Below are 288,358 nucleotides of genomic sequence, written 5' to 3' on the forward strand. Positions count from 1 at the left end.
TTATAAGCCCTGCTCACCGGAATCATCGCCCCCGCGCTGGATCATTCGTGCATGTTGGCGTGATTGCACACCGACTTGTTTCACAACTGCACATAAGCAACGTGCTCCTGCCAAGCTGCACTTGGCTCGGGATTTCGAAGTTTGTTTGCCTACCTGGCTTCAGGTAGCGCTTGCGATCATCAGCACCAGGCTTCGCAGATAGCACCACTTCACCTTTAGGGGGGGTTCACGGGCAGGTGAACCTTATGGCTTTTTAAGGGCTGCAGGTCTAGGGTTTGCTTATGGAAGGGGGAGAAGTGGCCTCAGGCAAGGGAAGAGGCTGCAGGGCAAGGTACTGGGGAAAGGGGGGTATCCTAGGGTATGTGTGGGGGCAAACGTTGATCTTCGCAAGTGACCTCAAGATGGTGAGGGCTGAGGAGGCAGTCTCCAGAGGAGATGAGGCCAGATGGAGATGTGAGAGCGTGTGTGAGAGAATGAGAGGTGATGTCCCTTGAGCTGGCAGTGAGTGAGATGCCAGTGAATGTGTGATGGGCTGAGTGTGTGAGTTTAGAGTGATGAGATGATTGTGTTACCCTGGTGGCACGGATGAGGTCATTCATCTTCTTTCTGCACTGGATGGCCAACCTCTTCTGTGCAGTATTGGCACTGACCACCACGGCCACCACCTCCCAAGGCAAGTGGTGAGATTGTTGGATCTCCTGCGGGCCAGAGCGGGGGTGGAGGACATCACGGCGGACATCCAAAAGGCATTCCAGTGACGGGTCACTGAACTCTTCTTGGCTTTCATTGGAGCAGTCCTGGGCTGCAAGCATTGAGAACTGTGTGCACGGCTACAGTACAGATATGGAATCCAGAGTGAGGAAATGGTGAGGTAATGGCATGGCAGGCAACTCAGAGGCCACCCACCAGCGAGACGGTGTGTTTCCTGTGGCTGCAAATTAATGAGCCAGGAAGTGGACAATTCGGCATGAAAACCCGTCATTGTGGCCAGCGGATAAAACGTCATTTTTCATGCCCGTCACTGCACAGTGCGAATCTGGGGCAATTCCACCCTTTATTTCAAGAGGAACAGAATTGAAAAATAGAGAAGCTATGGTAAACCTGTGGCAAACATTGGTTAGACCCATATTTGAATACTGTGTGCATTTCTGGTTGTTATATTATAGAAAAGATATAGAGGCATTGGAGAAGGTGCATAGAAGATTTACAAGGGGCAGAATTTTCAGATCGGTGTGCAGGTGCATACCCGGCCCGCTTGAGCGTAAAATAGCGCGTGATGACATCAGGCCAGTGTCCCAACACCATTCCGCAATATTTCAGTCGGCGGCCACATGCAAAAGTAGGAAGTGCGCCCACCGAAAATTAAGAGGGCAATTAAGCCCATTAAAGTTGTCCCCGATTTTCAGTGGTCCGTCCAACCTCACAGTTGGCAGACGGGCGAATTGGCCCGGCAGCCTTTGCATTTCTCATGAAGCCTCATCCAAGGGCAGGATGAAGATTAATTTAAAAAAATAAAAATCTATGGACCGAATTTTTATAATGTATATGTTCAGGTGATTGTTTGTGATGCTTGGATATTTTTGTCCTAATTTCAGAATCTTTATTTAATACTTTTAAAGTCTTCAGCACCCTGGGGCAGCGCTCTGCCTTCAGGGAGCTTTCATTCAGTCCTCGCCCGTGCCCGTGCTTACATCAGCGCCCGCCCTCCTCCTGCCCCCACCCCAGCAGCGCTGAGCATTTCATTGCGCGCTTCACACTGGCTGCCCATTAATTGGCCAGCCAGCGTGAAATCGCAGTTAGGGGCCGATGCGGTTTGTGGTTCCTTCCCTGGCCTCTCCCGGACCTGCCAATTGCGCCCACCCACTGGCCTGAAAATTCTGCCCAAGGATGATACCAGATATGTGTGGATATATATATCAGGAAAAGGATTGATAGGCTGGCTTTCTTTTCTCTTGAAAAAGAAGGTTGAAGGATGATCTTATAAAGGCTTTTAAGATTATGAAAGGTCTTAATAGGGTGTGGGGAAGAGTATAACTGGAGGTCATCAATATAAGATTGTCATCAAAAAATCCAATAAGAAATTGAGAAAAAACTTCTTTAACAAAGAGTGGTGAGAATGTGGAATTCACAACCACAGGAATTGGTTGAAATGAATAGTATAGATGCATTTAAGAGGACGCTGGACACGCATATGAGGGAGAAGGGAATAGAGGGTTACATTGATAGATTTAGATGAGGAAAGATGGGAGGAGGCTTGAATGGAGCATAAATACTGGCAAGGACTGGTTGGGCTGAATGTCCTGTTTCTGTGCTGTATATCTTATGTAACCTATGTAAACATGAGCGGCTCCAAAATATTGCACTGAAAAACAAAGTATTACATGGCCTGACTGCATAAAACAGCTGGGTTCACACACAAACCAGCAGAAATGACACTATTCTTGAAACATCACTGTTAATGCTTACATTTACCACGACAACTTGCCAATATATAGAGGCTTTAATATAATGAAATGTCCCAAAGCACCAATTGCAATGTGAGGATGGTGACCAAAGGAGAGGAAGATTTTGAGGAGATATTTGAAGAAGGTGAGAGGGATATTCAAACAGGAGAACAATAGGAAGTGGAGAGGAGCTTAAACATCGCAAGGCTCTTTCACCAAAAAATGGAGTGGATAATGGAGATAATGCAAAGCCAGTGTCAAAGGCATAAATTTGTCTCTCTTATATTATCCGAGTCAGGAACTAGTTCCAGTGAGTTTCCCTTGTCGGGTCAAACATGGACTGCAGCAGTTCAAGAAGGCAGCTCACCACCACTTTCTCCCCAGGCTTCAGCACTGATAACACACATGCTCTGTGCATGTGGTTAAAGTTATGAGCTTGTTTGTTTTTCTGCTCTTCCTCACATTGTTTTACCCTCTTGTGGTCGTTCGGGAGATATCGTGTTTAAATTTCTGTGTCAGAGGTGGAAGTTGTGTTTTCAATCTCCTTCCCATCAATAACTCAGAAGATGAGAAACCATTTTGTAGTGGTGAGGTTTGGTAATTTAGAAGAGATTAACGTGTTCATTCTTTTTCAGCAAATCTTTGATGGTTCGTACACTTCTCTCAGTTTCTCCATTTGCTTGAGGATAACCAGGTGAATTGGTTACATGAATGAATCCATGCTCCTTTTCGAAATTTTGGAATAACTCATTAGCAAATTGCAGCCTATTGTCTAACACTACAATGTCCAGAATGCCATGTGTTGTATAAATTCTCTTCAGTGATTGAATGACTGCTTCTGCATTCTGTTTTATTGAAATCCACCTTGAGTAGTTATCAATCACAATAAGGAATGTTTTCCCCTTAAAATCAAATAATTCCATTCTCTGGCACTCCTGCGGCCTTGATGGAAAAGTAGAAGGTGATGGTGGTTCTTTTTGCTTTTGGCTGTTGACTGCACACATAAGACAATTTGAAATGACTTCTTCTATAGAATGAGTAATGCCTTGCCACCAGACTGATTGCTGGGCTCTCACATAACATTGTGCTATCCTCAAGTGATCTTGGTGAAGTCTTTGAAGAATATTAAACTGAAGTTTCTCAGTATGACTGTTCTCTCACTGAAGAGTGAATCGTCAATTACTGTGAGGTGTTTGCGCTGTTCAAAGTATTGGAGTAGTACTGGATTACTGGGGATATAGACTGGCCAATCTTCCAAACAATACTCTCTTATCTGGAAACACTTGTCATCTTGTTGTTGTGCTTGTTTTATCTCTTGCAACTTTTTTGCAGTAGCTGCTAAGTGTTGAGTAATGAGGGTTATTATATATGCTTCCACCTCCTTGATGAAGTGTAAATCCTCTTGTATGTTTCCTTCTGATGGTATCTGCGACAGTGGCCAGAATTTTTCAGGCCCCTACAGCCCACCCCCCACCCCCCGCCCATAGTGGGTTACTCCACAGCAGGGCCTGTGAGCCATTGAAATCTCCATTCACATTGGTGGGACAGGAAGATCCTGTCGGCATGAAGGGCGGGAAAATTCCGGCCAGTGTGTCCCCTGACGTTTGATACTTCCCTTGCGCATACCCTATTATGGAGCCACATCGCATTAATCTTAACCTGAACGGCTGGATTCTGGGCAATATCTTTGCAATTTCTTCCATGTTCAGAAGAGTGACTAGTGGCTTATGGTCTGTTTCAATTTTGAACTGCAATCCCATGATGCAGTCTGAGAGCTTTTCGCATGCCCAGGTTGCTGCCAATTCTTCTTTTTCCATTGTGGTGTATCTTTGTTCTGTTTCTAATAATGACCTTGAGGCATAATAAACTATCTATGTTTGCTATCTCTCTGCGCTTCAAATAATACTGCCCCTGACCTTTGACGATGTATCTGCTGCCACTATGCTTGGCAGTTCTGGGTCATAATGTGCCAAAACTTCAGAGGAGATTAAAACTTGTTTAATTTTTTCAAAAGCATTTTTCTGGTCCCTGTTCCAGCACCACTGTTGACCCTGTCTCAACAACTGTCACAAAGGCTCATTGACCTCTGCTACATTTGGTAGGAGCTTGCCTAGTTGGTTGACCATCCCGAGGAATCTCTGAGGCTCAGTTATGTTCCTGGGTTGTGGAAATTCTCTGGTTACTTTCATTTTTTGTGGACCAACTGTGACCCCAGTGGCTTGTCCTATGTGACCTATAAATTTGATCATAGGTTTGGAAAACTCATATTTTTTCATTCAATGTGAGGTCCGCATCCTGCAAGACTCTTAGGACTGCTCTAACTCTGCAGTCATGCTCTTCTATCATGGAGCCATGTAAAATTATGTTACCCATCTGGCCTATTATTCCTTCCATTCAGGAGTGTTGGAATTCCAAACGGTAATCTATTGAAACAATAACGACAGAATGACGTTATAAAAGTGGTCAACAATCTGGATCCTTTGTCCCGAGGCAACTGCTAAAATCAACTCTTTGCGTCCAATTTGGTGAATAGGGTATTCTTAGCTAGTTTGGCAAGATTCCCATTCATTGGTGGATCTCATGTTCCACTGATTCGTTTAGTTGATTTAAATCCAAGCAGATTCTTACAGAGCCCTTTGGCTTTGGGATTATGACTGTTCCTGAACACCATTTTGTTGGCATGGTGACCGGCAAGATAACCCCTTGCTGCTGCATCTTCTCAATTTCATTCTTGATTTTGTGGGTGAGGGACTTTCCTCAGTGTAAAGAGGCAAATTGGTTTAGCATCAGCTCGTAAGGAGATATTCCCTAGGCCTGTAAATAATTTTGGAACTTCATTCCTGAATGTACTGCTGTACATTCATCGGCAACTTCATCCACTTTATGGATTAGTTTCAATTTTAAGCATGCCTTTGTGCTTAGTAGAGAGCATTACTGAATGACATAGGGAAGTTTGAAAATGTATCTACATTTATCGTTCAACTTTGCTGTGAGTTGGCCTCTGACTTTCAATAAGGACCCTGTAATTTGATAGATGAGGGCTGCAATGTAATCCACTTGAGTCATTTTACTTTGATAAAACAGAAACTCCTGCTCCTGTGTCTAATTTAAACTCCGTTGGCTATCCATTCACTTCAAGTATAATATTCCAATATTTGTTTTCAATATTACTTACCTCCCCTCGGAGTGTTATTTATTTTTTTCTGTGATTCTTCCACTTCTTGTTTGTGGCTTTGCTTTAATATTTTCTCCCTGTTTTTACAGGTTGTCAGCATTTTTGAGTGACAGATAGTTTTGAAGAGGCCTATTTTTCCACAGTTGTGGCACTCTGCTCACCCTCCTGGACATTCTTCTTGCTTGTATGGTTTGTTTCTGCCACACCTAAGACATTTCAAGATGGCGGTTGTTGCATTTTTTTCGCCATTTTGTTGGGCTTATGGCATACAAATTGAATGGTCTCACTCAATCTTTTCCACAGGGCCTCGCCTGCTCCATGATCAAATGCCCATTATCTTTTTAAAGCCCAGTTTGCCTCAAAATTTGTACAGTGTTAAATCCTCTCTTGCTTGTAAGAGATCTGATAATTCTTCGGCTAACACCCCTGCTATGATTCTGTCACAAATCCACTTATCCCTTAAGATCTCATAATCACAATTCCCTGCAGCCTGTATAGATCGTTAATGAACAAATCCATGCTTTTGCCTGGTCTTTGCTTTCTCTTTTTAACTTTTGTCCTTTAAGTAAGTTTCTACAGATGCTGAAATATGAATCAAACACTTGCAGGACTTCTTCTTAAGAAGCTGAAGTCTCATCAACTCCCTGTCTTGCTATCAGCAATTGGTCCAACTGCATAAAGTAGTGTACTGAGCCGGTCATTTTGATTTTTTTTGTGTAAGCCATCAGTGGTTCTATATCTCATGAACCTCTTTCTTCAGTTGTCCCAGTTCTGGCCTGTTCCAAGTCTTCAGCACTCTGAAATAGTTCTAGGACTGGTAGTGTGGATTCCATACTTCTACTGAGCTTGGAATTGTTGCTGCTTTACAGGTGCTACTTGTTGCTTTGGCTCTGTGCTCCCTGCTGTCCGGACTCTGGGTCTATGTCTCAGCTTGCATCTGCTACGCCTGTGATGTTCTGGCTTTTTGGTGAGTCTTGAATCTGTTCTTTCTTCCTTCTTTCAAGGATCTCTTGACTTGTCAGGTCTGTGTCTGCTTCTTAAAGTTTTCCTGGGTTTTTTACTCACTCTCCATTGCCACCATGTTTGTCTTGTGTTCAGGGTCTAGACAGAGCTCTTTGGGGCTTGTCTATTCTGCCAAAAAAGCTGCTCAAGACTGTAGTTTGTTAAAACCATTACTCTTTATTTACAGTTACTATATATATATCAGGAACTCTACACTAGGTTGGAACTTCTCCTCCTTCCAGATCTCTGTTACTCAATCATGTAATGCTATGTTACCCATTACATCAGCATCATGTGTTTCTGATGTTGACTCTTTACTCTACATCATGCAACCAGGAAGAGTGTGCAGGTCTTTATTAGGTAAGTGTAAACTTTCCTTGTGTGGCTTGAAGAAGCACATACAAGACTCCTGGCTTGACAAGAAAGGTTAAAAATGAATATACCTGTTTGAGCACTGCTGGCTCAGGATCTCTTTCCCACTGTCTTCACCAGGTGGACAATCTATTGCGGCTTCCTGCTCAGGCCGCCAAGTTAAAATTGCAGTCATTGGGATCCGACATGCAACTGTCAAAAAGGATCCTACCAGCTTGGGTGGATGCCCTTGCATCTGCTCAGTCGAACAGATTAAAATCGACATTTGTCAGTTCCTGGCAACTCCAGTGCGGGTAAGTAACCTGTACAATTATAAGTGCCCATCTACCTTGTTTTGACTGGCTGGGTAGATTTGAAATTCCACCCTGTCATTTTGACTTTGGTACAGTCTTGCATATTAGTGAAGGTTGTGCTGCCCTTAACATGCTGATTTACTTTACTTCTGTATAATTGTCTTGCAATAAAATGCAATTCGCCGGAAAAAATATATGGTCTGTCAGCATGGCATTTTACTACCTATTGGAGAGACTAGGATGGCAACCCAAACTACTCCTGATGTTTAACTTTGAGCCAACTTATGTCAGTTCCTTCAGCATATGGTTAAGTTTTGGTTCACTGAAGGTGTGGACCTCTCTAGGGAAGACAATTTTAATATTGCGCCTGAATAGAGTGTTGGGGACGAATCCCCACTGAAATAGTTGATTCTATTTAACTTCTCAAAGGTGTCTGGAGGGTGACCCTCTCCTTTAAGATCAACTGGTCTGAACAAGGGAACGTGTCTAAAAACAACTCAAATGTTGGTGACTATTAAAGGAAAATGTACTGCATTTAACTGTAATTTTTGTTACTTTATTAAACTGGTGGGATATACAGATCAGAGTGACTGGGCAGCTTTAACCTTCAGTCGCAGCATTTTTGATTAGACACATTCTCTGAATGATAACTTCCTGTATCTCCTGAAATTCATCGTCTGGGCCTGCCACATGATTTTAAAAAACGTGGAAGACTGGGAAATGAACCAGTTGGCATGTCAGATACATTTCCACAGCCTGACCACAGTGAATACTTCAGTTAATATTCAGGAAGAGCGCCATCAGTAACAACTGACAGTTTGAGAACATCTACCTCAGTTGACCTTTTTGAATTGAAGGGAGAGGTTAAGGTATTTGTGGAGGTGGAAATAAAAATATTGATAAATTATATCCAACAATAATTGTTTTGTCAAAATTACTTCTGTACCCAAACATTGCATTTTAAAAATAAACTCCTCAAACCCCCACTGTCACCCCACCCACCAACCTCTGCTCCTGAAAGTAGTGATACTGATCAACAGACAACTATGTGTTGTGGAACTGCTCTGTACAGATTGGTCCTGGGGTCAATCCCTGGACTGTACTCAGTTTGCTGAAGAGAAGAGATTTTCTCTGCTGCCCTGACCTGTATTTGCCCCTCAACTAAGGTCCGTAAAACTGAATCTCTGATTATTGTCACATTGTTGTGGAACTTTGCTGTGCTCAACTTGACTATCATGTCCCCTACATTACAACAGAGACTACATTTCGAAAGTACTTCATTGGCTGTAAAGCATATTGGGACATCCGGAGGTCATGCTAAGGCACAGTATAAATGCAAGTCTTTCTTTACCTTTTTGATCATTGCTGTGCTGATGAAAGTATTGATTGGTTTCTACACAGACACCCACCAGGGTGGGTGGGGAGGGTGTCCTGCTTCTCATCAGGATCTAGAGACCCCTACTGGAAGGAGAATATCAGTGTTTGTTAGAATGAAGGCAGAATCAGTTAAGGGGACTTGGCCAGTAAAAACATGCACACTCACCGGCAGGGTGTTGATCAGAAACCTGGGTTGCTTTTTCTCCTCTCTGGCCCACAAGCATTGAAGCTAACTGTAACTGCTGGGTCCAAGTAATTTAGCTTGGCCTTTGATTTTACTTGGGAATTTTCAGAAGTGAAGGAATTTCCAAGCTGAGTCTGGAATTATCTGTTTAAGTGAACAAAAGGACAATGGAATTCCTTCTCTGTAATTAACAATGCAGCAATTAAATCATGAAAATGTGCAACTTTGAAATCTGATTTCTGAAAATATGATTGCTGAATGATCATCAAACCTGCAATAAAAGGATTTTCCTGTTTTTCATTAAAGAGGAATTTTGGCTTCTGATTGTTTTTTTCTTTATTTTCTAGCTAATATAGAGTCATGATAGTCTCAGACAATTTTTAAAAACTGCTTTTTGGTCGATAGATAACAGAAGTTCAATTTAGTAAGAATTGATGTTCCAATAGCACAGACTACTGGCCAATTAATGAACATGCAACAACTGGTAACAGACAAATAGGGGAAAACTGGCCAAGGCAAAAATAACAAGGGCGGGGATCACGATGCGCAATTAACCTGCTTCTGATCGTTGCAATGCAGGCAGCATGCAAACTTCATGCAACCTGCTAATTTAAATGATAGTCTTATGCAGCGCAGTGCTGAACACACTGTTGAGGGGCTGCATGCCTAAGCAGGAGGGCCAAGTTTACGCGAGGTTAGCACCAGTTAAAGCTAGCCACCACTATTTAAAGCCAGCATGGATCTTTTAAAGAGATGCATTCTGTGTGCAGGAGATTCTGGAACTGGTTGTGGAGGAGTCTTTGAGCAGGAAGAAGGGCGAAAATGGTGTTCCAGGGCAGAGAGTATGCTCCAGTGATGCAGAACCGGAGGCCTTGCTGCAGGGAGAGAGAAGTCCTCATCCCACAGGTGACCAAGAGACTCTGATGGACCCAGAGAAGGCGGTGGGAGCAGATAGCCATTGCTGTCAATACAAACAGTCCAAAGACATGCAGAGGCACTAATACATGATATATCAAAATTCATTAGAAAAGGCAATAGTGCCAGAGGACTGGTAGGCAGCTAATGGTCTTGCTATATTACAATAGGTAGACAGAACAAGCTCAGGGAACTGCAGACCAATTAGTTTAACGTTGGTAGCAGGAAAGTTAGTGAAATCTTTACACAAAAATATAATAGATGTATAGTTAATACTAAGGAAGAATGTAACGAAGTGCAAGACAACATTAATACACTTGCAAAAAGGTGTGTGAAATTAGCAAATTAACGCCAATATAATTAGGTATGAGGTGGTACATTTACCTAGGGGGAATAAGGTGATCACATGATCCTCGGGGGGTAAAGTTGAGAAAAGGGATCTTGGGGTACAGATGCACAAATTATTAAAAATGGCGGTGCAGCTAAAATTATGGCCGTTTAAAAAAAACTAAGGGTTGGCGTTCATGGTATTCATATCTAGAAGTACTTCTAGAAGATAAGGAAGAATGTGCAGGGTTATAGGGAGAAGGCAGCAGAATGACACGAAGGGAATTGCTCATTCGGAGAGCTGGTGCAGACACGATGGGCCAAATGGCCTCCTTCTGCACTGAACATTTCTGTGACTCTGTGAAGAAATTTAATGGCCTCACTTGGGTGGTCGATGTCTGTGAAGGCATTTTACCAATAAACCACGCGGCTCACACACTGCTCCATTCACCAACCCTCCTTCACTCACATATCAACATTCTCTAACAAGCATGACTCATAACTAACATTCATACACTCACATCATCCTCACAGGCACTTTTCCATTTGTACCGCATCCATTATATCTACCATGTCCACTTCCCCCAATATTTTGTCAGCATCCTCTTCCTCAGCAAACATCGATACAAAGTACTCACTAAGTATTCTAGCCTTGTCCTGCTCCTCTAAGCATATATCATCTCCTTTGCCCCTAACAGGACCCATCCTGTCTCTTTACAATTTGCCTACTATTTACATGCTGGTAGGAGATTTTTGAGTTTCCTATAATATTAACTGCCATTCTATTTTCATATGCTCTCGTTGTCAATCTAAATTTTCTCTTCACTTCCCCTCTCAACTTATTGTCTTTGGGCTGCTTCTTGCTAGAAAAATTCATCTGACGTGCATCACAAACGCTTTTTTTGTTCCATCATATTCTGCTTCGTCATCCAAGGAGCCCTATCTTTGATTCCCCTACTTTTTGCCCTTGATGGAATGTACCTAACCAGTACCTGAAACATCTCCTTAAAGAATGCCTGTAGTGTTGTTACAGTTTTTGCTGAGTCTTTGATTTCACTTTATCCTGGCTTGATTCCCTGTCTTCCCAATGAAGTTAACCCTCTTCCAATTTAGAGCTTCTACTTTAGAATTTTCCTTGCTCTCACATAGGATATATGGTACAGAATCAGGCCATTCAGCCCATCCAATCCATGCCAGCATTTATGCTCCACTTGAGCCTCCTTCCATCATTGCTCATCTAAATCTTTCATCGTAACCGCCCTGTTCCCTTCTCCCACATAGCTTGTCTAGCTTCACTTTAAATTCATCTATACTATCAACCACTCCCTGTGATAGCTAGTTCCACATTCTCACCACTCTTTGGGTAAAGAGGTTTCTTCTGAATTCCCTATTGGATTTCTTGGTGACTATCTTACATTGATGGCCTCCAGTTTTGCTCTTCTCTATAACAGAAAACATTCGCTCTTGTATCCACGCTATCAAAATTTGTCATAGCTTTAAAAAGCTCTATTAGATCATCCCTCATCCTGCTTTTTCTCAAGAGAAAAGAGACTTAGCCTGTGAATCCGTTCCTGGTACATATACTCACACATTTCTTGTATTTGTAAATGCACCTTCTCCAGTACCTCTGTATCCTTTTAATAATACGGTGACCAGAAATGCATGCAGTACTCTAAGTGTGGTCTAACCAATAGATTTTATGCAGGTTTAGTTTAACTTCCTAATTTTTCAATTCTATTCCTTTAGAAATAAAGCCTAGAGCTTGTTTTTTTTTGTTTTATGGCCTTGCTAACTAGTGGTGCAACCTTTAGTGATATTCTAGTCTTCTCCATTATTAATCTAAGCCTTGTGATATGATGATCACTTTTACCCAAGTGTTTCCCCAGAGACATTTGGTCCATTGGTCCACCCCATTTCTCAGCACCAGATCCGGCAATGCCTCCTTCCTAATTGGACTGTAAACATACTGATCATGGAAGCTCTCTTGAATACATTTCAGAAATTCCTCCCCCTCCTTTCCCTTTACTCTAACATTATCCTCATCAATGTTTGGATAATCAAAGCTCCCCAGTATCACCACTCTATAGTTCTTGCACATGTCTGTGATTTTCCTGCAGATTTGCTCCTCTATCTTTCACTCGCTATTTGGAGGCCTTTGATAGTGTGGTCGTTTCTTTCTCGCTTCTCAATTTTAACCAAATAGATCCTATCCTTGCCTCCTTAAGGACATCCTTTCTTTCAAACACTTCAGTGCCTTCCCTAGTCAGTACTGCCATTCCATCTCCCCTTTTCCTTCCCTATCTTTTCTGATCATTTTATTTCTTTGATTGTTAAGTGCCCAATTCTCACCATTTTAAGCCATATTTTCATGATTGCTATTACATCATATTCCCATTCAGCTACTTGTGCTTGTAGCTCAACAACCTTATTCACCACACTTTTTACATTTACACACATGCATTCTAAACCTGTTTTTGTGTTCCTCATAGTCCTTCTTAGTCTGTTCCTATCCAATGAGGTATACTACTTCCTTCTCTAGTACTAATCTATGGATTCAAGCTACACACCAGCACTAAAGTGCACGATGAGAGCTGAACTCCAGTGCTGTACGGAGGGAGGGTTCTTTAGTCTTAGCTGCCCCTCTGTCTTTTCCAGGGACTTAGGTGAAAGTTGACCGCAGAACTGCAGAAATTTTTACTGATGTCCTCAGCCAGCATCACCTTCTAACCCTAGCAACCGAGTACGACTGACTCAGGCAAGCTGATGCACTTACCTACACTCAAAGCTGTGGAAAGCAATGGGGTGGGGGCAGCAACCATCGAAGCTTTAATCCAGGCTTGACCGACCTTTTCGTGCGAGGGGCCACGTTTCAATTCTTTTCTCGCTCAAGGGACCAATGAGCAAATTTCGAAAAGATAAGGTTTGGCGCAAAATTAAACTTGAATTTCAATAAAAAGCTGAGGCATGAAGAAAATAAGCAACTTGCTGAGCAAAAACAAAACAATGTCAAAGCAATAAATTGATCATTTAAAATAATGAGTAATTAATAAAGATGGTCATTAGAGTGTGAGAGGGTCAAATTGTATTTTTCTGGCTCACTTTCAGTCTCAGGGTACTTATCACTCACCCTCACCCATACCCACTGTGTGAGTGCATTGGTGTGCGGGGGTGAGGGTGAGTGCGAACCCTGAGACTGAGACTGAGCCAGGCCCTCTCTCTCTCTCTCTCCCTCTTGTAACGGGCGGGAAAAATAATGTTTTACCCGCCGGTCACAATGGTGGCTTCTCACACCATGTCATCCCAAACCCGCCATATTAATTATGTATTCCCAGGAAACACATCATTTTGATATCGGTGGGCTCTCAGTCGCCCACCTCACCATCACCTTGTTGCTTCATCATGCCAGGCACCATATTTAAAGTGCAGCTGCGCTCACACGTCTCAGTGCTTCTAGCCCAGGGCTGCTGCATGGAAGGCATGGCCCTGAAAGACTGCAGACCCCAGGTTCAATGACGCATCCCTCGAGCGCATCCTGATCACGACGGAGGCTCGCTGTGAGGTCCTCTACCCCACTCTAGCCGCAGGATGGGCAGCAACATCACCAATCCAATTTGGGAGGTGGTGGCAGCGATGGTCAGTGCCAACGCCCTGCAAAAGAAGACAGCTACCCAATGCTGCAAGAGGATGAATTATCTCCTTCATTCCACTCAGGTAATTCACTCTTCTCATCACTCCCAGATCACACACTCTCAAACCCATCACACATCCACAGTGATCTCACTCGCTGCCAGCTCAAGGGACATCACCATTCACTCTCTCACACACCTTCATTGTCCTCATTCTGATAAAGAGTCGTATGGACTCAAAACATTAACTGTATTCCTCTCCGCAGATGCTGTCAGACCTGCTGAGTTTTTCCAGCTATTTTTATTTTTGTTTCATTGTCCTCATCCTGTCCATAGGATCACTCACCACCCACACAGGCCAGGCATACTAATCATCTGGTTTGGCAGGCATCCTGCTTACACTCTCTCCATCTATATTCAGGCATGACAAGCTGGCACACAACAAGAAGGAGAGGTCGCAGGCCGATGGAGGAATGCCTGAAATCAAGGTCTTCACGGACTTTAAAAACAGAGCCATCCAGCTAGCCGGCAAGGATCTGGACCATTCCTGTGCTGATGGTCAGGTTGGCACTGCTCTACCAAGTGAGGATCCAGCAGTGCAACATCCATCAGACAATCATGCTGTGAGTGATATGCCCTGTTTCACAGACTGCTGCCATGCACTAATTATCTCCCCTTGCTTCTGTAGGCACATCTGGGAAACAGCCAACAGAGTCCATGAGCCAGGGCCTCCAATCAGGCCTCAAGAAACCTCTGAAGAGGAATCTGGAAGCACCCTCCCTGAAGTCCCGTCACAGCGCTCACCCACACCCTCCACCAGCGCAGAGACACACACCTCAGTGGGACCTAGCTTTAGAGTAGACTCAGGATCACAATCTGATGAGCATGTCGCACTTTCTGATCCAAAGCAGGTGGCGGCAGGGACTTCCCAGGTCCCCGGCACTAGGAGGACTGCTGGAGGCAAGAGATTTGCTGAGTCCGAGTCAGATGATGAGCCTCTGGACTAGGTCTTGTCTCAGTTGCTGGAGCTGCAAAGGTAAGCACAAGAACATCAGGAAGGGATGAGTGCTGCACTCCTCAGATTGCAAGGCATGATGGAGGAGCCTGTACACCTTCAGGCTGTGATAACGCCGGCATGCCAACTCACCGAGGTCAACACGGGTAGTATGGCGGCTGCCATGGAGATCTTGGTCCAGGACGTTGCTCCTACATGGGCTGAACTCCATCACTGACGCCATAGTTGGCCTTCAACAGTGTGCATATGAGAGGGGTGCCGGGCAACTCGATCTCACTCCAGCTTCCCTTTCTCAAGGAGTCAGTCAGAAGCCATTGGGCATCCATTGGGAAGACGATTAGCAGGTGCACATCCAGGACCATCCACCCAGGTGACTCCGGGAGTGTCTGGCCCATCCAAATCCCCTCCTCCTGTGACCTCAGCAGCTCCAGCTCCACAGATTGAGGAGGGGCCCACTGCCGCACAGCAGGATCCTGAATGCAAGCCAGGGCCCTCCAGGTCTCGGTCCTCCAGAGGACGCCTGTCAAGGTCACCACAGACAGGGCGTAGCAGTCAGCAGGCTGTCTCCACCTCCACTGTGGATGTCCGAGGAGCACCAAGATGTAGTGGCAGGGTTAGGAAGGTTAAGAAGATGTAGTTGTACAGCCTGGGCACAGGTGTTAATCACTTGTATTTAATGTTCACTATTGTAAATAAACTCTCAAGAATCTCTTCCTGCTTATGGCTCCTTGTTCTGATGAGTAGTGTTCCTGTCATTCAGATGTGAAACTTTTCTCCACAAGATAAAGGCAGGTGTCTCAGTCCAGGGCCTCTGCCCTGTGCTTTGTGCAGCCTTCATACCAAAGTGCTGGTCCGGCCTCACACTCCTTGGACACATTAGTGATGCCTGCACCTCGATGGTGCTAGTTATTGCTGCAAGAATGTTGTGGACAGGCGTTACCAAGTTCCGTCATTCTCTCAGTGTGCTCTCAGCACCTTTAAGGAAGGTCTGGCTCCCATCTCTTCAGCATTTGTGTCCGGTGATGCTGTGCTCCTGAAGGGCTCAGGTACTGAAGGCGGACAAAGGATCAAGTGTTTCTAAGGTTTCATGGCTGCGTCTCTATGATATGACCCCGATCACAGAGTGCAAATGAGCTGCCCTCAGCCAGACAGGAGTCAGACATTCTCAGATGCTGTGTGAAGATCTATGGAGTGTCCTCACTGCAGGTTGTCATCATCCTCCTGCAATCGAGCGACTATTAGGGCTTCCACTGCATCTCCATGACAGGAGCAATATCACAGAGGGTATGTGTGCTGCCATAAGCCAGACTGAAGTCAAACGTTCTTAGATGCAATGTGAGAATCTATGGTGTCTCCTCACTGCATGTCATCATCATCCTCCACAAATCTAGCAGCTATGAGGGCCTCCCAAACACGCCTGCCTAGTCTGGCCAGTGCGAGAGCCTCATCATTGTCATCATCACCTTTGAGGACCTCCTCACCCTCATACCCGTCAACATCCTCCTCATCAGAAGAGACCTCCAGCTCCTCCATGTCCTCCTCAGCCAGCTCCTCTCCCTGTTGCAGTGCCAGGTTGTAATGGGCACAACAGGCGACGATGATGCGTGACACTCTCTGTGGACTATATTGCAGAGCTCCACCAGACTGGTCCAGGCACCAGAACATCACTTTCAGCATTGTTATGGTCTGCTCCACCAAATTGCAAGTTGCAGCATGAGCCTCATTATTCCTTCGCTCGGTAGCAGTCTGAGGCCGCTACACGGGTGTCATCAGCCACGGCCTCTGTGGGTAGCTCTTGTCCCCAAGGAGCCACCCCTGCAGCCTCTATGGACTCTGGAAGATGTTAGGGATCTGTGACCGGCTGAGAATGTAGGAGTCATGGACACTCCCTGGAAACCATGTGCAGGCCTGCAGGATGCGTTTGTGGTGGTTGCACACCAGCTGCAAATTCAGTGAATGGAAGCCCTTGCGGTTGACATAGTTGACTGCTTGTTGCGACGGAGAGCTGAGCACCATGTGAGTGCAGTCGCTCACGCCCTGCATCTGTGGGAAACCTGAGATCTGGGCAAATCCAATTGCTCTTGCAACCTGGCTCTCCTGTTCCCAGGTGAAATGCACAAAGTGTGCCCTCACGAAGATGGCATCCGTGACCTCATGGGTGCATTTTGGGTGGAAGCTTGTGATAACCCACAGAGTTCACCTGTAGAGCCCTGAAAGGAGCCACCGGTGTAAAAGTTGAGCGCCGTGGTCATAAGACCATGGGCAAAACTTTTAGCTTGGATGGCAGGTGCGCGCCCGACCCGCTCGAGCATAAAATGACACGCGTTGACATCGGGCGAGCATCCTGACATCAACGCACACTCGCGTGATATTTTGGTCGGCAGGTACACACCGGAGTCGGCAACGTGCCCGCCAACAATTAAACGGTCCGTTAAGGCCATTAAAGTATTAACTGACTGACATTTTTTGCTGCCCGCCCAACCTTACCTTATGGTTGGAGTCACATAAGGGGACATGTTTTATAACATTTTTAATTCTTTATTTGTTTTTTAAAAGCTCTTCATCTTCTTGAGGCAGCTCTGTGCCTCAGGGAGATTATCAAGCGTGCACTCACATGCATGCATGAAGTTCGCCCTCACCCTGCTGGCCCTTCTCCCTCCGCCCTCACAGGCAGCACTGAGCCCTGCTGCTCGCCTTTCACGCTGAGTGGGCCTTAATTGGCCGCCAATGTGAAATCGCCTTCCAGCCTCGACGGCAGGCAGCAGTCAGCTTCCCGACCACCCCCGCCTGTCCCCACCGAGCCTGCCCGACAAGGGCAAGATTCTGCCCATGAGACCATAAGGCGTAGGAGCAGAAGCAGGTCATTTGGCTCATCGAGTCTGCTCCACTACTCAATGAGATCATGGCTGATCTGATAATCCTCAACTCCACTTTTCTGTCTTTTCCCCGTAGCCCTTGATTCTCTTACTGATTAAAAATCTGTGTAACTGAGCCTTGAATATATTTAACGACCCAGCCTCTACAGCCCTCTGCAGTAAAGAATTCCACAGATTCATTATCCTCTGAGAGAAGAAATTCCTCCTCATCTCTGTCTTAAATGGGATACCCGCTACTTTCATGGCTACTGGCTGTGGATGCCCTCCATGTCCCTGTGGTGCCAACTCCTGCAGTTGTTGGCAGATGTGACCAACCAGTTCCCTAGATGTGCACAGTCTTCAGCAACACTGGTTCTCAGTCATTTGCAGGTCTATAGACCTTAGATGTCGCCAGGCGCCACCCAGCGATGGCTCACTGTGGCTCTTCGGTGGCGTGTGCAGGACTCACCGCTGCGGTCGTGCCATATTTTCAGGCCTCAGGCTGAAGAAAGCAGCTCCTCCAATCAGAGTCTGGTTCTCTCCCACATTTGTTGCTGATTGGCTCACTAGTGATCCCGGAAACAGCAAAAACAGCCTGTGACTGTTTTGAAGAAACTGTCACTCTTTGAAGAATCTTCAAATTCACTTACCAATGTTTTAAACGTGGGGTCCACGGGCTGGTTAGAGAGGCCAGGTGGGCAGGAAAGTGGACTGTGGGCTGCATGTTGGGCAAACCTGCTTTAATCTATATAGTGCCTCCAATGCAGTAAAATGCCCTAAGGCACTTCACAGCAGCACCAACAACCAAAATATTACATGAAGCCACAGAATAAAATACCAAAAGAGATGACGGAGAGTTTGGTCAAAGAGCCAGGTTTCATGGTGTGTCAAAGAGCGAGAGTGAGGAGGAAAGGTTTAAGTCGTGAATTCCAGAGCTTAGGGCCCAAGCAGCTAAAGGCACAGCCGCCAATGATGCACGTCCACTATTTGAATTGTTTGATTTTGAAGGGTTGTAGAGCTGGAGAAGCTTACAGAGATAGGGAGCGGGGAGGACTTGGAGGGATTTAAAAACATGGAGGGACTGAAACTGCACCAAGTAGATGGTAAGGTGTACTGCAATAAGTTAATTTAAGGCAAAAAAAACACAACCAATTAGTGATGGCATGAACATTATTGAAGCAATAAATGTGCGTAGTTGTTTTAGCAAAAGCTGCATGGTTCATTTGAAAACATCAAGAAAAATAAATATTTTATAGTGAGCTTTCTGAGTTTCCTGGGAAGATTGGCATCACTACTTTTGATTTCCTGAACTGATCTGTGCTGTCAGCAACTTTTTTGGGAGGAGTGAGTGTTTATTTACATTTCTAGCGTTTTAGTGCAGAATTTGGTGCCTCTTGTCTTCCAAGGTTAGTAATGTTTATTTGCTCCCAATATTTTGCTGAACCGTTGTTAAAATGTCAAGAGTGAAGTGAACACTTTTCAGTAATAATTCTATATTTCAAAGATGGAGTTTCTTTCCTCCTGCTCACCCTTAACCATCCTGACTTGGTAAGAGGCAAGAAATAGTTAATGTCCAATTCTCGCCCTCCAGTTCACCCTAGACTCGATAGAAATGGGCATGCTCCCAGATCAGTTCCAGCTCTGCTCTTCCAGCCATTAGGGGGTGCAGAAGAGTAGTCCCTGATTTAAGCCTTGCAGCGAATATTCTTCCTCCGCCCTCCTGGTTGTAAAGAAAGGATGGCACACTTGATACCTACCCCTTTTGACAGGAAAAAGGTTCCCACTGCTCCCTGATGGTAGGATTCTTGAAGCAGGAAACTATCTTTATTCTGTAATTGCAATTTTGAGGGACCCAATTAGTAAGAAAGGGGGGGATCCTTGCAGTTTAAGGGGGTTGACTTCAGTGAGAGAAGCCTGAAAATGAATTAAGATTATCACTCTTGGCTTTCCCTTAACTTACTGTGGGTGGAAAAGCTTTGAAGAGGTAAGCTCATTTGTTGACTTTCAGGGGCAAATCTGATTCATTTTGCTTGTGTAGTTGTGGACTGCTGGGAGGTTTGTGCTGCAGTAGTGTTGTCCCTACCTCTAAGTTCATGTCCCACTTCAGGATTTAATGGCCACGGAAAGTGGGTTCATAATTTGGCCAAACAGGTTGACGATCAGTTTGTAAATCCTTCCAAAATGCTGATGGCAGGTGGTAAGAGTGAATTTCCTGGTCAGCCATACTGCAGAAGGCAACAGCAAACCACGCAGTGCTTTGTCAAGCATAATTATGGACCAATCCAATAGAAGTCCATGGTTACCAATGCCTCTTAGGGCTAGGTACCTGAAGGAGAAGGAGGGGGAATTAGGAACGTAGGAGCAGGAATAGACCATTCAGCCCTTCAAGTCTGCACCGCCATTCAATAAGATCATGGCTGATCTGGTTTTAGTCACAACTCCACTTTGTCGTCTGCTCCCCATAACCCTTGATTCCCTTGTCTATCAGCCTTGAATAAATTCAGTGACCCAGCCTCCACTGCTTTCGGGGAAGAGAGTTCTATGCACTAACAACCCACTGAGAGAAAAATACTCTCCTCAGCTCCATCTTAAATGGTAGACCTCTTATTCTTAAACTGTGTCCCCTGGTTCTAGTCTCTCCCACAAGTGGAAACATTCTCCTGGCACCTACCCTATCAAATCCCCTCTGGATCTTATATGTCTCAATAAGGTCATCCCTCATTCTTCTGAACTCCAGTGGGTATAGGCCCAACTTGCTCAACCTTTCTTCAAAAGATAAGCCCCTCACCCCAGGGATGAGTTGGGTGAACCTTCTCTGAACTGCTTCTAGTACAATTATATCTTTTTTCAAATAAGGAGGCCAAAACTGTACACAATATTCCAGGTGTGGTCTCAATAAGGCCCTGCACAACTGCAGTAAAACTTAACTACTTTTATATTCCATTCTCCTTGCAATAAATGTCAACACTACATTTGCCTTCCTAATCATTTGCTGAACCTGCACACTAGTTTTTTGTTATTGATGTACCAGGACAGCCATATCCCTCTGTACCACCAAGTTCTGCAATCTCTCTCCATTTAACTAATATACTGTTTTCCAATTCTTCCCATCAAAGTGGACAAGTACACATTTTCCCATAATATCCAGGCCTGGGCTGACAAGTGGCAAGTAACATTTGCGCCACAAAAGTGCCAGGCAATGACCAACTCAAACAGGTGAGAATCTAACCATTGCCCCATGACATTCAATGACATTACCATCACTGAATCCCCCACTATCACATCTTGGGGGTTAACATTGACCAGAAACTGAATTGGACGAGCCATATAAATACTGTGGCTACAAGAGCAGGTCAGAGGCTAGGAATTCTGCAGCGAGTAACTCATGTCCTGACTCCCCAAAGGCTGTCCATCATCTACAAGGCACAAGTCAGGAGTGTGATGGAATACTCCCCACTTGCATGGATGAGTGCAACTCCAACAACACTCAAGAAGCTTGACACCATCCAGGACAAAGCAACCCGCTTGATTGGCACCCCATCCACAAACATTCATTCTCTGCCTCACACAGTGGCAGCAGTCTGTACCATTTACAAGATGCACTGCAGGAACTCATGAAAGCTCCTCAGACAGCACCTTCCAAACCCACAACTGCTACCATTAAGAAGGACAAGTGCAGCAGACAGATGGGAACACCACCACCTGAAAGTTCCCCTCCAAGTCACTCAGCATCCTGACTTGGAAATATATTGCCATTCCTTCACTATTGCCGGGTCAAAAACCTGGAACTCCCTTCCTAACAGCATTGTGGGATGCACCACATGGACTACAGCAGTTCAAGAAGGCAGCTCACCACCACCTTCTCAAGAGCAATCAGGGATGGGCAATAAATGCTGGCCTAGCCAGCAATGCCCACATCCCATCAATGGATAATAAATAAAACATTATACTCCAACTGCCAAATTTTTGACCACTCACTTAATCGATCCATATCCCTTTGCAGACAATCTACCTCCTCCTGACAATTTACTTTCATACCTTTCTTGGTGTCATTGGCAAATTTAGCTACCATACATTCGGTCCCTTTATCCTAATCATTGATGTAGATTGTAAATAGTTGAGGCCCCAGCATTGATCCCTGTGGCAATCCATTTGTTACACCTTGCCGATGTGAAGAAGACTCATTTATCCCTTCTCTCTGCTTCCTGTTAGCTAACCAATCCTTATCCATGCTAATATGTTACCTCCTACACCATGTAATCTTATCTTATGTGGTAACCTTTGATGTAGTACCTTATCAAATGCCTTCTGGAAATCAAAGTACACCGCACCTACAGGTCCCCCTTTATCCATCTTGCTTGTTGTTTCCTCAAAAAACTCTAATCAATTAGTTAAACATGGTTTCCCTTTCAGAAAGCCATGTTGACTCTGTCTAATCAAATTACAATTTTCTAAGTATCCTGCTATAACCTCCTTAATAATGGATTCTAGCAATTTCCCTATAATTGATGTTAGGTTAACTGACCTGTAGTTTCCTGCTTTCTGTCTCCCTCCTTTCTTGAATAAAGGTGTTACATTAGCTATTTTCCTATTATAGCTATATTAGCAATTGTGACTTGCCTAGTGTATGTAAGTGTTTGCAGCCTTTGTTTAGCCTTCACCCTGCCCCTGATGTTGCCACAATGTTCCATAGGTCACTTTTCCCAAAGTGACTCTGCCCTGGTGAGCATTTTAAGATTTACTGTTGTTATAATTAGAGCAAGGGTTTGACACAGCATGGCACTGCGTGGGAAATATGATGCATTTTTACACTTGCCAAGTGAACAGTAATCGGAATGACATTCAGCTACCCTACTTGCCTAGGAATTATCTAAGCTGTAGCACATGGTGAAGATGCAAAAAGGCCATCCTTAAGAAAAGGAGCCTTGCCTCAATGATCAGAGGTTTAGGGGAACACTTGTGGCACTATGCAGTCACACCAACTCCTTTGTGTGCCTGGTGTTAGTGTTAACAGCCCAAGTGATAAAGGAGTAGCTTTTTCCACAGAGTGTAACATTTGTTTTGGTTTAGGTTGAGTTGCAGAATTGAGAAATGGGTTCTTGCAAACTGCTTGTTTCTCTTATGGAATTTGTCAAACCCCAGACTGAGCCAGGAGTGCTTTGATAACCTGAAAAATTCTCAGCCACAGTAACTTTTTATTTGTGTGATTGTGGGTTTTTTTCCCCCCAAAGATCTTGAAGACATTAACTTGGCGGATGACATTGAGTCTACAGGTACTTCTCTGAGCTCCTGCGTATGCAGCAGAAGCTCTGCAATAAAAGTAGGCTTGCCCTCTGCGGAATGCACTATTGAATGGACAATACGACATACCGAAGTAATCCAGAATCCACAGGCCACAGAGAATTCATTCCTGACATTTTGAAAATGTATTCTCCTTTTCTACAAGCACAGTAAAAAAGGGGAGAATCAAAATTGGTGTTGTCTAGAGTTCCAACCCATTTTGATACAGCAGATGGTGATAGTGTTATAAATACCTAGCTCATGGTTCATAGTAATATTTTAGAGGTAATTTTTAGATCTGGGAAGATTAAAGTTAACTGTAAAAAATGGGATAAATGCAACTACAGCAGTTTAAAGACTACTACACCTGAAAGGTTGGGGCCATGTTGACTTAAGGGGTTAACAGCTAGAAAGATCAGGTCATAAAGCAGCAGGTGGACTAACTTAGCTGGAGAACTGGAGATTAAGTGTCTACACTGCTTGCAAAAAAATGCAGCCCAGAGAGTTCTTTTGTTTTGGGAGTTAAAGCATTCAATGAGGCCTGGAAGATTATATTGCCATGGAGATGGGTGGAGCTTATGAAAGTTCTAGGATTTCAATTTATCTATGTGTTTGTTGGGGGAGTGAGTGTTCTGCAACAGAGGAAAAGGCCATACCAAAAAGGTGCTGCTGTTAGCAGGCTCCAGGCAGCAAAAGTGATGCTGTTAGCTGGCTCTGTGTAGTTGAAGCTCAAGAGAAGTCCCAGGAGCCGTTTCATAGTTCTGTGCAGTTAGAGCTCAGGAGAAGTCCTGGGAGCTAAGTAGGCAGCAAAAGGTCACTGGATCTGTGCTGGAAAGGGTTAGGGCTCGGAAGAAGCCCTGGGAGCCATTTACAGCTTGGTGTAGTTGGGGAGTTTGGAGCTTGGTGAAATCCAGGGCAGTGCCAACCCAGTGAAGCTAGCCAGCTGTTAAAAGAGCTGAAATTGCACCAATAAGTAGAGGCTGAAGTGCAGACTTGGAATTCTAAGGGAATAAAGTCTCGGGAGATGAGATTGAAATCCTGGGAGGTGTGAAATTGTTGAGATAGTCTGAGTTAGATCAGCTTTGAAGGAATTCAGAGGCTTGATCTTCGAAAGTGAAAAGTTTGGAATCCCTCGTGAGGGAGACAAGGTTTCAATGAAATTGGTTGACTCACACTGTTTGGTTGGTTGCTGAGAAATCTGTGGGGTCTGTCTTGGTTGCATTTGCTACTTATTGTACAGTGTGGTGTGTTCGACCATAGTTTGCCCATTAAATCACGTTAACCCTGAATGTTAGAGTATAAGACAAATATTGTAAATTGTTTTATCTTTTTGACCTTGTAAAGTTTATTTTTGTTTTTTCAAAACATGTGATACCTTGTGGCTTTATTCACTTAACAAGTGCCTTGAATCTCAAACTTTGTCTAAACAAAACATTATTAGTCCCTAACTGGATGTTACAAAACCTTGAGGGTCTGGTCTAGGATCATAACAATAGGGAATTGTGAAAATATCACGCATCAGGCATTGGTGATTGCAAAGTGATGTCATTACGTTGGTAATTTTGTGGTGACGTCAGCAAACTCACACCAAGTGTAACCTCAGCCAGTGGCACAAATTTTGAAACCTCCTCTCAGGCCCACACCAGTGTTTCTAACCGCTTGCAGGATCTACCAGAAGATGTTATATTTTGCACTCAGTGAAATAGTTTCAGAGATGAGTATGTTTAATACAGTGTTTTTATTTGATATTATTTTGAAAGTATTATTAGAACTTTTAGTATATGGCATGCTATCTGTGAGGTTTCATGCATGGCTCTGGGACTGGTGTGTTACTTTGCTGTGGGTATGAATTCATGTCTATCTATTGCTATGCTTCACCTCTCCCCTCCCTGATTGCCTCTCTGCCATAATACAACTTCCTTTGCCTCCATTAATGGCTATATTTTAGCTGTGTTTAGCATTTCAATGTTACTTTTGCCAAACATGTGTAGATGAGGCTCACCGCTGCCCATTCCCTGACTATGTGCTACTGGATTGCCAGCTTTACCTTCCTACATATTTTTTCAGGAGTGGTTTTTCCTGTACTAAAGTCCATTTCTCTTCCAATTCTGAGTTTATATTGGTCAACAAATTCTGTACCATTTTTTCTGCTCAAATTGTCTATGACCTGCTTTGTGTTTCTTTATCTCATGCTTTCTGTATGATCCATTTGCAGCCTTCCTGAGCTTCTGATAGTTATGATGAGCACTCCAGTTAATACAAAAAAGCAATTCCTTGCCATCTTCACGTCCCTGGAGTTCGACAGTTGCAACAATTTCATGAGTAAACTGGAGAAGTTTCAACAAGTAATGTGGTCTGCCGGCACATCCCGGTAGTGCCTTGGGATGTGTTACTATGTTAAAGGTGCTGTTTAACTTCAAGTTGTTGTTATTACAGGCAGTGAGGAATCTATTTAAGAAAGTCAACCCTCAAATGGGTGAGAAAGAGAATAAGAAATGGAGGGTCCAAATTTCCAGTCATTTTGAATACACCTCACTGAACCTGTGCTGTGCCTAAGACCGGCCAAAGATCTATTCCACTGAGGTGAGACCAAATCAGGTGTAGGTGCTTTTTGTGGCAGCATGGCTGTCATTATGAGCAAGTTGGCCATGTGTGGCTGTGTTGTACAACAGAGTTATAGGCCAGGTGTTGCGTGGATAGCTCTTGTCACCCAGCAGCCAGCCTTTCTCGTTTAACCTGGTGGCTCAACTATTGAAGGAATCGAGTACGGGTGCAGAATATACTGTTTCTCCATGTTCTTCGTACCAAAGTGTATCACTTCACATTTCTCACATTGAACTTAATCTGCCACTTATCTGCCCACTCCACCAATGTGTCATTGTCCTTTTAAAGTTCTACACTGCCCTCCTCACAGTTTACAATTCTCCCAAATTTTGTCACCTGCAAGCTTTGAAATTGTCCCCAAAACACCAAAATCTAGATCATTTTAGTTAGCTTTACACACTGACCGACATCGCTACGTATCTACTCTGCATATTCCAGCACACACTCTGAAAGCTCGCACTACTAATCTCTCCAAAGTGACGTCTGGTGTGAGCCACACCGGGAGTGTGCATGTGTGGCATGGCAGCATTTTCAGACCAAATGCACCCATAACACCAAAACTATAGGCACTACAGAATCACATTTTGCAGCTGAAAGCTTTTTAACAAAGGACATGAAAGTAGGGGCAGTTGCTTAACAGCACAACAGGTTTGCTTCAATGTATCCTTATAAACACTGACATGGCTATTGTAAATGTACAATTTTGCTGGTGGATAAGAACATAAGAACATGAGAACTAGGAGCAGGAGTAGGCAATTCAGCCCCTCGAGCCTGCCCCGCCATTCAATACGATCATGGCTGATCTCATTTCGGCCTCAACTCCAATTTCCTGCCCTCTCCCCATAACTGTTCAACCAGTTACTAATTAAAATTCGTCTATCTCTTCCTTAAATTTATTCAGAGTCCCAGCATCCACTGTACTCTGAGGTAGTGAGTTCCATAGATTCAGAACCCTTTGAGAAAAGTAATTCCTCATCTCTGATTTAAATCTATCACCCCTTAGCCTAAAACTATGGCCTCTCATTCTAGAATGCCCCACAAGGGAAACATCCGCTTCAAATCTACTTTGTCTATCCCCTTTAACATTTTATATAGATCTCCTCTCATCCTTCTAAACTCTAGCGAGTATAGACCTAATCTGCTCAATCTCTCCTCATTAGACAAGGCCCGCATCTCTGGAATCAATCTAGTGAACCTCCTCTGAACTGCCTCCAATGCAACTACATCCTTCCTCAAGGGGACCAAAACTGTGCACAGTACTCCAGGTGCAGTCTCACCAATGCCTTGATTAGAGTGTACTAGTTGGGGAGGGGGGCAGGTGAGTGGGCTGATGAAGGTTGGCAGTCAAGATTAAAATAACTGAAACTGTCTCAGAAAAACATCAGAATAAAAATGGAAATGCACAGGAAGACTGGCAGCTTATGAAAATAGGAAGACATCTTAACATTCTGAGTGGAAATTGTTCATCAGAACTCATTCCAACTATTATCCTGTTCTAAAGGTAATTGATTTCCAGTAATCAACTGGGACAGACACCCACCTCTATGTTATCCTGAACCTATAACACACTGAACTCAAGAGGCGAGGTGACAGTAACTGCCCTAGATATCAAAGCAGCATTTGACCAATTGTGGCATCAAGAAGCCCCAGCAAAACTGAAGTCAATGAGAATAAGGGGAAAAACTCTACACTGGTTGGATCATACCTAGCACAAAGGAAGATGGTTGTGATTATTGGAAACTAATAATCTCAGTCACAGGACATCACTGCAGGAGTACCTCAGGGTAGTGCCCTAGGCTCAAGCATCTTCAGCTTCTTCATCAATGACCTTCCTTCCATAATAAGGTCAGAAGTGGAGAGGTTCACTGATGATTGCACAATGTTCAGTACCACTTTGATTCCTCAGATACCGAAACAGTCCGTGCCTGCAAGCAGCAAGACCTGGACAATATCCAGGCTTGAGCTGACAAGTGGCAAGCAACATTCATGCCACTCAAGTGCCAGGCAATGGCCATCTCCAACAAGAGAGAATCTAACCATCACCCCTTGACAGTAAATGGCATTGCCATCGCTGAATGTCCCACTATCAACATCCTAGGGTTACAATTGACCGGGAACTGAACTGGACCAGCCATATAAATACTGTAACTACAAAAGCAAGTCAGAGACTGGGAATTCTGCAGGGAGTAACTCATCACCTGACTCCTCAAAGCCTATCTGCCATTTGCAAGGCACAAGTCAGAAGTGTGATGGAATATACTTGCCTGGATGAGTGCAGCCCCAACAACACTCAAAAAGCTTGACACCATCCAGGACAAAGCGGTCCAGTTGATTGGCACCCCAACCACCATCTTAAACATTCGCTCCCTCCACCACTGACAGTGTGTACCATATAAAGGATGCACTGTAACAACTTGTCAAACCTTCTACGACAGCACCTTCCAAACTTGCGACCTCTACCCCTGGAAGGACATGGGCAGTAGATGCATGGGAACACTACCACATGCAAGTTCCTCTCCAAGTCATCCTGGCTTGGAACTATATTGCTGTTCCTTCCCGTCGCTGGGTCAAAATCCTGGAACTCCCTTCCTAACAGCACTGTGGGCATACTTACACCACATGGACTGGTTCAAGAAGGCGTCTCACCACCACTTTTAGGGATGGGCAACAAATACTGACCTAGCCAGCGATGCCCACCTCCCTTGAATGAATACATAAAAAAAACACAACTATTATTCTGAACATCTGCTTACCTGAATATAACATACTCCCAGCTATGTTATCCTTTATGTAACATATTATTAGCCTGTGTGCAATATTCTCCCTACTACTCACCTCCTGTAAACATGGCCCAAGCTACTTTTCTGTACCAAAAAGCATGCAGCTATTTCGTCATATATAAGTTCCCAGCTATTATCAGGTAACACTTCCAGATCTTATGCTATGTGGAACACATGCCCATTATCAGTTATCAGGTTATAAGTTATCCCAGCCTCTCTGTAGCTATGCCCTCACCACGTTATGCTATAGTTATCCTCTGCACGCAATGTTTCCATTCCCGTGAGTTCAGCCAATGACTGATGAGCTGAGAGCAGCATATAACTGCTGAGTGAGAAAGAAAACAAGGTAAAGATTAGAAAGGTGGCAGGCTGTTGACAGCACCTACACTGTGACAGTGTTTTGCTCCCGATTCCCTGCAAGCAAACACAACAACTCACAAAGAAATTAAGAATGTCAGATGCCTCCTAGAGTCCATGTTGTACTTGTCCTGTTAAAGGGCTTGTCAAGAGCTGGGCTACTGGTTCAGTGCATATACAAAGTCTGCACTTTGTCTGCCTGTCAGCAAAGTGCTGTGTGCTTAGCATCACTCAACGCCGGCTTATCGCAGCTCCACCTGCTAATCACAGTTGTTCAAATAATGCCCATTCTCCAGTTGATTACACTAAACAAATTCCTTGTGTTTGCAAATTTAATTTTCCTATGCAATTTTCTTTTCTTTTTCCCTTGAAGATGTTTTTTTTTTAAATATACTTTATTCATAAAATATCTGGAAGAACATTACAAAACATTTCAAAATGGCCATCACAAAAAGTGCAATCAGATTCCACTTTTACACATGGATCCCAAGGTGCTTCAATACAATCAATGAATATTCTCCTTGATGGAGTATGATCTCTCAGGAACTGGGTGTTCTCTGCTACATACCTTCACTGACCATTATTTATGTGTGGGCTTTATAGTGCATCTAACCTATTCAGTACCTGATCTGGGAGTGCTTGATGATGCAATGCAGAGGGAATTTTACTTTGTACCTAACCCACACAGAATCTAACCTGGGAGTTTTGATGAGGATAAAGAATTGAAGTTATCAATCTGAGTCTGAGTCTATCTACTTGATATGCCTGTAGAGTGTAATAAGTCATTGGCCCTGATTTCACTAAAGCAACCAATCAAACAACACACTCATATATAGTGCTTTTCTTGGGTGTATACAGAAACCAATCAGATATCTCAAGCAAATTTTGACAAAGTCTAGATGTTATGAAAGTTTTTGATTTCCTTGCATTTAATTCTACTCCTTAACCTTGCAATTTTGGTGATTCCTGACATGGAACTGTTGATTCCTCAACATTTCTCATCTCCTGCAGAGATACTTTATGATTCCATATTGATCATCCTGCACCTATCATGGGCCTTCCTTTGTTTTCCATCCTCTTGTATTTTTCTCCTTTTTTCTAAGCAACTAATATTTACTAAGCTTTTTTTCCCCAATGTCTTTGGGGCTACTGTGCATGTAAGACCCATCAGTGTGACTGTACTGTCCACCCAGTGGTCTTTGGTGTTCTTGCTCCTCGCACATCCTGATTATCCTCTCCCCTCTGTCACTCTTCAATCTCTGGAGTGGTCCGCCATCTGACTCCCAGATCTGCTGCCAGTCACTGCTAGGACCTGACCTGTCCCCTGATGCTGGAACTAGTCTGTGAACAGTACCATGGGAGAGAAACTATTTTTTAAAAAGGGAATAAAGTAGTTTTGTGATATAACCAGTCTCTATCTCTCCACTCTCTCTTCTGATGATGTGCAGAATGGAGGCTGAGGAAGCCCTGTACATGTTTAGGGGCACATGACAACCAAAGTCAGTAGTAGAACTCATACAGGGCAGGACTCAATACATCAGAGCATACCAGAGTTACCATGAATTTCTCACAGCAGCTGGGGTTTTTCAAAGCTGTCAACTCGCATGTATTTTCAATTAAATACAAAAAAAAATGAAACATATTTCTACATTCTGCATTCCAGAAACATAAACACAGTTCCAATCATCTCAGTGGGTTTAACAATCAGCCTCACTGTGTCTCCTCTGCACTGGTATCACTCCTTTTTTCCAATGTTCTATGCAGACCATCCTGGGAGTGGCAAACCTCGATGGTTATCTAGTGTAAAAAAAAAGCTGGGATCTTATTTAAAAACACATATACAAAGGTCACTGTTTGTATGGACAAGGGTTTCGTGAATTACAAATTTTGTCATGTTGACATCAAGTGGTGTGATTTGAGACAACAAGGAAGTCTGAAGGGAGAAAAGGTCATCAAGCACTCTTCATTCAGAGTCATGCACAATTACCCTGTCCCCTACTATGACATCTTGGTCCTATCATTTAAAGAACACCAAGGTGGGTGTAGGTAACGTTTTGCCCCTGTTTGTTGGTCTGTTGGTCTGTAAACATATTTCAAAAACAAATTGATGGATTTCAAAACAAAAACTTGCTACACAGATAGCATATGGCCCAAGGAAGAACTGATTAGTTTTGTTGAAGATGCGGATCTGGATCTGAATTTTTTTCAAAGGATCTATTAACATTGGGAGATAAGGTGGGTTTTTCTTTTTGAATGCTGTGGGCTGTTTTAGCATGTTTTGGGTTGTTTTAGAATGTCGTGGATTGTCTCAGCTGCTGTGGCAGTATTTGTCACAGCTATCAAAATGTGAGCAGAGTTTTCAGAGCAGATTGTTCATGTGGATTGGCTTGGAACCTCCTCAGTGAGATGAAAACTCCTAATAAAAAGATTTATTTTTTCAGTTTTATAGTTACAGACAATTAACTAGGAAGGGAAAAGCCTCAAGGAAGAGCAGCGTAATTGTAATAACGCTAGGTTAACACAGGTTGATGCAGGTGTGCACTCCACTGAGTGTCCTCTTCATTTGTTTCATATTGTGTTCATGCCACACTTGTGCTGCCAAATACCAATGCACAGCCACAAGCAACACCAAAGGAAACTGGCTCTTCCCAATTTGACAAGTTTGCTTTGTGTTGCCACCAGCTACACAAATCCTACATAATAGCAGCATTAACACAAAACCTTGCACAATATAAAAGCAGCTTGACTGCCTTCCCCAATCTCTCTATCCAGTGCTATCAATACCTCTACAATATTGACATCTCTGTACCACTTGTCAGGCCACACCTTGACCTAGATCCCTCTTTGCAGGAAGAATGTAGCCATGCTGGAAAAGGTGCAGGGAAGGACTAATATAAAAATAAAATACTGCAGTTACTGGAAATCTGAAGTAAAAAGCGAAAATGCTGGAAATATTCACTAGATGTAAATGGCAATAGCAGAATCATTAGCAATAGATGCTGCCTGAAAAAAAATGGGGGCAGTGGTTATGATCTGAAATTGCTGAACTCAATGTTGAGTTCAGAAGGAAGTAAATTTCCTAATCAAAATAGGAAGTGCTGTTCCTCGAGCTTATATTGAGTTTCACTGGAACAGAGACAGAAAGATCAGAATGGGAGTGCAGTTGAGAATTAAAATGACAGGCAACTGGCAGCTCAAGGCCATGTTTGCAGACTGAATGGAGGTGTTCTGCAAAGCAATTGCTCAATCTGTTTATGGTCTCCCACTGTAGAGGAGACCACAGTGTGAGCAGCGAATACAGTGTACTAAATTGAAAAAAGTACAAGTAAATTGCTCTTTTACCTGTAAGAAGTGTTCATCCATATAAGTTTTTTTATATGTGTGGAAGCTTATCAAACATCTTCTTAAAAAAATTCAATCAATATCTTCACAGAATTCTAGATTTGTGAAGTATTAATGACTGTTTCTCCTTGTCTCTATGCTCTTTGGAGGAACATTATTCCCTCTATTCTCTCACTTTCCCCACTTTTGATGGTGGACTGAAATTGATCTTTATAGTGCTTTTTTTCTTCAATTTTCTCATTTACCCTGTCCAAGTGGATTTCTTCAAACATGAGCTTAGGCAGTAAGTAGATGAGGTCTTCACAGTTCAGCATAATCTCATTCCCACTCAATATTCACAGCATGCTTTCCTGTAGGGGTCGCTTTTTAGTGATCAGAGGCAGAGCCCATGGCTGATTTTATTTTCACTTCTCCCAGCCCCCCAATGGTGTTGAAACCAATTGTGCAGCTGCAACTAAAATCTGCTAACAGTGCAGGCATGGATCAAACCTGCACCTGCCCTGACCATACAGCTCAGTTTCACCCTTGAGCACTTATCAACTGTGTTCACAATGAAAGTAAATGTTTGTTGCAGTTCTAATTATTTAATCAGAACAGTAAGACAAAAATAAAATGATATAAACATTTTCTATAGAAAAATATATGCATTTTGTTCCAACTTTATTTTGAATTGCATAATGTTGGGCAATTCAACAATATTGTACACAGTTATTAAATTTTACAATGTGTTCAAAAAATCTAACAAGAAATGTTCGTTTGCAGTGTTATCAATACTCATGAATCCCTGTTATTTGCAGGATTTTGTTAATGCTTGTGATTCATGCAGGTAATTTAAACATAGACTTCCAGACGTTTGCATTTCCCATTTAAATTCCAAGCTTTAAATAGAAAGCACTCAAATGGATTTTTAAATACATCCAAACAAACAGCAACATTCAAATCTACTGGCAGTTGTCAGGAGAAAAGAAAGACTTGCATTTATAGAGCACCTTTCGTGATCTGAGGACATCCTAAACCAATTTACAGCCTATTTAATGTACTTTTGAAATGTGGTGACTGTTACAAACAACAGAGGGCTGTGAATCTTTGGAATTCTCTACCCCATAGTGTGGATGTTCAGTTGTGGAGCATATCCAAGGCTGAGATTAACATAGAAACATAGAAAATAGGAGCCAAAGTAGGCCATTCGGCCCTTCGATCCTGCTCTGCCATTCACTATGATTGTGGCTGATCATCCAACTCTATAGTCTGCTCCCACTTTCTCCCCATATCCGCTGATCCCCTTCACTCCAAGAGCTATATCTAACTTCTTCTTGAAAACATACAATGAGTTGGCCTCAACTGCATTCTGTGGTAGCGAATTCCACAGGCTCACCACTCTCTGGGTGAAGAAATTTCTCATCTCAGTCCTAAATGGTCTACCCCATATCCTCAGACTGTGACCCCTGGTTCTGGAGATTGTTAGATTATTGGACTCTTAAGGGAATCAAGGGATTTGGGGATTGGGCAGGAAAGTGGAGTTGAGTTTGAGGATCAGCCGTGATCTTATTAAATGTTGGGGCAGATGCGAGGGGCCATTTGGCTTATTCCTGCTCCTATGTCGTATGTCTTGTATGAAATGCAGCAGCCACTTTGCACACAGCAAAGACCCACAAATGGCAATGTGATAATGTCAAACTAGTCGATTTTTAGCAGTTATAGTTTACTACCACTTTGAATCTTTTCATGTAACTCACAAGATGATTGCCTTTAGAGTCCTAGGTAACTCATTTAGGTACCTAGGAATCTAATTCTAGGTACCTAAATGAGGCACAAACTTCTTATTGCTGGAGTTAAGGAAACCTATTAGAAACATTTCAAACAAAGGCAAGCATATGGGTAAATTATGTTAGAGAACCCTCTTTTCAATTCTGTGTAATCAGTTACTGAGGAGGAAAAGTGGTAGAAATGACTGTCAACATTTTTCAGCAGTTTCATTGGTTCCAATTCTCTTCTTCCTACTTGTTTTATGACAGCTGGTCACTTATCAATGATTGATTGTAGTTCAATTGTTAGTGTCCATTCCCACTATTCCTGCTTTTGATTGGTATGTAATCTATGTGGTCTGTTGTGATTTGTTCTTTTCCGAATATGAAATCTGAGGCAAACACATGCAGGTATGACAGATATTTGAATGTGTAACAAGAGTGATGCCTGAAGTGTCTTGAACAGAGCTGCTACTCCAGCAATTACACAGGAAGTAATAATAGTTTAACAACATGCAAGTAAACACTTTTTCACTCTTGAGGATCACTAACGCTAAAGTGACTGCAGCATGCAGGTGTTTTTATTTTTGTTTGGATGGTAGCAAGAATGATATAAATAATCCTTTGAAATATATTTGGTTACTAAAGTCATGCATGAAGACAAAGAACATTGACAATAAAACAAAAGACTATATACTCAGTATACCGTTTATTTATAATACAGGACAGAACAAGATAAATCACGATCAAACGCATCTTTGAATGACTTGTTGGTAATGGTGATGAAAATACACAAGTTATTGCCTGTGAACAGCTCAATGGAAAGAAGGATTAGCTAGGGTGTGGGTAAGCCATGAAGCTTAGGATGGTCTCTGGTACATTACTTGGTTGTGCAGAGTTAGCTGATCTCACCTCTGACAGCTGGAGGGATACTACAATGGGCTTCAACATTCTTGGAGTGACCAGTGCTGGAAAATAGCCTGGTATGGATGTTGGGAGAGGAATCCATGAATGCGATGGCTCCCCGGTGGAATATCCAGCCAGCACTCACCGGTGGAAAAAAAAGGGTTATTTGGGGCAAGGGAGCGGGGAGACAGGTGGGGCTGGACCCCCAGCATGGTCAGCTCAATCAGGAGAGAAAGGGTTAACAGCAGAAAAACACATGGCTCTAAAAAAAAAAGTTTGAAAGGCAAATTTCCACGAAGACGGCGCCCATAACTGATGGGTGAATCTGGAAGGAGTTTGCTGTCCTTCTCGGGATGATTGGCGGTGAAGGTGGAGGTGAGGGGGATGCGTGAGTGAGGTGAGTTTGCCCAGTCAGAGTGTCCCCTGAGCCACGGGGCCCCGGGCCTGACGGAGGGAGAGTCAGTCAGGGCGCCGCCACCTCCCGTCCCGGCGCCATCTTGCGGGAAAGCCGAGCCGCTTTCCCGAGCCCTGGAAGCGGCCGCACACACCACAACCGCCCGACCGCGCGCACACACACACACACACACACTTTACCTCAGCTTTTGGCCCTGGGCCACCGCTCGCCATTAATCCGCCTCCTTTCGCGCGGTCCGGTCCTGTCACTTGGAAAGTGTGTGTGTGTGTGTGTGTGTGTGTCAGACCCACTCGTCCTCCCGCTCCGCGCGTCGGGAGGACAAGCGGCTTTCGAGGCGAATTCAATCCCGGCTCCTCCTCATCCCAGTCCCAGTCCCGGTTCACTCCTCCGCTCCGACTCTGGGCTCCTTCAGCCCCCCGACCAGAAGCAGGAGAGTCAACTTTAACCCCGCGCCAAGCGATCCAGAGAGCCGGATCCGGAGCCGATCCGGTTCAGAGACTCCAGCAGCCGGAGCCGGATCCGTGGCCGCCTCCCAACAGGTAACCGAGCATCACTGGACATTCTTCATTTAAGAAGTACTTTTTTATTTTCAGTGTTTTCAAATTCACATGAAACCTCTTTTGTCCTCCAGCTCAAACAATAACTGTTCCCAGATTTATATCCTTCCAATGTTTCGCATTATGCCTGTGGCACATTTTTCCCCCTTTTTTTTAACGTTTTCCAACATAAAAACTTCGTCCGATTTTGAAAGTTGGGAAGCTCGACTTTCCCGTTTTCGCAACGAAACAAATAAATTCTACACGTTGAATCGACTTTTAACTGTAATCGTGAGGAGAGCATCCATAAAATAAAATGAAAATTTTTTTTTTTCATTTCGACGGTAAATTTTAGATGGGGTGGGGGGCGGGGTTGGGATTTAAATCGATTGTTAATATGTTGGGATCTTCAGATTCCAGTTTTGTTCAGTCCTTTTTTTTGAAGGGGTCATGTTGCGAATTTGACGAAATTAGGAAGGATTTTATTCAGGTTTGGGGGAAAAAGCAAATTATGTATTGTTTCAAGGAATGAATAATTCAGAGAAGAAAGGTGTGTTACAGTGACACGAATTACACTTCATTGCTTTATCAATTATTAAACATAAAAAAAAACAAATCCTTTACGTTAATTGTGGTTTGTTGGAGTTGATTGAAGTGTACTTGCAAGTATAATTTGTTTTGAAATCTATTCAAAGCTTTTGTGAGAAATTGTGTTTGTGTTCGTGTTCTGGTCGCTGATGGCTTGGTAATAACATTTATTTACTTAGCAGTCTGTGAATAAAGGGTAATTTAGTGGTTGATAAATATGGTACTTACAGCAAAATATAGTTCCAAAAAATTGTATTTTTTACAATTTTGGTCTTGCTTAAAGCTTTTTCCAATCAGTAGTAGAAATTCGATCTCAGTAAGAGAAATGGCTTTATTAGTGCCTATGGATCGTAAGATTTTATTCTACTTCATCAGACTCCTTGGTATTTTTGGGGTGCCCAAAATTTGCTGCCACTGCTCAGGAATAAAGTAACTCTATAGACAGCAGATCAATGTATCAAAAAGAACTAGCAGTATAAGATAGTCACCAAGAAATCCAACAGGGAATTCAGAAAAAATCTTTTCATTCAAAGAGTGGTAAGAATGTAGAACTTGCTACCACAGGTAGCGGTTAAAGCAAATAGTATAGATGCTGTCCTAGCCAAACATCATAGGCAAGCATATGAGGAAGATGATTACGATTGTACACTTAGATAAGAAAAGATGGGAGAAGACTTGAGTGGACAATAAACGTTGGCATGGACTCGGGCCCAATGGCCTCTTGCTGTGCGTATATCCTATGTAAATATCTGCACATGTAAAACTGCTCAACAGCTCATGGATCTTCCAGGTATACCCAATATGCAATAATTTTCAGACGTCTAACTCTTTTTAAAAAATGGTTTGAAATTAATTTATACTTGAGGTCCAAAAAATTTACTTCAAAATCTGCGAATTTAGCGCAAGATTGTAGGTGATGCAAAGGAGTTTTTGAATTAGTTCTATAAAAAGCCTTGAGCTGTTTTTCAAAACAGATTTAAAATAAAACACTGTAAGAAACCATCCCTATCCTGTTGATTTGATGGGAAAAGCCAATTCTGATGACAAACTTACCTTGTAACTTAATTGCGTATTCTATAAACCTGGTATTGTCACTTCACTGGAAGGGTGACTTACTGGTATTTCATGGTGTATTTCTATTTGAATGTTTAAATTACACATTTAGGTGGCCAATATTGGAAGTATTTCATAATTCTCTATGTTTACAATATTAATATTCTGCACCTGAAGGACAATTAAAATAATCACTTTGCCCCTGACCCAGGGAGGGGAAAAATCAACCAGGGATGCTCGGAGCATATGCAAATGTTTGGCTAGGACAGACTTGACCTTGGCTGCAATGCCCTCCATTTTTGACTATCCTCCTCAGCCTGACTTAACACCTGTAACTGGCACCATCCAACCCTAGCCCTTTCAAGAGAGGAAGGGGAAAGTTATCAAGGCAATAACGGGCAAAATGCAATAAGTAATAATGGGGTTGTGGGCTGGATGTTCATAATTCCATGGAAGGGCTGATCTAATTGTACTTGCAGCTACATCGCTTGAGAGTTATTGGATTATCCTATCACCAAATAGATTTATTGTAATGTCATATTTTCTGTAAGTCACAAATAGCATAATTATCACTTAAAGGTTGAGGAGGAAAAGGGGTCATGTGTATAAATTGTGCAAAGGAAACGGTTGGTTAGATTTGTTGTTCAGCTCTTCTTTTCCCAGTGAATAATTGACCTATATCAAAGGTCCGGTGTCATATATGCAATCTTTGAAGTCCCTGTATCTTTATCTTCAAATGTAAGAAAACTGTAACACCAGATTGCTATCTTGGCTCATGTTAGTGTTCGTCTTTGGGCTCATTTGGTGCTTCAATATCAATTTACCATTGAAAAGTTCTCACATGCTAATCTGCTTTAATGCTGTACAGTTACACTTTTTACCTAATCCTCTTGATTCAAACTTCAAGCTGTTCCTACCAAGTCAGTAATTCAACCTACTGTTACGTTGTTCTCTCCCCAAGCGCAAACCTGGTTTGGGAGGACACATGTTATAAACTAAAGCTGTTTTCATATTGTGTTTAGCAGCATATTAGTGCCGCTGACTCCCAGCGTGTGGGCTTTGCTCAGCTGTTGGCAATCCTCAAAGTAACTTTACTGGATTCTTTATGGGTTGTTGCCAAGAATGCCCTGTTAAATGAGTCTTTCCACAGCTGACTTTCAGTGAATCCAGTGTTTTACTTTGGGGTTGTTGCTAGCAGTGTAAGATCTGTGCAGCAAGAGCCAGTGGCACAGGGTTCCCACTAAATATAACAAAAACTGCATAAGCTCACCATTACCCTTTCTCAAATGTAGTGACAACATTGCATGGCGTGTTTCCTTAAGTGTGGGGGAGCTGAATAAAGGTCTTTGCCCCAAAGAAGATGTATAACTAGCTCCTGCCCTCTGACCCTCTTTATTGAGAAACACAGACAAACCATCATAGTGCAAAACGCCATCAATGTTGAAAAGAATAGGAGAGAATACAGATGTCAACAAAGCAGTGGTTAGGTGACACTAAGTTTGGGTTTTAAAAGCTTGATGATACTAAGAGAAAGAAAAGATCAAGGGAGTTAAAGAGCTAGATTCAGAAATGATTTGCTGGGTCCAGGTTTCAACATAACCTTTGTGTGGGACGGCACATCTAGAACAGTGAGATGAAACAGTGAAGAGCTACTATTAATAAATGAGATGAAGATCAAATTGTGAATGGGGAATTACTCGAGGTCAGAAGTGGTGGGGAGGGTGGATGGTGGAATCATTTATTAGATAGCAAACTTTAAACTGAAACAATACATTAAGATGAACCCTGACCCTGACAAAATAATTATTACTCTCACTTTGCAGGTGAAATGGAGAAAAGTACATCAACTACTAATACACACCTTGGTGCAGGGATGTCCATGTTTTTATTATGTTTCCATGAACCATTATGAAACCTCATGAGTCACATGTGAAAGAACTTGTATCTACATAGCAAATCTTACATCCAACAGGACATTAAGAAAAGTTCTTCTCAACAGTAAATTCCTTTTGAAGTGTAGTTATTCTTGTTATGTAGGGAAGCATTGCAACCAAAGGGCCTGCAACAATTAGCTGAATAACTTGTTAGTCCATTCTTCATGTTAGTTAAGGAGTAAATTTAGGCTAGGGATTGGGATAAGCTGCTCTTCCAATAATACCAAGAGATCTTTTGTACCCTTTACTTCAAAAAGCAGCAATGTCTCATTTAGGAAAAACAGGCTTCTGATAATGCAGAAGTCCCTTGGTATTTTTCTAGTACCAGTCTAGATTATGTGCTCCAGGTCTGGAGTGAGGCTGAATGCACAACTTTCTGATTCTGAGGTAGGAATGTTACCACTGAGCCAAGCTGCCGTAAAGTTTATTTGACAATTCCTTTTAATTTCACATATATCTTGAGCTGCTGGTACTAATTGATCTTGTTTAGTTTGAGGTTTTATCTACCAATAATATACCAATGCTAGAAAAAAACCAGAATCATTAGTTCCATGAAATTCAAATCGGAGGAACTAACGAGTGCAAAATATAAATACAAAAAGAATTGTCTGAGTTTGGGCTAGATTACTGGGCCCTGCAGACTAAAGTAGTTTACGTTCATGGTTTGAACACTCCTGTATTTAAAGCATGTTTTGAATTCTGCACCATATGCTTCGAGAAGTGTATGGAGAATTACTTTTTTAAAGCCCAGATGAAGAGTGAGCTAGAGTAGAAATTATGCTCTCTTAAACTTCCATGTAGATGGAAGGAAGAATGGTGAGTAAAATGGTATATCTGGAGCTAATGAGTAAAAGATTTCAGGGAAGCACTGACCATAATTCCACTGCTGAAGGAGCAAAATGAAAACCAGCTTGCACCAGTGCTTGATATTTCATTGAGAAAGTGATGTCTGGGCTACATCAATCCTCATGTAAAATTTCCCTTAAGTGTTCCCCTTTTGTAAAGCATAGAGGAAGGGCAGTTTTTCTTTGTAATAATTGATTTTAGTCATTTATTAGTGATGGCTGGTTCACTTTTGTTGCATTTGTGTCTTTTTGTTAAAGTGGTTTGGTGGTATGATTGCTTGCTGCCCAGCTCATGCAGCTGGAGGATTAGTTCAAATAAAGCTGTTGATAGGGCAATAAAATAATTTTTGACATAAAGGTGTCTTAATTTTTGTATTCAATAGGAACACAATCTACTCAATGTCTGAACTGATTAACTCATGAAGTTGTATTTATAATATGTATTACCCCATTTAACGCCCATTTCGTAGTGCGTTTTAGTGCTATTTGTAAATTGGCGAACTTGCCCAATTAGCATTGCCTCCATTTTCATTTTAGAATGGTTGCTGTGCATGTGCCAAGAACCGCATTGTAACTGCACATGCTCTGTCTTTTTTTTAAGCAAACTGCTACTTCCATCTCCAGACTCCCTCCTTGTTTCTTGATTGCTGCCTCATTCACTGCCACTCTCCTGAGCCCTTGCTCAGGATTTTTGGGCCAGTTAGGTTCAAAGTAGCCAATGGGTTTTTAATGTAAAATTACAGGTCAGGAACATAACCCACCATTATTATATGATTCTTATGGGAAAGTGTTTTTTATTTGGCATGCTGTTCTTTAGGAACACATTAGGAGTGTTTAATGAGCGATAGCTGTAATTAACTGTTAAAGCAAAATCTTCAATAAATGTGAAAATTTGAAGAATTAATCTTGGCGTTCAGGTGGGTAAGATATTTTGCAGAGTTTTATTGTTGTGGATTCTGTTGTCGAACCATTGATTTAAGTCATCATTTTGAAATTCGTTGGAACAGGTATTTCTATAGAAGCCCTCATTCACAAGTACACAGTTGTCTGCAGTGTGAGGTGGAAGGATATGTGCGAAGGAGAAAACTTTGAATAAGGCGGGAGGTGAGATAGGCATGGTTAAAGACATGGGAGGTTCATGCTGACAAAGGGAGGTGACTTTGGGAGATTGTTCTAGATCACAGGGGTATAGTAATTGAAGATTTCCCTATGATAGGCTCCCCAGGTTTAGGGAGCAAGCGCAGTAGTCCAATGGAGAATGTGTGCAATGACAGATGGATGAAAAATATTGCTCTGTTACAAGGCCATGGAGGGATTTGAAATGAAGATTTAGGATCTTTTAAGTTTATTTCCTGAGAGCACACTGTGTATCATGGGATTTAGAAAGGATAATGGTGATTATTTTGATGGCCTTTGTGTAGAAGCGGGTATGGACCAAGGAGTTTTGCATCAGCTGAAATTTATGCAGTGTTTTAATAGTTAATCTCGAACTTGACTGTAGGTATGGTTAGTGTTCCATAAGAGTTAGGTAGGGATGAAAGCACATAGTCTCCCAGAAATGGAAGAAAGAAACAAAACTATAGGGAGAGGTTAATGACATTGGCAACATTGAACCTAAGGAAGTTGAGTAAACTGGGAAGTTAAAAACTAGGTCAGAAGGGGGATTGAAGTAGTGGGCGGAAAGCTTCATAGATTGGATGAGATGTGGAGAGGGAAATTTGCTTGGATAGATAGAAGATATATAAAAAGAAAGATATGAAGAATTGGTTTAAAATGGCTTAGATGAATGAGACTTCTGAGGTGGAGAAGTTGGGCTATGGATTGAGGAATCTAGAGAACAATATTTCTGAAGAAATACTCACAGAAATATTGACGGGTGAGAGAAAAGGGATCTGAAAATGCGGTCAGGGAGGGGTATTTAATGGAATGATTTTAAGGAAACTTTTCTGAACAGGGAAGGAAGCGGCTGCATGCTGATGATTCCTTGGTGTTGGGTGCCATTCTCAGCTACTGGATGATAAAGTAGTCCATTGCCAGTCTACAGAGTTGTCAGACAAAATCTAGATTTAGGTTGGAAAGTGACAGTTGGTAATTATGCCCCACAAGTGCCCAGCAGTTACCATCTTCACCTAGAAAACCCCAAACCATTTCTCCATTTTCTTTCAGTAGCACTATAGTTGCCAAGTCCCCAACTTTTAGCATCTTGCATGTCGTCACTGACTAAAGCTTAACTGGGCTAGTCATATTAACACTAGTTATGTGAGCAGCTCGGAGGCCGATTATTTAGTGACAAGTGGCTAATTTCTTGACCGCTAAAAGCCAATCCACCACTTATAAGGTTCAGTCAGGGGCTTGATGGAATTCTTGCACTCTCTTGGACAGGTAGCGTAAAAGCAATACTCGAGAGGTTTGATATTATCCAAGATAGTGGAGTTCTTTAGGTTGGCACAGGACTCCATACATCACCCCTTCACTGGCATATTGTGCTGTGATAGGCACTGTTTCCACAGGATGCATTACGGAATCTCACCAAGCTAACATCATCTGTCAAGAAGGTCAAAAGCAACAGAACTATGGATACGACATCAACAAATTTTCCCCCAAGTCGTAGGCTATCCTGACGAACATATATCACCAATCCAGCATCATTGCTTCAATCTTCTGGTAACCCCATAAAGTGAAAACTGGCCCTGCAGCCATCTTCTCAATGCAAATAGTGATGGTTAATAAATGCCAGCACCTTCCACATTCTGAGAACAAATATGAGAAAAAAGATTTTGAGTTTCGTAAAGTGAGGCAGTAGTGATGGAAGAATGACCTGATGGAGTGGAGGGAATGAAAAGTAAACCAGTGTCAGGAGAGAAAGGATGCATGCAGTGAGGATTTTGAAGAAGAGGTGGGAAAGATAGTGGAGAATGACGTGGTTGAATTTGGGGAAAGTACTGGAGCCCGAGGTGAGATCTAAAGGTCTGTGCCACTGGTTAACAACTTCACCTGAGCGCATTAAGCAATGTGTTTAAAAATAAATAATGTGTTCCCCAGTGTGTTTTCATCAGCAGTGAGCTGATTTCACATATTCTCCAGACTATTGTGGAGAGAGTTATCATTCATACAAATGAAAATGAAAGGTCAGATACTAGGGATTTATGAGGTATGATGTTTCTAAAATAGATTGAGCAAATTTTGCATATGGTCATTCGTGTGCTAATGTCATGTCTACCAGTTGGAAACAATTCAAAGAATTAAAACAGAAAGCAATCTTGCTGTAAGTAGAGGTGCTGCCTTGGGAAATAAATCATTTTGATAGTGTGTGATGTGCATTACTCTTCATTGTTTAGTTGCTGGTTGCAATTTCAGATTCTGTTAGTGTTGATTTAAAATGTGTCATTATTAGGTTGTTTGTTAGCGACAGTATAGTCGCTTAAGAAAGCACATCTTTGGTGTGTGATATTTATTTGTCCAAAATATATAAAGAGAAAATGGGTGTGTCCCAGGATACCCCTCCAAAGAATGAACATAGTCCTATGATGATCATTACAAACAGCAGTAAAATGTTAAGTGGTATAACAAATCATGCTTTCACAGGTATGACTTCACCGCCAGTTAGTGTCATACACCTATAACTCTTTTTAGTATAATTACTGGCTGCATGTAGTGACACCGCTATTCTTGGTCAGAATGGAGATGATTAGGTTAAACACTAAGTGACATGGATTGATTTTTAATGTGCATTATGTAGCTGTCTCCCATTCGCTTAGTTTTGCTGGCAAAATAACACTGCTTTTATCAGAATACTTTGCTGTATTTTTGGCTATGAGTTACTGGTTAATTCATGGAGGCTCTGTTTGCTGTTAAAATAGCCTGTTCACTGTAGTATGTTGTTTATATTGGTTGAGATTCATTGGTTGACAGTGGAGTCATTACTTTCATAATTATTTCAATCTTTGATGGATCATGGATATTGGGTGGGGGAGGACTTGTCTACATCTTTTTATGTTTCAGAAACAGTTCAAAATGCTTCATCTAGAATAAGTTACATGCAATACAATGATTTGTCCACTGTTTTGCAAACCGCAAGATCCCATAAATGTCAATGAGATGAGCAACAGTTGAACTATTTTGGTACTTTTGCTTGATAAACCAGGCAAAGCACTTGATTTTCTTTCAACATAAACATAGAAACTAGGAGCAAGAGTAGGCCATTCGGCCCTTCGAGCCTGCTCCGCCATTCAATATGATCATGGCTGATCCTCTATCTCAATGCCATATTCCTGCTTTCTTTCCATACCCCTTGATGCCCCTAACATCGAAAAATGTATCAATTTCTTTTTTGAATATACTCAGTGACCCGGCCTCCATAGCCTCCTGTGGCCCCTGGTTCTAGACTCTCCAACCAGGGGAAACATCCTCCCTGCATCTAGTCTGTCTAGCCCTGTTAGAATTTTATATGTTTCAATCGGATCCCCTTTCATTCTTCTAAAGTCTAGTGAATACAGGCCCAGTGGAACCAATCTCTGCTCATGTGACTGGCCTGCCATCCCCGTATCAGCCTAGTGAACCTTTGCTGCACTCCCTCTATGATAAGTATATCCTTTCTTAGGTAGGGAGACCAAAACTGCACGTAGTACTCCAGGTGTGGTCTCACCAAGGCCTTGTATAACTACAGTAAGACATCCCTACTTCTGAACTCTAATCCTCTTGCAGTGAAGGCCAAAATACCATTTGCCGTCTTAATTGCTTGCTGCATCTGTCTGTTTACTTTCATTGACTTGTGTACAAGGACACCCAGATCCCTTTGTCCATCCACATTTCCCAATCTATCACCACTTAAATAATACTCTGCCTTTCTGTTTTTAACACCGAAGCGTATAACTTCACATTTATCCACGTTATACCGCATCTGCCATGTGTTTGCCCACACACACAACTTGTCTAAATCGCCCTGAAGCCTCCTTGCATTCTCCTCACAATCCTGCCCAGTTTTGTGTTGTCAGCAAACTTGGAAATATTGCATTTAGTTTCCTCATTCAAGTCATTTATATATTTATTGTGAATAGCTGGGGCCCAAGCACTAATCCCTGCGGTACGCCACTAAGTCACCGCCTAATCCAGAAAAAGACCCGTTTGTTCCCACTCTCTGTTTCCGGTCTGTCAATCAATTCTCAGTCCATGGCAGTATATTACCCCTGATCCCATGTGCTTTAATTTTGCCCACTAGCCTTTTAATGTGGGACCTTATCGAAAGCTTTCTTGAAATCCAAATACACCACACGCACTTCTCCCTTATCTATTCTACTAGTTACACCTTCAAAAAACTCTAGTTAAGCATGATTTCCCTTTCATAAATCCATTGCTGACTTTGTCTAATCCTGTTAATACTTTCCAAGTGTTCTGTTACCAAGTCTTTTATAATAGACTCCAGCATTTTCCCCACTACTGATGTTAGGCTAACTGGTCTGTAGTTCTCTCTTTTTTCTCTCTCTCCTTTTTTGAATAGTGGGGTTACATTTGCCACCCTCCCATCTGTAGGGACTGCTCCAGAGTCTATAGAATTTTGGAAGATTACCACCAATGCATCTAATATTTCCAGGGCCACTTCCTTTAGGACTCTGGGATGTAGATTATCAGACCCTGGGGATTTTTCAGTCTTTATCCCTATTAATTTCTCTAGTACCATTTATGTTTTACTAATACTGATTTTCTTCAATTCCTCCCTCTCACTGAGCCCTTGGTTCCCTAACATTCCTGGGAAATTATGTGTCCTCTTTTGTGAAGACAGAACCAAACTGTGTGTTCAATTCTTCTGCCATTTCTTTGTTCCCCGTTATAATTTCCCCTGTTTCTGACTGTAAGAGACCTACATTTGTCTTTGCTAATCTTTTCCTCTTCACATATTTATAGAAGCTTTTACAGTCAGTTTTTATGTTCCCTGCAAGTTTACTCATACTCCATTTTCCCCTTCTTGATCAATCTTTTTGTCCACTGTTGCTGAATTCTAAACTGCTCCCAATCCTTAGTCTTGCTGCTTTTTCTGCCAATTTTATATGTTGTCTCTTTTTGGACCTGATACTATCCCTGATTTCTTTTGTAATCCATGGATGAGCCACCTTCCTGTTTTATTTTTGCACCAGACAGGAATGAATAATTGATGTAATTCATGCATATGTTCCTTAAATATTAGCCATTGCCTATCTACCGTCAACCCTTTTAGTAAGGTTCCCCAATCCATCATTGCCAACTCGCACCTCACACCCTTGTAGTTCTCTCTATTTAGATTCAGGACTCTAGTTTCAGATTCAACTTCTTCACTCTCCATCATAATGGACAATTCTATCATTTTATGGCCACTCTTCCCCAAGAGAACTCACATAAGATTGTTAATTAATCCTTTCTCATTGCACAATACCCAGTCTAGGATAGCCTGCTCTCTAGTTGGTCCCTCAATGTATTGGTCTAAAAAACCATCACGTACACACTCCAGGATATCCTCCTTCACAGTATTATTGCTAGTTTGGTTTATCCAATCTATATGTAGATTAAAGTCACCCATGATTACAGTTGCACCCTTATTGCATTTGTCTCTAATTTCCTGTTTAATGCCTTCCCTTACATCTCTGTTATTATTTGGGGGCCGATAGACAACCCCCACCAATGTTTTCTGCCCCTTGGTGTTTCTTACCTCTACCCAAACAGATTCCACATCATGATTTTCCGAGCTAATATCCTTCCTCATTATTGCATTGATTTCCTCCTTTACTAACAGTGCTATCCAACTTCCTTTCCCTATTTGTCTGTCCTTCCTAAATATTGAATACCCTTGGATGTTCAGTTTCAATCCTTGGTCACCCTGCAGCCATGTCTCCGTAATTGCAACTATATCATAACCTATTTACACTGTTAATTCATCTAACTTATTGCGATTACTCCGCGCATTAAGATACAATGCTTTTAGGCTTGTCTTTTTAATCTTGTTAGTCAGCTTAGCTTTAATTTGCACTATGACCCCATTTGTTTTCCGTCCTTGTTTTTTCTGCCTTCCACTTTTGCTTCTTACTTTTCTGTCTCTCGTTTCCCCCCTCCTCTGTCTTCCTGCTCAAGTTCCCATCCTCCTGCCATTCTAGTTTAAGTCCTCCCCGACAGCACTAGCAAACAGCCCCCGCCGAGGACATTGGTCCTGGTCCTCCCCAGATGCAACCCGTCCTGTTTATCATGGACCCATCTTCCCCAGAACCGGTCCCAGTGTCTCAGGAATCTGAATCCCTCCCCTCTACATCATTTCTTCAGCCACATATTCATCTGATATATCCTGTTATTTCTACTCTTGCTAGCACGTGGCACTGGCAGTAATCCTGAGATTACTACCTTTGAGGTCCCACCTTTTAATTTACGTCCTAACTCCCTATATTCAGCTTGTAGGACCTTATCCCTTTTTTTTAACCTACGTTGTTGGTACCAATATGTGCCATGACCTTTGGCTGTTCGCCCTCCCCCTAACATAAGGAATAGAAGCAGGAGTAGATCATACGGCCCCTTGAGCCTGCTCTACCATGCAGTGCAATCATGGCTGACCTTCTGACTTAATTCCAATTTTCTGCCTGCTCCCTAAGTCCCTTGATTCCCTGAGAGACCAAAATTGATCTTTCTCAGTCTTAAATGTACTCTGGGGTATAAGATTTCCAAGATTCATGGCCCTATGATTTAAGAAGTTTCTTCTCGTCTCGGTTCTAAATGATTGACCCTTTATCCTGAGACTGCCCCATGTTCTAGATTTTCCAGCCAGTGGAAACCACCTGTCAGTGTCTACCCTGTCAAGCCCCTTCAGAATCTTCTATGTTTTATATCACTTCTCACTCTTCCAAACTCCAGAGAGTATAGGCCCAATTTACTCAGGATTTATCATATGATGAGAAGCTATTATCCCAGGAACCAATCTAATTGCCTTTGCTGTAATACCACCAAGGCAAGTATATCCTTCTTCAAATGTGGAAATCAAAACTGCACACTGTATTCCAGGTGTGGTCTCAACAAAGCCTTGTATAATTGTAGCAAGACTTTCTTATTCTTGCACTCCAACCACTTGGCAATAATGGTCAACATGCCATTTGCCTTCCTAATTGCTTGTTGTGCCTTCACGCTAACCTTCTGTGTTCATTGTATTGTACGAGTATGCCCAAGTCTCCCTGAACATCGACATTTACAAGGTTTCACGTCTTCTAAAAAATATTCAGCTTTTCTATTCTTATGACCAATGTAAACAACCTCACACATTACACTCCATCTGCCACCTTGTTACCCATTCATTTAACCTGTCTGTATCTCGTTGCAGACTCTTGTGCACTCTTCGCAGCTTACATTCCCATCTAGCTTTGTATTGTCAGCAAACTTAGGCACGTTACTCTTGGTCTCTCCATCTAAGTTATTAACATAGACTGAATAGTCGAGGCCCTAGCACTGATCCTTGCAGCACTCCACAAATTACAGGCTGCCAACTTGAAAATGCCTCTTTTATCCCCACTCTTTGTTTCCTGTCTGTTAGCCAATTCGCTATCCATGCTAATTTATCAGCCCCAATTCCCAACTCCATATGCCCTTATCTTGCTTTTTAGCATCAGCCTTTTTTGTTTCACCTTATCGAATGCCTTTTGGAAATCCAAGTATACTATATCCACTGATTTACCATTAACTACCCTACAAGTTACATCCTCAAGAAAACTCTAATAAATGTGTTATACATGATTTCCCTTTTCTGAAGCATGTATACTATTGAATAGCACCATGAGATCTTGCATCACTATAGAAGGAATCCTCAATTTAATGCCTTACCCGAAGGGCCAGTTCAGATTCTGTGTAAAAGCTTGCTCTGATGAAAATTTCACACTGCCCTATGTTGCTATGCTTTAAAATAGTTTCACGGAATTTTGGACAAGAGGGGACTGTAACAGGAGAGATCACTCTTTGATGCAGAATCCTGTCAATTTGCTGTTTGACTTTTCCGATCAGCAGGTGTGGGACCCTCCTAGGGGTAAATAAAGAAATGGTTTTGGCATCTGGGATTAGAGTGACATGATATAATTTTTAAGGAGTTTGATAGGGTAGACGCTGAGAGATTGTTTCCCCTGGTTGGGGAGTATAAAACACAGGGGCACAGTCTCAGGATAAGGGGCCAATCGTTAAGGACTGAGATGCAGAGAAATTACTTCACTTAAAGGGTTGTGAATCTTTGGAATTCTCTACCCCGGAGGGCTGTGGATGCTCCAACATTGAATACTTTTAGGCTGGGATAGACAGATTTTTGGTCTCTTAGGGAATTAGGGGATATGGGGAATGGCCGAGAAAATAGAGTTGAAGCTATGATCATATTGAATGGCGGAGCAGGATCAATGGGCCGTGTGATCTACTCCTCCTAACTCTTATGTTTTTATCATCTTAACTGAATCTGTTAAAGCAGCTTTGTGACATCACAGGTCAGTCCAGTTTAAATAATCAAATTTCATGTGCTGTTACATCACAAAGCAGTTTTAACTGTTTTCTTGGACTCCTGAAGGCTTTTGTGATAGGACGGGAATGAAATAAGTGCACAAATAAGTTGCTACTTGCAGCTTCACTGGTGAAGATACTGTACCTCAAAGCCATCTGTGCTATATCCTTTACTCGTCGACATTACAAAGCAACTACTGTGTTATATTCCTTCTATCGGATCACTTTGCTTAACGAACATGGTTGCACGCCTGTCTACTGATGAGTGAGTTGGTAATCAAGATGATGTAGACGAAGAGACCATTGTAAGATGAAGCGCATGCTATTTAACATAAGTATTAGAGCACTAACACAAGTGTCTTCTCAAACCAAACCCTACTCTAAAACTACTGATTAACAATGTAGCCTATGCTACACAGCAATTGGGTCATACAGTCACGTGGTCAATCTGCTCACGTTCTCTTATAGGTGTATTGCACTTCAGATTACCACATCCCTCCCTCTTTACTTGAAGGTACAACTTATAATACAATATATCAACTATTTATATCAGTAAACTATCTACAAATTCTGTCTCTTCTTCAAATGTGTCAAGCATCGTAGTTTTACGACTTTGGATGGTTTATCCGAGGCTCCCCTCTCAGGAGTCATCTGTCCATTAGACCCTCCAGTAGGAACCTGTAAGTTTGTTTCTTTGACTCTTTCAGGCTCGACGGATCCTATAGATACTTACAAACCAAGGGGAGTTTCTCCTACGTGTGGAGTAGACTCAAATGGGAATGCTTGGCACATCCTTTCTTGTAGATCTGTTTCCCTTTTTCTGAGGTGATCTACATGTCTCCTAATTATCTGACCTTTGACCGATATGTGATAGGAAAGAGGTCCTGTCATAGCGCTAACTTCACCTGATAGCCATTTGGGCCCATATTCAAAGTTCTTTGCAAAAACTGTCTCCAACAGTGAAGTTTCTTTCACAACTGTGGTAATCATGTCCATTTTTCTGGGCCTCCTGACTTCTCTCTATCCTCCCCCTAAATTGGGCCTCATGAGACTCAAACGTGTCCTGAGACATCTCTTCTTCAGTAACTCTGCGGGGGCAATACCGCGTGTTGTGTGTGGTGTAGTCCTATTGTTGAATAGGAAACATGATAATCTAGTTACCATACAGTCTCTATCCAGTTTTTTTCATTCCAGACTTGAAGGTCTGGACTGCCCTCTCAGCCAACCCATTGGGCGCAGGGTGGTATGGCGAGGTCTTAGCATGTGTTATGTCATTGAGACTAGCAAATCTTTGGAACTCCCCACTGGTGAATGCCATTCCATTATCAGACACTATTATCTCCGGTAACCCATGTATTGCAAAACTCTGACTATGGTGGCGACAGATGAGGATGATCTTATTCGTATACATCCATCCACTTCAAGTGAACGTCTATGATCAAGAGGAACAAGGGCCCCACATAGTCAATGTGGAGGCAGACCCATGGCCTTCCTAGTCATTCCCAGGAATGCAATGGAGCCAAAGGGGGCAATTCTGTAGCTGTTGGCACTTTATGCAACTCTTGACTAAGTTTTTGATTTGTGTATGCATCCCTGGCCACCATAAGTAGCTGGATGTCAAAATTTTCATTCTGGAGATGCTGGGGTGAGCACTATGCAATTCGGTCAATAATGGCTTTTTTCCTCCCGGAGGCACAATGACTCTTGCTCCCCATAGCTAGATGCCATTTTGCCAGATGAGCTCGTATGGGCTTGATTTCATCAGACTTTGGTTTGTTAGACCATCCCTATTGTTTCCTTACGTGAGACAAAACTAGGTGGTGGTTTGTCCACTCTTATTTGTACTGGTGACAAATCTAGAAAGTTTAATTAGACAAGTTCTTGGAGATTTGGGATGTTCACATTGCTGTCTTTTAGAAATAATAGGCCCAGTGTGTCGGCATTTGTAATCTGGCTTCCCGGCCAGTGGATAAAAGTATATTCGTAAGCAGCTAGAATCAGTGCCCATCTTTGGATGCGTAGAGGGGCAATTGGAGGTATTGCCTTGTCTTCGCCGAACAAGCCTAATAGTGGCTTATGGTCGGATACAATGGTAAAGTGGCAACCATGGATGTATTGGTGGAACTTCTTAATGCCAAATATAATGGATGAGCCTTCTTTCTCTATTTGTGAGCATCTTCGTTCTGCACCACTGAGTAGTTACGTCTCAAGAACAGTGGGCCGTTTGGAGCCATCCGGTGGGAGAGTACTGCCCCTACTCCGTAAGGGGATGCATCGCAGGTCTAAATTAATTCTTTCTTTGGGTCGAAATGTACCAACAGGGCCGATGAATGTAGCAACTGCTTTACTGTCGTAAAAGCCTCTTGTTGTGGAGCTTGCCAAGACCACCTGTGGTTTTTCTTGAGCAAACCGTATAATGGCGCCAGTACTGTTGACAAATTTGGGAGAAAACGGCCATAATAGTTAATCATTCCCTAATGCCTCACAAATAGCTCTCACCTTTTCTTCTGTTGGGTGAAAGCCCTGCAGTCAATCCTGTGTCTCAGGTAAACCACTTCTTTTGCTTGAAGGATACATTTTTCTTTTTTCAAACGTACCCCAGCTTGTGAGAAAAGCTTCAACATCTCTTACAGGTTAGCCAGGTGTTCTTCATCAATTACTAGGACATCATCAAGATAAACGACAGCATGAGGCAGCCCTTGAAGTAAACTTTCCATAGTCCGTTGGAAAATGGCACAAACTGATGAGGCTCCGAAGGGTAACTGGGTATATTGGTATAATCCCCTATGTGTATTAATAGTCACAAAGTCCCGAGAAACCTTTTCTAGTTTGACTCACTGGTAAGCGTGGCTCCTGTGGAGCTTCGTATATGTGGTTTCCCCTGCCAGCTTGGAGTACAATATATCAATTTTTGGTATAGGGTGCCTGTCTAGCCTGGCCACTTTGTTAACGGTCGACTTATAGTCCCCACAAATTCACACACTCTGGTCAGGCTTTAGTACTGGAACTATGGGTTCTGCCGACTTGGAAAATTTTACAGGTTGTAAGACTCCCAACCTTTCCAGCCTGTCTAATTTGACATCAACTTTTTCTCGCAGTAGTTAGGGTACTGGCTTCACCTTCATGAAGCTGGGAATTGCCTCAGGATCCACATGGATTTTAGCTTGCAGCCCTTGAATCTTTCCAAGCTGCTCCCTGAAAATAGAGGCATATTTCTGTAATAATTCTTACACATCTTTGAGTTGAAAAATCTCAGTCCACTCCAACTTTATTTCCTTAAGCCAGTCCGACCAATTAGACTTGGACCCTCCCCTACTACCACTATTAGGGATGGATTAACAGACTGATTTCCATACTGTACTGGAACCTTGCATATACCCCTTACTCGTATGTCTTCACCAGTATTTTAATTTAGCATCTGAATTTTCCAGATTTAATGGGTGGTCTCCTCCAGTCATATATTTGAACGTATGTTCTCCTATAATTGTCATGGATGCCCCTGTGTCCACTTCCATTCAGATGGGTTTCTCATTGACTTTCACTATCATGTAGATTGGTTCTGTTTTACCCATTTTTAAAAGTTATACAGTGAGTAAATATCTGACGCTGTTTCTTCTGGGTTTCTCTAATATGCAGATTTCATGATTTCTACCTTTTTGCTTAAAGTTTTGCCTTGATCTGTTTTTACAATGTTGCATAATGTGTCCATTAGGATGGCAGAAGAAACATTCAAATCTTTTAAATTGTTGTTCGTTTGCAGGCTGTCTGGTTCCATTTCTGTTGTTATTGTAGGTTTTCTTTGTTAAACCATTGCTTTTTGCTGGACTGTTAATGGTAGCTGTTTCGTGCCTTTCCGCAGAGCCCTGTGCTTTCACCCTATTTCCAACTGGTGCTTCCCTCCTGAAGTGAAGGACGGCGCCATTTTGTGCTCCCTTGATTGCTTCTGAATCCCTGACTGCGCTCTCCATGTGAGCGCCAACTCCAGCGCCTTGCTGAAGTCTAAATTCATTTCTGACAACTTTTTTTGAATGGTGTCTTCATTAATCTCTCAAACTAATCTGTCGCTTAACGTCGTTAATCGACATCCCGAACTCTCAGTGCTCTGTCAATTGTTTTAAAGCTGCTACGTAGCAAGCGACTGTCTCTCCAGGGACATGACATCTCGAATTAAATTTAAACGCTGCATTGTTACTGAGAGGTTTTGACCGAAAATGACTTTTCAAAAGATTTACCAGCTCATCAAAGCTCTTGAAACCTGGGGCATTGGGTGCCGTTAGACTACGAATTAGGCGGTGTGTTTTACTGCCACATGTTGATAAGAGGATCACTTGCCTCTTCTTCCTCGATATGTCATTGGCAAAAAGAAGAATGCAAGGCATTCAATGTAATGTAACTAGTTCAATACGGCCAAACTATGGCATACTGGAGGGAGATGACTTCAAGGACTATGATGAAGGCTGTACTTAGAATCACCTGCAAAGTACAGTTGATTTATTTCTGTTTAATTTCTGTGGCTTTCTTTGGTGTCGTTGACTGGTCATGTTTTGCCTTGTCGCCAGTTATGTTCCTTCTGTCAGGTCGCTTTGCTCAATGAACACAGTTTCATGCCTATCTACTGATGAGTGAGTTGGTAATCAAGATGATGCAGACGAAGAGACCATTGTAAGATGAAGCGCATGCTGTTTATTAACATAAGTAACAGAGCACTAACACAAGTGTCTTCTCAAACCAAACCGTACTCTAAAACTACTGATTAACAATGTAGCCTGCGCTACACAGCAATTGGGTAATACAATCACGTGGTCAATCTGCTTACGTTCTCTTAAAGGTGTATTGCGCCTCAGATTACCACATACTGTATTCAGAGAGCTCTTATTTTAGTTTTATGGAGAAACCAGCTGATTGGCAAGATCCATAGAACAAGGATGCCATAAGTGTTGAAAAAAACAGCAGAAAATTATGAATATTGGTAAACAATAAGCATTTTTAAAAGTAATTTGAGTCATGAGTTAAACATGGAGGTCCGTACCTCTACGTACATAAGAAATTTAGAAGAAACAAATTAAATAACTAATTGTAGTGCAAATTGTTACGGAAGCAGGGTGTTATTTGACAGACGGTTGCATTTCTGAGCTTGTCAAGTCTGCTGACTTGGGGATGGCATGTCTCACTTCTGCAGAGAAGTGACTTGTGACTTTCATAGTAAACGGCTCTGTCTCTACTGTTTTGTTTACTGTGTCACTTCATACTGATGGCTATTTGACACACATTTTATCTGTCATTGTGTCTTCTGTTGGCTGGTGTAATGGGATAATAATGTAGGTTTATAAAATATGAAGCCACATTAAAACTCCATTCGCAGCATTCAAGTTTAGATGTAAAACAACCACAGGATCAGCAGACAAACCAAAATTAGTGGGTGTCTTAAACCAGTGAGGTTTTATCCATTCTTCAATTTTCATGCCTTGTTGTACTGACTCCGTTACTAGGACATGGTCCAAGGGCAGTGATTGCCCTCTAATACCTTGCTCAGATGGCTATTTTTCATGTGGTAACATGATTTACAAGGACAATACCAGAGCCAAAAGTTATAACTATCAGGAAAGGTTAAGCAGGCTCAGACTATTCTCTGTAAAAGAGAAGGCTGAGAGATGAACTGGAAAATCTTTAAAATTATGATGCGGTTTGATAAGTTAGATGTAGAAATTATTCTTCAACGTACAGGTGAGGAGGTGTTGTGGTGGTGTGTGGGATATGCAAAATTAGGTGTCATAAATATAAGATAGCCATCAATAAATCCAATAAAGAATTCAGGAGCAACTTACCCACAGGCTGGTTAGAATGGGGAACTCTCTACCATGAGTAGTTGAGAGAATAGTGCAGATGCATCTAAGGCGAAGCTGGATAAGCATAGGAGTAAAAAGAACACTAGCAGGCTATGTTTCTAGAGGTGAGGTGGCAGGAGGCATATACCTGTTTGGTCCTAATGGCTTGTTTCTGTGCTGTGAATTCTGGGCAAACAGTATTCAGTTGTGAAAGATATCAAAGTTGAACTTGATCCTGCTCTTGAAACCCAGTTTCACATTTCATGCTGTTGCCATTGAATAATCAAAAGCAAGCACCAAGCTGATTACCTGTCTATTTAATCCTCACTACCCAAACCAAGGAAGTTGGAAAAGTTGTAGCATCTATACCACTTCCCCAGGCAAGATTAAACTTTAGCTTGTCCAATGTCCTGCTCTCCAATCGCTATCTTTGCTGACCTACATTGAGGATCTTCTTTGTCTGTAGACTTTCATGTTATCTGTGAGTTTTAGGGGGAGCCTTAAATCAGTGGGCTTTACTGCACATCATTGAGATGATGGAAACTTTGGAGTTAGTTTGTTAGTCAAATGTGCTCCATCCATGTTCAATAGCACTTGAATATCTGGCTGTGCATTGAGGTTAGATTCAGAACCACTGCCTCTCCCCTTCCCAACCGAAAAAAAACACATCACAAATTTGAAGGCCTTCAGGACATTTGGGTGACCAACATGAAACCATTTTAGTGCATCATTCTACTATTCTGTAGGAACTTAAGGAAAGTAAAGAACTGAAAAGATTCCTGTGGTCTATTTGACTGCTAGGAAATGTCACAGTATACTCTCTCATACACTTCATATAGTTCAGGATTTCAGACTTTTGTTATGCAGGGAGCTTGGTATGATTTTATCAACCTAGTCAATCAGATGAAGTGGAGTTTAGAGATTGTTGGATAATCAGGGTGTTCAGATGTGCTTCAGTCCTCAGCCTTGGCTTTGCCCCTTTTTTAATATATCCAGCTTTATAATGGAAACAGCTAATGTCATGCTCAGTGTCTTTACTGGTGATAGGCTGTAAATAGAGAATGAAAAGTTTACATAAACTGTTTCCATTATAAGCATGGTTAAGAATTTATGGTGGAAGGAGTTAACAGGAAGTGTATTGAACAATAAGTTTTAAAAAATACATTATACATCTGTTGCTATTAAGTTTAGCATCAAAATGGCCCATAACAGCCAAAGGCAAGGGAGGAGGTGAATGTATTAATGGTAGAGGATACAGATTGCTTGAATCCAGTTTTCAATGACCAATTAAATACTGGGAAGACCAAAGCCATTAATTTCATGTCATAAACTCCATTCCCAGGCCACTGTCTGAGGCCAGTGTTTAATCGAAATTGTCTTTTCTTTCTCCCTTTTTTCTTCCTTTCCTAAATTTAACACCATAACTTCTGTAAAATCTATGACTGTTAAAAGTTTTGACGTTTGTAGACCCTTTAGGATTTTGAATACTTATATCGGGCTTTTCTAGACTTTCGACCCTGCATTGCAAATTTTCCTGTTGCTTGTTATAATGGAGTTGCTTCATCCCAGCTTTTGATTTAGTTTCCTTCTGGACTGTCTCCATTGTTTGGCCATCTTTTTCATAATATAATTATAATAATGAACAGAACTCCACCTGCAATCAGACACCATTCTGTACAAACTCATTTGTAATAATACTGCCAAAATATTGTGAGGGGCTTCTTACATTCCTCCCTCCCCTGTTTACCCTTCTTTTCTCCTCTCCCATAAATGGTGATACTTGTTGGGTATAGGAACTAGGTTATGCCAGTCTTATAAAATTGTCCGCACTTTCTTTCACTTGTGACCTTTGGAAGCTCTTCCACTGTGGATAGGAGTGACATATCTACCTCCTCTTACCTTGCCACTGCTCTGGGTGTGCTTGGCTAACCCAGCACAGGCCAAGAATCCACCACGAGCCATCTGATCTTTGGCTTAGTTCTAACCGTGCCGTCTTCACTTATTTGACACTGGGAGAGCTCCGTATTATTTTTAAGGTATGTTTCTGTGTGTGAAGGTGGTGTGATAATGTGATTGTCACCCAGCAGTGTGATTCATTGTAAGTTGCTAAGTTTCCAATGACCACAAGAGGTATTGGATTATTGCCAGTTTCTGAATCTGTTTTGAATCTGCTTTTTTATGCAATGATTGACCGGTTCAAATTGTTGTTTTCACCTTTCAACAAATGTGCACACTTGTCTCTTTCTGATAGACAGATGTGGAGAAGAGCCCAAAATTCGAGTCAGGCCTTTCAGGAGTGTTGGAGCTCAGGAATTCTCCACACAAAGGGTGGTAGAAGTTTGGAGTTGTCTCTCCCACAAATGGCAGTTGTTGCTGGATCAGTTGTTAATTTTAAATCTGAGATTGATAGATTTCTGTTAACCAGGGGTATTGAAGGATATGGGGCAAAAGCAGTTATATGGAGTTAGGCCACAGGTTGGCCATGATCTCATTGAATGGCTGAACAAGCTTGAGGAGCTAAATGGCCTACTCCTGTAACTATGTTCCAAATTCTCAGGATTTCCTGTTGAAATCGTGTGAAATCTTTCTGTTCGTACTGTATACAGATGAAATATGGACCCTTGTAAATTTAACTTGTGCAGTCTATTTCAAAGATCGCCTGATTTTTTAAAGGAATCACTGGTACCCACTTATTAAAATGTCAAGCGTTTGGGCTCAGGATCAAGAACATTGGGTCTAAGGTTAATGACGTTCTGTTTTGTTTTGGAAAGAAGTTAAAGAGAAAGACTATCACTGAATACTTACAACAGAACGTTTCCCCATTTATATTCTTTAATAATCTCCAGAATTTCAGTGAAGCATAGCAGTGAGTGAGATGTTCTTACTGTGTTCACTTTAAATTGGAAAGGCAAAAATGTTGGTATGTGCCAGATTTTTTTTATGTATGAGCTTGGATGATGTACTAGCTGCAGGTTGTCCCTGTTTTGGGGAATGGTAAGGGGAACAATTTGAGGTGGTAATTTAAAGCCACTTTTATAATATAAAATAAAAAACAGTCCTGGAAATATTCAGCAGGTCTTGATCCCATCCAAAAATCTTTTAACCTCTAACTTGAATATATTCAACCTCTAAGTATCCACAACTCTCTGGAGCAGAGAATTGTGAAGATTTACAACCCTTCAAGTGATTCTTATTCTTAGTTAGGTGGCCACTTATTTTGAGATAATGGCCCCAATTCTAGATTCACCAGCTAGGGGGAATGTCCTCCCAAGATCTATCCTGTCAATGGGATAACCCCATTCTCTTAAACTCTAGGGAATATAAGCCTAGTTTACTCAGTCTCTCAGAAAAATTCTGTTATCCCAGGAGTCAGTCAAGTGAACCTTCGTGGCATATCCTTTCCTGGTTAAGGAGACCATGTAATGATTTTTTTTTGATTCAATTTTTTGTGAAATTAATTTTGTGCTAGGACAGGAACAAATGGAAGCTCTTGAGATTTTTATTTTTAACTCTTACTTGGCATAGCACCCTTACATATTACAACACAAAGTATACATTGTGATATATTTTGACTGAAACAACCTTCATGGATGCAACACTGCCTGGTTTTGGCACAGTACAAGCTATTGTATGGGAATAAAGTTTTATAATTTGTCCAGGATTCCTATCCTTGATCACTCCTGCAGGAAGTTTGGATGTATAGGCCTCCAGTGGAGAGGATATGGCTCAGTTGTAACATCCCTTGATGTTAAAACATGCTGTCACTTGAGTAAAGTGCATAAAGCAAAGACTCTATGCCTTCAGGGGTTAAAACAAAAAATTGCAAGACAGTACATTGACAGACATTAACCATGCAGAGCATTATAGCCAATGTGATTTTTTTTTTGCAAAGGAATAACAATTCTAATTGCAGTTGCTGTAGTTTGGAAAATTAACTATATAGGAATAACCAAATTAAACATTTCTGCAATTGCATAGAAATAAAAGGATGCTCCTGGATCAGTGCATCAGTTGAAAGTCAGACCATTACCAAGAATTATATGTTGCCATTCTTATTATTTGTTGACTTGCTGTATTTACAAAATCTTAAGTGTGGTACTCCTGAAGAGTAGTTGAATATATTGGTTTATATTGGTGCTGGTTTAATCCAGTGGTCAATTCTGAAGGCTTGAGACTTCCCAAATCTCATAAGCACCGCCCAACCCACAAAACATTGCTAGTTATGCTAAGTCTTGCATGCCTAATATCCACATTTCCTCTGACTTCCACTAACTCCTCCAGTGCATCAACTTTAAAGCCCTAAGTTTCATTTAGAGATCACTGCATGGTCTCATTCCACTTTACTGCTGCCATCTTCTCCAGCATACAGCCTCTTCTTCCAACATAAATCTGCAGTATGTGTCTGGCTGTGTATTTTTCCCTTCTTCGCTGCACTATCTTTAAAGTCCAGCCATTGTGCCCCAGAACACCACCAAAATGCCCTTATTCAAAGGATGCTTTAAAACCCACCTGTTCAGCCATGCTTTCACTCAAATTTTGTAACTTTTTTCCTCCACTTCTTCAAATCTCAATATGTGAACATATAAGAGCAAAAGAAACAAGAGCAGGAGTAGGCCACACAGCCCCTCGAGCTTGCTTTGCCATTTGATAAGATCATGGCTAATCTGATCTTGGCCTCAACTCCACTTTCCTGCTTGTCGCCCATAACCATTGACTCCCCTATAGTTCAAAAATCTATCTATCTCAGCCTTGAGTATATTCAATGACTCAGCCTCCACAGCTTTTTGGGATAGTGTGTTCCAAAGCTTCATGACCCTCAGAGAAATGAGATTCCTGCTTCCTCCCGCGTTAAATGGGCGGCCCCTCAATCTGTATCTATGTCCCCTAGTTCTAGACTCCTCTAAGAGTGGAAGCATTCTCTCAGCATCTACCATGTCTAGCTCCTCAGAATCTCTCATGTTTCAATAAGATCAACTCTTATTATTCTAATAAAACATGAGATTACATTTAGTGATTTGCTGAAGCTTTTCGGGTTAGCTATTTACGCATCCACTAATAGTAATGCAAATACCACTTGGGAAGGTCAGAAAAATTCCAACCAGCGTTTCATGCAAGAGGACTTTTCATTTCTTGTTTCAGTTGCTCCTCCCAGGCTGATTTGAGATCAGTCCAATACCTTAATCTCCAACCCCACCCCCGACACCCTCCACCCCAATCCCACCAAGGCGGTGGAGAGAAAAATGTTACAGAAACAAACTGACAGGGAAACTGAAAAGTAGGAGAGTGAAAACTGAGGTATAGACTTTGTTTTATAGACTTTCCATTATTTATCTGTAGTGGTGAGACTGATTTGGGGACTTCTTGTGGGTGCAAGCTCGAAAGAGTTTGAGAACTATTTGACCAACAAATGACAGCTTACTTCAGCAAAGATATGTATATCTGTGTGAGCTCCATTAGTATTACCAATACTAAAATTGGTATTTTAATGCCAAAAAATAGGCATTACCTATCTGCCAATGTTAATTTCACTCGGTCTGAGCTCAAGCATGTTGGTATAATTCAAAGATGCAGTGATCATCTCAAGACTTGAATTCACTGGTGCTCTCCTTGGCTGGCCTTGATAAGCAATCAAAGTAAATTCTAACACCTCCATACTTCCCCTATTCCCACTTGGGGTCAGCAAATCCAACCTAATTTCTTCAATGATCATATCAACATTCACCGTGTAGTTTTGTTTTAGTAGTAGTATTAAAAGTTGACTACATTTCTTTCATAATAGGTATACCTTAATGAAACTAGTTTTAAATTAGGTGCTGATGTTTCCTTTGCTACCTGCCTCCACTAAAACAACTTAAGACTTGTGGTTGATTGGGGCAAATTATTCCACCACAAATTTCTGCTTTCATATTTTAATTTCGAAAAATGAAAAAGTTTGCTAATAGTATAGAAAATCTGCAAATGCGGGAAATACACAGCAGATTTCTCAGCATCTAAAAGAGATCACTGTTTAGGGTGGAGACCATTCATCAGAACAGTTCTGATTTAAAAGTCCATGCACAAAACATTAACCAGATTTCTTTCTTTTAGATGCCTATTGGCTGTATTTGTTTTTGTCCTGGCTGCTGCTGATGAAGGCAGCAGTATTAAGCCGAAGTTAAGCAGAGCTGGGCTTGCAGACTTTGGAAGCAGTATTCTCCTTGATTCACTTTTTACTAAGCCTTGCACATATTTCCGACTTCTGAAACAAAAACTACTTTTGTCAGCAACAATATTTTTTTTAGTATTCACCACTTCTCCCCTGAACTCCTAGTGGGCTATGAATGTCACAGGTGCTGGCAGACCTTTGCTATCTCATCCAAATGCTCTCTTCTCCTGTAAACCTATATTTGTCAGCTTCCTAAACCACCAGGGTTTCATAGTTGAGTAAGCCTGACTTTGCTCTCCCCAACTTTCACAAAGCTACACTTTGCAGCAGGGGTCATGGGACTGTTCTGATGATGGATCACAGACCTGAAACTTTAACCCTGTTTCTCCCTCCACAGATGCTGCCAGATGTACTGAGTATTTCCAGCATTTTATGTCTTTATTTCAAATTTCCAGCATTCACAAACTTTGCTTTTATACCACGAATTGGTACCCTGATACAGAATTGATTTTTTGATTACTTTAATCCAGTTATCAATATCTTTGTGTATGTTTCTTGAATTGGATTTACTCTTTATATGATTTAGTATCATGAAAGTATTTCTGTCCTCCATGGTAGCTGCCCAAAATTGAACATTAATTCTCAGAATTTGCATTCAGTAGTTTACGGTATCACTTTTTAATGTGCAGCATTTAATAACAGAATGTGTGCATATGCTGGTTTGGTTCTATGAGGAGAAAGTACTGCCATTGTACTATGCATTGGTGCTGAGATTCAACTGAATCATACACTTTTTAATATCTTATTTTTGGCAAGTAATTTAAAACTTCACTTGTGCGCATGGTAAAAATGTAATGAAATAACTTCTTGTATCCCTGCAGTAATCAGTTTTTTGGTACTGCTCCAATTAAGAACTTGTTGTCCTTGGACCTAAAAGGAGTTGGTGCTACAGTGTGAAGCTTTGTTATTATCTGTAAATATTGCAAATAACTATAATATCTGGCATGAGTTTAATCTAAGCCTGTTGGCTAAAAAGGGGAATAAAGGTATTCAGTTTGATCCACTTGAGTGCTGTGAACAGCAATTTATATTTATCTAGTGCCTTTAAGTAGTGAAATGTCCCATGGCACTTCACAGGAGCAATATCAGTCAAAATAGAGTTTTAGTAATTGATGTCAACATTTTATAATTTGTTCACGAATGGAGGGATCGTCAAGGTCATGTAGCACATTGGTAGTGTCCCTACCTCTGCGCCAGAAGCTCTGGGTTCAAGTCCCACTTCCAGACTTGATAGCCATGGAAAGTACATTCATAATGTGGTCGAATCCTTACCATATGCCTGATGCAGGAGGTAAGAGCAGGAAGTTTCCTGGTCAGCCATACTGCAGAAGACAATGGCAAATCACTGCAGTACTTTGTCAAGCATAATCATGATGGGCCAATCCAATGGAAGTCTGTGTTGCCAGCGCCCTCTTAGGGCATTTACCAGGGGAGGAGGAATGGTTCATATTCCTGCGGCAGGACCTGTTCTGGAGCAGTACAAATCTGTAGTGATGGAATGGTCTATATCAAAACAGAACTGTGATCAATATCCTTGCAAGGAGATTATCTAGAATTATGGAGAGGTTTGAAACTAAAATGTTGGGGGTGGGGGGAAATGTGGGAAAAGTAGAGTAGTAGTAAGTAGCTTGCAAGGAAAGCTTTGGATGTAAAGGAGATAGGTGGCTAGAAATGTTTTAAAAATTAAACAGGAGAAAATAGTTTGAGAATGATCTGCATCATAAAGCAAAACGATGAGCAAATACCAAACTGAACAAAACTAAACTAAAATGTATATATTCATGCACAGTGTAATAAAATATTTAGGGGTGGTGGTGGCATAGTGGTAATGTCACTGGACTAGCAATCCAAAGGCCCAGGCTAATGCTCTGGGGACACAGATTCAAATCCCACTCTGGCAGCTGGTGGAATTTAAATTTAGTTAATGTATCTGGGATTAAAAGATAACAATGGTGACCATGAAACCAATGTCAGTTGTTGACAAAACCTATCTGGTTCATTAATGTCCTTTAGGGAAGGACATCTGCTGTTCTTGCCTGGTTTGGCCTACATGTCACTCCAGACCCACAACAATGTGTTTGACTCTTAACTGGCCTCTGAAATGGCCGAGCAAGCCACTCAGTTGTATCAAACCGCTAAAGAAAAGCCAATAAGGAATTAAACAGGACTGGTCACCTAGAATTGACCTTGGCACCGGAAACTGCAGTGGTACACCCAGTCCTGTGGACCCTGCAAAATCCTCCTCACTACATCAGTGGGGCTAATGCCAAAATTAGGAGAGCTGTCCCACAGACTAGTCAAGCAACAGCCTGACATAGTACCCGAATCATATCTTACAAAATCCCAGACACCACCATCGTCATCCCTGGGTTTGTTCCTGTTCCACGGGCAGGACAGACCAAGCAGAGGTGGCGGCGGCACTGTGGTATACAGTTGGGAAGGAGTTGCCCTGGGAGCCCTCAACATTGGCTCTGGACCCCATGAAGTCTCATGGCATCAGGTCAAGCATGGGCAAGGAAACCTCCTGCTGATGAATCAGTACTCCTCCATGTTGAACACCAATGGAAGAAACACTGAGGTGGACAATTTGTGGAACAGTGGTGAATAATTAAACAACTAACTAGAAGAGAAGACTTCAAAAATATCCCTATCCTCAAGATGAGGGGACCCAGCATATGTGTGCAAAAAGTAAGGCTGAAGCATTTGAAACCATATTCAATCAAGTGGATGACCCATCTCGGCCTCCTCTTAAGTTCCCAGCATCACAGATGTCAGTCTTCAGCCAATTCGATCCACTCCATGTGATATTAAGAAATGATTGAAGGCACTGGATACTGCAAAGGCTGTGGACTTCGGCAACATTCCGGCAATAGGACTATAGACTTGTGCTCCAGAACTAGCTGCACCCCAAACCTAGCTGTCCCAGTATAACTACAACACTGGCATCTACCTGGTAATGTGGAAAATTGTACCCATTAGTATTTTATTAATGACTAACAAAGTGATGGAATGTGTCGTCGACAGTGCTATCAAGGCGCTTACTCAACAAAAACCTGCTCACTGATGCTCAGTTTGGGTTCTGCCAGGGCCACTCAGCTCCTGACTTCATTCTAGCCTTGGTCCAAACATGGACAAAAGAGCTGAAATTGAGGTGAGGTGAGAGTGACTGCTACCCTTGCTATCTTGGTGTCATCTGACTGTGTGCCATCAAGTAGCCCTAGCAAAACTGAAGTCAGTAGGAATTGTAGAGGAAAACTCTGCACTGATTGGAGTCATATCTAGCACAAAGGAAGATGGTTGTAGGTCAATCATCTCAGTCCCGGAGATCACTGCAGGAGATTCTCAGGGTAGACTCCCCATAGGCCCAACCACCTTCGGCTGCTTCATCAATGACCTTCCCTCCATAAGGTCAGAGGTAGGGATGTTCACTGCTCAATGTTCTGCACCATTCACAATTCCTCAGATACTGAAGCAGTCTGAGTCCATATGCTGCAAGACCAGGAATAACATTCAGTCTTGGGCTGATAAGTGGCAAGCAATACTCGTGCCCCACAAGTCCCAGGCAATGATCATCTCCAACAAGAGAGAATCTAACCATCTCCCCATGATATTTGGTGGCATTACCATCGTTGAATCTCCAACTATTAGCATCCTCGGGTAATCGTTGACCAGGAACTAAACTGGACCAGCCATGTAAATACCGTGGTTACAAGAGCAGGTCAGAGGCTAGGAACCTTGTGGCAAGTAACTCACCACCTGACTCCCCAAGGCTGTCCACCAAGGCGCAAGTCTGAAGGGTGATGGAATACTCTCCACTTGTCTGCATGAGTGCAGCTCCAACAATACTTGAAGCTTGTCACCATCTAGGACAAAGCAGCCTGCTTGATTGGCACCCCATCCATCACTAATGCATAATGGCAGCATTGTGTACCATCTACAAGATGCACTGCAGAAACTCACCAAGATTGTTTTGACCCATTCCAAACCCATGACCTCAACCATCTCAAAGGACAAGTGCAGCAGGTGCATGGGAACACACCCCATGTAAGTTCCCCTCCAAGCCCCACACTGTAGAGTGAAGGGTTAACTCTAACGATTTCACTTTACCCACATGCTCAGTAGCTATGTCACGTTGATGTCACTCACTGAGGTGATGAGCGTGAAGCATCTCAGAGTAGCTCCAGTTATGCCTTGGTCTTATTTTACCTTCTAAATAGCATGTAAATAAACGTTTTTGAACAAAAGATCATTGCCTCCAGCAAGATCTGTTCTAGAATAAGAAGTCAATGAATCCTAAGATAAACCCAGAATAACAGACACACCATCCTGATTTGGAACTAGATCGGCATCCCTTCATTGTCGCTTGGTCAATACATGGGATGTGGCCCTAGCTAGCTAGGCCAATATTTTTATTGCCCATCCCTACTGCGCTGGAGAAGGTGGTGGTGATCTGCCGCTTGAACTGCTGCAGTCCATGTGGTGTAGGTACACCCATAGTACTGTTAGAGAGGGCGTTCCAGGATTTTGACCCAGTGATGGTGAAGGAACAGCAATATAGTTCCATGTCAGGATGGTGTGTGGTTCAGAAGGGAACTTGTAGGTGCTGGTGATCCCATGCATCTACTGCCCTTGGCCTTCTATGTGATAGAGGTTGTGGACTTGGAAAGTGATATCAAAGGAGCCTTGGTGAGTTGCTGCAGTGCATCTTGTAGATGGTGTACACTGCTGCCACTGTGCATCAGTAGTAGAGGTTAAAGGTGGTGACTGGTACCTACACCACATGGACTACAGCAGTTCAAGAAGTCAGCTCACCATCACCTTCTCATTGCCAATTAGTGATGTGCAGTAAATGCTGGCCTAGCCAGCAACACCTATGTCCAGTGAATGAATACATAAAAAATATATAATCAACTGTAGAGCTAATGATTAGATTAGAAAATCATTACAGTAGTTGTACTAAAATGAGTCAGGATTAGCAATTAAATATTGTGCAGAAAACATTCCGGGAGGTTATGGAAGAAGAAAGCAGAAGTGGCAACGGTATTAATTAGTGATGTTATCAGAACTATAGAGTGCAAGAACTTAAATAGAGAAGTTATCCAAAAAATGAGCCCGTATGGACTGAACTGAAGAATACTAAGCAACTGAAATTACTAGTAGTATAGTGAACAGTTGGAGGGATGTTATGAATGAAGTTTGTATGCAAATTAGAGAGGAGTGTGTTAATAATGGAGTCAATCGTGTGAGAGATCTTAATTATCGAAAAATAGATTGGGGTATTGCAAATGGTTTTAAAATGAAAAATCTTTTGCAATGTGTTCAGGACTTCTTTCTTGGTCAATATATTTCAATTAAAACAAGGAAGAAATAACTTAGTTATTCCTGGGAATGAAATGGAGTAAATAGGCTACATACAAGTCAAAGAATTGTATTAGCAATATAACTAGGTCAGATTAAGAATATAAAAAGAAAAATTGAGGTCAAATGCACTTGACTGAAAGCAGAAAATGGTATAACTTTGATGGGCTGAATGTCCTTTTTCCTGCGATGACACTAGATTAAAAAGGGTTTTTGCCCAGTTTAAAGTAAGAAACATTGGCAAATAGAATTGATCAACAATGATAAATATTTCTACAGGAAACGGGCAATGTTAAAATCAAATCATTCCCAGTAAAGAAAAAAATAGAGTATTGAAGGAAGATTAAATCAAATTTGTAACTAGGAAGCATTTTGTAGTCACAGAGGAGATGATAAAAATGAAAGCTATGACAAATATAAAGATTAGAAAGGAAAGGTCCAATAAGGCAGCATGAGAGAAAATGAGCAAAAGAATGTAATTTGCAACTGTGGTCACTTGGAAATATGAGGTTAGTCTCCCTACTAATGTAACAGTAGGGCTAGTGAGGAAATGCAGAGATATTCATTGAGAACTTTGCCTCAATTTTCAAAGAGGAAGCTGAAATTGCTGTTATGAAGTTGTCAGAAATTAGTGTAGAGACGATTATTCAAAAGAGAAATTGTTCCAAAGAAGTTACTAAAATGTAAATTAGACAAAATAGCAGGACTTGAAAGTTTACATCCACACCTTGAGGGAATCCAAGGAAAAAGCAGCAGGTGCTTGGACTATAATTTTCCAAAATTTGGGAAAGGAAAATTATATCAAAGGACTGGAGGAAGGCAAATGTGACACCCTTCAAAAAGGATATTAGAAGGAAATTATAGGTTGATCACTCTTATTCCGCTCTTGATGAGTAAGAGTACATAATATAGGATGAAATTACTGAGCACTTTATTCAGAATTGACAGTAAATCTGAGCCAAGCTGGCAAGATTAATGTTGGACTCTTAAACCTTAATTAGGCTGCAGTTGAAGCATTGTGTGCAGTTGTGGGCTCCTCATTACAGTAAAGATATAACAGCAATGGGAAAAGTGTAGTGTAGATTTAAGACATCAGAGATGTTGGTTATAAAGGGAGACTTGAGAAGTTAGGACATTTTTCACTGGAGCTGAGAAAACTCTTCAAGGTTATGAAGGGTTATGATAGGGTAAATAGTGACAATCATTTTCAGTGTTGGCAAGCTGGAACAAATTTAAAATAATTACAATGGGAAGATTAGAAAAAAAATTGCTTTGTACAGAGGGTCGTTACAATGTGGAATTCTCTGCCACAAAATGTTGAAGCAGAGTCTAAGTATGTTTAAAAGAGAATTTAGTATTGCTTGAGAAGGACAAATAGGATGTGGAAAAAAACAGGACTCATTACAACCATGAGGTGGCTCCTATAGAGAAAAGCGCTGGCACAGACTCGATCTCTGCTGTCACAGTCTGATTTTGTAAAGTATTAGAGAAATTAACTCTCCGAAGCAAGAGAAGCGGCCATGGGATTTTATATAGCATCTTTAACAGAGAAAATAAATGCAAATTGCTGTTGTCACCTGTTAAATGCACAATCAAAGTTTGCTGTTGAACCAATTCCATCTCCAATGTATGGAATAGGCATCCTGGTGGCCCACGGAATAGGCATCCTGGTGCCCCATATAAAGAATGCAGCTTATTAATGTGGGGCATGTTCATGATCCTATAAAATTGATCAGATCAAGAGGCACCTGCAAAGAATTAACACCCACATTGGACGTTAGACTCTCTGGTATAACTATATAGTTCAACCTTTGGATGTATGTCCCAACAAGCTATTCAAGGGTCATATTCAAGCTGAATGGAATAGGTGGATGGTTGACTGAGGGGGAAATAAACCTTCACAAGGAGTGGAAATATGCATACTGACCTGCTTGATGTTTTGTGTGGTTTCATTATCAAATCATGTGATGCTATTAATGTACAAGCTGTCATCAGTGCGTTCAAAAGATGTGGAATATCCAATTCAGTGGATGGGGAGGAAGATGATTTTTTGTGAAGGAATGATTCTGAAAGCAAAAGCCGCAAATCTGATCCAGCATGGAATATTTACAGTGATGCCATAGCCAAAGTGACTCAAGATGAATTTGATGAACTCTTTGTGTCGGATGCTGGAGACAATGAAATCTGCGGTTTTGTTGCAAGAATATAGTTCATTGTTTGTTTGTGTTTTAGAATATAACTTTTAGTTTTAGAAATTAGAGTTTAACATTACATCAGAGTTGCTTATCAGTTTCTCCCTACTTATGCCCCTACTTATCTAATTACAACTCAAACAAGCCTGAGTTTATTACACTTAAAAGGTAGCTTGTGATAGTGAAAACATTTGACAACAAATGATCCACCTCTAAGCTTTTAATGGAGCTAGGAAATCTGGTGAAAGAGTTGTAAAACCAAAGAGTTGTGTTGAAGGTAAAATTAATCATTTGCATTTCTGTTTGAATCATCGCCGCTAAAGAAAATAGTGATTCAGGGTGGAGCCTTGGTTAGAAGGTTTTTTTGTTTAATTTATCTGTGTATTCACTGATAGAAGCTGATAGTTCTGTTTGGGTTTTGTGAAGAAGAAGCAGTTGGAAGATTTACTCTAGCTTGCAGCTAGTGGAAGAAAACTACAGTGGTGCTCAGAGAGCTTGTGGCATAAAACAGTGGGGTGATGATGGCGCAGTGGTAATGCCACTGGACTAGAAATCCAGAGGCCCTAATTAATGCTCTGGTGTGTGGGTTTAAATCCAGCCTTGGCTTCTGGTGGAATTTAAATTCAATTAACAAAATCTGGAATTAAAAGCTAGCCTCAGTAATAGTGACCATAAGACTCTTGTCAGCTCGCGGAAAAAACCCATCTGGTTCACTAATGTCCTTTAGGGAAGCAAATCTGCCATCCTTACGTGGTCTGACCTGCATGTGACTCCAGATCCACGTAATGTGGTTGACCCTTAACTGCCCTCTGAAATAGCCTGGCAATCCATTCAGTTCAAGCGTAATTAGGGGTGAGCAACAAATGCTGCCCAAATCCCATTAGAAATAGTCAGCTTGAATGGTCAGCTTGGAAAGGGCTATACAGAAGCTGTGGGAGCAGACTGGGGAGGGAAAAGAAACAGTCTATGTATTTCCATAGCCAAGGTAAGAAGCTGAAGAGTGCACAGTTGTGAAGTCTTTTGCGAAAATTGGAGATTCACTTAACCAAGAGTTAATGGAAGGGTCCCCATGTAATTTGTACTTCACGGAACATTCGAAGGAGAATTAAAGTCAATTCCTGGGGCTTGTGACTTACCGTTTGGGTTGTTCCCAGGAAAGTGGATGAACCTTCAAGATTTTCTAAGATAAGGGAACTCTTGGCGAGGGTGGGTGGGTAGTAAAAGATAGTGCTGTGTTTATAGCATAAGTCTTTATAAGCTATAGTCTTAAGGAAGTGGTGCTTGTTTTGTTTAATTTCTCTTTATATATTCAATAAAGTTTGCTTTCACTAAAAAAGTTTAATCTTGTGGCATTGTTCTGTCAGTTAATTGCTGGTTATTCAGATTTCTTTTAACATTAATGGTCTCTAACAGGATCATAACAGTTTTTAAAACATTTTAATTATGATTAAAGGTATCCTTGTAGAATTCATTAAATAGAATGTGTCACATTGATTTAATTTAAAGTACTGGTATTATGTTTTTTCACATTTCAAAATGAAGACTACCTACAACAACACGGCAGTTCACATTTTATATGCTGCCTATAAGTTGACCCCGTTTTTGGAAGGATTTTTTTGAGGCTTCAAATGTTGACTTATATGCTGTGACCTATGGTTTCTGTTCTCTCCACAGGCACTTACTGATTTGTTTACTTCCAGAATTTTCTGTTTTCTCTAAATTTCCATTGGTATTGCAGTAGGCTCAGTGAAATTCGTACTTCATAAATGATGATTTTAAATACTGTTTATTTGCAAAGCAGATGCAATATTTTTGCCTGTTCCTATAACAGTTCAGAGCTAACCATTTGTCTTTTTGGTTGCTCATTACATTATTTCAAGTGAATGAAATGTGATAATTGTCTGCTCCCTTGACAGGAGGCTATTGGTTTAATTGTTCTTTAGGTGATATGTCACCTGAGAGAATTCTTTACCATTTTTTTACTTAAAAAGAACAATTCTTGATGCCTTTTGCTGTTTCTAAGTTGTTCTTTGGAGTAATCCGAATGTATCCAAAACTCAATCTAGGTGGACTATATTTGATTCAAGGTCAGACCTGTGAAGGTAAAGAAGTTGAGCACCAACTGCTGAGCTTTCATGTGTGTGTTCTTCAAGGAATCCCTAGAGGAATTTGTGGCCAATCTGGATTTTGATGATCAAACAGTAGACTTCATGAAATAAAAACCCCCAGGCAGCACATAATTGAACTATATAGACTGGAAAGTTCCAATTTGATTGTTGGTCTGTGTTGAGTTACTAATTTTTTAAAATTCATTTTGAATTACGGGCAGCACTGATTAGGCTGCTTTTATTGCCCATCTGCAATGATAGCAGTTGTTTGCAATTCTTAACAGGATTTAGGAATTAATTGTACAGTATGGTCTAGAGGCACATGTAGGGCAGACTAGGTAAAGATGGCATGTTCCCTGCCTTGAAGGACATAAATGAACCAGTTGGGTTTTTATGACAATCCACAGTCCTCTATCCGGTGCTGGCCCACAATGACTGGGTTTGTTGAATTTAATTGCTGAAATTGCCTTGAAGGGATTTGAACAACCAACATCTGGGATGGATGTTATAGTTTAGATTTGATTCTGAGATCTGAGTGCAAAAGTTGCAATTATAGTTGATTTGAGGGAGTAATGTCTTATGGAGCTCACAAATAACCTTGCCAGATTATGCTTGGACCTGATGCCAGGAAGACCCAGTTCTAATTTTTTAAAAAACTGGTGTTCCTGGCTACCAGTCTTAATGAATTCAGTAAATTTACTGAGGTTACAATACAACTTATTAAAACCAGCATAAAAAGCATTTTAAGGAGGAAGAATTATCTTTTTGCATAATACATACGACCGCATTGTTGAAGACTGGATTGGAAAGGTCCCTGAAGCTACTCTGTAAGCCCAAATTTCAATCAAATCAGTATATTATATTCCAGTCAGGGACCTTCTACAATCTTGGATGCTGCATATTTTCTACAAATATTATTTCATTTGCTAAATAAGCTACAAGTACTTTTGAAATTGAAACTAGATTATCTTGAGAGTTTTAAGCTCACTGATTTTAATTTGCTGCTTTGTGATAAAGGTCAGCACGTGGGAAGTCCTAGCATCTTCAACAATAAATGGATGCATTTCCAGTAGGTGTACACTGCAAGTCTTTCATTTTACATATGAATATATGAGTTAGGAGCAGGAGTAGGCCACAGCTTCTAAGTGGCACAACATATTTCTGACAGGGTGCAAATGGTTCATTTTGTGCAACTTGTTATATCAAAGTACAATACTGGTCATTGCAATTGAGTATTTGGAGTGTATTTATGGAGTGAAGAGGAATATAGGAACAGTGGGAGGCCTGACCTGAATATTTCCAGCATTTTTTGTTTTTGTTCCTAATCTATGCACCGTACCCCCTCCAAGGCTACTCTATCTTTCCTGAGGGGTGATGGCCAGAACTGATAACAGAGTTAGTTCAAAGTGGTTTTCCTTAGCACTGGTGCTGCAGTTAATGTAACTGGATGCAGCTTCAAACATGACATAGAGTGAAGCAAAATGTGAGACAGTCTTCTTCACTTTGCTTTTGTCAGTTCAAGTAAGTAATATCTGATTATGTTACACAGAATGCGTCTCGGCCTGAAGTTGAAACCAGGTGAACATGAAAGTTGTCTGAATGCATCCTTAGTTAGTTAATGTGCCTGAGTGTCTCCACTATACAGGGGGATTCTAGTTCCCCTGAAAGGGAGGGATTATTCAGGATTCTATCAGAAAAAGAATCAAAAAATGACATGGAACCATTCACAGGCCACAGGGAACAATTTTCCATATAGCCAGTCTGCTGTCACTAAATTTTCTTTGGAATCTGCTTTGTTAAAAATGTATGGGCGATTTAATTTTCCTGAAATAGTTTTCATTAGTCCATTTCCCTCTCCAGTTATACAAATACAAAGTACGGAATGGTAGTCAAATGAGTTTCTTTTCAAGAAAAACCACTTATGAACCAGCGCCTTTCCCTTATCTGCCCCGGCCACTCCACCAAACTCGGGTTAGTTTGCTACCTCTGGTCATCCCGTGTAAGGTATAGTTTGAAAGGTTTGCAGGTCTTCAGGATGAAAAGAGCACTTTGATGGCTGAGAACAATTTGAATTTTACTGCAACACAGGATGGATGTTGGATCTTTCTGGAAGTGCCAAACTTTGAGTCTCTTCTAAATTTATGGCTGAGAACAGTTTAAATTGTCCTAAGCTGTTTCCAGAAATCATGGCTTTTTAACAGAAGGTCAAGGAGAACTTTGTCTCAGTAAGCAACTGATGGGTCTTTCTTTTGTATAGTGAAATCTGTGGTTTCAGATTATCTATTCTGCTTTGGTGTTCTGCTATCACTACTTAGTCAACCAGTTCCAGCAGGGAATCACTGTTTATATTACAGAGCCTAAAATCTCCACATTTTTCCAACTTTATCTCTACCTATCATTTCCCAATGCTGAACACCTCCCAATCACACTACACTACACCACTCCACCCCCAGGCCCTGATCAGTGCTGTCTCCTGATCGAATGTGGTTTCCATGCTGTTGCCTCATCCAAAACCATTCTTTGTGTGAGAGTCTAACCAATGAGCAGTAATAAGATATTTTGACCGTGGAGGGAACATGATTGTACTCGGCTATGCTGTTCTGAGCTGACCTCGCCACACATGTTGGTGTCATCGGATAACGATCAGGAGCAAAAACCACAGCAGTACCTGAAAAGGTGGTGGAAGCAGATTCAGTAGTAATTTTCAAAAGGGAATTGAATAAATACTTGAAGGGGAAAAACTTACAGGGCTATCAAGAAAGATCAGGAGAGTGGAACTAATTGGATAGCTCTTTCAAAGAACAAGCATAGGCACTATGGGCAGAATGATGACCTACTGTGCTGAATCATTCTATGATTATTGTCAAATAGCAGTATTGCACAGTTGTGTGAAATTATAAATTGGGTACTTAAGTGAAGGACCGTAGCATGAGTAGGTGATTTGACCCTTTGAGCTCACTCTGCCATTTGATGGGATTATGGCTGATTTGATTGTGATCTCAACTCCACTTTCCTGTCTCCCTGCAACAACCCTTGACTCCCTTGTCTATCAAAAATCTATCCAACTCAGCTTTGAATAAATTCAATGACCTTGCTCTGAAGAACTTATTTGAACTTTTAATAAATGTATTCTTTGTTGTATCCTGCTGTGAGGCAGCATATCTTTTTGCTTTGGGTTAACAAATGTGATTCAATTCTATAGTCGTGGTATAACACCATTGCTCTCGCTCCTGTACTTGCCTGATTTACCCCACTTTCTGTGGGTTCCGGAAATTCCTGATTGTTTTTCTTCGCTTTTGTTCCTTATTTTAAACTACTAAAATGTCAACCACAATATAAGCAGTATACACTAACGCAGAGTTCTATAAAGTTTTTTTGCCTCCTTGTCAGATGAATTGTATCATGGAACTTTAGAGCTACCTATAAAACTAAAATCCTGATCTCTATATCTCAGGTTGCTGATAATAACAAACATTAGTATTTGTTTGCATTTAAGATATATGATGGAATTACCCTTTCATTTATATTCCCTTAAAATCATCCTTGTGATTTAGGCACTGCTGCCCATCATCCTAATTAATGGCACTGAGTGGATGGGTGTGGAGGGAGGTAATTATTTTGCTTGTTACTGTTATCAAAAATGATATTAAAAGTACTCAAACAAAACAGTTTCATGATACAAAGATGGCAGCGAAAGGGTTAAACTGTCTGCACTGTAACAAAGGAGGTGGTTAAACTTCCTGCGCAGCCTGATGAGTCGGGCAGACAGAGAAACAGAATGGTTTTGTATACAGAATAGGATGGCACTGTACTGTGTGTTCTTAGGCACAAATAACAGGATTGCCTAGGTTATTGTGTTTTCTACAAAATTTTGCACATCTCCCAACTAATTATAGGTACTTAAGCTTGCTATGTTTCTGTCATTGCAAACTGCATTGTCTGTCTTTATGTGGCATAAAGCTTAAGCCTTCATGGTCAGAAAGATTTACCCTTTGCTTGAGGCTTGGCATTGCCTATGGTAAGTATTACAGAATGCCTGCTCAGGATGAATATTTGCTTTCAGTTTTGTTTTTAAACTCCTAACTTGTACTCTGTGCAAATCACTGTCAAATGATTTTATATAAATTGTCCAGTTGCTTTGTGCGTTTGTCCAGTGAGAAGCTCAGCTATACAAAACCAAAATGCCCCAGTTTGTGCTGTTAGCTTGCCTCATCCAGAGCAACAATGGACAGTACCATTGACCTCAGTATCTTTGGATTAAGAGAGGGAAAATTCAGGCTGTCACTCCTAATTGCTATCCAATCACTTCTGCTGGAGGCATTGAGTGAGGACAGGATAAGCTCAGCAAAGTGATTGCCTATTCGAATAGTTTGGTGATGCTCACTGTCAAAGCCTATATATGAATATGATAGTTTTGCATAGTTCACTTTGTGTTTGTGGAATGGAGCCTATTGAACTATACCCAAACAAAGGGAGCACTAATTTTTTTTTTAAATGATGTGGATGTGTTTTGGTGATTCAGTGGTGAAATTCCAAGAAGTTTCATGTCACCTTCCATATGGACGTTTAATTGTTTTAATATAAGCATTATTTTAAGCCCCATGTTGATGAAATGGAGGTCATTTTGAATTTGACGTGCCTTTTGTAGTAGACATAGATCACAGTACATTGTGTAACAATATAAAATTAATTTTAAAACATCTACTTTATATTAGCCTGTGGTTACAACAGGAAAGTACATCTTTCGCAAGAGTCCGGTTTGTGATGCACAGAACCGGATTGTTTTGGGGAGGGGCTATTTTAGTTCAATGGGACTACTCATTCATGTAGTTCTTCTAGTACCTGGCATTTGATTATTCGACTGATACTGCACTGATGCACTAATTTGTGTTTTATAGTGAAACGAAACAATTTTGCATACATTTATTTTGCAGAATTAATCATAGTTTCTTCCACAGTGAGGTATACTTTGACTAATAGTTTGATTTATGTCCAATATGGAAATTGAGGCTATGTTTTTAATTTTAAAAGCCATGCAGTTCAAAATGTTTTAGATTGGTGTATCAATCTCTTCCTTGAATACTTAATCATCCGTATTTTCTTCCAGTTATTTACCATCCTCTGCTGAAAGTTGAAGAATAATTCCATGGGTGCCAACTAACTGCCTTTATCTCACCTCACCGATGAAGCATTCTTCATTTTTGTGAGCCTTGGTAATGAGTGTTGGCAGGGGGATTGAGCTGTGGCAACGTTGAAGACAGGCCTGATCCTGTCATCAATTTAAAAAGAAAAAATTCTTGGGATGTGGGTGTCATTAGCAAGGCCAGCATTTGTTGCCCATCCCTAATTGGCCTTGAGAAGGTGCTGAACCACCACCTTGAACCACTGCAGTCTAGCAGGGTGCAGGTACAACCACAGCGCTGTTAAATAGTTGAATTCCAGGATTTTAACCCAGCAAACATGAAGGAGCGGTTTTATATTTCCAAGTCAGGATGGTGTGTGGCTTGGAGGGGAACTTGCAGATGATGATGTTTCCATGTGCCTGCGGCCCTTGTTCTCCTAGGTGGTGGAGGCTGCAGTTGAGAAGGTGCTTCGATGAAGCGTTTTGTAAATGGTACACACTGCTGCATTGTGTACCAGTGATGGACCAAGTGAATGTTTAAGGTGCTGGCTGTACTGCCAGTCAAGCGGGCTGCTTTGTAATGGATAGTGTTGAATGTTGTTGGAGCTGCACTCATCCAGGCTAGTGGGGAGTATCCCACCACATGTCTGACTTGTGTCTTGTAAATGTTGGAAAGGCTTTGGGGAGTAAGGAGGTGAGTTACTTACTGCAGAATGTCTAACTTGCTCTTGTAGCCACAATGTTTGTGGTTGGTCTAGTGAAATTGCTGGTCAATGGTGACCTCCCCCACCACCACCAAGATGTTGATTATGGGAGATTCAGTGATGATAATGCTATTGAATGTCAAGGGAAAGGTGGATAGACTCTGTCTCTTGTTGGAGATGGTCATTACCTGGCACTTGTTTGACGCAATGCCGTTTGTCAGCCCAATCTTGACTACTCTCCAAATCTTGCTGCATCCGAGGGTGGGCTACTTCTTTATCTGATGAGTTGTGAATGGAATTGAACACTATGTAACCATCAACAAACATCCCCCCCTCTAACCTTATGTTGTAGGGAAGGTCATTGATGAAGCACTTGAAGATGGTTAGGCCTAGGGCACTACCCTGACTAACTCCTACATCAATGTTTTGAGGCTGAAATGATTTCCCTCCAACAACCAAAACCATCTTCCTTAGTGTTAGGTATGACTCCAGCCAATGGAGAATTTTCCCTTGATCTGCATTGACTTTAGTGTTGCTTGGGTTCTTTGATGCCACACTCCACCAAATGCTGCCTTGATGTCAAGGGCAGTCATTTTCACTTCACCTCTGAAATTCAGCTCTCTTTGTCTGTGTTTGGACCAAGGCTGTGATGTGAAGCAGAGTGGACCTGATAGATTCCAAACTGAGCATCGGTGAGCAGGTTTTTGATAAGTAAATGTTGCTTAATGGCTCAGTCAACATCAACTTCCATCACTTTTCTAAGATCGAGAACAGATTGTTGGGCACTAATTGGCTTGATTAAATTTATCCTGCTTTTTGTGCACAGGACATACCTGGACAATTTTCCACTTTGTTGGGTAAATGTCAGTCTTGTAGCTATACTTGGACAGCTTGGCTAGCAGTGCAGTGAGCTCTGGAACACATGATCATGGATGATCTGATTGTCTACATTTGCTTTGTTCTTTCAGATACTTCATGAATAAAGTATATTTTTGCGGAAAAAACTTCACTTTCCAGTTTGCCCCAAAACCTCACTGCAATCAGGATGTTGTCAGGACCCATAGTCTTTTCTGTATCCAATGTGCTTAGCTGATTTTGATTGTATGGCGTGAATTGGCATCAGAGGTGGTGGATGGCTCATCCATTCAGCACTTCTGGCTGGAGATGATTGCAAATGCTCCAACCTTTTCTTTTGCACTTTTTTATCTGTTCACAGGATGTGGGTGTCACTGGCTGGGCCAGCATTTATTGTCCTTCCCTAATTGCCCTTGAGAAAGTAGTGGTGAGCTGCCGCCTTAAGCCACTGCAGTCCATGTGGTGTAGTACACCCATAGTGGTGTTAGGGAGGAAGCTCTAAGATTTTGACCCAGCGACAGTGAAGGAATGGCAATATATTTCCAAGTCAGAGTGGTGAGTGGCTTGGAGAGAACTTCAGGTGGTGATGTTCCTATGTGTCTGCTGCCCTTGTCCTTCTAGATGGTAGGGGTTGTGGGTTTGGAAGATCCTGTCTAAGGAGCCTTGGTGAGTTTCTGCAGCCCATCTTGTAGATGGTACACACTGCAGCCACTATGTGTCGGTGGTGGAGGGAGTAAATGTTGATGGATGTGGTGCCAATCAAGCGGACTGCTTTGTCCTGGATGGTGTCAAGCTTCTTGAGTGTTGTTGGAGCTGCACTCATCCAGGCAAGTGGGGAGTATTCCATCACACTCCTGATTTGTGCCTTGTAGATGGTGGACAGGTTTTGGGGAGTCAGGAGGTGAGTTACTCGCTGCTTGATTCTGAGCCTCTGACCACCTGCCCTTGTTGTCACAGTATATATGGCTGGTCCAGTTCAGTTTCTGCTCAATGTTAACCCCCAGGATGTTGATAGTGGGAGATTCAGCGATGGTAATGCCATTTGAATGTCAAGGGACGATGGTTAGATTCTCTCTTGTTGGGGATGGTCATTGTCTGGCACTTGTGTGGCACGAATGTTACTTACCACTTGTTAGCCTAAGCCTGGATATTGTCCAGGTCTTGCTGCATTTTGACATGAGCTGCTTCAGTATCTGAGGAGTTGTGAATGGTGCTGAACATTGTGCAATCATCAGTGAGCATCCCCACTTCTGACCTTATGATGGAAGTAAGGTAATTGATGAAGCAGCTGAAGATGATTGGGCCTAGGATATTACCCTGAGGCAGTGATGTTGTGGAACTGAGATGACTGATCCAACAACCACAACCGTCTTTTCCTTTGTGCTCGGTATGACTTTAACAAGCAGAGAATTCCACCACCCCCCCACCCCCAACTTTATTCCCACTGACTCTGGTTTTGCTAGGACTCCTTGATGTCACACTCAGTCAAATGCTGCTGTGATGTCAAGGGGTAGTCACTCTGCTCACCTCTGGAATTCCATATCCTAAGCTCTCCCACCACTGAGGATGGGGACGTCCATGGAATCTTCTCTTCTCATTAGTTGTTTAACTGTTCCCCATCATGTATGGATATATGGCAGGATTGTAGAACTTTGTTCTGATCCATTGGCTGTGGAATCATTTCGCTCTGTCTTTCACATGCTCTCTCAGCTGTTAACATGCATGTGATCTTGTGTTTAAACTTGACCATTTAGGGATGCCTGGTGCTACTACTAACATGTTCTCCTACAACCCTCATTGAAGCAAGGATGATCCCTTGCTTCAAGGTAATAGTAGAGTGATGGATGTGCTGATCCATGAGGTTACAAATTGTGCTGATTTCCACAGTGCTTCACGGATGCCCAGTTTTGAGCTGCAAGACCGATTATTCGTCTATCCCATTCAGCAGTCGTATTGCCACATGACACAACAAGGACTGTGCAGTGGTCATTCCTACTAATATTGTAATGGACAGACATACCTGTTTTATTTTATATGTACATTTATATTCATTCACACGATGTGGGCTTTGCGGCTGGGCCAGCATTTATTGCCCATCCCTTGTTGCCTTTAAGAGGTTGTTGTGAGCTGCCTTCTTGAACTGCTGCAGTCCATGTGGTGTAGGTACATCCACAGTGTTGTTAGGAAAGGAGTTCCAGGATTTTGACCCAGCGACAGTGAAGGAATGGCAATATATTTCCAAGTCAGGATGCTGAGTGACTTGGAGGGGAATTTGCAGGTGATGGTGTTCCCATTTATCTGTTGCCCTTGTCCTTCTAGATGGTAGTGGTTGTGAGTTTGGAAGATGCTATCTTAGGAGCCTTGGTGAATTCCTGCAGTGCGTCCTGTAGATGGTACACACTGCTGTTATTGTGCATCGGTGGTGAAGGGAGTGAATATTTGTGGATGTGGTGCCAATTAAGCGAGCTGCTTTGTCCTGGACGGTGTCAAGCCTCTTGAGTGTTGTTAGAGCTGCACTTATCCAGGCAAGTGGGGAGTATTCCATCACACTCCTGACTTGTGTCATGTAGATGGTAGACAGGCCACAGCATTTATATGGCTAGTTCAGTTTCTGGTCAGCGGTAGCCCCCAGGATGTTGATAGTGGTAATGCCATTGAACATCAAGGGGCGATGGTTGGATTCTCTCTTGTTGAAGATGGTCATTACCTGACACTTGTGTGGCGCGAATGTTACTTGCCACTTGTCAGCCCTGGTCTGGATATTGTCCAGGTCTTGCTGTATTTGGACATGGACTGCTTCAGTATCTGGTGCTGAACATTGTGCAATCATCAATGAACATCCCCACTTCTGACCTTATGATAAAAAAGAGGTCAATGATGAAGCAGCTGAAGATGATTGGGCTTAAGACTCTACCCTGAAGAATGCCTACAGTGATGTTCTGGAGCTGAGATGACTGACCTTCAACAACCACAGCCATCTTCCTTTGTGCTAGGTATGACTCCAAACAGTGGAAAATTTTCCTCCTGATTTCCATTGACTCCAATTTTACTAGGGCCACACTCTGTCAATGTGGCCTTGATGTCAAGGACAGTCACTCCCACCTCACCTTGGGAGTTCAGCATTTTTGTACATGTTTGATCAGGAGGTCAGGAGCTGAGAGGCCCTGGCCGAACCCAAACTGTGCATCCGTGAGCAGGTTATTGCTAAGCAAGTGCTGTTTGAAAGCGCTGTTGATGACCCCTTCCATCACTTCACTGATGATCGGGAGTAGACTGCTGAGGCAGTAATTGGCCGGGTTGGATTTGACCTGCTTTGTGTGTACAGGACATACCTGGGCAATTTTCCACATAGCTGGGTAGATGCCAGTGTTGTAGCTGTACTGTAACAGCTTGGCTAGGGGCGCGGCAAGTTCTGGAGCACACGCCCTCAGTACTATTGCCGGAATGTTGTCAGGGCCCATAGCCTTTGCGGTATCCAGTGCCTTCAGCCATTTCTTGATATCAAGTGGAGTGAATCAAATTGGCTAAAAACAGGTGCCTGTGATGCTGGAGACCTCCGGGGGTGGCCGAGATGGATCATCCACTCAGCATTTCTGGCTGAAGACTGTAGCAAATGTTTCAGCCTTATCTTTTGCACTGATGTGCTAGGCACCCCCATCATTGAGGATGGGGATATTTGTGGAGCATCCTCCTCCAGTGACTTGTTTTAATTGCCCACCACCGTTCACGACTGAATGTGGCAGGACTGCAGAGCTTAGATCTGACCCATTGGTTGTGGGATCGCTTAGCCCTGTCTATCACTTGCTGCTTCTGCTGTTTGGCATGCAAATAGTCCTGTATTATAGCTTCACCAGGTTGACACCTCATTTTTAGGTATGCTGGTGCTGCTACTGGCATGCCTTCCTGCACTCTTCATTGAACCAGGATTGATCCCCTGGCTTGATGGTAATGGTAGAGTGGGGGATATGCCAGACCATGAGGTTACAGATTGCGTTCGAGGATAATGCTGCTGCTGTTGGTGGCCCACAGCGTATCATAGATGCCCAATCTTGAGTTGTTAAATCTCTTCGAAATCTATCCCATTTAGCACAGTGGTAGTGCCGCACAACACGATGGGAGAGTATCCTCAATCCCTCCCAACTGTGTACCACTGTGCCGCCACCTGTAGAATCACAGAATTGTTACAGCACAGAAAGAGGCCATTCTGCCCATCGTGCCTGCGCCGATTCTCTGTAGGAGCAGTTTACCTAGTGCCATTCCCCCGCTTCTCTATATAGCTCTGCACAATCTTTATTTTCAGATAACAATCAAATTCCCTCTTGAATGCATCAATTGTTAATGTACAGAATTCTGATGAGACCTTTTCTTCAGTCCTCCAATATGAAGGTAGAGTGGTGTAGCAGTTACTGTACTGGATTAGTACCCCTAAGGCCAAGAGGTTAATTCTCTCCAGAAATATTGACCATGAAAGCTGTTAGATTATTGTAAAAATTCAACTGATTCAATTATACAACGTATTGGAAGAGGAGGCTGCACAAATATCCCTATCCTCAGCGATGGGGAACAAGCACATCAGTGCAAAAGACAAGGCTGAAGTATTTGCATCTTCACTCGTAAGAATCGAGTGGTCCAACTTCACCTGAGGTCCCCAGCATTACAGATGCCAGTCTCTAGCCAATTTGATTCACTCCACATGATATCAAGAAACCGCTGAAAGCACTGGACACAGTAAAGGCTATGGCCTCCTGGCAGTGGTACTGAAGACTTGTGCTCTCAAACTAGCTGTGTTCCTAGCCAAGCTGTTCTTGTGCAACCGTTAACACTAGCATCTACATTGCCCAGGTATGTCCTGTCTACAAAAAAGAGGACAAATCCGATCTGGCCAATTACCCATCCCACATCAGCCTACTGTCAATTATGAGCAAAGTCATGTAAGGTGTCGTCAACAGTGCAATCAAGTGGCATTTATACAACAATAACCTGCTCACCAAGGCTTGGTTTGGGTTCTGCCAGTGTTATCCTGCTCCTGACCTCAATACAGCCTTGTTTCAAATATGGACAGAGGAGCTGAACTCGAGAGTTGAGATGAGAATGACTGCTCATGACACTTGATCGAGTGCGGCATCAAGGCGCTGTACCAAAATTGAAGTCAATTAGAATTGGGATGAAAATGCTGCACTGGTTGGAGACATACCTGGCACAAAGGAATGTGGTTGTTGGAGGCCAATTACCTCAGTTCCAGGACATCACTGCAGGAGCTCCTCAGAGTAGTGTCCATGGCCCCCAACCAACTTCAGCTGCTTCATCAATGACCTTCTCTCAATTAAAAGGTCAAAAGTGGGAATGTTCAAAGATGATTACAGTTGTTACAGACAAGTTTAGGTGGATTGAATTATTATTACTGTTCTCCTCTTTCACCTGTGACGGCAATAGTTTAAATTTCTAATTTAATTTATTTCCCTTAGTATTCTTTCTCTTATTGAAATGGGCTGTGGTGTTTCCCAAACCCTGGCTTGAGGTCCAACTGGATTTATTAACACATTCAAAACCTGAGGGATGGATCACAACACACATTCACACTCATGAACATACAAGGTAGAGAGGCAGAGAAAGAAAAGGAAAGAAGTTACAAACTGCAAGTTGCTTAAAAAAAGTCAAAAAGGTATTGACATTGATTCACGTGAGTAGAGTCCTGTAAGTCAATGTCCAATGAAGGTTCTTTCAGGTGGCTTTGTCTGACAGAATTCCTGGTCTCTGTCCAAGGAATTTGGTTGAAGATGCAGCAAAGTATTCTTTTATTCTGGGAAGTTGTTCACTCTTAAAGTGAAATACAGGACTCTTTCTGGAGATCCGACTTCGAGAGAGATGGAGATTGGAGGCAGGCTGCTAGCTTGGAGTCCTGTTTTCTCTTCTGAGGTTAAGCTATAACTGAAGACAGAATCTAAAAGCTATATAATTAAAGCAATTCAAGCAGCTCAATTTTCAGTCATGTGATGGGGTGGTTTCAGAATGAGCCATGCAGCTAACGATAGACTTTGAGGACCTTGTTAGAACCCATTGTATTTTGGGCAGATAACTGTGAAACCATAAGCACATCATTGGAGATGAGGAGTCCCAGTACCTCTGCCTTTGTACAGAGCTGGCTAGTGAAGACATCTCATCTGCTCACTTTGTGTTGGCTCGGCTGGAATGTTTGTACAATGCAAGGGGTGTCACATTCCAGGAGGATGTTGAATTAGCCATTGATTGGTACCCCAGCCACCAGCTTAAACATTCACCCCCTTCCATCACAAGCGATGCACATTGATAGCAGTGTGTACTATCTACAAGATTCACTTCAACTCAAGGCTCCTTCAACAACACCTTCTAAACCCCTGGCCTCTACCACTTAGGGCAAGGGCAGCAGATGCTTGGGAACGCCATGCACCATCCTGGCTTGGAACTATATCGCTGTTCCTTCATTGTCACTGAGTCAAAACCCTGGAACTACCTTCCTAACGGGAGCCTTTACCAGAGGGACTGCAGCTCACCACCACCACTTCAAGGGTGTTAGGGATAAGCAACAATTGCTGGCCTTGCAAGTGGTGATCATATCACATGAAAGAATTTTTAAAAAAATGATTGTTGAGGACAAGGTCAAGTAGGTTTTCCCCTTCTGCTGGTTCTTTCACCACTGCCGCAGGCCTAGACAGGCAGGTATTTTCTTCAGGACTTGGCCAAACTTAGTCAATAGTGATTCAATCAATCCATTGTTGGTGATGGATACTGAAGACTCCCATCTGTTTTGTGCCCTTGCTACCCTCAGTGCTTCATCCAAGTTGTTTTCAGCATGGACCAGTATTGATTCATCAGCTGAAAGAAGGCAGTAGATGGTGATCAGCAGTAGATTTCCTTATGCATGTTTGTCCTGATGCCATTAAACTTGGAGTCATTGTTAAGGACCTCCTCTGGGTTGTTTCCTTCCGACAGTATACCACTATGCTGCCATTCCTGTTGGGTCTGTCCTGCCAGTGGGGCAGGATGTATCCAGACATAATGGTGGAAGAATCTGGGACATTGGCTGGAAGACATTCTGTGTGACTATGTTGGCCTTTCCCAATTCTGGCAAAACCCCTGTCCCCACCCCTCTAAATGTTGATGAGGACTTTTGGAGGGCTGATTGGGCTAGTTGTGGCTTTCTAGTGTTCAGTGTCTAAGTTGATGCTGGGTGGTTTGTCCGGTTTCATTCTTAAACTTTTCCATAGTTGTTTGATATAACTGAAAGACTTGCTAGACCATTTCAGAGGGTAGCTAAGAATCAACTGCAGACCGGGTAAGGACAGCAGATTTCCTTCCCTAAAGCACATTTGAACCAGATGAATTTTTATGACAATCCATAGTTCCATTGTCACCATTGCTGATGCTAGCTTTTTATTCCAGATTTATTTAGTCAACTGGATTTAAATTCTCCAGCTGCATGGTAGAATTGTGAGCTCCTTTCTCTGGATCATTGGTCCAGTTACATATAACCAATGCGCTACCATAGCTGACAAATCCACAGGCGTATATTTCTAGGAACGTTTAATGGATGGTAGTTATGAGTGGGAGCTTTACCTGATTTCTACCCTCAGCAGAAGTCAGGAGCTTTGATTCCTCTTATTGCTGTCCAACTGTTACCCCCATCTTTCAGTTAACCCTGCATTTGAGAGTGAGCATCCAACTTTCTTCACTATTTGGCTCAGTACCATATGTTGCAGTGCACTTGTACACTGGATCACTAACGGAGTTTCTGAACATATATTTGCACATAGACACTTGTAATCTGTTTTTTAAAATGCGATATCTTTCCCCTCCCCCCCAGAAAAAAATGGGCTTTGGTGTCAATTTCAAAAGAAACCTATGACCTGATGCTTTTTCAGCAAGAAAGATTGTCATTTTGTGGAGCTATCTGTAAGATTGTTGAATGTTTTTTATTTTTCATTCTTATCGCAAGCTGGGTTGTTCAAATAGGACAGGCGAGTTGATGCTCTAATCCGATTGCTTGGGTTGCATATGCCACCAGTGTTACAATTGATCTGTTTCACCAAAGGTAACTAACCATCTTGGAGTGGATAATCTTATTTTGCTTTATTCCCATTATATTTGTCAGCTATATTTATGACCTGGTAGAGTATACCTACTTTGACTGAATCCCCCTTTCATAAAACAGGTAAAAATGGAAAAATGCTATGGTCAACAGCTCCCCTGTTCCTTGATTAAAGGCATTGTGTGTAATGTAGCACTATGTCATTGATCAGAGAGTTTGATTCCTGGACTGTGCTCAGCTGGCTAATTTTACCCAGGGAAGCAGTGGTATGGTACAGTTGCCCTCATTGATCCTGAGGGGGAAAATCAGCTCTAGTCCCTGCATTTGTTAGTTATCCTGTGACCCATTTTGGAATATGTGTGTGTGTGTGATGAAATGCATTTTAAGAGAAATACATAAAAGTTGCATCATGAACCAGATTATTCTGCCCAACCAGTCCATGCTGGTGTTTACCTTCTGCTCAATCAAATAGTTAAATCATGTTTATTCATCCTGTTCTCATATCCCTTTGTTTTTTGTTCCTTAAATAATCTATTCAATCTCATTATAAATGTTGATGTAGCTCCTGCCTCAACAACTAACCCTGGGTAGTGAACTTCACAGCCACGCATTTCCTTTACTCTTTGCTCTAAATCTCTTGTATTTTAATTGTATCTATGGACCTCCATTCTAGACTCCTCAACTACTCAAAACAGTCAGTTCCTGTCTATCCTATCCCATACTTCCATAAACATTTCTATCATATTGTCCTGTAATCTGCATTATTTTTAAACAAAAAGGCTTAATTTTTTAAAGTCTTTCTTTGTATTTATACTTCAGTTTTTAGATTGATTGCTAACAGGATTGGGTTTGATTGTGATGACCCTGTGAACTAATTGCTTGTGGGCCCTCTGCCTGGATTGATATTGCAAATAGTCATGAGCACGTTACTGTAGCACAGCTGCTCCTGTGGATCTCTACCTCAGCACAGACAAAACCTTCAAGAAAGGAGGAAAGAAGTGTAGAGAGAGAGGGTAAACTACACTCCATAAGTATATCAGCAATATTTCTTTTTTAAAAAAAAAGTTTCACTGGAATAGTGAAGTTTCATTGTCTTGCACCACCACCCCCCCCCCCACCCCTCCACCAAGTTCTTGGAATATATAATCTGCAGTCATGACTGTGTTAAAACTAAAACAAAAGATATTTGTGTAATTTAATGTTTACTTTAAAGCTGTTCACTTTGTGTTCTGCACCTCTCTCACTCTCTCTTCTCTATATTTTGGTTGGCACTAGTGCTCAGTGGTAAGATATGTTAACTCCTAAAATGTTCCTCCTTGCTGAGAACAAGCTGATTCCATGTTGGAGTGTAGTTCCACCCTCCTGCTATGTGGGCTAATTTTTGTCTTTGTATAGTGGTTGAAAAACCTATCCCTGTAATTTGGCTTCTCCCTGTTGTAGCTAGCAGGATCTGAAGAAAGTTTTCCACATTGACTCCTATTCCATCATCTAATTCACTCTGTGCTGCCAGAATGCTTTTTCCTTTTTACAGGCAAGTTCATATTTAAGAGAGTGCATATATTCTACACAGTTTGTCAGTAGTATATGGGAGCAGTTCAGCAAATTCATACATGCCTGGCCTAATGCTAAATCCAGATTACAGTAGCCCAGAACACCATCATCTAAACGTAATTTAAGCATAAATGTGGAACACAGCTTGTGATTTCAGACCTGTCCTAAAGCTAACTAGGGTAGCAGGATCATTTGAAACCTCAGGAGGTGGTCATTCCTGCTCTTTTATACATCACCCAGGCTCAAGGAAAGGTCCCACGCTCAGGATTACGAGCCATGACCAACAGCAGAACCATTTAATTTTTGGTGCTGATGGTGGAAGAATTGGAAGGGTCATAAGATCTATAACATCTTAGGAAATAGGAGCAAAAATGGGCCATCGAGTTCTCCCATCAAGCCTGCTCCACCATTTAATTTAAAATCAAGGCTGATCTGATTGTGTCCTTAACTCCCATTTCCTGCTTGCCCCCCCATTACTCTTCATTGCCTTGTAGATGAAAAATCTGTCTAACTCAGCCTTGAATTCATTCAATGGGGAAAAGAATTCCAAAGACAAATGACCTTTGAGAGAAGAAATTCCTCCTCATCTACGTCTTAAATGGAAGACCCCTTATTTTTAATCTGTGCCCCTAATTCTAGACTTCTGCATGAGGGGAAACGTTCTCTCAGCATCTACCCGTGAAGCACCCCTCAGAATATGTTTCATTAAAATCACCTGCCATTTCTTGGAAATTCATGAGTATAGGCCTAACCTGCTCAACCTTTTCCTCATAAGGCACCCCTCCAACCGGAAATCAGTCTAGTGAACCTCCTTAAGAGACCAAAACTGTGCTAACGGTGCAATTGCAGTTGTAGCAAGACTTCCCTACTTTATACTCCATCCCCCTTGCAATAAAGGTCAACATTCCATTTGCCTTCCTAATTACTTATGTGAATTACTAGAACCACAAGGGACAACAGCTGCTTACAGGTGGAGGATCCTCTGGGAAGAAGACTTGTTTCCTTTAAGCACATATGAATAAGGCAATGAGAAACCACCTTCTGTTTTCTTTTCCCTAATTATATTGCTGACTGAAACTGAAAATGGTAGGCTCCTATCAGCAACTGAAGAGGAAAGTGCAAGATCATGAGATACGGAGAAAGGAACAACGGAGGGTCTTCACTTAGGCAGATCACTACTACAGCTAAAGTTAGCAGTAGACATCAGTTAGGGGATGACAACCCTATGCATGTATAGATCTGTGTGATCTTTAAAGTTACTCCAGCTCCACTGCATAGGCATTATGTACCAGAGTTAACTCTGCTGGAAAGGAAGATGTTAAAGTAAATTCCACAACAAGCTTCAAAGGAACCCCAACCCAGACTCCAGTAGGCTAGAAATGTGGGCTAGTTTTAATTTCCTCCAGTTTCTCTCCTCCTCTCTTATTGAAATTGCTGACTCTTGCTGGAATATATTTCCACGAGTTGGCAATTTCCTGATACCCATCTTAATGTGTAAACCAGGACACTGAATTCTATGCTTTCCGTTTTCCAAGTTCCACCCCAAATCTTCAAATCTAGGGGTTGTGGGAATAGAAAGCTCTACTGTATCCCTACTGCTTTCTGATTGCCATATCCATCAGGGGAAACTGCTTACCTATATGTGGGTGGTTGGGTGAGTGGCAGCTATATGCAAATAAAGAGAACATAACTTCTGCTGTGTTAAGACAGATGTATTTACTTTCACAACCAGAACTCCAAAAGTGCTTTCCAAGCAATGAAGTATACTTGAATTATAATCACTGTTATAAGGTAGGGAAACCTGTAAGCCAATTTACGCACAGCAAAATTTCACAAACCAGTGAAATTAATGACAATAAGATGTGTTTTTTAGTGAAGTAAGCCAAGGGTTAAGTATTGGCCTGAACACCGAGAGAACTTCCCCAATTTTCAAATAATGTCATGAACCAAATATTAGTAGTTGGACATATTCCTGAAGGTCTGATTCTGAGACTCATGATCATGTGACACTTGGGGACTTGCTGTTTGTAAATGTTATCACATTTATCGTGTATAAAGGTTGGATCTCGTAGTTGAGAATCTTTACTCTCTGTGGGCATGCAAAATGTTTTGATTCACTTACAGGGGCAGATTCTATGAACATATTAACAATGATGGGCAGAAAAGATGCTAGCGCATTGAACCTTTTCAAATCAACCACAATGTATTGTGCATTGCAATATGTACACTCCCTACCAATGATCCCTCTAAACTTTCTTTATAGGTATCCTGTTTATTTCACCATGCTGTTTATCTAAAACCCAGGCCATTTGGATGGGATAGAAATCTGGAAAATTTGTGTCATAGATGTTCAAACCTGGTGCTAGAAACTATCCTGATTCCACCAGGGTGAGATGGAATTCTGGCTGAATTTTTTTGCTTCCAACCCCATCTCCCCTTCTCAACAGCATCAATAACAAGAACTTGCATTTTATGGCATAGCAACAACTTCCCAGGCCTTTAGCACTTGAGATGTTGGGAGGAGTTGAGTATTTTTCTTGTTTAAACCCTTCCAAATATGGTTTTGATTTCTATGCTGCACCGCTTTCAGTTTCCATTCTGTTTACTGCTTTTTCAGTGTTGCTGTACGTCACAGGTTGAGAAATAGATTGTTTACTTATTTAAAATTTGTATTTAAACCATGAATATTATGGTGTCAGCTGACACATTGAGGGTTTTGCTGGGAAGCAACCTTGTTTTGTTTTAAAAATACACCCGTTTGTGGAATGACTTTTACATTAAGCATCGTCACAACCTAACCAGTCTGTTCCGTTAACATTAATAGAAACTCCTTGAATGTTTTAAGTTTTTAAAAATAGATTCTATAAATTTTAAAGCATGGATATGACAGTAAGGCTGTGGCATGACTAAAAATGGTTCTCATTTTTAATCTTTTCATTTAAACTATTTTCTGAATTTTGAACACTGTGAAGCGTACAATCCTGGTGTACTGAAGGGTTATTGGAAGCGGCTTTTTTGTCATTAATAGCGAGTTTGTAGTGTTTTTTTGTTAGCTGGCTCTAGCCTGCTGTTTGCTGGATATTCAGGGGGAAGGGTGAACACCTGCTGGCTTCTGGATAGGGTTCTGAGTTGCCTGTGGTTTTCCCGTCTGTGACATATGGCACTTTGCTTCCCTTGTGTCTAAAAGACAATGACATTGACTTGAATGGAAAGCAGCAGTGGGATGAATTAACCCCTCCCATGAGAATGATCAGACTTTGTCCTTAGTTTAGTAATTCCAAAATAACCAAATAACTACTTTTGTGTTTTTTTTTGAGTATGAATTTGTATAATGTTGTGGAAGTTTATTTATATATTTTTGTTTTAATTTCATTATGAAGTTCCTTTTTATATTGTCAAGAAATGTTTGCGGCAGTTGATCCGCTCCAGTGCTCTTGCAATACTGCAGAATAGCTGATTGTTAGGGGATGCACAGGACTCGGCCAGCATGTTTCTTGCTTTTTCCCATTTATATCCTTCCAGGATGGTTCAGAAATTCCCCATGTCAGAAATTATTAAACATCAACTTGTGCCCTCTCATTTAATGTAAACTATCTGGAAGCCAATCCACAGTTGTGTTCTTGAATGGTTCTCAAAATACCTTAATCAATCCACTTGAGAGATTATTTATGCTAGTGTGTGTATTGATCTTAAAACAAAAAACCTGAAACTGGACAAACTGTTTAATTTCTTGAAAAAAGGTCTTAGTTTAATGTTCATCTTATTTTTCTATCCTTGAAATTTACTTTGACGTCCTGTTCATCTTAAATTAAAATATTTTAATGATGCTAGCATGCTGGTACATGGTATAGTAGCGTCAGATTTCCAGGCAGGCCTGCGTGCTGAATCAGCTGTTATGACATGTTCCTTGGCCCATCTCTCTCTCTCCTTTTTTCAAATGGCCTATGCCAGCACTGTGGATATAACAAACACTGTGGTGTCACTGTATTCAGCTTTCGTGCATTCACAATACTCAAACTCTGTGCCAGTGGATGGAACCCGTGCATGTGGTACATATGCAATGTGCTTTTACTTCCACTTCAGTATATGAACACAGGAGTGGCACATGGGTACCAGTCTCCAACACTTGACTGGACCTCAAAGGATACCTGTTGCTTTACTGTTGTGTATTTGATAGGCTGCAGAAAAGATCAGCCTCTCATTCCTGAACTCTGATTAGTCCAAAGCCATTGAGACCAATCTACTCAATGAACATTGAACAGGGCCAGTGTTGTGATGTCTTTCCTTACTCTGATTGCCTTTGTATGGTTCTATACACTGATACTCTTCTGATTCTCACTGTCTGAGCCCACCTATGTAGTAGCCATTTCATTGAGGTGATAGAGGGCTGATAGTAACCAAGGAACCATACCCAAGCATTAGTCAGTATCTTCAGGGGAAAGGCACACCTTTATAATCGACAAGAGAGGCAAAGTGTTTCAAGTTCTCACTTCAATTAAATAATGATTCTGTCTTACATCAGTTTCGATTTTTAATATCTTGGTAGGAAAGAAAAATCTCTGATCATGTTCAAAGTTATGAAATATCATTTTTTACTGTAATAAAAAATGATAGAAATTCAATTGCAGCTTAGACAGCATCTGAAGGAGACAAGTTAACAATCTGGGAGAGATTCTTCTCACTCCTGCGTTATTCCATTCTGGAAAGAGAAATGGGTTCAGAGTTTGAGGATATATAATCCAGGTTGCAGAGCTTTCGGTTTATGAAATGAACAAGGATCAATCAGCAACCAGAGGGTTAAAACCCTATTTTCTATCTGAGGAGTGAGAGGTCAGGCTGCTTTGGAAATGCAATGCAATCTGAAGAAGAGCCACTTGTTTTCTGAGTGCCTCTTGAGCAGATGTACTATGAGACAGCCCCTGAGCGTACAGTATTTTTAATTGGCATTTAGTGCAGCTGTAGGGATTCAGTTTTAAAAAGTTTCCATTGGAAATCTGTTTACAGAATATTAGAGTTACCAATACCATCGTGGGGAACAAAAACTGGTCAGTTTTACTTTGGGAATAGAATGTGATTGTTGGACAAGGCTTGCTGAGTGCACTCTGTTCCATTGTCCATGGCACCTGTAAAGAAAGGGATAGCAAGTACCGTAATGGCTGGGTAAGTGTACTGTTCACAGGTGTTCAACTGAGTGTGTATTGAATTGGCAGTCTCATGCGTGTAAAGGGAGTTCATGTTATTTTTGCTTATCTCATGGTTTGTTAAACAAAATTTGGTGCATGTCATATCCAAGGAATAATAGAATAGCTCTCTTTAAGTATTTAATGTTGAATTGAAACTGGGATCAGGGGAAAGGCACTCAAGTGGAAACCATGTAATCTGAACACTATTCTACCCTTCTGAGCATGCAGCCTTTTCTATTTGGTTGCCAGAGAAAGGGAAACCCAGGTTTCTTGTGCCTCCAATACATTTTTCTTGGGACCCATGTTTTTATGATGATGGAGGTACAAAGTTGTTACCTGTTACCTAGATAATGTTCAGTCAGTGGTGGGCGGACTACATTCCTGCCTTTGACTCCACAACATTGAATCTTCTGAGGAGCAGCAATGATTATCGGATTGCCGCTGTGCGTGAGAGTTCCTCGAGTCAACGCTGCTGTTAATTTATTCTGGGACTTTCTAAGCCTGACTTTCACAAGAATGCGCAGCGTCCATTGGCAACTCTGCTGAAGCGGAGTAGAGTTGGGGGAAGACAGGATTCGCCGCCTTTTTACAGCCCTAGCTGCCATATGGTAAGTTTAAACATCCAGTTTGAATGCTCATGAATAGATGAGTGAGTGGGTAGTTGGTTCAGGGGGATAGTCGGGGGTGGGGTGATTGAGGGGTCAGTTGTGTAGTTACCTAGGTGTTGAACTAGGTTTTAACCTGTCTAACACTTCCTGGGTAACTTACCCAGGTAAGTACTGCAGAACTGTCCGAAATGTCTAACTCTAACTCAGAGTTGGAAACGATTGCAGAGCATCCTGGGGAGCAAGGGAATTACCAATCGGAAGTTTAAACGCCCGAGAAATTCCTACGGTCTGCATGTCAGGACTTCCACAGGATCCCGAGGTGCATCTTCAGTTGTATGCCTGGTCTCTGATGATCCGGAGGTCAGAAGATTCGGCCCATTTTTGGCTTTTTTTACAAGAAGTGTTTAAAGTTGCGGCTTTTGTTTGAAATAATCCTGTGTGTTATCCATAAATCAGAGCTTGCAGGTTGAGGATGCATTGCTACCCAAGTTTTCCCAGTTTGTTTCCAGAGTGTTGAAGGACAGATGAATAAGCACAGGGAAAAGCGTTGACACTTTTTTTCTCTTCCGGGGTTAACACTTCCTGTAAACCAGTTGTATAACAAGAATTCACATTTGTATTGTAAGGTAGGAAAAGGTGCTAGGGAGCTTGACAGGAACATTATGAAAATAATTAACACCGAGCCACAGTAGGAAATATTCGGACAGGTAACTTAAAGTTTAGCTAAAAAGATAGGTCTTAAGGAGTTTGGAGAGGGAAATACCAGAGTTTAGGGCCTAGGCGGGTGAAGCACAGCTTATGCAAAAAGCCTAAATTGGAAGAACACAGAGACCCTGGAGGGTGTAGGGTTGGAGGAGGTTACAGAGATGAGAAGGAGTGAGGCCACGAAGGCTTTGGAAAACAAGGATGAGAATTTTAATATAGAGTCATTGCAAGACTGCGAACCTATATATATATATATATACGATATGAACACCAGAGTTTTGGATAACTTCAACTTTATGGAGGGTAGAAGATGGGATGTTAGTCAGCAGAGTGTTGGAATAGTCAAGTCTGAAGGTAACAAAGGAATGGATGAGGACTTTGCAGTTGATGACCTGAGGCAAGGATCATCAATATAGAACAACATCAAAACGAACAAAAGTCAGTGAAGTATTTTTGTTTAGTGTTTCAAAATGAGTATCAAAAATATAAATTAAACATGTTTTCTTCTAAAAACAAAATGTGCCAATTTGGGTCTCTTCCTTGTAGACTTCTGGTACACTGCATTCTTTTGTCAGTAGCATGCTTTGCCAGGGTTAGTGGCATTAGATTAACTTCTTGGTGAATTGAATGATATACTGGAACGCAAATAGCTTTTCACCACCATTGGCATCACTGTAGCAACTAATGTGAAGGGGGACATTTTTTTTCTATAATTGTCATGTCTTTTCCCCATATTTGAATAATTCCTTGGTTACCTTTTTTGAGAGAACAGCTGATCTTTACTTAGCCGTCTGACCGGCCCACCCACCTGTTTGTGACATGCATATTCTTTAGCAGCAGTCACTGGATAGTGATCACAAATAAGAACCCTTGTGCACATTTCCTTTCCCCAGCTTGCTCTTCTCCTCTTCTAGCCTGGGATGTTGAAATTCTGAAACAGCACACACTAAGAATTGAGGATGGGACATTGTGGTTTGTATGCACCCTTTATTTGAGGTGCAGGTCTTTGGTTGTTAACAGTCCTCTGACTGCTTTCTGAGCAGTCATTCCTTCTATGTGTACCTGGGATGTTGGCAGGCTATTCAGCTATAGTTGGGGAAAGGATTGAGGGTAGTACAGCTAAGCCCCACTTGTAGCCAGGCTGGCACTCACTGGCATACTGTTCAAATCAGACATTGAAAACCTTTCTGATCCGTCTAGTTGAGTACTACATCAAATGGTGCTCTTTTTCACCATGCCATCAAGGTTGCTTCTATCTTGGTCTTTTAAATGGTGGTTTAACATCAGTGGCCAATGTCTGTCTGCTGGCCTCTTTACCTCTTTTACTCTTTCATCTTTTGAAGGTTGTTGCAAGCCTCACGTGCTGTGAACCGGCATTTTTAAATAACCACTATGCTTTCGGTGAAGCTTGTGGAGTTTGGAGGCAGCTCATTAAAACGATAGTAAAACACTTCTCAACATTTGACTTCAAAAAGTACATTTGATAGTATTTACTTCCTTGTGCTTTTAAATAATAATGCACCTCATTTTTGCATTCTCCGAGTACTCTGTGCATTGTTTGTTCATAATAACAATCTGTACTTAAAAATAATTTCTAAGAACTGCATGTAGGTACAGAAAACATAACCATTCAGAGTTTTTTTATTAAACTATATGCATAAAATAAAAGCTTGGTCCTTTTTGGGGAAAATATATTTTATGCTTAAATTGGTAACAGTGCAATCTTGTAATATAAAAGCTTGGTCAAAGTAATTGGTAGCCATCCTGGAGGGTTTTTATTAACTAGGTTCTAAGTAAGTAGTTTTTTGTCAAATATATCAAAGTAATATATATCTTGTAATTTGAGCAGGCCTGCCAATGCCTCGGACTGATTTGTGGAGCTCAGCAGGTCACAATGACTAGTTAGCTCAATAATCAACCTCGCATGTGCATTCAAGTAGAATTCAATCTGAACTGTTATTCGCTTTGGAGAAATCTTCACCGTGCAGTTGTAATTCGAAAACAACAGATGTGCCCATCTTTTACTAGTTCTAACTCATGTCCACTCCAGATCCGCTTAATTTACTCTCTGAGCTCCATTTACATAGCACTCTTCTAGACTTGTGTGTCTGTATAATAGGGAAGCATTTTTCAGAACCACGAGTGATTGTTTTCCTGTCACGTTGTTTTATGTTTGTATTTTTCTACCAAAGGTCAGGAAACTGTAACTTAAAATTTTGTACACAATGGAGTGTGGTGACCTAAGGGATATTTATGAGTCATGTGATTAAAAGAGCAGTAAACTGGTGGAAAAACTAGTTCTAAATCCTTATTCAGGAAATCTGAAAGCTTCAGTTATCTGCCGAACCAACTGTCTTTTTTTAATATCTGATGGAGAACAGGAAAAGCAACAGAGTAGAAAGCAGTAATTATTAAACTTTGTTTCACTTCAAAATTACAAAAAGCAAATCAGCTTATTTTCTTCGTTAATTTCCCAGTTTTCATCCTCCTGTAATGTACTGTTAAAGGTATTGAATACAACTTGCTATAGAAAACTCTTCAAATATTCCAGTGAGTTGTGGAAGCAAACAGAGCTCCTGGAGTTCAGCTCATAATCTAGGCTGAAACTCCAGTGCAGTGCTGAAGAAGTAAAATGTTATACTGAGGCCCTGCCTGTATGATTGTTCAGCTGGACGTTGAAGATTCCATAGCACTTTGGAATGAGTTATCTCAGTAACCCGAGCAACATTGCTCCCTCAACCAATGCCACCAAAAATAGATTAACAGGTCATCTTCTTGTTGCTGTTTGTGGGATCTTGCTGTGTGCAAAATAACTGCAGCAATTATGGACATAAGTCACTGGGCTTCAGAGGCATTCATTAAATGCATGTGAGGTCAAGTTTCTAAGAGACATAGAAACACAGAAAATGGGAGCAGGTCATTCGGACCTTTGGGCCTGCTCCACCAGTCAATTTGATCATGGCTGATCATCTATCTCAGCACCATACTCTCACTCTCTCTCCATTACCCTTGATGCCGTTAGAGTCAGAAATCTATCATTTTCCGTCTTAGGTATATTCAGTGACTTGGCCTCCACAGCCTTCTGTGGTAGAGAATTCCACAGGTTCGCCACCCTCTGAGTGAAGAAGTTTCTCCTCATCTCAATTCTAAATGGTCCAACCTGTATCCTGAGACTGTGACCCCTTGTTCTAGACACTGCCCCCCCCCAACCCCAGGCAGAGGAAATATCATTTTTGCATCCAGTCTGTTCATCCCTGTCAGAATTTTATATGCTTCAATGAGATCTCCTGTTATTCTTCTAAACTCCAATCAATACCAACCTAGTTGGCTCAACCTCTCCTCATATGACAAACCTACTACCCCAGGAATCAGTCTGGTGAACCTTCGCTGCATTCCCTCTATAGCAAGCATATTCTTTCTTGGGTAAGGAGACCAAAACTGCACACATGATCTCACCAAGGTCCTGTACGCTTGCAGTAAGACATCTTTGCTCCTGTACTCAAATCCTCTCTCAATGAAGGCAACCATACCATTTGCCTTCTTAACTACATGCTGCACCTGCATGCTTGCTTTCAGTGATTGGTGTACAAGGACACCCAGGTCCCTCTGTACATCAACGTTTCCCAATCTACCACCATTTAAATAATACTCTACCATTCTGTTTTTCTTACCAAAGTGGATAACTTCACATTTATCCACGATATACTTCATCTGCCATGTATTTACCTACTCGCTCAACCTTTCTAAATTGCCTAGAAGCCTCTTAACACCCTCCTCATCACACTCCCATCAAGTTTTGTGTCATCAACAAACTTGGAAATATTACATTTGGTTCCCTCATCCAAATCATTACTATATTTTGTAAATGGTTGGGGCCCAAGCACTGATCCCTGCTGTCGCCGCCTGCCAGTCCAAAAAAGGCCCATTTATTCCTACTCTCTGTTTCCTGCCTGTTAACCAATTCCCAATCCATGCCAATATATTGCCCCCAATCCCATGTGCTTTAATCTTATGTGGGACTTTAACAAAAGCTTTCTGAAAATCCAAATACACCACATCCACTGGTTCTCCCTTATCTATTCTGCTAGTTATGTCCTCAAAAAAAACTCCAGTAGGTTTGTCAAACATGATTTCCATGTTGACTTTGTCTAATCCCGCTAATATTTTCTAAGTGTCCTGTTATCACACCCTTGATAGTTGACTCTAGCATTTTCCCTACTACTGACATTAGGCTAACCAGTCTGTAATTCACTGATTTCTCCCTCCCTCTTTTTTCAAATAGTGGGATTACATTTGCCACTCTCCAATCTGCTGGGAATATTCCAGAATTTACAGAATTTTGGAAGATGATAACCAACTGTTTCCATGGCCACCTCCTTGAGTACCCTGGGATATATATTATGGAGCCCTGGGGATTTATTGGCTTTCAGTCCCTTTAATTTCTCCACTATTGTTTTAGTAATAATAATTTCATTCAATTCCTCCTCCTCACCGGACATTTGGTTCCCTAGTATTTCTGGGAAGTTACTTGTGTCTTCCTCCATGAAGACAGAATTAAAGTAGTTGTTTAGTTGCTCTGCCATTTCCTTGTTCTCTATTATAAATTGCCTCGTTTCAGACCATAAGGGACCTACATTTGTCTTCACTGATCATCTTTTTACGTACTTATATAAGCTTTTACAGTCTGTTTTTATGTTCCTTGCAAGTTTACTCTCGTACTTTGTTTTTCCCTTCTTAATCAATCTCTTGGTCCTTCTTTGCTGAATTCTAATCTCCTCCCAATCCTCAGGCTTGCTACTTTTTCTAGCAACTTTATATGGCTATACAAATAGAAAATTTTCAGTGATTACCTGAGGCATGAATTTTATTTTGTGAAAAGTGCATTGTGACTTGAGCTAATGTGAAAAATAGACTGCTCTTTAAAAAAAATATTAGAGGCTAAACCAAGAAGGATTCTCCAAAATAATTTCAATTGATGGCTTGCCAGCAACAGTTCCCCCATATAACCTAGATATTGCATAAGTTCTGTGCCACGTTTTGTTTTATGATTCCCCTGTGGAGTGCCTTGGAACATTTTATTACGTTAAAGGCACTATATAAATGCAAGTTGTTGTGCCAGTTCATCTGTCTGAAGAAACTCAAATGCTATTGCAACACCATTGGCAAAATCTACATTGCTGCAACAAGCATTCACAGCTGGCAAAAACCAGTGAACCCACCCAAACCAGCTCTCTGCTACATCTGCATGTCACTACATTGTATGCAGTTTTATATTGCTGTCAGTGGCAAGTTTGCAGTATTCCCACCTTCAGCTGAGATAATGCTGGTTAACCTGAGCCTCTGACAGTGTCCCACTTTTGCTAAGCATGAAGGCAGTCAAACTGAGCACCTCCAATGAGGATGCACTTAGACAATAAAATGCAGTGTGTGGAGGTCATGGGTTTTTGCTTAAGTGTTGCTTTCTTGGAGCCAAGAGTAAAGCAGAGGAGTTTTGAGGCTCATTTTCACACAACCTACATCAAGTATCCCCTGTACAGTGAATGACAGATACAGTATAGTGCCAACAACGTACGGCTGGCTTCTAACTGGAGAGAGAAAATGTTTGTTTTACTAAATTTGATCTAGATAAAGCACTGGTTTATCCCAGAATTCATTTAGTGCCCTGCTTTCAAGTACTCATTTTTGCTCATTCATTGGAGAGGAGGGTACCTGACTGTTATTGCAGGCTTTCATACCTCTTTCAAATAGTAGAGGGTCAGTGCTTTCTGTCCCCATACAAACATAAGTCTCTGTGATTAGTCCCCATAGGTTACAAAAGGTTAAAAGCCACGATAAAGGGTTGACAGAACTTTTAATAAGTAGGAAAAAGAAATGTTTGTATCAAGGCAGACTTGCAATCCATGCTGTTCTGTGACGTTACTAGCAGGCCATCTGGAAATCAGTTTAACAGCATCAGGAATCCCAGGGGGTTAGTCATGGCATCAGGCAACATAAAAGTGTTACAAGGCAAGGTTAATTATTGCACTAATGGAAATCTAAGTCTGGATACTGTTTCTTATCTGAACCTTGAAGCTTGAGTCCATCATCAAGGGCAGCTGGTTATGTTAGGTCCTAGAGCTAGAGTATGCATCTGTTGCTGCACCACCAACAGTACAAATTATAACTTGGAAGATGCTCACAACACAATGGAGAGAGGACGATATCCAAATTGTCATCACTGAAACAACCTATAATTTGTGTAAACTACTCAAATTTAATCTCTGCAAGCCTTCATCCCAGAAGTGTTAGCTGTGGCTCAGTGGTAGTACTTCTGTCTCTGAGTCAGAAGGTATGGGTTCAAGTCCTAGAGACTTTGAGCACAGAATCTAGTCTAACGTTTCAGTGCAGCACTGAGTGAGGCATTAAACCAAGGTCCTGTCTGCAAGCTCAGATTAATGCAAAAGATCCCATGGCACTATTTTGACGGAAGAACTGGGTAGTTCTCCAGGTGTTCTGACCAATATTTATCTCTCAACAACATAACTAAAACAGGTTATCTTGCCTTTATCACTTGCTGTTTGTGGGAGCTTGCTGCAGTAAATTGCTTGCCATGTTTCTTGCATCGTAACAGTGACTGCACTTCCAAAGTATAAAAGTACTGCAATAAAAACAAAAATACCTTCCTTGAAGGCATTCCTTGAAGAGAAGTGGCAGTCAATTAAACACTAAGATAAAAGCAAAAAACTGTGGATGCTGGAAATCTACTGACTACTGCTGTTCTCATTGCATCCTGATCCACTCAGTGCCATGCGCCGTCATATGAACACACTCAACTTCTCCCTCCAACAGCACCGACGCACCCTATTTCTAAGCTGTCCTTGCCCCCAGTTTTATTTTATTCTTTGTCTCATCCGACGCATTTTTGAAACTTTGTCTCTTTCTTTCAGGTGCAAAGGAACTCAAGCTCCAAAAACTCATTGACACCAACGCCCATCCAGGACCCTCCACCCCTGCCCGTCCCTCTGTCCCCATCCCATCTTCCAATCCCAGCCCCGGCCGTGCATTCACCATACCCCCTGATGCTGAACGTTCACTTTCCCCTCTCTGATGCTCAACGTTCAGTGCTCAGCAAAGCACTCAGTTTCATGGAGATAAAAACAAAAAAACTGCGGATGCTGGAAATTCAAAACAACAGAATTATCTGGAAAAACTCAGCAGGTCTGACAGCATCGGCGGAGAAGAAAAGAGTTCAGTTCGGTCGAAGGGTCATGAGGACTCGAAACGTCAACTCTTTTCTCCGCCGATGCTGGCAGACCTGCTGAGTTTTTCCAGGTAATTCTGTTTTTGACTCAGTTTCATACCCTTTCGCTCTCATCTCAATGAATTTCAGGCTCGGCACGTGCTGAACTCTTCTTCCGCCACCTTCGTCTCCGTGCTCACTTGTTGGGCAGGAGATCCGTTCAACGGATCCTTTTACCCGCCTCCAATATTCTCCCTCCACCTGGACCCCTCCCTCTGGATACTAACCTGCTCTTGATCTTTTCATTTGAGAACTGTCGGCGTGACATCAGTCGTCTCAATTTCTTTGCTCCTCTCACCCACTCTAACCTGTCTTTCTCTGAACTTCTTGCACTCCGTTCTCTCAGGTCCAACCCTGACATTGTCATCAAATCTGCTGACAAGGATGGTGCTGTTGTTGTGTGGCGCACTGACCTCTACCTCGCAGAGGCTGAGCGTCAACTCGCAGACACTTCCTCCTACCTCCCCCTGGACCATGACCCCACCACTGAACATCAAGCCATTGTTTCTGGGACTGTCATTGACTCATCTCCTCTGGAGATCTTCCCTCCACAGCTTCCACCTTCATAGTCTCTCAACCTCGGACAGCCCGCTTCTACCTCCTACTCAGAATCCACAAACAGGACTGTCCTGGCACACTGATCGTGTCAGCCTGTTCCTGCCCCACGGAACTCATTTCTTGCTATCTTGACTCCATTTTCTCTCCCCTTGTCCAGTCTCATCCCACCTCCATCTGCGATTCCTCTGACACCCTACATCATATCAACAATTTCCAGTTCCCTGGCCCCAACTGCCTCCTCTTCACCATGGACGTCCAATCCCTCCACACCTCCATCCCCCACTGGGATGGCCTGAGGACTCTCTGCTTCTTCCTCAGACAGAGACCCGAACAATCCCCATCCACCACTACTCTCCTCCGTCTGGCTAAACTTGTGTTCTCACTGAACAATTTCTCCTTTAACTCTTCTCACTTCCTCCAAATAAAAGGTGTGGCTATGGGTACCTGCATGGGCCCCAGTTATGCCTGTCTCTTTATGGGGTATGTGGAACGTTCCTTGTTCCAGTCCTACTCCAGTCCCCTTCCACAACTCTTTCTCCGGTACATCGGTGACTGGTTCGGTGCTGCTTCATGCTCTCGTCTGGACCTGGAAAATGTTATTAATTTTGCTCCCAATTTCCACCCCTCCATCATTTTCACACAGTTCATCTCTGACACTTCCCTTCCTTGACCTCTGTCTCAATTTCTGGTGATAGACTGTCCACCAATATTCATTACAAGCCTACCGACTCCCACAGCTACCTTGACTACAGCTCCTCACATCCTGCTTCCATCCCACTCTCTCAGTTCCTTTGCCTCCATCGCATCCGTTCTGATGATGCCACTTTCAAAAACAGTTCCTCTGACATGTCTTCCTTCTTCCTTAACTGAGATTTTCCACCCACGGTGGTTGATAGGGCCCTCAACCGTGTCCAGCCCATCTCCCACGCATCCGCCCTCACACCTTCCTCTCCCTCCCAGAACCATGATAGGGTCCCCCTTGCCCTCACTTATCACCCCACCAGCCTCCGTGTTCAAAGGATCATCCTCCGCCATTTCCGCCAACTCCAGCATGATGCCATGACCAAACACATCCCCCCCCACCCCCCCACACGCACACGCACACACACACGCACACACACACACACACACACACACACACACACACACACCAGGCTCGGTGGCATTCTGCAGGGATCGTTCCGTCCGGAGCACCCTGGTTGGCTCCTCCATCACCCCTTACACCTCAACTCCCTCCCACCGCACCTTCCCATGCAACCGCAAAAGATGCAACACCTGCCCCTTTACTTCCCCCCTCCAAGGGCCCAAACACTCCTTTCAAGTGAAGCAACATTTCATTTGCACTTCCCTCAATTTAGTCTACTGCATTCGCTTCTCCCGATGCGGTTTCCTCTACATTGGAAAAACCAAACGCAGACTGGGTGACCACTTTGCAGAACACCTTCGGTCTGTCCGCAAGCATTACCCAGACCTCCCTGTCGCTTGCCATTTCAACACACCACCCTGTTCTCATGCCCACGTGTCCGTCCTTGGCCTGCTGCATTGTTTCAGTGAAGATCAGCGCAAACTGGAGGAACAGCACCTCATCTTCTGACTAGGCACTTTACAGCCTTCTGGACTGAATATTGAGTCCAACAATTTTAGATCATGAGCTCTCTCCTTCATCCCCTTTTTTTCCAATAATTTATATAGGTTTTTCTTTTCCCACCTATTTCCATTATTTTTAAATGTATTTCCATCCATTGTTTTATCTCTACCTTTTAGTCTTTTTCGATTCCTTCACCCCACCCCCAATAGGGCTATCTGTACCTTGCTTGTCCTGCTTTCTACCCTTAATTAGCACATTCCTTAGATAATATCACCACCTTCAACACCTCTTTGTCCTTTTGTCTATGACACCTTTTGGTTATCTCCACCTATCACTGGCCCTCTATCCAGCTCTACTTGTCCCACCCTCCCTTAAACCAGCTTATATTTCACCTCTCTTCTATTTTTACTTAGTTCTGTTGAAGAGTCATACGTACTTGAGACATTAACTGTGTTCCTCTCCACAGATGCTGCCAGACCTGAGTTTTTCCAGGTATTTTTCTTTTTGTTTTGGATTTCCAGCAGCTGCAGTTTTTTTGCTTTTATCAAGATGAAATGTAGCTGATAGATGAACTGGGGCTACAGGGTGGGGGAATAATTGGACCAGGGTGTAGAGATATAATTGATTCCCTGTTTTGAAATCATGCAGGTCTGTCCTTTTTCATGCATATTGCTTTGGCTTTGACTTTGTTACACAAGTTGATCTCCTATTACATTGCACATGGTTAAAAACACACTCCTGTCTCGGATGTGTGTCTCTTTATTTTCTTCTCTTCATCTTTACTGTTTTTGTTTTTCCTCCTTTTCTCCTCAAACCACCCCCCCGCCTCGGTTCGATCAGAAAGTGCTACAAGCTTTAAATACAAATTTCCACCAGCATAGCTGACTGGTACTGATACATCTGGGGACATTAGGTACACTGTACATGTGCAGATGTGCAATACTCAATCTCCTAGATCTAGCCAAAGATATCAATTCCCAGCCTTTGGGGAGAAGTTGAGATTTTCAAGTAGAAACTTTAATGAAGACATTAACAAAAATAGAAGACAATTCAATGGATAAATGCAATCATGGCATTATGAAATACATTTTTAAAGAAACTTATTTCAAATCCTTCTACTGGATATTCGAAATTTCAGTCACTGAGTGAGAAAATAAAGCATTTTTGAGTTGTGGGAGCCTTGTGTCCTGATGGCCTAATCAGAGTGACCAGCTTACATTGACAAAACCCATAAATGTGAACACAGGAATTGGGGGAAAAGGCACAAGTTTCATGTCAAAATGTAACAAAGGGAAGTCAGTTTTGTGAAAAGTGCATGCATATGTACTTTTTTCTCTTGATATATACTACCTAAAGCTGTGGAAACATTTTTAGTGCAAACTCCAGTATATCAAAACTGCAGGAACTTAGAATACTTGATCAAAAGTACACTTTAACCAACAGTATCTTTGCCATGCCTCAAATGACCAGGGAGTTTTATTAAAACGTAGCCGCTACTAGGAGGGTAATTTACAGATATTGAAAGATGTGGAAGCAGCTTTAAATACCATACATCTTGGCTGAATTCACAGCTCGCTTCTTGACCACATATAATTAGTACAATGTGAGTGCCACTAATATGATTCTTCTTCACTTCAAATTGTGACCTCTCACAGCCTTTATGTTGCACATATGGTTAGGTTTGTTCCCTTGTCATGAGTGTACATTTGTTTGCAGTTACATTGGTCACCATTAAAAACCATTTTAGAAAGTGCACAATAAATTATGAAATGTGCCAGTTAGAAACAAGGTGGGTCTTGGTCGCTACAAGTATTGACCAGAAAGCAGATATCTTGGTTTATAATTGAGTAGTTTCATCCAATATATGAGCAGGGAGATTTGGGATAACAAATTTAGCAGTTGGGACTGCAATGAGGCAGCTCGCCACCATCACCTCAAGGGCAGTTAGGGATAGGCAAAAATGCTGACCTAGACAGCAATGCCCACATCCTGTAAATGAATAAAAAAAAGGAGAGCATTTGGTCCATCAAGGGCCTATTACTATTGACTGATAGGGTTTCCCATTCGAAATAGGCTCAGTAAGTAAGCTGTGGTTGCTGAATTGTCTTGCAGGGGGAAAAAAACTTGCGAAGCCGTAATTCCAGCCTTTATTGTTAGTTTTATGAATATGAAAGGTTTTCAAGTCTGCTCTGGTTTTGGCAATCCACTGTGATCAGATCTACACTATGCCTAACAGGAAGATCTCTGATAACCTCATGCTACCCATGGATATGATTGCCTTTACCCAGGAGGAGGCCTTTGATAGAATATTGCACAACTACATGATGGATGTGCTCTCCAAAAATTGGTTTTGGGGAGGGAATCCAATGTGCATCCAACTGCTCAACACAAACAAGAGTAGTGCAGTTTCAATCAATGGGCGGGAATTGGAAATCTTTCGGATCAAATATGGAGTTGGACAAAGCTTCTCCCTCTTCCCTTTCTTGTTCACATGCTGCATTGAAACTTTTGCTGAGTCTATCAGGAAGGATGTGGGCATAAGAGGAGTAACAATCACAAGAAGTTGGGGGGAGCGGGGTGGGGACTCAGGTTAAAGCCTCTCTATACATGGACAACTTTGCCATATTCTGCTCTGATCTGCTGTTGGTTCACAGACTGATGAGCATCTACAACCATTCCAAACTGGCCTCCCAGCAAGAGCGAGGCCATTTTTTTTGGGAACTGGGCCAATTGATCCTTTGCCCCCTTCACCATCAGGTCCGGCAACCTGAAGGGGCTGGGGCATGTGCTGAAATCTGAAAAGAGCATTTAGCCATGGCAAAGCAGAAAATGGGCATCTGGGAGCTACCCTCCCTATCCATCCTAGTTATCGGGTGAGAGACGCTGATGGTGTTGCTGTACGTGGCGCAGATCTGGTCCATGCCCCTCTCCTATGCCATGGCAGTGACCTGAACTATCTTCCACTTAATGTGGAAATCAAAAAAGGACCGTGTCTGCAGGGACATGATGTACAAAAGGAGAAAAAAAGTGTCCAACATCATCCTCATCCTGGTGGCCACCTTTTTGTGTGTATGCACCAAGCTGTGCATAGACCTTTATGCTAACACCAAGAGCTGTAACAATGTGCTGAGGTCTATCTGTCTTGGGTGCTGCAATGGATTTTTATATTCATTCACTCGTGGGATGTGGGCATTGTTGGCTAGGTCTACACTTGTTGCCCATCCCTAATTGTCCTTCTTGAACCATGTCCACATGGTGGAACTCTTTTGAGCACAAATAAATAAACTAAATGAACAAAACCAGGGACCAAAGTAAAAGGCAGCCCCTTAAAGGAAAACTGCAAAAACAAAAGACACAATTTAAAGGAAACTTATAAACATTAAACCAAAATGTGATTAAAGTGGTCGATAAAACACCCCAGTCCCCGCAGTGCCCACTGAGCACGGAAGGCCTCGACAGTGCCGGTGGACAATGCATGCTCCCTCTCCAGGGACACCGGGCCATGAACGTAGCCACGGAAGAGGGGTAGATCGTCAGGGCGGACGACCCCCTCGATCAGCCGCTGCCTGGACCTGTTGATGGCCAACTTGGCCAGGCCCAGGAGCTGGTTCAAGAGGAGGTCTTCCTCCTTCCCTGCTCCCCCCTCTGCACTGGGTGATGTCCACGTAGTGTAAGTATACCCACATTGCTCTAAGGAAGGGAGCTTCCAGTTTCTGACCCAGCAATAATGAAGGAACCAAGATATAGTTCCAAGTCAGGATGGTATGTGGCTTGGAGTGGAACTTGCTGGTGGTGGTGTTCCAATGCATCTGCTGCCCTTGTCCTTCTCAATAGTAGAGGTCATGGGTTTGAAAGGTGCTGCCGAAGGAGGCTTGACATGTTGCTGTAGTGCATCTTGTATGTGGCGGACACTGCTGTCAGTGTGTGCCGATGGTGGTGGATGGGGTGCCAATCAAGTGGGCTACTTTTGTCCTGGTTGGTGTTGAGCTTCTTGTGTGTTGTTGGAGCTGCAGTTTGTACAAGCTTTGGATGGTCAAGAGGGGAGTTACTTGCTGCAAAGTTCCCAGCCTGTAACCTGCTCTTGCAGCCACAATATTTAAACTGCTGGTCCAGTTAAGTTTCTGGTCAATGGTTTACCACCACCACCACCACCACCACCATAGGATGTTGCTGTTGGGGAAATTTGGTGATGGTAATGCAGTTGAATGTCAAAGGGAAATGGTTACATTCTGTCTTGTTGGAGATGATTATTGCCTGGGACTTGTGTGGCACGAATATTAGCTGTCACTTATTTTAGGGGAAGGCGGTAACGTAGTAGTAATGTCACTGGACTAGTAATCCAGAGGCCCAGGCTAATTCTCTGGGGACATGGGTTCAAATCCCACCATGGCTGCTGGTGAAATTTAAATTCAGTTAATAAAAAACCTGGAATTAAAAGCTAGTCTCAGTAATGGTGATCATTAAACAATTGTCAATTGTTGTAAAAACCCATCTGCTTCACTAATGTCCTTTAGGGAGGGAAATCTGCTGTCCATATTTGGCCGGGCCTACATGTGACTCCAGATCCGGAAGTTGACTCTTAAATGCCCTCTGAAATGGCCAAGCAAGTCGCTCAGTTGTATCAAACCACTACAACGTCTAGAAGGAATGAAACTGGATGGACCACGTGCTATTGACCTAGGCACCAGGAATGATGACGGCAAACCCAGCCCTGTTGATCCTGCAAAGTTCCCCCCACTAACATCTGGGGACTTGTGCCAAAATTGGGAGAGCTGTCCAACAGACTAGTCAAACAACAGTCCTCAACGTAGACTTCATGGGGTCCATAGTCACAAGGCATCAGGATAACAATGGGCAAGGAAACCTGCTGCTGTTTACCACCCTCCGCCTCAACTGATGAATCAGTACTCCTCCATGTTGAACACCAAATGGAAGAAGCACTGAGGATGTCAAGGGTGCAGAATGTATCATGGGTGGGGACTTCAATGTCCATCACCAAAGGTCGCTCTGTACCACCACTACTGACCAAGCTGGCCGAATCCTACAGGACATAGCTGCTAGACTGGGCCTTTGGCAGGTGGTGAGGGAACCAATAAGAGGGAAAAAACCAATTTGACCCCTCCCTCACCAATCTCCCTGTTGCAAATGCATCTGTCTGAGACAGTGTTGGTAGGAGTGACCACTGCACAGTCCTTGTGGAGACAAAGTCCCCTCTTCACATTGAGGATACCACCATCGTGTTGAAGCAGATAGATTTCGACAGATGTAGCAACTCAAAACTGGGCATCTGTGAAGCACTGTGGGCCATCAGAATTGTAGCCAACCACGATCTATAACTTCATGGCCTGGCATATCACCCACTCTACTGTTACCTGCAAGCTGGGGGATCAACCCTGGTTCAATGAAGAGTGCAGGAGATCATGCCAAAAGCAGCACCAGACATTCCTAAAAAAGTGATGTCAACTTGGTGAAACTACAGCACAGTTCTACTTGTATGCCAAACAGCAGAAGCAGCATGCAATAGATAAAGCTAAGCGATCCCACAACTAATGGTCAGATCTAAGTCCTGCTACATCCAGTCATGAATGGTGGTGGACAATTAACTAACATCATCTTTGATGATGGAAGAGCTCAGCACATCAGTGCAAATAGAAGGCTGAAGCATTTGCGACCATCTTCAGCCAGACGTGCCAAGTTTATGATCCATCTCGACCTCCTCCTGAGATCCCAAGCATCACAGTTGCCAGTCTTCAGCCAAATCGATTCATTCCATGTGGTATCAAAAAACAGCTGAAGGCACTGTATACAGCAAAGGCCCTGACAACGTTCCAGCAATAGCACTGAAGACTTTGTGCTGCAGAACTAGCCATGCCCCTAGACAAGCTGTTCCAGTGCAGCCATATCACTGGCATCTATCAGGCAATGTGGAAAATTGACCAGGTATATCCTATCCACCTAAAGGATGGCAAATTCAAACTGGCCAATTATCACCCCATCAGTCAACTCTCAATCATCAACAAAGTGATGGAAGGGGTTGGCAACAATGCTATCAAGCAGCACTTGCTGAGTAATAACTTTCTCACTGATACTCAGTTTGGGTTCCAGCAGGACCACTCAGTTCCTGACCTCAGTACCACTTTGGTCCAAACATGTAGAAAAGAACTGACCTCAAGAGTTGAGGTGAGAGTGATTGCCCTCAATCAAGGCAGCATTTGACTGAGTGTGGCATCAAGGAGCCCTGGCAAAACTGGAGTCAATGGGAATCTGGGAGAACTCTCCACTGGTTGGAGTTGTACCTAGTACAAAGGAAGATGGTTGTGGTTGTTGGAGGTCAATCATCTGTGCCAGGAGTTCCTCAGCATAGCTTCCTAGGCACAACATCTTCAGCTATTTCATCAATGTACTTCCTTCCATAAGTTCAAAAGTGGGGATGTTTTCAGTTGATTGGGTCAAAATCCTGGAACTCCCTTCCTAACAGCATTGTGGGTGCACCTACACCACATGGACTGCAGCGGTTCAAGAAGGCAGCTTGCCACCACCTTCTCGAGGGCAACTAGGGATGGGCAATAAATGCTGGTCCAGTCAGCAAAGCCCACATCCCATGAATGCTGTTTCTCTTTTAATTCAATGTTCAACACCATTCATGACTCTTTGGATGCTTAAGTAGCCCATGTCCATATGCAGCAAGACTTGGACAACATTTTAGGCTCGGCTGACAAGTGGCGAGTAACATTTGTGCCTCACAAGTGCCAGACAATGACCATCTCCAACAAAAGAGAATCTAACCACTTCCCCTTGACATTCAATGGCATTACCACTGCTGAATCCCCCATAATCAATATCCTAGGTTTACTATTGGCCAGTTACTGAACTGGAATAGCCATATAAATACCGTGGTTTCAAGAGCAAGTCAAAGGCTGGGAATTCTGAGGTGAGTAACCTCAGTAAACAAAGCCTGTTCACCATCTACAAGGCACAAGTCAGGAGTGTGATGGAATACTCTCCACTTACCTGACTGAGGGCAGCTCCAACAACACTCGAAGCTTGACTATATCCAAGACATACCAGTCCGTTTGATTGGCACCCCATCTGCCTCCTTAAACATTCGCTCCCACCACCACCGATGTACAGTGGCAGCAGTGTGTAACCTTCTACAAAATGCACTGCAGAAACTCACCAAGGCTCCTTCGACAGCACCTTCCAAACCCATGACCCCTACCGCGCAGAAGGAAAAGGTCAGCAGATGCATGTGAGCACCTGCAAGTTCCACTCTAAGTCTCACATCTTCGAACTCTATCACCATTTCTGCATTGTTGCTGAGTCAAAATCTTGGAACTCCCTTCCTAACAACACTGTGCGTGTACCTACACCTCATGGACTGTAGCGATTCAAGAAGGCAGTTCATCCTTGCCCTCTCGAGGGCAATTAGATCGGCACATTCCTTTTGAAGGACACACTAAAGCCACTGCAAAGGCTCAATATAGTAAAGGCCACTGAGTAAGGTCCTTCCACCATTAGATACCAAGGGGCTACAAGCCTTGTGAAACTCATCAGGTTGCATGTTTGACATGAAATGATTATTGTAATTATAATCTGTAGTTGCAAGTGTAGTGAGACACCTCGAGAGTGCCATATACTGTATTGAAAGAAATGTATCTATTTTACATTTTCCATAATAGTTCAAATTTAATATTACATAATGTATCTTTACACATTTTATGAATAAAGTATATTATTGGAAAAAAATAGCTTTTATTCTAAGAGGGGGAGGCCGAGCGTGTGATATGTAGAATGTTACATTTCTTGTGCTAATTACCAACTCAAATAAGTATTTTAAGATTGTTGTATTGCTTCTTTAAGATGTGTTTTCACTCTTTGTTTTGCAGTGATGTGAGCCAATGACTAATCGATCAGAAGGGGGTACCTATTCGCGAGAGATCCTGTAGTTCGCAATGGAGGAATTAAGTTTAAATGTAATGCAAATCCTTTCATTGTATAGTGGATTCTGTATTATTATTTATTACCTTTCACACTCGGCTGAGAGGGAACAAAATGAAGTGTCTTAGACAAAGAATAAGTGGGGGAGGGGGAGGCTAGTTGCGGTGGGCATGCTTGTCTATCCTCCTTGACTACAAACTATTGTTTTAAATCCCTTGCTGTTTTCGTGGCCTAGAAATGTGTTGGATGACTATGATGATTACTTTTATTTCTTGTGTGGTTTAACATTTCCTGATAGACTTACTGGGTCAAAGATTCGCATTGAAGGCCCAAGGTTATCAGCTGGATACAATCGTATTTCCCAATCATTGCATTGGTGGTTCACCCTGTCAGATATCCATTCTCGTAAAAATCCCAGATTTCAGCCCAGTTGTTTGAGGAGGGGTCATATTCATGTTTCAGATTATCTTCAGGAATGCTGTAAGCAGTATCTCCCACCTTGGCAGCAGAGAAGGTTATTTCTGAAGAATTCATGCTCTATCTTCCTCCAATTTTCAGTGTTTTTTCTTAAACGGATGCTGGAAATCTGAAATAAAAACGTAAAATGCTTGAAATATTCAGCAGATCGGGCAGCATCTACAAAGAGAGAAATAGGGTTAATGTTTCAAGTTGATGGCCTTTCATCAAACTCAATGGCATTAATCGTGTGTGATGATGAATGTCAGATAGCTGTTTCACTGCAGGATTATTGTAGCTAAATGTGATCCTATCTTTTACAGACCTGATACCAACAAGGCTTTCTGGTTAATGACTAGTTTGCTCACTTTTTTTTAAACATCTCCAAATTCAAGGGATTGAAGTAATTTGCAATGATGTATTCATGGCCTGAGTGAGATTAACTAACTCAACAAAAACAGAATTACCTGGAAAAACTCAGCAGGTCTGGTAGCATCAGCGGAGAAGAAAAGAGTTGACGTTTCGAGTCCTCATGACCCTTCAGCAGAACTGGGTGAATCCAAGGAGTGGGGTGAAATATAAGCTGGTTTAAGGTGCGGTGGGGGGGGGGATTGAAGTGGAGGGGGGTGGTGTGGTTGTAGGGGCAAGCAAGCAGTGATAGGAGCAGATAATCAAAAGATGTCACAGACAAAAGAACACAGAGGTATTAAACTTAGTGATATTATCTAAACGAATGTGCTAATTAAGAATGGATGGTACAGCACTCAAGGTATAGCTCTAGTGGGGTTGCGGGGGGCATAAAAGATTTAAAAATAATGGAAATAGGTGGGAAAAGAAAAATCTATATAAATTATTAGAAAAAAACAAAAGGAAAGGGGAAGAAACAGAAAGGGGGTGGGGAATCTCAACGGTATCTGGCCCATCTCCCGCGCATTCGCCCTCACGCCTTCACCTCCCTCCCAGAAACATGATAGGGTCCCCCTTGTCCTCACTTATCACCCCACCAGCCTCCGCATTCAAAGGATCATCCTCCGCCATTTCCGCCAACTCCAGCATGATGCCACCACCAAACACATCTCACCCCCACCCCCCCCCGCCCCGGCGGCATTCCATAGGGATCGTTCCCTCTGGGAAACCCTGGTCCACTCCTCCATCACCTCCTACTCCTCAACCCCCACCTATGGCACCTCCCCATGCCCACACAAAAGATGCAACACCTGCCCCTTCACTTCCTCTCTTGTCACTGTCCAAGGGCCCAAACACTCCTTTCAAGTGAAGCAGCATTTCACTTGCATTTCCCCCAACTTAGTCTACTGCATTCGTTGCTCCCAATGCGGTCTCCTCTACATTGGAGAGACCAAACGTAAACTGTGCGACCGCTTTGCAGAGCACCTGCGGTCTGTCCGCAAGAATGACCCAAACCTCCCTGTTGCTTGCCATTTTAACACTCCACCCTGTTCTCTTGCCCACATGTCTGTTCTTGGCTTGCTGCATTGTTCCAGTGAAGCCCAACGCAAACTGGAGGAACAGCACCTCATCTTCCGACTAGGCACTTTACAGCCTTCCAGACTGAATATTGAATTCAACAACTTTAGATCTTGAACTCCCTCTTCCATCCCCATCCCCTTTCTGTTTCTTCCCCTTTCCTTTTGTTTCTTCCAATAATTTATATAGATTTTTCTTTTCCCACCTATTTCCATTATTTTTAAATCTTTTATGCTTCCCCCACCCCCACTAGAGCTATACCTTGAGTGCCCTACCATCCATTCTTGATTAGCACATTCGTTTAGATAATATCACCAAGTTCAACACCTCTGTGTTCTTTTGTTCTTTTGTCTGTGACATCTTTTGATTATCTGCTCCTATCACTGCTTGCTTGTCCCTACAACCATACCACCCCCCTCCACTTCTCTCCCCCCCCACCCAACCCCCACCTTAAACCAGCTTATATTTCACCCCTCTCCTTGGATTCACCCAGTTCTGCTGAAGGGTCATGAGGACTTGAAACGTCAACTCTTTTCTTCTCCGCCGATGCTACCAGACCTGCTGAGTTTTTCCAGGTAATTCTGTTTTTGTTTTGGATTTCCAGCATCCGCAGTTTTTTGGTTTTAACTAACTCAACATCAATCACGGTTCAAGACTAGCCCATTGCTCAGCTATGTTACCCACAGGATAATGATACTCCATTGAGCCACATACATCCCCATTTGAGAAATGAAAAGTTAAATAGTGCCCTGTCTCCTTGTGGATGTTCCACATCCAATGGTATGACCTAAAAAGGTTTTTTATCCTATCCACCACCACTGGTTGCACTCGTAAACTCTTTGCAGTTCAGAGTAACTCATTGTATTCAAACAGCATGTTCTGATAAGGTGCTATATAAATCCAAGCCTTTTTTCCCATGCATTACCTGACTGAGAATAGAAAGTGCATTGTAAATCCCCAGTTACAAAATTGTTTTATCTGAAGATAAGTTTATAACAACCAAGCTCATAAAATCATCTTTGTTATAACTCTTTCTTTGTAGAGCGTTCAAGTGTCTGCACCTAAAATTGAGATGTTAGCTGATGTGCCTCAACGTGTTTTGAAGGGACTTCCTCAAGAGGTGACTTTACAACAGTCAGCGGTTGATGAAAAACGCTTAGGTGAGTATTTGTGAATAGCTTCTTGAACCTAAAGATGACCAGCATTTATAGAAAGTTAGATTTCATCTTTGAGAAGCTTGCAGATTGTACACTCATGTTATTTGAACTGTACCTTTTGTCGTTTTATACTGGTCCAGTTTAACTGAGTGCAGGTCAGTATTACGTAAGGTGCATTATATTTAAATGGACGACCAGAAAAAATATCTTATAACTGTGTACACTGCTTTATTGTCCAAACATTGAGGAAAGAATCACTATTTCAGTGTTATTCTACAGTCTAACTCCAAATAGATGTTTAAAATCTGGTTATGGGTGTACTCCCTTGCTTTCAAATTTTTTAGTGAATTTTCAGCAATTTTCTCATCTAGGGTTCACCTGCATCATGAATTGGAGCCTGGATCGTAGTTGCTTTTGCGCACCCCCCCACCCCCCGCCACTCCTCCTGGTCATCCCTACCACCTCCAAGCAGATTTGCAAAGCCATTTAGAAATGTTACATAGGCTTTCACAAGCGAGCAGCAGTTCTGTATGATGTAATAAATAAAATACCAGATAGAAAGCTCCATGCACAATTGCTCCCTACCACCTCGAGCATAGTTTTAAGTGAATATTCTTTCAGCCGAAATATAAACACTTGAAGTTTCATTATTAAGTCTTGGCCACGTAGCTTCATAAAACTTTGTCTTTCAGGTGTGTGGGCCACAAGGTCCATTCAGAAAGGCAGAAAATATGGTCCATTCTCAGGAGAAAGGAAGAAAAAATCACAGGTCAAGAACAATGTGTATATGTGGGAGGTAAGGGCTGTCTGGATTCCAGGTGGTTAGTGTCTTATTTAAAAGACGTAACTAGTTTTGGGAACAAATACTTGAATATAAATATCCTTTTAACTCATTCAGAAAGTGAATGTATATTAAGTGTCTGATTAATAAAAAATACATGTGTTATTGCTGAAATAACTGTGATTAATGTTTGAATTACATTCTTCAATCTTCACTTTATTCCTCCTTTTCCCTGCCACCATCTCTGTCCTGGAAAATTGACACTGCCTTTTTTAAAAAAGGGGAAAGGTTTTCAGGCTTTTTGTGGTTTTGTGAAAATATGACTTGTTTTAAAAATACGAACTTGCCACCTCCAAGTCACTGGAGATCAATCTGTCATAAGTTGCTTAATTTTCATTAGACTATCTGTGCAAACGATGAGCTGGAACATAAAAATCATAAAATATTTACAATCCAAAAGAGGACCAATTGATCCATTGTGTCAGTGCTGATTGAACATGAGCTATCAATACCTAATCCCACCTTCCTATCCTAAGTCCATAGCCCTGCAGGCCATGGCTCTTCAAGGAGACATCTAAGTACTTCTTAAATGTGATGAGAGCTTCTGCCTCTTACCATCCTTTCAGGCAGTGAGTTCTAGTTCCTTCCACTCTCTGGGTGAAAAACTGTTTCCTCATCTCCTCTCTAATCCTTCTACCAACTACTTTAAATCTATGCCCCCTTGCTTTTGACCCATTTGCTAAAGTAAATAGGTCATCCCTTTTACTCCAGCCTAGGCCTGTCATAATTTTATTCATCTCAATTAAACGGCCCTCAGCCTCCCCTGTTCCAAGGAAAACAATCCCAACCTATCCAACCTTTCCTCATGGCTAAAATTTTCCAGTTCTGGCAACATCTTCATTAATCTCCTTTGCACCCTCTCCAGTGCAAACACATCTTTCCTGAAATGTGGTGACCAGAACTCTACAAAGTACTCAGGCCAACTAGTCTAGTAGTATTATATACCATTTTAGCATAACCTCTCTTGTTAGAATCTCCATTGAGACCAATAACAGTTTGAAGAGAAATTTGAACTTTGAGTCATTAGCTGAAAGGATGGCACATCAAGACTTCACATCTTAAAAGAACTTCTACTGTATTGATGACAAAAGACAAAACACTATTAAGTAAACACTATTAACTTTTTGTATGCAACTTATACTTTCAACTACTAAACAAAGTCTGCCACTTTCTACTTGAATGACAACCGAAAAACCCAATTTTGTTGCGTTACTCGGTGTCTAAAGCACTGTATAAGTCCAATCGCCTGGAACCGATCCAAAGTGTTTCACAGCACTCAAGGGTTTACTTCTATTCTGTTCCTTTCCCAGTACTATCTTAAACTGAAAGTTTACCCTGGGGACCCTCCCTCTAGCTTGAGCTGGATGAATCCTCCAGCCTTGCTTTAACTCCTCACAAATTTGGTCTTCAAACTGAGTTCAGGCCCCACCTGCCTTTCATGTGGTGAAGGATAGAGTCAGCATTTTCTCTGCTTAAGGTGCAGACCAGGCTAATATCAATCTCTTTTGGCTCTCCTGGCTGCAGACTACACCAAACCAAAAACTGTGCCCAGTGATGTCTGTGATGGGTTTAGAGGGAAGCCTGAAACTTGATCTCAAAATGGCTTTCTCTATCCTCCTCCCCATGGCAACAGGCAACACACAAACCTTGAATGCAAGTAGAAATGTTAATCAGCTATCTCTGATCACCACTGCTTTTATCTTGGAAACAAAGGAACAGGTTCCACCTAGATTCTTCACGATACCAACAATACCTTTCAGGTTTTCGGAAAGTAAGGTCTTACTGGGAACGAAAACTGCTGTTTCTAAATTCACAATGTGTAAATATCTGGCACCTCCCTTTCAGTAACACAATGTGATTCTTCCTTTTGATTTAACAATTAAACCACCCAGGTTTACTGTCAGACTCTAGCTTGGATCACATGACTCTATCTTTACATGTAGATTGTTATCTTATAAACCAAATTATTATATTCTATGCCTCTGCTAATAAATGAAAGCATGCTATCTTCCCTCTTAACCACCTTATCGACCTGTCCTGCTACTTTTAAGAACATATACTGTAAGCCTTCTCTATTCCTTTGGACTACTCAGTATCCTTCTATTTGCTGGGTACTCTCTTGTCTCCCGAAGTTTTGATGTTTTGCAAAATGAAACTCCATTTGCTTTTTGCTCTGTATTTCATGTTTAAATTATAGATGCTGTGTTGACCTTGTGGAACAATGCATGTGTTCATTGCGCTGTATTACAGAAGACATGAGTTTGTGTCTGTAGTCTTAACTGAGTTGATCTTAATGGCTATCTATCTGCATCATTTTCAGCGTGCTGCTTATTTGGTGAAAGTAGAAAACCCAAACTAAACATTTAAGTGAACTTTGAGATTCTATTTACAGTACATTTGATACAACATCAAAGTAATCTGCTACCATTTTGTTTAAACAAATTGAGGCAGATGCCTGAATTTGTTTTGTATATCAATGTGTTTTTAAGAAAGTTGTTGGATTATTTGAGACTGTTGATGAAAAGGAAATATTTGGGAGTAAAGGTGATGTGATATTTAAAAAAATGTAGAGCAGCTAGCCTGAGGTTTTAACAATTTTTGTGCTCATTCTTTAACATAAATTGAGTGAGGGTTAATATGTTGTAATAATTAATGTGAATAATACACTGGGACAGTGGTTGAAACTTGCTTTTATGATGTATGACAGAATATTGCAAAAAAAAAAATCAATATTCACAAAGGAGAGTGGTTCATTCCCCCCCCCCCCCCCCCCCCCTCCCCTCCCCCCACATCTCCCTCATGTGTCACTGGGTCAAAATCCTGGAGCTCTATCCCTAACAGCACAATGGGTGTTCCTACATTAAATGGACTACAACAGTTCAAGAAGGTGGCTCACCACCATCTCCTGGAGCAATTACAGATAGGCAACAAATGCTGGCCTTGGCAGTGATGCCCACATCCCATGAACGAATAAAAAAAGTCCTATGCAATAAAACAATTCGAGTATGCAGAATGCCAAAACTCAATTCAAACCTGTCTTTCCCAATGCCTCCAATGCTCCTATTTTTCAGCAGGTGTCATTATGATGGTGGCCCCAGGCAGGAATTTAATATTACCTCCCCTCTACTCAAGGCATGGTGACATACTGTTCCATGGAACCCGGCAGCTTACCAAAGTGGTTGTTCTTCATGAGATGAGATGATGAGTGTTGGAAGAATATTACAGCAGGAGTCACAACTGACCCTGTCCATGCTTGACATTCATACCTTGTAGAGGCCATTGAATAGTGATCATTAAAGGATTGGGTACATGGCATTGATTAAAAAACAGTTATTTTCCCCTCAGTATTTTAAAATCTGCTTATTGTCATTGGTTAGGACTGTTAGCCCTGGTTGGCGTTTTTGGAGGTTTCATCATGTGATGTTTGATCCTGTGACTTCTGCAAATGTTTTTACTTTACAACAGCTTAGTTCCCTGTATTTCTGTACGTTTGCTCACAGTTTCACTCCAGCAACTGTTGGGTGAGGCGTTCTGAAAACCAGGAGGCTGCCCACAAGTAGGTGGAGAACGGAAACATAAGGTGTGGTGGAGGGGAAATCAAAGATGGGGGAGTGATTTTCTGAGGTAGGAGGAACTAATAGTAACTCACTAAAATTGCATTGATATTGGTAACAGCCTGATTTTCCCTTCATTATCAACAGAAATATTATAACTGATTAGCCTATATGCATTTGATGGTAATAGGCTTAATTCCCCAGTTTCCTACTTACGACTAGTAGTAATCTGTAACCAACCCTCGCTTCCCCCATTCCCAATAATCTTGAAACAACAACCTGAATCCCCCAGTACTGCACAAAGGTCTGGTCAGGGTTTCCAGTCAATTCTACTTGTGGTGAAACATCCTGCAGTCTAATAGCCCTCTATTCAAGAACCTTCCCCCTTCCTTTCTCCTTGGCTCCTCCAGTGGGAACCCTTAGTCTCCATTTCCTTGTTTCCCATCTGCCCACCAGTGGAAACTATTTTCACCATTTTACTCATAGCAAAGTCTCCAAGTTTCAATCACCTCTTTATTGACTGCTCATTTCAACGCTGCTCCCACCCATACTGCTGTTACTAATCTTTTAGAAAATGATAGGCCACATGTCCTCACTCCATCTCCCAGTGTGTGCTTACCCTGACCCTTGGACCCCTATTCTCTAGGCATCTTAACCCCTGGGCACCCTTCAAACCCCTGAGCCCCTCACCAACATCTAGTTTTACCTGACATACCAGCCAGCCCCAACTCTCTGCTGTGGCACTCAGTGACATCATGGGGGGCCATGGCAGGAAATTTACAACACATAGCTCCAGAGGTGCTGGCTGCAGCGACTGAGAGATCCATTTTCTATTCTGGGCGACTCCTGGACAATCTGGGAGGGTTGTCTAACCAGAAATTGAACCAGATTTTTCAGATTATTACTTCCCGCATGTTAAAACTTCTTGCTGCAGTGAGCAGTTTGAATGTGTTTAGCAACAGTACATCTGAAGATTAACACTACCTCAGTCCCAAATCTGTTGTTCGGTTCACTGGTCTTAGTCGAATGAACCAGTATTCATTGCCAGCTCTTAACATGTGGGGTATTCAAACAATTCTGTACAAAGTTGCACCGAGTTGGCCTAAATGGGAGGAAAAAATACAGATGGTGTGAAAGTAATATATCATTCATAGCCATATGTTAAGCCAAGAATATTTTAAAATGTTTCTGCATTTCATTTAAAGTTAAAGCTGAGAACCTAGATCTCTAAGCAGCAAGGCTTGGAACGATCCTTAGTTAAATAAAACATTCCTCCCAGTTTGATTTCTGGCTTGTAGTGTAATCGGCCTCAGTGCCCTGGATAATGGCAATTTTCTGCTACTGATTTGTTATCTAGTGACCCCTGCTGGAAAGTGTGTATGTATCATTGTCAGGATTAAGCTTGTCTGAGATACCCCTCTCCCACAGAGTTGAATACCCTTCTGACGCTCATTGTGCAGGCTGACTACATGAAGACTACCAAAAGTACCAGACAACATCCAGGGAACCATACTTCAGGAGGAGTGGGAATAAAGTTGGCAGAAAAAGGGAGAGAAAACAATTCATTGTTCGTTTAAAAAAAATATAGATCAGAAGAACAAATCTGAGTGAAACTTTTAAACCTCCAGCTGGTGTCCAGTAAGAATTTTCCTCCCTCACATCTGTGCTCTGTATAGCACCCACGATTAACCATCTCACTTCATTCCTATGATTGTATCAGTTGAGAGGTCTGTGCTATTGCATGCGTGGAGTTTCATGCAAGCCTGTTGTAGGGTCCTGCTTTCATTGAGAGCGAAAATGAGGAAGGATCTACCTCAGTTGAAACAGAGGTTTTCTCCATACCACTGAATTTTAGGATGATGGCACGCTACACCAGTAAAATGTTCATTGACTTTTTATTGAAGGGAACTGTCTGATTAAAGTCTGCTTTCCACAACTGACAGGTAACTAAGTGCAGTTAACTGCACCTTAGTTTTCTGAAATCGCTACTTGGGGCAGCGTAAGCTCTCTTCGCATTGTTTCCAGTAGAGCTGGTCTGAGATGCAAGGGAATGCCTTATTCATTGGCATTATGGAATAGCGTAGGATGAAATGCCAATATTATTATAACTTGATTAAATAAATTTGCCAGAAAATAAATATTAATCAGTTATTGGAAAATAAAACTTTAGTTCTGTGGTAAAAGTATATGTGGGATAATTATAATATATTTAGCAATGTCACATTATAAATCACAATTATTAAATGTTTAGCATTCAGTTTTACATCTGATTTTCATCTCCAATTTGGCCAGATATTCTTGTTAACAAATCTAGCATTTAATTTGCTGGGTGCAATCAGATCACGCGAGCTCTAGGATCACCACACTATAGAGCTCTGTATGGATCTCAAGTGAATTCTTAAATTATGTTGCATTAGTGTTTACTAGGTATTCTGTGTATACATAATTAAAACTATCTATCAAGTCATTGTAAGAATTATTAAACCACCTGAAAGGGATTGATGCAGGCTTCACTTTGGAAGTGTGGTAACTGTTAAGCAGACAAGCTCATTGATGATTTGTCTGTGGAAATATTGTGGATCAAAGTAAACAACAAGGGGGATAACTAATTGTTAGTACCTGTTGTCGGCCATCAGGACAAGAAGAGAAATTAAACATAGAACTTTATACTCAAAGGGAGCATGTGAAAGCTCACACTCAGTTTATCGAGGATAAATGTATAATGGGAATTAAGAGAATGTACACATTTTTTACTAGATTGCTGTATGTTTCAAATGATTAACATGGCTGGAGCAAAACCAGGTCTTGATGTTGTGCAAAGTCCACATTGGAGGGGATAACCAGAATTAAAAAGAGCAATCAGAAAGTAGCAGTTTAGGTGATGCCAAATGTTACACCTATGTAGCAATACTTAACATTCATCATTCATTTGGGAAAAACTGGTTTAGATTTGGGTCAATGCAGCTGGGATGTTTTCTGGACCTTTTTTGATTTATTTCTTCTCTCTAAAGTGTACAATTGTGAGAGTGTATGATTCACTCTATTTGTGGAAAAGAAAGGTAAATTACTCACCTGACATAGTGTGGCCATTGGTCTTTAATTGTTTTCCACCCACATATTTCTCTCTTCCTATGTATCCCTCCCCCACATATATCTGGATTGGGGGAGAGATTCTGCATCACGGGTTGGGCAATACATGGTGTGAAGATCTACATAGAATGTGTTGTAAAAAGGAACAGGTTGTACATAATTGTACATGGGACTCTGAGTGGTTAATAATAAGCAGCACTTTGCTTGCCTGTCTGTCTCGTTTTCTTTCTCAAGTGTTCTTGTACATGTTCTCTCTCATGTGACAGATGCCTTTAAGTAGGGAGGGGGAGTCTTTTCCCTCCTTGTTATATGCCTGTTTTGAGGGTTGTGGGGACCTTTTAATCTGAACATCTAAACCCATTCCCACTTGGGAATTCATCATGTCTGATGAATTTTATTTCAGAATCTCTAACTAACTGGCAAAGGGGGAAGTCCAGTTTCTCATTTGCCATTAGGAAAGATATGGCCAGAAACCAGGTTGTAATTACTCATTGCAGCAATTGTTCTAGTGCTGCAGAATTCTGCTATTGGACATCTTTTATTGAAAATGGCTGTTATCTGCGAACATAAGCAATAAAAAACTTAGCATTTGTACAGGTGAAAATGGGATTCTGAACTAGTTGAACAATACAATGCAGTTATTTTTCTGCCTTGAGAACTAGGGACCAAATTGACTTAGGGTAATTTTGTCACTTTTACAGCTCCAAATGGAGCCAAATTCGCATTCTTTTAAAATTACTCTGAGGGTATGAGGTAGGTAAGTTGTTGGTGATACTTTTCTTTCCTCTCTTGGTAACTCAATTTTCCCTCATGCCAAATTCTCAGTATTTTTACAACCTTCTAAAAAAAATATTTCTTTGTATTCCATCTTAATTTCCTTGCCAGTTTCCTCCTTCCCTCCTTTAGAAATCAGCAGTATCACTGGGTTGCAGTAATTATCTTGCACTATCACCTTGCTTGAGTGGCCTTGACTGTGATGGTGAGAAGCTATTTACTTGTGGGGAGCATCATAATCAAATGTCGTCTATCCTTATTTGGTGTCCATACCTCTGCAAGAGTTTGGCATAGTGATCAGGAACAATACCTGCTGATTTGTTCACACCTGTTATTTGCAGCCTGAATGCTGATGTCTCTTTAGCCATCCCAACTGATGTCAACTAACATAGATGAGGAATTGAACATTTCTGATCTATAGCTCAACAGGAATAGCTCCACAATTCATTGGATAAATGTATCAAGTCATTTGTTAATCGGCTTCCAAGGGACAATATGGGATTTTAAAATCCAAGCAGTTTGAATATCGGCATTTAAATAGAACATTTAACTTATTTCATTTGGAGAATGTACAATACTTAAGGTATTCCAGACAACTATGATTGTTGTATTGTGCGTCATCCGTCTTTATGGGGTGTCCAGAGCATGCCTCACCTCTAGTTTTAAATTATGTTGTTAATATTTTCAAAACCTAAAATATACTACTGTTGATGTTTACATTGTGTGAGAACTGGAAATAATCTTGGACAGGTACTGTTCTGTTGAAGACATTTATCAGCCTGAAAGAGCTTTCCTTCTGCTTTGAAGAAAAAATTACCAAAGGTGTTTTAACAGATTTAAAGGAGTTGGCCAAGAATGTCTGATAATTAATAAGTTAAACAGAAAATGCACAACAGGCCTACCAGCATCTGAAAGGGAAATCCTTCAATCAGAATGTTGTGCGATATATTTTCTCCTATATTTTCCATTTATGGAATTTTCTGTTACCAAGCATACAAAGGAAACCCGAAAGGTTAGTGATTTTATTACTTGTGTTTTATTCCATGAACAATGTAGGAGAAATATTTGACTGATGTAGAGCCCTGGTTTTATATGTTAGCTTGACATGAATTGACTTCTAATTTTAAATTAATTTTAAAATTTCTAAATTAAAAAGGTTATTTTAACTTGATTGTTTTTGTTATTGCTGTAGTGCTCTGTAACTGTGTAACTAACTGTTAAAATGCCTGATATTGTAAAAGCCCACCATTTTCCTGATCTTTGCAGAGTTAGCTAGTCTCAGCTGGGTGGTAGTAAAGGTGCTAAAATCGAACTTCCTGTGCGTAGGCTAAAGATGGAAAATCAGCTCATGATTACCATCCAATGATCCCTGTTGAAAAATGAAGATAAGACCAGGCTTGATTGTGCTTGGTAAATAACTAACCAACACTTTGTATGGATTGACATTTAAGAGTCACTGAATTAGGTACTGCAAAATGACCATTGCCCACAGAATCATTCAGCAGCAAAAGTCAGCAACTTAAGGAGGGAAAGATTAGGTAAATGCCCAGGCATTAGTTTGATCTTTTTCTTTCACTCTCTGTTTCACGCTCCCTGTGAGACACCTGTTGGTTCAAAGTCTTGAGATCTCGTAGCTTTTTGTGTGTCAGATTTTAATCAGTCAGTTCCTTTGCTTTGTAGCTAAAAGTTGTCTTCTAAATTTGCACAGAAATATCATCACCTTGGAGTAGAAGAGAAATTTGGTTGGAATTTATTAAAGATTTCATGCAGTGATAAAATCCAGCATTGTATATGGGATGGTATCTTTCATTGCATTACCACTAACACACTTGTGCTCCATTACATTCACCCTATTTTGAGTTACTTTCCTTCTGCATTTATTTATGAAGGTGACCTTTGTGTATTAGCGTATTACACAATGTTTTATACCAGTATCTTTCTCATTCTGCACAAACTGATATTGCCTAATTTTTATTGTTCCTTTAGACTTTAAAGCTCATTCCATACAAAATTGTTATTCCTATCCACACTTCGCTGCCAAAATATATCTGAAATCCAGGTCTTTAGTCATCCAAGTTCAAAGTCTGCCTCAGTGTAAAGATTGGGCAATTCTCCATCCTCACCTCAAACTGGTTGCCAGAATTTCATGTACCTGCATGGTCTGCTGTCAGTAGTCAGTGATAATATGTATGAAGCAAGAGTGCCATTAGAGGCAACACTATAACATAATGACATCGTGCAATACTGTGCGAGCTACCAAATCTCTGAACAGAGCTTCCTGGGAATACTTCTGATGGCAAAGTATTGTCAGTGATAAAAATGAATGTCAGCAGCTGATAGAGCTTGCTTTGGGTCTGCCTCTATGATTCTGATCTCTCAGCCCTTTCCTATAGAATAGGAAAGTACTTTTGACATCACTGATTTCTATAGAACTTTTCCCTGACATCAGGAAAAATCCTCGTTGGATTGATTGTTGCATTGGTAACTTCTGACTACATGTACTGCTGCATGGTTACTCATTGTTGCTAAATCTAGCCTGCATTATAAACTGGATAGATTTAGCAGCAAGGTAACTAGGTAATATTGTTGACTGTTGAACCCTTTGCATGTGAAAAGACAAAGGGACAGGAAAGCCCTTGTCTTGCATGTTCTGTACTGACAAAATACAGTACTAGTTTCCATTGTTGGCAATTTTTGTATTGGCTATAATGACTCTTTCTGATATAATATTGGAAAATAAGGACATGGCAGATTTTGCATCGGCCTTTACTATAGAGGATACAAGTAACATCCCAGAAATAATTAATAACTCAGGAAATGGAAGTAGAGGGCAGGAACTTGGGAAAATTACAATCACCAGGGAAGTGGTACTGAGCAAGTTGTTGGAGCTGCAGGCTGACAAGGTCCCTGGTTCCTAATAGACTTCATCTTAGGGTCTTAAAAGAAGCGGCTAGTGAAATAATTGAGTTGGTTTTAATTTCCCAAAATTCCCTAGATTTAGGGATGGTTCCATTAGATTGGAAAATAGCGAATGTACCTCCTTTATTCAAAAGGGAAGGGAGGTAGAAAGTATGAAACTACAGGCCAGTTAGCTTAACATCTGTCATGGAGAAAATGTTAGGCTATTATTAAATACATTATAGCAGGGCATTTGGGAAAAATTCAGTGTAATCAGGCAAAGTCAACATGGTTTTGTGAAAGGGAAATCATGTTTAACCAATTTATTGGAGTTCTTTGAAGGAGTAATGTATGCAGTACAGTGGATGTACTGTATTTGGATAGCATGCTTCACCATCTACTGTATTTAGATTTCCAGAAGCATTTGATATGGTGCCACATCAAAGGTTATTGAGAAAAATAAAATGGTGTAGGGGATAACATATTGGCATGGATAGAAGATTGGCTAGCTAACAGGAAACAGAGGGTAGGCATAAATGGGTCTTTTTCTGGTTGGCAAGACATAAGTGGTGTGCCACAGGGATCAATGCTGGGGTCCCAACTTATTACAATTTATATAAATGACTTGGATGAAGGGACCAAAGATATGGTTGCTAAATTTGCGGATGACACAAAAATAGGTAGAATATTAAGATGTGAAGAGGACACAAGGAGGCTACAAAGCGATATGGATAGGTTAAGTGAGCAAATGGAGTATAATGTGGGAAAGTATGAAATTGTCCATTTTGGCAGGAAAAATAAAAAAAAAACATGCTATCTAAATAGTGATTGTGAGAGATTGCAGAGCCCAGAGATACAGAGGGATATAGGTGTTCCTAGTGCATGAATCGCAAAAGGCTAATTTGCAGGTACAGCAAGTAATTAGGAAAGCTAATAGAATGTTATTGTTTATTGCGAGTGGAATTGAATACAAAAGCAAGGAGGCTATGCTTCAGTTATACAGGAGATTGGTGAGACCACATCTGAAGTACTGTGTACAGTATTGGTCTCCTTATTTAAGTAAGGATGTAAATGCATTGGAAGCAATTTAGAGAAGGCGTACTAAACTAATACCTGGAATGGGCAGGTTGTCTTATGTGGAAAGGTTGGACAAGCTAGGCTTGTATCTGGAGTTTAGAAGAGTAAGACGTGGGTGATTTGATTGAAATATATAAGATCTTGAGGGGTATTGACAAGGTTGATGTGGAAAGGATGTTTCCTCTTGTGGGAGAATCTAGTACTAGGGGCCATTGTTTTAAAATAAGGGTCCCCCATTTAGGACAGAGATGAGAGGTTTTTTCTCTCGGAGGGTTATGAGTCTTTGGAAATCTCTTCCTCAAAAGGCGGTGAAAGCAGAGTCCTTGAATATTTTTAAGGCAGATAGATTCTTGATAAGCAAGAGGTTGAAAGGTTATGGGGGTGGGCAGGGATGTGAAGTTGAGGTTGAAATAGATCAGCTATGATATTATTGAATGGTGGAGTATGCTCGAAGGGCTGAGTGGCCTACTCCTGTTCCTAATTCAGATTTTTGTAAATGGGAGGAATTGTTGGTAGGATATAAAGTCTTTGGTCTGTCACAGTAGTATCCTAGTCTTTCAGAACATCTGGAAACCATCTATTTGACGTGATCTACACACTTTCAAGAGGCATTCACTTTAGTGTCAAAAAATATATAATTGGCACGGTAGTGCTTGACTGGTATGTTGCACACTAAAGTGGATTATAATTAGGAATGAAGGAAAACTGGTCTATTACTTGTTTTAATTGTAGTTATATGTTTAAATTGAAAACCTACTTCACGTGTCATGCTTCCTACCTTTCCCTCTGGACTAATAATTTTATCAATCTCTTAGCTAAATGGACAATGAGCAATTTATGTTAAATGGCGTATTTAAAGTTTTATCTTTGCCTTCAAATGTTCATGTTCAGGTATTTAGTTCATTGTCTTTTTTTTAAAAAAGGAAGTTTGGTTTCAATTCGAGACACACTTTTCTCCATCCAATGTAAGCATATTGGATTCCTCTAGTACAGGTTTTGATCTCTGGGAATCTTGTTAAACTGGAAGTAAAGTGCAGTCCTAAGTTTCTTTCTTAAATAGCACTAATTCCTTTGGCCCTTTCTCATATGTTGAGAACAATGTGTGGTGATCGTGCTTCAGAGAATGATGATCGCAACCCCAAAAGCCAGGACCTTTGGCCTCATTCAAACTGAGAATTACTTGGTGGACAAGGTGTTCATTTACAGAATTTACACATCTCCTTGAAAACCTGCTTTCAAGACCCTGCATGATGAGTGTATTTGTGTTATAAATTGCACCAAAGGCATGGAGAGAGAGGATGTGAAAAGAATGTTTCTTCTTGTGGGAGAATCTAGAACTAGGGTTCACCCATTTAAGATAGTTGAGAAATATTTTCTGAGGGTAGTGAGTCTTTGGAACTCTCTTCCTCAAAGGGCAGTGGAAGCAGAGTCTTTGAATACTTTTAAGGGAGAGCTGGATAGATTCTTGGTGAGACGGGGGGTAAAAGATTATCGAGGTAGGTGAGAATATAGAGTTGAGGTTACAATCAGATCAGCCATGATCTTATTGAATGGCAGAGCAGGCTCAAGGGCTGAGTGGCCTACTCATGCTTCTAATTCATATGTTTGTATATATGTTTGTTTTAAATATGTGCTTTTCAAATCTTTGTATGGAAACCTCTTAAGCATTAATGCACTCCAATCACATTGTCAGATATTCAAAACAAGACAACGGTGTAATTCAAAGAACATATTTTATTGATCAAAAGTGAACAAATACAGCATACTAGTAGGTTGTCAAATTGTAAGTTGAGAAAAAAATCAGGAAGTTGATGATCTTGGCAACTAATAGGGTCAAGGGATTGAAAAGTCATTGAGTAATAGAATTGTAAGACCCACCAAGTCTGCTCTGTCTGTTTCAAAGAGTAAAGGGTTCCATTTCCCAGCTCTTTGCTCATACCCTTGCAATTTTTTCCCTTCAAGTATTTATTCAATTTCCTTTTGAAGGCTACACTTGAATCTGTTTCCACCACCCTTGCATTCAAAATCCTAGCCACTTACTGAATAGAAAATATCATTTCTGGTTCTTTTGCCAATCACCTTAAATCTGTGTGCTTGCATTATTGACCCTTCAGCCATTGGAAACAGTTTTTCTTTGCTTAGTTTATTTAATCCCTTCCTGATTTTAACACCTCTATCAAATCTCCTCTTGATCTTCTCGGGTCTAAGGAGAACAACCCCAGCTTCTCCAATCTATCCATGTAACTGTAATCCTTCATCTCTGAGCCATTCTGGTAAATCTCTTCTGTACCCTCTCCAAAGCCTCCACACCCTAAAGTGCCCAGAATAGAATGACTGGGGTTGAATTGATGTTTAATATTGGTTCAGCATAACTTCCTGGCTTTTGTACTCTATGCCTTTGTTCATAAGGCCCAGGGTTCCATAATTTATTTACTGCTTTTGTTAACCAGCCCTGCCACCTTCAGACTTGTGCACAAACACCTGCAGATCCCTCTCTTGCACCCCCTTTAAAACTGTGCCATTTAGCGTGTATTGCCTTTCCTTCTCCCTTCCTACCAAGATGTCTCACCTCATACTATTTTGTGTTGAATTCCAGCCACCCGTTCTACCAGCTTGTCTGCCCTCTTGAAGTCCATTATCTCCTCGATTTAAAAAAAAAACTTCTTAATCTGATTTTTATTATTTTAAAATGAATTTGGTTTAAATGGATGAGATATTTAATCCCTACCCCAACAACATAAATATTTTTGATTAAAATCTGTGCCAGCTTGTGATGTGTTCATTGGGTGAACCTATGATGGATATATGTATATTAAGTGTGCATTTAATACTATTAGTAGAATCATAATTACTAGTACTCTGCTGCAGTGTGCTATTGTGTGCCTGCACCAGTGGTGCTGCTGAGCACATACTTTCATGAGGAAGATAAGTAGAGACGAGACACTTTGCAGCAGGTGGGGGTTGAAAGGACGTGAAAAGAGAGAAAGATTCTTGGATGCCATTCTGGAGTTCTGTATATTTGATTTTCTAAAGCAATTTGCAGAAGTCTTGGGGAAGGATCGAGTTACTGGATTCCGTTTTTATTGGTGTGGGAAATACAAAAACAAGAGAATATTTTCACACATGACTAGGTGACTAGGTTTTTAATTTGAATGCTCCACACAAAGTCTCTATGCAGTGAAAGTGTTAAATAATAAGCTGCAGTATTGAAAAATCTGATAGCATTGTCATTGGGCTTATATGGAATATTGGTACCACTACATTGGAAATCTCACCAATCCAGTACTTTTCAATGTTGTTTGATGCGTTTGATTTTATCATCATGATTTCCTCTTGTTACTGCCACAACTAACATTGCACCTACAGTAATACAGAGCAAAACACTGTCTCCAGCCATTGTTCAGGCTTGAAGAACCGAATCTACAACGTGGAAGCATCCACCAATAACTGAAGTTGACATACCACCGTTACAGATCACTGAAATTCTAATGCAAAAAGTCTGAAATGCAGTAATGGTAAAACTTCACATGAGCACCATTTCACTACAATCCAAGTATTAATGCTGTTGCATTGAAACAGTATTCTGCTGTAATACATTACCCCCATTTAAACTGCCCACAGTAGTGCTAAGTTATCTAGAAATGTACAGTTGCACATCCATAGAGGTTTATCATGGTAATTGTAAATGTGCATAGTGCTGCAAAATCCTGTTCCACTGGTTGCCAGTGGCAGCCTCTGGTTTCACTTTTCACTCAACTGTTTTCAGATTTGTTGAAGAAGTGCACAACCTTGCAGATCTTAATGGGATTTGCTTCAAATTGGTTCTAGATGTATCATACAGCAAGGATTGTTCACTTCACATGATGTTTTCTTCATGCATTTATATTATTATTGGTAGAGGCTGTTGGCATTCTAGAATCTGACCTTCAACTATATGTATTGGTTTCAAATGTGCAAATTTTTTTGGCTGCTTTGTGTATTAATTCTAGTATTTTCTGACCAACAGTGCCATTAAGATGAAAGGCAGTGTTGAATTTATTCTTTTTTTGTAAGCACCCTCCTCTTCTCTCTTGGGCTGTTGTAAAGAACATATCTTTTTATTTTTCTGTATTTCTTTTGGACTGTGGATTGAAAACTATAATGGCTACAGTTTGAAAGACATGTCTACTAGAACAGGATGAGAGATATGTACAATGTTGCAGTCCTGGAACAGTGTGCCATGAAAGACAGGATGGTGTCGGAAAGGAGTCCTGGACCAAGGGAGCTGCCTGACAACAACGTTTTAATTGGCGCCTGACTAGCTGACCAGGATTTGTGCGCGAGCAGTGCAACAGAATAGCTCCTAGCCTGAAAGGAAAAAACCCTAAAGCCTCTCCCTCTCTCCTGTGTGTCAGATTCCATAATCATACAATAATAGCTAGCTGTCTTTTTCTCCTCATATCTCTATAATCTCTGTCCAAAAGCCCTAGTCAAGAGGCAAAGAGGAAAATCACTGTTAGAAACATTGAAAGGCAAGTGCTCAACCAGTGAACTAAAAACTAAAAGTGCTGGAGGACCACCTTGTGTCATTAACAATAACTGAAAGGAATTTGGAAGACATTGATCAAAATCAGCCTATCGAATGTTATACTCCGGAATTGGTGCTATTGAACTGTTTTATCCCACCCTTAAAATCCATGTTTTTGTGTGTCTAATGAGTCTTGATGTGTGTGTGTGCATACGGATTTAAGAAGGGGTGGAGTTTAGGTTATAGAGTTACTTTTTTTACCACTGGTTTAAGACAATCTGTTCAATAAACAGTTATTTACTCATTAAGTTTACAAACCTGGTGTTCGTATTCTGTCAACCCAAGTTAAACAATTAGGTGAGTTGATCAAACTTTTTCCACATTTGTCGCAGCTCGGGGAGCAGTGGGGCTAGATATTACAGCTCACTATCCCCAGTGAGTTGTGACAAAGTTTAGGGGCTTGCCTGGGATATTTTGGAACAAAAGACAACGACAATATAGGGTATAGATTTAGTAAGTAATAAAAGCCAAAAGGAATCACCATGTTTGTACTGTCAAAAATAAGATGCCATTGGAAACTGCTAAAGCTTTCCTGCAAGTGGAAGAGATGTCCCTGACGATTTTACAAGGGATCCCAAAGGCCAGGTTAATCGAATTGGCAAGTAAATTAAGAGTAGGATTGCCTGCCAAAGCTAGGAAAGCAGAGATAATCAAAGGTATAGCACAGGATTTAAAGTTGGAAGTGATACCTGACACTAGTGAGTCACAGCTGGAGCAAGTGAGACTTCAGTTAGAAATGAAGAAGCTGGAACTTGAAATGAAAAAAAAACTTGAGTTAGTGGCAGCAGAAAAACAAAGGGCAAAGAAAGAAAAGAGGACATTTCAAAGGGAGTTAGAAATTGTAACATTAGAAAAGGAGGAAAGAGGGAAAAAAAGAATTCCAGCTAAAAATGCTGATGGTTAAAAAAGAGACACCAGTAGGTGAGACAGGACTTATTTCCAGATCAGAACCCAGTAGGGAGATGTTTAAATTTGTACAAGCTCTTCCAAAATTTGAAGAAATGGATATTGAAGCATTCTTTATTTCATGAGAAGATGGCTAAATAGATGAACTGGCCAAAGGAAAATTGGACATTGCAGAGCAAATTGACAGAGCACAGGAAATTTATGCTTCACCGTCAGCAGAGGTTTCTAGGGATTGATGTGGTGAAAAAGACCGTTTTGAGTGCATATGAGTTGGTCCCTGAAGCATGCAATCAAAAGTTTCGAAATTTAAGGAAAAAGCCTGGACAAACTTACATTGAATTTGAAAGGATTAAGCAAAGTAGTTTTGACAGGTGGATATGAGCATTAGGAGTTGAAACTACCTATGAAGTTCTCAGAGAGACCATTCTCTTGGAAGAATTTAAAAACTCCCTACCTTAAGAACCCATGTTGAAGACCAAAGGATTGCAATTGCTAGACAGGCAGCAGTAATGGCTAGTGATTATAGGCTGATCCATAAACTAAACTTTTTTTTCCATCATTCCCATAAATTTGAAAAAGATAGAAAGTGGGGGAGAGTGAAAGAAAGGCAAGTAGCCAGAGTAAAGAATGGAAAGCTGGGAATACCTTAAGATCTCCTCCCCAGATCAGGAAGGAAGGTACTTAGGATGGAGGTGAAACATTCAGAATGCTGGAAGTTGTGAGGAAAGCCCATGGAACTTATTGGAGTTCGTAAAGAGAGAGTCCAAAAAGGGAACTCAAAGAAAATGCCACGGATCAAACTGTAGCTTTAACTACAAATAAGGATCTGGAGCTAAACACTGCTGTGAATGCAGGTGAAGTGAATAAGGTAGATGAGAGATCTAAAGGGTTTTTACCTAAAGGAAAGATAACCCCTTTTTCATCAAATGATGCAGCTAAATCCATAACTATATTAAAGGAGCTACTCAAACTCTTTTGCTGGAGTAAGAAATCTAATCCTTTGTCCCGATCCTTTGGGTATTCATGGCAATAGGTCTTAATCATGGTTTTGAAAGTCTGATGGTATTGCTCTGAAGTTCCCCATGTCTGAGTGACATCACAGGAAAACCGTAAGTTCATTGGTTGGTAAGTAACTGCTAGTTTGAACGACCTATTCTAAGTTGATTTCAGGTTAAAGGTGACCACTGGGGCACAGGATCGGAGGCCTAACATTTCAGCTTCAATTCAGCAGAGAGAGCGAGTTCTAGTTGATTTTAAAAGTGTGTATTTTGAATCTCTATTCTAACTTGCTTTCAGATTAAAGGTAAATAGGAGAAATATCTTACAGATTGATAAACTAAAGACCAGTAGGAAATTTAAAAACAAATTGAAAAACAAATTAAATAAAATAGAGATGCAGGGCCATGATGTGGGAACTCGCGACCACATCTGTAGCAAGTGTTGGTTGCTCGAGGAACTCCGGCTCAGAGTTGATAAGCTAGAGTCTGAGCTTCGGACACTGCGACACATCAGGGAGGGGAAGAGTTACCTGGACGCTGTGTTTCAGGAGGCGGTCGCACCCCTTAGATTAACTACCTTAAGTTCGGCCAGTGGTCAGGGACAGGAGGGTGTGACTATGAGTGAGGCAGGTAGAGGGATCCAGGAAGTAGCATTGCAGGAGCCTCAGCCCTTGCCCTTGCCCAACAGGTTCGAGATTCTTGCTCCCTGACTGGACAAAAGCGGGGGCTGTAGGGAGGATGAGCAAACTGACCATAGCACCGTGGTACAGGGAGCCATTCAAGTAGGGGGAGAAAAGAGAAATGTAGTTGTAATCGGGGATAGTATAGTTAGGGGAATAGATACTGTTCTCTATAGCCAGGATCGAGAATCCTGAAGGCTGATCCACGGTTAAGGATATCTCATCTGGGCTGCAGAGGAACTTGGAGTGGGAGGGGAAAGATCCAGTTGTTGTGGTCCACGTAGGTATCAAGGATATAGGTAGAATGAGGAAAGCGGTTCTGCTGAGGGAATACGAGCAGCTAGGGGCTAAGTTAAAAAGCAGAACCAAAAAGGTGGTAATCTCCGGATTACTACCTGTACTACCTGAGCCAAGAGCTAATTGGCACAGAGTCAATAAGATTAAAGAGCTAAATGTGTGGCTCAATGATTGGTTTGGGAGAAATGGGTTCGAATTCATGGGACATTGACACTTGTACTAGGGAAAGAGGGAGCTATTCCTTTTGGACGGGCTCCACTTGAATCATGCTGAGACCAGTGTCCTGGCGAATCGCGTAACTAGGTTTGTAGATAGGGTTTTAAACTAAATAGTTTGGTGGGGGGGGGGTAGATTCAGTTCCATGGAAACATAAAAAATCAAAGTTTGAGAGGGTAAGAGTGCTGATTAGTAACAAGGCTGATTGTTACCAAAAATGAAAGGAAGGGACAGAGTGTGTGAACACTATATTGCACCAAAGAATCAAATAAGAGTAGGGAAAATTGACAATAGTGCAAACTTAAAGGCTTTGTATCTGAGTGCACGTAGCATTCGGAATAAAACTAATGAGTTAACAACACAAATAGAGATAAATAGGTACGATTTGGTGGTGATTACTGAGGCATGGTTACAGGGAGAACAGGTTTGGGTGTTGAACATCCAAGGGTACTCAGCGCTTCGGAAGGATAGGCAGGAAAACAAAGGAGGTGGTGTAGCTTTTATCAGTGCTATAGTGAGGAATGGCACTGGAGAGCAAGACTTGGAGTCAGTCTGGGTGGCAATAAGAAATAGCAAGGTAAAGAAGTCCCTTTTGGGAGTAATCTATAGGTCTCCAAACAGTAATTCAGTCGGGCACAGTATAAACCAGGAAATACTGGGAGCATGTAAGAAAGGCATTGCAATAATCATGGGTGATTTTAATATGCATATAGATTGAACTAATCAAATTGGCAAGGGTAGCCTCGAGGGAGAGTTCATAGAGTGTATTAGAGATTGTTTCTTGGAGCAATATGTTGTGGAACTAACCAGGGTGCGGGCTATTCTGGATTTGGTTTTGTGTAATGAGATGGGGTTAATTAATGATCTCATAGTAAAGGACCCTGTAGGGAAGAGAAATCATGGCATGCTAGAATTTCAAGTTCCGTTTGAAAGTGAGAAACTTGAGTCCCACTCTAGTGCTCTGGAGTTAAACAAAGGTAACTACATAGGCATAAGGGCAGATTTGGCCCTGGTGGACTGGGCAGGAAGACTACAAGGTAAGACAGTTGATGAACAGTGGCAGATATTTAAGGAGATATTCAATTCCTCCCAAGTAAAATATGTTTCAAAGAGGAAGAAAGATGATAAGAGGGTGGGAAAGCATCCATGGCTAAGCAAGAAAGTTAAAGGTAACATAAAGGCAAAAACTAAGGCATACCAAATTGCAAAGGTCAGTGGCAGGCTGGAAGATTGGGAAACTTTTAAAGATCAACAAAGGGTTACTAAAAAAAAATAAAAAGAGCAAAGGCAAATTATGAAAGAAAACTAGTGCAAAATGTAAAAACTGATAGCAAAAGCTTCTACAAGTATATAAAAGGAAAGAGAGTAGCTAAAGTGAATGTTGGTCCCTTGGAGGATGAGACTGGGGAGTTAACAGTGAGGAATGCAGAAATGGCAGATACACTTAATATTTTGCCTCAGTTTTCACGGTAGAGGACACAATTACCATCCCAATAGTAACAGGTAGTGCAGAGGGTATAGAGAAGGAGGAACTTAGAACAATCACTATCACTGGAGAAAAAGTACTGAGCAAACTATTGGGATTAAAGGGTGACAAGTCCCCAGGACCTGATGGCCTACCTCCCAGCTTCTTAAAGGAAGCAATGGCTAAGATGGTGGATGCATTGACTATAATATTCCAAAATTCCCTGGATTCTGGAAAGGTTCCAGTGGATTGGAAAAATGCTAATATAACGCCCTTATTCAAAAAGCTGGGGAGGCAGAAAGTAGGAAACTATAGACCAGTTAGTTTAACGTCAGTTGTTGGGAAATTGTTGGAATCCATTATTAAGGAAGTAGTAATGGGGCATTTGGAAAGTCAAAATGCAATCCATCAGAGTCAGCATGGTTTTATGAAGAATAAATCGTGTTTGACTAATTTGCTAGAATTCTTTGCAGATGTAACAAGTAAATGGGGATCCTGTAGATGTAGTATATCTGGACTTCCAGAAGGCCTTTGATAAGGTGCCACACAAGATTAATACAAAAGTTAAGATCACATGGAGTTGGGGGTAATATATTAGCTTGGCTAGAGGATTGGCTAACCAACAGAAAGCAGAGAGTTGGGATAATGGGCCTTTTTCTGGATGGCAAGCTGTGGGGTGCCACAGGGTTCAGTCATTGGGCCCCAAATATTTACAATCTATATTAATGACTTTGATTCAGGGATAGAAGGTACCATAGCTAAACTTGCAAATGACACCAAAATAGGTGGGAAAGTAAGTTGCAATGAAGAAATAAAAAATTTACAAATGGATATGGACAGGTTAGGTGAATGGACCAAAATTTGGCAAATGGAGTTTAAAGTGGATAAGTGTGAGGTTATCCATTTTGGTCAGAAGAATAAAAAGGCGACTTATTATTTAAATGGAGAGAAACTTCAGAATGCTTCAGTGCAGAGGGATCTGGGTGTCCTCCCAGATGCATGAATCGCTGAACGCTGGTATGCAGGTACAGCAGGTAATAAGGCAAATGGAATTTTGGCATTTATTGCTAAAGGAATAGAGTATAAAAATAGGGAAGTGTTGGTGCAACTGTACAAGGTATTGGTGAGGCTGCACCTGGAGTGCTGTGCACAGTTTTGGTCCCCTTACTTGAGGAAGGGTGATGTTGCATTAGTGGCGGTTCAGAGGAGGTTCACAAGATTGATTCCAGAGATGCAGGGCTTGTCTTAGGAGAGATTGAGCAGTTTAGGCCTATACTTGCAAGAGTTTAGAAGGATGAGAGGAGATCTAATTGAGGTATATAAGATGCTGAAGGGGATAGACAAAGTAGACATGGAGTGGATGTTTCTCCTTGTCGGGCATTCTAGAATGAGAGGCCATAGTTTTAGGCTAAGGGGTGGTAGATTTAAATCAGAGATGAGGAATTACTTTTCTCAAAGGGTCATGAATCTGTGGAATTCACTACCTCAGAGCGCAGTGGATGTCGGGACGCTGAATAAACTTAAGGAGAAGATAGATGGTTTTAATTAATCACGGGTTGAAAGGTTATGGGGATAGGGCACGAAATTGGAGTTGAGGCTGAAATGAGATCAGCCATGATCATATTGAATGATGGGGCAGGCTTGAGGGGCTGAATTGTTTACTCCTGCTCCTAGTTCTTATGTTCTATTTGCTACCAGAAGTTCTCCAAATTAATATAAAGGATTTAGTCCTTTTGAATTGATCTATGGTCATGAAATAAGAGGTCCATTAAAAGTGATTAAGGAAAAGTTCCTAAAGTAGAAAGATGAATCCTCCACGTTGAATTATGTATCCATGTTTCTAGAAAGACTCACTAGAAAGGAGCATGTAAGGTAGCATGGGAAATGGTGAGATTTTTGGGAATGTGGGTTTTATTGGAACGTTAGCACAATAGCTATACCTCTCACCAATTTGTTAAGAAAACAGGCAAAAGTGGTATGGTCAGCAGAATGCCAAACAGCCTGTGAAAAGCTGAACGCAGTCCTAATAAATGAGCCAGTGTTGACCGCCCCAACAAACCTTTTAAAATGGCAATTGATACTCGTGACTTGGGCGTAGGGGTAGTCCTATTACAAGATGATAAAGTAGGGATACAGAAGCCAGTGGAGTACTTTTTAAACAAACTAAATCAATATCAGAGGAAGTATTCTACAGTAGAAAAAGAAACTCTAGCATTGTTGTACTCTCTTCAACACTTTGAAATTAATGTCCGACACAATAACAAAGAAACACTAATCTAAACTGACCTTACTCCGCTGGCATTCATTGAGAAGTTTAAAACTTGAAATGTGAGACTGTTTAGATGGAGTGTAATGTTTCAACCATTCAATGTAAAATTGTTCACATTGCTGGCAAAGATAACGTGATTGCGGATGCATTATCCGAGGTGTAAAATACTGAAGTAGACTAGAGGGGTAAGAAATGCTGAAGATTATGTAAGGGGAAGCAGGATGGATGAAAGGAAGTCCTGTGTTTCATTGTCATGAGTCACATACCTTGTGATGAAACACATTTTTGAATTGGCGATTCATCTCTTTTTAAGGGTGGAGGCATGTAAAAAACATATACTTTTATTTCTGTTGAACTTTGGATTTAAAACTACAATGGCTGCAGTTTGAAAGATATGTCTACTGGAACAGGATGAGAAATATAACAATAATAGCTGACTGACTTTTTCTCCTCCTATCTCCATAACCTGCTCTCTCTACGAAAACACCTGTCAAGAAGCAAAGGGGAAAATCACTGTTAGAGACATTGAAAGGCAAGTACTCAAGCAGTGAACTAAAGACTGAAAATGCTGGAAGACCAGCAACAAAAAACTGAAATGAATTTGGAAGACATCAATCAAAATCAACCAATGTGTATTCTGGAATTGGTGCTATTGAACTGTTTTATCCCGCCCTTAAAATCCACGTTTTGTGTGTCTTATGTGTCTTGTATATGTTTGTATCAGGATTTAAGAAGGGATAGAGTTTAGGTTATAAAGTTAGAAATTAGCTGTTCATATTTTTTTGCCACTGGTTAAAGACAATTTGTTCAATAAATGGTTATTTACTTAAGTTTACAAGCCTGGTGATCGTATTCTGTTAACCCAAATTAAGCAATTAGGTGGGTTGATCATACTTTTTCTACATTTGTCGTGGCTTAGAGAGCAGTGGGACTTGATATTACAGTGCACTATCCCCAGTGAGTCGTGACACTGATGATCAGAGTAATATTGGACTCAATTTGATTATCCCTTTGGGCTGAATGCACAAGCATTGTGTGAAAAGGAAAAGTGTGTACTATGTTTAAACATCATTAAAGCTCATTAATTAGTTGAGCAATTTAAATAAGCATTTGTCAAATCTGTGCCTTGCAAGATCTTTATTTTCATGTATTGAATTAATTTAGTAGGCATCAAGAACATTTGAAATTAGTATTTGCTTTAAATATATTTTCTTAAATTCTGGATCTATACTAGGCCACCCACTGAAATTTTGTGTACAGTTCTGGTGACCATGTTACAGGAAGGACATAATTGTTGTGGAGAGAGTACAGAAGAGATGTACAAGAATTTTGCCAAGGCTTGGGAATTGCAGCTCTGATGAAAGATTGGATATGCTGGAGTTGTTTTCCTTGGAACTGAGGAGGCTGAGGGGTGACCTGATTGAGGTGTACAAGATTATGAGGGGCCTAGATAGAGTAGACAGGGATGCTCTGTTTCCCCTAGCAGAGCTAAATTACCAGGGGGCACAGATTGGTAGAAGGATTAGAGGATACATGAGGAAAAACTTCTTCATCCAGGGACTTCTGGGTGTTTGGAATTCACTGCCTGGTTTGGTGGTAGAGGCAGAAACCCTCAACTCATTTAAAAGGTACCTGGATCTGCACTAAAAGTGCTGTAATCTACAAGGCTACAGACCGGGTGCTGGAAGGTGGGATTGGAATGGGCAGCTAGTTTTTTATTCTTTTTCGGCCAGCACAGACACAATGGGCTGAATGGCTGCTTTCTGTGCCATAGCCTTTCAATGGTTCTATATGTTTGTAATTGACCCCGAAGTCGAATTAAATAGTTGGTGGCAAACCATTCAGTAGAACAACTCTTTGCATCTGTGCTTCATATTTTGAATATTTTAAAGAAATGTCCTCATTCAGATTCTGTGCTTGCAAATAAATTCCATACATGTGTAATGTTGAACCTGGATATCCAGTTTCATCTGAGTTGATAGGTCTCATCTCAGTTGTTTGGGTACTATAGTTAACTTTGGTGCCTCAAGCTAGGGTAGGAAAATAATCAACGAGGATTTCTATTCCTCTTGGCCCTCCAGTGACTCGTGCTGGATCGTGTGTGCATGCAAGTCTCAGCTGAGGATAGAAATGGGCTTGACTTCGATGAACTGTCGGCCTGATAACAGCCGTCTTAATTTCTCTACTGCTCTCACACACTCCAATCTGTCTCCTGAATTTGCTGCATTCTGTTCTCTTAGGTTCAACCCTGACTTTGTTATCAAACCTGCCGACAAGGTTGGTGGTGTTGTAATCTGGCATACTGACCTCTACCTTGCAGAGGCTGGGTGCTAACTCTCAGACACTTCTTCCTACTTCTCCCTGGACCATGACCCCACCACTGAATATCAAGCCATTGTTTACAGGACTGTCATTGATCCCATCTCCTCTGGAGACCTTCCCTCCACAGCTTCCAACCTCAGTCTCTCAACCCCACACAGCCCACTTCTACTTCCTTCCCAAAATCCACAAACAGGACTTGTGTCAGCATGTTCCTGCCCCAGGGAACTTTTCTTCTTATCTTAACTCTATTCTCTCTCCCCTTGTCCAGTCTCTTCCCACCTATATCAGGATGGTCTGAGGGCTCTCTGCTTCTCCCTTGAACAGAGGCCCGAACAATCCCCATCCACCACCACTCTCCTCCGCCTGGCTGAACTTGTTCTCTCATTGAACAATTTATCCTTCAACTTGTCTCACTTCCTCCAAATAAAAGATGTGGCTATGGTACTCGCATGAGCCCTAGTTATGCCTGTCTTTTTGTGGGGAATGTGGAACATTCCTTGTTCTGATCCTACTCTGGCCACCTCCCACAACCTTTTTTTGGTACACTGATGACTGTATCAGTGGGGCTTCATGATTTCGTCTGGATGTGGAAAAGCCTGTCGATTTTGCTTCAAATTTCCACCCCGTCTCACCTTCACGTGGTCCATCCCCAACACTTCCCCTCCCTTCCTAGACCACTCTGTTTCCATTTTCTGATGACAGACTGTCCACCAATATTCATTACAAGCCCACCGACTCCCACAGCTACCTCAACTATAGCTCCTCACACCCTGCTTCCTGTAAGGACTCCATCCCATTCCCCCAGTTCCTCCGCCTCCATCACATCTGTTCTGATGATGCTAACTTCCAAAATGGTGCTTCTGACATGTCTTCCTTTTTCCTTAACCAAGGGTTCTCGTCACTGAGGTTGACAGGGCCATCAACTGTGTCTGGCCCATCTTCCACACCTCTGCCCTCACCCCTTCCCCTCCCTCCCAGAACCATGATAGGGTCCCCCTTGTCCTCACCTTTCACATCACCAGCCTCCACATTCAAAGGATCATCAGCCGCCATTTCTGTCAACTCCAGCATGATGCCACCACCAAACACATCTTCCCCTCACCACCCCCCTCCCGCCAGCATTACATAGGGACCATTCCCTCCGTGACACCCTGAGCCACTCCTCCGTCTCCCTCAGCTCTTCATCCCCTTCCCAAGGCACTCTCCCATGCAATCGCAGAAGAAGCAACACCTGCTCCTTTACCTCCTCCCTCCTCACCGTCCAAGGCCCCAAACACTCCTTTCAGGTGAAGCAGCACTTCCACCTCCTTAAATTTAGTCCACGGCACTTGCTAATCCCAATGTAGTCTCCTCTACATTGGGGAGACTAAACGCAAACTGGGTGACCACTTTGCTGCTCAGTCCACAAGCATACCCTGGACCACCTTGTTGCTTACCATTTCAACAACATCTTGCTTTCATGCCCACATTTCTGTCCTTGTCCTGTTGCAATGTTCCAGTGAAGCCCCATGCAAATTAGAGGAACAGCACCTCATCTGATTAGGCATTCTACAGCCTTCTGGACTTAATATTGAGTTCAACAACTTCAGACCATGAACTCTCTCCTCCATCTTTACCCCTTTTTTAATACAATGCTTTTATCTTTATTCATTCGTTTTTTTCCCCTTTTTTATTTTTCTAATCCTTTTTCCCTGACCCCCCCACCCAGCCACAGGTCCATCTATTACTTGTTTCTATATTGTGCTTTCATAGAGTGCTGACCCTTGTTATTCTATTAACACATTCTGCTAACTTACGTTTATGCCACTATCATTAGTCTTTAACACTACCATTAACACTCCCTTTCTCTTGTGTCCATGATATCTTTGTCAATCTCTCCATAGCTCCTATCTATCCCTGATTTTTGCTCTGACTGCTTCATCCCATCTTAAACGGTGTAAGATCTACCACATTTCTATTTCTCTTTAGCTCTGAAGAAGTCATACGGACTTGAAAGGTTAACTCTGTTTCTCTCTGCACAGATGTTTCCAGACCTGCTGAGTTTTTCCAGTATTTTCTGTTTTTATTTATTATTGGCTTTGGTGTGTGTGAGATACATAACCTTTGAGCTGCAAAAGCAAAAAACCCTGTCAATATCTTCAAGAAAATATGCTAAAAATATTTAATACAAGGTGTTCAAATAGTTCCTTCCCCTGATATTACATATGAAATGACTGGTGTAATAGTTGAGCTTTTAGTTTCCCTGCAGAGGTGCGCACTGTTTACGCAGCAAGAATTTAGTAGTTAGCTGTTCCCCAGAAATACAAAAGAAACAGTGAACAAAACTGCCATCAATCCACTAAGGAAATATTGGAATGAAATTGAATTAGAGTCTTTGAATATAGAATTCTGTTCTGCATACTATAAAAAGGATAAAGATGCACTGAAGGAGGGGCAGCAAAGATTTTCAAAGTTGATACTAAAACTAAGAGGTCATACTTAACAGGAGAGGGGGAACAGGCAGGATGTCTTTTCCCTAGAAGGAAAAAACCTTGAGGTGTGTCTTAATAATGGTCCTTAAAAATATGTATGTTTGAAAAGGGCAGATGTAGAAAATATTTCCACTTGTGGGCAAGTCCGAAACTGGGATTGTAAATACAAGATGGTCAGAATTCAGAAACTTCTTTATCTAGATAGTGGAGAGAATTTGGAACTCACTACCAAAAATGTAGTTGAAGTGAATAACTTAGATGCATCGAAAAGGAAGCTTGATGAGCACCTAAGGGAGAAAGGAATAGAATGATATGCTGATAGCATTAAATGAAGAGAGGAGCAACTTGTGGAGAGTAAGTGCTGACATAGACAAGCTGGGCCAAATAACCAGTTTCTGTGCTGTAAATTTGTATAAAACTAGAAGAGAATACTTGATGTGACCAGGACCACTCAGCTCCTGACCTCATTACAGCCTTGGTTTAAACATGGACAAAAGTGTTGAACTCTAGATGTGAGGTAAGAGTGACTGCACTTGACATCAAGTGCAGCATTTGACCAAGTGTGGCTTCGAGAAGCCCAAGCAAAACTAGAGTCAATGGGAATCGGGGAAAACTCTCTGTTGATTGGAGTCACACCTAGCTCAAAGGAAGGTGGTTTTGGTTGTTGGTCAGTCACCTCAGTGCCAGGACATCATTGCAGGAGTTCCTCAGGGTAGTGTCCTAGTCCCAACCATCTCCAGCTGCTTCACCGATGACCTTTCTTCCATCATAAAGTCAGGAGTGGGGATGTTCGCTGATGATTGCACAATGTTTAGCCCCATTCGCAACTCCTCAGGTCTTGAAGCAGTCCATGTTCAAATGCAGCATGACCTGGACAATATCCAGGATTGGGCTGACAAGTGGCAGGTAACATTCGCGCCACACAAGTGCCAAGCAATGACCATCTCCAACAAGAGAGAACCTAACCATCACACCTTGTCGTTCAATGGCATTCCCATCACTGAATCCCCCACTATCAACAACCTGGGAGTTACCATTGACCAGAAACTGAATTGGACCAGCCATATAAATACTGTGGCTACAAGAATAGGTCAGAGGCTAGGAATCCTGTGACGAGTAACTGTCTGCCATTACAAGGCACAAGTAAAGAGTGTGATTGAATACTCTGCACTTGCCTGGATGAGTGCAACTCCAACAATACTCAAGAAGCTTGACACCATCCAGGACAAAGCAGCTCGATAAATTGGCATCCCATCCACAAACATTCACTCCCTCCACCACCAATGCACAGTGGCAGCAGTGTGTACCATCTGCAAGATATACTGCAGGAATTCACCAAGGCTCTTTCGATAGCACCTTCCAAACCCATGACCACTACAATCTAGAAGGACAAGGGCGGCAGACACATGGGAACACTAACACCTGGAAGTTGCTCTCCAAGCCACTCACCATCCTGACTTGGAAACGCATCACCGTTCCTTCACTGTCGCTGGGTCAAAATCCTGGACTCCCTGCCTAATAGCACTGTGGATATACTTACACCACAGAGACTGCAGCAGTTCAAGGCAGCAGCTCACCACCACCACCTTCTCAAGGGCAACTAGGGATGGGCAATAAATGCTGGTCTAGCCAGCGATGCTCTCATCCCATGAAATAATTTTTTTATTCATACAAATATGGGAGCAGATCTCTAATCATCATGTTTCTGTGACTTTGTTCAGTATTTTGATACTATGGGCAAAATTTTAACAGGCAAGGGGAGGTTAGTGTGTGTGTGTGTGTGTGTGTGTGTGTGTGTGTGTGTGTGTTGGGGGGGTGGTGGGTGGGTGGCGGGGGGACGAATTAAACCCTTTAAAAGTGGTATCAAGTTGGGATCGTGGCATGATGCTACCACTTCTAGATTTCACCCGAGCATGGAACTGTCAGGCAAGTAACTGTCATATGCAAATAGGCAACCAACTGCTGTTTAACTGTCCATTCTGGCTTTAACTACCAGTGCACCCATTTCCTGAGCTGTCAGCAAGTCACCAGGGTCAACCAAGTGAGTGCACAGTAGGGTATGCTCTATCAGTGAAACTGTCAGTTTGGTAAGGCTTTGAACAGTGAAAATGAAGAGCTCTAACCTTGCCTGAGTCAAAGGTTGATATTTGCATTTCTTCTGAATGTGCTGTTGCTACTTGACAGATGATTGCTGATTTCTTGGAAGTCAGTACACCTTGCCTTGCACTTCCCTGCTATCAGCTGTCACTATGGCATGCTGAACCTCTGAGGAAGAAGAGGATTAGCAGCAGGAGCAACACCAGCAGCTGCACCAGTTGTTTCCTCCTCGGCCATATGGTTGGACCAGAGATTCAGCTCCAAGTGAGACATCCCTCTTCCCAACCCAGGGTTCACAGGCAGAGGATCAGCTCACTCTGCATGTCTGAGCATCAGTGCCTCAGGAGGTTTATGCTTTCACAGAAGCTGACAACTGAAGCCTCCTTGAACCAGACCCTCTTCCTATTGGACCAGGTGGGCATGCATTGCCAGCGGCCATCAAGGTGGTTGTCGCCTCAGGAATCAACGTACAGTTCAGCGTCTTTGACTCATACTGGGGTCCCTTAATTAGAAATTCTTCCTTTGAAAGATTGGGAGCATCATCATGCTTTTCCATTCTGGTTGGGAAACTTGAAAGCAGGATGCTAATCCCATTGGAAAGCCCACTCCAGCAATCTGCTTCCTGACCTGCCACGGTCCTGGTGATTGTATGGGTGGGGGATGGTGGTTGTGGTGGGGGGCGGAGGGGTTGGGTGGGTGGAGGATGCAGGTGGTGGTTTGGGAGAGGTGGGGGGGGGGTGAAAATTCTACCAAATATTTCCTTCTGTTTGCAGTGTAATGAATGGCCTTCATCTTTCCCGTTGCCCTCCTCCGCAACCCCTTCTATGTATCTATGAACATTGTACTTGCAATAATGGGAAATTTACCTGAAAAGCTAGATCTAACTTCACCAGATGTGCCTTGCAATGCAAGGAAATGCAAGAACCACAGTAGTTTAGTTGCTCACAAAACTATCTCACTGCAGCAAGACTGCCAACTTGCATGTTTAATCAGCAAGAAAATAACTAGACAAACTTGTGCTCACTTTCTGTCATCTGATTGTTTTGAAGCAATGAAGAACAACTAATAAAACATAAAGGGGATGAAATTAGTTGACACCACCAGTGAAAAACTGACTTGTGGCAAATCTGCAGCCAATTTTTCACTACACCAGTTTTTATTTTCCATTCTCGTGGAAAATATTGTCAAGATTTTTAATTTCAAACCAAGTAAAATTGACAATCCGACTATGAAACAAGTCTCAGAGTTTGAACTATTGTTTATGAACTTCTGTAAAAGAAGATTGGCATGCTGGAAAAAATCAGCGGTCTTTCAGCACAAACCTATTTCGCGCTGTTGGCTTAGACCAATTTCATCCCCAAAATGTAGTAAAACTAGTTCCTATGACAAATTCTTTAACAGCCTCTATTGTAAAGTTGACATTGTATTATCTTCAATATTTTGAAACGCAAATTCAAAAAATGTCACCCTGCAAGATCCCAGGATATGATGCGACTTGTTAGTGTCTGTGTGTAGAGTGAACGCTGACGTGGACTGGGTGGGCCAAATGACCTGTTTGAGTTATAATTTCTGTTTACTCCATATGCTTTAGTACTGATCTGTCTCCAGTCTGAAACTGTTTTTCAACTTACTATATAGAATCACTGGGACCAGATTATGATTTTCTAAAACAAAATCAAGTAATAATTGGTTTGAATTGGGAAAAAGACATGCTGTAAAACAGACATAAAACAAAACACAGGAAGCATGGAATGTGATTGTCCTTTCTTTATAGGTGTTGAGCTGAAGGATTTGTGTATTTTCTTTCAGCTCAAACAGCACTGATATTCCCTCTAACATCACCTGTCTGTAAATAGAATCTCAATCTTTACAGTGCAGAAAAAGGTCTTTCAGCCCATCAAGTCTGTTGGCTCTCTGAAAAAGCATTCCACCTAATCCTACTCACCTGCCTTATCCCTGTAACCTTGCACATTATTTCTTTTCAGGCAGATATCCAATTCTCTTTTGAATACCTCAATCAAATTTGCCTCCACCAACCTTTCAGGAAGTTCGTTTCAGAGTGGATGAAAACATTTTCCGCCTCCGTATTTATCCCTTTTGCCAATTATTTTGAATCTTTGCCCTTTGGTTCTTGATGCTCTCTTGAGTAGGAACAGTTTCTCACTATCTACCCTGTCCATATCCCTCAAGATCTTGAATACCTCTATCAAGTTTCATCTTAACCACCTTTTCTCCAAGGAAAAGAATCCCAACCTCTCCAATCTATCTTCATAGCTACAATTCCTTATCCTTGGAATAAGCGGTGTTGAATTTTCCCAACCCCTCGGTTTTTGTGTGATCCGATTTCTCCTAATAACCCTACAGCAAACTTGAATTTGACATTTGGGATGCTTTCCTTTATTAGCCAAAGCATAGAATATAAGAGCCAGGAAAGTTATGCTAGAACTGTATAAAACACTACTTAGCCACAGCTAGAGTATTGCATACAGTTCTGGTCACTGCATTACAAGAAGGATGTCATGCACTGGAGAGGATACAGAGGAGATTGAGGATGTTTTCTTTGGAACAAGGAAGGCTGATGGGAGGTTTACTTGCACATAAAATTATGAGAAGTCTAGATAGAGTGAATAGGAAGGCACAATTTCCCCTGGGTCAATAATGAGGCAATATAGATTTAAAGTAAAAGCAAAATACTGCGGATGCTGGAAAAATTTAAAAAAGATTTAAATTAATTGATAAAGGGATTAGAGGGGAGTTGAGGGGAGCTTACTTTTAACAAAGGGGTGAGGGGGTCTGGAATTCACTGCCTGAAAGATTGATTGAGGCAGAAACCCTCATTTCATTTAAAATGTACTTGGATAAGCACTTGAAATGCTGTAACCTACAAAGCTACCAAGAGCTGGAAAGTAGGATTAGGTTAGATAGCTCCATTTTGCCTAGCAGGGACACAATGAGCTGAATGGCCTCCGTGTGTTGTAAATGCCTATGATATATCAATAAAATGATCTTGACATTTGTATTCATACTAACATACAACCATATTGCCTTATGCCCTTTCCCTCTTTCTTTCCTGCTCCTCTCCATGACAATGTAGTGGGCTGTAACTTCCTCGGAGTGGCAATCAGAGTTGGATTACCACTCCATGCCCACTTACTTGTGCCATATTTTTCCCAAGTCTGTCTTGTCTGACTTCCAACTGAGGCCAGGTGAGATCCAGGTAGCACAGCAGAGTCTAATTGAAGGAGAACATACCTCTTTACAGCACTTGCTGCCATAAGCTTGGGGGGGTCGGGCATTTTCAGGGGAGTTGGGGAACTTGAGGGGGGTCGGACATTGGTGGGTGGGGGGGTGGGGGCTAGAATATTTGGGGGACTGGGGGTTTAGAATTTCAGGGGGTAAGGTCAGTGGTGTAAGAGTTAGGTCTGGGGGGGGGGGTGGATGTCCCACATGGGTGGGAAAATCCCATGCTTGGCAGGGGCTGGTTAATCAGGGATCGGGACATCTCGGGGGGGGTGTCAAATCATCCCCTAGCGGGACCCCTATAAGGGGGGATCAGTTAGGTCTTTACCATAGTTACCCAGAAGTTAGAAAAGGTTTTAATTCTTCTAACATTTTCTGGGTACCTGTTGGTATAACCCTGGAGGAACCGTCTGATGTTTACAATTTAAACTGCATTTTCAGATGGTTCCCAGCACAGTGCAATTGTTGAGAAGAAGTGTGCATTTCTGGGCAATTGCCGTGCAAATTCTTCCCTGGGAACTTCCCAGTGGGATTCCCCAGCACATTTTTGGGGTACCCCCCAAATCCAATGCTGGAGAGCTCAGAGGTTATGGCCCAATGTGTCCTACCTGCTCCAGGAGCCCTTGCTGTGACTAGGTGATGTTGTCATCAAAATTTCCCAGTGGTCTCACATTCCCATTAGCAAGATTAATAGAATGTAGGCAGAAACTTTTTCCAGCTGCAGTAATTGCTAGTTAAACATTCAGTAGTCTTTAGGCTCGAAGCTCTTCATGTACACCTATCTCAACTGATCCAGGAAACCATTGTCCCTCCTATTTCTCCTTCTAACTTGTCCTTGGTATTCTTCAAACATAAAGCCAGGAAATTCGGGGCTGCAGTGCCTCAGGGCTTCATTACATATTAAAATTAGCTGGTAGTCCACTGCTCCTATTTTCTCAGACAGCTAGTGCAGATAACGATTATGTGGTTGCCATATACAGCTCCTCTATACCCACCTTTTTGAATCTTTACTTGTCCCATTACCACTTCCTTTTGCCTTGCGCCATCATCCCTTTTGAAAGGCAGTAGTGATTAAATGACAGCCATTATACTGAAGGAAGAATATACTTTCCTTAAAGGGCGTGCAAAAAAGAAAAAATTCGCTTAATTGATTCCTGGGATAAAGGGTTTGACCTTTGAGCAGAGGTTGAGTAGAATGGTCCTATGTTCCCTGGAGTATAGAAGAATGAGAGGTGACCTCAAAATTTATAAAAATCATAGGCAGTTTGTCATGGTAGATGGTGAGAGGCTGTTTTCTCTGGCTCCAGCATGTAGGATAAGGGGTCGGCTATTTGGGACTGAGATGAGGAGAATTTCTTCACTCAAAGAAGAGAGAATAGGGGAGGCGATAGCGTAGTGGTCTTGTGGCTGGGCTAGCAACCCAGAGACCCATGGTAATATTCTGGGGACCCGGGTTTGAATCCCACCACTGGCAGATGGTGGATTTGAATTCAACAAAAAATCTGGAATTAAAAGTCGAATGATGACCATCAAACTATTGTCAATTATCATAAAAACCCATCTGATTCACTAATGTCCTTTAGGGAAGGAAATCTGTCGTCCTTACCTGGTCTGGCCTACACGTGCCTCCAGACCTACAGCAATGTGGTTGACTCCTAACCGCCCTCTGAACTAGGGTAATTAGGGATGGGCAATAAATGCTGGTCTAGCCAGCGATGCCCACATCCCATGAATGAATAAAAAAATAGAAGCAGGAATAGGCCATACAGCCTTTTAAACCTGTCCCACCATTCAGTATGATCATGGCTGACCTTGACTTTGTGTCCAAGCCCCATTTCTGTCTTTTCCCATATCCCCGATTCCCATGGAGTCCTAACGTTTACTTGCCTGTCTCAGACATGAATAGTGTCCAGTCAACAACTGAATATCTGCAGCCCTTCTAGAGAAGAGAATTCAAAAGATTCACAACCTTCTCAGTGAAGCAATTCTTCCTCATCTCAGTCTTAAATGATTGACCCCTTACCCTGAGTCTGTGTCCCATAGCTCTAGAATCTCCAACCAGTGGAAACTGTTGTAATATCATTTTAATGGATATGTAAATGAGCAAGTAACCAGGATGTAAAGTGGCATGTGACCACAGCTAGTGTAAGAATTGTACTTGTGCTGTCCTTGTGAGCAATAGTTGCTGAATCCATATAGTAAGTCTGTCTGTTGAACCACTCTACTGTATCTTCATATAAACCAAATCTACATATAGGTTACCTGTTTTGATGTGAGATTGACGAGTTTGTGGAAAACAGACATAGAAGCACAACAGAAACAACATCTTAGCATGTACCCTATTTAAGTTCCCTCAGAATCTTATAAATTTCAATGACGGCTTCTTCGTCGTCTTCTTCTTCTAAATTCAATACAGTAGCAGTCCAGTCTGCTCAAATTTTCATCATAAGATAGTTCTCATTCCAAAAATCAATTTATTGAACCTTCTTCACTGCACCACCGCCAAGGCAAAGTATATCCTTTCTTCGATGAGGAGACCAAAAAATACACTACTCCAGGTGTGGTTCCACCAAAGCCCTGTGCAATTGTAACAAGATTTCCTTACTCTAATACTCCAGGCTGTATTAAAGGCTAACCTGCCATTTAATTTCTTAATTGCTTGCTGCTTTGCGTTTCTTCTATGAGGCCACCCAAATTTCTCTGGACATCAACTTCTTTAAGGTAGTGAGAAACTTTTTAAAATTCCGCTTTTCTATTCTTCTTAGTGAGTGAACAACCTCATACTTTCCCACATTATTCTCTACCTGCCACTTTATTATCCATTCACTTGACCTGCCTATATCCCTCTGCAGCCTATTTGTATCCTCACAATGTATGGTCAGCAAACTTGGATATATTACTGTGGCTCTTCATCTAAGTCAGCTAATATATAAGTGTGTTGTGAATCCTTGAAACTCTGTACTCCAGAGGGCTGTGGATGTTCAGTAGTTGAGTATATTCAAGACTGAAATTATAGATTTTTGGCCACTAAGATAACCAAGGGATATGGCAATAGGGTGGAAAAGTGGAGTTGATGTAGAAGATCAGCCATAACTTTATTGAATGGTGCAGCAGACTCAAGGCTTCAAATGGCCTACTCCTACTGTTTATGTTCTCAGAGTGGAGCTTCTGAGCCACACCAGGCAATGCTTTTAACACAGTTGAGCACCATACAACAAGCCATCATCTTACAAGATAGAGTGGGGATTATACTTTCTTTGTTGAACATAATATACCAAATGCTCTTTTCCTATTTCACTTTTTTTTAACCATGATCTTGGAGCTTTAGGTGAAGGAGAGTTTCTTTTTATGGCCGTTAAACATTAATGACAGTTTTTCCTACATTCACTTTTTCTAAATAAATTGTAAATGCGCTTGAAATTTTCAGGTTTACCATTTTGCTAGAAATAGCAAAGACAGAAACTGCTCCTGCTATGTAATACCATAAGAAACTAATTTACCCCACTTCCTTACCCCTCCCCCACACCAAAGGTCATTTTTTTTCTATTCATGGGATGTGGGTATTGTTGACTAGGCCAGCATTTATTGCCCATCCCTAATTGCCCTCAAGAAGGTGGTGGTGAGCTGCCGTCTTGAATCTATAGAACCTTGAACCACAGTCTGTGTGGTGTAGGTACGCCCATGGTGCTGTTAGGGAGGGAAGTTCCAGGATTTTGATCTAGTGACAGTGAAGGAACAGCAATATATTTCCAAGTCAGGATGAGTGGCTTGGAGGGGAACTTGCAGGTGGTTGTGTTCCTATATATCTGCCGTCCTTCTACATGGTAGGGGTCGTGGGTTTGAAAGTTGCTGTCTGAGGAGTATGTAAACACTTCAAGTTTCAATCCCAGTGTGAAATACAAGAATCCCTCTGCATTGTAATTTTTAAGTTACAACACCATCTGGATGCTGGGATCTAATAATGTTAAAAAATTTTATTTTTACTACTAGAATTCCCATGGTATTGCTCATGATTACAGTGGTGTTGTATCCAGCAACATTACCAGAAGCTCCAACTTATCTGCATTGGGGGCAGCCCCAGGATTTGGAGCACTGGGAAAGGAGTTGAGGGTCTAGGCAATGCCATGGGTCCCAGGGTTTAGAAGCAGTGGAAAATGATATTTTAAAAATGATGGGCAGTTCCTGGAATCTGGGCAAATTGGAATGCCTATTCCAATGAGATTGCCAGCCCTAGTTGCATTAGAGTTTTCAGCTTGGGTAGCACTGGAAATGTGGTTTAGTGGCTTGTGAGCATTGAAGGAGTCAGGGAGGTCTGTTCTCTCTTGGAAGCCTCTTCCTCCATTCATGGGCTGTGAGCATCACTAGCAAGGCTTTATTTTATTACCCATCCTTAATTGTCTTTGAGGGCAATAAATGGTGCCTTTGCCAGTGACACTTGTATCTCATAAAGGCCCGAGAAAGAGGGTTTTGAGGTCCAGTGGAACTTGGGATGAGGCGGAAAGTGGGTTTGAGTTGGGGGGAGGTTTCGGGGCATTTGGGACTCATTTCTGGCTTGCTGGGATATGATGGTATTGGAGAGACAGTGGGGTTTAGTGTCTTTCGGAGGGGTGGCGGGGAGGAGGCACCAGGGTATTGGAGTTCAAACTCCCTTCATCCTTTTTAAACTATCTCTGCCCTTCCAAGCCTGTTTGGCAGCCTCTTTTATACCTTCAAGAATCCAGTACCACTTTCCCAATTGTCCGTGGTTCAATTTCCTCAATTTGCTGGTTAACGTGTTTGTGTTAAAATTAATTTGTGCTGTTTTGATTCAGTTTATTTGTTTAAATGTCTTTAAATTGGATTAACACCCTTATTAATCCATTAAACCGCATTAAAAAATCACAAAGGAATTTTACATGTTAACAAGTGTGCAATCTGAGGAGAGAGATCTAAGTGACCTCTATTAAATTGAATTTTAATTAGTTTATAGTATATCTCATTGAACTAAACTTTTTGTAAGGGTGAGGAAGAATCCAAGTAGAATTTTCCTATTCTGTGTCGTTACTAGTTGAAGCCCCTACTTCCGTTATTTTTGTTTTAGTAAAAATATTTAAATATGTTAATATTGAACTTATAAGGGCATATATTTTTTCCTGTTTTCTTTGCATTTCCCCATTTTTCTTAAACCCCCTCCCCTGAGATTGCTGACTGATACAATCCGGTGGATGTCAACAACCTTCCAGCATTTTGATTTATTATTCATTCTTCTTGTTCAGGCTTTTGTGTTGGCAAAAATGCAAAGGATATCCCAGCCAAATCTGGGCCTATCCTCACCTGATTATCACACGAACTTTCCAGTGCGGATCACTGACTAACAATCAACAACACGAATCTTGCCATTTTTCCTTTTCCTACCACAGCCCCTCCCTCCGCGCCCCCACCCCACACCCCAAACACCCCAATTTCTTATTAGGGCAGGCTAAGGCAATTGATTGTGTTCCTGCCTTGGCTGAGATTAACTTAAAACTGCACCATCAACTATACCTGGAATTGTCCTGATTTGTATACTTTGTATCTCTCAGGACAGCATTTTTACCCAAGTGAGTAATATGGACAGTGAGTACGTGGTTGGATTTGTTTTCCCCCATACTGGCTGTCCATAATGTGTCCTTAGTTTTTGTTTGAAGGGTAACAGGAATTTGTCACACTTGTGACTGGCACAGTGGTCTCTTTCATTCCTACTGCCTTATTCTCCTATAGATGACCTTTAAGCTGCAAGGTTAAATAAATTGTTAATCACCCTGTTTTTACAAACTAAAAATGAAAGTTGTGCCATTGCATTAATTGAAATTATTGTGATTAATGTTATTTAGAAATTATATGTTCACAGCGGAAGAAAATGGAATAATTTTACAGGCTTGAGGTAAAATTGAGATGATGATACATAGCCCCAAGGGGGAGGGATTTCCTTTGATAAAAGTGTAGTGACTGAACACTAGCAATTAAACATAGTCAGTTCAGATCTTTGCTAGTTAGAAAAGATGGGAGAGAGATTTTCTACCACCAGCTGTACCCTCCTGTATGGTTAAGCATTATTTGCTTTTGACTTTCTCAATTAGAAAATAAATAGAGTTGAGTCAATATAATTGACCAGTTGTACCTTTTAGCTAAATTCTTGTTGCCTCTTCAAATAAGCTTCATTACTGATGTGACTCGTATGATACGCAAGCGTCAATGTCTTGTAGACATCTGTAATTCAGAGTTGTGTAGTTGGCTCGTCTGCAAGCGTTAATCTAGTGACCCCCTTGGAAAGTGCACGCTGAGTGGGATCAGGCTCAGCTGTGATATCCTTTATGATTCACTAGCCTGCTACATATTCTCATGTATAAACTTTGATCACTTGGGCACAACTAGTGGATGGTTACTGTAATGTTGCTACACAGGAAGACATCCTCACTGGTCCTAAACTAGCATGGAACTGACGATGCTTGTTTACAGGATCTCCATAAATCTTTTTCTGAATTGTGCCACATTAGAAGCTTTCTGCAACCTGTGTACACTCTACGGGATTGAATGCATCATCCTCCAAATTTATCTTCACTTTCCTCCCCTTTCACACTAAGAGCCAGCACACTCAAGAGAGGAGATGCACAAGGTTAGTGAATTTATACATTAGTTGTTGATCCATCATTTGGAGGTTATCAGGAGTTCTGTTTTAATGTTCTTACGCAAGTTCATTTTGAGGGATTTAGTGAATTATAGTGATTGCCCAAATACTTGGAAGAAGATAGGTCCAATTTAACTTACTTTTGATAATACTGCAGATGCTGGAAATCTGAAAGAAAAACAGAAAATGCTGGAAAATCTCAGCAGGTCTGACAGCATCTGTGGAGAGAAAAACCGAGTTGATGTTTTGAGCCCGTATGACCTGAAGCTTTTCTGCTCTGAAAAGGGGTCATACGAACTTGAAACGTCAACTCTGTTTTTCTCTCCACACATGCTGTCGGACCTGCTGAGTTTTTCCAGAATTTTCTGTTTTTCTCTCGACTTATTTTTGGTTCTGTTCTGTGCATAAGGGGACAGAACTAAAAGAATAAATACTAAGTATACAGTTAAAACAATTACTACATATGGAGCTTAGCAGATTGCCAAATAAAGTAAAGCTTTCCATTTTCCTTTCCAACCCTGTCTACCCCACCCCCGAAAAAACACACAACAAATATTTTGTTGATGGTTACTAAACATTGGTGATGAGGACTGGCTCAGTACTTACCACTAACCAAGGTCAACTCTCTCCTTTCAGGTTTACTTCCCCCAATTCGGGTGGATGTGTATTGATGCTACCGATCCAAACAAAGGCAACTGGTTGCGGTACGTGAACTGGGCTCGCTCCTCCGATGAGCAGAACCTCTTTCCTCTGGAGATCAACAGGGCTATCTACTACAAAGTCTTCAAGGTAGTCGTATCCCGATGATGTGAAGATTAGTACAAGTTCTCATAGAGTTGCACTCTGGCCTTGCCCACTCCACACATACATGCACAAATGCAAACAGTCATAAATATGTGCTTCTATTAAGTTTTCTTGTAAGGTTCCTTTGCTCAAACCCTTTGAAGAAAAACATTGAGGCTGCTTTGATCCGATTTCATCTCCTCTTTCTCTCCCAATATATTCCATGATGCCTATCTGTCGTCTTCCTCTTTTTCCCACTCCCCACCTAAAAGTAAAGTTCAAATCATCTACAGTTCTTTGATAGTGCTGCAAAAAAACCTGTTACATTTTTTTTCCATTTTCTTTCAGTCTGTCATCTGAGCTTTTAAACTGCAACTGGAAAGAAACTAAGGATTATTAACTGTCATTTAATGAACTTTAATTTTCTTTTTGTAGAGTCTTCTAAATTACCAACTCTGGACATAATCCTGGAGGTTTCATCACATGACCTTCTAATTCCAAATATCCCTCTCAATCAAACAGCCTTTACTCCTGATCTCCAATATTCTTGTTTTTTGTAACTTTATAAACATGCATTCAAAGAATTTTTTTAAAAATACAACTTTTTTATTACCCCTTTGAGTTTTCTCTTGGGTTGCTTGCAGCAAAGTCCAGGAGATTCCTGGAGCCTCCAGGGCAATCCTGTAGGGTTGGCAGTCTGAGGTGCCTTCCCAGGAAGGCTGAAAGCAATGGCTGTTGTTTTAACTTTGAAGCTCGTGTACAGTTTATAGTGAATCCTTTTAGCAATATAAGAAGTCCCAAAAAATTTATCCACAGTACCCACTAAGATGGGAAAGCAAATGTCAGTGATTTCTCAATAAAATTTTTCAAACTATTTGTTTTCTGAAGTTTTTATTTTATGCATGCAATTACTGTTCTTATGTTTACACTTGGGTAACATAGATTTTGGTATTGTCAATTTATGTGTATTGTTAATGGCCAAAAACCTTTTCTTGGTCCCTATCTTCTTGTACTTCATATTGCGATACTTGTTTTGCACAAACCTGCCTTGTACAACTTTGTTGCAACTACCCACAAGGTGAGTGTTGTATGCCATCAATCCTGAACTCTGTTCACACTAAAGTTGGGGTAGCCTCTGAGACTCCAGTTCAGGAGATGTACCATGTTACAAATACAGTTTGGTGTCTGCATAAGGCTGAACATTTATGGCAAATCTTTAAAAGTATTTGCTTTAGATTTTACTTGTTTTCAAACGGATAGAAGTTCCCCAATGGCCAAGTAGATAAAGGCACCGGTTGATGTAAAGTTAAACCATAGGAATTAGAAGTGCCAACTTCAAGCAGTTATTTGGGAAGAATTTTCTGCCTACCAAAAAAATGAAAGGTAAAATGCTAGACATTAGAAACATGTTGTAACTACACAGCACATCACTTAGCATCTGAAAGAATAAGATAGGTTAATGGTTATGCTGAACAATCTACTATGTTCCAAATGCTAATCTGAGCAAATAGTTTTAAGGGTTCCACCTGAATAATAAAACTTGTCTTTTTTCTGTTTAAAGTGCTTAATAAGCCCGCTATGTATTTCAGAAAAATCTCCAGTAGTAACTCTGCCTTCACTGTTACTGCACACACACAAATGATTTTAGTGGTTGCAGCATTACTTTACAAATGTACAGTATTCCTGGCTCTGTTCAGTTAGCTAATCTGAAGTAGGATGACACAGGGGCACTACAATGACATGGATTAATCGGGCCAATTGTAGCTTAATTCTTTAGAATAATTTCCGCATTATATGGGTTACTGTTTTGATTATTTCTTACAATCTGCTGGCCAGTCTACAGCACTACAACATTAAAAAAAGAGCAAAGGAAACTGGATAGCATAAATGGAATACACATCAGTAAATGCTGTGCAATAATATTTCCACTAGTGATGCTCTTTGGTTCAAATGATTGTATCCCAAAGGATATTCTTCACAAACTATTACCTGCTGATGTGTATCATCTATGCAATGCACAGTTCACAGAATTATAGTCTTAACCCTCCCACTGGCATAAACCTTGTCTGAACACACAGCATTGAATAAAATGCATCCTGGAGATACTTTGTGGTTAGTACAATTTGCACAGCCATTCTACTTTGTGTGATTTCTAAAACTCTCACTATTTAATAAATATCATTCAGTGCCAACTTCAAGCAGTTATTTGGGAGGAATTTTCTGCCTACCAAAGAATGAAATGGTAGACATTAGAAACGTGCTGTAACTATACAGCCGATCGTTTAACATCTGAAAGAATAAGATCTATTAATGGTTATGCTGAACAACCTCTACGTTCCAAATGCAAATCTGAGCAAGTAGTTGTAAGGGTTTCACTTGAATAATAAACCTGTTTTTTTCTGTTTAAAGTGCCTAATGAGCCTGCTATGTACTTCAGAAAAATTTCTAGTAGTAACTCTGCCTTCGCTGTTACTGCACATGCACAAATTATTTCAGTGATCGCAGTATTACTTTACAGATGTACAATATTTCTAAGAGGGCAGTGCCAATTACTTCTACTCTTCCCACTTTGACTCCTTCCAAACTGATTTGCAAGAAGCTCTCTCTTAAAAGCTGGTTTCTATGACTTTTCTGCCATAGTCATCCATCAATATTGGCACCCCTCTATTTTAATAATTTTCCAACTGAAGTAAATAATTAAAAAAGGAATCCAAATTTAGTGTGAATCCAAACAATGATGGACCTTTTATATTTGAGTAGTTGATTTCCTGTGGTGTTACAGTCAGCTGGAAAAAAAATGTCAATTTTGCTGCCGAAGTCTGCCTTGATTCTTGGTCATCAGTTCCCTTTCTGTTTGTTATCTATACTATCAATCTTTTTGCACATTCTTACTTTCCCTGACGTGTGTGTTCTGGCTCTTCCACAGGCTCTTGCTTTTACTCTTGTGTTTTCATTCAATTTTTATGACTTGAGGTTGCAGTATTCTGCCTTGATTATATCAGTATAGTTATGTTTATTTCAAAAGCTGTGTTGCTATTTTTCTTCTGCTCCCAACCAAATGTCATAAGGGAAACAAAAAACGTAGATTAGCTTGAAACTTTTATCTCAATAGGAATGCTGTGTAAATATGTTTTACATCCTCCATTAGACTTTAACACGAGGTAAAACCCTGTGGGGATGATATATCCAGCAAATATAAAGCAAAGTATTGATATGGGTGAATAAGAGGCTTTTGGCCTAATGGACATCACAAGATTCCCTTATAGATTTTGACCTTTACATGAGTTTAATGTAAGTATTATCTTGTTAAAGGAACAGAATAGCTATTTGAGCTGATGGACTTTAGCTTTGTATAAGTTGCTTTTTCTGAGCTCATTTAATTCTCCAGTTTGAATTGCTCCTGCCCTTTATCATTGGTAAAACTCCAAATACCAGTAGTTCACCCTGAGTTACACAACTCAGAATGCTGTCTCTGGACCAGCCCAATCTTGGAAAGATAGAATATTTAATTGTCCAAAGCAAAACACTGTGCATGCTGGAAATCTGAATAACAACAGGAAATGATGGAAATACTTGGCAGGTCTGGCAGCATCTGTAGAGAGTGAAACAGAGTTGATGTTTTAGGCCAATAACCTTTCATCAGAACTAGAAATGTTTTTTCAGGTCTGATGAAAAGTCATTGAACTGAAAGGTTAAACTTTCTTTCTCCATGGATGCTGCCAGATCTGTGGAGCATTTCCAGCATTTTCTGTTTTTATTCGTAATTACACTGTTGGATTTTTTTAATAGTTTGAATGAAGTGGGTTGGTTGTAGTGACTGTTGTACGTAAATAAATGCATACAAGGAAGTACCACAAATATAAATAAATAAATAATTCTGTTTTCATGGTATTGCATGATGTGGTTCACTTGCTGATGTTGCCATTCTTTTAGAAACATGTAATTGATAAAGCCTGTAGTTACTGGTAGCAGATATCTTCATAAGAAAGCAGTTTGATCTCCTACAACAAGCTAATGCTCTTGATTAATCAGGACTGATATATGTAATAACTGGTAATATTTTGTCTGATAGCATTTTAACTGGAGAGCTGGTAAGTGTTTCACTGAAGCACTCTGGAAGCCTCTAGTAGATGATTGGGAAATGCATTGCGTGATGCAGTAATGAATCATACATACTAAGAAATTCCTAAGCTTTGATCACTGCCCTGTCTTGAGTTAGGTTATGGTGTGCCAGAACTGTTCTAGGGTGAGATATAAGATCTGCTAGGGAACCCTTCTGTTAATATATTAATCCTTACCAGATCTTTAGAATCCAGAAATTGAATTAGCACTGTAACTCATCGCCACCATGTAGAATTTTAAACAAAGAAAGGTTCCAGCAGCCTGCCATTATCACACTGGAATGATCATTATTCATTTGTGAGGATGGTTGGAAATGTCATTAGCCTATTTTCCCAGAGAGGTCATCAAAGGTCAGTCTGGTGTCCTCATCTGAATTTTGGTGCTAGGGCCAATGTACCTGCTCAAAGTAAGATCCAGCTGACATCAGTAGGCTTACCACAGGCATGGAAAAAGTTTGTAAAACAGATAATGCTGGCAACTAAACAAGATTGAGAGATAGCTATGGTCAATACATCCATCCAGAAAGATACCTCCACCAATTTATTTGGAAGTCCATTATAAGTGTCGTCCATTCCATATGTAAAGAAGAATTTACCTTTTACTGGTTTGAACCTGTGTCCCCTTCTACTCTCTGTGTAATTTAACCATTAAGTTTTCCAGTCCCATGACTACCTTGTATGTCTCTAAGAACACACAGGTAGAAAAACCCAAATTTCCTTGGCCTTTATTGAAACTCAGACCCCTGACACTAGAGATGATCGGCTTTGTGGCTCTTCTCTGCATTGCCTCCAGCACTTGAGTACACCCCTTGTTTCTTAATGATCAGACTGGACCCAATACTCAATGTGCATTTTTCCAGAGCAGAAAAGTGTTATCACTCCCTGCTTTGACTTGCATTCTCCTATTTTGACTAATAGCTAGTTGATTTGCTGCCATGCATTGATTGGGCATATTTAGCGTCAAGGCTACTAAAACTCCTGGTTCTCTTTCAGCTTCAATCTCAGCTGGCTGTACTCCTTTTATGTAGCACACATACCATCAAGCACACTACCTTTGGTGCAGAACAACTCTCACAGTAATTCCATTTACATAGTTCTTCCAATTCATTCTATGGTTTTTGGGTCATTCTTCCAATATCATTGCACCTCTCAGTTTAATGTCAAATGCAAATTTGACCACTTTGCAATGAGTTTCTGGATCCAGGTCATTTATGTAAATTAGAATCCTGTTGTGGTCTCAACAATGAATCCTAAATCAACCTTCCCCAGTCTGACACAACTCCACAAGGAAGTACTTGTTTCCTTCCCTTGCCAGTTTCATAACTGCTGTGAAGTTTATCTTTGTATTGAGCATTATTACCAAGTCATTACTATTACTGTCATTACCAATGTAGGCGCATTTGTTTCATCTCCCTAATTCCAATCCCTACAGGACACTGGTGACTGGTCTCCAAAAAGGTCCAAATCCATTTGTAACTACTTTTTGTCCATGTCTTGCCAGCCAGTTTTCAATTTGACCCAACTATTACCGCCATTGTACTGAAATGTTCAATTATTGCTAATGGTTGTATTGTCTGCTAATTATAAGGGGTTTAACCAAAGTGCATAACTTTTATATTCCATTGTACATTGAATTAACACTTTTTTGTGCAGTCATAGATCATAGTATTCCTTTGTAATTAGAAAAGTAAATTATCATGATTGGCACATTTGATAAAATTACTGCTGGGGCCAAAATGGTAAAATTTTGTTTTACATTGTGAAGCAAAAAGGATGGAACAACTCTAGGTAAAAACAGAAAATGCTAGAAGTACTCAGCTGGCCTTGCAGCATCTGTGGATAGAGAAACATAATTAACATTTTAGGCCAGCAACCTTTCATCAGAACTGGGAAAATTAAGAGGATTAAAGCAAGTACAGAAGAAGGGAAAGGGGGAGAGGGGCTCACCCCACCACCTTATGGGCAATTAGGGATTGGCAATTAATGTTGGCCTTGCCAGCGAAGCCCACATCCGATGAAAGAATTAATAAAAAAAGAACAAAAGGGCCTGTAATATGGTGGAAGACAGGTGAGATTAAATGACAAAGAGATGTTGGTGCAAAGCAAAGGAGTGTAGTAATGGGACAAGTAAAACAAAAGATGTGTCTGGAGTAGATGTTAATAGAAAAATGCAGAATTATTACAACCAGCTGTCATCCAAAATTTAACCAAAAAGGAGCAAAGTGTGTGAACTGAAATTGTTTAATGTGTTGAGTCAAAAGTCTATAAAAGTGCAGAATCAAAGGATGAGTTACTCGAGCTTTCATTGAGCTTCGTTTAGAACATTGTAGAAGCCCAAGGTCAGACTAGAAGTGGAACAGAGAATTAAAATGACAGGTGACTGGAAGCCCTTGCGAACTGAATGGAGGTGCTCCACAAATTTGTCACCCAGTCTGCATTTGACCTCTTTGATGTAGAGGAAGACCGCATTGTGAGCAGCAAATACGGTACATTAAATTGAAAGCAAGCAAATCACTGTTTCACCTGAAAGGAGTATTAGGAGCCTTGGAAAATGAGAAATGAGGAGATGAAAGGGCAGGTGTAGCATTTCCTGCACTTGCATGAGAAGATGCTGTGGGAACAGGAGAGGAAATGTTGGGGCTGACTGAGGTGTGGACTAGGTACCGCAGAAGGGAAAGGAGCCTTCAGAACGCTGAAAGGCTTGGGGAGAGAAAGATGTATTTGGCAGGTGGCATCACTTGGAAGTAGCAAGATATGAAACTTTGCATGTGAAGGCTGGTGGGGTGGAACTCTACCATGGTTCTGGGAAGAGGGGTGCCATGAGAGGGTGCAGGAATCAGTTGGTTTGTAATGAATATAGGTGAATAGCCTCTCAGAAATGAAAACAAAGAAGTTGAGGAAAGGCCATATGAAGATGAAGGAAGAGTGAAAATTCTTAAACATTTATAATGAAACGCGTCTAATGTGCTCTTTTCTAACATTTATATGGTAATATGTAATTGAGGCATTTGTGTCCTGGTGCAGGACCCTTCAATGCTTTTACCAGGTGATGTGAAAAAGAGCACAGTAGGGCAAACAGTGGCACTATTATATCGATGTACTTCCCGTAGCACAGTGAGTTTAACCGCTGAATTATGAAACTCTACAAACAAGTTTCAAATTCAATCCATTGTCTGTTAAATTAGTTCATCTCAGCTTGGGTGATAGTGGAATCACTACAATTGACATCAGCAGCCCTGGATTATGGAAGAGAAAATCAGTCAGGGTTTGCTCTTATGATGGCGATCTATTAACCCCCAATGGGATACATTGTTGAGACTCTCTCACAAATTATGGCTACCTGATTAACATGCTTTAAGGTGGCCAGTGCCTGTGAGACTGCAGCCTACCAAGCAGAGGAAATGAGGAAATAAACAGCCTTGCTGAAGTAATCGCTGCAGTGCGAACAGTCAACGCAAATACATTCTAGGTTTTATTTTTAGCCAAAGTGGCTTCTCTAAAAATGTAGCCTTTAGTTCTGGCATACAATTTCGACATTGGGGAAATACTGGGAGAGAGATTTATAATCAGTGTGAGACAGAATGTAGGCCTCTTTTGAAGGTATAGAGTTTGTCTTTATTTTGAGATGTATCAAAGCACAATAGTCCTCCAACCACCAGGGGTTGCAGTATTCTGCTGAACCTCCAATACTAACTGCACCCTCTTGTGCTAATGCAGTGCTTTTGTTAAGAAACCACTTCCCAGTTGTATTGAGATTAGCTTTGGTTCAAAGAGTGCTTCCTGTTGGAGTGTAATCATATCACAGTCAGGGAATAGTTTTGTAGTCGGGTGTAGAGCAGTGTTTAAGCTCTCCAGGCCCCACAGCCTACTTCGAGGATCCTTGACTGCCTTTTTTTAAACAAGCCTGGCACTGATTGGTGCAATTTTCTTTATCCTGTCTATAGCCCATCCAGCCAGGGGAAGAACTGTTGGTGTGGTACAATGGGGAAGACAACCCAGACATTGCAGCTGCTCTAGAGGAAGAGAGAAGTAATAATCTGAACAAGAGGAGCTCTCCCAGAGGCAGGAAAGGTAAGGGAAGCTTCATAGTTCTTTTGGGTTGGTGACTGGGTGGGGCAAGTGCAGTACAAAATGTACCTCCTACTTACTCTCCAGAGTGATCAGGAGAGTGGGAGAAAGGAATAATTTTTGAGTTTTGCAAGTGCTGCAGGATTGGATGAAGTGAGCTCAGTTAAACTGCAGTTGTGCTTTAGGAGTGGCACTGGAATGTCAGCTGGAGAAATGCGACTGCATGACCTTCCCAGCTTCAGACTCCGGCACTGGTGTAGGGGAACATTAAAATGCAGAGATACTGCTCCAGTCACTTCTCATTTAAAGCTCCACTGTTTCTCTTTATACTTTTTTAACAAAATTCTAGACTTGGCTTCTAAAACTGTAAGCTCACTTTTTTAACACTTTGGGGATTTTGGAACTGATAAGAGGTTTGTGATTGTGACTTTTAGAAATATTTAGACAAAGATGGCTCTTTTTTGCTTCTGGGAGAGTGTTGGAAGTGTGGAAGCAGATTGAAGTGTGTTAGTGAATTGTGTTATGTAAGCAGTTTCTAATTTCAGAGGCCTACAAAATGGATGCAGCTGCTTAATAATTCACTGAATAACTTGAATGTTCCCAGCATTTTACACCAATCCAAAAAATGTTGCTTTATCTTTTATCTCCGAATTTTGAAACACTATAGAAAAATGACATCATGAAGTGTTTCTAAAATCTTAAAATGCCCAACCATCCTGAATAAATTGATTTTATTTCTCTTCCCTCCAATACAATATTTAACTTTTTCCCCACCCTTCCAGTTAACAAAATACTTCTATGAAATATTTTTCTTCAGAAGATGGCTGCAAAATAAAGGGATGTGAGAGGTTTTAATTTCGATTCTGTTTATTTGACTTATTGAAACTGACTTTTTTCTTTCAAATAAAACTGGAGAACAATATTTAGTTTAATTTGGGGGTGTGGGGAGAGAACAAAAAATAGAATCAAAGTCGAACCGTACAAAAAGATGACGACTCTTGGGTTAATTTAGAATTTATTAAGGCTGCTGGTGGCACATTTGCAATTTATTGTAATGTAACTTTTACCCCTTTAAAATTGTGCCTCCATATAAACTTTTAAGAATAGTGCAGTCCTATTCGGCTGTTTCAAAGAACAAAAATCATCAGTACCATATTATCATTGTTAGAAAAAAAAAGGTACTGATACAGATCTGCCTCAGGACCCATAATGGAGTTGTTGCAAGAGAGATTTTTTTTGAAGCACGGTGGTCAGTAACCACATTTATGGGAAAGAACCTGTTTGTGCAAAACAAAAATTTCAAATAAAACTTAACTGAAAATATGAACATTGATAAATTTTAGGACTTGTTCTTTGCCCCTCACCAGGAAGTAGCTATTCTACAAAGAGAAATGGCTGGAATAGTAATCCTACTCCCAAGTGATGTGAATCCTGATAAATACACAATTGGTTTGCCATGGAATGTTGTTCTTGGGTCAGCTACAGAAAAGCAGATCCATATAAAATCACCAGCTTGTAACATGCCAAAGTCATTTTAGTCACCGGTGGAGACTGCAGTAAACTTAAACTATTTTATAAAACAAGATTCCTTACAACAATGTTGTACTAGCTCAATGTTATTTATTGGCTCAGGAATTATGGATCATGGAAGCTGGCTTCATATATGGAACTCTGTATAATGAATCTTTTTTTGGTAGGTTGGAATTCTGCACTTAGATCAAATATCTTGGATTCCCACTTATCAGTTAATGAACCCCAATAGAAAATGCATATGTATGGACAGTGAGCAAGAACTCTCGTTGAATTTTTCCCCCTCCCTAGCCTGGGACACTGAGGCCAGTTATGGCACTCCAAGTGTTGCTCCAGTTGAGATCAGTGAACTTGGCACACAATCAGCAAGATCTTGCTACTCTTTCCAAATTTTACAACTGCATTACTTGTGTCTCAATGTGATTTTGCTGTTAAAAGGTCAAGAATTCCTAATTATTTTTTTTTAAGTAAAACCACTCTACCTCAAAATAATGAATTGAATCTGTCACGTGAATAGAACATGTCACAATTTGGTTGTTTTATGAAAGTAAGTTGTTAGCAAATCAAACTTCACTCTCACCCTTGGAATTTGGGAGACTGCATAGTAACACACTTCTGGTCAATGATATATTTTTGTAGTTATACAAAGGCTCATTTATATAGCAGTATATCATTTCTTTGAGCACGATCTCAAGGCATTTCAGATACAGTGAATTATTTCGAATTTCAGTGACTTATTTAGGCAAACATGCAGCCATTTTTGAAATAAGTGAAATAGCATGAACATTAGTGAAGTGATCAACCAATTACAGTTTTTGGTGATGGTGACTAAAGGGAAGTAGTTGGTCAGGATGCCAGGAGAATTTCCTACATTTATAAGTAACGTCATGGGGTCTTTATCATGGATCAGAATAGGTAGTGAAGCCTTAGTTTAACATTTCATCCAAAGGATAGCTCATCTGACAATATTGCACTTCACTGGTGTGCCAACTTTGGTTGTGTATTCAAGCCCTGAACTGGGCCTAGAACCTGCAAAACCAAATGATGCCAAAGTAGAAGCAAATTGGCAACATTATTTCTTTTCCCCATATGACTTCATATTGCTCAAATTGAAGTTCTCCATTACTGAAGATGCATCCAAAGCTACGAATAATGGTAGTAACTGGTTTGAGCAAGGAATAGAATGACACGAGTGAAATTCCAGAGAAAAGAAGGAACTTGTATTGATATAGCATTTTTCAAGACCTTGGGATGCCCCAATCACTTCTGAAATGCAGTTGCAATTGTTACTTGGGCAAACACAGCCAATTTACGTGTAGCAAGATCTCACGAGCAGCAATAAGATAAATGACCCCAAGTTATTTTTGATAAAGTTATTTAAGATAAATATTAGTTAATTGGCAATTGAACTACCTGTCCCTCTTCAAGTAATTAAATGGGATCATTTGCATCCACCTGTGATTGCAGACAGGGCCTTGGTTTGTCACTTTATCCAAAAGATGGCACCTCAACAACTCCTTAGCATTGCACTGAAGTGACAGCCTAGATTATATGCTCAAATTCTGGATTGTAGCTCAGATCCACAATCCTGTGACTTGTAAAAATACATAGGCTTGCACAGATAATCCTGAACTAGCCTTTCAGCATTTACCCACTGAGTGTGCTACCACTGAGCCAAGTCTGACACTTCAGAGAGCTGCCAGCATTGTGCTTCCAGAAAAGGAGGAGTGAAAATTGGTGTGGGGGACTTGGAAAGAAATGAACAAGTACTAGATTATAGGTAGGGAGCAGATAGATTATAATAGCTGCATGCCTTCTGAATAGTACCAGGAAGCTCCTTGAAGTTAGGGAAATGATTGACTTTCATATTAGTGTTCTCAAATTTTAGGATACTTGTGCAAGTTGTAGGAGTTTCAGCAAATTCGGTAATGGAAATCCTTGATGGTAAATTCGCATTCATTATTTTTCCCCTCCACCCCAGATTAAATCAAACATTGTGTGACAGGCTGGAATTCCCTTTTCAAACTTTCTTTTTGACATGAAGACATTTTCACTGCTAGAAAGGAACAACAAAGCAGTGTCAGAGGAAGGGCCAGTTCTGAAGCTAGTTTTCCAGCATATTAGAAGGATATTAAATCTCCTTATGGAATACATCTTTTTACATGTTTGCATAATTAGTGTGCTATTTAAAGCATCAAGTAGATTTTCTGACTGAGTAATTTATGTATAGGCAGGAGGCATGCACATGTGTGTACTGTTTAGATATGAGATATTAACTGTCTTGAAGCTGGCTAATCCTTTCACAAAGATTGGTTTTAACAATTTAGGTAAGTGTCATCTTTGTAATAAATGTATTCATTCCAACCTTGCTGCACTTACTAATCTTGACCACAGCCTTGTGCTGTGCATAGAGTCTTGCAGCACAGGAGGAGGATATTCCACGCATCATACCTGTGCAGGCTGTTCAAAAGAGCAGTCCAATTAATTCCACTCCCCTTCTCTTTTCCCTTGACACTAAAACCTTTGCCTCTTCAAGTATATGTATTCAATTCCACCTTGAAAGCTACTATTGAATCCACTTGCACAACTCTTTCAGGTGATGCATTCTAAATCATCATAGCTTGCTGCATTAAAAAAAATCCTGATCTCCCTACTGCTTCTTTTGCTGTTGCTGCTGAGTCAAGGTGGAGAAGTTGGTAGGAGTTTGAAATTTTACTTGCACAAAATGGGCCAAACAGAACCAAGGATACTTTATTGTTAACTAGTCCTCAGATCACTTAAAGTATGTAAGCCTTGCCATTGGGATGAGAAGTAACACAGTGTGTTCAGTCAAGTAATGGTTAATATACTGAGCTACAGAATGTAACCTTACAAACACTAAACTAATGTTTTGGCAGATTCTGCAAGGTTTGCAAGTCCTATGATTTAGAGGCCCGTAGCTGTGGGAAATAAATAATAGCTGATTGAGATTGGTGGGGTAGAGAAATGAGCCTGGTGCTCTTTGGTAATTGAACATTCTTGTATAAATCTAAGATGTACTAGAACAGAATTTTTAATTAATTCATACAATTCTTAGTGTATACCCAAATTATGCTTAAACTTCTTGTGATTAGCAACCGGGCATCTGCAACCTTCTTCACAATTGCCGTATTCCAAATGGTGTGATATGTTCATGCTGCTGTGAGGAATTCATTGGTGTCCGATCAAAATATTAGGATGTTGTCTAGAATTTTACATTTCTCCTTTTCTCCAAATACATCACACTTCTTAAAATCAAATATCATGGGGGAGGTTTGGCAGTTGCTCTCTAATGACTGATTTCTGTGCCTCATTCAGTGGCAGGTACAGTTGGTTGATTATCGGTCTGCTCCTCTTTCCTAACCCCAGGGCATTGTGAAAGCTATTGAAACCAAAAGATATTCTGCATTGCCCAAAAAGTTTTTTTTTGTGAAGTTGTGGATTTTGAAACGTGATTAAAGGGAGTTCCATTGGGGGAAGAAAGTTTTAAAATCTGTGCCTTGTTTTGGGAGGAGGATTGTTGACTGGAATGTTTTATCAATTGTAAACCTTCACTTTGCAGAATGAGAGAACACATACGATATTTGAACAGTAAGAAATTTAAATAATCACTTGAATTTCTTTTATATAATTTTGGTCCCCAAAGTAAAACACATTATACTGGATTGTTAACCAACACTACTACTGTAAATCGACAAAATATTTTAAAAACTGGTTTCAAAAAGAACAATGACATACAGCAGTAATCTTAGGATATAGACATCTTAAACCATGTAAGCATAACTAGGCTAGCATAAATCATTAGTGTGTGGTTATGGTTGACTTGATTTGTCAAAGTTAAGACTTGAAATCATTCCCGAATATTGGTTACCTTTTGCAAAATGTTTATATACTCGCAGATCTTCTGTGGTGCTTGGTTATTTTTTGGCTCTTCTAGCCAGCCTCCATCTGCCACTCTCCATAAACTTGGACTCATCCAGAACTCTGCTGCCCTACCCTCATCAAGTCTTGCTCACCATTACCCTTTTTGGCTCCCAGTCCATCAACACCTCAGTTTAGCACAGCAACAAATACCCATTGAAACTGTCAATGTGCTTTTACCATGGTGTGGGAGAAGGTGGATTTGTCCCTAGGATTTCTATGCAATGACATCTTGTTGTCAACTGTGCCAGTGAGGAGGAGACTGACGAGGTCGGACGGTGGAGGTAGAGGCAAAATTTTGCGGGTGCTACTCACCCCTGCTGATGCTTAAACACCCACATTCCAGAACGAGGTGAGGGTCTTAGAATTATGACAAGGCCATTGAAAACGAAAGCAGTATCAATTGCTTCATTCAAAGGGTTGTGAAAATGGGGCACTCATTGTAAAATCAATTTTTGATGTGTGTTTTTAGATGCAGAGCAGTTTGTTCCAACTTGTGTCAAAATGTGTTGTAATGTTACTTGAAATTGAAGTGCAAGTTTCCAGCAGGAACTACAGTGCTCAAATGATTTTAATTTTTTAAAAAAGCCTGACTAGAAATAAAACGAGATGTACGATTTTCCTCAGATTTAAAAGGCAGAAAAGCCATGTAAAGTCTGTTAGTTGAGTAGTTAGGAGCCATGCGGCTAGGATCGTAGGTTTCAGATTGACAATAAGCTGTGATCGTGGACATATCCAGCAAGATAGCTGACTGACGGTGAGGATCATAAAAATTAATGTCAGAAAAATGTACGTTTACATTTTTTTTAGTGGAATAATAAGCTTTCCTCTTTCACCAAGGCACGCACATGCATAAATTGAGATTATTGTAGAAAATGTTAAAATGAAATAAGGATTTGTATAAGAGGAGCTTTGTTAATGTAAGTTGTAGGTTTAGCAAACTGAAACCAAACAAAACCACACCGGCGAAAGCACAGCAGCTGCTGGGGAGTAGGGGTTGCAGGAGAGGAGGGGAAGATGCTTTGTTGTTTGGACAAAACTGCTTACCATATCAATAATTTTATTAAATTGTAAAAGAAAAACCCCATGTGGAATTGCTATTACAAAAGTTTGCACGTGAATACATGAGTAATTTTAAAAGCAATAACTGCCAGCTTGCATTTGAACAACTGAAGGCCTGGAACTGGTTTTACACAAAAATGCAACCAACTGTTTGAGGTTGTTGTTTAAAAAGTGCTTATATTTTTAATAAAAGAGGAAGTCAGGTAAAACACTTATACTCTGTGCTTGTGGTTCCTCAGTTGGGGCAACCTTCCTGTTTGTTCCATTTAGGCATAGAGAAGATGTTTCCAGGGCCATAATTATATGATAGTAACTGATAAATAAAATCGGGAATTCAGAAGGAATCTTGTTACTCAGTGGTGAGAATATGCAACATGCTACCAGATGAAGTGGTTGAAGTGATTAGCATAGATACATTTAAGCAGAAACCAATTAAGTCTATAAGGGGAAAGGATGTGCTCGTAAGATTAGATGAAATAAAGTGGGAAGAGGTTTTTGTGGAGTGTAAACACTGGCATAAACCTGTTGGGCTGAAGGCTCTTTTTATTCTGTAGAACTCTTAAGTATGGTGGGAGCAATTTGCAACTATATACTTCCAAATGAACACCAATAGCGACTTGCATTTCTGGAATATTTTAATTTTTTTAAAAAGTCCCAAGGTATTTTACTAAGGTGTGACCAGATGCTGAGACAAAAGAGCAGATATTATGAGGGGTTATGATCTAAGCAAAGAAATGGATTTTAAGGTGGGCTTTAAAGGAGGAGAGAAGGAATGTGGAGGGGGAATTCCAGACCATGGGCCTACAAGACTGAAGGTATGGCCACCATTATGGGTGAAGGGAGGAAGGAAGCACAACAGGTTAGGAGAACAGGTTGTAGGGCTGGAGGAAGTTGCAAGTATAAAAAGGGACAAGACCATGAAAGATTTTAAACATGAGGAAGGATATGTTAAAATGAAGGCATTCAGGAGCCAGGAGCTAATGTCCATCAGCAAAGACTAGGATAATTTTTTACACGGATTTGGAATAAGTTAAAGGCAGCAGAGTTCTGGATGAACTAAAGTTTACAGAAGTGGCGAATGGGAGGCTGGGAAAGAAAGTATTGTAATAGTTAAGCTTGCAACAAAGACATAGGATGAAGATTTAAATGGCAGATGGGCTGAGGCAGATGTGAAGGCCAGTATTCTGAACTTGTCGGTGGTTTTTGTGTTGGAGAGTTTACGTGGTAGGAAGCTTGACTAAGGGTCAAATAGGATGTCTGATAGCGAAGTCTCTTTCAGGTCGACAATTGCTGGAAAGGGGGGCAGAATTGGGGGTTTTTTTTGTTCTTTCACGAGCTGTGGGGCGTTACTGGCTAGGCCTGCAATTATTGCCCATTCCTAATTGCTCTTGAGAAGATGGTGGTGAGCTGACCTCTTGAACTGCTGGAATCCATATGGTATAGGTACACCCAAAGTGCTGTTAGGAAAGGAGATTGTATGACATTGTCTGAAGATAATCCCTGTTAATTGTGTCAATTGAACTTACAGATTGGTAACCTCTACTGGCGATTTAAGAGATTTTTACGCAATTGCGGAACCATGGGAAAAGGGGAAAGGAACAGGAAGAAGAAAGATTAAAAGCATTGGAGGGGCATGCTGCAGCCAGATCAGGGAGGAGTGCACTATGTGATCATCAGAGGATGTAAAATGTAACTTTGATATGGGCTCTTTCAGTGCTATGGTAGGGATGAAAACCTGATTGGAGAGATTCAAATGTGGAGTTGCAGGAAAGATGGCTATAAATTTGGGAGGCAACAACATATTCAAAAACTTGAAAAGAAGTTGGAGATGGGGGAGTAGTTGGAAAGCACAAACAGGCTGGGCACTTGGTTTTGAGTAGGGGATTCAATGACTGATTTTGAGGCACATTAGAGATAATTATTTAGAATACCTGTTAACATTGGGAAGGAAAGTTGGATGGTCAAGACTTTAGTGGGACTGGAGTAAATGATGTAGGGCGTGGATCTCAAGGGACAGATGAACTCAGAGATCATGAGGCGAGATGGGAGGAAAAAGTGGAGGAAGGCACCGGTTCAGCTGCAAGCATGTTGGCATGTGTGAAGCGAATGATGTAGCCAAAGATTAGAAGAAAATATTATACCTGCCACTTCAGCCTGAGAATGTCATGGTGGATCTGCAAGTGGATAGAATAAATTTTGGGGGAAAGCAGACGGTGAAGTCAAATGGTATGGCAAGGAATTGGTTTTGAAAGTTTACTTTAGAAATAAGGGTAATTTCTAAAGTAGGACAAGGAAAAAGAGACTAGATCAGGTGGCTCCAGTGAAGAATTAACACTTGCACAGGCAAGATATACCAAATAGCCTGATCCTATGCTGCAAGTTTCATGATTCTAGAGGTTTTTCCCCTCTGTCCATTAAGAACATGCTTATTATCCTGTCAATATACCTTGTCATTTTCATTATGCTTTTGAGCAATTTTAATAAGTAGCTTCCTTGCCTAAAGTTCTGGATTAAAACATGCTACAAATAATCAGCGCCTCAACAGACAGTACCCTGTGTCTCCAAAAACTCAGTTGGCAACTTCAGTACAATTAGATTTATTTTTGGCCAGAGTGAGTATAGGCATACTAAGTGACTTTCTGCTGACAGACTTAGGATCATGGTGCTAAAGCCTTCCTTGTCTCCAACCAGCTGATCAGTAATGTTAAAGCAAAAATATCACAGACTCTGAAAATATGAAACAAAAACAAAAATGCTGGGAATACTCGGCAAGTAGGCGGAAGCTTCAGATTCAGATCAATGATCTTTCATCGGAATCAATAATGTTCACCAGCTACTTCATTGAGTTTGATACGTTGTTAAATTTTCATAAAATTTTGAGTGGTTCCCTATAATTCGATAAAGGAAAAACAAAACACTTACATTTATGGTTCTTATCACACCCTCAGAAAACCTCAAAGTGCTTTACAGCCAGTGATTTACTTTTGAAACAACTTGTTGTATTGTGGGCAAATGTTTCAGCAATATATCACATATTTAGCAATTCCACTTCCATTGCTAAACAATTATTTTTTGAATGTTTTGAAATTTGTTCCATTATGCTGTTGATTTCACTGATTTAGATAACTAGCAACTTTCTGTATTTTATTTTTCTATATGTAAAAAGAGAGAGAGGATGTTCCATTCCAATTGATGTTGGTTATTTTATGTTTGTGCCAATGTGTGACCTGGGAAAATTTGCACTAACCTTGCATTAAAAGTATTTCAGGTTGACGCTTATATAATGTTAGTACATTGCTTCAAATTATTCCTATCACCAGTGACAGAACTGTAAACAGTACTTCACCAGCGTGTTGTATAGCTCAAACTGATCTCTATGGCTACAACCCAAAATGGGACGAAGATACAGTAATTTATAATTGTACTCCTGGATGTTCTGAGTTTAATTGGATATAATACAGAAATTTCTCACATTTATTGTTACAACTTACTAAAGTCATAGTTGTAATCCTGTGAGCAGTTAAACATATCACTCATCGAATGCACCTCCAGTGAACGAATACTGATTCTAAAGGATCAGTGAGACCGCACATGCACAGTGTAATAGCCTGTTGCAGTCACTGTACTTGGGCATTTAAGAGATGACAAAGATGATTGATTCAGCATCCTCCACACATCAAAGTTATTGTGCCCAACTTGATTGGTTATGGGGTAGATTTTCATCACTGTCTAGATTATAATCTGGTGAAGTGGATTGCCCACTTATTACAGAACCAAATGATCTTCATCCCAGGTTATTACCCAGCTAATGAAAATAAAAATCTCCCTTGTGCATCTTGGTACACATGAAATGAAGTGCAATGGGTTTTGCTCCAAGTAGTTCTCTTACTACATCATCCTGGGAACCCCAAGAATTGCACAATAGTTTAATTCTCCCCAGCTGAAATATTATGTTCTCTGCTCTTCTAATCTCCTTTCCAAATCTTAAATTGGATTCTTCCTTCAACCATATTGAAATTTGTACATTACAATAAATGGTCATTCACAATTTGTATGTTAGCATTATGGTCCAGACTTGGCTGATGTTAGGTTCCTGGTCACAGGCTCCTTATTCTTGAACTCAGAACTAATTTGTTAGGTTCCTGTGGTGTGAAGGATTGTAACTGAAGATGACAATTGCCTGTCTTTCTTTTTTTAAGTACAGATCAGCATGTAGCTTCTAGATTTCAAACCTTCACAGACTATCTTCTAACATCCAGGCTAGGCTTGTATCAGCTGGAGTTTAGAAGAGTAAGAGGACTTGAGTGAAACATACAAGATCCTGATGGGTCCTGACAGGGTGTATGTGGTGAGGATGTTCCCTCTTGTTGGAGAATCTAGAACTAGGGGGTCACTGTTTAAAAATAAGGGGTTGCCCATTTAAGACAGATGAGAAGAAATTTTTCTCTGAGGGTAGTAAGTCTTTAGAACTCTCTTCCTCAAAAGGTGGTGGAAACAGAGACTTTGAATATTCTTAAGGCAGAGGTAGATAGATTCTTGATAAACAAGGGGGTGAAAGGTTATTGGTGGTAGGCGAGAGGTTACAGTCAGATCAGCCATGATTTTATTGAATGGCAGAGCAGGCTCAAAGGGCCGAGTGGCCTACTCCTCCTAATTTGTATGTTCAAATCAAGGCTGATGTCAATAACCTTTTGACAAAACTGTTCTGATGAAAGGTCGTTGGCATGAAATGTTAACCCTTTGCCACAGATGCTGTTAGACCTGTTGACTATTTTCAGAATTTCTGTTTTCATTTCAGATTTCCAGTATCCATTGAATTTTGATTTGTGACTTAGTTTGTTTTGCTTTTGATCTGTTTTTTACTTAATTTTCATGGAGTTCAGCTTTTGAATTGTACATATTTGAGGAACTGTTGGGTTTCCCCTTACCCGCCCTCAATTTAGTTTTCTTTTCCTGCCTCTGTCTCTTGAAGTTGCTGACTGTTGCTGTGGTACAATTCCATGGTTGCTGATAATTATATACAAACTCACCAAAGTAGCCAGTTTAATGTGTGAGCTGAGACAGTGAGTGTTGTTTACACATGGGCGATACCACCATTAAGCCTGATCCTTCCTTTATTGCAGTTTCCAGTAGCATTCATCTAGACTTTGAGAGCTGGAACATTGGCTAATTGTTAATGTGTTTACTTAGATTCACAGACACGGAGCTGTGATCCTAAAGACAATTGAACTCTCCCAATTGTTGTCTGTCCTAAGAGCAGCTAGTTAAAAGTTTCATGCTACACCTAACCATATTTTTACCCACCAGGCTATCTGAGGAGGATCAAAAACAAAAACAGAATTACCTGCAAAAACTCAGCAGGTCTGGCAGCATCGGTTGGATTTCCAGCATCCGCAGTTTTTTGTTTTTATATCTGAGGAGGATGTTAAGTTTTCAAATTTGAAGGAGCCTTTAAAGTTTACTCAGCCAGTTAACCCCTCACAGTGCAAAAACAGAATTACCTGGAAAAACTCAGCAGGTCTGGCAGCATCGGCGGAGAAGAAAAGAGTTGACATTTCGAGTCTTCATGACCCTTCAACAGAACTGGGTGAATCCAAGGAGAGGGGTGAAATATAAGCTGGTTTTGGGGGGGGGGGGTGGTGTTGTAGCGACAAGCAAGCAGTGATAGGAGCAGATAATCAAAAGATGTCACAGACAAAAGAACACAGAGGTGTTGAAGTTGGTGATATTATCTAAACGAATGTGCTAATTAAGAATGGATAGTATGGCACTCAAGGTACAGCTCTACTGGGGGTGGGGGGCATAAAAGATTTAAAAATAATGGAAATAGGTGGGGAAAGAAAAATCTATAAATTATTGGAAAAAACAAAAGGAAGGGGGAAGAAACAGAAAGGGGGTGGGCATGGAGGAGGGAGTTCAAGATCTAAAGTTGTTGAATTCAATATTCAGTCCGGAAGGCTGTAAAGTGCCTAGTTGGAAGATGAGGTGCTGTTCCTCCAGTTTGCATTGGGCTTCACTGGAACAATGCAGCAAGCCAAGGACAGACATGTGGGCAAGAGAGCAGGGTGGAGTGTTAAAATGGCAAGCGACAGGGAGGTTTGGGTCATTCTTGCGGACAGACTGCAGGTGTTCTGCAAAGCGGTCGCCCAGTTTACGTTTGGTCTCTCCAATGTAGAGGAGACTGCATTGGGAGCAACGAATGCAGTAGACTAAGTTGGGGGAAAAGCAAGTGGAATGCTGCTTCACTTGAAAAGAGTGTTTGGGCCCTTGGACTGTGAGGAGAGAGGAAGTGAAGGGGCAGGTGTTGCATCTTTTGCGTGGGCATGGGGAGGTGCCATAGGTGGGGGTTGAGGAGTAGGGGGTGATGGAGGAGTGGACCAGGGTGTCCCGGAGGGAACGATCCCCACGGAATGCCGCCAGGGGGGCTGAAGAGAAGATGTGTTTGGTGGTGGCATCATGCTGGAGTTGGCAGAAATGGCGGAGGATGATCCTTTGAATGCGGAGGCTGGTGGGGTGATAAGTGAGGACAAGGGGGACCCTATCATGTTTCTGGCAGGGAGGAGAAGGCGGTGGATGTGCGGGAGATGGGCCGGACACAGTTGAGGGCCCTGTCAACGACCGTGGGTGGAAAACCTCGGTTAAGGAAGAAGGAGGACATGTCAGAGGAACTGTTTTTGAAGGTAGCACCATCAAAACAGATGCGACGGAGGCGAAGGAACTGAGAGAATGGGATGGAGTCCTTACAGGAAGCGGGGTGTGAGGAGCTGTAGTCGATGTAGCTGTGGGAGTCGGAAGGCTTGTAATGGATATTGGTGGACAGTCTATCACCAGAGATTGAGTCAGAGAGGTCAAGGAAGGGAAGGGAAGTGTCAGAGATGGACCACATGAAAATGATGGAGGGGTGGAGATTGGAAGCAAAATTAATAAATTTTTCCAAGTCCTGACGAGAGCATGAAGCAGCACCGAAGTAATCATCGATGTACCGGAGAAAGAGTTGTGGAAGGGGGCCGGGGTAGGACTGGAACAAGGAATGTTCCACGTACCCCATAAAGAGACAGGCATAGCTGGGGCCCATGCGGGTACCCATAGCCACACCTTTTATTTGGAGGAAGTGAGAGGAGTTGAAGGAGAAATTATTCAGTGTGAGAACAAGTTCAGCCAGATGGAGGAGAGTAGTGTTGGATGGGGATTGTTCGGGCCTTTGTTCGAGGAAGAAGCTAAGGGCCCTCAGACCATCCTGGTGGGGGATGGAGGTGTAGAGGGATTGGATGTCCATGGTGAAGAGGAAGCGGTTGGGGCCAGGGAACTGGAAATTGTTGATGTGAGACGTAAGGTGTCAGAGGAATCACGGATGTAGGTGGGAAGGGACTGGACAAGGGGAGAGAGAAGGAAGTCAAGATAACGAGAAATGAGTTCCGTGGGGCAGGAGCAAGCTGACACGATCGGTCCACGGGGACAGTTCTGTTTGTGGATTTTGGGTAGGAGGTAGAAGCGGGCTGTCCGAGGTTGGGCGACTATCAGGTTGGAAGCTGTGGGAGGAAGATCTCCAGAGGAGATGAGGTCATTGACAGTCCTGGAAACAATGGCTTGATGTTCAGTGGTGGGGTCATGGTCAGGGAGAGGTAGGAGGAAGTGTCTGCGAGTTGACGCTCAGCCTCTGCGAGGTAGAGGTCAGTGCGCCAGACAACAACAGCACCACCCTTGTCAGCTGGTTTGATGACAGTGTTTGGGTTGGACCTGAGAGAACAGAGTGCAGTAAGTTCAGAGAGAGACAGATTAGAATGGGTGAGAGGAGCAGAGAAATTGAGACGACTAATGTCACACCGACAGTTCTCAATGAAAAGATCAAGAGAAGGTAAGAATCCAGAGGGAGGGGTCCAGGTGGAGGGAGAATATTGGAGGTGGGTAAAAGGATCCGTTGAACAGGGAGAGGACTCCTGCCCAAAGAAGTGAGCCCGGAGACGAAGACAGCGAAAGAAGAGTTCAGCATCATGCCGAGCTCATCCTCCATCCCCACCCCCTTTCTGTTTCTTCCCCTTCCTTTTGTTTTTTCCAATAATTTATATAGATTTTTCTTTTCCCACCTATTTCCATTATTTTTAAATCTTTTATGCTCCCCCCACCCCCACTAGAGCTATACCTTGAGTGCCCTCCCATCCATTCTTAATTAGCACATTCATTTAGATAATATCACCAACTTCAACACCTCTGTGTTCTTTTGTTCTTTTGTCTGTGACATCTTTTGATGATCTGCTCCTATTACTGCTTGCTTGTCCCTACACCCCCCCCCTTCCACTTCTCTCTCCCACCCCACCTTAAACCAGCTTATATTTCACCCCTCTCCATGGATTCACCCAGTTCTGTTGAGGGGACACGAGGACTCGAAACGTCAACTCTTTTCCTCTCCGCCGATGCTGCCAGACCTGCTGAGTTTTTCCAGGTAATTCTGTTTTTGTTTTGGATTTCCAGCATCCGCAGTTTTTTGTTTTTATCTTTTTAACTCCTCTCAGTGCATGTTTCAAATATTGACAGTTGTGAAAGGGATACTTCATCCAAAAAACGAGGGATGGATGAAACCACTTCAGAAGGATAAAGTTATTTGTAAGAAAAAATGATGTCCTCCTCTGGCCTTGTGGGTAAGCACATATCATGAAGCTTAATAACTAAAGTATGCATTAGGAATTTGCTCATACACTTAAATTTATCCTTTATTTGGTACATATAGAAGCGCTTAGTTATTAGGGAGGCAAACTTGTACACTATATTTGTTAAAATTCTGTTTTTGAGAGCCATACAAAAGATTTTTAAGTTCATTTTGACTTGCCTTTGCTAAGCTCTGGGGCAGTTTTCTATTTAATGAGCAACAGCAACAGCAACTTGCCTTTATCGGATCTTTAATGTAGTGAAACATCCCAAAGCACTTCATGGGAGTGTTATCAAACAAAATTTGACACCAAGTCACATGAGGTATTAGGACAGCTAACTAAAATCTTGGCCAAAGAAGTAGGTTTTAAGGAGCATCTTAAGGAGGGTGGAATTCCAGCGCTTAAGGCCTTGAAAACTGGAAGCATGTTCGCCAATCATGGAGGGATAAAAATCGGGGCTTGCTTGAAGGTATTACAAATTAAATCGCTTATGCACCAGTTTAATGCCTCACTAAAACATTCTGTTGAGCAGCAATTTGCCTGTAGTTTGCTGTTTTTATTTGACTTTTATCAAGAGATATGGGAGGTGATAGGCCACGGTTATTGCCCATCACTACTTGCCACAGAAGCTGGTAGTCTTTCTAGCAACTTTTTCTGGAACAACTGATTTGGTTTGTCAAACCAATTCAGTGGACATTAAGGATTAATCAGTGTGGGGTTGGAGTCATATGTAGACCAGACTGGTTATGGGTGGCGGGTTTCCTTTTGGGACAAATATGAATAGGCCTTTTGAGTTTTTATAGCAGCTAGTCACAAATTACCAGATTTGTGAACTTGGTTCCACAGTGTGCCATGACAAGATTTGTACTTGCAAATTTTGAATTGTTAGTGTAATACTTATTGTACTACACTAACATACCCTTTCCCCAATAAGTTTTATGTATTCCGCCAAATAAAAGTATCTTGGCTAATTTTAAAATCACCAGGCTGGAAGGATTGCGCTTGAGAACGCACATTGTAGGGTGTGTCATTGGTCTCTAATTACCAAGCTGTTTCTTAGTAACCTACAGGCTGTTGCGTTATTAGGTCTGCTGTTTATCAAAACTTGTGCATTCTTGTTTTTCAAGATCACCAGTTTAATGATATAAAGAAATCACAGTTTGCAAATAAAGTAAAATACCATTTGCGTGTGCGACTGCAGAGGAATGTAAGTTGTCCCTTGCATTGTTCCCATGTGAACTGATTTTGGGAATTCAGTCCACACCAAAAATGACCCCCAATTTGGCACTAAATTTGTAATCTCACTGACAAAAAGAGATTGGGGCAGAATTGAACTTTAATCTGTACCAAACTGAAAATTACATTGATGGGTTTGTCTATAAAAATAGAACAGCGAGTGGATTGCAGTATGAACAAGGCAACTGGCAGCATTTACTCATGTGGCAATTCAATTCTGCATGCAGTTCTCCACTTGTAACCTACTTATCTTCCATGGCCAAGAAAAGAGGTGTGCAATTGTTAACAGGCTTTTGTATAAGGAAGGTGTGAATATGTTCAATGTATTTTGGAGGACTGGCTCTGCAATTTTTGTTAATAAATACACAGAACTCAAAATAATTTGACATTTTCACACATTTCAATCTTTTAAGTATAATTCCTAAATTTAAAAAAGTTGGCCGTTTGATTTTTTTTTACCACCTTTATCAGCAATTTTCAACAACCCTCCAAAAGAAGACATTTATTCGTTGCAAGTATTCTATTCCTTTCCCCAGTGGCTGTACTTTGTCTGTAAACCTAAACAGTGAACGATGTTCATCACAGCTCAATCCTGTCCTACCCAACATCCAAGTGCAATTTCTTCAATAGGGATAGTGATCAGAAGTGGAAACTTGACCAGTTTTTATATCGCCCCCTCCCCGCCACCTGCAGTTTGGTGCTAACTCAGCATAGTCCAGGGTTCAAACATGGGACCTACTAGTCACTTTGGCTCAGTGCTATAATGTTTACTTATTGACAGTGAGATTTCACTAAAATCAGGTTTTGGGGTTTGAATGATGATGGTTCTGTGCTTATTATCCCATGACACGAAGAAAAATGTTTGGAAATAAATTAATTACAAATGAATTGTTGCATTACATAGGGTTACATAGATTATCAATGGGTGTATCCTGATGGAATTAGCTCGCTGCAGGACCCCTGAGTTGGTGACCTGGTCCTGCCAAGGTTACGCCTGAGACAAGGTGGAAATTGTTGAGCCTTTTCTCCTGCCTAGCATATGTTGTCCAGGTCTCAGTACTGTGCAGGAGTGTACTGAAGATGCAGGCTTGGTAGATTTTCACTTTGGTGTTCTCAGTCAGGGTGCTGTTGTTCCACACACACTTACTCAGCTGCTGCTTTTGCAATGCGTGTGTGCTGGTTTCAGCATAAAGTGACAGATTGTTAGTGATTGTGGAGCCTGGATATGTGAAACCGTCAACAACCTCTAGCGTCATATTGTCAGTGCTGATCGATGGCGGTATGGCAATGTCCTGGAACATGACATTTGTCTTCCTGATGCTGATGGTCTAAGCAAACTCTTCACAGGCTTGAGAGAATCTCTCCATTTACCGCTGAAGGTGTTCCTCATACTATGGTATGGAATGCTAGTGTGGCATCATCAGTATGGAGAAACTCTTGGATGAGGATTATGCGCACCTTTGCCTTGTCTCAGGCGAGCAAGGCTGAACAGCTTTCCATCAGTTCTGATATGCAAGGGTTTTGGCAGTGTTGGGGCATCTGCAGGCTTTTATTAATACTTAAAATTATTGGGGTTGTATGACCGTTAGTATCTCAAAGCAATTAGAACACCAGATCATGTGAGGGGCATACAGTGCCATACCTGCCAGTGAAACTTTCCACAAGCAGATGCTAGGCCAGAAGACGCCCAAAAATGTTGTGTTTTCATGCTCTTTGTGGGACAGAAGGAACAGAATGCTCTTCCAAGCCTCGCCAAAAAACCTTGGCTTCCCTCCCTTGGGTCCCAAGGGACAGCTGCAAGTTGACTAATGGCAACAGCCATTCTATCCATTTTAACGACCTTATTGGATTCTCCGTCATGCAGACCTATACCTCTATGACATCCCACAAATAAACAGATCTTGTAAACATTAGACATCGCAGCAGGACCCTACCAGCCACCCTGTATGATCACTTTGCAAACATTATCTGTGTGTGTAATTGGCCTTTGCAGACAGGAAAAGGGTACTTAATGAAAGTGTCTCTGGTATTAGTAGATATCTTAATATATGGCTTGTAAACAATACAATGTAACTCACAAAGTAAAATGCAGAGAAACGCTACTGGGGCAGTGCCAAGGTGCGAGAGTAATTTCATAAGTGATATTTTGGGGAAAGTGGGAATTCTGCAGGTGACCTGGTGACTGCCTGATGCAAACTGAGCTATTTCATCCGATTACTGCAAGGAATTTTATTCTTTCCTATTTTTCCAAAAAACTTAAATGGGTGAATTCTTTAATTTTATTTATTCATTTATGGCATTTGGGTGTCATTTGTTAGACCAGCATTTATTGCCCATCCCTAATTGCCCTTGGGAAGGTGGTGGTGAGTTGCCTTCTTGAACCACTGTAGTCCATGTAGGTACACCCACAGTGCTGTTAGGGAGGGAGTGCAAGAATTTTGACCCAGCAACTATGAAGCAACATATATTTCTAAGTCAGGATGGTGAGTGGCTTGGAGGGGAACTTCCGGGTGGTGGTGTTCCCATCTGTCTGCTGCCCTGGTCCTTCTAGATGGCAGCGGTTGTGAGTTTGGAAGCTGCTGTCTAAGAAGGCTTTGAGAGTTTCTGCAGTGAATCTTGTAGATGGTACACACTGCTGCCACTGTGCGTTGGCGTTGAAGTAAGTGAATGTTTGTAGATGTGCCAATCAAGCGAGCTGCTTTGTCCTGGATGGCGTCAAGCTTCTTGAGTGTTGTTGGAGCTGCACTCATCCAGGCAAGTGGGGAGTATTCCATCACACTCCAGATTTGTGCCTTGTTGATGATGGACATGCTTTGGGGAGTCAGGAGGTGAGTTACTCGTTGCAGAATTTCTAGCCTCTGACCGGCTCTTGTAGCCACAGTTTCTGGTCAGTGGTAACCCCCAGGGTATGGTTTCCTTGCTAAAATAGATTGATTAGGAATAATCTTCATCGTGACTAAAAATATTCAATTAGATTTCACCAAATTTGAAGCAAGACTTTTGAAGCCTTCACTGTGGTTCCATTTTTTTTCAGTAATGTGAAATTGTCCCATTTCCTATTTGTTGTTCACATACAAAATGGAATATAGGTGATTGTCCTGTTGGGGGAAGATATGAGGAGAGAGGCAAAGAGAATCATCCATGCAAAAGTTGCCCTTTGAGAGTAGTGTTCCCTTTCTATTGTACAACAGGCAACCACTGTGGTTCTTTTCTAGTTCTCAATGCCATCACACCCCTTAGTTGCCTCCCATCCTAGAATTGTGGCTGCAGGCTTGCTCCCGGTTGTAAAATCCATTGACTGTCAGAGATCCTTGCCAGTCTCGGTCCTTGTATACTATTACACCTCCAGCAATAAGGAATGGCTTTGCGTGAGTGCAAAATTTGCAAAGCACTTTGAAATGCACAGATGGAATTAAAATATTATTCTGACATTTTGTATTTTGAAGGAATCTCCAGAACCATGCAGGGATGGGTTAGAGTGGAGTTGCTTTCCCAATTGTCATAATTAACAGAACTAGTTTGTGGTATTGTATATGTTGCAGGTTTTTACTTTGTTATTTCCATTGCTGAAAGTTGTAGCTGATGAGGTCTACATCAACAATAAAGGACAGTTACTGAAGGATTTACTGCAGTGCTGTCTCTTTAGCAAATTGATACAATTACATTTCACAGTTTTAGCCAGCATACTTCAGTTATTTTGAGAGATTTGTGATTTACCTATAACCACCAGCTTGCCATCTTGGTATTAAGTTCTCCAGGCACACTTCACGTTCGGAAGAATAGAAATTATAATTCCCTTTTTGTATGTTTTTCACAAAGCAAATAATCACAAGGACAACTTGCACTTATCTAGCAGCTTTGTACTCTTAAAAACTTCCCAAGGTGCTTCACAGGAACATATTCAAACAAAATTTGACACTGAGCCACATAGAGATATGGTGGCAGTTGACCAAAAGCTTGGTCAAAGAACTAAATTTTAGCCTATTTCATATATCCACAATTACTCTCCAGTGAAATGTTGATGACTTTTTATTTTATTAATCATATTCCCAATCACACTGTCCTGATGAACATTTTAGTTGCTATTTTGAGGAAAATCAATGCTATTTTAGCAGAATTGAAACGAGCTGAAGTTGCTGATTTTAAGATTAGTTCATGTCGCGACACACATGCTCTCCCACAGATGATTTTTTTTTTCTCTGGGTTTTTCACCCTATTATTTTCACAATGCAGCTGCTGTTTGTAAAATGTACTTGGTTTGGAACAGCTTTTGTGCATGCCTCCTCAAAAGAGTGTAGACGATATATATTCACCATCATCTGTGGTTGAATCTACGGTGCAGACTGCCTGTGGAGGTAGATGCTGTCATCCTATTCGAGGAAATTTATAGATTGGCAAAAGATGAGAGATTAAGTGGTGTACAGTTTTAATTTATTTTGATTTTAATAATTAGATTCAGTCTCATCCAGTCCTTTGCATTGCTGTTCCAATTAAGTGACCATTCAGGTGCTAATTTTCAGCTATTTTTGTGTGTAGTGTAAGATCCATTATGTTATGAACCCTCAGGCAATACTTTAAAATTTTGAACACAAACATTGTTAAAATGGCACCTGCAAACCATGTGACTTTTGGTAGTATCAGCTCTGGACAATCCTGAAACTCGAGCCAATACCTTATTAAATATGGACATTCACAGCCATCTGGAAAATTCACACATCCCTTTGTTTAAGGATAGAACATCAATAAAAGGACGATAGCATTCCAACTGATTTGTCTTTCTGGTTCACCATGGACAAAGGACACGTCAAAACTGTGTTAGATGAATGTGAATGGGTCCCCATCGACCTGTCATTGTGTTATAATGTTCTCTTATTTGAATCCAGACTGGGTAAATTTCAAAGTGTCAAATAACAAACACAGGATATTTATAGAACTGGCCATCCACCGTATTTAGAAAAGGACTTTGGACTTGTCGCAGGCCACATGGATGATTCAGCCATGTTTGTTGCCTGTTTTTAAAACAGCTTGAATCAGTTCTGCAGAGGCAAAGAGACCATCAGGAAGTCATCGAACCAGCTGCAATCAACTAAGTCGCCGAGGTAATAAACAGCAATACCTTGGAAGTAAGAGATGGACTCACTCCAACCTGTCCTAACTTTAAGTTCGCCTGAGAACCAATCTACTGGAAATTTAACTACAAGAAGCCTTACAGCTTACTGAGAAGCCTCTGCTTACAAGGCCTTCGCTTCAACTAAAAGCATCAACTCATCTAAGAAATTACAGGCTTGTCATGAAAGAGAGACTGAGGCAATTATACTTTTGTAATTGCATTGCTTTTTTCTTCATCTATATTTAATCTTTGTGTGAGTGATGGTGTTTGAGGCGAGTGAGACATTGTGCTTACGCCTCCAGGGCAAGTGTGGAATAATAAATAACATTCTTTATTTTAAAACTATCAAAAAAGCTTACTGCTGGAATTATTTAAATTGGGACTGTCGCCCCGAGGGTAAGAAAATATACACACTTCACATACAAAGCACATTGATCATAGACGGTAAGAAAAAGCACAATTCTGTCCGTGACAGTGCATTTGTCACTTCTTTAGTTGCTTGGCCACATTTTTGACTCGCCACAATTTTTAAAGGAAAGCTCAAAATTGTTTATAGTGATGTTTTTATGCATCACCTTCAAATTACCATGGTCAGTACTTTCACAATGTAGTGTTACCTTAACTGAAAGGGTAAAGGTGTTGTGCAAAACATATTGGATGTAAGATAAAAGCAAAGAACTGTGGCTGCTGGAAATCCAAAACAGAAACAGAAATACCTGGAAAAACTCAACAGCTCTGGCAGCATCGGCGGAGAAGAGCACAGTTGACGTTTCGAGTCCTCATGACCCTTCAACAGAACGGCTCGTTGGGTTCTGTTGAGTCATGAGGACTCGAAACGTCAACCGTGCTCTTCTCCACCGATGCTGCCAGACCTGCTGAGTTTTTCCAGGTATTTCTTTTTCTGTTTTTGTTTTATATTGGATGTAAGATTCTTGTCCCAATTCCTATTTTTGTTGAGTTAGCTAAAGTGCATGTTAAGTTTTGGAGGAGGTGGTGGCCTAGTGGTATTGTCACTGGACTAGTATTCCAGAGACCCAGGGTAATGTTCTGGCGATCCGGATTTGAATCCCACCAATGCAGATGGTGAAATTTGACACCAATAAAAATCTGGAATTAAAATGTCCAATGTTGAATGAAATTGTCGATTGTTGTAAAAACCCATCTGGTGCAGTAATGTCCTTTAGGGAAGGAAATCTGCTGTCCTTACCTTGTCTGGCCTACATGTGACTCCAGACCCACAACAATGTGGTTGACTCTTAAAATGCCCTCTGAACAAGGGCAGTTAGGGATGGGCAATAAATGCTGGTCTAGCCAAAAAGAATAAGATCAGATGAGACCGTGATGCCTTTCAGGTCAAATATTCCATTAAGACTGTTGCATTAGGTTCAGTAAAGTTGACTGTTGAACAAGGTATTGCAGGATTACTTGCCCTCATGCAGAAAAGAATTGTTGTGTTGATAGAAAATTGGCACTAAAACAAGTAATAGAGATGATTTGGTAGAGATGAAATTGGTTGACCACAATTGGTGAAATTCTGACCCCCAGTTTCTTGCTAAACCCATGAATATTTCAGCATTTTGAGAGCTAAAGGTTTCACATCCAAAACAATAAGTCTTTGATTCTAATTTATCAGTATTAAGGGATAGTTCATATTGGTTTCACAAGTTTGTCCTGCAAATACATTGTTTTAGAATTGAGGTAAGGGACAGATTCACTCAATAGCATGAAAGACTCTTCGCAAAGGCTCAGATTTGAATGCTGCCCCAGCAAAGCTGCTCAAAAGTTGTCGCGCTGCTGTGCTGGCAGTTACTTAACACTAATTCCATTCATCATTTTACTACTGAGTCACATTAAAACTTTCATCATTTTGCAATGTAATTCTCAAAATAAAATTAGTATCTAGAGCATCTGAGTCATTTTGACTCTAAATATAGCTGTGGCTGTATTCTGTACATTGCATTTTTAGCCTCTTTTGCCACAGTGAATTCTCTGGCAGCAAAATGCAGGATCTGAAAATAACGGAAAGGAGTAGGTATTTAGCCCCTTGCGCCTGTTCTGATGCCATTCAGTGAGATTATGACTGATCTACGACCTAATTTCATATGGACTTTTGACTATATCCCTCTAATGCATTTGATTAACAACATCTATCAACTTCAGATTTAAAATTTACATAGACAACAGATGTTAGATACTGTACATGTTTTTACAATCGTGGAAAAGTTCCAAAATTCTACCTTTCTTCATGTGTAAAAGTGTTTCCTAATTTCACTTTTGAAAGGCTGCTCCTAAATTTTGGCTGATGCCCCCAAGTCCTAGATCCTCCAACTAGTGAAAATAGTCAAAACAATATATTTGGTTAAATCTAAGTCTAAATTGAAAATACTGCAACTGCAAATGCAGACGGCTAGTTGCAGGAAAATGGGTTAATGCTTTGGGTAAGATACGGGTTAGAACTCGTATTGTCTTTAGGACTGATCAAAACAGGGAGAACAAAGGGGTAAAGGTCAAGAAATCATAGTTTGTTTTTTAATCTCTGGACAACTCTTCCCCTTTCTTTCTCCTCCATGCTCATCAATAACTTTAAATTAAGTTGGTGTAAATCAAAGGAAGAAAAAATCTGTATTCTTGACTTTTTTTCATTTTACTGATTTTTACTTCTAGGAAGGAAGAAAGCTCGACGACAGAAATTTGGAAGTGAGGAAGGATTCAAACAAAGAAAAACCAAGGCTGCTTCTAATATTGTGGCAACACTGGAGAGAGAAAACACAGGGGGTAAGTGAAATGATGTACAGATTCTTGTCCTTTTTTCTCTTTCCCCTATGCCCTCCCCAGAAAACCTTGCTGAATTACTATCACACTAATGTGAATACCCAACTGATAGCATGCCCTGCTGGCTATTTTTCATGCAAGAGCCGAGTGAGTGTTGACAAGATCTTTGACCATAGTCAATATCAGTGCTGGCCCCAATTTGTACTTCATTCCGTGTCCTCATGCATGCTTGCCAGCAAGATATTGCAAACAATGAGGACGATAATAATTGATTTATGGTGGACGTGGATGGACACATGAAATTTAACACGGAAGTGTGGAAGTGATGCATTTTGATAGGATGACTGAAGAGAGGCCATACAAACTAAATAGTACAATTTAAAGAGGGTGCAGGACCCTGGAGACCTGACGGTGTATCCTCAGTTCAATTCTGGGCGCCATACTTGAGAAAGAATGTCAGGGCCTTGGAGAGGGTGCGGAAAGGATTTACTAGAATGGTACCAAGAATGAGGTTATGTGGAGAAACTGGAAAAGCTGGAGCAGTTCTTCTTAGAGGTTTAAGAGGTATTCAAAGTCAAGAATGGTTTTGATAGAGTAAATAAGGAAGGACGGTTTTTCATTGACAGAAGGGTCAGTAACCAGATGGCACAGATTTAAGATGATTGCCAAAAGAACCAGAGGTGGCATGGGAGACAATTTTTTTCACACTTGAATATTATGATCTGAAACGTGCTGCTTTAAAGGAAGGTGGTAGCAAATTTAGTGGTGATTTTCAAAAGAAACTTGGATAAGTACTTGAAGGGAAAGAAATCATATGGCTGTGGGGAAAGACCATGGGATTGGGATTAATTAGCTAGCTCATTTAAATATCTGGCTCATTGGGCTAAATGGTAGTCTCCTGAGTTGTATCATTCTTTGATTCTACATGTCAGTGGATAGTGATAGGGTGCAAGAACCTGGGCTGATGTTTTTTGCGTTATTTCCCCCTCATGGCAAAAAATGTAGAAGGTTGTGTGAGTACATGGGCAGGATAACTTGTGTAGGTAAATAGTAATAGCTGCAGCTTAGTGCAGAGAAATGTGAACTATGTTTTGAGAAAAAAGGATAGATGAAGGAGCTATATGTTAAACAGAATGAAGATATCTTCGAGTGCAAATGTACAGAACTTTTGAGTGGAGTGCAAACAGGGCCATAAATAGGCAAGTAGAATTTTCTTTCTCTGTAGATGCATTGAGTATAAAAGCAAGAGGTTACATATGAACATACAAATTAGGAGCAGGAGTGGGGCATTCGGCCCCTCAAGCCTGCTATTCAATAAGATCATGGCTGATCTGAATGTAACCTCAACCCCACGTTCCTGCCTACCCCCGATAACCTTTCACCTTCTTGTTAATCCAGAATCTATCTAGCTTGGCCTTAAAAATATTCAAAGATTCCGCTTCTGCCGCCTTTCAAGAGTACCAAAGGCACTCAACCCACAGTGAAAAAAATTCTCCTCATCTCTGTCTTAAATGAGTGACCCTTATTTATAAACAGATCCCCAGCTCTAGATTCTCCCATAAGAGGAAACATCCCCTCCACATCCACGCTGTCAAGGTCCCTCAGGATCTTAAAGGTTTCAGTTAAGTCTCGTATTCTGAATTTGTTTGATTCGTTATTTAAACTTTAGTTGGGACTATTGCATGAAGTATTGGCATCACATTTTAGGAACCGTATTGGAGCTATGGAAAAGGGTACAGCAAATAGCCATTGAAGTATGGGATGGGAGAGTATTAAATAGAGATTTTCAAAGTTATGAAAGGGTTATGGTAACTGGAAGATCAAAAGAGGGTTATTAGAATGTGGATTGCTTTCCTGCAAGTAGCCTATTAAGGCAGATACTATAACATTTAAAATTGAATTGGCTAAGTATTTTTTAAAAATATATAAAAAGATATGGGGGAAAGGTTATGGGGTGAAAGGTTATTGGGAGTAAGCAAGAATGTGGGGTTGAGGTTACAATCAGATGAGCCTGCTCCACTATTTAATAAGAGCATGGCTGGAGGGGCCAAGTGGCCTACTCCTCCTAATTCGTATGTTTACATGTAAAACAGGAGGGAAGTAGGATTAGAATAGACAACTCCTCTGCAACCGGCATGATTGACTTAATGGTCACCTCCTTTGCAGTAATTTTACTGATTACATCTCTCTTGGTTACAAAGTGGTTTTGATTTCCAAGATAAATTAAAATGCATGTTAGATTTTTGGCAGGTGTTAAATTTTAGAGCAGCGCAAAGATTACCTTTGACCCTTTGTTAAGATTGTTAACTTATCTGGATTGCTTACTGGTTGCTTCGGGCAAAGGTAAACTCTTGTTAGATTAACTCCTTTGTCGGTTGTTTGTATCTGAAAAGTGGTTTCATTTTACTAGTACTGGGTACTCCTAATAGTCACAATGTCACTTCCTTCACAGTATTATCGCTGCAATTGTTGGAAAATACAGAAAATAGATTGCCTAATGCCAGTCACCATGGGTTTTGAGAACTGGCGTGACTACAATCAGTTACATTTTGGAGAAACAGTCTTATAATAGTACTGGTTGAGAACAAGTAGTACTTCAGTGTTCATTACCTTCTAGCCAATTTTATTTGGCAAGCATTGTGCAATAATGAAATGCAAAATTTTTAACTTCCTCCTTTACTCTAGTGAAAGCACCAAGCCTTAACTAGGGTATGGTTCCATTGGTGTCAGCAACCATCCAGTAACTCTCCAAAATGGCATTTATAAATGTTGATAGTCAGTGTCACTAGTCTATTAGCTTATGGAGGACATCACAGACAAGTTTAATCCAGTCCTTACCGTGTGCCTACACATACACTTTTTAGCAGCAGTTATTCGAAAGAAAACAGCAAGAGCTGCAGATGAATTTTTTAATCCTCCATATCCTAGGGATTTGAGCCCATTTGATGATTTGACTGACATCAGCTAAATTAGTACAGTCCCTGGAACCTTTTATCCTGTTTGTCTTGTAAGACTGTTGACATAAGTTGAGACAGTCCTTTTTGACACTACTGAAGTTCAGGCTAAAAACAAAAATACCTGGAAAAACTCAGCAGGTCCGGCAGCATCTGCGGCGAGGAACACAGTTAACGTATCAAGTCCGAATGACCCTTCAACAGAAGTTCGGACTTGAAACGTTAACTGTGTTCCTCTCCGCAGATGCTGCCGGACCTGCTGAGTTTTTCCAGGTATTTTTGTTTCTGTTTTGGATTTCCAGCATCCGCAGTTTTTTGCTTTTATCTTGAAGTTCAGGCTATCTGTAATATAGCTAATAACTAGCTACAGGTTTAAAATGTACTGCAGTGTTTGTGAATCAAAACACTAATACTTTGCACATTCTTTTCGATAATTTCTAACTTGCAGTAAACTAATTTCTTCATAATGTCGCAATTACCGTTCTGATGTCATAGTCACTTCCTCATTACGATCTGAAGCAGCAGGATAGTCATGCAGTGTTTACCTGAAATGTTGCATAATCCCAGATAAATGTGTTGAAAGACCAGTGGAATTGATCTTAGTTCAAAAGGGAGAAGTAGCAAGTGAATCATAGTCGGCTTCATGGGTTCTTTATTCTGCATATTTTAAATATATTTGCTTCTTTCAACTTGGATTTTCCTTTGCCCAGAAATCCATGGGTTAGCTCTCCAGATGGCCAGAAGATTGAAAATCACCTATACTGCTTGTAGAATGAATCTGAAGCATTTCTTCTAGTCTTAACGCACACCATAAAGACCTTGACTGCATGGGCACCCATTGTTGTCACTAGGTGCATTTTACTATATTATTCCCATGTTGCTGGAGGAAGAATTGTACCTAAGTCAATGCACTTTATAGTAATGATTCCATTCAACTCAAATTGCTTCTACTGCTAGTTTCATCAACAACAGTTCTATGCCCCTTACACCATAGTGTTAACTCCAAATGCTCATTCCAGACAGTCTGGAATGACAATATAAAATTGCATTATTATAATTACTGTTCAATTAGGGATTGCCCAGAAATTCTGCTGCCGCAATTTACAGAAATCATAATGACAGCATTTGCATTGGTGCTTTTGCTTCCATCCTTTATCCAGTTGGGTGCTTTCAGCCCCAAAATGTTTCTATCCTGTTTCATTTCCCCTCCCTGTGCCCAAAAATTGCTGCCCAATTTCAAAAGGCAGAAAGATTCTTTCAAAGATGATTCTACTTATGAGTTCTGGAATAATACTCATGGAATACACACATCATTCCTTCATTTTCCAAACAGTAACCCCCACAGGGTAAAACAAAGCTTAACAGTGTTAAATGATGCTTCAGATGTGCAACTCTGGACCACCTTTGAAGTCCAAAATAGGCAACGATTAACAGGGCTGCTTTACTCTACAGTTGTCATGCTTGGTTCACCAAGTTAAATATTTTTCCATTCAGTATACAACAACAGATTTTATTTGTATGCTGTAGTTCTGCAGGAGTCAGCCAAGTCCTGTCGGTATGGAAGAGGACTAAGCCACTGAGGGGAATAACTATGATCATTGAATTCTTCATCACAGTATCATGCTCCTTAGCTGTGGTCTCATATATTTACAGTATGAAATGATGTATTAATTGGAAAAGAAGCAGCATGTCCTAAAACAGTGTGCATGTTTTACCTAATTAATGTTTATTCTTTAGTCAATTATTAATATTCTGTGTATCCAGGTTATCAGTCTAAATGAATATAATTAGCTAAATTAGATTGCTGGTGTAGGTTAAGAAAATTAAAAAGTGCTGAGAAAAGATTAATTAACCATTAAAGTTCCTGTTATTGATATTCTAGCTCACCCCAAAGTTTGTGACTCTGTTAGGATTTTTGAATGTTTGGAATAATCTTCGTATGAAGAAACTCCCTCTAGTATCTGACCTAAATTTGCTTTTCATTAGCTTAATGAGACATATTTGCTGGAACCGAATTATCAGGAAGATGAGCACAGATGAAGGAGGAAATTTGGCTGATCTAGTCCATCGTTCCACAGAAATATTTATAATTCCCTCCATTATATCATCTAACTTCTTTTTGAATGTCTGCATGGTTTTGCCTCTACTACCTGGTATTGACCAGCCTTTGTATCATGTTCCCTTGACTTGGTTTTTCAAATGGTGCTCAGGATAGATGAGTTTTCTTTCACATATTCTCTTGTATTGACAAATGGAAATGTAACTTAATGCTGAAAATGGTAGGAAATTATACGTTGATCCAAAAATAAAATTTGGTTCTTTCATTGTTGGAAAGAAAATTTTGGTATGTTATGGGTAAGTGGGATTGAACACTGAAAAAACTTCTGAGGCCATTGGGAAAACTATAAAGATCCATGAAGAGCAGCTTTGGTATGCTCTTGAAGGTGGAATGCTTTTTTTTAAATAAAAAGAATAAAACAGCTTTTGCACATGATGCTGCTCCCTTGATTACTCCTTTTCCTTCTTGCCCGCCCTCCCATGCGACCTATTTTTTCTCTCTCATCCACAGGGTACATACTACATGCATGTCTAGTGATTAGGATGCATTATTATAATTACAGTTCGCTTAGGGATAGCGTAGAAATTCTGCTGCCACAATTTACTGAAATTATTATGACAGCATTTGCATCAGTGTTTTTGCCTCCACTCTGCTACATCCCTTCAGCGCCAGAATATTTCTATTTCTTTTACCCTCTGTTGCTCACAAAACTGCTGCCCAATTTCAAAGGCTGTAAAGTTCTTTCAAAAATGAACAGTTGATTTTTGGGACTAGAGGAAGAGATACAGAGGGGTCCCCCAGGAATCGGTACTAGGAGCGCTGCTTTTTCTTGATATATATTAATGACCTAGACTTGGGTGCAGAGGGCACAATTTCAAAATGTGCAAATGATGACACAAAACTTCAGAGGAATTGAAAACTGTGACAAGGATAGACACTTCAAGAGGGCATAGACAGGCTGGTGGAATGGGTGGGCACATGGCAAGTGACATTTAATGCAGAGAAGTGTGAAGTGGTACCTTTTGGTAGGAGGCGAGGTGATATATGAAATAAAAAGTAAGATTCTGAAGAGGATGCAGGAGCAGAGAAATCTGGGGATACGTGTGCACAGATCATTGAAGGTGTCAGGGCAGGTTGAAAAAGTGGTTAAAAAGGCATATGAGATCATGGGCTTTATAAATAGAGGTTTGGAGTACAAAAGCAGTGACATAATGAACCTACATAAAACTCACTATGGAATTCTGGGTACCATACTTCAGGGTGACTGTGAAGTCATTAGAGAGGGTGCAAAAAAGACTTATGAGAATGGTTCCAGAGATGAGGGACTTCAGTTAGTGGGATAGATTGGAGAAGCTGGGATTGTTCTCCTTAGAGAAGAGAAGTTTGATAGTAGATTTGATAGAGGTATTCAAAATCACATGTCTAAACAGAGTAGATGGAGAAATTGTTCTCATTGGCAGAAGGGTCAAGAACCAGAGGACACCGATTTAAGTTGATTGACAAAAGAATGAAAAGCAACATGAGGAAAATTGCTTTTACGCAGCGAGTGGTAAGGATCTAAAGTGCACAACCTGAATGTGATGGATGCAGATGCAATCAGGGCTTTCTAAAAAGCAATTGGATAAACACCTGAAAGAAAATTTACAAGGCTGTGGGGTAAAGGTTGGGAAGTGGGACTAGTTAAGTTGCTCTTACAGAGAACTGGTTCAGATCTATGGACCGAATGGTGGCCGTCTATGATCGTATGAACACTATAGTGAAACAATCAATCTGCATCACCTAACGGTTCTTAAATACATTAATTTATCACATTGGCTAGTCTCCTTTGTTCAGTTTTGCTAGAATTGAATGGTAAATGTATATGTGAGAGGGGGAAGTGGATTAATGCTAAAGTGATAATATAAGTCTTGCTTTGTAGTAATTTTATTCTTTTAATTAGGTTCTAAGAAGGATGAACCTTGTGCCCTACCAGCCCATTTGCCAGAAGAGAGAGTAGTGGTACACCAAATAGTTACACAGAAGGTTCTCTCTCAGCCAAAGAATCTGCAAATGTCTCTTGAGGCAGAAACAATGCCTGAAGAAAGCAATTCTATTGAGAGTCTGCCCAAAAAGAAAATTTCTGTTAAATCCTTGAAGCAGAAATCAAAAGGAGATCAGAATGGAATGGGAGACGTTGAAGAAACCCACATGTTTCCTTGTAAAAATTGTGAGCGCAGGTTCACAACAAAGCAGGGCCTGGAACGTCACCAGCACATCCACATATCCACAGAAGGATTCACTTTCAAATGCAGGTATTGTGGTAAAGCCTTTGGCACCCACATCAACATGAGGCGCCATGAGCGACGCCATGAGGCTGGGCCTAAGAAAAAGCCCACCTTGAAAATGCACATAGCTGGACAGCACCAAAAGGATGATTTTGATTTTGAAAAGGCAGCAATTGACATCAGTGTTAATTCTTCAACTCGACTGGAAAATCCTATAGCTCTGGAAAATTACACGAAAACAGATTCTGTAGCAACAACCCCAAACCTGGAAAGTTCTCTCGTAAAGAGCTGTGAATCAAAAATCCAGCACCCATGCAAACTGTGCAAAAAAACTTTTGGTTCTTACACAAACTTACGTCGGCACCAACGTCGTATCCACGAGCGTCACCTCTTGGCTAAGGGCATTAGAATGAGACGGAAGAGCTCTGCAGAGGAGCAGGATCTATCATCAGACCAAATCAGGGCTTCTGCTGGACTTCACATTGCAAGCACAGAAACTGAAGATGAAGAGGATGAGGAGGAGGAAGAGGAGACTGATGACTGTCAAGCATTCATCATGGATGTTTCCAGTAACATCTCTGAAAACTTGAACTTCTATATTGATGGCAAAATTGAGTCAAACAACAGCACCAGCAATTGCGAGGTGATTGAGGTTGACACTGCTTGCACAAATCCATATGGACTGCCTTCAGTGCTGTATCCAGTGACTGATGAATCTCCTCAGAACCTTAAAACGACAACACAAGTTCCAGTAACACTCTCTCTTCTAAAGGAACCAACGGACAGTGATCTGAAAGGTCCTAAGAAGAGGCGAACCACCAGCCCTCCACCATTTCCGAAGACTAAAACCGAGCTAGGTGTTGAAACTATATCACCAGTTGTCTCCTCGTTTGGTGGTCTGTCTCTTCCTGGTCAGACCACTAACAGTTTAAGTGGACATCAGGAGAAAAATACCTTGTCTTCAAAGCTTAAGCAGCTTCTTCAGATACAGGAAAGTAATTCACACAGGTCAGCTCTGTTTCCAGATGGTTCAGTTGGTCCTTCAACATCAACTGCAACAACAATGGGATTTAGCCGATTCAAGAGGAGAACAAGTTCACCGCCAAATTCTCCACAGCATAGTCCGGCACTGAGCAGCACAGGAAAGGACACTGACTTTATACGTATATGGAGCGAAAGTTTACCTGGACTAAAAGCACCAAAAATTGAAAGCCAGGGTAGCTCACCTGCCTGGAGTCTCTCTAGCCGAGATGAAACTCTCAGCCCAATGAGCCTTGAAATGTGCAAAATAACAGCTTCCAAGGAATACGCACCAAGCCGGCCTCCATGCACTCACCAGCCTCTGGATCTATCTAGTGGTATCAAACTACAACCTGATATAAAAATGGAACTGGAAGGACCTGGGGTAGCCATCTTAGACTTGAGTTTGCATAAGAAATTGTGCAGCGACAATGAAGTCAAAGAGGAAATGGGGCCAGTTGGTACTCCAGTTTCATACAGCAGTAAGAAGAAGAAACCCACAACCTCTATGTTAGAGAAGGTACTTATGAATGAATACAATGGCACGGATCTAACAATGATTGATAAACAAGATTCAGACTGCAGTCCTCAGCCATGTCTAGAGGTAGAGGCACCACCTCATCCTGACACAACCCCAACTCTGGTCACAACCCCTGCTCCTTCTCCTCCACCTCCTGTCCTCTCCGTACCTTCACCCCTTCCAGAGTCAGTGACCCAAGTTTTACAGTCAGTAACTCCTGCTTTATCACCAGTCAGCATAAACATTAAGGAAGAAATTAAAGATGACGGCTATCCAGACACGGATAGCGAACAAGAAATGAACAGCGTTCTTCCACCCACAATTGAACCAGAATCCCCCCATGACATGTTCATTAAAAACCCTGTCGATGATGATCAGGAGAGTGCAGAAAATTCTCAGCTTTCAGTACAAGAGGAGAAAGCTGAAACAACATTCACAAAAAGCTTTCAGTGCAATGTCTGTGAAACTCCTTTCCTTTCCATCAAGGATCTTACCCAGCATTTGTTGATTCATGCTGAAGAATGGCCTTTCAAATGTGAGTTTTGTGTGCAGCTTTTCAAAGAGGCCAGTGCGTTATCTGAGCACCGGTCGTCTTTGCATGGGGTGGGCAAAATTTTCATATGCTCTGTCTGCAAAAAAGAGTTTGCATTCCTTTGCAATTTGCAGCATCATCAGCGTGACCTACATCCTGACCAGCAGTGCACACACATAGAGCTGGAAAATGGAATGCTGAGGCCTCAAAATTTCACTGATCCAGGCAAAGCCACCAGCTGTCCAAGTCAGTCTCTAGGAGAAAGTTCTGCATTGCCACCTCAGGAGGGGGAAGAAGATGATGATGATTCTAATGACTTAACAGAGGAACTGTATACTACAATAAAGGTAATGGCATCCGGGATAAAGCCAAAAGGCCCCGATGTCCGTATGGGTCTCAATCAACGCTACCCTAGCTTTAAGCCTCCTCCATTTCAATATCATAACCGTAATCCTGCCAGTGCAGTGTCATCGGCTGTAAATTTTACCACACACAATATCCCTCAGACCTTTAGCACAGCTATCCACTGTACAAAATGTGGCAAGAGCTTTGATAACATGCCAGCACTGCACAAACATATCCTGGTTTGTGCATCTGCCAGTGACAAGAAACGCTACACCCCAAAGAAGAACGCAATCCCGCTGAAAAAGAAAGTGTGGAAGAAAAATGGGGCAATTGCTGCAGAGCCAGTCAGGCAGAATACCATCCGGAGAATGGGGCAGCCAAAAAGGCTTAATTTTGAAACTGAGACAAAGCCAAAAGTGACTATGAATAAGATCAAAATGAACGCTCTGAAGAATAAAAAGAACAAATTGGTTCAGAAGGCAATCTCGCAGAAGAACCGATCATCTGCCAAAGAAAAGGCCATCTTGAAAAGCAGGAGCTCAGAAAGCCACAATTGTCCTTACTGCGAGAAAGAATTCACTTACCTGGGAAGTCTGAACAAACACGTTACATACAGTTGCCCCAAGAAACCGGCATCCCCTCCTGCAAAAGGGTCTAGCTCTCATTCACCTGCCAGCAGTGACAAGGGAGGCAGCCAGCGCAGGAGGACAGCAGACACTGAAATCAAGCTGCAAAGTACGCCTGTTCTTTTGGGGAAAAGGAGAGGAAGAATGTTGGGACCCTTGCAAGCTGAGTCTGTTTCTTCAGCACCAAGGTTGCAGCAGCGAATGAGATCTGTACCTCCAGTTAAGTCAAAGAAGCCGAGCACATCACCTATTGTCTCCAGAACTACAAGTCCAGTAAGATCAGCTAAAGCATCACCAGCAGAGGGCAAGAAGTTGAAATCCGATCCCAGGCAACGGTCTTCTGGCTTGACTTCGCCAAGGCTGTATCTTCGAATGAAGAATAAGAAAGTTGTTTGGCAGAGGAAAACAAATGTAATGAAGCAAAAAAGATCAGAGAAGTACATGGGGAAAGCAAAGGAAACTCGAGCAGGTGCTGTTACACGAAGTGGGGCTCCTGCAGCCATTGATAGCAATAATAGCGAGTTTGAAGATGACCAAGAAAACCAGGGATCATCTTCAGAGGATGTTCAGGTAAATTACAAATGATCATCTAGTTCTTTTTTTAAAAAAAAATTTGACAAACTATTCAAATCGTGTCTGTCCGAACTTTGTTGCTATACGTAAGTCATAAACTTCTTTATAAAGAAAAGTCTGTAACTTTTGGCACACTTACCTCATAGTATCCCATCATAATATCCCATCTCTTACTCCTTCTAGACTAATTTGTGGGAAGGTTGTGGGTGAACTGGTTTAAGTAATCCAACAAAGTCACTTCTCCATCTGAAATATGTATTTTAAGGTTCAGCCGCATTGCTGTAGAGATTTGAAAAGTGGGTGGGAGGAAAAGAGTTGTGCAAACTTTAGGTAAAGTTGCAAACTTGAGAATTATAAAAAGAGTCCTTCAAAATAATGATCAATTACTTGAATTATCCCAATGGGAATATTGGAAAAAGAAATGTTCCCTGTTTTGTTTTGTCGAAGTCTGGAGATTGTGCACTGCCAGAGTACTGTAACTGTTTTAGCTTCTTGCTAAAACCAGCAGCAATGTCCTCAAACATGTGGTAACCTCTTGGGCAATCCCAATTGTGGCTGGTTAAACGTTCTTTGTTACTTTTCTTTGTACATTCTACATAACAAGGCACTTAAATCTAATTGTAGAACAAATTAGTTTGGCTCTCAATGACATTTTTAGTAGTGAAATTGTGTTCCAAGTGAATAGTACTTTTAAGTTGATTCCTCATATGTAACACGTTCACCTGCCTTGAAAGAAAGCAAACTATTTTTACATGATGTCACATTCCTTGTGAATATTGTCAAAGATTTTAATGTTCTCAGATTTACCTTGGGCTGTAGTGATCTTTAAAACTTATTTTTAATAAACATCTACAGGGCATTTATTAGACAAAATCGAGATAAAGATAATTCTGGAAAATTACAAAGATCAATAGAAAGGCTAAAGGATTTTTGGAGAAAATGGAGCAAAAATAAAAGGCCTTTTGTCAATAATTTACAAGCAGCAAGATAGCCAAGATTGGGGAAGGGCTGTTAAGATATGGAGGTGAGCCTGAGACAATGGCAGCAAAACAGAATAAATATTTTGCCTCAATTTTTTACGTAGCAGGTGAATATGAAGACTACATTGAGAACTACCAAACCAGGCAGATATAAGTTAGTGGAGGTCAGTGTTCAAAATGAAATGGTACTGAAGAAATTACTCAAACTAAAGTTAAACAAATTACAGGCATAGTGGTTTACATTTCTGGATCCTGAGAGAAGCTGGGGAAGAAGTAGAGGCTTTAGCTATAATTTTCCACTTCTGTGGAAAAGAAACCTTATCAAATGGTGTCACTCTTATCAAAAACAAAGAACAGAGATAATCCAGAAAATTGTCAGTTACACTTAGTTTAGTTGTTGAACTGCCCGTCTGTATAAGGAAGAGAAACATGCTAATCGGGGCCTTTCAGCATGGACTAGCGGCAGGTCATATTTGATCACCTTTATAAAATTCTTTGAAGAAATGCTGAAGAGGATAAATAAAGTATTCTGGTTGTAAAGACTGCAGAAGGACATGCTAGTCGGGTGGACCGATGGAACCGCATCTGCAATTTATGTAGAAAAATGTGAAGAGAATGTATTTGGAAGTAATATGGTGGCAAGGAAACCAGCCTTAAATTGTAGTATTATTTAAATGGAGGAGCAAAAGGACTATGGTATAGAGATACACAGGTAACTGCAGGTGTGGGGATATATAATTATTAGGCAGTAAACGCTAGCCTTGCCAACAATGCCCATATCCCATGAACAAATTTTTTAAAAAGTCATAAAGCAGACAGTTTTTTCCCCTTTGAGGTATAGAATACAAAAAACAAAGAAGTAATGCTGAACTTGTGCAAGGCTTTATGCCACAATTGGGGTGTTTTGGACACCCTGTTATAAGCAATAGAAAAGGTGGAGCATGGGTTCACCATGATGCTACTAGAGATGAGGGTTATGGTGAGACTTGAGAAGTAAGCATTTTTTATTAGTTAATCAGGATATGGCGAAGAGGGCTATGATAAGCTTAATAGTCATTGGTTTTTTTTCCCATTGGCCACTAAGACAGTGACAGGACGATATAAATTCATTATAATCACCTTAAGAATTAAAGGGAAAGTTGGGGAATGTTTCTTCATGGGATAAATGATTGTTAAAGCAGAGTTCATAAATCATTTAAAAAAAAAGATAGTTTTAATATTGAAAAGTATGGAGCATGGGTAGAATTAGTCGAGATTCTGAACAGCGAAAGTGCAGTCTAGATCAAGGTCTGCTCTTGTGAGGGATACCAGTAACCATAAATCTGAAAATATATGCTGTTAAGCCCAAAATGTGTTTCAGTTGGCTTATCTGGTTTTGTTCCCTCATATTTTGCATACAGAAGACCCTATAGAGTATTGTTAAAATGCTTCATCTTCCTAACCCCACCCTTCCCCAACATCTCAATTCTTGCAATAATGTTTATAGAGAGGTTGATTCAATATATACTACAAAGAGAGTGTGATTGAGAATTATGAATTGCATCCTTTTGAATACTATATTAGTCAACAGGCATGCCTGTGGTTCAGAAGTGACCATGCTACACAGTAAGCTCAAAACATTTTTTTGCCAGTTAGGGGAGAAAAGGATGCCCCTTGGGAAAATGAAAGCCGGTGGAATTTAATCTGCCAATCTTCACTAATAACTTGTCAGATGTTGTGTTCACTGCATGGGTTTGGAGGAAGGAGTCTACCATTTCAGTAGATCACTGAGAACCTCTGGTGGTAGGAACTGAGTATAGCAACCTGAATACATTGACATATGTTCTTGTAACATAACAAAGAATATGATTTTTGACATGGTCCCATCGTGCAAAATAATAGGCTGTAGCTCCAAAGTCTTTAAAGCTTTCAGAAGATCCTCAGGCTTATTGGTATAGTGGAAAATAGTAAAGAAGTTGCTGAGCAGCATAAGCAGTGAAATCAAATCTCAAATTTTTGCTCTTAATTTTCAGGTTTCTGCAATGAAGATGGTGAGGTAACATCCTTGTTTCTCTTTGTCTTTTCATGACTGAGCTGAAAATAAAACATTGAGCCTAGACTGCCATTCAAATGGGTCTAAGAAATTGGTCGTACCGGATTGAAAGGCACCCAAGAAACTTGATGATCTGTCATGTTTTCCGTCATTTGCTTCAGAGAGATCTTCCAGTGAGCTGATGCAAACATCTGCAAGCAGGAAGTTTAAAAGAAATGTTTCTACAGTGTGTGTCTAAGCACCAGATCCTTCATGAATGTGCGGCCTGTCTGGGATTATGGGAAATGGCAAGACTCGGGGGCGGGGGGGGGGGGCAAAAGAGACGGTATCTGGCATGCACTTTGTGAATTGGGAAATTTAAAAAAAAAACAGTATCAGGCCATAGGCTGTGCATGGTCACCGAAGCAACAATTGGAAGTATGAGTCTTCATTAAGAAGTACCCTTTGAAATAACAGGGACAGAACTGACCTGGAATTCAGTCCCCTCTGTTGTTTCTAATGTTTTTTTGGGGGGTGGGGGGGGGGGGTGTGTGTGGAAGGAAATGCAGTTTGATAAGATTTATTATTTTTGCTGTTGCTGATAAAGGTCTAAAGGGAGAATGTTAGTGCAAGGCTATCTCTGTGCACCCAGCTCCTCCCTCGTTCTCTTTCCCGCTGTATAATTTTTCAGATACCTTTTTGTATGGCAGGTGCACCTCAAATAACAGACTGAAAATGTTGCACAAGACTGCTACCAAACTGGTCCTCACCAGGTCCCATGCCCAGAAACACTGCTGCAGTTTTTTTTTCTGGGCTTTAAATAGAGACTTTATTTTGCTTTATTCAACCCTCACCCCCTCCTCCCACACACAACCCCCCCCCCCCCCCCCCCCCCCCCAAACAAACATATTTTCCTCTTTATCTCTGAGGAAGTCATCTATTCCTCTTGAGTCCCTTTTTCACTTTCTACTGTAATTTTTCGGATGAATTTTAGACTTGAAGGTGGGGGGGGAGATACTATTTTTCACACAACCCATTTCTGTTCTTAACTTAAAAGTGATCTACCTCTTTTAAAAAAAAATAAAATTTGTAATCAACTTCTTTTGCGAAGTCCACGCCACTTTAGCTCTCCCACTCTCAAAACCATTCCTGTTTTGTTATATTTCTTTTTGTGGGGACTTTGTTGAAATAAAAATTGTATGAAGTGTTTGTAGTAATTAAATAACATAGGATATATTTAAAATTATTTAAATTGTGTTTTCAGGCAACACTGTCTGATGTATGTGATTCCTTCATTGCATTGTTAATTTTCTTTTTTTTTTGGTTTATTTTAATTTGGGCTGTGAGAATAAATGTGTAGAATGTTTCTGTAACCAGATTGTTGTTGCACTATTGTCTTGATGTGTCTTGAGCACTTCCTTTTTGCACAAGGGTGGTGGAAATCTGGAAAGCTTCCCCAAAAGACTAGATGTCGGGTTAATTGAAATGTTCAAGGCTGAGATTGCCTTTTTTTATGGGCTAGGAATAAAGGGTTCATTCTCTAATTGGCAGGGTATGCCAAATGTTCTTCCCCAGAGATCTGTACTGGGACCTCAGTTTTTCACCAAATATATATTAATGATTTGCATAAGGGAATAGAGATGTATGTTTAAGTTTGCAGGTGACACTGCTGGCACAGTAAGTTGTGTGGATGGAAACAGGAAGTTACAAATCAGACACATTAAGTGAGTAGGCAAAACAATGGCAGATGGCGTTCAATCTGGGAAAGTCTGAGATCATCCATTTTGGATCTGAGAAAGATGTCTGAATCCTTTCTTAATGGTGACAGACTGGGAGCTGTGGAAGAACAATGATGGTTAGATACTCTTGCAAACAAGCACAAGTACAAAAAAAGTCATCAAAAAGACTAATTGAATGTTGGCCTTTATCTCAAGGGGATTGAAATTCAAAAGTGATGCTTCAGTCGTACAGAGCATTGGTCATGCCCCATCAGCAGCACTCCATTCCGTTTTATGCAGTAAATCTCAGGAAAAATTATAAACGGCCTTGGAAACTTAAAATTTGAACTAGGCCATTCAGGAGTGAAATTAGAAAGCACTTTCCCCACACACAACCTAATGGAAATCTGGAACCTGCTGCCCCAAAAAGTTGTGGATGCTTGGACAACTGAAATTTTCAAGATTAAGATCATTAAGGGGTTAGGTAACAGTGATATTTAGGGATATGGTATTGAGACACAAAATGAAATGGAGGCACAGTTCAACCATGATTCAATTGAAAGGTGGAATACTTTCGAGGCTGAGCTGCTACTCATGTTTCTATGTTCTCTTGAAAAGCACACTATTTTATTGAATATATATAGTATATTCTCCTTGGCCTTCATACACCAGTTCTTCCCCAATACATCTCTGAAATTTGCAGAGAAATGTGATGGGAGTGGCAGTGATTGGTCCCCTTCCCTGAGTCGGCTATGCTTTGGTTCGACTCTGTTCTCCCCTCATAAGTGTGATTAAGAATTGTGCATTAAGGATGGGGAGCAAAATTGCAGCTTTTGTCAATGGCTGTGGGCTACCCCAAGTCACACTAAAGATAGAGGGTAGAGTTTCGGCTTTGGGCACAATTGGGAAAATACACTTAGAACTGCATTGGTTCAGTTAATTCTGTGCAAGTTTTCGCTAAAATTTATTTGCATGATCAAACATAAAATCTCGAATCCGACACAACTGGGCAGTGTAATAGAGCAAAATTATTTCTTTCCATTAAAAAAAATACTTCTAGTACAGTACAGTAACCTGGTGCAGATTTTCTTAAATGCTGAAAATGGGTTTAAAGCCAAAAATAAACATTTTTAGTGTGTTCAGTCCTCTGCCTATGAGTAATCTGAAAATGACTTCAAAAACTTTACTGAATCATTTAATAATTTCATTGTACAGTAGTCAGTTTTTTAGTAAGTTAAATACTTTTCATATGTAAACACTTAAAAACATGACTGCTCGTGCCTGTGGTCCTAAGAAAATGAATGTATTCGGTGGAATATCTCAATTTTGGCTTGGAGTGACCAGTTTTGTGGTAGAGGCTTGAGTCTGTGAATTGAACCTTGAACACCACCCCCCTCCCAATGTAAAAGACTGAGGAAATTGCAAATTTGTGTTTTTGGGGCATGACTTGTGTTTCATGTTCCCCAATTTTCTGCACTGGTTCAGCTAATTCACCCTGATTGAGCCTACATAACTAAGGGAAACTTGACCCCAAATTGCTTTGATTTCCACTATAGGCATTTCTCCTGTAGTGTCCACTGTTGTATATAAATAAATCTATATTGTGCGTGTATATATATTAAACACACATGACCAATCCAATGGCATTTCAGGCTGGGTGCAGTATGGTTTAGTTAGAGTCAAACTGTCTAAATTACCCCACTAAGCACACTCAGGTTGTGCATACAGCACTGTTAGGTGCATAGTAGAGCTTCCTCCACACAGCTGCATCAAGTTCTGCCAGGTCATACACCAAACAGATTAGCTGTGTTGTGAAGTTGCCTCTACACTTCCACATCACACCCTTCCAGGCTGGTTACAGCTGGGCTTCAGCGCAGCTCTTAACTTCCCTATGATTGATTTTAAATTACTGTCTAGAATGGGGAACTTTGAGAATACCCCACAGTTTATATTCAATGTACGTAATCTTCTGTATTACCTTGCTTGCCTAAAGACATCTGTGGGGAAGTTGACAAAGGCTGTACGCACAATGGGCTGAATTTAAAGGAGCCTGCTGGACTGGGCATGATTGTGGTGGTGGTGGGGGGTTGCTGCTGGGAGAATTGGGCGGGAGCACCTATGTCCAATTCCCGATGTAAGGGAAAACCATTCCCATTTAAGTCGGGGCTGGAAGAGCCAGACATAGAATTAGGCTCATAAATGAGCAAACCTGCAAATGGCAAAATTCTGAAGGAGGAACATACTTTTGAATGGGACTCAATTGGATAGGTCCCAGCCGTGCGAAGGCAGCATTGGTTTGGGCAGTCACAGTACTCTGCAATGACCTGTGTTTCTCTTCACTCAAGTTGTTTGACCTGCTGTGTATACTGCATATATTTGCTTTTTGTTTCCGATTTCTGGCACTGGCAGTTTTATTCCCAACCCAATTAAAAATCGCGGTCATTGAAAAAGAGAAAAACCCAGGGTCAACAAGGTTACTGAAACCTGCCAAAGTGGTCATATGAACCAAGGATTGCAAAGATTTATAAAGACACTTGCATTCTGATTGTGATTTCTGTCCTCAGCAGGAATTAGTCCATTTCCCTCTGATCGTATTCAGAGAGCCAGCACCTACCATACCAGCCTGTATTGTATTCCAGAGCTTCACTGTTCTCTGAGAAAAAACATACCACCTAATATTCAGTCTATTTCTACTCTCTCATAGTAAACTAACCGATCCCACACTTGAGCTGTGCTCAAAAGGTGTACCTGTCAATCAGTGCAGAGTTTCGGACAATACAAACGCAGATAACCGAACATTGCTCATGTGATGGGCAGTGCGGTGTAAAAGTACATGGAGCGGGTAAGTGAACACGCAAACAAGGAAGTTGCAAGTGATGGGACCTTATGCATTTTCATTATCTTTGGACTTAGTCCTCAAATCGATGTGGTTTTCTGTAAATTTCTTTTTATTCATTCATGGGATGGGGCATCACTGGCTTGGCCAGCATTTATTGCCCTTGAGAATTGCATGGCTTGCTTGGCCATTTCGGAGGACAGTTAAGAATCAACCACATTGGTCTGCAGTTGCATGTAGGCCAGACCAGGTAAGGATGGCGGATTTCCTTCCCTAAAGGACATTAGTGAACCAGATGGGTTTTTACAATAGACAATGGTTTCATGGTCATCAGTAGACTTTTAATCCCAGTTTTTTTTAAAATTCAGATTAGCCCAAAGAAAAAAATGATTGAAAAATTTCAGCAGAAGAAAATAAAGGTTCCTTACATTATTGTTTGGCTTAAAAAGGTTGCAGTCATGTTACTTTCGCTGAAGCTATTTTCCGGAGTCACTTGCCTGTGCCTAGTCCTCCAGTATTGCCTTATGCTGTACATAACAGCAGAGAGATTCTCAACTGCTTTCTTCTTGCAGTCATCCCTTGGATTCACCAACCCAATTCTGAGATTTTAGGTTCTTTTTTTCTCAGGCAGGATTTAAGAACTGAAGACTAGTTTTAAGCTGTTGTTGCCAGCTAATCTTAAGCCAGCAAACTCCATTAGTGAAATGCCTTGAAAGCATTGCATTGTTTATGAATGATAATGAAATTGCACTGTCGTAGTTTCAATCCATGTGGAAAATGAGCTGGAAAGTGTTCTGAATGACATAAAGAAAGCTTTAAAGATTAAAAGCAACTTAACATTTGGACTTAACATTGAGTTCAACAACTTCAGACCATGTACTCTCTCCTCTATCTTCACCCCTTTTTAACCCCCTTTTTAAAAATGTATTTTTATTTTTATGTTTTATCCACTTGTTTTCATTTTTATTCATTGTTTTATTCCCTTTTTTATCCCTTTTCCCCCAACCACCGCCCCATCCCCCACTCCACCCCCAAAAGGGCCATCTGTTACTTGTTCCATGTTCTTTCTCAGAGTGCTTACCTTGTTCTGCTATTGACAACTTCTGCTTCCTTATCTTTATGCCACTATCAGCACCTCCTTTAGTCCTTACCACTACCATTAACACTCCCTTTGTCTTTTTGTGCATGACATCTTTGTCAATCTGTCCTTAGCCCCCACCTGTCGCTGGCCTTCTATCCAGCTTCACCTGCTCCACTCCCATTAAACAGTATAAATTTCATCACATTTCTGCTTCTCTTTAGCTCTGAAGAAGGGTCATATGGACTTGAAACGTTAACTCTGTTTCTCTCTCCACTAATGCTGTCAGATCTGCTGAGTTTTTCCAGCATTTTCTGTTTTTATTTAAGATTGTTCTGCTTTCTAATGGTGCTGCCCACTATAATATTACACCACTTTTTATAACACATCAAACTTTCAAAAACTATCAGTACACATTAGGATCTGGAAAGTTACAAGTTGGTGTTTCGTCCCATAACCATTATTGAAGTGTGAACGTTATTTCTCTTTCCCCCTTCCAGCAGTCATGAATATAGTATTATTGCATGTATTATTTGTTCCTAATTTACAGCAACTTAAACTCATTGACATATGTTCCCAGTTGTTTTGTTTTGCAGCAATTAAGATATCTTTCAGGAATATGTCTGTGATTCGTTTATGCTTGAATGTAGTGGTAACTAGTTGGTCTGGGCCAATGTTGTCTACAAATCCCCATGGATGGCATATTGTTCCCAGCTATACTGCTAACGAGTAGTGCCAAGTGAAAGATAGGTGCAATCCCTACTCTGAAGGTAAACTTATGGCCTGTTGCCTCTTTTGGTGAATTGAGAGAGCTAGGCAATAGTATGGGAACTCAAGAACCAGGGTAGGTAAGGGCTAACCACTGCATGTGGTACATTTATTTTTGTTTCAAAAAACATTCAATAAGGTACCACACAGAAGATTATTACACAAAATGAGGGCTCTTGGGTTTGGGGGAAATATATGAGCATGAATTGAAGATTGCTTAAAGTACAGAAAAGTAGGAACATATGGGTTATTTTCAGGATGACAGGCTCTAACTAGTGGGGTCTAGCAAGGATCAGTGCTTGGGCCTCAGCTATTTGCAATCTAAGTCAATGACTTAGATGAGGGGCCGAGTGTAATGTATCCAAAAGTTCGCTGACAATACAAAGTTAAGAGGGAAAATAAGCAAAATGTGTAAAGAGGCTGCAAAAGGATATTGACAAGTTACGTGAGTGCAGGAACAAGGCAAAGGTAACGTGGAGAAGTTATCCACTTTGGAAGGAAAAATAGAAAAACATTTTTTAAATGGCAAAAGATTGGGAAATGTTGATATTCAGAAAGATCTTGTAAACAAATCACACCAACATGCAGGTTCAGCAAGCAATTAGAAAAGCAAACATGTTAGTGTTTATTAAAACTGGATTGGAATACAAGATTAAAGAAATAATATTGTATAATGAATTGGTGAGACCACAGCTGGAGTACTGTGTATAATTCTGGTCTCTTTATCTAAGAATGAATATACTTGTCTTGGAGGCAATGGCACAAAGGTTCATTAAGCTGATTTCTGGGATGAGGGGATTGCCTCCTATCAGGAAGGACTAGGCTTATATTTCCTAGAGTTTGGAAAAATTAAGTGTTATCTTATTCTTTGGGGGCTTCACAGGGTAGATGCTGGAGGATGCTCCCTCTGTCGAGGCTAAAACTCAGAATCATAGGCCTTCACGGGCGGGATCTGCCATGGGTGAGGGGACGCCCCAGCCAGAAGTCCATTGACTTGTGGCGGGACCGGAAGATCACAGCGGCGGGCGGGTGCGGAAAATCCCGCCAATAGTCTTAGAATAAGGAGTCAGCCTTTTTAGAATTGAGATGAGAAATTTCTTCACTTAGTGGTTGTGGATCTTTGGAATTTCCTACATCAGAGAGCTGTGGTTGCTCCGTTGTTGAATGTATTTAAGTCAAAGACTGATTGATATGATAGGTTGTTGGATACTAAGGGAATCGAGGAATTAAGGCAACAGTATAGAAAAGTAGTGTTGAGGTAGTAAATCAGCTATGATCTTTTTGAATGACAGAACAGTTTCGAATAGCCTGATGGCCTACTCTTGATCCCATTTCTTATGTTCTAAGTGGAAAATTGGAGGAAAATCAAGAACAATGTTCAGTAATTGAACACTGCAGATTTAAATATCTCAAAGCCAGTGCTCATCCCAAAACAAGATGCGCATCGACATGTTCAAAGCATTGAGTTGGCAGGAGTTCTTGTAGAAGCTATGAATCATCTGTTGACAAATAGTGCCACAAAGTACTGATGGCAGCTGATACACCATAGCGAAGGTTGCAGTCGGTTTGGTGTCTGCTGTGACTTCATAACTCATATATTTTGAAATTAATAGAGGATCCTTCATATCATCTGATGAGGGAGAATCTGTTGCACTGTGTTCACATAGCACTTTATCATTTCTCTGTTATATCTTGGATGCGCTTCAGATACGGTGAATTAATTTGAAGTGTCGCTAATTTTGCCAAAAGCAGTAGCTATTTTGCATCCAGTAACATTCTACAAACAGCAAAGATGTATGACTGATCTGATTTTTGTGGTGTTGGTTAAGGGAAGGATTTTGGTTGGGAAACTCCCTACTCCTCTTCAAACAATGATATGGAATCTTTACTTCGCACCTGAACCACATGCATAGGCAGAACCAAGCTTAAGTTTAATGTCTCATTCTGATGACTGCTACCTCTGACGACAATGCAATAATGCACTGGGCCATCAGTTTAGATTATGTGGTCAAACCGTTAAGCTGGGGTTTGTGACAAATGCTATGGAATTATCATTGCCTGTAGGTTGGCAGTGGCAGATATGTTGTACAGTTACAGTGCTCAAATTTGCAAATTTCTAGCCCTAAGGTAAGAGTGCTACCAACCTCTCCAAAAATAACCATAATTTACAGCAAAATCCAGTCTGATGGCTATTGTAATTACTGGCTGAATGTAGTGCTGCCACCAGCCAGAACCCTATTGTTAGTAGCTTTCCACAGTTCCTGCATGCAGATATTAACAGAGGAGTTTTGATTCTCTTTGACCCACTGAGAGCTGAAATAGGTTTCATTTGCCCTGTTTAATTTCTTAAATGTGGGAATGTATTCTTGCGATGTAACAAAATCCTAAGTAACTGCTATTGGTCATCAGCTGGGAAAGCACAGACCAACACACGGTAATGAGAGGCCTGGTGTAGTAGGGCTACGTGTTAGGACCCTATCATGTTTCTGGGAGGGAGAGGAAAGTGAGGGCGGATGCGCGGGAGATGGGCCGGACACAGTTGAGGGCCCTGTCAACCACCATGGATGAAAAACCTCGGTTAAGGAAGAAGGAGGACATATCAGAAGAACAGGTCCCTCAACCATGTCTGGCCCATCTCCCGCGCTTCCGCCCTCATACCACCTTCTCCCTCCCAGAAACATGATAGGGTCCCCCTTGTCCTCACTTATCATCCCACCAGCCTCTGCATTCAAAGACTCATCCTCCGCCATTTCCGCCAACTCCAGCATGATGCCACCACCAAACACATCTTCCCTTCACCACCCCCTCCCCACCCCCCCCCCCCCCGGGCGGCATTGCATAGGGATCATTCCCTCCGTGACACCCTGGTGGTCCACTCCTCCATCACCCCGTATACCTCAACCCCCTCCCATGGCACCTTCCCATGCAACCGCAGAAGATGCAACACCTGCCCCTTCACTTCCCCTCTCCTCACCATCCAAGGGCCCAAACACTCATTTCAAGTGAAGCAGCATTTCACTTCCACCTCCCTCAACTTAAGTCTACTGCATTCGTTGTTCCCGATGCGGTTTCCTCTACATTCGAGAGACCATACGCAGACTGGATGACGGCTTTGCAGAACACCTTCGGTCTGTCCGCAAGCATTACCCAGACCTCCCTGTCGCTTGCCATTTCAACACTGCACCCTGCTCTCACGCCAACATGTCCGTCCTTGGCTTGCTACATTGTTCCAGTGAAGCTCAACGCAAACTGGAGGAACAGCACCTCATCTTCTGACTAGGCACTTTACGGCCTTCTGGACTGAATACTGAGTTCAACAATTTTAGATCATGAACTCTTTCCTCCATCCCCACCCCCTTTCTGATTTTTCCCCCTCCTTTTTGTTTTTTTCCAATAATTTATTATAGATTTTTCTTTTCCCACCTATTTCCATTATTTTTAAATGTATTTCCATCCATTGTTTTATCTCTACCTTTTGGCCTTTTTCGATTCCTTCACCCCACCCCACCCCGACTAGGGCTATCTGTATCTTGCTTGTCCTGCTTTCTATCCTTAATTAGCACATTCCTTAGATAATATCACCACCTTCAACACCTCTTTGTCCTTTTGTCTGTGACATCTTTTGGTTATCTCCACCTATCTCTGGTCCTCTATCCAGCTCTACTTGTCCCACCCCCCCTTAAACCAGCTTATATTTCACCTCTCTTCTATTTTTACTTAGTTCTGTTCAAGGGTCATTTGGACTCGAAACATTAACTGTGTTCGTCTCCGCAGATGCTGCCAGACCTGCTGAGTTTTTCCAGGTATTTTTGTTTTTGTTTTGGATTTCCAGTATCCGCAGTTTTTTGCTTTTATCCTAAAATACTTAACCGTGGCTCTCCCATCAGACCTAAACTATATGCCACAGTCCAAAGGGGTATGTAACTTAGAAGGCAGATGGAGTAATAAGGAAAAGTTACTCAGAGTTCATGGTGGTAAGTGCAAAAATAATTGTTGTAATCCAAAACTGGCAGATCTCTCTTGTGGTGAGTGAAGATAACCGGACTAATACTATGTAACACAATATATTACATAATTGAAAATGGGAATGGATAACTATTTCCTGACAGATGACCTGAGAAAAGTTCCCTGCTGTTAAATTTAGGATGTGTTATCCTGACCAGCCCCTTTAAGGGCCTGTGGATAACTGCTGTGGACAGACATATCTAAAGGTTAATTAGAGCCTACTTACTGTCATGGAAGAAAGCTTACCTCTGGATTGGCAGTTGCTGATAAATTTCTGGTTACTCCCCTTGAGAAGAGGCTAAGTTACCAAGGTCAGTAAAGTAAAACAAAAAAATGACTCTTTTAGATTCTTCTGCAAATGTGATGTCTTAAGTGTGGTGTGACAGATAGTAAAGACAAGATTTTAATTCGAAACTAGTATGTCCCCAGTGGTGCTCTTCACATTAAATCAGAAGATGTTCTGTTAACTAACAATTTATTAGTCTGCCAAGGTGGAATTTTTTACTTTAAAGTTACAACGTCTAAGTGCTGTAACTAGAATCACTTTAAGGTCAGTAAGAGGCTAATTGCTGCAAATGGGCAAAGCTGAGGTTAATTAAAGGGCAACTGTTGCTACAGAGGAGTCCAAATAACCGTCTTCATTGTTCCTCTGCTGGAACACATCAGATCAGAAATGTTTCTTCTGGAGGATTGCAGTCACTAACTCAGCACACAATTAAGTATCTGTTAAGTTGCTGTCCACTCAATTTACCGGGCCACTCTCCCATTTTTAAATGAGAATAGTTGTGAACTCCAGTGGCTTCCCATTTGAGGAGTCATGTAGTATTCCGATGAACTACTGTAGATAGTTGGGTATAGTTGAACTAAAGTGTACAAATCTAATTCAGTCCCTATTTTAATAAAGTACCACATTTTGTCCTTATTTTTGAGATGCATTTACCTGTAGTTAAATTGCAAATTATATTGCAGTTTTGGAAGCTGGCAAGTAGAGGTGGTTGGGCATCAATGTTTATCTGCAGTATTGCCTGGGCAGCTGCAGTGTCCCTTTAACACATTAGGATAACTCATTGGGGCAACAAGGAACTTTCACTTTTTGTTAGAATCTTCATTACTGTTTGGTGACTGACCTAATAATGTGCTCTGAAATAGCGCGTGCAAACAAGCATCGAAGGCCACGAACATCCTTTGTCTGCGCAGAGGTCCCAAAAGACCATTGAGGGGTGATTACCAAGGCGAAGGATGCAAGTTTAGGGAGTGCAGAGCAAAGTTTTTCACAGCAGCTAAGGGGGTAGGGGGGAATATTTTCATGGGACTGAGTGGGTGATTCATGATGACTAGGAGCAGGTTTTGTGTGGCTATGGATGGTAACCAAAGGTTGAGTTCCTGGCTCACCCTGAGAGGGATCTTACTGCTGGAAAGTCTAAGGGTAGAAATTTTGGCTTGGCAGGTGGGCATTCGAGTGTGAAATGACCGGCATTGATGTCAGCCAAGTGTGCCAACATCAATGCGCAGTTGTGCGATAGTTCGGTCAGCGGGTGCTCTGTGCCTCAGGGAGATTATGCAACGCTCATGTGCAGTTCATGCTCGGCCCGCTCGCTCCTCTCCCCCGCACAGGCAGTGCTCAGCGTGAAATCACGGTCCAGTCCCGATCACGGACAGTGGTCGGCTTCCCGACTGCCCCCATCCGCCGAGCCTGCCCGCCAAAGGCAAAATTCTGCCTTATGACAAACAGATTTTTAAAAACTGCAAAAAGGGAAATCTTTTTTTAAAAAAAAGTAAAGCACCCTAGGCAACACCATACATCACAATTGCAAGTTTTGACTGTCTGGGCAGGTGTCACTGCATTTCCACTCATTTGATTTCTGACTCAGTTTTGTATAATAGGCTTATTATGTTGACGCTTCAGCTAGTGTGAAAATGGTTATGACAACAATGTAAGTAAGTTTAAAAATAATTACCAAGAAACATTTAATTACCCTTGATTTGGCATTGAGCCATCTGGACCTGGGATTTCCAGGTCAAATCCCCAGTCTGTTCAGAGTTGGTTGGGAAGATAATAGGAGTGGTACAACTACACCCAGGCCGGGAGGTGAGGAAAAATTATCCAATGGCAATGCCTCAACCAATCAGCACCCTATTCTCATACAGTATAAATTGTTGTTCCCTTTGAAATTCTTGCATCTGTCCTGATGAGTGCAAGACAAAACTCTGTCTCTTTCTTTTCAGCAATACTCAAGTTCTGTACTACCACAAATGACAAACTATCCAATCCTTATTTAGGTGGTAGATGTGTCTGTGAATGTCAGGTGGTGACCAGCTTGAGCTCCTTTATAATGAATAATTTGCTGGCATTAATTGGGCACAAAATTGAACACTGGCTAACAGGAGAGTGACTAACAATTGGAGCTGTACGATGGTGAGGAATCAGCAGACTTTGGAGAGGCAGAAAGTGGAAGAACAATTTTTTCCTAATAAAAAATTGAATGAAACATACCATTTTTGTTTCATTCAACAACAATATATTTATGAGGCACCCCTAACGTAATAAAATGCCCCAAGGCACCTTTACAAGCGTGTTATAAAGCAAAACTTGACACCAACTACAGAAGAAAATATTAGGGTATATGACCATAAGCTTTAAGCAGCATCTTAAAGAGAGGTGGAGAGGTTTGAGTAAATTCCAGAGCTAAGGACCTTAGCAACTGAAGGCACGACCACCAGTGGTGGAGAAATTAAAACCGGGAATGGTAAAGAAGCCAGATTTAGAGGAGTGCAGATATCTCAGGAGATTGTCAGGCTGGAGGTGATTGCAAAGGTAGGGAGGGGTGAGACCATAGAGGCACTTGGAAAACAAAGATGAAAATTTTAAAATCAAGATGTTGCTTGATTGGGAGCCAACATAGGTCAGCAAGTACAGGAGTGATGGGTGAATGGGACTTGGTGCAATTATGAACGTAGGTAGCAGAATTTTAGATGACCTCAGTTTACGGATTAATTTAAATGCATCTTTTAACTACCATCAGTACACTTGTGTACTTCACCCTGCCAACAGCAGGTGTCACTCTCGTGTCACAGTTCTTTACAATCTGTTATGGGAGGGATAACGTTTAACAAACATTGTGTAATACCATCACTCATTTTAGTCTTTCATTTAGGGTAGCCAAACCTTCTGGGATGATCAGGAGACTACTGGATTTGCCTTCAATCTCCCAGCAGTTATTAAAAGCAGTCCAGGAGATTTTAAAACGATAGGATTCCATTAATTGGCTCTCGGTGATCACCGGTGAGCGGTGCATTCGCAGGCAGCTCTCTTGTGTAGGCGCAGTATGATGACATTAAGCATTTACATGGCTTCTGTGCTCATGAACATTGCTGCTTGCTATCCTGTCATTTAATTCCCCCACCGACAGCCAGTCCTGTGCCTGAGAGCAAGCAAGCCTCAAGTCAACCCAACCTCGAGTTGAGACAGAGAGAGAAGTTTGAAAGTGAAGGAGCCAGTCTAGCAAGGAGTTAAAGAAGCGAGCAATTAAGGGCGACTGTCTGAACTTTCAACTGCCCCTCCCTGCCGGGAAAGTTCATACCCTGCAGTCCAGTCCACCCCAGAAAGCGTTAACAGCTACCGGGAACCTGGCTGAAGAGAAAGCCCTGTGTAGCTGAGAGATAAGAGTGAGTACTGCTACCAGATTCCTGCTTTGCTGCTGGGTGAGAGAATTGCATTGATTATAAAGGCATAAAAGCCAAACTTAGAAAGCTCTTTACTGAGTGACGACTCAGAGTCTCACACCAAAACAAAAAACGATGGATTTATTGTGCACGGGTTTGGAAATGGCAGTCGGAGATGAATCGATGATGTCAACGTTTGGGGGAGGGGTAAAAAATCTCCTGGAATAGCTTCACTCTGAGATGGTATCCCTACTTTCATTAGAATGGGATTCTTTGGGACACAGTGTTATCCTATGTTTGTTAATTTTATTTTTTCTTTCCTTTTGCAAACCCTTTCCTAGCATAACCTCATCAAAGCCTTGACTGAAGCCTCTTCACTCCCTGTGGAGAAGTAGATGCCTTCTGTTCACCATCACCTTGTTGTGTTGCAATTAACATCGTGTGGTGAATCATGACTGCAAGGCTGTGTCTTGCTTTCACTCCGCTGGTAGCATCCAGCATGCACCTGAGCTATGATGGGTAGGAAGGACCAAAATTCAGTGCCTTGTTTATGCCGAATTAGTTGTTTTCTGGCTGGATGGCAGTGAGGATGCTAAGTTGGCCATAGTGCCACTGAAATAAGGTGAAGAAAAATCATTCTTTCCTGTTCTCCATTATCATCTCTACAGGAAAGTGGTAGATGTGGGAACAATGTAAGTTAGGATTGTGAAATAGCCTGATGTCCACTCTTTGGTCCTCATGGAAGGGGAGCCCAAAGCCACCCCAACAGCTGAAACTTCAATATGATCAGATAGTGTGGGGAAAGATCCTGAATCTTGATGTCTGATTTACATGTTAGAAACAGCCGCCAGCCTGCTCATGAACTTTCCAAACACCCATCTGGCTGCCAACCCTAAACCCCAAGTCAACTGACTCTCAAACTGCCCACTACCATGTTACTAAAATATTATAAATTAAGAGGATGCAGGAAAAGGGCAAGAGACTGGGAACGAGCTGAAAGATCATTTGGAAATCTGGACTAGACATGATGGCTTTGCTTACCAACCACAAGTGGACCTATCCCTGGAGGTTTTATCACATGACTTTCAGCCTTCAATTGCCCCATCCAGTCAAAAAGCCTTTACTCATCTTATCTCCAATACTTTGAGCACTTGTTTATTAGATATCAAAGATAATAAGTAAAAACACAAGCCAATATGACTTTTATCCTCTGCTTGCAGCAATGTTTGAGATTAATCTTTGGAGGGTTGGTAACCCAAGCAAACAGCCAAACAGCCTCCTTATGGGCTATAAAATTTTAAGACATTACTGCATATCTTTGCTTTCATTTGGTCTGTGCAACCATTCCTCATTCCCTCAACATTTCTTCATGTTGCAATCGGTATTAACTAATTTTCATGTTTAAACAATCAACCTTCCTAATATGAGGAAAATGTAATATTTAGCTGTGCAGCACAAACAAGGCTACTGGGTTCAATCCCTTATCTTACACAATATAGAGCACCTTAAGTGTTCACACAGTTTCAGGTTCATTATGGAATTTTCATGAGCTCCGTTAACTCCATGTCATTTTAAAAATTATTTTTCCTTGTTTTCTAACTATGTTGATTCCTTCCTGGTATACGAGCCCCACTGCCCTCTATATCTCACCCAAGTGGCCATTTTTCACATCAACTGCGATTGTTAGAAAACAGTTGGGGAATATCCGATTGTGTCCTCATTTGATGTCCCATGTGTGCACGTTCTATAGACTGACTAGTCAGTGACAGTGAGGTTAGTGTCTTAACAGCTTCCTTGGCTCTAAGCACAGAAGAGGGAATGAGACAGTGTGTGTGTGACTCTGTCACAGCACAGAAACAGGTCATTCAGCCCATCAAGTCAATACTGGTGTTTATGCATCACACAAGTCTCCTTCCACCCTCTTCATCTAATCCCATCACCAGATCCTTGTATCCCATTCTCCCTAGTGTTTATCAAGTTTCCTTCTTAAATACATCTATGCTGTTCACCTCAGCTACTTTATGTGATAGGGGAGTTTCACCACCACTTTTGTGAAATGGGACTTGAGTGAATGTATCCAACACTCTCATTCTGAATCTCCCTCTGTGTCAGTAATGGTCCCAGGAAGGATTCACATTCAGTCCCTGGCATCCAGGGCAGCATTTGACCTAGGGCAGTTGGGATGGGAAAATAAAATTGAGTTCCTGCTCCTGATCTCTACCATTGGCCCATATTTGAAAGCGCAATTATGCTGACAATGGACAAGGCCAAGATCGGTTTCATTAGTGATGCTTCCCAAGGTTGAATATCCAGCTAACAGATGCCTGCTACATGCTCAGCAGGTTTTCCAGGATTGGGGTTTATGGAATAATTTGAGTGAGCTTGGGTGGTACTTGTCCCTCACCCTGGACTTTGGCACAGTGTCAGCTGCAAAGAAACCTAATGACGAAATTATTTCAATTTTGAATTTCTCACTTTACTTGATGTGATCAATCGATTGCAAAGAGGGTCTTTAAAAGTCCAGTCCCTCAATGAAAGACGTTCTTTGTTCTGCCCAAAGATGCAGTGCAAATAGCTGCCAACAACCAGGTGTTGCAGAACAGCACATATGAAGGTCCAGGACCATGTGCTGAGGGATGGATTGGGGCAGCCACCACAAAGGTTCAATGGGGAAAGGTCACTGTCTAATGCCGTCCCACCATAGTACACTACGAGACTGGAAGCAGTGTAAAACCCCTTTGGCCAAAGGGAGCAGAGAATGTTTGACATGAAATGTTAATGTAAGGGTGAGCACAGACGCCTTGTGGCTCAAAAGTAACATCCCTACCTCAGGGCTAGAAGCTCTGGGTTCAAGTCCCAGACTTCAGGACTTGATGGCCATGGAAGGTGCATTTATAATGTGGCAAACAGTCCTTCCAATACACCTGATGGCAGGCTGTAAGAGTGGGAGAGTTTCCTGGTCAGCCATACTGCAGAAGGCCCCTGCCCTCTTAAGGCAGGATAACTAGAGGAGGAATGGCAAGTTCAGTGTGCGCAAGGCACCTCGTAATGTATTGAAAGAATTGGATCTGTATTTGGACTTTACATAGTGTAAAATTTGAACTATAATGTAATGTACATTTTATGAATAAAGTATATTTTTGTGAAACAAAAGTTGTATGGTTTGTGCTCATCCTATTAATTATGTTCTGTGTTGCTGGGAACCAGTCAGAGGTGCCAGTCAGACCCTGGAAGACTATCCTTGAAAATATGAATTGCAAAACAGAGATACACCACTGCCTCATTCAAACCACAGACCCACAGCACAGGAGGTGATTCAGTCTACTGTGTTTGTGCTGTCTGTTTGCTAGAGTAATTTTAAACATTGCCCTTCTCTCTTCCCCATAGCCCAGTATCCTTTTTTGCTTCAAATATTAATCCAATCTTTCCTTAAAGAGTATGCTTCAACAATACCTCTGAAGCATTCTATACTCCAAAAGCTCACTCTGCGTAACAAATTACTCACTCATTGGAACTGTTTTAAATTGATGACCTAAGCACCCCCCGCAACAGACATCCCTATTCATACAAAAGCTGGGAATGGGATGGGGGTACTACAGTGCATTGCACTGCTAAGCAGCAACCCACATTGGATGGGTGAATGTTGGGTGAAACAGGTTTGGGCTCAACTGCATTTGTCTCCATTGTCATCCATTTGCTGCCAATATTGATGAATAATTAGTGCGATCATATACTCGCGAGGAAGTGAATGGCTTCAGGAGAGGGGAAGGGATGAGAAATTTCGAGTAAAGCAAACTGGAGAGAAAAAAAGACAGTTTGGAAAATTCCAACCCTGGGTTATTTTTGCTGCGACCTGCCCTCCCAAACATTAAATGTTGCCAAAGGCCAAAGAGATTATATTTGAAATCCAACGACTGTGAGTAAACATTTAAAAAAGTTCTGACCCTCAGCTTGAAATCATTCATTTCCTCCTGTTATCAGCGTGTGGCGCCCAATAACTTGAAGCTCCTGGCTGCAGGGAGTTAGCTCTGTACTTCGCTCCGATTTGGTGGCTGTGTCACTGTTAAAGGATCGAGCGCCATTGCCCAAGTGCAACAAATACGGGGCATCTTCCGAGGGGCGTTTCCTTCCAACAGAACCGTCCAAATAAAGTGAAGGAAAACCATTGGGACTTTGGGGTTCACTGCTCATCCCATTCACTAACCCGTGCAACTGCTGCCCCAACAACTAGCAAAATTCACTCCCAGGAAAAGGGAAAAAAGCTACAGGAGAAAACTGGGAATTTCCTCCTCATCTCTCTAATGTTGCTCTAGGATGTCATAATTACCATTGGCACTGTAATGGGCATCACTGGGCACCTTAACTTAACCATATTGCTCTGCATCCCTCCCCTACCATCACACTGGAATAATGCCATGGGTTACTGGAGATTGGCAGGTGACCAGAGGCACCACAACCGGATCGGCGTAAAGAGATGTGCAAAATGGATTTTTGCCTACATGTTATTTTATTTATATTCTTGTATGTTTAGAATTAGCATTCCAAGGCCATGCAAAGTTAGGCAATAAAAAGTTATCAGAGATGATCAGACAGTTGTCTGTGAAAGGATTTCTCAAGGTGAAGGTTTACCTTTGCTTACAGAATTATAGACCAAAGCAGTGGTTTTTAAACCTTTTTGAATGAAGGGCCCCTTTTCAAATAGATGAGTAATCACAGACCACCACCCCCCACCATCTAAATTATAATACAAAGTGCTGCAGGTAAAGAGTGCTTTCATTATAGTTTTAAGATAGTTACAGATATCAGAGATGGATGTCCCAGCTGCTCACTGCATAGTCAGTCCGATCCTTGGCAGGAAGCTGGAAGAGGCAGGGTATGGAGAGAACAGGAGCATGGGGAGAACGGGAGCTAGAGAGGGAGCAGGAACAGGGGGAGCACAGGGAGAGCAGGAGCATGGGGAGAGCAGGAGCATGATGAAAGCAGGAGCCGGAGAGTAAGCAAAAGCACAAGGGGACAAGTGGAATCAAGAGGAGAGCAAGAGATGGGGGGAAAAGCTGGAGCATGGAGAGGGAGCAGCAGCACGGGGAAGGAGCACATTTTTGATCCCAGAATTTTTGCCCGATTTTTGCAGACTCCCTAGAAACTTTCAACAGACCCCCACAGGTCTTCAGACCCCAGTTTGAGAACCCACTAGTGAAAAGTAAGCACTTATTTTCAATGAGGGGCAGTACTTGCAGTTCTAAATATCTTGTACTATTGTGAAAGATGATCCACATTGTTCCTCAGGAATACAGTCAGAGTGCGCTGTTGGCATATAGCCAGCCAGACAAGGAGGAGGCCAGGTTCTGACCTGAGGTCATGTCTTTGATTGTTAGTTGTTTTGGAGAGCAATGGGCAGAGACCAAGACCTTGACTGTCTATGTCCTTTTGTGATTGGCAGCTCAGTGAGCAGAGACACAGTTACAGCTTTATATTGACATTCCACAGGTCATGTGAGGTCAAAGAGCAGTCCACACATACAGAAAGCAAGTTGTGCCTTTGAGATAGTGCATATCAGGAATGTAGGAGCATTTCAGGGAATGTAAGGGAATATGTAATATGCAGTATTCATATAACATCTAAATAAAATCGTTTGTAAGTTCTAAGACTATGTGCTGAATTTTTGGGCCCTGTCAAGATCAGAATGCAGACGGCTGGGGCCTAAAAGTTCCACCACTGGCTAGCATGCCAGTTTCCCAATGCCATTCCAAGCAGCCCCCAGCTTTCCCAACTTCTGCACCTCAACCTGAAAGGTCTTTGGAGCCCACCCTTTACCCTCACTTGGACAGGGAGCCTGTCTCCAAGCCAATTAAGAGGATACCTCCACAAAAATTCCACAGAGTGACTGATTCACCTGGGAGGGGGTGGGATGGTGGGGAGAAGGGGGTGGGTATTGAATCTAGAATTTACTACAGGTCAGCACTGTATGAATCAGTCCTGACCTGTTTCCCGCCCCCAGAGCCCTATGTCTTAATTGGCATGAATGTTTTTATAGTTCACAATTTAGAAAGAGGAGCATTCATACATGACACAATCCAGTCATTGACGTACACAGTAAGGTACACAGTGTGTACACAGTACACACTGCCATCTCAGTGTTATGAAATTATTCACTGAAACATTGGGCAGATGAAAGTGCACTCTGAATTTTAAGGAACTTAAGGTCCATTTATAAAATGGAAGCTCATGGGGCAGGTGTAACTGGAGTGTAATTGTCTTCATCATGAAAATGAAAATCAGCTCCTTCTAGCTGAGAGACATAAAGTGCCCTTCATTTTATACTTAAAGAAAATGCAGCAGTTAGAAACGGGTTTAGAAATTAACCTTCTCTCATCAAAGAATAATTACAGTCATAAAATCCATCGCCTGGCTCTTCCATGCTTTCTAATTAACAGAACAAGCAACAATTTAGAAAACAGATTTAATGAATGTGCTTAAGAAAGCTCAAAGCAGAGACACCATGTGAAAACTAATCATTAAAATACTACCAACAAAATTAAAGAGAAGTGCTCAGGACTTGGGTCCAGGTTTTTGGGGATCTTCTTCGTCAAGAGGTTCGGTTCCAGAGATAGATAAAAAGCTGTCTTTTCACAGTACGTGAGGTATTGTAAATAATGACTGACTGGTATCAGGAGTCAGAATAAGATTAAACAACCTTAATTTTAAAGAGTCACTTCCGAGCCTTTTCCATGGAGCCGGCACCCAGAGACCTGTGGCCCACCAGGCTGACATCAGGAATTGGGATTGGGGTAATGGGATTGGTGCTCAGGGTGTTCGAGAGTGGGGTGACTGGGGAATTGGGGCTTGCGGGGAGAGATGGGGGGGGTGGGGGAGAAATGGATGGGAAATGGAGCTGTGGGGGAGCTGGGGAATGGGAACTTGAAAGGACATGTGGTCTGGGAATTGGGGGCTGGGGTGGGGAGTAGGGGGAATGCAACAGCGATGAAGGCTGGAGAATAGGGTACACGGAGAATGACTAGGGGACGGGATGGACATGAGACCCAGCATTTCTCACAGAGCCAGGTGTCACGTGATCCAACAATCACATCACATTCTTGGTCAGAATGTCACATGATCAAATCTCCAATTATCCCTCTAAACAAATGTTGGCAACCCCACCCATTCTTGTCAGGTAAGAGTTCAATATAATGTGCACCATTTATGAACTGACCCGCCCTGTGAACCACACTTTCTGAAACACCACCACCACCACAGACAGAGTGATCTTGTGGTTCCAAATGCAGAACTTAAATATCGCATAAAGTATATGCATGCTGGAGGGTTAACCAGAGAGGTCAGTAATTAAAGGCATTTCCTGAAATCCAGTGATTTTCCTGGTGCATCTTGACCTAAATATAAGAGGAAGATTATTTTCTTTTTGTGTTTCTCAGTGATTTCAGTTTCCACTTGGGATGCAGTAAGTGTCACTGAAGTGGGTTCCACAAAACAAAATATATTTAAGAATGAGAAACAGACCTCAAGCTGCTAGAATCAGTGGTCAATAATAAACACAATGGGACTGCTACCGTCTTCACTTGCTGGGTGAGAGTGAGCCATTTAGACCAAGAAAGTCAAGTCTGTTCTGAATCAGCTGGTCTCAGCTAGGATGGCTGCAGGGATGGTTCAATTAGAGGCTACAACTAGCTTCTGTGCGTAGAGAAGAATTAAACAGAGTGCTGGGCTTGGGATAGGGAAAAAAAATCTGCCTATTTCCTTATCTCCATCTGCAGCCCCTTGTGGGAAAGTAAATGTGTGGATGAAAATGGGAGTGGATTCAGCTGTGATGTTCTCGTTGGCTGAATATCTTCAGACACTTTCTAAAATGACCCAGGCTTTCCAGAGGCACACAAGCTATAGAGGAACCCACCCTGTAGTGATCTCACTGATAACCAATGTACTGTATAAGGTGTGGGGGAACCTCCTGTGGGAACCAAAGTGACCTCCTGTGAACCATTCTGTGTTCTATGCGGTGGACACTGGTCGTCTGCGATGTTGTGATGAAGGTACAGGCTGGAGGCTGGTTGGCGTGTGACCCAAACCCGGATTTGTCCGAGTGACAGCTCAAGGCCTCACCCTGTGCCACCATCTCTCATTGCTCAAACGGAGTCAGAGACTGACATCACCAGATTATTCCAGGAGGTATCTCAGAAGGAAAACAACAGACTTCTGGAGCTCAAAATTAGAGAGGATAATTGTCAGGTTGTTAAATAAACAGAATGCTTATGTAATGTTACATCAGCTCCCCCACTACTAAGCGAGAACATGCTGATTGCTTAGATTAAAGTCCCCAGTTAACCTGATGGCAGTAGAGAAACAAGATAGACTCGCATTTATATAGCACCTGTCAGGACATCCCATTGCAGTCAATGAAGCAACTTTGAAGACTAGCTACTGCTGTAATGTAGGAAACACCACAGTCAATTTGCTCACAGCAAGCTCCCACAAACAACAATATGATAGTGGCCGGATCATGTGTTTTTATTTAATGTTGGGTGAAGGATACTTATTAGCCAGGGAGAACACCCCTGCTCTTGAGTCTGTGTCTTTGGATGAAGACTGTAGCAGACTCAGCTTTAATGATCCCAGTGGTTGAACCTCCTGCCAACAGTCAGTGTTATGTGCTACATTTTAATGCAGCCTTTTTGGAGGAATTTCATGCAAATTTAGCTGCTTAGCTAACATTGAAGTTTTAGAGGTTGATTGCTTTCATGCAAGATTAAATTCCTGCTTCTTCCAGGCAGCAACTCCCACTCAACCCCTGAGGCATGTATTGGCAGGGTTAATTAATAATAATTAACACATTTTAAATTTCTGTTTGTCAATGTATTAATTGTTTTGCAGTCCAAGGCTAAATCCCTCAATGGTGACTAGCCAATAATGCCAGGCTTGCCGAATGAATAATGAGAGATAAATATTGGTCAGGGTGTGGAGAACTCCACTTTTCAAGAAAGGGCCATGAGATATTTTATGACCGGAAAGGGGAGATCTGAGTCAATCTGGTCTGATTTGCAGTACTCTTAGAGGTGCTATCTTGTGCGACGACCTTAGTGGGATGAACCCACAACCTACTGAATCAGCATTTTGTGTAAAAAAAAAAACTGAAAGTAAAAAAACTGAAACACTGTGTACCTTAAATGGCAATGAAATGAAAGGTATGAATGGTGACATCCTGCCCCTTGATGGTGGCTTACTGGGCAAGTTGTCACCATGGAAACAGTGGTAAATCAATGATTACATGTTATGTTCCAGCCATCACACTTTACAATATCCAGCTCCATTTATGTTCTGCCAGTCTATCAGATGATGGCTGATCTGTATCCCCTTCCAAGTCCAAGCTGTTGAATATGCCAATGATTGCCTTAACTGGAGTTGGTTTTGAGGCCACTACAAAACTTTAATTGATCATATTGGTAAAATTTAATGATTTGGTTGGTTTGACCTTGGGCCTAGCCTTTTCTAATGGGACCATTTATCCGGGCTTTTATGGAGTTAACTTTTTCAGGTAAGTTCCATGGCGAGACCCACTGCTGACCTACATATAGGACATTCTTAGGGCATTCCATATGGATAATAATCCCATGTCCCAGCTCCACCTAGCTTAAACTAAAACTTAACTTAAACTAAAAATGATTCCTTTAACCATAACATTAACCAGACTCTTCAGATTCTACCTATCCACATAGGGAATAATAGCCTCACTGGGCCATGGTGATCCAGGCCCAACCCTCAACCCTGAGTCTAAAAGCTTAAAAAAAATGGGCTCAGGAATACTTCCTTGATTGTGGAATCAGATGTAGAATTTACAGCTTTCTGTTAACCATACATGGAAATTTCCAGCCAGGCTGGGCTGGGCATTCCATATAAGGGATGATTCCTCATTCAATCAATCTAAATCCAATGTCAGGCTATTTTCCAGATTTTTCCATATGAATAACCTGGAAGCATAAGGAATTATGGGAGGCCCAATTTTCCTGGTTGGGCCTTAATGGAATTTTTTCAGTAGGATTTCCTTATATGGACTAATCCATAACTTTGGAAGGGCCACTTTTTGGGCCTTTGGTGGATGAAAATGTGATCTTAAAGCTGGGCCTTCCTTCTGGCTTGATTGGAAGATCCATCATGGACCGAAATGAATCCATCCAGGGGTAATTCAAATTAAAGCCCACTGTTAACCTTCCATGGATGATGTATATGTTTTTTCCGGGATTATGCCATATGGCTTTTTTTTGTGATTTCCTTATATGGACATCCATAACTTTGGAAGGGCCACTTTTTAGATCAAAAATTGAACTTTCAACCAAGCCTAGTGGCTATTGGTCCAGGTGTGAAGTTGAGCCTTCACCCCTGTGTACTGTCCCAGATAAAATTCCTTAAGAGGGCCATTCTATATGTGGATTGTCATTCAGCAGTATTCCCATATATGGAAAGCCCATGTATTTCCCGTGTAGAATATCCATATATGGGAATATCCATATATGGGAATGTCGCTGAACGGCAAAAAAAAGGCGTCCTCCAGATGTCCTGGAGGACGAGCCCTTTTTAATACTTTGATATTAATATTTAATTTGATACTTCAAACCATTGATGCTCTACCACATGGTTAATACTAACTCTTTTCTTTGGGTCTTTTTCCAACATTACATTAATCAGGTTTTGACAGCAGTCACTCAGGGAAGGTGATGGGGGAAATTGTAAAGATTGTGTCTGAAGCTCCTTGAGCTTTGAAAGGTCACTATCATCAAAAGGCATGCAGCCTGTCACCATAACATAGAGGACTACGCCCAAGCTCCAGATGTCTGCTTTAAATGGATCATATTTGTCACCATTGAGAACCTCAGGGGCAGTATATGCTGCAGATCCACAAAATGTTGAACAAGGGCAACTATCTGATCCCTTTATGCAAGTTGCTAAGCCAAAGTCAGTGATCTTTGGGATATTATCAGCAGTAAGTAAAATGTTTTCACACTTAGTATCACGATGTGCAATGTGATGAACGTGGCAATATTCCAAAGCCTGAGCAATCTGCTTCAAATATGGCCGTGCAACCTCTTCAGAGAAATAATCTTGAGAGTCAACCAGGTCAAAGAGATCTGTTTTTGCTTCTTCCATTATAAATAATGTATGTTCACTCGATTTAATGACCTCATATACTTTGATAATATTAGGGTGTGAACATTCTGCAAAGATGGATACCTCTCTTGGCAAAAACTTTGTTATGTAGTCATCAGACTGTTTTGACCTATCAATGATTTTTATGGCAACAGGTTTCTGAAGCTTTTGGGAGAAGGCTTTTCTCACTGTGGAATATGTACCCTCTCCAATCACGTCACCAATCTCGTACCCAAATATGGTAAGGTCCATGATTGGAATTTTATCTCCAGAAGGCCCATCGGTGCCAATTTATAGCCTTTTATGGAACGTCCTGTTCTTTCGAGGAACAGGATGTTCCGAAATTACCAAATATGGATGTTGCTGAATACCTCATTTGGACAAAATTGGAACATTAACCATATATGGCAACAATCGGAGCCCATAAATTCCATATATGGAACCAGGGCCCACCATATTTGGAATTCACTATTTAGGGTCAACCCATTTAACTACTATATATGTCCATGAAGACGTCCATATATGGACCAGTCCAGGTGGATTGGGTTATATTTTTGGAATTCCATATATGTAAGGTCAAACCAGTGCCTGGTGTGCTGACCCAGGGGTCAATTTGGATTTCAATATGTGAAATGCCAATGTTGGTGTTGCATTTTGAAAGGCCAAATTAATCCAATGTGCCTCCATATATGTTGGTGTTGTATATGGACATATAGGGAAGGCTTAGAAGATTGTTTGGCAGAATTGGGGGCTTCAAGACGAAGTGTAACCAGGACCTCTTGGAGGAACCTGTGCAGGTGAAATTGGCACTAGGGAAGTCCATATATAGAAACCCAGACCATCCATATTTGGACTTCCCTTGTGTCAGATTTCACCTGCACATTTTGTTCAGTTCCTCCAGCTCCAGCTAAACAGGCTGTCAAAAGCCATTAAAAAGGGTTCCCTCCAAAGGAGCCTACTGGCTTGGTCTGATCCTTGAGCCATAATAAATAAAAATATTTTTTTAAATATTGAATGCTTTACCATCTGGGACCATTTAGGCTCTACTAAGGGTTAATGCACATTGCTGAGCTTGCCAAATGTATGGAAGGCCCAGCCATTAGCCCACACCTAACATTTTCGCAAGGCTCATGGAAAAAAGGTCACAAACATTGGGCTGAGCATTGCCCCTTCCATATATGGAAATCCAGACTGTCCATATATGGGCTTCCCTTGTGTCACATTTCACCACATTTTGTTTAGTTCTGCCAAGAGGTCATGTAACCCCTTGACCTCCAAGGTCGAAACCCCTAATTCCAGCTGCCAAGCACTCGACTGAGCCCGCCCCCACCCCATCTTTGCTGGTTTTATGCCAGGGTCGCCTATCCCACCACTGCCAAACTCTAAATCCCAGCCGTTTCCAATATCCATGAGGTAGCAGCAACTCACCGGATAATTTATAGCTGACACATTTTAGGCCCATTGTCCTTGTTGTTAGACACTCACTATGATCTTACATTATTTGGTTTTATATCACTGTATATAGGGACAGTGAATTAAAATGACCAGGTATGTTTAGAAAATATTTTCAGAGGTCTGAAGCAGCCTATTTCCGGATGTGGATTATCCATATGCTAACCCCTCAACAATACTGCTCTTTCCTCCCCCGCCCTACAGTACTGCTCCCCCTCCCCCACCCCAACAATACTGCTCCCCCTCCCCCACCCCAACAATACTGATCCTCCTCTCCACCCCAACAATACTGCTCCCCCTCCCCCACCCCAACAATACTGATCCTCCTCTCCACCCCAACAATACTGATCCCCCTCCCCCACCCCAACAATACTGCTCCCCCTCCCCCACCCCAACAATACTGCTCCCCCTCCCCCACCCCAACAATACTGATCCTCCTCTCCACCCCAACAATACTGCTCCCCCTCCCCCACCCCAACAATACCGATCCTCCTCTCCACCCCAACAATACTGATCCTCCTCTCCACCCCAACAATACTGATCCTCCTCTCCACCCCAACAATACTGCTCCCCCTCCCCCACCCCAACAATACTGATCCTCCTCTCCACCCCAACAATACTGCTCCCCCTCCCCCACCCCAACAATACTGATCCTCCTCTCCACCCCAACAATACTGCTCCCCCTCCCCCACCCCAACAATACCGATCCTCCTCTCCACCCCAACAATACTGATCCTCCTCTCCACCCCAACAATACTGCTCCCCCTCCCCCACCCCAACAATACTGATCCCCCTCCCCCACCCCAACAATACTGCTCCCCCTCCCCCACCCCAACAATACTGATCCTCCTCTCCACCCCAACAATACTGCTCCCCCTCCCCCACCCCAACAATACTGATCCCCCTCCCCCACCCCAACAATACTGCTCCCCCTCCCCCACCCCAACAATACTGATCCCCCTCCCCCACCCCAACAATACTGCTCCCCCTCCCCCACCCCAACAATACCGATCCTCCTCTCCACCCCAACAATACTGATCCTCCTCTCCACCCCAATACTGATCCTCCTCTCCACCCCAACAATACTGCTCCCCCTCCCCCACCCCAACAATACTGATCCTCCTCTCCACCCCAACAATACTGATCCTCCTCTCCACCCCAACAATACTGATCCTCCTCCCCCACCCCAACAATACTGATCCTCCTCTCCACCCCAACAATACTGATCCTCCTCTCCACCCCAACAATACTGATCCTCCTCCCCCACCCCAACAATACTGATCCTCCTCTCCACCCCAACAATACTGCTCCCCCTCCCCCACCCCAACAATACTGATCCTCCTCTCCACCCCAACAATACTGATCCTCCTCTCCACCCCAACAATACTGCTCCCCCTCCCCCACCCCAACAATACTGATCCTCCTCTCCACCCCAACAACACTGCTCCCCCTCCCCCACCCCAACAATACTGCTCCCCCTCCCCCACCCCAACAATACTGATCCTCCTCTCCACCCCAACAATACTGATCCTCCTCTCCACCCCAAAAATACTGCTCCCCCTCCCCCACCCCAACAATACTGATCCTCCTCTCCACCCCAACAATACTGATCCTCCTCTCCACCCCAACAATACTGATCCTCCTCTCCACCCCAACAAAACTGATCCTCCTCTCCACCCCAACAATACTGATCCTCCTCTCCACCCCAACAATACCGATCCTCCTCTCCACCCCAACAATACTGCTCCCCCTCCCCCACCCCAACAATACTGATCCTCCTCTCCACCCCAACAATACTGATCCTCCTCTCCACCCCAACAATACTGCTCCCCCTCCCCCACCCCAACAATACTGCTCCCCCTCCCCCACCCCAACAATACTGATCCTCCTCTCCACCCCAATACTGATCCTCCTCTCCACCCCAACAATACTGCTCCCCCTCCCCCACCCCAACAATACTGCTCCCCCTCCCCCACCCCAACAATACTGATCCTCCTCTCCACCCCAACAATACTGATCCTCCTCTCCACCCCAACAATACTGATCCCCCTCTCCACCCCAACAATACTGATCCTCCTCTCCACCCCAACAATACTGATCCTCCTCTCCACCCCAACAATACTGATCCTCCTCTCCACCCCAACAATACTGATCCTCCTCTCCACCCCAGCAATACTGTTCACTCCAACCCCACTCCCACCCCAACAAAGCTGCTCCATATATTGGCAGGGGCTGGATTGGTCTTTCTGAAGGACCTTCTGAATGTGGGTGTGCAATCACACCCACATTTAGTTCACCTTAGAATTCTGTTCCATGGATTGTGGCCTTGCCAGTGATAATTAGGGATTATCATGTAGATGTACAATAGAACTTTCACAGTTATGCGCGTTTAGAAGTGACGGTGACATGATCTACATTCATCTCCATTTTCATCAGTAGCCAAAGGTTCATTCCACATACAAATGGCCCTTCATTGTTCCTGGTGATTTACACCAGAATTATAAAGCCACTCATGTAGCAAAGGATGCAATTCTTTATTCAGTTCTGTTGAATAATGCCTATTTTTCAGAGGCCACCATGGTCCTTTACCTCAGGTTCATTGTTACCATTGGTAAAGATTAGTTCCAGTAATCTATAGGAGGCCAAACATTTTCCTAAGACTTCTGTTGTTCCTTGCCCATTCAAATAGCTTTTTATTTTCCGAGGTCTGTAATATTTAAAAGAATAATTAAAAGTACTAGAAGAAAATTAAAACTATCAATTTAATTTAATATCCCAATGATTTTTTTTCTCCTGAGTTTGTCACAGCAGCATTTAATTTCACCTTCAATTCCTAGAGAACAACAACTTGCATTTATATAGTACCTTCAACTTAGTAAAATGCCCCAAGGCGCTTAACAGGACCGATAATCAAAACTAAATGTTTTTCCCCCTTTTCCCTAACAAAATGGTTAGTCCCATCCAAGTAGCACAAATAAATAGCACAGATCCCAAGGTCCTTAATGAGGAGAAACTTTGGTAAAAGTTAGAACCTCATGCCTGAGGGTATCTGACTAGCTGCATTGTGTAAACTGAGCGAGTCCACTGCACTGAAACTATCCCCCAACACTTACCCCTCACTAGTTAAACCTTCAGCCATGTTTACGATGTCACAAGGAAGTCGTTGTGACAACAGTTAGTGATGTAATCATTCCATCAAGATGTAGAGGATAAAGGGAGTAGTCTCCTGATAAAGGGAGTAGTCTCCTAAACCTTGTCCATAGTGAACTATAGATGTGTACTCAGTTCTCTGGGTGAAGGTAGAGGTACAACAGCCAGGTGTGATAATAACTATTCCCATTAAGTGTTCTGATGTTTTCATCTTTGAGATGCTACTTTGTGCAATTTTCCCATACCCATTTGTTAGTGCCAGCAGCCATCTAACAGTTCTCGTGCCGTTTACGGCTTCACTCTACTCTGCTGACTAATCTTGATCACCAGCGTTCACATTGTCCATTCTTCTATATTTTTTCAATGTACACTCAATGACTAGAACCTATGCACACAGTGATCTGATTACGTTGGTGTTCTTTGTTTTGGTAATTATTTAAACATTAATAAACGTGATTCGTTACCAAATGAATTACCAAAACAGAGAACACCAAACATGTGTGGGACCAGTTCTGCAAAGGGTTAACACCCTTCTTCCACTCTCTATCCTGCTTCTTGTAATAGCAGTGGAGTGGGGCAATTCTTGTGGGTCTGCTCTTGGTAGGGTCTTACTTACTTCCATCTGCATACTTCCATACCGACTATATGTAGGCTTCATTGACCTCGTACTTTTACATTAGAGCACAATTTCTTGTGGTTTCGGTTCCCTTGCAATTTTCTCCAACCTTATGGAGAGTCTGCACCCTTCAATTTTCTGACTGTGTGGCCACCAGTCAATATTAGAGCTTTGATTACCTTACCTTTGCACATTGATAGACTCTTCCTGTCATGGTAATTCTCTCCCCAACTTGCCAAACCTATTTCTTTAACCTCTTTAGGCAAACTTTTATGGCCCTGTTTCAGTGGGGTCAGGGCAGTAAGATGCGGCAAGACATTCTAAACCCCATTGACTTCAGCGGGAATATAAAATCCTGCTGCCATAAAATTCTGCCCAAACTTTCTCTTCCATCTCCTACCCAGTGTCCTGAGATCTCCAGTAAGGGCCCTTGTTGTACAGTACATGAGTTTTAATACATGCTCTAATCATCTCTAGCAGGGAGGATCCACTATCTTAAAAGGCAAGCAAGTCTCCATTCATTGAACTATATTGAATTGTTAAGGAGGGGTTACTAATTATTTCATCTATTTTGGATTTATATGCTGGAACTTAATTAGAGAGTGAGCGCATTTTCTGACCTTTAATTGACCAGCTCGCATACATTGGCTTCATTGTCCTCGTATTCTTACATCTCAGCGCAATTTTTTATGGTTTCAGTTCCCCTGCAAACTATTCCAGCCTTATGAAGAGTCTGCACCTTAAAAATATTCAATGACCCTGCCTTCACTGATTTCTGGGGAACAGACTCACAACCCTCTGAGATAAAAAATTTCTCCTCATTACATTAAGTGGGAGACAGCCTTATATTTAAACTGTGTCCCCTCGTTCTGGTCTGTCCCACAAGGGGAAACAATTTCTCAGCATCCACACTGTCAAGCTCACACAGGATCTTATACGTTTCAATAAAATCACCTCACATTCTTCTAAACTCCAATGGATACAGGCCCAATCTGTCCAACCTTTCCTCATTAGATAACCCCCTCATCCCAGGAATCACTTTGAGTGATTGTCTCTGAACTACATCTAATACAATTATGTTCTTTCTTAAATAAGGAGACCAAAACTGTACGTGATACTCCAGATGTGATCTCGCCAAGGCCCTGTATAGCTGCAGTAAAACTTTTCCTACTTTTATATTCCATTCCAATAAACGCCAACATTCCATTTGCTTTCTAATCGCTTGCTGTACCTGTATACTAACTTTTTGTGGTTCATGTACCAGGACACCCAGATTCCTCAGTACCTCAGACCTCTGCAATCTCTCTCCATTTAAATAATTTGCTGCTTTTTTATCCTTCCTGCCAAAGTGGACAAGTTCACATTTTCCCACATTATATTCTATCTGCCAAATTTTTACCCATTCATTTAGCCTTTCTATATCTTTGCAGACCATTTATGTCCTCTTCACAACTCACTTTCCTACCTATCTTTGTGTCATCATCAAATTTAGCAACTATACATTCGGTCCCTTGATCCAAATCATTGATTTATATTGCAAATAGTTGAGGCCCCAATGGCACTCCACTTGTTATATCCTGCTAACACGAAAATTAATCATTTATGCCTACTCTCTGTTTCCTGTTAGCTAACCAATCCTCTTTCCATGCTAATATGTTACCCCCTACACCATGAGCTCTTACTTGGTGTTGTAACCTTTCATGTGGTTTTTCAAATGCTTTCTGGAAATCTAAATACAGCACGTCCACAGGTTCCCCTTTATCCATGTTGCTAGTTACTTCCTCAAAGAACTCTAATAAATTTGTCAAACATGATTTCCCTTTCACAAAACCGTGTTGACTCTGCCTGATTGCACTGAGATTTTCTAAGTGCCCTGCTATAAACCCCCTTAATAATAAATTCCAGCATTTTCCCTATGACAGATGTTAAGAATGATTCATTGTTGTTCAAGTTGATCACTAAGTTGGCAGCTTCCTATAAATCGCTGTGGTGTGAGGATGTTGTTTTTTTAAATACCATTATAGATTGTTCAGTTGGGAGCTGTCACCAAAGAAGAAACATGCATTTATATAGCACCTTTTACAACTCCACGACATCTAAGATAAAAGCAAAATATTGCGGATGCTGGAAATCTGAAACAAAAACAGAAAATGCTGGAAAAACTTAGCAGGTCTAACAGCATCTGTGGAGAGAGAAACAGAAGTAATATTTCAAGACCCTTCTTCAGAGCATCCCAAATGTTTTACAGGTAATTGATTACTCTTAAAGTGTAGCCACTATTGTAGTAGGAAACTTGGCAGTCAATTTGTGCACAGTAAGCTCCAACAATGTGCTAATGACCAAGTAGACTGTTTTAACGTTATTGATTGACAGATAAATAATGGCCAGGATATGGGGGAATGGCCATGAGATCTTTTACATCCACCTGAAAGGGGCCTCAATTTAATGTCCCATCCAAAAAGAATCTCTGATAGTGCTGCACTCCCTCAGTACTGCAATGGAGTGACAACCCAGATTATGTGCTCATTTGAGTTGCATTTGAATCTGACCTTCTTGACTCAGGGTCAAGAGAGCTACCATTGAGCCAAGACCGACACAGTTATTTTGTTGTCGTCAGCATCCTTCCATCTGTGTAAGATGTTGGACATGCAGCAAAACAAATCCACTGGGGATGAGGTAGCCTCGCATGGCGTACTGTTGCTGATAAGATCAATCCATGAGAAGCAGGTTCTGCCACAAGGGCTGCATGTGAAGTAGTTATTACATGTCATTGTTGTTTTCTGTGCTGCCTGTTGCCAAGCCAATGTAGCCAGTGATTACCATGGTGGTGTCACTGGCCCACAGATGAAGTCACCATTTTCCCTTGTCATCAGCTAGTGTCTCCCAGGTGAGAGAATCAATGTTTAGGGCCTTCATATCATGCCGGCAAGCATCCTTGAAGTGGAGCTTTGGCTGCCCTACTGGTCTTCTGGCTCCAGCTAACATGCCATACAGGAAACCCTTGGGTATGCAACTATATTCATTCCTGCGAACATACCCACGTCAGTGAAGTTGCCCCTGCTTAATGGGAGACAACATACTTAGGAGACATACACTTATTTAGGAACATAATATTCACGTAGAGACAGTGGTGTAGTGGTAATGTCACGGGCCTAGGCTCAGGCTAATGTTCTGGGAATATGGGTTCAAATCCCACCATGGCAGCTGGTAGAATCTAAATTCAATTAATAAAATCTGGAATTGAGTAATAGTGACCTCAAAACTATCATTGACTGTTGTAAAACCCCATCTTATTCACTAAGGAATTCTGCATCCTTACCTACATGTGACTTCAGGTCCACAATAATCTTGTTGACTCTTTACTGCCCTCTGAAATGGCCCAGCTAGCAATAGAATGGATGACCAACAAGGCAACCCACATCACATAAAAGATTGAAAAAAAATAGTTTTATGACATTTTCAGTGTGAGGACGCCCTGGATTTTATTGCTGTAGTATGCAGTGTGGTCAGAGACACTGGAGTACAATTATGATAAATGATTGGAGCAGAATGGAATGATGTGACCCTCCAGTGACAGATTATTGTGAAAGAAAGACCATGTAACCATACATCAGGCCTTTCACCAGACTGATTCCTGGGATGGCAGGATTGTCGTATGCGGAGAGATTGGGGTAACTAGGCCTGTATTCACTGGAGTTCAGAAGAATGAGAGGGGAGCTCATTGAAACTAATAAAATTCTGACAGGGATGGACAGACTGGATGCAAGGATGATGTTTCCTCTGGCTGGGAGTCTAGAACAAGGGGTCACAGTCTCAGGATATGGGATGGGCCACTTAGGACTGAGATGAGGAGAAACTTCTTCACTCAGAGGGTGGTGAACCTATGGAATTCTCTACCACAAGAGGCTGTGGAGGCCAAGTCACTGAATATGTTTAAGAAGGAAATAGATAGATTTCTGGACTCTAAAGGGTTCAAGAGGTATGGGGAGAGAGCGGGAGTACGGCGTTAAGATAGAGGATCAGCCATGATCATATTGAATGGCAGGCAGGCTCAAAGGGCTAAATGGCCTACTCCTGCTCCTATTTTCTATATTTCTATGTTTCACACACTCAGGATGTCCCAAAGTACTTCAAAGGGCAGAATCGTCCCAGATTTGCACTTAGTGCGTGGTGGGAAAAAGGATGTTTTATCCATCGGCCTCAATGCCGGCTTTCACATTGTATCATCCCATTCCCGCCTCATTAATTATGCAGCACCAGGAAACATGCCATCTCGCTGGCAGGACGCCTCCGATTTTCCCACCACTCCGTTACCTCGTCACTTCCTCATGCAGACCGCCATATTTAAACTGCAGCTGTGCGCACACTTCTCAATGCTTGCAGCCCAGGGGGGCACCGGTGAAGGCATGGCCCCAAAAGCCAAGAAGAGTGCAGCCTCTCCAACTGGGATGCCTGGAATGCCTTCTGCACAGCGTGGAGCCTGCCGCGATGTCCTCTACCCCCACTCTGGCTGCAGAAGCCCATCAGTCTCACCAGTCTGACTTGGTAGGCAATGCCAGTGGTGATCAGTGTCAATGCTGCACACATGAGGCCAGCCATCCAATGCAGAAAGAGGATGAATGATCTCATCTGTGCCACCAGGATAAGGCAACCATCTCATCACTCTAAACTCACAAGCCCATCACACATTCACTGGCATCTCACTCACTACCAGCTCAAGGGACATCACCATCCATTCTCTTGCGCACACCATCACATAACCATCTAGCCTCATCTCCTCTGGAGACTGCCTCCTCAGCCCGCGCAATCTTCAGACCACTTGCACAGGTTAACATGTGCCCTCACACACACCCTGGGATACCCTTCTTCCCCAGTACAGCCCTCGTCCTGCATTCTCTTCCCTGTCTCAGGCCACTTCTCCCCTGCAGCTTTTAAAAAGTCACCCAAGCCTTACAGCTGGTCTGGTAGGTGGAGACCTGCCCGTGAGGCCCCCCAAAAGTGATGTGGTGCTGCCTGTGAAGCCTGGCGCTGATGGTCACGAGTGTTGCCCAAAGAAAGGTAGGCAAACAAATCTCAAAGTTCCGAGCGAAGTTCAGCTCGCCAGGTACACGCTGCTTATGTACAGTTGTGAAACATGTCAGTATGCAATCACGCCAACGTGCCCGGATAATCCAGCCTAGGGTGGGGGGGATGATTCCAGTGAGTGGGGCTTAAAATTAGATGCAAATGTATTAAAGTGACATTCCCGACACCTGTATTCACTGGAGTTTAGAAGAATGAGAGAGGATCCCTCTCGCGATGGAAAACGGGGCCCGTCATTGACGGGCAGAGCAGACGATCACAAACTGGTTTCACAACGGCGTAAAACCAATTTTTAGCCTTCTCGTCAGATTGTCCGCTCACGGAATGACACCTGACACCAACGGGGGCAGAAAATTCCGGCTAACGCCAATAAAAACCATTTGAACCATATTGTAGGTGAACTCAGTTTGAATAGAGCACAGGCCTGTAGAAAAGTACACAGTTAACGGGTTTTTGAAGGTGATAATTCCACTTGTGTGTCATTGCTATACAGCCAGTGAGAACAAAAATTGTCACACTTATGGTGTGAATCCGCACAGAATATCAAAACTTTCACACTAAGCTTTGCAGGAACAGCAGGCAGTGCTACAGAGAACTGCAGGGGGGAACATGCCATTCTTTTTCAGAATTGTACAAATCTTTCAATATCTGGGGGTTAGGGGACATGGTGTGCATATTGGCACCAAAAATATAATTCAAGATTAATCCAAAGCAGTTTTAATGCAAGACAGCAAAATGTGCACTTTAAAAAGCTGGGGGGAAAGTTTACCAGCAGTGAAAGGGTTACTTTTGATTCTTAACTGTCATAAATTTACCAATTAATCAAAAATTAACTGGCAGACTTTGTAGTTTGAGGGGTTTGAAAATTGCTGCAGATTTAATCCCCTTAGCTGTCCTCAGCTTTCAATCTTCATCCTTAATTAATGATTATTAAATGCAGGGACAGGGCTGAAATCCTTGTATTGTGGCTTGGGCTCCAGACTGAACTTCCACCTTTCTGTCTGCTGACGGTTTAATTGACAGCCGTTGCAGTGAGGTACTGTTGTTGGTGAGAAGCAGACGGCTTAAGTAGGTGGCCCGCATTCTCTGCTGCTCTCCCTCCTTAAGAAGAGCCTTTCAGCAATGAGCTAATCTTAAGCTGCTGCCAAGGCCAGTCAACACACCGACTGGGAAAGCAGCCGGTCTAAAGGGCAAATCTCTGGACTGCAGTGAAGGATCAGAGAGCTACTACTGAATGTTGACAGCAGAACAGCAAGGGAGAGGAATCTATCTGTGAGGATTGACTACTGAAACATTAGAAAATTATTGCTGAGAGGGAAGGTTTGGAATATAGAGTGTTTGGCTGTGTCGCACTTCAAAGCAGGCTGTGTGGTACTGGTAGATTGCTGCCTGACTGCCTGCAAGGAGAGAGAGAGTGCTGTAGAGACAGGCTTTGTGGTGCTAAGGGACCAGTCAGTGTCCGTCAGCCTCCACTCCGCTCACCAATTGCTTTTAATTTCTTCTCCTGGGCTGTAACTTCAGCCAGGAAACTTTTGGAGTCTGTGTCGTGGGATTGCGAGGCTGGCCAAACAGGAGCCTTGGGAACCAGTACACGAGGCACAATACATGACTAAGACCAAGGAGACATGGATATGTCGACAACCGTGAACCCAGGAGAGAACAGCACCACCTTCACACGGGTCTTTGGGCATCAGTGTGAGATCATGCAGGCAGGTCAGTCAATTTGCGTTTTACTTTAGTCTTAAAGTAATCAAACTCTAGCGATGTTAAACCGTACTGATTTCTAGAGATTGGGTGTGTGAGATGGCCCCACTCCTAGTTTTTAGTGTGTTTTTTTTTAGCCTTCTTATTCTGGTACTCTCCTGGTCCCTGTCGGTGCAATAATGACATAGAAACATAGCAAGGGGAGATATAGGCCATTCAGTACCTTGCACCATTCACTTAGATAATGGCTGATCTGATCTGACTGTCCCTTGACATCTGTCCCTGATAAAAATCTGTCAGTCTGAGTCTTGAGGCCCTGTGGGAAGGCTGTTTCCTGGCTTGGGCACTGGGACAATGTGTTGTTAATTGTCTCTGTTCTTTAGTCCCAGTCCCCCTCACCCTCTTGAGCTCTGTGTGATTGTTGAGCCTGATCGCAGGAGAGTGCACACACAGCGGACCTGGTTCCTGTGTTCGGTTCACCTCATGAGAAGTCTTTGGTCTGACAGCAGTTCACAGCCCACACTTCTGCAGCACTTCTGATGCTGTTGAGGATCTGTAAGAAAAGGTGGCTTTCCCATTAGCTCCTCTACAAGCGTTTCAAATGGAAACAGTTACAATCCTGAATTGACTCTTGGGGCATACAGACCACATGTGCCCATGTTGCCTTGCCCACCACCCCTCAAATCCACAAAGGCTTTTCGTTAATGTACCAACTGCCAGCCCAAGTTCAGTCGCTGCTTGTGTTTATTTTGTTAATCACAGATGAAATTTGACAAAACTAGGGCTTTGGTGAAGAAAATGGGGGAAAGCACTGGCCAGGACACCTTTCCCTGATTATTACCTATCTGCCAGCAAATACGGACAGCATCAGATCTACCCATGGTAGCTTCCATGGTTGAATAGTCTGCCAACATGAGAGGAATGCACAATACTGAAGGCCTACGACCATCGCAGTCACTCTATCTTCTAACACTCTACCCTTTGTGTTTTTTGGTAATCTGCAATACCTTGTAAAAGGCTTATTGTTTTTCTGCACAATAACTGTGTAAACATTCTCCAAGTACAGTATTGGTCAAATATTGAGCAGTTTTCAGGTTACTTAAAATCCAAGAATAAATGATAAAGGGATTTAATTAAGATTTGAAATAACATGCAGCATTTATAAATTCTACCATATGAACTGCACTCTCGTTGCTATCTGCATTCTAACTGCTTGTCTAATTGTAACATTGTCAGCTACTGATTCTTAAGGGACCGTCTATAAATGCTCAAAATCAAACTACAATGAGATATAGGCACCTTTAAGGAAAATCTATAAATGTAGTAGGGCATAAGTATTTGATGGTGCAGGGAGGGGAAATTGCCCATTAGGAGCAGATAGGACCCAATCTCTCTTCTCTCTCTGTTGTAAACAGATGGACAGTTACTGCTCCTGAAATCACCAGCTGCATCTTGCAGTAAACTCCGTCTATTTTGATGGTTTCACATGATGCTTCCTTCTGTCTCTCAATAATCCTTCCTCTGTCTCCAAACACAGCAGCAGCCCTCGATATTACCATTGCACTTTAATCTGATGTGGCTTTCTCCGATCTGTGCCAGGAATTGCATTCCTTTCCGGTGGTGTCCTTGGGCTGTGTTCTCATGACCTCGCCGCTCCCTATCTTTGTAATCTCCTACAATCCAACAACCCTCCAAGATAACAACAGAATTACCTGGAAAAACTCAGCAGGTCTGGCAGCATCGGCGGAGAAGAAAAGAGTTGACGTTTCGAGTCCTCTTGACACTTCAACAGAACTGTTGAACTGTTTTGTTGGAGGGTCATGAGGACTCGAAACGTCAACTCTTTTCTTCTCTGCCAATGCTGCCAGACCTGCTGAATTTTTCCAGGTAATTCTGTTTTAGTTTTGGATTTCCAGCATCCGCAGTTTTTTTGTTTTTAACCCTCCAAGATATTTGCACTGCTCGAATTCTGGCCTCTTGTGCCTTCCAAATTATAACTGCTCCACCGATGGAGGCCATGCTTTCAGTTGCCTTGGCCCCAAGTTCTGGAAGTCCCTCCCTACACCTCTCTGCCTCGCTTTCCCCCTTTAAGGCACTTCCTAAGCCCTACCTCTTTGATCAATCTTTTGGTCATTTGTCCTAATGTCTCCTTATGTGTCTCGGTGTCATAGTTTTGTAATGCTCCTGTGAAGCACCTTGGGATGTTTCATATATTTATATAGTACCTTTAAAGTTGTTGTTGTTGCCTAGGGGAATGGGAAGCAGAGAACTGGGAATGAAGGGGATGTTCTCAGGTTGTCACTCATGGGTGGTGTCCACCTGGGGATTGTTGCCTATGGCCCTATGTTTGGTATAGATTTAGGATGGAGGGTAGCTCTGAAGGAGATGCGGAGCAGAGTCAGCAACCTAGGGAAGCAAGTGGAGAGCAAGAATGCAGGTGTTGTTCAGCAGCCTCCAGAACAGGGTCGGAACCACAGGAATTGGCTGGAGCTCGCCCAGGATAGAGTGTAATGTCTCAGCAGAAGGATAGAAATGGAGACTGCTAGAGCAGCAGCTGTACAGAGGCAGACCAGTAGAAAGCAGTGGCATTGGTGGAGAAATAAGATTCAATGTTTGGGACTGGGAGGAGGGAAGGGATTTACTTCCCCATGTCCTAACAGTGAGAAAGCTGAGAGGGTAGCACTGAACACAAAGAAGTACCCCCTCTTTATGTGTTTCTTTAACCGGTGAGATACACTCAGAACTGACAATGACTAAAAAATGCTTGAAATTAATTAATTTCATCCACATTTTGTGAAAAAAACGTTTAATGATTGTGAATTCTTCACAAGCTACTCCTTTTCCCCCTCTCTACCCCCCACCCACCCCACCCCACCCCAATCTAAAAACAGCTAATTCCTTGATCCTGCCACATATGCAACTTTGGTAGGTAATGGGATGGTGCTAATGGATTCCATTTCACTGCATAAGACTAGAATGAGATGCATTCTCCTGTGACATCCCTGTAAAGGTTCAACAAAATCATCTTTTGGACTGTACCAGAAGAATGACATTTTGAAGATGGAAGTGTTGCCCAAAGGCCTTAATGAAGATATCGCTGTAAATATGTGTTTCAAGTTTTCCCTTATTTCTGTCACTGGCTGTACTGATGATGGTGCAGTAAGTAGAATTCAACACACGGCATTTAGTTGACACATCCGCCCCCAAACCCCCCACCTTCTCCTAACGTTCGCTTACCAAACAATAACATTCATTTACTCTCAATAAAGGACTGGTTGGTACATATTGCAAGAACACTGGTTACTCAATAACCACACTACACATGTAGCAGCCAAATCCCTCCTGATAAACAAATCATTGAACTTGAGATGAATCCCCTGAGAAATGCCTGGAATTTGTTTCAAGGCCTATGGCTTAATCTTTTTAGAACTGCAACTGGAGCATTGTCATGTAAGGGTCTGAAGGTGGGGGTGGAGCAGGGGAGGGGGTGGTTGGGGGGGGTGGTGGAGAAGGGCAGTGCAGAGTCAAATAAACATAACCAATTGCTCCGTTTCACTATCCCAGAACTTCCTGTAAAGTTTGTTTTTAATTAACAAGTAAATAGCGGTGATGAGCCAAGGCCCAAAGGGCAAGGTAACACTAGAGTGGAACAGTAAGAGAGAGGAGAAATAAATTTAAACCCTAGTGGTTAGTTGAGGCTAAGACTGGGTTTTAAATGACTATAGACTGAAGGGGTGGGGGAGGAGTTAAGACTGAGGGAGGGAAGGAGTTCCACAATTTCTAAGGTTTTCAGATTAAATAAATTAACTGTAAAACGTCAAGTTATCAGCTAAATTTCCCAAGATTGCAGCAGTGGTGAGGAACATTCCCCCTGCCAACATATATTGAAATATTGCTCCGTATTCCTGCCATTTTCCAATATACAACTCCCAATCGAATGTTCTTAGAAAATGTATGCTCCCTGTTTCTACTGATGCCCAATTTTAACCATGAAAGGTAAACCAATTAATACACTTCATGCACTCCGATGAAGAACCTACACCAACTGAGTTTGTCACAACCTGGCCCAGATTGGGGGGGTGGGGGTGGGTGTTTGGGGAGGATGGTGTGTGGTAGGGGATGCAGTGGATTTAGAAGCTCATGTTCAGCAGTAAGCAGGTGGCATTGTGTTGACCACGTGTGATATTCAGTTCTGTTGGAGTTGAAGGAACTGAATATTGGGGAGGGAGCAGAATGAGTGGAAGGTAATGTAATGCCAAGATGAACTTCTACCTCGGAATTCCTTAGTGCTCATTTTACGACTGTGTGGAACATCGGGAGAATGTGCCTGTGATTTCCACAGGCTGAATGGGATGGCGCATCCATAAAATCAACTCTTCAGGTTCACAATGGCCCAGAAATTCACAGCATCCGCCATTATTAGTACATTGAAAAACCCCAACAATTGGTAGCAATGAGGTGATATACCATGAAGCCAATTCACCATAAATTTCTGGACATTCAATGATGCAATCTGAAAGATGAAGAGAAAAGTCAAATTTGTCTCGCTCGCTGAGGGACGAACTCCAATAATTCCTTAGCCGATATGTTTGGCTCAATTAAAAACAGAAAATGCTGTAAATGCAAAGAAGGTCCGGAAAAGAAAAAAAGATTCAAGTTTGGGTGTAGTCTTTTTATCAGAACTGAGAAGACTCAACCCAAAACAACCCCCCACTGTCCCATGCTCTGATGTTGAACATTTCTGGCATTTGCTGATTCTCTTTATATCGCCGTCGTATTTGGTCAGTCTGTGTTCTTGTTCCAAATGATACTTAAGGGCGTTTTGAAATATGGGTGTATTTCTGGATGCAGCCCAAAAAATGATGGCAAGACTGGTGAGATCAGTATCCCGAACAAAGAGCAGACCCTGTGGCCAGTCAGTGGGAAGGCTAATTATATGGAATTAAACTCACAGAACCTACAGCACAGAAACAGGACATTCAGCCTAACTAGTCTGTGCCAGTGTTTATGTTCCACATGAACATCCTTCTGCACTACTTATGCAAATCTATCAGTGAATCCTTTTATTCTTTTCTCCCTCATGTACTTATTCAGATTCACCTTAAATGCATCTGTGTTATTCTCCTCTACGCTATGTGGTAGCAATTTTCACCTTCTAACCACTCTCTGGGTAATGAAGTTACTCCTGAAATTTTTATTGGATTCATTGGCCCCCATAATATTTATGGCCCTCTAATTTTGGTGTCCTCCCACAAGCGGGGTTTCTCTGTGTACCCTATATAAAACCCCTTTATAATTTTATAGACCTCATTTAGGGCACTCCTCAGCCTGTACTTTCTAGGAAGAGTGAAAGTTTAATGTATAAGTTAATGGAGTGGGGCTAATGGAAGGGAAGGGTGGTTTGAGGATATCAGACAACGGTTTGAGTCAAGATAGTCAACCAAATTATACAAGTGGTTCAGAATCCATGGAAGTTCACCATTAGGGCTGCAAATAAATACCACCTCTGAGACGTTAGCTGGACAACAAGCAATAATACTGAATTCTAAATAATCTTATTTATCAAATGACTCCTTTGACATGATATACTCTATTCAGATGGAGTGTGCCTTATCTTGTTGTAGAATGAGATTGAATCTGTGCCATTTTATTGTCCATCCTGTTCAATGTTACTTACTGCTGTCTCTGTCTCTGTTAACTTTGATTTAGTTAACTAGATGATTGAATTAAGTGAAGAGTAATTAGGTTTTGCCACTGATAACTCATTCTCTGTGATAGAATTAAGATTGGGAGCCAGTGCAGAATGTCAAAATAACAGCCTTCAAATTATGATGCACAAATGTTAGCATACAAAAGTGTCAATACTCTACATTTATAGTAAGATGTTCCTCCTGGCCTTTCTAACATGGGGTTTAGACCCAAGGAGGGAGTAAGGACAAGAGTTAGTGGATGTGACTGAAGGTGATCTGGAAGAACATTTTGGGCCCCATAATAATAATTTCTAATATGTATATACTGGATATAGAGTTTCTGATAATTGCAGGCTATTTGTTTTGAACTGCAGAAATCATACTAAACTGCAAATGTCATTGTTGCACAATATTGTGCAGCTTGGACTACAATGAAGAGAGCCAAAACCTATCACTGAAAAGGCAGAGATTAGGTGCTGCAGTGCGTTGTGCCTCAACATCTACATTTGTTCAGCTTCTACTCCAACTCCCTCCTGGCTACTGCCTCTGGCTTAGCCCAGATGTGTAGGGTCTTCCCTTGACCCGGAGTCAAACTATCATGAGGACCTAGTGACAGTTGCCTCAAGAGTGCCACTTTTCCCCGCCCCTACCTCATTTCCCATTGCCATGGATATGCTCTAATCCACACCTTTTAGCACCACAATGCAGGGTTTTCTAATGCTCCTATCAATTATGACTTTCCTGCTTCCACATGTCATAAGCTGCACATCAACTAAAACACCTGAGCCCTGGCACTACAGATCAGTTTAACACTGGGAGTTAGCTGGCAAGAACCAAATGCCCAGAGTTGGAATTCTAATCCAGACAGAATTAAGAACCTGAAAATAGCCCAACTGGGCTGGAAAATAGCCACCCAAAGGTAGCCTGCTGGAGGCCAGGAAGAGCAGACACAGACCACACCCCCCTGGCCCATCAACCCCTGCGCTGTGCACACACATCTAGAACTCCAAGATTAAGGCCTGCTGATATTGAAATGGGCATGGCATGGAGCACTGCTGAAATTGCATTAACCACTTTATTGATTAAGTTTAAATAATAATTACCAATAACAACTGTATTAATAAAACTGTACTAATAACTAATATATGTAGTGTCATAACCTCTATAGTATAATACCAACCTGGAAGTGATTTTGAATGACTGACATCGGTATTAACCAATGAGGCTGGTAGGACATCTTCTAATGTTGAGGGAAGCATCATAGGATACAGGACAGTTTTGATAGGAACTTTATTTACAGGCACACTTGCTGATCTGGAAATGATCATGGTCGATGTTTAACTAATGAGGCTGGTAGGGTGACCATTTGGAACTGCCCAGCCTCTAATGGGTTGAGTTTGATATCATTCATTTTTGAGTCATTTCCAGATTGGTCAGCGAGTGTCTACGAAATAACAGACCTTCCCTCAGGCTGGGCCACATCATTGCCACAAAGCGAGATTCAAAATGCCGGACGTCAGGGTGTCCGATACAGCAACAGGGCCCGATGAGCTGCATTCTGGTCTGTCTGGTACAAAACCAAATGTCTGATACCGGAATGGATACAAAACCAAATATCTATCCAATCCTGCAGCCATCTGAGGGTCCTTCGGGATGTCAACTCTGTATTCCTGGAGATTTGATCATGTGACATTTGATCACGTGGCATTCGATCATGTAATACCACTCCTGTGATGCTGAATCACATGGGAATGGATCATGTGACACTTACTGATTGCAAATGTTATTGTACTCCCATAGTTGAATGTTTGGTAGCACCAAGTCCCAGATGAAATATTTGACTTTTTGTTTTATAAAGAGATGAATAACATTATTTATACATTAAAGAAAGAACACAAGAGAATTGAAAGGCTTAAGGATAAGAGTTGCTTGAATAAAAAGTACTTCTATGATCAACCACATTGAGAAACGTCAAGTAAATATCCCTGATCCAACAAAAACATAATTGATTTATAAATAATTTCTAAGTAAGGGTTTCGTACAATTTTATTCATTTTCTTGTTTGCAATGCACCGTAAGTCACAAGATCAAAACCAAACTCAATTGTCGGTACAGACTCGATGGACCGAAGGGCCTCATCTGCACTGTGATTTGTGATTCTGTGATTCACTGACTCCTACATCCCACCACTGAATTCTAACCTCAAGCAGGTAAGTCTCAGGGAGAAACACTAAAGCTGCATGCCTCTCATAATAAAACAGACCGTGCATATCAGAGGCCAGCGTGGGATGACTCCCTCTCCCAATTTGTGTTTTTCTCTCTCTCTCCTTAGGTTTGTGTTTTTTTTTCTCTCTTTCCCTCAGTTTCTGTTTCTCCCCCTCTGTTCCTCTCCCAGTTCATGCTTTTCTCAATCTCTTTCTCTCTCTTTCTCCCTCACCCAGGTTGTGTTTTTCTCTCTCTCTCCCTCTCTCAATGTGTTTTCCTCCCTCTCTCTCCCAGTTGTGTTCTTGGGACTCAAACATTTCCTGGCAATTTTCCTTGGTCCTAATGCTGTTATCCTCACAACCCTTAAGGTTTTTTCAAATAGCAAGGAGGCTAGCAGGGCTCAGATAATGGGTTTGGTTGCAAGCCACAACAGCTGGGGTATGTGAAGTGCTATGTGCATGTGAAGTGTGCCTACAATGACTATTTCTCCCAATCGCCAGCAGCAGTGCTTGGGAGACCAGTCAACAGTTCTGGAAGATTCCTGCCCAGTGCAGAAATGATAGGAATGGGTCATTCAAGCCCCTTGACCATATTTTTTTAAACAGCTCTCAGCACTCTGGGTTGGTTCCCATTGACTGGAAGAAGGATAATGTAGTCTCAATATTTAAACAAGGAGAGAGATGGGCCTGGGTAACTATAGCAACATTAGTTTGACATCAGTAATAGGAAAGATGCTTGAGGGATCAGGGCTGCAATATCTGATTGCATAGAGAAAGACATATTAGGGACACCAACATTGTTTCAAAAAAAAGTGATCATATCTTACAAGTTAAAGTGTAGTCATTTGGTAGTACAGAACCTGAGTATTGTTAAACAAAAAGTGACATGCTGTCAAAGCTTTTCATCTTGCAATCATTGAGACAGCTTGCAAGAAACACCACATGCAAAGGGAACAATACTGCATGATAAGAGAATGCTGATTGGTTGGCAAGTGGACTCTGGTAGAGGCATTGCCATGGAGAATGCAGCAGAGAATAGTTACTGCCAAGGTTTGAATTTGAACAAAAGCTTGGCAGTTAACTGTTCCCTGTTGAATTCTCCATAGCAATGCCTCTAACAATCAGAGTCCACTTGCCAATCAATCAGCACTCTCTTCTCATGCAGTATAAATTGTTGTTCCCTTTACTGTTGGTATCTACTGTTCTTGCAAGCTGTCCTGATGAGCACAAACTGTAAAGCTTCTATAGCATGTCTCTTTTATTCAGCAATGTACAAATTTAGATTATAATTTTCAAAGAAGCCACCAAGATGGTAGATGAAGGAAGGCCAGTTCAATTGTCTATTTCCAAAAAATTTTTGACAAGTAACACATAAGACATTTCTCAATAAGATCTAAGCCACTGGTACTAGCGGTAATACATTGCCTTGAATTGAGAATTGTCTGAAAGGCCATAGGCAGACAATAGCTGTACATAGATTTGGATCTGTTTGGAGACCAGTCACCTGTGAGGCCCACAGGGAATGTTGCTGTTCATTCTTATTAATAATCTAAATATGGGTGTTGGGGAATTGTAGGTGATGCTTGGTCACTTCAGGTGGATCTTGTTGCATTAGGAGATTGGGCTCATGATGTTTAACTTGGAAAAGTGCAGTGTTATGCATGCGGTCAGGGTGAATATACAAAATCCTTCAGGGATAAGAACAGAAAGTGCTGGAAAAACTCAGCTCTGGCAGCATTAATGGAGAGAAAAACAGAGTTAATATTTTGAAACAAATACAAAAATAGCTGGAGAAACTCAGCAGGTCTGACAGCACCTGAGGAGAGGAAGACAGTTAACAGTTCGAGTCCATATGATTCTTCATCAGAACTAAAGAAAAATAGAAATGAGGTGAAATATAAGCTGTTTGAGGGGGATGGGACAGGTAGAACTGGATAGAGGGCCTGTGATAGGTGGAGGCAAAGAAGAGATTGCCAAAGATGTTAAGACAAAAGAACAAAGGAGTGTTAATATTTCGAGTCCAATATGACTCTACTACAGAACCCTTCAGGGAATTGACCATTTGTTTCAATTCAATAGGTTAGAGATGACCATCAGGAGGTCCTGTGGTGCAGTGGTAGTGTCCCTACCTCTGGGCCAGAATCTCTAGGTTCAAGTCCTGCTTCAGGGCTTGATGGCTGTGGAAGGTGCATTTATAATGTGGCCAAACAGATTGATTATCAGCCTGTAAATCCTTCCAATACACCTGATGGTAAGAATGGGAGTTTCCTGGTCAGCCATACTGCAGAAGCCAACAGCAAATCACTGCAGTGCTTTGCCAAGCATAACCATGGAGAAATCCATGGTCACCCATACCCTCCTGTACCAGGAGGAGAGATGACCAGGGGTCACAATTATGAGTTACGCAAGGCCAGATCAATGTTAACTGTCAGGAGGTGGTTCTTTTCCCAGCTAATAGAGAAGCTCTGGAACAGGCTGCAGTTTCGTGTGGTGGAGGCTGATTCACTAGATTTCTTCAAGCGAGAGTGAGACTTGTTTTTAGCTGGGATGGAGATCACCTTGTGCAAAAGGTAGTGACTGCAAGGATTTCAGTGCTAGAGTGATCTCCTGGACTAGTTTTGCTTATCTAGGGTCTCGGAGAGGAATTTCATAGGTTTTCTTTTTGCTGCCTTACAAATTGGTCTGGGTTTTACCTGTTTAATCATCTCTCCTGGGTGGGATAGGAAGTCTATATATTGTGGTGCACAAGGTATCACAATTGTGTGGATGAACCAGAGAGTTTTTCCTCACTGTCAGTTTGTAATTGAAGACAATACTTAGACAGCTCTTTACTGATGCTACGGTTTGGGGGGAGGGGAGGGGTGGTGGGGTGGCGATGACTGGGGGGTGCAGTTGACTAAATGGCTAGCATGTAATTCAGGACATAATGCCAACAGCATTTGTTCGATTCCCATTCCAGCTGCTGCTGTCTCCTTACCCTGCCTGTGAGACTGCGAGGCAATGGCAAACAACCATTAAGAAAAAACTGCCAAGAAAAACAATCTGGATGAAGTATCAATAGACAATGAGCCAAGGCCCTGCCTTTGGGCAGAGCACAGACTTTTTTTCTTCATTCACAGGATGTGGGTTTTGCTGGCTGGGCTAGCATGTATTGCCCATCCCTATTAGCCCTTGAGAAGGTGGTGATGAGCCGCCTTCTTGAACTGCTGCAGTCCACGCGGTGTAGGTACACCCACAGTGCTGTTAGGGAGGGAGCTCCAGGATCTTGACCCAGTGACAGTGAAGGAACAGCGATATATTTCCAAGTCAGGATGGTGAGTGACTTGGAGAGGAACTTCCAGGTAGTGGTGTTTCCATGTAAATGTTGCCCTTCTAGATGGTAGCAGTCGTGGGTTTGGAAGGTGTTGTCTAAGGAGCCTTGTTGAGTTCCTGCAGTGCATCTTGTAGATGGTATTCACTGCTGCTATTGTGCGTTGGCAGTGGAGGGAGTGAATGTTTGTGAATAGGGTGCCAATCAAGTGGGCTGCTTTGTCCTGGACAGTATCAAGCTTCTTGAGTGTTGTTGGAACTTTACTCATCAGGTAAGTGGAGAGTGTTCCATCACACTCCTGACTTGTGCCTTGTAGATGGTGGACAGGCTTTGGGGAGTCAGGAGGTGAGTTACTCACCGCAGGAGTCCTAACCTCTGACCTGCTCTTACCATTGCTAACCCATTCAACTATTGTCTGATGCCATTACAGATGTAACATTGTTGCACCTGACCTATGACACAGGCTACCTGGAATAGAACCCAGCAATAACAAACCTTTACAGTAGTTTACGAACATAACATTTATTAAAAACAGCCATGGAATAGTCTTTATTTGCAATAATGGACACCAGGAAATGATTTGAAGGGAGAATCTAATTCTGAGGTTCAGCTGATAACTGTTGGAGAGTTAAAAGAGCCTGTCAATTGTAAAATTCTTTTTGCTGTCAGAGCATATCAGAGTCTTTCCATTTACTCAGTGGTTTCCAGGGATCCACACTAAATAAATTAAATACTAATACCTTAAAGACTGCATGGCTGTTCAAAGGGAATCAGTTCGCTATTGCAATGAATGTTTCAATTAAAAAAATAAAGAACTTGCATTTATATAACCCCTTTCACAAACTCAGGATGCTGCAAAGCGTCTTACAGCCAATGAAATAAAAACAGAAAACGCTGGAAAAACTTAGCAGGTCTGACAGCATCTGTAGAAAGAGAAACAGAATTAATGTTTCAAGTCTGTATGACTCTTCTTCAGAGCTAAAGAAAAGTAGAAATGTGATGGAATTCATACTGCTTAGGGAGCGTGGAGCAGGTCAGATCATAGAAGGTCAGCAATAGGTGGGGGCTAAGGAAAATAGATTGGGTGTCCATGGTGAAGCGGAGGCAATTAGGGCCAGGGAACTGGAAATTGTTGATATGACATAGGGGATCAGAAGAATCACGGATGTAGGAGGGAAGACACTGGACAAGGGGAGAGAGAATAGAGTCAAGATAGGAAGAAACGAGTTCCGTGGGGCAGGGCTGACATGATCGGTCTACCAGGACAGTCCTATTTGTGGATTTTGGGAAGGAGGTAGAAGCGGGCCATCCGAGGTTGGGAGACTATGAGGTTGGAAGCTGTGGAGGGAAGATCTCCAGAGAAGATGAGGTCAGTGACAGTCCTGGAAACTGATGTTCGGTGGTGGGGTCATGGTCCAGGGGGAGGTAGGAGGAAGTGCCTGAGAGTTGCCAGTGATGTGTAGTCACTGTTGTAACATTGGAAACACAGCAGCCAATTAGCACACAGCAATCAGTGAAATGACCAGATGATCTGTGTTTCGGAGTTGGATGAACGATAAGTATTTGTCAGGACACTAGGCAAAATGTCTCTATTCTTCTTTAATATTGTGGCACAGGGTCTTTAATGTCCACCATGAATTAGAGAGACTCCACTAGACAGTCCTCTGCTTAATTACTCATCCAAGAGGCGGCATCTTCGTCAGATATCAGCATGTACCAATGGAAATACTACTAACTTGGGGGGAGAAAACTCCAGAAATCCAGTGTTCCTGGCAAGGCTTGAGTGTCAATCCAATTGTGTAAGGACATCTCAGATGCAACAATTCCCATCATTAATGATTTTTCTGAGGAACAGATATTAGGGTTTAATCAGTACTAAGATAGAGTGAGCTGTGTGCTAAAGGTTTTCCTTTTAATTTGTCTGTGCTTATCCTCAGGAAACCCATTCAGGTGTTTAACCAGCACCTTGAGGCTGGGAGCTGTTTTGTGAGAGATGGGGTCTGTTTCCAATCAGGAAACAAATTGTTGCGAATAGAATTGAAAATAGCAAGGCCGGGAAGTCTGACCCCCTCTCACCTCCCAAACACCTTCAAAATGTACTAATTGAGCAATTAGTGCAGTAATTAGTCTGATGCTTGTAGTATCTTGGCTGGTGAATGCTCTCCGTGGTCAGATTTCAGGGTTAATCACAGGGAAGGATTTACAGGTTGCATGTTAGTGTTCTTTATACACTTTAATAAGAACGATGAGAAGGTTAGGGTGTATGCATTTGGACTTGCTTTCAACGATCTGTTTTCAAGATTGTGTTTGGAATGTTAATACTGTAGAAATGCAATCTGTTGTTGATGTTGGAGAATGGGATCGATTTAGATGGCTCTATAGAGAGCAGGTATGGAATTGATAGGCCGAGTGGTCTCCTTCTGTACCATAATGACTCTAATTCAATCTATTTATCACATGTTGAGGCACTTAGCTCAATGGATTGGTGTTATCTGCAGGTTGTCCACTCATTGAGGCATTCCTTGGGAATAACAGATGTTGTTATCTTTTTTAAATGGTATCCCTATTAATACCAGAGGACAGTAAGTTACATTGATTGCTAACCCAGTCAGCTAATGCCTGACACCATGGCTGGTTTCATTTTCTAAAATTGCCTTTTTATTTGATGCATTTTTGCGGTCAAGAGTAAGCACTGGGGAATAAAGCGGGTCAGAAATTCCCCTTACTGTCGAGAGGAATTCCTTATTGTTCAGGTAATTCCTTTCTACTCAACAGCCTGTTAACGAAAGTGTGGACACAGGCAACTTCGATTGAATGACTTTTAGCATATGTTATTCCATCCTTAATCTGAAAGTAAAACAAGGGTTCCCACCCCTGCCCTCAGTTACCTCCCAAGTCAGCTACTGTTTTGTGGAGCAAAGTTCCATCTGTGTTTTGTTTTGGGTATTAAAAAGGCGAAGGGCCAAACCCTTGAGGGCAGGAGAGAAAATGGGGTAATATGTAATTGGTAAACGGGGTTGTCACAAAAACAATCAGTTTTACTCATGTCCTTTAGGGAAGAAAATCTATTCTTACCAGAACTGCCAGTGATCTGATTAAGCAGTGGATGTAGGTTTCCAGTGTAGACTGCAGCAGACAACTACTAAAGTGGAAGGAATAATCTGTCTTGACCTGGGTTGTGTATTTCTACTTGTTCCACTTGATAATCTTAAAATCTAACTTTGTTCAATTTCCTGGTAAAAGGCAGTCTTGTCTATTTATACTGCAGCAACAGTGTTTTTCTTAGGTGGAATTTCTTGCGTGTGACTGACTCATTTCCCTGGCTCACCACACATATCAAAGAATAGATAATCATTCTTGTTAAACTTGATGGGATGTGCAAGACTGACTCATCTGTTTATCTTGAATGCACTATTTTTGTATTACAAAAACACAAATGATTTTAAAGCGTGCCTTCCTGTAATTAATAGTGTGTACTTCACAACACTGTGCCTGAACTCCCACTGTCTTTTAAATTGAAAGTAATGCTTATTTCTCTCCTCTGGACTTGAAGACATTTACCTAGAGTAGCATTATATATATCAGACCCTAGCCTATGTCCCCTCCTATCTTTAAAATTTACTTCAAAATCTTGTTCTCTGCAATTTTGTTGAGCCTTGATTAGCAGCAAGGCCTGACCTACAGAACCGGACCTCTTGCTTACTTTGCTGCAACAGGCCTTAACAGCAGATCTGTTGGTTCCTATATTTGTGGGGCTACAGTTTATCTAAAATATGTTAATATTTGTTTGAGAATTAGGAGCTCAGTCCACCATTTCCTGTCAGTCTGGCTCAATGGTACCTGTAGTCATGGCAGTTCAATTAATTGTGTGTGAAGTGTTCTAGATGTTTCTGATGAGATGCTATATGCTTGGATGTTTCGCTGTCTTTGGGGAAACCATCCATCTGAAGTCAACTGAATCCTTCTGATAAATGGGCAGACTGTGAGGAGACTAACCTATTAGGCATAACAGAAGCTTTGGCAGATGGCAATCGCGCTCCCTCATTGACCTTCCAAACCCCAGGAAGTGGGGCTATTGATTAAGGTGGTTGGCCAGCATGTTACTTGGCTTAATTGAATGCATTGTGCAGATGAGGATATTGAGTGAGCTGTCAAAATGAATCATGGAGAAATGGACAGAAATCAAAATAATTAGTAATTCAGATTCCCAAAGTATGGTCTGTCACTTTAGGATGGCAGAAAGCAGGTCCCTCTGGTTCTAGTGCTCAGTAAACCAGACATCAAGCAAATCAGGATTTAGTAATGAGACTCACTGACTTCCTTGAGTTTGTTTGCATGTGTGAGTAGATATGCTGGATATAAAGGAGAGATGTATTGCTATACTAGAGAAGATGCAGATAGGATTGTTATCTTTTGTCCAATCTAGGAAAGAGAGTGCAACTATGGTTGGAGAGATGAGATTACAACTCCTGTCTGTTTTGTTGCTGATGGAGAAATCCAATTGTTAATTGCACCACACAATGTGGTAGATTTTTGGGATTCTGTTTTCTGTTTGGAAATTCTCAGACACATCAAAGTTCTGTCCAAAAGTGAATGAAGGGCTAACTTTCAAAGACACTGAGTGTTTCCCTTTTTCTCCTAATAAGCAATTCCATAGGAACAGCGGTCTCTCCATTCCCAAATAGCATCACATCCACAAACATTCACAGCGGTCTCTCCATTCCCAAATAGCATCACATCCACAAACATTCACAGCGGTCTCTCCATTCCCAAATAGCATCACATCCACAAACACTCACAGCGGTCTCTCCATTCCCAAATAGCATCACATCCACAAACATTCATTCCCTCCACCACTGATGTACAGTAGTAGCAGTACCATCTACAAGATGCACTGCAGGAATTAACCTAGGCTCCTTAGACAGCACCTTCCAAACCCATGACCATTACCATCTAGAAGGATAAGGGCAGCAGATAGAGGGAATACCACCACCTGAAACTTCCCCTCCACGTCACTCACCATCCTGACTTGGAAATATATTGCCGTTCCTTCACTGTCGCTAGGTCACAATCCTGGAACACCCTTCCTAACAGCACTGTGGGTGTCCCTACACGACATGGACTGCAGCGGTTCAAGAAGGCAGCTCACCACCACCTTCTCAAGGGCAACTAGGGTGGGCAATAAATGCTCGCCTAGCCAACAAAGTCACATCCTGTGAATGAATGAAAAAAATTGCCATTGCTTTTGCGTTAGCCCAGACTGTTTGGAGACATGTCTATTGGATACTGTGGCTTGTCGTGATCTGAGTCATGTGACCTCAAGTCATTCCTTTGTGACTAAAGGACTGAGACAGAATCCATTTTACCCATCACATGGAACATGATGTCTAGAGAGTGCAACTAAAATGAATGGATAGGAGAGCCAGCCACTGTAAGAAACAGCAGAGAATAATTAAAACTTCAGTCTGCAACTTTGTACAGAACATTGACTGCCGGGTGAGTCAGTATGGCTTTGAATATTCCAATATCGGCTCCTATGGAGCTGAAGGCAGATTTAAGAATGAATTGGAAATTCCTCCAGTCTCAGTTGTAGAACTATAAAATTGCTGCAGAGTTAAACAAGAAAACTGAATAAATAAGAGTTGAAATTTTGTTATCTGTGCTGGGAAAAAAGTGCTACAAGCTGCATTGCACCTTATGCCTCACTTGAGGAGCAGTAAAGCCAGTCTTGTGAAATTTTAGAGGCCTTGAAGACCCACTTTGAACCCTCTAATAATGTTATTTATGGATGCTACATATTCAATGCCAGAACTCAGGAAGAGGAGGAGAATATTGATCAGTATGTGACTGCACTGAGACATCTAGGTGAACCTTGTGAGTTTCAGCAGAGATAAAATTGTCTTGGGAACAAGAGATCCTGTTGTGTGAGCAGGGCTGCTGAGAGAAGAGAAACTTACTCTCAAGAAAGCTATTGGCATGTACAGAAACTCTGAAACAATTGATCATCAGCTGAAGAGTATTGATGGGAGAGTTGACAAGGCTTTGCACTAAGCGGAGAGGCAGTTCTGGCCTTCCAAGCAAAAGACAACGAAGAAAAGGAAGAACTATTTACAGAAGGGCCAGCAGAAAGATCAAGGCCAGAGTACTGGGTGTAAATATTGCCGAGGACACCACACAAAAGAAAAAGAAGCATTTCCAGCATGGGGAAAGCAGTGCTCTAACTGCAAGAAGCTGAATTACTTTGCATGCAAGTGTTTTGCTGGAGAGAAGAAAAGCAAGCCTGCAAATGTGGTTGCTGGACAGATGTCGACAATGAACCTGACGAATCACTCTACACCCTAGAACAGGTTGGCACTGTTAAGTCAAAAAGGTAAAAAATGGAATGCTGCCTGCAGAAGGAGAGCATCAAGTTAATGTGAAGTGTCAGATGGACACTGGTGCTTTCTAAAAAAAATTCATTCACGGGATGTGGGCTTCACTGGCTGGGCTAGTATTTATTGTCCTTCCCTAGTTGCTCTTGAGAAGGTGATGGTGAGCTTGCCTTTTTGAACCACTGCAGTCCATGTGGTACATACAACATCATGAGCCTTGCAGACCTGTGTGAAGCTGCTCATGATGGTGACTCAAAAATGAAGCCGTTGAAGGTAATTTTGAGGTGATATGGTGGAACAATGCTCACCCCAAGAGGGCAAACTAAGCCGAGAGCCCAATACAATGGGAAGAAAGAAGATCTACAGTTCCAGATAGTAGACACTAAGCAAAATATTCCCTCATCTCAACTGAAACAAGTCAAAAGCTTGGACTGGTAATTCACCATGTACCAGAAGAGATTTGCAGTGTTTTGCATGGCACCAAGCCATTGACTGCTGAACAGATCATGACATATTACAAAGATGCTTTCACAGGTCTTCAATGTCTTCCTGATAAAGATTATCTTGAACAACTGAGCATCTTCCAAGGAGAGTTCCAGCTGCCCTCAAGTCCAAAAACAAGATGATGGTTGTCCTTCAAGTTTGAAAAAGACAACTGATGTGCAGACTCATCAACAATGAATACGGAGCTGGTTATGTAGTCCCAGTCTGGACATACAGAGTCAAAAACAGTTGGGGCATTGGAACTCCTATGTTGTGACATGGACAGATGCTGCTCTATGACGTTGTTCACAGTCAGCAATAAGACATTGATGTTGATCCTTTTTAAAAGTGAAGGAAGCTCTATGGATCAGGGCTCTTCAGCAAGTTCCTTCTCGCGCTGATTCTTCCAGCTTATTAGGTTTGATGCTGCACCACTTCAGATTTCCCCTAAGCAGGTCTTTGTAGCACTTGTGTGACCAACCTTGATTTCTTTTGCCAGACGCTAGCTGTCCATACAGCAGCTGTCTCCAAATGTGATTGGCCCTCCGTTCTAATTACGTGCCTGCCCAGCGCAGTTGGGCTCTCATCCCTCAATACTTGTCTGGGCTGGGTCTAAGATTTTGAGGTTTGTGGTCTGGTCTTGCCAGGGGATGCCAAGGATGGAGCGAAGAGTAGGCATGTGAAATTATTCCAACTGCCTTTTACGTTTGCAATATAGGGCTGAATTTTTCTGTCGGTCAGCAGGGGGCAGGGCCCACTCGCCGACATGAAAGTGATGCGGGATGACATTGGGAGGAACCCCCGAGGTCATCCTGCCCCATTTGAATATTCAGGAAAGCAGGGGGACAGCGCGATCAGCTGTCCACCCGCCGACCTGTCAATGGCCAATTGAGGCCATTGACAGGATCATTAAAACAATTAAAGACCCTGCCCATCCAGCCTTAAGGTTGGTGGGCAGGCCAGGAGCCCTGGCAGGCTTCTGAAAAAACATGAAACACTTCATCCACCAGCGACTTGAGGTTTCATGTAGGGTTTAAAGATGTTTATTAAAGTTTCAGTGAAATCTATTAACATGTCCCATCTCGTGTGACATTGTCACATGAGGGGGACATGTTAAGGATTTTTTTATTTTTCTATTTTTAAAGTTTATAAAGCGGTCAGTGATCTCCCTGAGGCAGCACTTAGCCTTAGGGAGATTGCGCTCTTTCCTGCGCATGCCTGAAAGAGCGCATTCTCGCAATTGAGGAATCCCTCTTCCTGCCGGGCATTACGGTGGGTGGGCCTTAATTGGCCTGCCCAATTAAAATGGCGGCGGGGCCCACTTCTCCGGCGGGGATTGGCTCCCCGACTGCTGGAGATTGGGTCAGACCCGCTCACCTGACAGGCAGAAAATTCTGCCCATAAAGTCCAGGACTCACAGCTGTAGAAGAAGGAAGTAATGACAAGAGTGTTGTACACCTTGATCATGGTGGGCAAAAAAATGTTGTGCTGGTTTATTACTCTGGTGCGAAGTCTTCCAAGCACCAGGCTTGCTTTACTGATCCTAGCTGATATCTCATTATCAAGCAAATTGTTGTTGGAGATAAAGGTTCCAAGGTATTTGAAGTTATCAACATTCTTCAGCTTTGTATCATCGACAGAGATTACTGGTTAAACAATGCTGGAATTTGGCAAGAGCTGGTATCGAACCTCAGGCTTTCCAAGACTGATGCCCAATCCAAACAGCTTTGAAGTCTTGGAAAATCTGTCAACCAAGATCTGCAAATCTCTCATTTTGTGCCATTAAAGCACAATCATTGGTGAAAAGGACCTCCTGGATGAGTTTCACAGAAGTTTTGGTTTTTGCATTGAGGCGCGTAGGTCAAAGAGTGAGCTGTCAAGACAATACCGGAGAAACACCACTCCATCTTTGAGATTGTTGACAGCGTGGTTAATGACACAAGTGAAGAACAGGTTAAAGAGACCAATACTAGAATGCAGCCTTGCTTAACTCCACTCGAGATCTCAAAGGGAACAGATAATTTGCCATTTAAAAGGACCTGGTCAGTCATTCCATTGTGGAATCTTGACATTTTTTTGGGCAGCCTCCAGGATTGTCCAGAGGACTTCACTGTTAACTGTTTCAAAGGCGTTTGCAACGTCAATGAAAATGAAGTAAAGGGCCACGTTCTGTTTGAGGCATTTTTCTTGGATTTGTCTAACAGTGAATATCACATCAACTATGCTGCGGCCTGGTCGGAAGCCACTTTGAGCCTTGGTTAGATTCGTTTCTGCCACAATGGTAAGTCAATTCAGAATGATGTGAGCAAAGATCTTTCCTGCTATTGACAGAGGTCAAATATCTCTGTAGCTGCCGTATTCTACTTTACTGCCTTTGTTTTTGTGGAGAGCAACAATCGAGGCATCGTGAAAGTCTTTTGGCATCTTTTCTTCATTCCAAATGCACGAGAGGATATCATAGAGGATCACTGTCGTGTCAGAGTCTGATGCTTTGAAAATTTCCGCTGGGATTTCATCTTTTCCTGAAGCCTTACCTGAGTTCATCTGCTTAATGGCTTTTTTGATCTCATCAACGGATAGAGGCAAATCAAACTCATCAAGGACTGGTCGCTGAGGAATCTGGTTGAGGGCTGTGGGGTTGACAATGGATGGTCCTTTCAGCAGGCTGCTGAAGCGTTCCACCTATCTGACACTTATTTATGCCCTTATTTTTGATCAAGGACGACCCATCAGCTGAGAGCAATGGTGTGGATCAGCCTGTGCTAGAAGGTCTTTGTACAGATTTGATAGAGCTGAAGAACATTTGAGTTGTGGGAGTCGACATATTGTTGTAATTCTTCAGCTTTCTTTTCCCACCACCTGTCACACAGGTTTCTCTGAACTTTGCTCTTCAGGTGTCGAAACTTGTCTCTTTTGGAGGTGGAGGTTGGACCATCCTGCCACTCCGTATATGCTCTATTTTTGGCTTGCAGGATTTGAGAGATGTTTTTGTCATTTTCATCAAACCAATCTGATGCACTTCTTGCTTTGGTCCAAGAACAATGGTTTTTTCTCCCCCACAGGATGTGGACTTCACTGGGCCAGCACTAATTGTCCATCCCTAATTGCCCCTTGAGAAGGTGGTGGTGAGCTGCCTTCTTGAACCGCTGCAGTCCATGTGGTGTAGGTACACCCACAGTGCTGTTAGGGAGGGAGTTCCAGGATTTTGACCCAGCGATAGTGAAGGAACAGTGATATATTTCCAAGTCAGGATGGTGAGTGGCTTGGAGAGGAACTTTCAGGTGATGGTGTTCCCATCTAACTGCTGCCCTTGTCCTTCTAGACAGTAGTGGTCGTGGGTTTGGAAGGTGCTATCGAAGGAGCCTTGGTGAATTCCTGCAATGCATCTTGTAGATGGTACACATTGCTGCTACAGTGTGTCGGTGGTGGAGGGAATGAATGTAGGTGGATGTGGTGCCAATCACGCAGGCTGCTTTGTCCTGGACAGTGTCAAGCTTCTCGAGTGTTGTTTGAGCTGCACTCATCCAGGTAAGTGGAGAGTATTCCATCACACTCCTGACTTGTGCCTTGTAGATGGTAGACAGGCTTTGGGGAGTCAGGAGGTGAGTTACTTGCCACACAATTCCTAGCCTCTGACCTGCTCTTGTAGCCGCAGTATTTATATGGCTAGTCCAGTTCAGTTTCTGGTCAATGATAAACCCCAGGATGTTGATAGTGGGGGATTCAGTGATGGTAATGTCATTGAACATCAAGTGGCGATGGTTGGATTCTCTCTTCTTGGAGGTGGTCATTGCCTGGCACTTGCGTGGCGCGAACGTTACTTGCCATTTGTCAGCCCAAGCCTGGATCATGTCCAGGTTTTGCTGCATTTGGACATGGACTGCTTCAGTATCTGAGGAGTTGTGAATGGTGCTGTACATTGTGTAATCATCAGTGAACATCCCCACTTCTGACCTTATGATGGATGAAAGGTCATTGATGAAGCAGCTGAAGATGGTGTTTCAGTGACAATGTCTTTAAATTTACTCCACTTCTCAACACAGTCTCCAACTGGCGGTATGCTAGCTTTGAGCTTTAGATCAAGTGTGTTCTGAAACTGGTTGTAGAAAGCGATGTTACTCAGTTTAGCTGTATTGAAAGGAGATCTGATGACCTTTGGTCGTGTTAAGTTGGAGCAATTCACAACTTGTGAATTGCTCAGATCAGCCTGTGGTCTGTCCAACATTCTGCACCTCACATTGCACAGATAATTCATACATCCTGGAAATCCCTCTGACACACAATGATGTAGTTGATCATGTGCCACTGTTTTGACTTGGATGCATCCAAATAGCCTTGTGCTTATCAGCTTGTCTGAACACTTGTGCTGGGAATGCAAAGAGCGGCTGCTCAGCACATTTACTCAGGAATAACAGGCCATCACTGTTAAGTTTTCCAACCCAGTGATTACCCAGACCTCCTTTCCAGTTATCTCTAACTTTCCCCACACAGGCATTGAAGTCTTCCAGGACTTAATGAGTTGACTGAGATTACTGTAGAACTGTTCCTTCACGTCCTCAGGGCTGTTGAGAGTTGGTGCGTAAGCACTGACGATGGTCACGTGGCGTGTTTGGTTGAGTGGAAAACGCTGCTTCATGGGGTGCTTGTTGATCCCAACAGGAAGTGTAGTAATGTCTTTCACCAAAGTTGGTATGATCGTGAATCCTACACCTTGTATCCTGTCCATGCTCTCCATTTTTCCCTTCCGGTAAAAAGTGTAGCCACCTCCATCTTCCTTTAGTGAGCCCTCAGCGAGACTTGTCTCACTCAATGTCGATGTGATAGCATGCTGGTTCTTTGTATATAAGAGCTGTCCTCCTTTTCAAGTCTTGTTGTACTGTTTTTGCCCAGTAGAGTCTGGACATACCAAGCTCCAATGATAAATTGTTCTTGCTTCTTTGATTTAAATGTCATTCACCCACTTAATGGATGACCTGCCAGCTGCAGTAAGCTAGCCAGACATTTGTAGGGCAGGTAATGTTTGGGGTACCTTTTCTAACACCCTCCCTCAGAAAGAGTAGGAAGCGCTGGCCTAAACACGGCTGCCCAGTCGTCCTGGATGCTGTCGAATTCCTCTGCTGCCCTGGATACAGAGTCAAGCAACCACTAATCCAAGGGCTGCCTACCTGCAGGTTTATGAATACGACCACTAGTGGTCACCTCCACCTGTCGCTTTGCCACACCTCCATTGCCATAGCACTTTGGAAGAAAGAAACAAAGATGAGTTTGCACAAAAACCTGTGCGAGAATGCTTTTAAAGTGGGAGGATTGTTGCACAGTAGCAATCCCATCCTCTCGGCCACAGAAGTCTTCAGTCATAACAAAGAACTGTTACGACTGAAGACTTCTTTGGCTGCAGTGGATGACCATGACATCTTTTGTGCCTTGTCATGCCCTTCACACTCCATAACGCTATGCAGGGCCACCTTCCTGACCATTGAATCAATCGAGTGATTTTTTTCTGCCCAGTCCACCAGAACAGTCTTCACATGCTAGAGAAAGGCAAATTCCAAACTCGCTGAGGGTTTGAGACCCAAAAGACAAGATAGAAGAGTTTGAAAAGATGGGAGGAATCAAATAAGTAACAATTCCTACAGCGTGGCAGCAGTAAAAAAGAACCTGGAAAGCTGAGTTGCAAACATTCAATGCACTCAACAAAAGACAGCCCAATCAGCAACTTGGAACCTGCGATAAGCAGTTGTCACCTCCGTAGTACACAGCGAAAGTGAATGATCAGATATTCTGTTGCAACCACAGACACATACGTGCAATCGTAGGAGCTGCTGCTTCACAGCAGACAGCTGGCGAGGAGGAGTTGCTTTTGCAAACCAAACAAGGAACGGAATGACCATCAGTCCAAGAAGTCAATTGCTCCCTGACAAATGCAATGGATCAGCAGCAAATCTCGCCATGGTAACAACATTCCCCAGAGAGGCACCTTCACCTTAGGAACTAGCAGACGCCTGAGGACAGCCAACAACAACTTGCACATGTACCATTAAAATGTACCATAAAAATATATGTGTGATGCATGGGTAGAGACAGATGATAGTGAGACAGGCTAGAATGAATAGTTTTCTGTTCGTGCACGATGACTTCCTTTATAGACTGTGTATCTGGGTAACTTGCGACTGCAAATGATAGTGCATGTTTTTTTCTCCTTATATGAAACAGGGGATGTTTGGGGAAATGCCTTGGTGCATAGTTGCCTATTTGGTACTGTGGCTTGCCATAGTCATGTGACTACTGAGTCATGTGACTATTGATATAATCCCTTTGTGAGTAAAGCATTGAGGCAGAAGCCATTTTATCCACCACAGGGAATACACACTAATTATAACTGGAACATCAATAGTCTAAGCATAATATTGCTGATATTGAAAATCTATCAGCATAACCAAGCATGTTCACAGAAGATAGGCAAGCAATCTGATCCATCCTCCCACATATCCTGATTTATCCTGTCTTTAAGTCATGCAAGAAATGCTCATATTTTAGTTTAGCACCAAGCCACTAGTCTGGCAGCCCAGCCAACATTGGGACCTCCTTGGGGTAATTTTGTGAATACTACTGTGTCAAAGTGATTTTATTTATTGGAATGTGATAGGCAATGTTGCTCATCCCTATTGCATACTTGGGGGAAATTGAGTTTCCTGTATGGAAAATTGTTGCTTTCACCTCCCTGCCAGACCATTGAGCAGCATGGCCTTTTAGTGCATTGGGCCCCTCCACAATATTACACTTTAGCTTTTGTTTTCTTCCTCTAGCTTTTTTCCTGGAGGTGATGATTTCCCCCTCCAGCTTGTCTGACCACCCATTCTTCTCGCGTGAGCCTCAACTGAAATCCTCTGTAGACTATTCAGCCATGGAGCCTTCACCTAATATCCAAGCATTATCACCGGATCTCTTTCCTTACCCAGGAGCACCGAGGATGATCGCTGCTACACCACTGCCCTGTCTTGAGATCAGCGCATTCAACACATCCAGGATTAAACCAGGGTCTCTCTCCTGGTCTGTATGACTTTGTTTCCATTATGCCATTGGGAGACTTTGATAAAGATCTTGGTGAGAAAGCTCCCTCTTCAATGTTGAGCCTTTTCCCCACTTAAAATAGTTCACTGCCCACAAGGGTACTAGGAATACATTTCAGAGCCGAATATCAAAACTCCATGGTTCGGTTTTCGCACTTGTTCCAGGGAATAATGTCTTGTTTCCAATGCTGTTTTGAACAAATTGATTGTTTGCCTCTTAAAACAAAAATCTCGACTGAGGTTAAATTATTAATCTCTTTCTCCCGGGGGAGAGGGGAAGGCTGAGCTCTCTTATCCCTCCACAAACCACTATAGCTTTTTAACTACATGAGATGTCAGACTGAAAGAGCTCCGTCTTATTTATTGCTGTGCTGAAATGGACTAACCTTTGCTCCTGTAAATGGGACGGGGTGGGGAGCAATCATGCTGGTTTCCTGAGAGGACCCATTAAACACCACCTGCAGAAGCGTGTGTGTGTGTGTGTGTGTGTGTGTGTGTGTGTGTGTGTGTGTGCATGTAACACAGCACCTAAGGTCTTAATAGTCCTTTTACTTCTGTTCGTGTCACAGGCATGAAGCTGCCCCTTTGACTGAATGTCACCCAGGTTTAAGCAATGCAGCTCCTTAAAACCATTTACACCATCAGCAGTAATAGGCTCATCACTCTATGCACCAAGCAGGAGATTGCCACAGCATTTCATTGTACCTTGCAATTTTCAGAAACGTTCTCTCTCTTTTCTCAGCTGCACACCTGAAGGAGCTGACTCATAACTTGGGGCAGATCCTTAGTGATTACTGTTGAGTTTCTTACCTAATGCCTGCCATTCATAATTAACGGGGTGAGATACAGGCTGAATCTATTAGAGGGGTTTATATATAGAATGATAGATACACAGGAGTGGTTAACAGGTTAATTCACCAAATTAACTAACTTAAGTGACTTAGACCTGGGATCTTTTCCTCTCTGTATAAACCATCCGAGTTATCGGCTGCTTCTGCTTCTGTGCTCCATTGTTCAGGTTACGTGTGGGTGAGTATCTCCTCACTCTTTATTTAACTTCAGTTGACGGCTTTTATTGACTGTTACAAATGAGTCAATCAAAACTAGTGAGAGAAAACAATCATGCCCAAACTACCAAGTAGATGATGAAAATGTTAAACGTCACAAGGGCACTTATCCTAGCCTCATGACTAGGCCTCCTGTCCATAATCAACTGCTTGTATTTGACTTGGCATTTAAAAGAGACTGGTATTTTAATTGAATCTGAAGCTTTTTATCACGGGTCAGTTTTGGCTGCTTTTATGTGGGTTATTTTTGTACGTCTTGAGCCAAGAGTGTTGGCTGGGAGATTTTCAGTTGCTATGAAAGTAATCTATGATATGAGAAGTCAAATGGAAATCCCCTTTATTTCTGCACTATTTTGGTGGAGAGGCAATGGAGGGCTGCCAAGCAAGTGAAGCACCTTGGGATGCTTCACTACTCTAAAGGGACAATGAAGGGTTGGTTAGCTCAGTTGGCTAAAGGGCCCGTGTGTGATGCAGACTAACATCAACAGTGCCTTGTTCAATTCCTGCCCTGTTTGAGTTGGTACTTGGGGCCAACCTCCTTGTTTTGCTCCCATAGCAACCCTCAGATAATGAGAGCACTACATGAAGAGGAAAAGGTGTGACACAAATGCAAGTTGTTGACTGTTTTATATTGAGCCCATCTGCCTTAGTGCAATCAATGCATTTGATGGTGCACCTTGTTTATATTGCTTATCTCACAGAAGTGCTGCTGCCACTGCTGCTCTTGTGGATACAGAAATGTTGCAACAAGTTAGTAGGTTCAGATTCACTTTCCTGTAACCACTGATGTAAAATGTGTGGAGACTGGACCACAATGGGATCACGCTTGGCTGTGATGATCTCCAAGACTCGAATAACCTGCTCTCACCCACTCTTTCAGGCTTTGATGTTGCCACCACCTGTCAGCTAAAGGAAATGTACCCAGGGTCTTTGGGAGCAGGGGGGAGAGGATTGGACAGCTTTTTTTAATTGGAGTTTTCTGATTTAGGTGTTAGCCATGTCTCAGTTGATAGCACCCTCGCCTTTGAGTTGCAAGATTCCTGGTCAAGTCCCACTCCAAGACTTGAGCACAAACATCTAGGCTGACTCTCCAGTGCTGTACTGAGGGAGTGCTGAACTGGCATTTAAACTGAGGCCCTATCTGCCTGATCAAGTGGATGTAAAAGATCCCATGGCACTATTTTGAAGAACAGCAGGAAAATTATCTTCAGTGTTCTGACCAATATTCAGCCCTCAATCAACATCATCACAGAAACAGATTATCTGGTCATTATCACTTTGCTGTTTGTGGGAGTTTACTGTGGGCAAATTGGCTGCTATGTTTCCTACATTATAACAGTGACTACACTTCAAAAGTATGTCATTGGTTGTAAACAACGCTACATAAATGCAAGTCATCTTCCTCTTGCAGACATCCTTGTATTCCAGACATGCATCTCTGCTAATGTGAAATGGATGATAGCGAGTTGCTAGCTCGTTTTACATCTCTTCCACTTCATTGACCAATAGAAATAAAGATCTACATCCCTCCTTAAGAGCTCTTTGTAATTTTCATCGGTTTAGTCACAACCTGTCTGGGACACCACAGAGGACATTGGATATCGAGGTCTAACAAAGTTAGTCTAAGTTTCCCAATCACAGCAGGAACACATCAGGATAAATTAGCTCCTTTTAGTTGTATGTTAACCTCGGACAACAAAATTCTGGAAATGCACAGCAGGTCCATAAAGATGTGTGATGAGAAGAAACAGGTTTAGATCTGTGTGCAGCCTTTCTTCAGAAATGAAAAGAAACAAATGTTTGATTAGAATTGGAAGAAGAGAAGAAGTGAACAGCAAAAAAAGACCAACAACGAAACTGTTTCCACTGGCAGGAGGAACAGTAATCAGAGGACATAGGTTTAAGATAATTGGTTAAAAAAAATCCAGGGGGACAACGAGAATTTATTTTACACCTCAGGTTGTTACGATCTGGCATGCACTGCCTTAAGGATGTGAAGCAGATACAGTAGCAACCTCTAAAAGGAAATGGATACATATTGGAAGGTAGACATTTTCAGAGATGGGAATGGGACTGATTTCAAAGTGCTGGCACAGGCACGGTGAGCAGAATGGCCTCCTTTTCTGCAGTGTGATTCTCTGATACACCAATAATAGAGAGGAATTTAGGTTAAATCTTACCCTCTCTTTTTTTTTCCTCTGAGACTGCGTGTGTTTCCGAGATTCTCTGTTTATATTTTGGATTTCCAGCTTGCAGAATCTTTTCTCCTCACTATCACAACAATTACACTCTCTTTGGAGGTTGTGAGGTTAGCTGCAAACAAACATAATGAGGTCAAGCCAGCAATGTCTGGAAGATGTTGTACAGCTGGCAGGATGTGACAAAGTTACAGAGGCTCCTGTAACTGCATTTAGAATTGCCTTTGAGAAAATTAACACTGTCAGTAAATAGTTTCAGAGAATTTGGTTCAGGATGTTTCAACTCTTTTCCCCATGGGGAAGTGGTGGTGGGATTGATGGAGGCGGATGTTGTCCTCCGTCTTAAACATGACAGAGCAGATTCCAACATGGGGGATGGTGACTCAGGATTAACCTGACGCTCAACAGATATCCAGCTCAGAAATAACTTATTAACTGGAAGAATAGTAACCAATTTCCAGTAACTGTGTAATCCTAATTAATCCCATATGGAAGGAAATATGCCTTGGGAGTATGTAGGAAGCATATGAGATCTTTGACCAGACAGACTGGCAGCAGCAATACTTTCTGATGGGTTTCCCCTTTTATGAAGCTGAACTGGCAGGATATTAGGTTTATGCGGGGAACTGATCCATATTCCCAGGAAAATCCCAGACTCATTTCTTTTTCTGGGACTAGTGAAATTAATTAAGTTTAGTCAAGGACAGTGATTGGGTCCAAAAGTTCTCACTGCCCAGTGATCCAGCTAAGATTTCCACACTGGACAGCATGCTTACTGACTGAGCTATCAAGGGAGTTGGTGTATATATTTTTAATGCCAAAGCTGAGTTTCTCTGTTGAGATGTAGGTAAACATTTGTAGGGAGAATTATGAAGTAATTGCAACATTTCATCTAAAGAAACTCAATCTGCAAGCAAAGATATTTTCAATCATTCATGTTAAATATTTTAGTACTTGTTAGACAGCAAGTTAATAAATTTGTGCCTTAAGTGTCACGAGGATGTGCTTTTTGAAGATATGATTTCTGAATTTTTTCCCCCACTGGCTGGAATTTAAACTTGAATCCCATAAAGACGATCGTGTTGTTTTTAAAGCAACACCCCAGGCTGAGCTGCTAGAAAACACATTTTCACACTCCACAAATTTAGAATGAAGACAGACAATCAACCCGCTGGGGGCTTGGGGAAGATGACCCATCTCCTGACAATGCACACCACATTGAGACTTTGCAAATGTTTCTGAGATTAATTCAGTTACCTGTTCTGAAACAATAACTGCAGCAAACATGAACTAATCAAGTCCCTCTGGAATATACAACCAACAAGGTGTTTTATGGGAACCCTTGTCAAAGCAGGGGAGAGGAAGAAGTGAAAAAGACAATGCTGTACTGAAACAGGTTGGTGGAGCAGTGTTTTTTCTCTGTCTCTCTCTCTCTCTCTCTGTGTGTCTCTTTGTGTCTCTGTCTCTCTCCCTCTGTCTGTCTGTCTCTCTCTCTCTCTCTAATTTCTTTTTTAAAAACCCTGTTACGGTCAAACGAGGAGTGGGAGAATAGGGGAGTCATTTTACCACTCCTCACCTGGTTGTAACATAAGACATTAGCTGCAGGGACCAATACTAATAAATTACTGATCCTTTCTACACAGGGATTGCTGATCTAACACTGCTTGACCTCTCCCAGTATTCAGGAGGAATTTTCAGCTTTCAAAATGGCATGCATCAACAAAGCATTTCTACACATATCCAATCCTAAGATATAATTGAATCACGCAAAGGATCTTGGGAGCGACACTGGCCATTCTTATTTTTCTGAATTCTTATAGATGGATCATTCAGCAGTCATTCATTTTGAAATTGGGCTGGATTGGACAAGGTGGACTAGAAGACTTTTTAGGTTTGATGACCTCCACTTTGACCTCCACTGAGGCTGTAGTTGAGGAACTGAAATCAACTTCTGATAAACTGAAGAGGTAGAGAAACCTCTGATAGCTATCTGGTGATGCATGAATGGATATCGACTGAGTACAGATTGTACTCAGCTGGGATGTTCTCCATGTCCCAGTGTTTCAATATTCAACGTATAATCTTGCACATGACGTATGGTCCCTTGGTGCAGGGTCTGGAGACTGGTGCTGGTGGAAGACACAAGATTGAGTTAGTCAGGAAAGGATAATGTTGGGGCCATTAAAAATGATGTAATAGAGTTTGAGATGGTTCCTTTTTACATCAGGTAGTTATGGCTGTTCCCAATGTAGATGCCACGAGTCCTTTTTTCTCAATTCAGCATTTAAATCAATCTTGGTTTCACCATATGAGGATTCAGGGAGGAGGGAAAGTGAATTGGCTTCTTTTCCTGAAAACGATCCATATCCCTGTCCAATTTGATCAAATGGGATATAGCTCTTCTCCTCCACCAACCACCCCCCACACCCCTCCCAGTTTTAAAATATCCTGTGCTGGTACAAATATTATTCTTGTGCTATTAATGCTGAATAAATCGTACACCGTAACCTTGTTGCAATTAAAACATTAATTTCCATACTCAAGGCTCTCTCGCTTATATTTATGGAATGATCCCCTGAGGAGTGTAAATTGGATCAGGAGAAAAGCAACGGACGTGGGTCCTCAAGATCGGAATTCTTGCTTCCCTTTACAGGAGTCATGGTGGGGGAGGGGCGGGGAGAATATTGCTGTCTGACTGTAAATATTATGATATCACTGCCATGTTACCAGCCAATAGGAAGCATTTCTAAGTATCCCCTGTCAGCTGTCCCATAAAGAATAGAAACCAAATACCTAATAAAACCCAAAGTCAGCACTGAAATAACTCCTAAGGATTAGAGTTTTAAAGCAGAGTTTAATTGTGATCATTCTAATTGGCCTCTGTAAATTAGCTGTGATTAGCATAGTTTAATTGGCAACAATACTGATCATGCTTTTCAGGCTTGTTATAGATATGCTTTTCAGTCTTTCTGCAAAGAACAGATGGTGGGTGGAGAAAGCACAGGAGATCCAAAGGTTAACCTTGACATGTGAGGTTTCCTCAGCGCAGTCAAGACCACCTAAGCACCTAAGGCCCCATTCCACTGCTGGCCAAGAATGGACAGGTGCTCATCGAGGACAGAGGGGTAGTCAACGCCCGCTGGAAGGAGCGCCCTGGAGATCTTCTTAACAGAAACTCTGTCTTCAACATGAGTGCCCTCGACTCCATCCCGCAGCAGGCTACCCACCACCATCTCAGCACAACCCCAACCCAGCACGAGGTAGAAAAGGCCATTCGACAGCTAAAGAGCAACAAGGCATCAGGAGAAAATGGAATCCCCACCGAAGCACTAAAGCATGGAGAAGCACTATTGGCATGAATACATGACCTCATCTCCCTTACCTGGAAGGGGGAGAGCATGCCAGGAGATCTCAGAGACATTGTGATCATGACCATCTTCAAGAAAGGTGACATGTCCGACTGTGGTAACTATAGAGGAACTTCCCTGCTGTCAACCACAGGGAAGGTCATCGCAAGAATCCTCCTCAACCACCTTCCCCCTGTGGCTGAAGAGCTCCTCCAGAGTCACAATGCAGGTTCCACCCACTAAGGAGCACAACAGACATGCTCTTCACCGCACAGCAACTGCAAGAGAAATGTAGGGAATAGCATAAACCCTTGTACATGGCCTTCTTTGACCTCACAAAAGCCTTCATCATTGTCAACCATGAAGAATTATGGAGCATTCTCCTCCGTTTCGGTTGCCCCCAAACGTTTGTCACCATTCTCCGCCTGCTCCATGATGATGTGCAAGCTGTGATCCTGACCAATGGATACACTGCAGACCCAAACCCCACTTGGACTGGGGTCACGCAACGCTGTGTCATTGCACCAATGCTCTTCTCAATCTTCCTAGCCACAATACTCCATCTCACCCTCAGCAAGCTCCCCACTGGAGTGGAGCTAAACTACAGAACAAGTGGGAACTTGTTCAACCTCCACCACCTGCAGGCCCGATCCATGGTCGTCCCATCCTCTGTCATTGAACTACAGTATGCAGATGATGCTTGCGTCTGCACACACTCAGAAGGCTGTAAAGTGTCTCATCAGGAGATGAGGTGCTGTTCCTCCAGTTTGTGTTAAGCTTCACTGCAACACTGAAGCAGGCCAAGGACGGACATGTGGGCCTGAGAGCAGGATGGAGTGTTGAAATGGCAAGCGACAGGGAAGTCTGAGTCACACTTGCGGACAGACCGAAGGTGTTCCATAAAGCGGTCACCCAGTCTGCATTTGGTCTCTCCAATGTAGAGGAAACCGCATTGGGAGCAGTGAATGCAGTAGAACAAATTGAAGGACGTGCAAGTGAAGCACTGCTTCACCTGAAAGGAGTGTTTGGGCCCTTGGATGGTGAGGAGAGAGGAGGTAAAGTGGCAGGTGTTGCACCTTCTACAATTGCATGGGAAGGTGCTGTGGGAGGGGGTTGAGGTACTGGGAATGATGGAGGAGTGGACCAGGGTGGGAACGGTCCCTATGGAATGCCAACAGGGGGGACGTGGGGGGGCAGGGAAGATGTGTTTGTTGGTGGCATCAAACTGGAGTTGGTGGAAATAGCGGAGGATGATCTTTTGAATGCAGAGGCTGGTGGGGTGAAAAGTGAGGACAAGGGGGACCCTATCATGGTTCTGGGAGGGAGAGGAAGGTGTGAGGGCAGAGGTGCGGGAGATGGGTCGGACACGGTTGAGGGCCCTGTCAACCACAATGGGTGGGAAGCCTTGATTAAGGAAGAAGGAAGACATGTCAGAAGCACCATTTTGGAAAGTGACATCATCGGAACAGATGCGAGGGAGGCGGAGGTAATGAGAGAATGGGATGGAGTCCCTATAGGAAGCAAGGTATGAGGAGCTGTAGTCGAGGTAGCTTGTAATGAATATTGGTAGACAGTCTATCACCAGAAATGGAGACAGAGAGGCCAAGGAAGGGAAGGGAAGTGTCAGAGATGGACCATGTGAAGGTGATAGAGGGATAGAAATTGGAAACAAAATTGATAAATTTTTCCAGGACTGACATCTGGGAACCCCTGGCCTAAGACCACCTGAAGTGGAGAGAAAGCATCTGGGAAGGAGTTGAACACCTTGTTTCATCGCCAAGGGCTAGCTGAAGCAAAGCGTCAACAGTGAAAGGAGCGTGTGGCAACCCGGGCAACTCACTCAACAGTTGCCCCACCTGTGAGAGACTGTAGGTCACACATTGGATTCTTCAGTCACCTGAGAACTCTTTTTTTCAGTGTGAAATTAAGTGATCCCCAATCCCACGGGACTGCCTAAGAAGGCGAGATACAATGTACATATTTACTGGGTCAGCAGATAAAGTGAGGTCTTTCACATTCTACCCTATCCATTGACAGTGTGGTCCATAGGTACAGAGCTGTCTGAGGCTCAGCATATCCTGCAATATGTTGAAAGTCATTGAATTTTATAAACCTTCCCTGTTCAAAAACAGGAAAAGAAATTTCCACTTGGAGCTTTATGATTGAAATCTAGTTATCGTTCTGTAAACTTTGATATACCCACTCACTGTAAAAACTTGGCCCCTTCCTGCTGCACCTTATCCTACATTGCAACAGTGACCACACTTCAAAAGTACATCATTGACTGTAAAGCAATTTGAGACGTCGGGCGGTCAAGAAAAGCGTTATATAAAGTAAGTCTGTCTTGCTGAGTTTTTGTTTTTGTTCTAGATTTCCAGCATCCGCACTATTTTGCTTTTATCTTAAGTCTTTCTTTAATATACCCCATTGCCAGAATTCCCGCCGATGACCTCAGCATCAGTTGATATCACAAAGCCTTGAATCCTAGTTGGGGCTCTGCAGTGGGAGCTACTGTTAGGGTTAGTTTCACCACTGCTGGGGTGGTTAGGGGTAATTTCAGTACTGTCGGGGGGGTGGCTAGGGGTAGTTTCAGTGCTGTCGGGGGGGTTTAGGGGTAATTTCAGTACTGTCGGGGGGGGTTAGGGGTAATTTCAGTACTGTTGGGGGTGTGGTTAGGGTTAGTTTCAGTGCTGACGGGGCGGGGGTTAGGGTTAGTTTCAGTGCTGACGGGGCGGGGGTTAGGGTTAGTTTCACCACTGCTGGGGTGGTTATGGGTAATTTCAGTACTGTCGGGGGGGTTTAGGGGTAATTTCAGTACTGTCGGGGGGGGTTAGGGGTAATTTCAGTACTGTCGGGGGGGGTTAGGGGTAATTTCAGTACTGTTGGGGGGGTGGTTAGGGTTAGTTTCAGTGCTGACGGGGTGGGGTTTAGGGTTAGTTTCAGTGCTGTCGGGGGGGGTTAGGGGTAATTTCAGTACTGTCGGGGGGGGTTAGGGGTAGTTTCAGTGCTGTTGGGGGGTGTTAAGAGTAGTTTCAGTGCTGTCGGGGGGGATAGGAGTAGTTTGAGTGCTGTCGGGGGGTGGTTAGGGGTAGTTTCAGTGCTGTCGGTGGGGGTAGGGATAGTTTCAGTGCTGTCAGGGCGGGGTTAGGGCTAGTTTCAGTGCTGTCGGGGGCGGTTAGGGGTAGTTTCAGTGCTGTTGGGGTGGGGTTAGGTGTAGTTTCAGTGCTGTTGGGGCGGGGTTTAGGGTTAGTTTCAGTGCTATCGGGAGGGGTAGGGGTAGTTTCAGTGCTGTCGGTGGGGTGGTTAGTGGTAGTTTCAGTGCTGTCGGGGGGGGTTAGGGGTAGTTTCAGTGCTGTCGTGGGGTGGTTGGGGTAGTTTCACTGTTATTTGGGTGGTTTGCTGTCAGCGTGTGTGTTGGGGAAATTTCAGCACTCTTCACACTGTGGCATGTTGGCAGAAGCCTGCAGGAAGAGGATGTTGAAAACACTTCAAGTTTTGACTTTTTTCCAATCTCCTCCAGACTTTGATATCCGTACTGTATCTGGCAAATGTTTCTGTGTCGCTGTCTCAGTTTGTGTCTCTGTCTCTGTCTGTGCCTCTGCCTGTACCTCTGTCATGGTCTGTGCCTCTGTCACGGTCTGTGTCTCTGTCTCTGTCTGTGTGTCTGTCTCCATCACTGTCTTTATCTCTGTCAGTGTCTGGGTGTCGGTCGCTGTCTGTATCTCTGTCTCTGTTGCTGTCTCTGTGTGCTTCAGTTCTGTTCCAGTTGGCTCTTTGGTTTCTCATCTTGCTAATTTCCTTGAAGGACAGTTATTCACTCTCCCAACAATGCCAGAACCTCAAATTGTCCCAGTGTTTCACCCTCCTCCTTCTCCACTGCTTCAATGTTTTACTCTTGAATTTTAGATTTTTTTTCCCCAGCTAAAGGAAACCTATGCTCCCTGTTGCTGTGGCTGTCACTCTTGGCTCCTATATGTGAGACAAAGCAGCTTCTCCTCCATTCAACAAAAGGCTGCAGCACACACAGCTCATTTGGTACATACACCATCTGCTGTGCTTTGGGCTGTATAGATCAGGACAGTCCCAGGCTCTATTGCTGGCCTGTGCTGAGCTTGCACTCTGAATGAGTCCCACTGACCCTGGGTGGGGAAAACGAAAAATCAGCCATGTTTCCTGCTTCTGATCGCTATCTAGTGAGTTCTGCTAGAAAGTGTGCTTGTGCCAACTGTCCAACTTGGAATGTCCATTAATTTCTAAACTCCGTTGCAAAGCAAATATCACAGAGAAGCTTTACTTGTTCCAGCAACCAAGGCTATTGACTCATTTGGGGTGCGGTGATTGCAAGAAAATTGGACAGGAAGGAAAGCTCATAATAGAGGAGGCTGATTTCTCCCTCTATTGATGGGCTTTGTTTGGGGTGGGTGTATTCTACCCCAGCCCTTAGGATATAGCCAGAGACAGGAAAAGGGAAAAAAGAAATACTTGCATTTAGATAGCACTTTTCACATCTAGCCCCGTATGTCTTAAAGCACTTTACAGCCAATTAAGTACTTTTTGAAGTGACTGTTGTCAGGTTGGAAATGCAACAGCCAATCTGCACTCAGCAAACTCCCACAAACAGCAATGTGATAATGACCAGTTAACCTGTTTTTGTGTTGTTGTTGAATAACAGATAAATCTTGGCCAGGACACTGGGGATAACCGCCCACAACCCCCACCCCCTGCTCTTCTTTGAGGTAGTACCATGGAATCTTTTGCATCCCCTAACAGGTCATATGGGGCCACAGTTTAATGTCTCTTCTGAAAGATGGCATCTCCGACTGTGCAGCACTCCCTCAGTACCACACAGGAATGTCGGCCTAGATTTTTGTGTTCGAGCCCTAGAGTGGGACTTGAACCTGGAACCTGGTGAGAGTGCTATTGAGCCACCAGAACTTGGACCACTTTCTGTCACCTGCTCACCATCCACTCTCCACCCCCCCACCCCCCCACTAGCTCTGCCTTTCTTCCTGTCTTTGGACTCAGTGAAAGTACTAATGCAGTCCCTTTTACTGTTTCATATTGTGGTTGAATGTTACACAGCACATGTTCCATGCGCGTGGAGCAAGGAGAAATCAGTGCCCACTTACTCCCATTCACATTTTAGCACTTAGCAACAACAAGGCAAATAATCCAGAGGAAAATTGTGTTTACTAAAAGTCTTACTGGAAACCAAATGGACTTGAATGAATAAGGGTTTAAATGAAAATGGAATCTCAACAGGTTGCATTTGTCAAGTATAGCTGCGTTCAATGGGGAAAGTTTCTGCCCATAATAACTGTTGTGATATTGCTCTGTAGTGTATGTAGTTTAACACACTGATTAACATACTGCTGAACATGTAAATAGTTTGGTAAGCATCATCACAAGGAAGTGATGCAAGTTTGCAATTTAACATGTGATATAGTAGATGGCACTGTATTGATCAGAAGTTCACACATGTATGAAGAGCTCTAAACCTGTCATTTGTCAAAAAGAACCCTTTGTTTAAATTACCAACCATTGCCATAGTGTTTGGTATGTTTGTGCTAAGAAGCAATAAGACAATGATAATTTAAAAGCAAAATACTGCAGATGCTGGAAATCTGAAACATGATAATTAGCCTTGAGAGCGCCAGGCTAACCAAAGATGTCAACAAACCCACTCAAAAATAAAAGAAAATCACTATCACCCAGAAATTGGGTCCTTTTGCTTCTTAAGAAGAGAAGACAAGAGAGAGAGAAAGAGAGAGAGGGAGATAGGTCGAAAATTTAAGATTATGAGGGGGTTTTGTAACTTGAAAAGAGAAGGGTTTTTTTTGGCCATGTACAGGATTCTAGAACTAGGGCACAGATTTGAGGAAGAAAATTTAAAGTGGGAAGCTTTGACAGAATAGGACTGGATTTCCTGTAATAGTGCTTGAGAGATGCTTATTTCTCAGGTGCTAGGTGCGGACAATGTGTCTCCTCCTTCTTTATTTTTCCAGGCAATTCTAGCTTTTACCCACGGGGAGCGCCAGACAACCTGAACCCAAAATAGACACACGGGGCCGGATTTTCACGCGCGCTTCTGAACACCACCATGAGGCTCAAGTGGAAGTTAGAAGCCTGCACTGTATGGGAAACAGTTTCTCATTGGCCAGATCAGGGAAAGTCACAATTAGTGGCCAGAGGGTGGACTCGCCATCCAATTCAAGGAAGGCAAGAGGGCTTTTGCCAATTGGAGGCCCTCCTGCCTGGGAGGAGCAACATTAGCTGCAGGATACCATAGCCAGTAAGTGAGGGAGAGGGCACTTCAAAAATGGAGGTGTCCTCCCTCCTACCTTTTCACATTTTAAAATTTAAAAAATAGCCTTTGCACCCAGGGTTAAGGGGGAGAGCCCCTTTACAGGATGGCCTGGAGCTGCTGTTGCACCAGGAGGTTGGGGGAGGGGTGGAGCTCTAAGTCTGCCTGGACTGATGGCCCTCCAATGCCCGGTCTTCCATCAGGAAGCCGCCTCTAGGCAACTAACCTGTGGCCCGATACCTACGGGGACTTTGAGGCCAATGGGAAATCCCAGTCGCCTCTGTTAACAGCCCTTAACAGGCTAAGAGGTTTAATAGGTTACCCACCACTCGCAGGTGAGTAGCCCTGCCTCCACCCCTACACTGCTCCACCACCCCCTTCCCGCCTCCAGGAAAATGGCCTGGGGGACGGGCTTGCAGGCTGCAGTGCAACATTCAACATCTCTGTTCCCACTCCTGGCGGGACTAAAACTCCTGTCCATGGCAGCTGCAGTCATTTAAGTGGGTGAAGGCACTGTCTCAGCCGATCCGCTGTTTGCATTCTGTTACCAACCTAATGGCCATTTTGAGAAATGGCCAGAAGAAGTGGGTCTAATTCTCTCAGCCTTACCAGAAAGTTCCTCCGCTTTTCAGTAGGGAGAGGAATCGGATGGGGGTTTTCTGATTGCTACATGTCTTCAATCCTCCTCTGCCCTGCCTGCACCTTAAGTAACTGGTCCATTTTCAATGACATAAAACTTGCAAATACAGCCAGATCCAGGCCACTGCAGACAGAGCTTTACTGGGCACAGGGCCCAGAGAAAAAATTGGCTCAAATTTCTTTAAGGAAAAGGAAATCAAAGCACTGAACAAAGTCCTAGTGTTGAACAGGAAACTCTATGGAATGACTTGTGTCCCCAGTCTTTGCAACTCCATCCTACATGTGTTTATATCGTGTGATGATTTCCTCAATACCATCCCAGGAGATTCCACTTTATAAACCAAACCTTTTTATGTTAAGAAACACTTCATATAATGAATTACTTCTGGCATTCAGTTGTTATGTAGGCAAATGTTGCAGTTGTTCTGATTCTGATGAATGAGCAGTCACCTGTTTTAGTTGATGGTGCTTCAGGGGGTCATGTTCATCATGTAAACTTGCAGCCCTTCTTTCAAGAACCGCTATAGAATCATTAACATCCAACTGAATGAGCAGGCAGGGTCTCTGTTTAATATCTCACTCAAACGATAACACTGCTAAAATTGCAGCCCTGCTTCCATACTGCACTCGAGTTCTCCATAGAGAATGCTCAGTCATTGAGTACATTCAAGATCAAGATGGATAGATCTTTAGAGAATTAGTTCATGAGGATAGTGCGGAGAGGTGGAGTTGAGGTACAAGATCAGCCACGATCGTATTGAATGATGGAGCACATTCAAAGGGCCGAATAGCCCACTTGTTCCGATCACTAAAGCAGGTTTGGGGAACATTTCTCTTAGCAAGGCCACTCACACATAGACAAAATCAGTTGTTGGCAACACACACATTAAAAACAAACACATTAAGTTGGTTTTTGAGAGAATACAGAAACATTCAACTTACCCACTGCTTTAATGCAATGGCTGAGTTTGCTTTTCCTTAATGAACCTTGTTATGTCTACTGGCACGGATGTTGCTACTCGCAACTGACTTTTCTCTCTTTGCCTCTCTCTCCTTTCCCACTCTGTCCATCTCTCTCTCTCTCTCTCTCCAATTCCCACTCTCTCTCTCTCTCTCTTCTTTCCCTGTCTCTCTCTCTCTCTCCTTTCCCACTATGTCTGTCTGTCTGTCTCCTTTCTCACTCTGTCTCACCCCCAAACCAGCCCGAGTCAGTGACTCAACAACCCAAGGCTCTGGCCAATTCTCAGTCCGAGGCTGCACCTGGGCCTGGGGCCTGGGCCTCTTCCTCAGTCAGCAGGGGCTGAGCCCCTGTCCTGGGACACCAGTGGAGCTGGGAGAGGGAGTGGTGTGAGCCGCCAATGGAGCCGGGTGTCCTACTCCCTTTCTCCCCCGCCCCGGGTAACTCACAATTCACCACTCAATCAGCAGCCGGCAGCTTCCCGGCCCCTGCCCTGTGCTTCTGCTTCCGGATATCGGGTGTAGTAATTATGGTTTTATTTTGTGTGCAATGTACCTTTAAGAATAACACGTGTTAGGCAAGATCACATGATCTGTAGTAACCAATAGGAGAGTAGCGCAGGCTACCTCAGCAGTCAGTGTAGAGTTGGAGTTGAAAGCACACGTGTAGTTACTGCTGAGTATATTGGAAATAAACTTAAAATTTCCACCCAAGACGTGTCTACAGATAAACTCTATCATTAATAGTACAACTCGACCACCCAATAACAAACTGGTGATGAGGATAAAACAGGATTGACCAGAAGAAATCAAGTTAGAAAGAATACAGCACTATACTTCACCCAGTGATTGTAAATAGCAAGCTTGATTAGAATTGAAGAAGTTGTCCCCTCTCAAAATGCCACAATTTGGGATAATTGATCCTTTTGAACCAGCCACAGATGATTGGTCTCAATACATAGAACACCTCACTTTCTTTTTTCAAGCGAATGAGATTACGGGGTAAGAGGAGAGGTGAGTGATCCTCTTGAGTATTTGAGGGAGCAAAACCTACAGTCTGATTTGAAGTCTGACTGCATCCAATGCCCCAGATTCAAAGAATTTCAATGAATTGGTGAACCTCATGAAGGGTCACTTTCAACCCAAGACCTCAGTCAGGATGCAGATGTTCTGGTTTAATTCACGAAATAGAGCCCCGGGTGAGACAATTGCATGCTACATTGCAAATTTGAAGCAGTTAATGGAACATTGAATTCGGTCTGACTCTGAACGGCATTCTCAGAGATTGTTTAGTGTGTGGTGTGAACGAGGACACTATTTAGAAAAGATTACTGTCCAAAGTGAACCTGGATTTTAAGAAGGCTCTAGAGATAGCGCTGGCCATGGAAAGCACTGTAAGAGATTCAAAGGCAATACTGGGTGCGCAAAATGGCGCCATCCCCACTTCGGGCAGGAAACCTCAGCCAAAAGTGACATGAGAAAGCGAGACTCCACCGAGAAGCAGGAAATATCCCCCGCTAACCAAAGAATAAAGAAAAATAACTTAGCAGTGAAATCGAAGAATAATTTTAATAGAATTAGAAACAAGCAGTCTTTCAGCAATTGGCAGTTTAAAAATTTGAATGCTACTGTTGTTACAGAGATGGACATATGATGAGGCAATGCAAGGAAAAATTTGAGCAGGTTTGTAAACAAAAGAAGAAGCCCAATGAAATCTAAAATTTAAAAGAGGCTGAAACAACAAATTCAGACATTTACTCGTTGTTTAATCTCCAAGTTGGAAAGGCAGAACCAATATTTTCACAGTGAAAGTAAATGGCAAACCTGTTAGAATGGAAGTGGTCACCAAAGCTTCCACTACTGTAATTGAGGAACATACTTTCAGAAATTTGAATAATAGTGAACATCAATTAAGTTTAGAAGAAACAGCTGCCAAGCTAAAACCATATACGGGTGAAGACTTTCAAGTAAAAGGCATAAGCAGAGTAACTGTCCATTATGGAAGCCAATCGGCAAAGCTACTCTTAAAGGTGGGAGCAGGTGAAGTGCCAAGCCTCATGGGGCGAAATTGGTTAAAGGGCTGAAATTTTCTAGTTGAGAGCAAGTGGGCTACCAGAGCTACTTAGAAAGTATGCCAATGTCTTCAAGGACGAACTGGGAAAAATCCAGAGCCTGCAGGCCAAGGTTCATGTGGATTGGGAAGCAACCCCTTGCTTCATGAAGGCGAGACCGGTGCCATACGTCCTGTGACAAAAAGTCAATATTGAACTGAACAGACTAGAGAAACTGAATGTTATACAACCTGTTCAGTTCTCAGGATGGGCAGCACCCATAGTCCCCATCCTTAAACTCAACCAAAGCATCCACATTTGTGGAGCCTCTAAACTGACAGTTAATAAAGTAGCTAAGCTAGACAGGCACCCCATTCCAAAAATCGAAGACCTGTATGCCAAACTGGCAGGAGGGACAACGTACACAAAGCTTGACATGAGCCATGCTTATCGATAACTAGAGTTGGATAATGCCGCCCGTGAATTTGTCACAATTAATACCCACAAAGGATTGTACCAATATACATGATTGCTTTTCAGTGTCTCCTCTGCTTGTGCCATCTTTCAGAGAACAATGGAAAGCTTCCTGCAAGGACTCCCCCAACTTATAGTCTATTAGACGGTGTATTGGTGATAGGATTCACTGAAAAAGAGCATTTGGCAAATGTAGAAGAAGTCTTAAAACATTTCTTGCAAACTGGAGTGCGATTTAAAAAAAAGTAAAGTGCACGTTCCAAGCGAGGGAGGTAATCTATTTGGGTCACTGGGTAGATTCACAGGGCCTCCACCCGGTTGAGGAGAAAAAGAGAGCGAGAAGAGAGGCACCTGCGCCAAAGAACGCCTCAGAGCTCAAATCATTCCTAGGAATGATCAGCTATTATGGGTGGCTCTTACCCAATTTGTCTACAGTGCTCGAGCCCTTGCATTCTCTACTCAAAAAGAACCAAAGTTGTTCTTGGGAGGCTCCCCAGAAAGAAGCTTTCATAAAGGTGAAACAATTGTTGCGTTCTTCCAATCTATTAGTGCATTATGACCAGACAAAAGAGTTGGTGCTGACATGTGACGCATCTCCCCACGGCGTGGGAGTAGTGCTCTCTCATCGGGTGGACAATGGCACATAACAGTCAATGGATTATGTATCAAGGACGCTCAACACAGCGGAAAAGGGATACTCACAGATAGAAAAAGAAGGACTGTCTATTATCTTTGGTATCAAGAAATTTCACCAGTACGTACACAGCCGCCATTTTACAATCGTTTCTGACCACAAACCATTGCTAGGATTGTTTAGTGAGGACAAGGCTAGACCACCCGTAGTCTCAGCAAGAATACAACGATGGCCTTTAATTCTGGCAGCTCACGAATACACTTTGGTACATAGGCCTGGCAATCAAATTGCAAACGCCAATGCCCTTAGTCATTTGACTTTACAAGAAAATGATGAGCACATCCCAGTTCCATAGAAACTTGTTTTACTGTTAAATTTCTTAGATTCCTCATAGGTATGTGCTCAACAAATCAGAGACTGGACAATCGGGACCCAGTCCTACCTCAAGTATGAGAACAAGTGCTACGTGGTTGGTCACAGGAGCCCATATCTGAATAAATGAAATTGTACTGCAACAGAAGACTTGAAATAACCAGCCAGCATAGTATCTCATTGTGGGGAGCATGTGATAGTTCCTCCAAAGGGAAGGGAGACACTTTTAAGAAAACTACACAGTGCCCATCCAGGAATTTCCCGAATGAAGACCATAGCACACAGCTATCTATAGCAGCCTGGGATGGATGACAAAATAGAGTGTTTAGTAAAGCACTGTGTGCAATGTCAGCAACTCCAAAAATTGCCAGTGACAGCTCCATTACACCCGTGGGGGTAGCCAGGTAGACCCTGGGTGCGTTTACACATTATATGCAATCAGTCTAGTGTTGGACAGAGCTGTGTGCACAAGCAAACATGAAGAGGGTTCCTAACTTAAACCCTTTACTGTCTTTATGTACATAGTTCTTGTAGCTAATACATAAATAGTTAACCTACTGAAGACTATGATGACTTCATTAGGATCTATTGAATGATATCCAACACCTTACATTAGTCCTGTAATAAGCTAAATTCATTATCGAACACCTTCCATCGTTCACCTGTAGTTTCCCCTGATGACAGTTTTAACCAGTTTGTTGTCACCAGCCTCTATCTCATCCTGTTAAAATTAGCCTTACCAAAATTGAGAATCTTAGTCATTGCATTGTGCTTCTTCCTTTAAAACTAATATTGCATTTGATCATATTATGATCATTTAGAGAAAGGTTCCCTTACTTTCAGATTAGTAACTAAATCCATACTAAATCCAGTTTTTTAGCATGACCCAGACCTTCCTGTTGCTTTCCATTTCAATTCACCACCTTGCTCTCATGCCCACTTGTCCGTCTTTGGCCTGCTGCAATGTTCCAGTGAAGCTCAGCGCAAACTGGAGGAACAACACCTCATCCAATTAGGCATTTCACAACCTTCTGGACTTAACATTGAGTTCAACAACTTCAGACCACGAATGCTCTCCTCCATTTTTACCCCCTTTTTAGTCCAATTTTTTAAAATTATTTTTTCTGCAACCCCCTACCCACCTGCCCCACCCCTACAGGGCCACCTGTCACTTGTTTTTATGTTTTGCTTTCGCAGAGCACTGACCCTCATTCTGCTATTAACATATTCTGCTTTCTTACCTTTATGCTACTTTCAGCACCTCCTTTAGCCTTTAACACTGCCATTAACACTCCCTTTTTCCTGCATCTATGACATTGTTGTCAATTTCTCCTTAGCTCTCACCTATTCTTGACCTTCTACTTTGCTCCACCTGCTCCACCCCCTCTTAAACATTACAAAATCCATCCCATTTCTTCCTCTCTTTAACTCTGAAGAAGAGTCATAAAGACTCGAAACGTCAACTATGTTGGTGATATATTGGTGATAGTCTCCTCATTTTCTGAGTTTAAAGTGATTAGTCCAGCATTTAGTCTGGAGAGGGGACACTCCTCAGTAATGTTCAGCATTGCTTGTGTCTCTCCACAAGTGCATGAAGGGTTTGTACTGAGGCCCCAGCAGGTGAGGTTGGCTGCACAGGGGCCCTGGCCTGTCCTGAACCTGTTTAGCAAGGACCACTGTCGCTGCGATAGTTCAAAACCTGCCATTCAACAGATGGGGTTTATCACAAGGAATTTCCTGTGTTTCCCATTCCTAGATCCAAAGGATATCTGCTGGTAGATTTTGCTTATGAAGGGCACTCTATTTAGGGCGGTGAGATGGAAGGCGGGCAGTAGGTGGGTTGAACAGGTCATCATGGAGTGGCGAGTGAGGTGCAGCATGGATGGTTTTCATCAGTCGGCGGGATGTGTGGAGGAGTGATGTTTGTAAGGACTGGAAGCCCCTGGCTGTAGGGGTGTTGAGCAGAGAGTTCCAGTTATGATACACGTCACGTTCAGCTGAGCAGCAACAAGATATGTGTGCGATGACCTCTACCAGACAAGTACACAGTAGTTTATTGCAGAGTGTGATAGGGCAAGTGCTGAGGTCTGGAGTTTTGTGGCAGAAGCACCTCACGTGGATCCAGGAAGTTTAGGTAGTAGATTGTTTCTGGTTTTGACTTTTGCTGCTGTTTTCTTCAGAAGTTCCTGGAAGGACAGAGTCCTATCTAGAGTCACTCCCAGGTATGTTGAGTTGGGATCATGCTTTAGTCTCTAGCCATCTATGTAGATATAAAATTGTTTTTTGGTACTGGCATTGTGGAGGTGGAATATAATTTATATGGTTTTAGAGGGATTTAATTTGAGATGCCATGTGCTTCAGTAGTCTGTCAACTTTGTAACATTTTCAGTAAGGCTCTGGTCCAGAGTGCAGAAGAATGGAGCTTGGGTGGCACAACAGATGTCGTCAGCATAGATGAACTTGCGGGATCTGGTTGTTGACAGGTTATTTGTATCTTGAACAAGATTAGGGTTAACACTGAGCTCTGTGATAGTCCGTTTGCCTGTCTTCTCCATGCACTTCTCCATTGCCCATGGTGGACTCTGAATCATCTGTTGTGAAGAAGGGTTTCGACAATTGTCCTGACCCAGTTTGGAAGCACTCTGGACAGCTTTAGGGGCAGGCCAGTGAGCCACACTATATCACAGGCAGCTGTGAGGTCCAGTAGCACCAGGCCTATATTCAAGCTCCTTTGGAAGCCATTTTCCATGTAGGTGGTAAGTGCCAGTACTTGATCACGTCTGCACAGAAACCAGCTTAGTCGACATTAAGGATGGTCTCTACTTCTATAGATATCTGTTGTGAGGTAAGATGCTCAAAGATCTTAAAGCACACAGAAAGTAGTGAAACCAGTCAATAGCTAGCCACCTGTAAGATCTTTTCCAGGTTTTGGAATGGCAATGATTTTTGCCATACGCCACATCTTTGGGAGTGAGTTTGAGCTGATGATTCTTGTGTAGAGTCTGCCAGGCACGAGCAGGGGGGGGCAAGTTTTTTCAAGAGTTCTGGTGTGATGTTGTTGTATCCCACTGCTTTACCACATTCAGGGCCCTTAATGCTTTCTCCAGTTCTGTGACCCTGAAGGGATCAGGACTTCAGTGTTTTGCATGGTGCTGGCAATGTTTCTTAAGTTTGTTATAGGCGATGTGTTTTATTTTTGTTTCCAATAATGTCTTTGCTGCAAGGAGCAGATGGTAGGCAATTTGGTTCAGGGTGACTGATGGACAATTTAATGTCAGTGATTTTAGGGCTGCTCCAAGACAGCAAACCAGGCTCCAGCACTTCTGACTGGAACGTGTGAAATTTCTGTCGTTTCCTCCCATCTGGCGAGGCGAGAGCATTGAGAGACTCGGTGAGGTGGTCTGCTGTATCAGGGTCACCAGGTGATTCATATTCCTGTTTGAGTGCTGTATTATCTGCATCAAGGCACAGGATGTAGATGGGGTGATAGCCACGAGAGATGGCTGTTCAAGTAGCTTTGTGAATGGCACCACAAAATCGCTTCTATGATCCTTCCACAAGTAGGTTATGAATGTAGTTACAATGATGCATTCCAAGGTCTTGCTGTATTTTGGCCAATCTGCTTTACGGAAGTTCCATCACATCTTCTTTGTACTGTTGATGACTGGAAGGCAAATAGGCCAATGTGAATGAACGAAGGGCTGTGTTGACTATGTGGGAAGTCGTCCAGGACTAGGCACTGTGCTGGTTGGAAGTGGCCATCAAGAGAACTGACCCAGCACAGATCTGATGAGTATTTCCAAACTCATTGGCAGAATGGAACACTCTTCTTTGCTTAGAGCTGTTTATCAGGATGAGGGCATTTCTGGAGGCCCACTCGAGGAGCTGTTCACCATCACTCTCTGGTGATGAGTAACCCCAACCTGCGTGGTGGCTGTTGAAGTCTCCCATATAGGTAGTTGGATGGGGCAATATTGGCAGGACTTGCTCTTCCCAGCTGGCACTTGGAGACTTGTACATGTTCGCAATATCAAAACCACCGACCCGAATTGTTACAACGTGGTTGATGACAGGGTGGATGCATCAGCAATGGCGGATCGGACATAGGTGGCACGGCCGTGGTTAGCAGAGGGAAGTAGCACGGTAGGTCAAAGTCTTCAATGTATTAGCGACCTGCTTCTTCAGTTCCAATAAGGATCTCTGAAACAGTCCATGTTCAAATGCAGCAAGACCTGGACAATATTCAGGCTTGGGCTGACAAGTGGCAAAGAACATTCATGCCACACAAGTGCCAGGCAATGACCATCTCCAACAAGAGAGAATCTAACCAGTGCCCTCGACATCCAATGGCATTACCATTGGTGGATCTCCCACTATCTACATCCTGAGTGTTACCATTGACCAGAAACTGAACTTGACTAGTCATATAAATACTGTGGCTACAAGAGCAGGTCAGAGGCTAGGAAACCTGTGGCAAGTAACTCACCTCCTGACTCCCCAAAGCCTGTCCACCATCTACAAGGAACAAGTCAAGAGTTTGATGGAATACTCTTCACTTGCCTGGATGAGTGCAACTCCAACAACACTCAAGAAGCTTGACACCATCCAGGACAAAGCAAACCGCTTGATTGGCACCCCTTCCACAAACACTCACTCCCTCCACCACTGACGCACAGTGGCAGCAGTGTGTACCATCTACAAGAAGCACTGCATGAACTCATCAAGCCTCCTTAGACAGTACCTTCCAAACCCACGACCACTACGTTCTAGAAGGACAAGGGCAGCAGACACAAGGGAGCACCACCACCTGGAAGTTCCCCTCCAAGCCATCACCATCCTGACTTGGAACTATATCGCCGTTCTTTCATTGTCGCTGGGTCAAAATCCTGGAACTCCCTCCCTAACTGTATGTGTACCTACACCACAGGGACTGCAGTGGTTCAAGAAGGTAACTCACCACCATTTTCTCAAGGGCAATTAGGGATGGGCAATAAATGCTGGCTTAACCAGCGATGCCCACATCCCATGAATGAATGAAAAAAATATGATGTCAGTTGAGTGTTGGGTGGCAAGATATCCAATGAGGTTTTGCTTAGCGGCTGATGGTCCCTCAATATTAAATTGTAAGATTTGGAGAGGATTCCCTATTGTCATGAAGCCAGCGTGTTTCTCAATGTTAAGACTGGAGGCTCTGGGGGGTCTGGGATTCTGCAAGGAGGCTCTTTCGAAATCCTTTGATTCTTTTTCTTGGAATTCAGTCTTCTGGAAGGATCATTGGCTTCCACAGGGGGGCGCGCTGGTGTACTGATGGGGGTCATGACATGAACGTTGATCCATTGTCAAGGGTAAATGTGGATAATATTGCAAATAAAAATAGGGGAATTGAGGTCTTGTTGAATAATTACTTTCTGTCAGTCTGCATAGTAGAGGAAGAGGGTAACCTACCTGACATTCCTGGAAAACTAAGAATGAATCAAGGACTGGAGCCTCAATAAATGTGAGCTAGAAAAAATAATGGCACTAAAGACTGAAAAATCTCTAGGACCTAATGGTTTTCACTCCAGGCTTTGAAAGGAAGTCATTGAGGAAATTGCAGACACTTTAGCCATAAGCTTCCAAAGCACTTTTAATTCCAGAATTATTCCTTCTAGATTGGAAAATTACAAGTGTCTAATATTTAAGACAGGTGAGAGATAGAAACCAGGAAATTATCAATCTGTTAGCTTAACATCTGTTGTGGGTTATTTGACTTGCAATGAAGGAAAGAGTGAATGAACAGTTAGAGAAATGTTGGGCTGATTAGAGAAAGCGTCCCAATGCCGTACATAAACGCAAGGAAAGATTGGTGCCCTGTGTACCACTGAAACCATGGCATTGCAGGGTGAAGTGGCAAGACCAAAATACCACATGGATTTGTAAAGGAGAGATCAAGTTTAACAAACATATTTGATTTTTTTTGAGGAAGTAACTAAAGTACTAGGCAGGGGAATATGTACAGATGTAATTTATATGGACTTCTG

General features: G+C 42.0%; 2 protein-coding genes across 4 annotated transcripts; one reads left to right on the forward strand and one right to left on the reverse strand.

The window, feature by feature from the left end:
* The first annotated feature begins 34,870 nt into the window (after positions 1–34,870).
* Positions 34,871–202,462, forward strand: LOC121288038 (PR domain zinc finger protein 2-like). Of its 3 annotated transcripts, none has more exons than XM_041206286.1 (9): positions 34,871–34,996; positions 111,240–111,326; positions 114,275–114,392; positions 115,082–115,185; positions 155,434–155,586; positions 163,646–163,772; positions 187,956–188,066; positions 195,016–198,953; positions 201,949–202,462. In XM_041206286.1, the coding sequence occupies exons 2-9, from the start codon at positions 111,306–111,308 to the stop codon at positions 201,973–201,975; spliced, it is 4,599 nt and encodes a 1,532-aa protein (XP_041062220.1). In that variant the 5' UTR covers positions 34,871–34,996; positions 111,240–111,305; the 3' UTR covers positions 201,976–202,462. The 3 variants fall into 3 exon arrangements, with proteins under 3 accessions (XP_041062220.1, XP_041062219.1, XP_041062221.1); XM_041206285.1 differs by lacking the exon at positions 34,871–34,996 and adding an exon at positions 35,428–35,553; XM_041206287.1 differs by lacking the exons at positions 34,871–34,996; positions 111,240–111,326; positions 114,275–114,392; ... (1 more) ...; positions 155,434–155,586; positions 163,646–163,772 and adding an exon at positions 178,824–178,936.
* A 24,152-nt stretch (positions 202,463–226,614) lies between these two features.
* On the reverse strand, positions 226,615–227,415 carry LOC121288437 (testis-specific serine/threonine-protein kinase 6-like). Its single transcript, XM_041206968.1, has one exon. The coding sequence runs from the start codon at positions 227,413–227,415 to the stop codon at positions 226,615–226,617; it is 801 nt and encodes a 266-aa protein (XP_041062902.1).
* Positions 227,416–288,358: the final 60,943 nt, after the last annotated feature.

The sequence above is a fragment of the Carcharodon carcharias genome, chromosome 15, assembly GCF_017639515.1.
Source record: "Carcharodon carcharias isolate sCarCar2 chromosome 15, sCarCar2.pri, whole genome shotgun sequence".
NCBI lineage: Eukaryota > Metazoa > Chordata > Chondrichthyes > Lamniformes > Lamnidae > Carcharodon > Carcharodon carcharias.

Excerpts from the sequence above, each read along its gene's own strand:
- LOC121288038 (XM_041206286.1), top strand. The coding sequence starts at position 111,306 with ATGGAGGAATTAAGTTTAAAT. Across the intron at positions 111,327-114,274 it reads TGGAGGAATTAAGTTTAAAT|AGCGTTCAAGTGTCTGCACC; the intron begins GTAATGCAAATC and ends CTTTCTTTGTAG. Across the intron at positions 114,393-115,081 it reads GGTTGATGAAAAACGCTTAG|GTGTGTGGGCCACAAGGTCC; the intron begins GTGAGTATTTGT and ends TTTGTCTTTCAG.
- LOC121288437 (XM_041206968.1), bottom strand. The coding sequence starts at position 227,415 with ATGGACCTTACCATATTTGGGTACGAGATTGGTGACGTGATTGGAGAG.